Raw genomic sequence first — 288,358 nt, 5'->3', positions numbered from 1 at the left:
TCCACCGGAAAGCGATCGCTTGAAAAGCATAGGGCTTATAAGCTTGTCTGTGACTTTTTATTTATTTATTTATCTAAACTTCAAACATCCATCATCAGTAGCACACTTCTTACCAGCTAACACACGAGACATGCATGTATGAATGATCCTTTATTAATCAATATAATTTTTATTGCACATAAACAGCATCTGGACAAAGGGGTGCATTGTGTGAGTGGTCCTTTATAATGGGCCCAGGAATAGCTTGACTCACACTGCAGCTCTTTGTGTGAAAGACACCTGGAGGAAATTCTGGAGAAGCATGGAGGTACCATAAAATCAGAATGTGTGTTAAAAAAAACCTTTTCCTCGGTGTGTGAGATGCACTGCTGTCGGACAGGAAAATACATCGGATGGTCTCGTTTATGCAAAAAATGTATAGGGCTGAATAGACATTAAATTATCATTAGAGTTTGTTCATCAAGTAGTGAAATTTCATGTAAGAGCCCCTCTGGCTGCCAGACCTTTAAACGCAAAACCTTGCCAAGCGAACTGCGAGCTAAATATGTTCCTTGCAATTAAATCTTCACCACAATTTCCGTGAATCCCCCCGAGATAATAAATCACCCAAGGTCAGTCAAGTAGAACTCTTGTGTTAATAAAACATCAACAGCAAATGACCCTTCAAATGAACATCTGTGTGCCATATTGGTCAAACTTCCACATTAGTGCATGTGCAGCAAGCACTTGTAAAGGCTACTGATACATCAAGGGCCGATGAATTGACGTTTGGGGAGATAACAGAATACACGACTTTTTCCTTCTTCCTCACCGGTGTCATTATCACCTGGATAAGTAGCCACAGAATATAGTATGTGTTCTCTTAACAGTCGCTTTTTGATGTAGCAGGAAAACATAGTAACGGTAATATAAAATTGTTTATCATCATTTGAAATGTGAATACAAAGACATGGAAATCTCATCGCTTACTCAGATTCTGGGGATTTGGATTAAATGGGCATGGATTAGCAGGTATACACCATTATTTTGGTCAAAGGCCAAATAGCAAATGATTGTGTAAGAAAGACAGAGGTTTACAGCAGGAGATTTTTAATTAACTTGACTCTTTATTCATTAAGTACATAAACAGCCTTTTGATGTTTTTACCACCCCAATGAAAGACTAATCCGAAAACAAACAATGAATGTTTTTCAGATAACTTTTCATTTGTTTGTTTTGATTTCCTCTGTGTTTGTCTCAATCGGAGCCTTTGTAACATTCATTATGATTTATAAAATTTATGATGTTCTTTTTTTTCTGCATATTTATTCACAGAAAGTGACTTATTACATTACAATTTAATGAAGTGTGATTGAACTACCAAAACTGATTGTCGGAAAAGGTCTGATAAAGGCACCGTGAGGCTATATCTGCACACAATGTACTTTTTTTTTATTTTCAAGGTGCAAGCACTGGTGCTTGTGATTCTTCCCTGAAACCTCTCTAATGGTGCCATCCATGCAGATGTTTCACTCTTTTAATCCCTTTACATCTCAGAATGTCGGGGCACTGGCAGGGACGTCTCATTGCCATCCCCTGCAGTCGGCCCTTGGATTCCTGTTTACCCCAAACTCTTTCCTTTCTGCGGAGCCAGGGCAAGACACTCCCTCTTTCCGCCAACTTTGCCAGGTCTTTTGGAGCTCGCTTCTGCTTAGAGGATGTGATGCCAAGAGACTTTAGGAGCTGCTGGTTGGATGCCCCAGCGTAGCCTCTGCAGCCAGTTTCCACTGGGTAGGTGAAAGCCTTCCACCCAGCTTACTGGGTCACAGCTGCCAGCTCTGTGTACTTCTCTTTTCCCCCCTCAAGGCAGCCTCGATACCCTCCTTGAATAGGACAGAATGTTCTATCATGATGACTGTTTTGGTAGGGGTGGACGAGAGGACAATGTCAGGCCATGGGGAGGTTGTGGTGTTCACTTTGCCAAACTTCAACTGGTTGTCGATGTCAGCTGCCAGCTTCCGCTTATTTCCCGGTAGCCAGAGGGGCCATTAATAGTTCTTACTCCTCTGGGCCTTTACCCCCTTGCTAGATGAATTAGACCCACCGCTGCATGGCCCTGTTTGCCTCAAACCTGTTGGTCTCCAGTGTTTTTTTAAGCCTGGAATCATTGTTGCCTTGCAGTACATTGTTGTGCTGCAGAGTTGGGTTCTGAGAGAAGCAGAGTTAGCAGTTCTTTTGAAAACTGCACTGCAAGTGCAGGTTCAGAGGACTGGGAATCATGTCAAACATGTCCTTGATGAAGAAATCAAGCCTAACTTGCATCTTTCACATGTCAGTCCAGTTAATGATGACTTTCCAAGTTGTTCATCTACCTTACTGGTGATGACGAACAGGCTCGGTCTCGTTGCATCTGTGCTTCTATGATGTCTCTGATGCTTTCTGATGATTTCTCAGATGCCTCTCGTATGAGAGATGAAACATCTTCTCGGGAAGAAAATCAAGTCCAGTTGCTGTGATAAAAAGATTTTTGACAGAGAATTGACCGTGAACTGGATGACTAAGAACTTCGTCGGACATTTGACCTGATTTTTCAGCTGGCTAAAGGTCAATCATGCTCTCTGCTTTGCCTGAACTTCGGTCTTTAACACAAACCGATCAAGTGAGTCTCGCAATTCAAATGTAAGCCTCGCCTTTTTGTTGATATAGGCTGATATATTGAAGAATTAGAGTTTCAAGATGTTTCCCCACAATACTGCAATATTAGAAACAGAGGGTGCAAATTCCAGATGTGTTATCTGGACCTGTCTCATTGCAATGTCACATATTTAATCAACAGGAGTCCTGTAATCAACAAGAAAGACTATGCAGAGATCTGAGTTTTTATCTTCTAAATCAAAAAAGCCTTGAACTACTGCCTTCTGGCAACTGGTGTCAATAGTTTCAATGGTTAATTGCAAGGTGGTAGCTGGTCATGCAAATTGTTGAAACCAAGATCTTTCCTTTGACATTCCACTAGGAATACATTTCAACTGGCTTTTATATTGTGGCTTTCTTTCTCCTCCATGACAAAAACAGTGACTGCCGTATTCCTAACTGCTGAGGTTGATGGCAATTTTTAGGCTACTTACAGCAACTATAACACAAGCTTCAGGAACCAAGAGCAGTTCTTGCATATCCACAAGGGAACACTATTAGTTACAGGTGCTGACACAAGTCTTTCACACTGTACCATGGCCTGACATCAGACCCTTTTAAGGGATTGGTGTAAGACTACAAGGTGGGCTCATGTGTGTGAGTTTAAGGTTGATTTTGGTCCACAGATTCTACAAGCCCCCCCCCCTTCTCTTGGTCTTTGGCATTCATCCTAGAATTACAGTGCCGAAAGAGACGAGAAGAGTTTCCGCATATTTCTTCCACAAAAAAAAAAAAGCAGAGCGATTTAATTAACAATAAATGAAATGCATTTTTTTTAAAAAAAAGCGTCATGATTGAATAATGCTTTTTCTTTTTTTCTCTTTTTTTTTATAAACAATAAATGGAATATATTTTTTTTTTAAAGCATTGTGATTGAATAAGGAGTTAGAACTGGAGGATTATGGAGTACTATTGTGTGCTATTGTATTGTGATGCTTGCTCTGTATTGACAGTTCTATCTTCTGTTCAGCGTTAACAGAAGTAACAATATGTGTGCCCATAGAATGAAGCATTATGTAAAGGCTGCATGTGTGGAATAATTATGTTTGCAACTTGAAATAGATATCAGTACCCCAGAGAAGACAGATGGATGGTGTTTGGCCAGTCAACCAACGGAGCAACAATGAGCAGATGAACCATCGCTTTAAGATGTATCATTAAAGTCTGCTGTGCAGAGCAGTAGCATTATCGGATTATGTGTGTTACACTGCAAAAAAGTGAGTCAAAAGAAATGGAAAAAAAAGCAAAAAGGTATCTTTTAATTTACTATATAATACTAATTGAACAAATATGAAAAATGCTCTATTGCTCTATTTAGGTTATGAGGACTATTCTAAACTACAACTGATGAAAGACCTGGAACAGCACCATTATATATATCATTATATATATCCATATTTCAATGTATGGCTGTCATTGTCTGATTTCAAGCGATATTTCATTGTTTCTGCTTCCTAAATTGGGTCAGGCGTGAACACCAGTGGCCTCTTTTGAAGCCAACTTTGATTTATTATGTAACATTTCCCGTCTTGACCATAATATTTGGAATAAACTATTTAGTGTGGCAATCTGGGCACGTTTTTATGCCTGTAATTTAGTTCTATTCCAATTGAAAAGCTGAAAAGTCTGCACTAATCGTGTGTGAAAGTCAAACAATGAATGGGTTCTGATGGAAAGAACTAATGAGTATATTTCATTGTTGTTCCATTATAAGAGTTCAGACTTTTAGAAATGGCATGACTTGGCATGAAAGTAGATTATGTCTTATGTTTAATGTCTGACATCAAGACAAGTCCTTCTGAGTTGTGTCAAGCTCTGCTTAGCGGGAAAAACTAAACCCTCTCCCTTGAAGAACACAAACACACAGCAAAGAGGTTAAGCATAAATCTGCAGTGTGAAGACCAGCAGTTTTTGAGTGATCGGCTGAGAATGCGACGTGAGCAGAGCGTATGTCCAGCTTGAAGGCTTTGGTTTGTTAAAAGAACTGCATGGGAATGACGTGTGTGTGTGTGTGTGTGTGTGTGTGTGTGTGTGTGTGTGTGTGTGCTGTTTGCCTCCTAGGAAGCAAAATTAGGTAAAAAGCAAGCCATGATTCCAACCATCTTACACTCCCAATGGACATCGAAAGGTTTACATTTTGTTTTGGAAATTGCAGTATATCATTGAGGTAAACACAAACATACAGCGTCCAGTCTCATATATATCTGTAAATACAAACACACACACAAACACACACATATACATATACATGTATATAGACGTACATACATATATATACAAATAAATATGTTTATATACATATGTGTGGTCACTTTTTTGGGAAGTGCGGCATCGTCTTCTGTGGCAGTGTTTTCTCTCTGTATATGTTTCAGGTAGTTCCAAGCAGCTGAAAGCGTTTTGGTAATTGATTGCAGGTCCCTATTGGTCCTAGCCAGGGTGCTGGCCCTTTAATACTGGCCAAGATGTCATTCCATGAGAATAATGCTAGGAGTAAAGTACTTTACACTTTCTGTTGTCGGTTTTTGTGTACACTTAATAAGTGCACTCCATATCTCTGTAACTTGGGTCTGCATACTTTTGTTCCAGACCCGTTGTTTAATATTGCAGGATTCACAGCCCCCTATTTTTGGCCATCTTTTGTATTTCCGTCTACACTTCCTTTCAGATCCGACACATTCGTTTGGACTGCGCTTGTGGCCTGCGATCTCTGGTGAGTTTGTTTTCCTGGTTCTTTGACTTGGGATGTGGGCTCATTGACACAAACCCAGGGGGAAGTGTCTTGTAAACCCTCAATTTGTATGCTTCGAAGATATTTGAGATTTATCTTGATTTCGGGTTGGATAAATCGGGACCAGAGTTCTATGAATGCGAAGACCTTTTTTTTTTTTTTTTTTTTGAATGCTGTGTTGATTTTTTTTATTGCAGCTTGGTGGGTGGCCCAGTGTTTTGGGGATGGTGGGGAAAAGACTGTTCCCAACTTTGGTTGAGTTAGTTGAACTTGACTGCCACATCTAGTTTGTTTTGAATATAATTTCTAATTTGCAGTTATGTCTGTGGTGGAAGAATTTGGGGGGGGATCCTTGCAAAGTTGCTTGTCTTGCTGCACCAAGGACTAGTTAATTGAAATAGCAGAGCATTAATCTCAGTCTCTCAATCCATAAGAAAATTAGATTCATTGTTTACACCTGTTTGATTAGGCCTGGTAAATAAAGACTTTGTTGGTAAAGCTACAGCTGTATATCCAACTTACCTTTCATCAGGTAAGGCTTATCTTTCATATCAGGAGGTTGACACCAGGTAATGCTCGTTGGCAACAGCGTGCTTTCGCGCTGAAAGAGTTGCTCGGCTAAAAAAATTGAAAAGATCTTGAACTAGGGTTACAGAATGACTTGAGTACAAAAATTGGAATATGAAGCACGTAAGAAGGACCGTGACTGGGAATTCCAACAAGAACGAGAAGAGCGGGAGTTTGAATTTAAACTTGAGCTGGAATTATCTGTCAAGAAACTCACCACATCTGTTTGTGCTTCCTGCCTCTCCTGTTTGGTTTTCTGCTTTTATTTTTCTCAAGATGATGCTGATTTGGCTCCTGAGTGATCATGTCTCTGTGCCTTTACTTGCTGTCCCATTAGGAAGTGCTGAATCCGCAGGCTTGTTTGTTTCTGTTGCCGAGTCTTTTGCAATTTTAGTAATACACCTGTAAGTCCATTGGTTTCATTTGGGCTGCTGGGCGGCCCACCAATGGATGTCAATCGGTATGTTTGCATGGTTCCCCCTGTCAATGGACGTGAGGTAAAAGTGTTCATTTTGAGAGAAATCACTCAAGTGGCCTGTTGACATTTGGACCTTGCTATTAGACAGTCCTGACTGGCCAGGGCGCAGTCTGCATATTCTGCATTTACTGTGCAACAGGGCTCAGAGTATCAGACTGTGTAAAATGCAATTTGAACTGCCTATGAGTTGCTCCCAGAGGCATATAGACAAATTTTGTGGTCTTAGTAAAAGTGATTATGATAACATTTAGTTTTTTTGTGTGCACTTAATAATACACACTAGATCTGTGTAACTCGTGCCTGCATACTTTCGTTCCCAACCTTTTGTTCGGTCTCACAGCCCTGGACCGAACAAAATATATACAGTTGGGAGAACAAGTATTTGATACACTGCTGTGAGTGGAATGGAAACAAATCCAGAAAGTCCCATTGTATGATTTGTAAGTGATTGCATTTTATCACATCATGAAAGTATTTGATAAATTAAAATTTGTTACAGACAGCTTTGTTGGCAATTAGAGATCGGATGTTTCTTGTACTTCTTGACAAGGTTTGCACACACTACAGCAGGGATTTTGGCCCACCCCTCCATATAGATCTTCTCCAGATCATCAGGTTTCAGGACAGTCACTGAGCAAATGGACTTTCAGCTCCCTCCAAAGATTCTCTACTGGGTTCAGGTCTGGAGACTAGCTAGGCCACTCCCGGACCTTGAGATGCTTCTTCTAGAGCAGCTCCTGAGTTGCCATGGCTGTGTTTCCAGTCATTGTCATGCTGGAAGATCCAGCCACGATCCATCTTCAAGGCTCTAAGTAAAGGAAGGAGGTTGTTTACCAAGATGTTGCGATACATGGCCCCATCCATCCTCCCCTCAACAAGGTGCAGTCATCCTGTGCCTTTTGCGCAAGTATTCAATGAGAATGTTTCCATCTTCATGGTTGGGATGGGGTTGTACTCATCCTTCCTCCTCCAAACACAAGTGGAGTTGAGACCAAAAAGCTTTTGGTCTCATCAGACCACCATCATGACCTTCCATTTATTCTCTGGGTCATCTCGGTGGTCATTGGCAAACTTCAGACGGGCCTGAGCAAGTGCTGGCTAGAACAAGGGGACCTTGCGTGCACTGCAGGATTTTAAGCCATGACTTAGTGTGGCGTTGTGTTTTAATAATGGTTTTCCTTGAGACTGTGGTCCCAGCTCTCTTCAGGTCATTGATCAGGTCCAGCCGTGTAGTTCTGGGCTGATCCCTCACCTTCCTCATGATCAATGATGCCACGTGAGGTGAGATCTTGTAAGGAGCCCCAAACCGAGAGATTGACAGTCATCTTGAACTTCCATTTTTGAATTATTGTGCCAACAGTTGTTGCCTTCTCACCATTGTCCTGAAGCCCATCCCAGCCTTGTACACGTTGACAATTCTATCCCTCATGACCTTACACAGCTCTCTGGTCTTGGCCATTGCGGAGAGGTTGGGGTTTGTTTGCGGGTGTGTACACATGTCTTTTATGCACAAAAGAAATTCCAACTGGTGCAGTTATTACAGGAGGGCTTCTTGGAGAACTAATAGGTCTTTGAAAGCTGCAATTCTTACTGCTTGATAGGTGATCAAATACTTATGTCATGCAGTAAAATGCAAAGTAGTTATTTAGAAATTATCCAGCGTTGATGATGTTCTGGATTGTTGTCTGTTCTGTAACTCACAGTTGAAGAGTACCTATGATAACCGCAGACCTCTACATGCTTTGGAAGTGGGGGGGAAAGCTAAAAAAATCAGCAGTCAAATTGTCAATCCCCACTTGTATAACACACAAACATGTATACCACTAGAAGTGGCTTCTGCCCTAAGAACCTCCTCCAGTCTGCTTACGAGAGGACAAATTAAGCTATGGGAGCAGGATTATCCAACAAATGAGCTAAAAGCAATCCTTGAGGAAAAATACTCCAACGGTAAGTGATCTGAAGAGTTTTGTTTTGGTTGCGTTAAGTTGGTCTAATGTTCAGTGGTGAGCCAAAATGAAATCGCTTCTAGCGTATCAACTTTATCCACAATGAGTATAGGTTTTCACCGTGTAATCATCTCTTCTGATCACAGAATAGGCCTGTGTACTTTAGGCATCAAACTTATAGACATTAACTTTATGGTCCAAATGCTGAAATTGTGACGGGCTTGTTTACATGCATGAAATATAATCTGCAATTTTTGTTTATATATTGCAGAGGCCATGTAACATATTGCCAGATGTCATTGCTCAGGGCAGAAATGAAATATTGCTCGAGGTTTTGATTCGATACTAGTTCTTTTTGTTCTAAAAAGAACCGATTTATTCCTTTCTGACAAGCAGTGATAAATGAACAATCTGAATAAAACCAAGGAAAGAGATTTTTCAAAAAGTTCCTTTTTTTTTTTTAATTTGAGAGAACAAAAATTCTGTGAAAATCATTGTTTCCCAGCACCACAAGCTGATTCATTTTTACAGTTTCACAAAATCTTAAAAGCATCAGTAGGGGGACTTTCCTCACACATGATCAAAAAAGTGTCACAAAAAGAATTCTCCACACTTCTTTTCCTATTTTCTTTTTCCCAACCAGGGTTATGTATTTTTGGGATCTACCCAAATGTGTTGAAACAAAAACAATGAAAATGACAGGAAGTTAACCTGCTGTTTTACAGCTAATACAGTTATAAATACATCATTGACCTTTAAATTTGTCTCATATACTGTATTATTATAGTCCTTCTTGCAGAACATACTTAAAGCATGAGGCTTCATCCTCAAAATACATGAATGCCACTTCTTTTCCTCCAACTCTCCTGCACCTGACATCATACATATATGGGAGGAACAAAACAGGACCACATGAAAGAGATCTGCTATAGTAATCAGCTTTTGCAGATGTCCATGGCTTGGTACCAAAAAAAAAAAACTACTTTTTTTTTTTTTTAGAAATAAATGCAGCTTATTACTTAAAAGGATCCCAGTGGTCCATTTGTCATAGACATTAAAAAGTGGAGCTGATCTTCATCGCCAAAAAGGCATGTATCAATCATGCACTGAAATGACAGTATAGAACCCTGGCCAACTATATATGCTAGCTGATAAATCTTTTTGTTTCAGCAGTGTGATATTTGCCAGATATTTTTCCTTGATGGATGTTGAGTATATTAGTGACGAGCTTTAATTTATGTGTCTGAGCAAAGTGAGCCTTCATGTAGCCTTTTATGTCAAGAAGAAATCAAAAGTCTGGCTTTCTCGTAACTGCATTAAATGTAAATACTTACTTGAAAAATATTTACACAAAGTTGCTCCTTATATTAGCCTTAATGTAATACCTTTTATCAGTTTTGGGTATAATAATGTAAACTTGTATCCCAAAATGTCGTGGCACTGATTTAGCACTTTAAAAATTGTTTATGAAGCAGTTTTGGCCATAGGTTTTACTGTAATTTTGGAAGTGAGGATGAAAGCCTGTTCGCAAGTGTTTGATGTCAACAAGTGATTTATTTAAAAAAAAAAAAAAAACCCATTCCTTTCTCAAGCATAAATCCATAGCCGAGTTTGAGAAGACCAAAATATGCGTGTGTGTGTGTCCCCCGTTGGCAGCTGAAAAAATCCCCATGCTGGACAAGGTATAACATCAACCATGTGTTTATTGGGGGGAAAAAAAAAAAAAACATTTTTCTTGATCATCCTTGTGACAGTAGTTCGTATTGGATCAGGGGGATGTATCCGAACAGCTTTGGAAAAATCTTGTATCACCCTGTGGATTTTTTTTTTTTTTTCCATAATTCTTCAATTCAACCAGACAAGTTTTTTTTTTTTGCTTTCACTGTACCAAGTGCAGAAAATCAGTATGAATATGTTTTTGTTTGTTGTCATTGCCAGTAACAAGTGATGTGCTGATGGCTCCAGACCAAACTCTGCTTTTGACACAACTCGAATGACCTTCAAGCAGCGGAACATATCTTGCAGTGCGAAGAGTCAAAATAGATAAATACAAAAATCATTTAGAAAACATGAAATCGTAATAGGCTATATGCTACTGTTTATCATATTACAACATATGCTTCTCACCACTTCAAGTTCCTCAATTCATTTTGGACAGAATAAATGTGTTTTTGGTCATTTGTATTCTATTCATGACCCTTATGTCCTTGATGGTCGGTGCTCCATAAATACTGTATATTACTCTCTATTATTTAGAGTAAATGCAGCAATAGTTTTTTGTTATTCTAGTCGTCTGGGCTCATTTTTTTTTTTTTTTTTAAGGATTATCATGTCTGATATTGACGACTGCCACAACACATAAGTGAAACGAGTATTCGGCATCTGTGTCTGGAGCTGGACATATCTATTCTTCGACTGGTCAGCAGTCTTATCAAAACTGACTCATCCTATGTATATTTTCATTGTGATTGGCCAGGGTATCCATGAAGCAATGGGTTTCAAGTATACTACAGGCAGGCAGAGCTTTTTTTAAGCTCAAACCATGTAACTGAGTACTTCTTGGGTTCTGAGTGAGACAATTTGTGCCTGTCATACCCCTATCTTTCCCACTCTTTCTTTCCATCTCTCTGTTCTCTCTTGCTTTATCTCCGTCTCCCCCAATCAGTTGAGACAGAAGGTTGCCAGTACTGAGCTTGGATCTGTCCAAGGTATGTGTCATGCAAAAGAATCTGGTATTCTTTGCCACTGTCGCCAAGTGTTTGCTCATTGGGGGGATGTTGGGTTTCTGTAATTCATTTTAAGAGTGCGATCCAGCCCTGCTCTACTCGTACCTGTAAAGTGTCATGAGACAAGTGTGTTGTGATACGGCAGTAGATACATAAATTGTGACTTTATGAGACTTTTGGCATAGGTAGCAGCTTCTGAATTGTCCAAATCCACATATCCATAAGTCCAAAGATATTCTTCCCACTTCTTTTCAACATTACCTGTTCCCCAGACATAAATGGTTAAATTTCTATTTGTAACATTGTGATTGAATAGCAACCTGATGTATCCTGCCTGTTGTTCAATGACAGCCAGGGTTGACTGCATTGCCACTGCAACCCTGAGTGAAGGATAAGCAAAATAGATACCTATTGAATGAATGAGCCTGTACAGAAAATAAAACATTGAAGTATGAACTAAAAGAAAATATTGCACATGGGGGGGGGGAAATCTCCATTTATAGCTAAGAAGAGGGGCGTCAGGATGGATGGACTAATATCTCAACAAATTGAGATCATTCAGTTAGATCGACTAAAAAGAGTATAAACATGACTATCATATGAATAACTTTTGTCCAGATAAAACAAAGGGAAAAAATTATTTCAATCAACAGCTCGACTTTGAAAACCAAAAGGAACACAAACACTAAACATTGAGCTCTTCATGGGTCATAAATTCTCCTGATGTAATTGCCGTTCCTGTCCATCTTGTTAGATTTTGCAACAAATTAATTTTCTTGTAGTTCATCACAGACCTTGCCATCCAAAAAAGTTTTTTTCCATCTATATTCCCCTGTTTGGACTGTTCATTATATATTGGTTAGTAAATTTAAGCAATGACAGTTCCATATTCCTGCTTTTTACATTGTGCAGACAGGTTTTTATTTCCACTCAAGAAGAAAAGGATGGTAGGTTTTCTTTCAAGAAAATTTGGAAATTTCAAATCTGTAATGCATGATGCCCTTTGTTTTTCTCTCAAAATCTACATATTGATTGAGTTTTCAGCGGGTGTAATCACACATTTGTTATCCCATAGGCATTCAAAAACCTTAAACTATAAACCAAATAAGTGAACGGTGAGGATAGAGGTGGGCAAAGTTAATCGTTTTCAAAGAGGTCGACTACACATTTGCTGTCTATGGATACATCACGTTGTACTGTAAATGTCTACCTATGGAAGGGTGCGGAATTCTAATCCATTTATGTTGCACATGTTTATCATGACGTTAACTCACAGAAATATATTCATTCATTTTTTTTAATCTGCTCATGTACTCAAAGGAGGAAAAATATGTTCTGCCTTTTTTTTTTTGTAGACTTCATTTTTGTGGCATGTATTACATGGCAGCCATGTCCTTTGTCAACAACGTTAACTCCTGGGGCTATACATAATGTTACTTTTTTTTTCAGTGTTTCCTTTCAATACATCTTATTTGAAGGCTTTTTCAAGTTTTGCTGGAAATAAATGTATGAAGAGTTACTAACACCTTGAGCGGTTACAAGAGATGACTTGTGGCAGTGATAGCACCTTCTGCATGAAGTAGAGTTTACTGGATCGAACAACAAATTGATGGGAATTTTCATGTGCTTAACAGCTAAAATTGATGTCCAATCTGAAAAAAAAGAATGTGCTAGTTATTTTCCACTTCAGTGCCATGTGATTTTAACCCATCAGTCTGGAATTGCAAGGCCAAATTACCAGTTCAATTTTTCTGGCCTCCCTCAGTCAATTTCAGATTTCCAAAAATGTGAACAAAGGCTGCAAAAAAAAAAAAAAAAACAACTGTCCAGAGCTAAAACCAACACATTTACAGAATGTTTGTTAAATCAAGCTGAATGATTAAAATCGTACAGAATCCCATCAGAAGAACAGCACGCCTTTCTTCTGTGACGGAAAAGTTAATTTTTTCTCAACTGGAAATGTATCTTTGCTTAATCTGGAAAAAAAAAAAAAAGAATGTGAACCACAGTCACAGTGGTGAATATGTGATGACTTGTGTGAAAGAACTTCTTCTCTAAAAGTAAAGACAGTTGACAATTGAGTCAGGGCCTCAAACTTTAACTGGAAAAAAAGGAATTGCTTATGGGTGTGAACAGCTGATGAACAACACATCTATCTGCTATGGTTTGCTTTGATAAAATACCAGAGGCCATCATTTTAATTTCACATAACCAAGGATGATAGAGGGCAACTGAATGAATCCATTTTCAGATAAATAGAATTTTTTCAAAAGACAGATGCAGGTCATGAGGCAACAGCAGCCAACATACATTAAATAACAAGAAAGCAGTTATATTTGGAGTTGGTAATTCAAGGTGTATACATGTAACACAGTGAAGTGAGCGGTGGGTTTTACTCTTTAGTAATGATGTAAGTGGGATGAATTGGCTTGCGACCTTATTTGTGGCACTAAATATGATTAGAACATGAAGACATGCCTGAATAACAGTTGCCACATATAAACCCTTTTAAAATGTCTATAATTGTCCCTTATAGTTCCATATAGTCCTCACAGTCCTTGCTTCCATTACGCACGTCCCCTCCCAGCCAATCAAATTCCCCCAATACATGCAAGAACATACAAGAAGATCTCATTCAGTTGCCTCTGAGAAGGTGGGCTGATAACTAAGAGAATCTCTTACCATGAGCCGGTGACCTTTGACCCATAAGTTAAAGCGATACTGCACCAACTGGTGAGAGATGAGTAAATTGATCCTGGTTATAATTCATCTATGTCGGCGAGGCCGGTCTTAAGGGGCTAGAGTCTGGTGGCACCAGCTGCCGATGGAGCTATTTCAGCTATACTTAATATTTTTGCTTCTAGCCAAAGGTACTGACATGAATCTCACAACCAGGTCACTGCTCCATGAGTTAGTTAACTTCTACCATCCATGGAAGGGAGTCGCCACATCCTGTAGATCATCCTGTCACTCATATTTTCATTGAAGAAGCCATGCTTATTTTTAATGTGTATTTTTAGATTTCTACTGGTATTTATATATCTTATTACGAACTTCCTCGACTGCACCATCCACTGCTGTGCTGTGTAAAATTGAAATGTTCCCACTGTGAGATAATTGAAGGACTATTGTGGGGCTCAGCAAAGTAACAATCCAAGTTAAAGGATAACTTTAAGAAATGGTTTCATCCAGTGTCACACAAATACAACATTGTACAGTTATTCAACAATAACTGTTGAAGACGCTCCCAACAATCATCATAATCACTTGCAAAGAAGGATTCCCCGTTTTCCGCCGGCCAGTTTCCCTTCCCCACGCCACAATATTGTACATCAGACATGGGTGCAGAATGGCGGGTGAGCACTGAAGTAAGGATGCAACATTTAGATCAGTATTTTCAGAGTACCTTATGGAAAACATTTGGCTACAATGCTGAGAGTCGTTTGAAAAGCAGCATCGGATCTGGTGAATTTTTCTAGATTTACATTATTTTGGCAGGCTTCTTCCCTCGTCGGTGTATGTTGGCGCCTTTCGCCTGGCCGCCCGTCCCCCAACCGGGCTTTGCCTTGTTGAAGCACTGTATTATATTTTACCGTTGAATAGTGAAAATTTCACTATTATTCTTATTCTGAGACTAATGACATATGCAAACCCTTTTGTAAGATACACCTTTTATGCACTTGGATCCCCACTTGATCCTTTAGAAAAATGAATGTTGATATCCATTAAGTCAAGAAGAGAATAAAGTTTGCTTTTTAATCCTATTGTATTGAGCAAAAAATCACAGCACTCAAGTGGCTTACATGTTCCAGACAGAAGTTGATGACATTCCCGATATGTATTTGCCATAATTTCTTCTGACTACAAGGATTTTCCATCTGAATCATCCCATCAGCAACAGAAATAAAATAAAAAAAATGTACGGTGGTTAGTGTGTCGGCCTCACATCAAGTAGACTCTGGGATTATGGGAGGAAACTGGAGGAAAAATGCAAACTTCTCACAGAAAGGACCCCTTGTCAGAATCGAACCAAAGGATGCAGCAGGTTAATTGGAAAAAATTGGGGAAATTGCCCCGAATGAGTGAGTGAATGTTGTCTATCTTTGTATGTGGCCCTGCGATTGACTGGCGACCAGTCCAGGGTGAACCCTGCCTCTCGACCAGCGACATCCCCCGCCACCCGGAGCGCAGGATGAGCAGCAGACAATGGATGGATAGATATTGTTTCAAAATTTATACAAGATTCCACATGTAGAATATTCCCTAATCTCTAATCCCTATTCAAAAAGAACCTTTAATGAAGGGATAACCACCTTTAGTACCTATATCAACCTCACGGTTATTCATCCTCTTTCTCCAATTGTGTACCAGCAGACAGGCAAAGTGGGAGGGCATCCTCATTAAAAGCAGACAGGCAGTTTGGGAACGCTTCTTCTAGCACAAGTTTTGTAAGGTTCTTTACTTTGCGGGGTTTCCTGTTGGGAAAACACTAAAGCGAAGTAACGTAGCCAAGTGTGGGAAGAAAAGTGTTATAACTTTCACTCCAATGCCTCCACTCCACCGACCGCCATGAGGTTTGTCATTCACTAACATAAGAGCCTCCTGTATTCAGGAAAGGGGGCCAGCAGGGATTTCACACTAATGAGCCAACGGGCATTTCTCTGGCTCGTAACAAACCACTGTGTTTTAAGCCACTCCATCGACCAGATTCTTTACCCGGTACCAGCAGACTACTATTTCTCTAAGTGAAAAGGGATTCACAATTAATGATGCAATTATGGTAATGAGGGTGTTTTTTAGCTGCTCGTTCACCTTCCCCTCCTTTGTATCAATCCTGTTTAAGAATAGGAAAGTGAAGGCGTCGCTTTTTCAGATTCACGGCTATGTTTGCTCATGAGTCTGAGGTTGCTTGAGAAAAGAAGGCCACATGGAGCTTTGAAGAAACCGAATTCTTGTTTTTTCACGCTCAGAATCACAGGCAGAATCACGTCAAAAAATATATATATATTGAGATCCAATCAAGTCCTGGGCTACGGTGACGATTAAATATTGACCCGGTATAATTTGTGTTGTCAAGGCTACAATCCATAGCATAAGCTATTCTGGCACAGAACTGCATGTTCCTTCTATCAAATTGGGTCCAACCTTTTTCCATCCAACTTTAAGTGGAATTAGCCTAGTCTGGTCTGAGTCCATTTTCTTGTCATTCATGCACACAGCCACGTTTCAGTCTTGCAGAACTTATGGTCTCACCTGGCATCCAGTATTTTTAAAGACAGGTTTGAAACAAATACACCGTGACGGATTGAAATGAAAAATATAGGTTCTCCATAGAGACATAAGACTTTTAAATGGAACAAGGGTTGAATTGGTGTGTTTAGTTGCCATAACAGTGGCCACAATGGAAAGCCAGGGCAATGGCCACACTGCATTGACAATACCACTATTAATATAGATTAAATAGAGGCAGTTGTCTTTTTTTTTCTCTTCCAAAACCATTTTTGATTTATTTATTGCTTAGTTAACCTTCTTTACACCGACCTGGATTGGCCGCCTGCAGGTACAGCCCATTCAGCCAACCAAAAATGGTTTCTTGAACTCTTTTCCATGGAGCTATCAAAAAGGGAGAGAGAAAATTTCAAAGGAACAAAACCTCAATAAAAATAATACAGTATAGATCATGACCCACATTGTTCACAGAGCACTTACTGGGACTCTGAAAAGGGCGCAGCGTGGCGCATGAGTTAGAGTAGTCATCTTTGGAACTGAACGTTCCCTGGTTTGATTCCCGGCTCCTCCTAGTGTGTCGAAGTGTTGTTGATCAAGACACTGGTGGACGGCATTCTGCTGCTCATGGTTCATCCATGATGGGTTATTTGCAAATAATTAATAACTATTATAACATGTCAACTAAATTTGTGGTAGCCCCAACTGAAGTATTCTGGTGGAATTTTCATGACCTAAAGTGTTAAATTCATTTTATTCTTAATATGATGATGTATTCTGCACATTTTAAGCAATTGTCGTTTTTGTGGATTGGTGATGTATGAAGGAGAAATAGAAAATTATAGTTATTATTTATGATTTGTTTTAGTCATGCTTTAGCTGATTTCAGTCAGATGATGATACACTTTAACAATGAAACGTATTTTATTACTTTGCACCCTAATATATGCAGTCATCCATGATTGCATGGTAATTAAAAGTGTCTCTGACAGAGCAACTCCCAGGGAATAAAATAAATGACAATCTATCAACGTGTAGGTGTGTTCTCATTAAATTCACAAAAGAATTAATTTAAAAGTTCTACCTTAGAAATCACTCTTTGTGTGGTTGTGTCAATCAAAATAATTTGCTTAAATCAAAATGAACATCACATCCTGATGAAAAGACTGCAGCAATATGGAGCTCAGACTTCACTGAATGAACACCATCACATTGCCTCATTGCATATGTGTAATAAGCATTTGAAGCAGAATGCACAAGAGTGAAATTGCAAAAACATCTTTATTGCAATGGACGTGTGTGTGTGTGTGTGTGTGTGTGTGTGTGTGCGTGCACTCACAGATTTAAAGTTTAGGGAGATTTTGAGAGGGGAAAAAAAAATCTGGTCAACGTTCTTTACATTTTTGTTTGTGTCCTGTATCGGACCAAACAGCGAGTATTATGGATCAGTCTTCACATGTATTCTTTTCTCAAAAGCAATTATGACACTGTAGCTTCTGCATTTGTAGCTTGAGTTTTTGGAACAGCTATCTTGGCCTCGTCCAAAAGAAAATAAACAGCCTATCAGCACCTCCGAGGGTTTGGCTCATTAGTTCCCTTTGGTGTATTAGTCTTGGTTGGATCCAGACTGACTGTTAACCCCTTGTATTTATGCTGTCCTTAAAGTTTAAGCTATGTGGACAGTGTTTTTGTTTTTTTCTTTTTTTTTTTTTTTTGCCTTTTAAAACTTCAGCTGAAATAATTACATTATAATCTAAAGTTTTTAATACGCAAACAAGATAAAGGACTTTTCACATCCCAAAAAGTGAATTGTTAGAAAGTGATTCTTGGAACTTGAATCTTGCTAAAAATATGTGATGAAAAAACAAGGTATTCACACTGCACATGCTGTTGGTATGTAATGTGTGGAATAACATTATTGCTGCGCCGCAGAAAATCACCAATGTGAATTAATTAAGTGTTCACATTTGGAGGTGTTTGGCAAGGACTTTGCAGTTGTAAAAAAGTGACTGGGTTTCATTCAGGTGTCAGTTATAAATTAATATTACACACCTAAACAAAACTGATATGTTTATCCAACATTACCCAAGGGTCTTTTTTCCCTGAATCTACTTTTGAATTATTTTTCAAGTCTCAATGCAGTAAAACTTTTTTCTTGTTTTTGGTCCAAACCAGACCTTAATTGTATTTACAAAGTATGAATATTACTTTCTATCTGCTAAATATAACAGTTAATTTAATTTTTGTGGCCGTTTGATTTTGGTAGCTTTGCAAAGAAACCAACCTTTGAAAGAATTGCTCTTTTCTTTTTTTAATTTCAATTACTTTTTTTTCCCCTTGCTTTTCATTTATACCCCATTGTAGTCTGTTCCTGAATAAGGCTAACAACATGCTGCCAAAGCCTTTGCTGGGCGCTTCTTTTCTGATTAAGTCTAACATGCAACCATCAATCCCACATTTTTTTCCTCATTCAATTATGGGAAATTTCATGAATTTTCATGAATTTTTGCAATCATGGAGGTACTATGGCAGCCTCATCTCTCCACATTGGCTCCTTACCGTGAATCACAATGAAAGGGACCTGTAATCTGTTGTCTCGACATAAAGATCTATCACTGAACTGCAACACTTTACCACAGAGTAGTAAAATAAAATGAATGCTGGGGTTCTGAGGCTGTGCACTTCACACAATCTGTGTCACTGCAAAATTTCAATCAGAAAATTGCCTGTTCCTATTTTCAAGTCAATCCCATGATGACAGTTGAATCTATAAAGGGGGTGAACTATAAAAGGGGGCAAGAAGCTCTCTTATTGGTACTCATCACCACCTTACATAAATCAGCATCACCTGCTCATCCTTTACAGCCTCTCCTCTTCACACTGTGACATTTTAGTCAGGTCCCATGAAACTGAAAGTCAGCTCTGGTGCTGTATCCAAGGCCATTAATCTCCCTAATTGAATAAAGATGAAGAGAGACCAAAGTGATGAAAAAGGGCAAAAGGGTGTCTGGGGTGTGATTTAACGACCACGGTGATTTATCACAAGGCTAACACTCTGTTTAGGACTGTGTGGGTGGCGCGTAAGAAGGTGGCTCGCAAAAGAAGCTTCACCGCCATTCTCTGTTTGCTTAGGAGTATTTTTGCAGAATAAATATCTGCCCAGTGGTGGCCTCCCTTTTGTCTCACGTGTGAAATCCATTGGCAGTCGGGCAGAGTGTTGGAAAAACAAGGAAAGTAACAGTTAAAATTTTCTCAGCCATATATACAGGACTGTCTAAGAAAATTAGAATATTGTGATAAAGTTCTTTATCTTCTGTAATGCAATTCAAAAATTACTTGTTCATGATATTCTAATATTTTGAGATAGGATTTTTGAGTTTTCTCAAGATGTAAGCCATAATCGGAAATATTAAAATGATAAAAGGCTTGCAATATTTCAGTTGATTTGTAATGAATCCGGAATGTATGACAATTTTGTTTTTTTTATTTGCATTACAGAAGATAAAGAACTTTATCCCAATATTCTACTTTTCTGAGACAGTCCTGTATTTCTGATATAAAAAAACAAGAAGTCATTGCTTTTGAAACTTGGTAGTATCTTAAGATGAAAGAAAAGAATCACTTTATAATCTTAACTGCTGTGTGATATGTTTAACATTGAAATAATAGTGCAACATCACTATATTTCCCATTCTAAAGGGCACACAGTTGTTTGTAATTAAGACTTCAGAAAATATGTAAACAGGAAACAACTGAATCATTGCAGTGCAAGGGTTTAAAAAAAAAAACAAAATGAATGTTCGCACACCTGCTTCTTTATATTTCAAAGGAAGGCTAATGGCATTCATAGACACAGCGTGATTACACGGCATGTTACCACTCCTGAACTCAAAGGCTCATCTCAGGATGCAGAGTGGAAATGAATTTTACAGCAGGAGCCTGCCCGGCACAGATGTTAGCACAATCATAGCCATCTGCCCAGTAGCAGCCACCACAGCGTGGCCCTGCTGGTGTGTCATGACACGTTTGTCCATAGTCACAGTGCACCCTCAGATGTCATGTCACTCATAATGGAAAAGAGGGGTTGTGTGAAAGAAGCAAGTAAATGGAGGGTCACATAGAGAGAAAAGACTCCTTCCTGTTACACCCTCCCACATACACACACACAAACTGCTGGTTTGTGAGCTTTTTACAACCCCCCAAGTGCAACTGCAGGGCATGATGGGTGTAATATTAGATTCTCATATACAACCAAGTAGGTTTTTCGCCATGAAAACCCTTTTGGAGCATTTTGGCTGTATGGTTTTATTGACTCTGTGCGAATTTTCCCGTTAATATGGTCCTTCAGTCTCAAGATGTAAGCTCAGCTGTAAGTCTGAGTAGAACTACGGGAAATCATTTAATTCAGGTAGCACATGTTACCAGAACTCTTAAATGCCACCAAAATTATTGCAATTATTTTGAGTTACTGGCTTGTGCGAAACAAATATCTAACCTGCAAATTTCTTAACGGATTGGCCAAGACCAAGGTTAACAATGACCATCACTGGTGAATATAACCTGCAGGGTACCAGTGGAAATTGGGCTACTGTGGGTTGGAGAAGAGGAGTAAAGCGTGTTCAGAAGCATAGGGAGAAGAGAAACGGCAAGAGTCCCGGACAGAGAGTAGGGACTTTGAATATTGGGTCGATGGCAGTAAAAGCTCAAGCCTGTTGACATAATGACAAGAAGAGAAATGGAGTAGGGGTCATATTGAAGGAGGAGTTTATTCGTAATGTTCTGGAGGTGAAATGGGTGTCAGATAGACTTATGAGTCTGAAACTGGAAATTGAAGGTCTAATACTAAATATTGTTAATGGCTGTGCCCTAGAGGGGGGATGTGAGTTAGAAGAGAAGGAATATTTCTGGAATAAGTTAGATGAAGTGATGCAGAATATCCACAAAGGTGAGAGTGGTAATTGGTGCAGAATAAAATGGACATGTTTGTGGAGGTGATGAAGAAGCGATGGGCAGGTTTGGTATCCAGAATAGGAACATAGAGGGACAAATAACTTTGCAAAAAGGATTGGAATGGCTGTAGTGAATACTTTTTCCAGAAAAGGCAGGAACATAGGGTAACTTGTAAGAGAAGGTAGGAGCACGCAGGTAGACTAGATCTTGGATGGATGATAATCTGGAGATCAGTGACTGCAAAGCTGTGGTACGTGAGTGTAGCCGGACAGCATAGGGTGGTGATTGTAAGATGAATCCAGTGACAAGAAAAATAAAGAGGACAAAGGCAGAGCAGAGGCTTACATGGTGGAAGCTGGAAGAGGAGGATCATTGTACGCTTTTCATGAAGTTTAGAAAGACTCTAGGGGGTCAGGTAGAACTTCCTGGTGACCAGACGATGACAGCCAATGCGATCATGACAACAGGTAGGATTGTACTTGGTGCGTCATCTGGAAGGAAAGTAGGTAAGGAGACTTGGTGGTGGAATGGGGAAGTGCGGGATTATATACAGAAAGTGGTTAGCAAAGAAGAAATGGGACACTGAGGGGACTGAAGAGAGCAGACAGGAATACAGGGAGATACAGCAAAATGTAAAGGTAGAATTGGCAAAGACTAAACAAAGGGCATGGACAGTAAGGAAGGAGTAATAAGTTATACAGGTTGGAAGATGGAGTGGGAACTTCCATGGCTGAATGTTTTGAAAATCAGGCACCTAGGAATGCAGACTGTTTTTACAAACATTTGTGAAAGAATGGGTCGCTCTCAGGAGCTCGGTGAATTCCAGCATGGAACTGCTACAGGCTGTCACCTGTGCAACAAATCCAGTCGTGACATTTCCTCGCTCCAAAATAATCTACAGTCAACTGTCAGATGTATTATAAGAACGGAAGAATGGAAGTGTTTGGGAACAACAGTGACTCAGACACAAAGTGGTAGGCCTCATGAACTGACGGAATGGGGTCAGCGGATGCTGAGGCCCATATTGCAAAGAGGTCGCCAACATTCTGCAGAGTCAATCGCTACAGACCTCCAAAGTTCGCGTGACCTTCAGATTAGCTCAAGAACAGTGTGCAGAGAGCTTCATGGAGTGGGTTTCCATGGTGGAGCAGCTGCATCCAAGCCACAGATCATCAAGTGCAATGCAAAGCGTTGGATGCAGTGGTGTGAAGCACGCCGCCACTGGACTCTAGAGCAGTGGAGACGCCTTCTCTGGAGTGATGACTTGCGCTTCTCCATCTAACAATCTGATGGACAAGTCTGGGCTTGGTGGTTGCTAGGAGAACGGTTCTTGTCTGACTGCATTGTACCTAGTGTGAAGTTTGGTGGAGGGGGGGGATTGTGGTGTGGGGTTTGTTTTTCAGGAGCTGGGCTTGGGCCCCTCAGGTCCAGTGAAAGGAACTCTTAAAGCTTCAGCATACCAAGATATTTTGGACAATTCCACATTCCCAACTTTGTGGGAACAGTTTGAATCTGGCCCCTTCCCTTTCCAACATGAGCAAGGTCCATAAAGACATGGATGACAGAGTCTGGTGTGGATGAACTTGACTGGCCTGCACAGAGTCCTGACCTCAATCGAATAGAACACCTTTGGGATGAAATCGAGCAGAGACTTAGAGCCAAGCCTTCTCATCCAACATCAGTGTGTGACCTCACAAATGCGCTTCTGGAAGAATGGTCAAAAATTCCTATAAACACACTCCTGTATCTTGTGGTCAGACTTGCCAGAAGACTTGAAGCTGTTATAGATGCAAAGGGGGGACTTACGACATATTGAACCCCATGGACTAGGGATGGAATGTCACTTAAGTTCATATGCGAATCAAGCCAGGTTGACGAATACTTTTGGCAATATAGTGTGGAAGTATGGAAGTGTCTAGGAGAGGCAACATCAGAGTTTCTGGTTAGATTATTCACCACAATGAATCAACCTCCTCCATCTAACCCTACTTCCTGTAGCCTCCCCTGTCACACAAACTAACTTCATATCCTCTCTCACTACGTCCATGAATCTTCTCTTTGGTCTTCCTTGCATCCCCCTGCCTGGCAGCTCCAACCCCAGCATCCATCTACCAATATATTCACTATCCCTCCTCTGAACATGACCAAAGCATCTCAGTCTGGCTTCTCTGACTTCTCTCCAAAACAGCTAATGATTTTCTGATTCTGATTTTCAGAATCATGTCATTGTACAGCTGTACAGCCTTAGCAGATCATCCTAAAAGGAACTTCTTGTCTTTACAAAAACGGCATAATTTTTTTTTTTTTTTTCCTGGGGATGGAATATGTGTGCTGTTGACAGGGCAAAGTATGTAATGAGGAAGTCTGTCCGGAAATTGAAACTTTCATTCCCCCCCTTTTAAAGTTTGATTTAATTTAGAATACCATAAACACAAGCTTTGTCTGCTTAATTTTTCTGAAAATAAACAGGTGGAAAATGTTTCTTTTCTTTGCAGTCGTCCAAAAAAGGGAAACTTTGAGGTTGAAAAATCAATGTTACATTGGAGGTGTTTAAATGAAGTAAGTGATTTTCAGCCCACATCAACATCCTCCCCTCCAGGAAAATGAATTACCTTCACATCCTGAACATTTAAATCCGGAAAAGGGATTCAAGTCATTAATTAATAATGAAAAGAGGAACATTCATTGCTATGGATTTAAATGGAAAATCATGTTTTAAACTGGCTTTGTCATTTAAGAGGCTATGTTCCCTTTTTTTTCTTGAGAAAAGGGAAATCATACACTCAACGACACGGCCATGGTCTCTTCTTACCTAATGTATAAATGCCTCATTGAACTTCCTATTGCATTATGTGCCATATAAGGTGAGGCGTGTGTGTGTGTGCGTGTGCGTGCGCATTTCTTGCATTTTCATTAATTGTTCCACAACATTTCCGATCAATGGAAAATAAAGCCATCAGTCCCCACTTCCACCACTTTACTGATGCCACTCAAGCACTATACCACGATGAGAATAATCTCTTGATTTTCAGCATTTAGACAACATTAATATATAAATATCTGTCTAAATATTCTGTTACCACGGTGTGTGTTAGTATGAACATAGGCAATAAAAAAGATGACATGTCAATTGGATCCTGCAGACTGCCAATTACAAACTGCATCACAAGGAGTACACACAGTATGCATAACCTCACACAATAGTTTGTGGACTAATTTTAAAACCAAAAGACAGGCATTTTGACTGTTGCAATCTTGATTCCAGATATTTAAAAGCATTTAAACAAGGCAAAAAGGTTGAGGAAGAAAAGTGGTTGAATATTAGAAACATACACACCGCAAAAAGGCAACTCAAAGAGGCCAACATCTTGATTATTTGTTCAAAAATGTAAAAACCTATGCAGATATGTATCCCAATGACCTGTTATACAGTGAAGCCGGCCATCCCGTACAGTTCAACCAAAATAGGTAATTCAAACAAGAAATAGGCTGCTGATTTGCCATTCGACAAACATGTGGACGCACAACAGCAGCTGCTTTTGTCAGGCTGGAAGATTCTTTGACCAGATTTTAAGAAACTTCTGATAAAGTAAAAACCTCCACTTGATTAACTTTCTAATAAATTTTTAATAAGTTGTTTGATTGCTAGTCGCCCCCAAAGGAACCACAGCTTCTGGCATTTCTGTGATGGTGTCACATTTCAGCTAGTGAAAGAAGGATAGTGGCAACTTTTTAGGTCTTGGAATTTAAGTAATCTCTTGCAAGCACCAGAGTGGCCGTATAATGTTCAGCTTCATTCCGACAGTAGATCAAGCAAAACCCATAATACCGGAGGCAGAATGTGGTAAACGTCACTGAGGTCTATGCTCGTCTCTCGTCGTCATGCTTATTGAGTAAGCAGCTTTGAAGTATCAGGAGCAGTCAGATTCTCCCACAGCAATCACAGCTGAAGAATCTAGCATGACAGGCCATGTCCTATGCCTTAATCCCGGTTTCCACTTGAACAAATCCATAAGAGTGTAATGATACATAAGGCCATAATCTGTCTCTTGTTATCTTGTTTTTCCTTTTTTTTTTTTTTTTAAACACCCATGTGTTCACCAACTGTATAAAGTTGTCTCACTGCTGTTTAAAAGATACATAAGTCCATAACTAGAGAATTATTTATGTATCCGGTATATGACATGAATAGAAATTGTTGTGTTGTTGCTGGGGGAAAAGAACCAAAAGAGCTAAATTATGGATCTAGTCATCCTCTCTTGAATTATATCTGTGTTTTGTGGAACCGCAGTAGTTTCTACCCGACTGTTTATTTTAAATATTCCAAAAGAAGCTTCGCATCCTTTGGATCATATTGCTATTTTTTCCCCAAAACTTTTTTTTTTTATTTCTATTACTCTTAACTTTATGTTCAGACACCTATATAACAATAACATAACACACGCAGGGACTATTTCAGCTACCCTGCAAACTCTTAAATTTTATATCCTCATCATCCCACGTCACTACTTAACATCAACTCTCAAAGCCTGCAATTTTCTGTCATGAGAAAGCGCATACAATATTGTCCATTTCTTTTTGGGATGATGAAAAGGTGAAGTTGTTCACGATAAAGATGGATTCCTTTATTATTGTTTCTGAACACAGCTGGCTCTCTTCGCCTTCAGCCTGCAGCTCTGAGAGAAACATATATTACCAGCTGAAACTGATTGGAGATCTTTGGTAACCGAGTCCAAACGGGGGGTTTACAGATCGGCTGTCATTCTCACAGATCATTAATCATACGTCGGCAGAGTTTAACAAAAAATTATGGCAGAGATAACATCAGACGGCACCAGAAAAAGGGAAAATGGGGTCCACACATAGGCCCAGCAGAAGTCATGCAGTTGCTATTGTCCTGCTGCACAATCACAGATGATAAACCAAAAATAATCTATGATATCTATATCTATCTATGACAGTCCAAAACTACACAAATGTGCATTATGACTGTATTCTGGAGCCTATACTTATGCTGATATTTAATTTCTTTCGGTCAGCCTTCGCATAAGATGCACAATGTTGAAATAACACTTTAATGATGCCTTTAATTGTTTAAGAAGCATGTGAATTGTAAGGTTTTTGGGTTCGTCTGTGAAGTTTGGCAAAAAATTGGTGACAAAAAAAACTGTAACTCTGTCAATGGGATGCTTTAACATTAATGCTCCTACACACACAAAAGAAAAAGAATCATGAAGTATATAAAAAAGTTTGTCGAGAGTGTGACATCTAATGTGTTATCTAAAAATAATCACTCCAAGTAAGAGGTAATTTCTCTGCACACCGCATGAAAAAGCCCAGGCGGATGAGAAGATATGTGCTTTTGTGCGAACTGTGCATCTCATTTGAAACCTGGTTAAATGTTTCCTGCCCCCAAATTATAAAGAGGCAACCATGCATATATTTTTGGCATTCATTGGCCAAGATTTTAAAATACTCCCTTGCCTCCCTTGTCCACCTCCACCCTGATATAATGAAAGTAAAGTGTGTCTTGTTTTCGATGCTGAAAGCATAGAAGGATCACAAGTCTCGAACATACTGCTACACTGTGTCATTACAGAAACCGTGTCCTTTTTATTGTGCTTTTTCCAACAACCACCAGCCTATAGTTTGAGCCCTTTACCATTCTTTGAGAGAAGGGATATAGTTGATACATTGAAGCTTAAGTCCCTAGATGGTTTCATTCCATTCTATGAAATTGCCCTTTTCTCTTAAATTGTACAAACCATGGGGGCCCTGCAAATGCATATTTTTATATTATTCATATATATGTGGGTGTGTGTATATTGTATATAATATATATATATATATATATATATATTAAGTGTGTGTGTGTCTATATATATATATATATATATATATATATATATATATATATATATATATACATATATATATATATATATATATATATGTATATATATATATATATATATATATATACATATATATATATATATATATATGTATATATATATATATATATATATATACATATATATATATATATATATATGTATATATATATATATGTGTGTGTGTGTGTACGGTGACATGGTGACTGAATTGCACTTTTTGTAAGTCGCTTTGGATAAAAGCGCCTGCCAATTACTGTAATGAAATACATATATTTTTATACACACATATATATATCGTACGCAACAGTTAGACATGTTGCTTTCAAACAGGGAGAATGTTTGAAAGTAAATGTTTGGGGGAAAAAAATAAAAAACACTAGCTGCATTTGTGTTTTCAAAATGAGGGATTACCTTGTTGAAATATATATATTCATATAAATATGTTTTATATATTCTTATGTTTTATTATTTTATGTATCTGTTTTTATAAATGCAATATCTGAATCAAAAAAACAGACAAGCAGGTAGTTTTGTTTTTTTTTGAGGGGGGGGGGTCCCTTTTTTTTTTTAAACACTTGCTGACATCGACCTTGTCCGATAGCTGCGTGTTAGAAATCGTTCTCGCCTTTGTGTTCAGGATGAGAGCAGAAGTCTAAATCTAATCTCAGCATTACAACTCAGCTTTGAGACGTGGGCAGACACGACAGACAGAAAGAGCAAAGGGTATACTCTTGAAAACAAGACTCTTCCCGGCCACAAGAATGTGAGTGTACAGTGTGTTTTTAATTATCTGAAACCAGCACAACCATAGGTTGCTTCATTTAGCTGCCTCTCTTGGCGTCTATATAATGCCCCCTTTCAGTAAGTCTGGAAGGAAAAAAAATACATCCCTTTGTTCACCTACTAATCAGACTTGTCACAAGTTTTTAATTTTCAGATTAAACTGGCAGTGGATGACAGTATTTCAAAAAGAAATAAGCTCCCTCTGAGGCAAAATTAACATTCTTGTGGGACATGACAGAAGACAATGCCACACTTGGAGTCATGAAACACCACTGTGTCGCTGCAAATGATGGCGGCCCCACGGCGAGCACAGTCACCAAGAGAGTTTGGTGGTTCAGAGCCTTCTTTGAGAAATAATTTATATTAAATGATGAATCGCAATCATACTGTTTTTACAAACTACATCTTTTATCAATTCATAAAAGACGGGGCAATTACAAATGACAATGTGCGTCCATATCGGGGGGGGGGGGGGGATGGTGAGGCCTGGTGGTTTTTTTACTCAGTGACAAATCTTGGATTTTTGTAGTTCTCCGGATTTGTGGTTTACCAAACCTCCCAAAAGACACATAAGCTCAACAAATCTTCCGCAGGCTTCCCGTGAGCCAGACTGAGATTTGCTTAATTATTTCCCATATAAAGAGAGTGGTGATGACAACAAGTGTTATTATGATTATCCGCTGGCTGCTTGTTTTCTTCTTGTGTGTCAGTGCCTCAGGGATTTTTTTTTTGATTTTTTTTGGTCTCTTTTCAGACTCCTCTATTTCCCCTGGGTCTGTCGAACATGGCTGTCGGTTTTACTTTGGCTCATAGCAGGGGAAAATGGCCACCTTCTCTTTGGCTTGCGGACAAGCTCCCGGTCCAGCTTCCTGCTCTCCGAGGAGGCCGCAATTTGGGAACAGAGGGTGAGAGGTTGGAAAGCAAGAACAAGCATAGTGCGGAAGAGAGGGCAGGGCCTGCGGGGGAAGGCACTTGAAAGATATTTTCTTACATGGTTTCCGCTTTCCTATTTTCTCCTTATTATCAAGTTGACTGGTGCCAGACCTCCTTTTTGATCAAGCTGAGGTGAGAGATGAGATATAAGAGTAATGCTGAAACTGAAAGTGACAGTTGCAATGCTACCCCCTGTTTCTGATTAAGCTTTCAATGGCTTCACTCTGAGATTCAAAACCAGTTTTCTTATTATCTATTCGTTTCACCCCTCTTTTCAGAGCTTTCTGAGAAATAATTCCCATTCTTCTTCTGAAGTCAATTCCTCTTCACATCTCAGCATGTGATGTGATTCACAAAGGTGTCTACGCCCTCCCGCCCACAGCTTTGAAGGAACTGGGAGTTTCAGCTGATGTAAAATTTACGCAGACAACATGTTGTTGTGCTGTACATCCACCATCAGTCCGCTGCCCCCCTGCCACTAGTTCACAAAGGTTGTTGGCAGCCTGTATTGAGTTGAGCAACCACAACCAACACTGTTATCATTTTCTGCCCAAAAATCCTTTTGCATACTGCCAATAACAGAAATGAATAAAATGGTGGTAAATGACAAAGGATGTCAGTGGGGTGCCTGACTGATTTGAGTTCCCCACTGCGTTGCACAGCACATGGCTGCATACCAGGCATGCACATGCATCGCCATGGAAATGAGTGCGGTGATGTCAATCACGTTTCAGAATAGTCAACAATGGTGAACCCCAGGCCGTGTATAGAAGCTCTGGCCCATGTTGACGGATTTATAGATGGACTGGTTTTCTTATTCCATGTTTCGACATTTAAAAACAGCAACAGGAATATCATGCAATCATGCATGTGTGTGTGTGTGTGTGCATGTGTGACTGATTTACCGCAGGGTTTCTGTTAAACGCTGATGTGTGTATGCGCTGATTATAATCCATGGTATTCTTGCAGCCCGTACTGCTTTCCCAATGCTATCAGTCTCTGTCATGCATGTGAGCCCTATAAATATATACAAGTGGAAAATCTCATAATATGAGGTCATACTGAGAAAGCATAGGCGGAACAAGGTTGAGGGGCTGCGAGAGGACAGCAGAAAGGGGAGGTTAAGCTTCAGAGTGCCTCATTATGCTGCCTTGACCCCAGAGGTCAGGGACAGGAAGGAAGCCAAGGGACACCGAGCCAAACTGAAGCTGAGGGAATTTTCTGTTTTCAAAGCAGACCGAGATAATGACATTTAGGGGTTGCCTTGACTATCTGTTTATCATTTGTACTGGATGTGCCAGATCAGTTTATTCTTGATTAAACTGTCAAATCACTACTGTGATTACAGTTTTAATCATATTTTTAATATTAGAGTATCATTCATGTGTTTGCACTATTTAAATAGTATTTGCACGTGTGCAAGAAACAATGCGAATTGTTAAAAAAAAATCAAGCATCTTAAAAATGTTCAAATGTTAGCCTTCATACACAACGGCATACAAATATCTCACAATGATTATCAATTGTTTATAAACAGATGGACTTAAAAACCACAATAAATACATCTTTTAAAAAGTACAATAAGCAGGGACATGATTATCTAGTTCGAATGCCAAAGATAATGGAACTATGAAGAGAACCAAACATCAGCAAAATGAATATTTCTGCTTCTCTTGCTTTGACCAAATAAGCCAAATTTACCAGCATGCAGTTTCAAAAAACCACTATCGGTAAAGATAGTGACTTGTCACGTTACACTGCGGTTACTCACACTGAAGCTATGCAAGAAGGGAAATTAAACCAATATTGTTCACTTTTTGATGTGTGTCAGTGTTTCACTTCAGGCGACTCATCTCCTTTGAGAATAACTGTGGAATTGCCAAACAATTCGTCATCTATTCACAATGTTAATCTTCTGTGGAGTCGTGTGATATAAATGCAAAACTTGTGTATTACTATGTGGATGAGACAAAGACTGTTTTGAAAGTATTTGGATGTTATCGTTGAATGAATGCCTTCAAAAAGAAATGCAGTAAAATTTGCAATAAAAGACCGAGGTGTCAGTCAGACTGTCCATTGCCGTCACACACTCAAGCATGTGAAAGTCATGGAAAACGTCCACAAAACAGAGACAGAGGTGAGAGCGAGGGCTCCTTGAGTCTTGGAGTTCAGATAGAAAACATCTGGGAAGCATGCAGATCAACACGGGATGGCGAGAGCGACAGACAGACACAGAAAGAGAAAGAGAGGGCGAGCTTGTGCCAATCTGACAGCTGAGAACCCACCGATGGCTGTAAATATGACCAGGGTGCAAAAGTGGAGCACAATAAACGGATCTTATTCCCATCGGAACAATAAAAGGAGCATTTGGATGAAGTGGCTGTCAGGTCTCCGCTGAGTGCAGATTATTTATTAAGTAAAATGGCTTTTGAAGGTTTCCGGTGAAGCAAACAAACGAGAATGCTGTTGACGGTTTGTTTCCACTCTAAACCCTTTTCTGTGTTTTCATGAGGTCTAAGAGACACATTCGAATAAAGAGCCTCTCTCATGAAATGTTTGTGACTTTTTGCAACTCAATAAATAAATCTGAATACAATCCTGATCAATCTTAAAGGACAAATGGAAGTCAAACCCCAAAAAAACAACTCTGAACAACTCTGAGCAGCTATTTGGTAACTGTAAAAACATGATGGAGAGTTTATAAAAGGGGTGAATGAGTGAATGTCATGCCAATCCTCACCTGGATAATGTTTATATGTTTAGAATCTGCCAAAAATACCAACATCACACACCAACCTTTGTGTGATTAATCACAAAAAAGCCAAGGTGAAATCTAAAATCAATCAAAGATTGGTACAGAATTCATACTTGATGTAAATGATTGGATCAATGAATGTGGGAGCTCAAACAGGAGATTATTTCATTTTTGGAGCTTCTTGTTAACACTTGAAAATTTTCCTGAGCTGAATGACAATGATTGGCTTTGTGATTTAGCCTTTACTGTGGACACACTGGCACACGTGGATGAGCTGGACATGAAGCTACAAAGGAAAAATTGGTTTGTGCATGAAATGCAAGCAAATGTCAGAGCCTTTATTTTTTATTTGGTTTTATTTTCAAAGCAAATGTCAGATGAGTCTGATATGTACTGTTAACATACTTTTTTTTTTATTTATTTTTTTTTTATATGTATCGTATCTTGTGCTGACCCGGCCCATCTGTCAAATTTTAAAGTCCCCTGAGCCAAAAAGTTTACCTACCCCCGAGTGGGTGTTAATCACATTCACCCTTTCATTCAAATGGGTGGCCAATTTAGGTTCTCCACAACATGTTTTTGTATTGTTGGAGAACACCGGAGAAAAGGAGGAGGGAGAAAATACAAACTCCAAATAACCCCCCCCCCCCCCCCCAGTCCGAATCAAAACAAGGACTTAAATTCAAGTTCGAAATTCTCCTACCGCAAACATTCATGAATGGAGGAGGATTTTGTCAAACGTTTTTTAAAGATAACAGTGCACCACAATTAACCTGAAAACATTCACATTGGGAATAATCAATTTCCTCGTGAATAATCTCTTTCTCATAGTGTCTAAAATTGGGAGTAAATTTGTTAAGATGTGATGCGTAATGAAGCTTTGCTGGAAGGATGTGGATGAGAGGGCATAGATTTCGTTTTCCCTAAAACTAATGCTCTCTTGATGTGTTGATGGTGGATTTTTGTACAAAGTTTAGCAGGATCAGCAGGAGATCATTGATTTGGAAACTCTGAACATTTGTAGTCTCACTCAAAAATATCAGTCATTTAACACCTGCAACACTTCAATTGTCTGGCAAATGATAGGAGAAAAGATGAGAGAATATATATACATATATGAGTGTGTGAGTAAATGGGTGAATATTTTCAAATGTTCGCTTTGAAACTGCAAGCATATGAAAGCGCTCTATAAGTGAAGACCATTATTCCATCTTAAGGATAGATCCAACACTTCATTATGTAACAACTCCACATTCTGAAGGAAGTTTTTATGATGTAAATATTCTATGGCCACCGACAAGGGGCCGAGACACTTTCCTTCCCCATGAGGTAGAAAGATGACTCTCATTTTCATCCATCTGTTTGTCCGTCAACAGGATTACGAAATGGCTTATTTGTTTCCCTGCTCCTTTTGGAATTTCAGTGATTGTGTAATGCAAGCAGCATGTTCTTCCAATTCTGTTTTGAATTTATTTTGTTTTGTGTGCAGGGAAAACAATAATAATAATAATAAGAGCTTGAGCATTTTTCCTGCTAGACATGCAACTCCACAGAACAGGGAGGGAAGAGCCATGTCACTTGAACCCATGTTTACCCACTTAAAAAAAAAAAAAGATTACTTTTCAAGTAAATGTTTGCGTCCTGAGGATGTTTAGCCAGCCCGTGCAGTAACATTCCTCCCAGTTTTGCACCAAACAGTGAGGTAGTTTTCACCTAGTGCTGCTCAAGGAATTTAAGAATTCAAAGTAGAAGTTATTACAACGAATCACTTCTCGTATCATTAAGATGCTTAATGATACAATGAATACCTTTGTCAAATTCAGAATGTGACTCATTCAAACAACATGCACAAATCTTATTACATATGCATGCATGCATCAATTATTGTAGAGGGAGCTTTTATATATTAAAGTTATTATTCTTTGAGAAACTGTAACGTCATGAGTTGTTTCATGATCCAGCCCAGTCGTTGAGGTGATTTGAGTTTGAGTCTGTCATAAAATGAGCGTAGCTGATCTAATCTGAGGAGAGTTCATGATAAATTTGGTTTCATGTTACTTACTTTTACTCTTTTGGATGTAATTACATGTTGTTGTTTTATTGTTTGGCTGGTGTATTTTTGGATACAGCACTTTTTTTAAATCATGTTTTCACAGAGCTCTGTCTAAAAACTATTGTTCACTGAGAAACTTTTATTATCCTGTCATAATTAAAATGAAACTTCACACTGATTGATCGTACACATTAAAATTTCTCCAAAATAACTGATCTAATGATCTAATCTAGTCTTATATCATATCCAGTCTTTCTTTTTTTCTGGTTATTATTTAGAAACACAACACAATGTTTTCCAGTAACTGAAGGTGTTGTGAAACGACTAACTCAATTCATGAGTCAGATTCACCGTGGAAACAGGGGAAAAAAAGTTTGGTGATTCATGGAATAACAGTGCTGCTGTGTGTAAACATGCATAGACACATGCACACACACACACACACACGCTCAGATCCTGAAAGGCAGGACCGCCAAGCGGCGGGGAGCAAACAGCTGCTTCTGGATATCACCTTTCACTTGCCACCTAAAGATATGTTCATATGCATAGAACCCACTGGGGAAAAAAAAATGTCAAGGTTCCCCATGGAATGTTAATAGGGCCAACGAAATAAATACGCCTGAAAAACACGCAGACACCCATTAACAACGGTGTTGTAAAATGAACACAACCGACTCTCTCTCTCTGTCAGAAGGGATTGAATAATGAAAATGTCATTGGATTCGGTCAAAAATGGTTCGATATGGTCTGGAGCATTAAGATGGATTAATTTTCTTGTTTTATCAATTTGATCCAATGAGAGGGAGCGTTTTATGGATTATAATAGCGTGCAATCCTCATAGTGTTTCATTGTTAAATCTTCATTTTGCCAATCCCATGGACAGTACTAAAAAAAATAACAAAAATAAATTGATTATAATTGATTGATATTATTCTAAGCCTCGAAAACAATTTTGTTTGAAGTTTAATTTTGTTCCTGTGTCGACACTGTGTGATGATGATAAAGTGCCTACTTTTTTCTATCACTGCTGAGAAATATGAAGATATGGATAATTCATATCTCATTCATAACGTTACAGCATTCATTCATTCTCATTCATAATGAGAAATTATGAATCAAAAAATACTACCGACTGTGTATCACCTCATGTACCAATGATGACCATTACATTTGGTTCCAAGTGGTAAATTAGATTGTTGTGAGATGTGATTGTCGGCATTGGCCTGTTGCTTTTGTTTTTTTCTTGGAAGCACTGTTTTAATAATAATTTAAAAATAATTTGATATTAGCACTGACAACCAGTGCTATTATTCATATACTTGAATGTGATAAACCGTTAGTCACACATGTCAGCCACAAAGCTTTGACACCCACTTGGACTCTCAAATAACTAAATAAAACAAAATAAGACTCAAAACGGCAATTTACAGTAAATATTACTAGGAGCTTAATTGCGACTTACCAAACACCAAGCCTTGATTTCAGTTTAACCACAGTTTGTGGTTGGACCCAGGGTCCTCGGGGGGGAGCGAGCCGCTCACCCAGATTTCCCCATAATACAGAAGGTTTTATTGTTTTTTGCTTTATTGCTTTTTTTGTTTTATTGTATTGCATGCAAGGCGGGAATTATGCCTGACTACCGCACAACAACAGATTTCCATAAAATGTGTCATGTTCCGTCATCCAAGGTCAGCATTCTCTCAATTATTAGACATTTGGAAAATCGATGAGTTCTAGATTTCTTCTTTCCTTAATTTTTTTTCTTTAGAACTGCTCTGAGAGTTCCATTTGTGTTTGTTGTTATAAAAACCTATCTCAGCAAGTCAGTTACATGGCATCTTTAAAACTGCAATCACCAAAATCCTTCTGTTCATGGCATCTTCAGCCTATCAAATAAACTGTTACAGAATAAACTGTTAGTGTAAACCAAAACTGCTTAGCATGTACTTGAAGATTTATCTTTTTTTGGTCTGAAGTCAATTAAACTTGAAAAGGTCCCACTATTACAGTAGACAAAATTATTACATTTTTATTTTGAAAACAGATTCTGCATCACTAAAGGGTCTAAAACAATTCACACACCCACTCATCCATTATCAACAGCTGTATAATACACTCAGGATCGCAGGGATGCATCTTATATATTATTATTATTATTATTATTATCATTCCCCTCCGTGAGCTGCCGCCTTACCGTGGTGGAGGGGTTTGTGTCTCCCAGTGATCCTGGGAGCTATGTTGTCGGGGGCTTTATGCACCTGGAAGGGTTACCCAAGGCAAGACTCCTGATGGAGTCCCACTTCCACCTTGAACTTCCCTGTTACCCCTACAGCACACCGCACCACAGCTCACAGCTAGCATACATGTCCTGCACCAGTCTAACAGACTTCACTGCCACTCCAGATTTCCTAATACAATACCAGAGTTCCTCTCTTGGCACCATGTTTTTCTTTATAGGTCTACAAAAACATAATGCAGCTCCCTCTGGCCCTCTCCGTACTTCTCTATTAGCATTCTCAAAGCAAATACTGCATCTGTAGTACTCTTTCTAGGTATGTAGCCAGACTGCTGTTCACAAATGCTGACTTCTGCTCTCAGTCTAGTTTCCACTACTCTTTCTCATACCTTCATTGTATGGCTCATCAACTTTATTCCTCTTTAGTTGCCACTAAAGAGGCAAATCCCCCTGCAAATCCCCCTTCTCCTTAAAAATGGGCACCATCACACTTCGTCTCCACTCTTCAGGGATCTTCTCACTCTCTAAGATACTGTTCAATAATCTAGTCAGAAACTACCGCTGGGCTCGTGTTGGATGCACAAGCGCACACAACAGTCAGAACTGGAAAGTGGAGGGAGGCTACCGTCTCGTCCACTGGTTAGAGCCCCAACATGCAGGTGCTGAGACAGGGGTTAATCAATATGACAAAACCTGCCCGGTGCCTCTCACAAGGGGGCAACTCCAGTCCAAACCCTCTCATGATGCCTGGTTCTTGAGCTTGAACTATGTGTTGAGTGAGTCTGATTATATCTAGCCGGAATTTTTCTGCCTCCCACACAAGCTCGGGCTCCTTCGCTGCCAGAGAAGGGATATTCCATGTCCCAAGAGCCAGCTTCTGCAGCCACCGATCAGACCGCCAAGTTCCCCCGCTCCTGCCAACACCCAGCTCACATCGCACCATACCCCCATGGCCCCTCCTATGAGTGTTGAGCCCAAGGGAAGGGGAACCCGTGCTGCCCTTTCAGGCTGTGCCCAGCTGAACCCCTTGGGTGCCAACCTGGCCACCAGACGCTCAACATCGAGCCCCATTCCTGGGCCTGGCTTCAGGGATGGACCCCGGTGACCCACATCCGGGGAAGGAAAAAACAGGGCAATTCATCTTTTTCCTTATTTAAAGTCTTCTTGAGCCACACTTTATTTGGTCCTTCACCCAGGACCTGTTTGCCTTGGATGACCCTCCTAGGGCATAAAGCCCCTGATAACATAGCTCCTGGGATCACTGGGACACACAAACCCCTCCACCCCGATAAGGTGGCAGCTTGAGGAGGGGGACACTGGTACACAGACAAGAAACAGAAGCAGTCATAATCTCATTATTCTAGCTGCATTTCAAATAGGATTCATATCTTCTGCCATCTGAAAGATTTCTTCATGTGCTTGATGCCATGCCAGTAACACAAACAATCTTAGGGCAATTATTCAAAGGAAATATGATCAGTTATAAACAACAACATTCACTTCCATCTGCCCTGTTCACCTTGCTCAACCTGAGCTTTTCACTGTACCACACCCCAAGTACTTTTTCCCCACTTTGCTCACTCCAGCTGAAAACATCCCATGTTTCATGTATGGAACAGTCTTGCCTTGAAATCCAGTTACCAGGAGAAGAAGATTTTGACAAGAAGTAACCATGACCCAAGTGACTGAGAACCTTCACTGACTTCTTGTATATAGCTTCATGGATTTACTCTGGTTTCCTCCAGGCTCCAGCACCTAGGAGCTCTAGTAAAAACTCAATAACGGATAATTACTTTGATTGTATCTCTGTGAAAATTCTCAATCGTCCAGGTCATGATTCTCACTGATAAATCTTGTGGTGGCTACAAGATTTCCATAAATTCTCAGAGATATCGCTCAACCATGTGTACTCTACAGAAACAGGCCACTTTTTTACTTGATGTAGAAAATGAAAGATGCCAAGTGGCCACCACCAATTTGGCCATGAACTCAAAAGGTATCACGTAATCTCCAGCAGCATCTGAATGGGCCTCTTGAGAAAGCCATAATAATTTAAATTCAACATGGGCGCACGTATATAACAAAACGTGTGTTCTTTCCTCGGTCGAGCCCTATCACTTTGTAGTATTTCACTCAACTAGCATGAAATTTTTCAGGTAACGTTTTAACAAATAAGATGACATGCAGAGCCCTTTCCTTGCACACAGGGTGTGGGTGTGTGTGTGTGTGTGTGTGTGTGTTTGGCTCAGAATCTGAGCCAATAGCCCTGATTATTGAGCTATTACTCCAGCATAACTAGGAGAGCATAAAAAGGCCAAACTTACCTCCAAGTGATTTAAATAAAGCTGCCAAAGAATTTTTGCACCGCTTTTCTCTGCAGTGTTATTAAATACTAGTGCACCTGTGCAAGGTTGTTGTTTTCCACTAATCTCATCTAAGAAGTGTTAATGGTCAAGGTTAGGCTCAAGGAGGATGAAATGAAGCACAGAAAAGAAAGGTTGCAGGATGTGTAGGCGGGGGGGGGGGAGATAAAAAATAGCCTGAAAGACCTTGAAAGTGTTTGGGCTCATGACACACACATAAACGCTTTCATGCACACATGCACAAAAACACATACATACACACACACACACACACACACACACAGATGCAACCAGTTCTGGACTGAATGACGGTCAAATTCAAGGCTGCTCCTGCATCCGAAGGCTCATCTGCTCTCTTGAGTGATAAGAGAAGAGGAAGGTTCGAATAGTACATCTGTCTGCAGAGCATTCAAGACTGGACACTCTTTTTGAATAAGTAAGATAATTTAGGTGAAAGAAAGTACAAACAAAACTGAGTGTGTGCAGCCGTTGTCTCAAATATGAGTCCTTAAAAGATTCAGCTTAATCCAATTTGAAATACTGTATGAAAGGCTTTTCTTTTGTATCCAGAATTATTTGATATTTTATTTAATAGTCTCATGTTTTCTTTAATACAACCAAACTCCTCCTCAGTATTCAGCCTGCACAGGTCAGGTCAGCTAGGCGATCCACAACATGACAGCATTGGGAAAAGCACGATGACATTTCAAAAGACACACTGACTCAGAGAAAAAAATGTTACAACATTGTGATGACATGTTTTTCCTGATCGTTTTTATCAGATGTTGTTTCCAAAATCATGTTGTGGTGTCAGAAATGTTGTTGCGTCTTTGAATGTCATGTGTGGTTAAATGCTGTGGGGTTGTCATATTTTTATTGTTCGCATAATTTCATTTTCTGTGTCTTCCAAACTGTGCATTGGCACTATTATATTTTTCTAACGTCACAATGTTTATTGAATTTTTTGGGGGTTGAAAAATGCCCTGACGTTTCAAGGAGAAACCGTCTTTCCACAATTTCCCCTCCAGGGCCACCATAAAATGGTTAAACGCCATCAGGTTCTTTGGATTCTTTTTCATGTCTCACAAACAATGCTGCTGTTTATCTGGTGTCTTGATGGAACTGCAGAGTCATAGTAAATGAAACCCTTTAAGCAAAAAAGAGTCAGTAAGTTTTCCAACTATTGTTCAAAATATCTTAATTGTCCACAATCTGAAGTCTGCTCTCTTCCCACAGAGTTATTTTCAGTTTGAGTTTGGATGCAGACTGTCCCAGAAAGTCACGTTACAGCTGCAGTCTTTGGGGATTATAAACTTCTTCATAGAGCTAATTACAGCCATACCCTTGTGCTCTGTGTCTATGAGGAACAGATGGACAATGGCTTTGACAGTCAGACTTGGTTACGTGTTCCTGCGCCAGCAAGAGATCTGGTCAGGAGGCATGTCCGTACAACCCGGGAGTCAGAAATGATGAGGAGTTGGTATCATTTTAAAAACAGGAGTGTGGCCGAGTGGATGGGTTTGGCCTGCATACAGCAGCTTTATGTACAAAGGCACAGTGATGACAGATGGTCCGTGAAAAGAAAAACCTGGATGTCTGCAGTACCAGGCTGTGAGATGGCAATTTCCCAGGGTGTGTACAGCCTGCGTATCTCTGAAAAATGATGTATTAGGATGTGATTACATGAAATCATTTTTATCTAGAAGCTTTCAGAAGGTCTTAACTTGGAAAAGTGAAATTTTCCATGCAAGAAACAAAATAAACTAAAAAAAAAAAAAAATCAACTTTATCATAAAATGTACATTCGCAACTGCTATTTGCAAAAAAAAAAATAAATAAATAGATAATCAAAAAAAGAAATAACCTAAACTAAAAACTTGACATCATTTATGCATCACTGTGCGACAGTGCAAACATGTCTAACATGGAGAGCAACATTAGTGAATGCTTCCATCTAGTGACTTTTTAGAGGTATTGAAACTTTTTCTTTTCCTTTCGACTTTTCCCTTCAGGGCTTGTCACAACGAATCGACTTCCTCTATCGAACCCCATTCTCTCCATGTCCTCTTCATCTACATCCATAAATCTATGAATCCATGAATCTTCCTCCAGACCTCCTGCCTGTAAGCTCCAATCCCAGTATCCCTCTGCCAATATATCCACTGTCCTTCCTCTATATACAACCGAACCATTCCAGTCTGGCTTCTCTTACCTGATCTCCAAAACCGTCTAATAAACACCTATCTAGAATCCTATCCATCCTCGTCACTCCCCAAAGAGAACCCCAACCCCATTTTCATCTCTGCTTCCTGTCTTTTCTTACATATCACTGTCCCTAAACCAACTGCTGTCTTGTTTATGTCTTCTCTCATTCTGTCTGATAAAAATACAAAAAGAAAACAACCCGTGGGCACTCCGTTAGTTGGGACGAAAGATGGATGACAAGAACGCCAGACCAACGGCAAACGAGGAGAGGATCCTCCGAATTATGCATGAGGATGGTAAAAATTGACCATGTTTAGGGGGTTGCAAATCCACCATGGGAAAGCAAGGTGAACGCTGCTATTTCTGCGATGCCCGAAACGTATGCCTCATCCTTTCAGGATACAAGATGGCACTCTTTCGGGAGTGCTGCAGAGAAAGGGAGCTGAGGTGCTGGACGGGTGTCGACAAGATAACAAAAAGTCACCACCAGCAGAGAGCAGCATAAACTTTGTTTGAGAATGCGGAGAACATAAACCCGCCAGGCAAAAGGAAGCAGCTCTACCCTTTTCCCCTGACAAGGAGTGGGAAATTAGGGTTCAACAAGACATCACAACCACATCTATCTGCCCTGACCGTTGTATGGTCCAGCAGCGCAAGGTCGCCTTACCTTAATGAACTTACAATTCCACATGAGGAAGGGATCGTGGCTGCCTTTGAGTGCAAAAAGGCCAAATACGTGGATTTGGCTGCTGAGTGTCAGGAAACTGGCTGGAAGACCACCATCTACCCCGTTGAAGTGGGATGCCGAGGATTTGTAGGTCTGTCAACCATGCGCCTCTTGAGGGATGCAGGAGTGACTGGAGGCTGGTTGAAGAAAGCGGTCAAAGAGTTGGCAGAGGAGGCAGTGAAAGACAACTTTTGGCTCTGACTGAGGAGGAAGGTCAGGTGCTGGGAAAAGAATAGCTTACCCCTGCAAGAGCCGTAGGCGGTAACATCGATCAGCAGCAGGGAGTGACAGGGAGACTTCCCTGTCGCTGCCCCGCCACCAGGCGACGTTCCAGGCCTAAAGGGGCAAAATAATGATGAATGTTTTTTCCTGGTTGATGATCATGCGATTGACCCATGGGTACTGGACCCAACGGGAACTTCCATCTACCTGTATGTTTTCTGCTCTGGTATGAAATGAAACATAGGTTTGAGGTGGCTGATCAGTAGTATCAACAAAGGAAGTATGAGGCAATATGACCTGTAATAAATTTCAACATTGCACTGTAGTTGTTGTGTAATGGGGCCAGAAGATATGCAAATACTCATGTTGTGAGTTCTGTAAGGAAGCTTTGTGAGCAACCCTGGAACTATTATCTATTCTGACTCTATGGTGAAAATTGTGGCTACCACTTTATAAGGTATATCTGCTAATTTTTTTAAATCTTGCATATACCAACCAAATGCGTTACCTCCACCAGGCACTAGATGGCAGGAGCAGTCTTCCCTCAGTGACAAGAGTCGGAATCAGTTTTATTGGCTAAGTTCAAAAAGAACAAGGAATTTATGTCCTGGTTGACATTGCTCACTGTATAGGGAAGGGTGTAGGTTTGGTAAAAACATAAATAGATAAAAATAAGAAGGAAAAAATTGGCAGTATATATAAACACACAAATGCGTACAAAAAAGTGCAATATTGATACAAAAGTGAAGGAAGCAAACTGTACAGTTGGGGTATTTTGTTGTTTTGTTTTGTTTTTTGTCACCGACTATTCCAGTTCATCAGAATGACAGCCTGGGGATAGGAACTGTTTTGTGTCGGTAGTGATTTCCAGAGAGGAGGGAATCAAACCGTTTGTGATGGGTTTGCAGAGATGATGCCCGCCCGTTTCCTCACCAGGACCGATAAAGGTCCTGGATTGAAGGCAGGTCAGCCCTGAGCCGGACTGATCCTGTCCTGTTAGGTGGCTGATCCAAACCAGACAGTGATGGCTGTGGACAGGACAGACTAAATGAGTGCAGATTAAAAGATGATCAGCAGTTCCTGAAGATGGTTAAACCTCCTGAGTTGTTGCAGGAAGTACAGCCTCTGCTGGGCAGTTTTCCAGAAAATGTCTATGTGGAAGGTTAACGTCAGGTTTCCGGAAAATTGTCCACAGCAGACACTGTGTTGTTGAGGACAGTGAGGGGGAAGAGTATAGGTGGGCTTCTTCTAAAGCCCACTGTCATTCTGCAGTCTTGAGCAGGTTCAGCTCCAGGTGGTTCAGCCTGCACCAGTGGACCAGCTGCTCCACATCCTGTCTGTAAGTTGGGTTTGCATAGAGGGAGATGAGCAGCAGGGACAGGAAGCTCCTGCGGGGGGGAACCAGTGCTGATGGTCTGGTTGCTTGATGTGATGCTCCCTGGCTTCACCTACTGCTTCCTGTCAGTCAGAAAGCCGATGATCCATCAACAGATAGAAGGAGGCACTGTGAGCTGGGTGAGCTTGTAGTGGAAGGATTTCAGGGATGATTGTGTGGATGGTGAATGATGGATCAGGATCTTTGGAACTGAACATTCCTGGTTCAATCCTCCTAGTGTGTGCAAGTGTTGTTGAGCAAGACACTGAACCCCTGAATGCTCCCCTGGTGTCGGTGGACGGCAGGCTACTGCTCATGGTTCAATCATCATGGATCAAGTGCAGCGAACGAATTTCCCCACGAGGGATTATTAAAGGTACAATGTAATTCAATGCAACACTTTTTATTCTAAAGAGAAAAAAAACAGAGGTCAGACTTTAATTTTAATGCAAAGCAGGAGTAGAATGGGGGTTTTGGGGGTGGTTAAGATGATCTTTGACCACTGCAGTTCCTGTGCTGCACCCTGATGCAGGGATATCCTACAACTTATCCAAGGTTGCAGAGTGAAGATGGCTCATTGTTTTTCTGGCTCTGAGCTATTGTGCCCCCTAGTGTATGTTAATTATGATGACATTTTTTCTATTTTTATGCTGTACACAATCATTCATTCATGCATTCATTCTTTACCCATACTACTACTGCACTCAGCTGGGGCTGGAGCGCATCCCAACAGTCATTGGGTGAGAAGTTACATACAACCTGGACCAGTCACCAGTAGATCACAGGCTGTTTATATATATATATATATATATATATATATATATATATATATATATATATGTACGTGTGTGTGTGTGTCTATGTGTGTATTACACAACATAATACTATTTTGCCTTTTCTTCAGTCAATTAGAGGGAACCCAGAGGTCACTGTTCCTAGTTTAATTATGTACGTTTAGATGTGTTGTGTACATATGCTCTGGAGTAAAGTGTCGCGTTCCATGTGGTTGGTCATACAGCAGATTTTAAAACATGGCCCTAAACAGGGGCATTTGCTTATTTGAATCTTCTTTGTTTGCTTGATTCTTCTTTCCTTTACTTATCAGAACAAACATAAACTCCACAATAGCATCTTTTGCTCTTGTGTCATGGTGGCAAAGAGAACAATCAAGGCAGGACAAAAATAGATTATTTCACCATAGATAAGAGCTCATCCTTCGTCCTTCTGTTTAGAATTATATATCGATTTGGTTGATCAACGAACTTATAGTTTTTGACAGATGATAAAAAATATCAGCCAACCAAGCATTTAAATTCATTTTCTTTGACAGTCTAACATACTGTGTATATGTTCTGTGTCTTCTGTTTTTTCGCTTGTGAAGCGTCTTTGAGTGCCATGAAAAGAGCCGTACAAATCTAATGTATTATTATCAATGTATTATTTTTATTATTTATTATCATACTGTGTCACAGCTGGGATCCAGTTGTCCGATGCAGGCACTGTAACTGAAAGAACAGAAAATAGAAGTTTAGGAATTATGACTCTGTCCTCATGGCGAGAGGGTTGTAGGTTTGAGGTCAGCTGGATCCTTTCTATTTGGCATTGCTTTTTTTTTTCCCAAAATACATCCTGTGAAATAATGTAAAAAATCAAGAGTATGTTTGGGACAGAATCTATCCAAGGTAATTACAGAAAATTAGTTATTAGTCACACGAAGACCATTACAGTCTCATGTTTGCAGATTGCGTTGTCATCTATGATGGAAGCAGGGACCAAGTGGAGGAAAATCAAGAGGTGGAGGGACAGCGGATCCCTTCCACTCCTCCAAACCTGTCTACACTCACGTCCCTTCATCAATGGATGAGAGTAACTTAATGTGTTCTGTATTGTGTCTCGTCCCACAATGTCTCGTCACCAGAACCTTGTAGCTGTTAACACTGATGTTATGAGTATGAGATTTTTTTTGATCCTATCTCTCCTACTATCATACTAATCTGCTCGCGTTGAGCATGAATCTGTCCAAAATTTGGGCCCATTAAAATCTAATTTTTCCTTGCCACTCTTAAATTAAATTTAATACTGTGGGGAGAACAAGTATTTGATACACTGTTGATTTTTCAACTTTTCCCACTTGCAAAGCATGTGGACGTCTACAATTTTTATGATAGGTACTCTTCAACTGTGAGTGACGGAATCTTAAACAAAAATCCAACAGAACACATTGATGATTTTCAAGTAATTAATTTGCATTTTGTTGCATGGCAAAAGTATTTGATACATCAGAAAAACAGAATTTAATATTTAGCACAGAAATCTTTGTTTGCAGTTACAGAAATCAGACATTTCCTGGAGTTCTGGACCAGATTTGCACACACGGCAGCAGGGATTTTGGGCCACTCCTCCATTCAGAACTTCTCCAGATCCTTCAGGTTTCAGGGCAGTTGCTGGACAATATGGACTTTCAGCTCCTGCCAAATATTTTCTATTGGATTTTCTATCCCAGGACCCTGAGATGCTTCTTACAGAGCCCCTTCTTAGTTGCCCTGGCTGTGTGTTTTGGGTTGTTGTCATGCTGGGGGACCCAGCCACGACCCATCTTCAAGGCTCTGACTGAGGGAAGGAGGTTCTTCCTTCAAACACGGTGAGAGGAGTTTAGACCGAAAAGCCCTATTTTTGTCTCATCAGACCACATGATCTTCTTCCATTCCTCCTCTGGGTCATCCAGATGGTCATTGGCAAACTTCAGATGGGCCTGAATATGTGCTGCTTGAGCAGGGGGACCTTGGATGCGCTGCAGGATTTTAATCCATGACGGTGTAGTGTGTAACTAATGGTTTTATTTAAAACTGTGGTCCCAGCTCTCTTCAGGTCATTGACCAGGTCAAGCCATGTAGTTCTGAGCTGATCCCTCACCTTCCTCATGAAGGTGATTCCTCGCGAGGTGAGATCTTGCATGGAGCCCCAGACCAAAGGGAGACTGACCGTCATCTTGAACTTCTTCCATTTTCTCATGATGGTGCCAACAGTTGTTGCCTTCTCACCAAGCTGCTTGCCTATTGTACTGTAGCCCATCCCAGTCTTGTGCAGGTCAACAATTTTATCCCTGATGTTCTTACACAGCTCTAAGTCTTGGCCGTTGTGGAGAGGTTGGAGTTTGTTTGATTGAGTGTGTGGACAGGTGTCTTGTATACAGGTACGGAGTTCAAACTGGCACAGTTAATACAGATAATGAGCGGAGAACAGGAGTGTTTCCATCACTCACAGTTGAAGAGTACTTATAAGCACTTATGATAAAAAGTACAGACCTCTGAATGCTTTGCAAGTGGGAAAAGCAGAAAAATCAGCAGTGTATCAAATACTTGTTCTCCCCACTGCATATTGATAGAAGCATATTGATATTTTTAGCTTAGATTTGCCAGGAATCATGCCTAATGCAGGCCAGACAGGAGTTTTGTAGATGGAGTGAAAGAGAACATGAAGTTAGTTGGTGTGAGGATTCAGAGAATAGGGTTACATTGACGGAGATGATTCACAGTGGCGACCCCTGAAGGGAGCAGCCGAAAGGAAAACAAGAGGAAGTCATATGAGAACCATGTTGTAAGATGAAATTGGAAATCAAAGAAATCCTTTATTTTGTCACATCCAGTTAAACACACCTCAAAACAGTGAAATGTATCCTCCACATTAAACCCATCATGGAAGAACCATAAGCAGTTGGCAGCCACTGAGCAGCACTGACGGAGCAGTAAGAGGTCCAGCATCTTGCTCAACGATACTTCTGCAGGCCAGAAGGAACTTGGAATTCTAAGCCAGGGACATTTCGGTTCATAATTCTTGTATTTGGATCATGTATCTTTATTTTTATCCTAAAGGATAGCTCACATCATACACTCACAAAAAGCTCGAGGACTGTCCCTGCGGATGAAAAGCAATAAAAGTGGTAAAATTCTAATTTTTCCAACAGTACAGGGATGTTGGTTGTTTTTCAAGAGAATATTTTGAGCATACGGTAAATGTTCCTGGGATCCATCAGACAGGACATTCCAGTAGTATTCAATTCCTCTCACCCTGTACTAAGAGGTCATCTGGATTGCCTGCTCTGGGTTATTTAAATATGAGGGTGAATGCAATATGATATGTATTGAGTGATTGTCACAACAAAATTTTCTTGGACTTTTGAGATTGATAATACAGGTTTTTTTATCTTAATTTTGCCTGTTGATTTGCATTATTTGTATTCATTGTTAATAAACTGAAAGAATAAGAAACCACGGCAAAACAAACAAGACAACTCAAAAAAAATCAGCATCATGCACCCGGGCAAATTATGTACACACATGAGTGCCTTCATTCATTATAATTGAATTGAGGGTTTGAGAGATTCTTTGTTAGCATTCTATCCAAATGATGAGTTTACCAAAATATAATTCATTTATAAAGTCCTGGTCCTGGAGCGTGGAATCAGAAGTTTGTGGCTCTTCTGGCTGTGTAACCAAACCAAATCAGTTCACAGGCATGTCTTGTCCATAAGCACGTGTTTCCTTCTGGATTGCAAGAGTGTTTTTTGTCTCGTAAGTTCCCAACCTTAAAAACTGAAGATCATTTGAGGCATAGCCCGAGAGATCATGTTTGGTCTACTTACCCAGCTGAAAGAATTCTGTGTTTTTGGCTTCAGTTTTATGTCATGGAGGTTTGGCGGAGGCCACTCTTCATATTTCTCTGGAGCGCTGGTATTGCCACATTTCGGTCTGAGATGCAGCAATCTCTGAGTCAAAGAGTTTCCTAAAAAAAAAAGAAAAAGGAAATCAGAAATCCAATCATGCTTACCTAACCTGGTGTCTGTGTACGTGTCTGTGTACAACCCATAATTCCCCCAGAGATTGAAGAAAAGCAATTCATAAAGTATTCCAACAAAGTGGAATACTTTATCAAAACCCGGTGGGCATTCTCGTGCCATTCTCGCCACTTTAACCAGCTGAGGAGTCATGCTCTTGACAAAAATATAATTGCCTTGAAGTCAAGGTTAGACAAATACATTATTTGGCAAGTTACAATAGCCAGTCTGCAGACCATTTGCCAATAAGATCTTTCCCAGTGAAATGTTACTTTTTACAGAAACATTGTCTGACATGATGAGCTTGGAGACAGAGTATAAATGATATTGACAGATGGTCGCGAGCTTACTGGCTGTATTTTCTACATCGGCCGCTTTAAAGGTAGCCACAGGAGGTCTTTCCTACCTGAGGCTATCAGACTTTTTAATTCCTCTCCCTTCAGCCGCAGGGAATCTCAAAATCTTAATCCATAAAAAAAAAAAAAAAAAATCTAACCCACTTACTGTAAATCGTAATCTATCCATATATGTATTCATAAATGTGCAATATTTCATTTCATGACAGCTGCATGCGCTATATTTTTTCATACTCTTGTGCACTCCTTATCTCTCACCTGGTACTTGAGACCTTAAGACACTTTATAGCCTTGACTTGTTACTTAGACACTTTATACTTTTATTTGTATTTCTTATTCTCCCCCCTTTTTTATACTGTTCATGCAATTTCCTACTGTTATTTATTATTGTTATGTTTTACTTAAAACTCTGATACAACAATTTACTTGGAGATAAATAAAGTTGTTCTTATTCTCATTCTTATTTAACCAAAGGAAGACACATCACCATAATTCTATTCGATGGAAATGTGTGAAGCACTTACTTCTATTAAAGTGGGTGAAGTACAGCAGACAGAAAGCACTGCCATAGACGACTGTGCCAGTGATATACTGACGAGCAATGGGCAATGTCTTGTTATGGCTGAAATAGGATTTTGCATAAAGATTTCAAAATGAGTATGAATCTTTGAAACTGACGGCGACCACCTGAGAGCAGAAAAGTACGAGAGAAAGGGGGAGCGAGTGAAAGAGAGAGAGAAAGAGTAGGAGAAGTGACATCTTATAGATGTGACCATTAGAGAGAAGGCATTCTTGGGGTGGCAGACCACATGATGAATCACAAAGGATGAATTTCAGTGTTAAGAGGTTGAATGAAGGCGCTGATTTGAAGTAAAAGGCCAAAAAGAAACACTTCAGGAAAGACAACAGTGCTTTGCCCAGATTTTGTCTGTCTCCTCTGGATTCTCCAGATTACCAGATCATCCTTGTTGGCCTTCTCTACTTTTTCTCCTTCTTTGCCTTTTGGCTTTTCCCTTCAGGGGTCGCCATAGCAACCTTCTCCATCCAACCCTATTCTCAGTATCCTCCTTCAACACACCAACTAACTTTATATACTCTCTCATTACGTCCATAAATCTTCTCTTTGTTAGCTCAAATTCCAGTATCAGTCTGTCAAACTGTTCACTATCCCTCTGTAAATGACTGAACCATCTCAGTCTGGCTTCTCTGACCTTCTCTCCAAAACATTTAATGTGCCATTCCTCTGATCGACTCATTCCTGATCCTATCCATCCTCATCACTCTCAAAGAGAACCTCAACATCTTCATCTCTGCAACCTCTGGTTCTGCCTCCTGTCTTTTCGTCATTGTAACAGTTTCTAGGCCATACATCATCGCTGGTCTCACCGCTGTCTTATACACCTTTCCTTTCATTCTGGCTGATAGTCTTCTATCACATAGTATCCCGACACTTTTCTCCACCCATTCCAACCTGCTCGTATCCGTCTCTTCACCTCTTTTCCACACTCTCCGTTGCTCTGGACTGTTGACCCAAAGTACATGAAATCCTCCAACTTCTTGATCTCCACTCCCTGTAGCCTCACCGTTCCACCCGAGTTCCTCTCATTCACACACATATATTCTGTCTTGCTGGGACTAACTTTCATTCCTCTCCTTTCCAGTGCATACCTCCACCTCTCTAGATTTTCCTCTATCTGTTGTCTGCCCTCACTACAGATCACAATGTCAAGCAAGAAGGGGCTCAGAGCTGATCCCTGATGGGGTCCCACCTCCACCTTGAACTTCTCTGTTACTCCCACAGCACACTGCACCACTGTCTCACAGCTAGCATACATGTCCTGCACCTGTCTAACATACTTCTCTTCCACTCCAGATTTCCTCATACAATACCAGAGTTCCTCTCTTGGCACCCTATCATATGCTTTTTCTAGGTCTGCAAAAGCACAATGCAGATCCCTCTGGCCTTCTCTGTACTTCTCTATTAGCATGCTCAAAGCAAATACCGAATCTGTAGTACTCTTTCTAGGCATGAAGCCCTACTTTTGTTCACAAATGCTGACTTCTGCTTCTTCTGTGCAACTTTGTGGTCTACAATAGTCACCCTTTCTACCCTTGCCTCTCTTTGATTTTCCACATTCATCAGCTCTTCAAAGTACTCTTTCCATCTTCACATCACTCTTCTAGCATCTGTCAATACATTTCCCTCTCTGTCCTTAATCACCTGGACCTGTTGTACATCCTTTCCATCATTATCTCTCTGTTTCGCCAACCTGTATGGATCATCCTCTCCCTCCTTACTGTCCGCCCGAGCCTACAAGTCATCATACTCCCTTTGTTACACGCTTTCTTTGTAATTACTCCTGCACTTCCTCACTTACAAACCACCATCCTATGCTGTCTGGCTACATTCTCACCTACAACTACTTTGCAGTCACTGATCTCTTTCAGGTTACCTTGTCTAAACAAGATGTGTTCTACCTGTGTGCTCCTACCTCCACTCTATTAAGTTAAGTGTATAAGTGTGGCGCATTATGAAGTGCAAAATACAACAATGGAGACCTCGGACTGTTGTGCAACTGAAGTTGTACAGGAAGCAAGAATGGGCAAGAATTACCCTTACAAAGCGTAAACAATGTCCTCAGTTCCAAATCGCTGATTGAGTGTTGTTATAAAGAAAAGGTGATCGAACACAGTGGTAAAAATGACCCTGTCCAAGTTTTTTTTCAAATGTGTTGCAGATATCATATTTAAAATTAGTGAATATTTGCAAAAAACATTACAGTTTATCAATTTGAACATTAAATATATCGTCATTGAACATGATTTGTAAAGCAATGTATTCTGTTTTTATTTACATTTTACACAACATCCCAACTTCATTGGAACTGGGTTTGTATAACCCCTCATTGTGTGGACCAAGGGATGATGAACAACACTGACTTCAGAGGGATTTCCAAAAGCATATTGTTACTTTTTTAGTGTAAATATGATGTGATATTCATACCCGCTGTTCTTTGTCTCATTGAATAGAATTTAAATAGGGATGCTTTTTTTGATCCACCAAGGGATTACTGGTGTTTTATGATGTGGTACAGGTAGGCAATGTGATGAGGCACATGCAAAGCAGTTTCTGAGAAGCCTTACCACAGTAGAAGAAGGGCAGGACTGATATCACAATCAGGAACTGCCCCATTGTACATGTTTTAGTACAACCGCAATGAAAGGGCTTTTGAAAGTATAGTAGTCAGTTAGATTTTTGCTAATGAACACAGTCAAATTGTTAGGTCAGAATGTTACTGTAGTGACAGCTAGTTTTTTTTTCAAACTGACAAGTTTTTAGTTTATTGACCTCTCATACCTTAGCAACCAAATCCTCTTCTGAAGAAAATTTGTCACCTCCACGACATCCAACTCCATCCATCCATCTTCCACCATTTATTTAGAGTCGGGTCGTGGGGTCAGCAGCCGGAGCAGTGAGGCCCAGACCTCCCTCTCCCCGGCCACATGGTCCAGCTCTTCCAGGGGACCCCAAAGCATCCCAGGCCAGCCTAGAATCCCTGGAACACCTCCGCCAGGAGGCGTTCAGGAGGCATCCTGACCAGATGCCCAAGCCACCTCCTTTATATGTGGAGGAGCAGCGGGTCTACTCCGAGCTCCTCCCAGATGACCGAACTTCTCACCCTATTCCAGGGAGAGTCCGGCCACTCTGCAGAAAAAAAAAAAAATTCAGCCGCTTGTATCTGCAATCTCCTTCTTTTGGTCACCATCCACACCCTGTGACCATAGGCGAAGGTAAGAATGTAGATCAACCAGTAAATTGAGAGCCTCGCCTTCTGGCTCAGCTCCTTATTCACCGCGACAGACTGGTACAGAATCTGCATCACTTCACCGATCCGCTTGTCGATCTCCCGCTCCATCCTCCCCTCACTCTCTCATGAACAAGACTCCGAGATACCTGAACTCCTCCACTTGGGGTAGGACCTTTTCCCCGTCATGGAGTGGGCACTCCACGTGTTTCTGGTTGAGCACCATGATCTCAGATTTGAAGGAGCTGATCCTCATCCCACTCCAGTGAGAGCTGGAGATCACAGCCTGATGACGCCACCGGCACCACATCATCTGCAAAAAGCAGACTCGATCCTGTGGCCACCAAATCGTGTCCCCCCCCGATGCCTTGGCTGCGCCGAAAAATTCTGTCCATAAAAGTTATGATCAGAATCGGTGACAAAGGGCAGCCTTGCCGAAGTCAAAATGTCACCAGAAATGGATCCAACGTACAATCTCCAATGCGGACCAAGCTCCAACATACAGGAACCTAACAGTCGGTATAACGGGGTTCTGTACCCCATACTCCTGGAGCATCCCCCACAGGATTTCCCGTGGGACATGGTCAAATGCCTTCTCCGGATCCACAAACTAGTCGGGCAAACTCCCATACCCCCTCGAGGACCCTGCTGAGGGTATAGAGCTGGTCCACTGTTCCACAACCAGGATGAAAACCACAATGTTCCTTCTGGATGCGAGGTTCAACAACCCAGCAGACCTTCTTTTTGAGCACCGCTTAATAGACCTGAACCACAAGTTTGATTAATGCAGGGCAGCAATGGGTCAACTGGTAAAGCTGGCGTTCCTCCAATCAGAAGGTCCGACCCCAAGTTACTCCCAATGGCCTGGTTAGCACCTTGCATGGCAGCTCCCCCACCATCGGTGAGTGTGTGTGTAAATAGGGCCACTGCTATCTAGTGCACCAAACAAAGTCAAAAGAAAGATTGAAAGTTGTAGAGAACACTACTTTTCAAAACTTCTTCAAGGTTGTCCATTTACTCTTTTAGGTGACCTGCAGATTCTACTCCTAGGCATGCAGTTTGGGACTGATGGAGAGCTTTCAATAAGGAACACTGAGCTGGCTTCCCTCTGGAAGACAAAAAACATGGACCTGATCGGTGAGGACATCATTCCCAGAAAGTTGTCATATATATTACAGCTCATCTAAAACTTTTCAAATCAACCAATTGGCCGGACAATCTAGAATGAACAACACTTTAGGTTTCTAGATTCCATTAAAAACACACCGACAGAATGTCCTGGTAGAGACTTCTCTTAGCTTGTATGAAGCCCTCGATTAAGTTCTGGCAGAGACAAACAGATGTTGATACTCATGATGGGACACAATTGCTCAAAGCTGTAGTTTAATTCGTGTGAACCTTTGATATGAAAAAGAGAGTTGAAGCCCTTCTACCTATTTGTTGGGGGTGCAAAGACCCTGAAAAATAGAACATGTAAAAATATTGACTGTTATAGTTTATTCACTTTATAAAGTTCTACGTATGCTTTTCACATGTTGTTTTAGACATTTAAAATTATCAGCATGTATACATTCAGATGTCCTTATGTCTGTCTCTGATTTTATCAGAGACATTTCATAAAATGTGAGGAATTTTTTAATTTTTGTTTTGTGTTTTTTATACTCGCTCGCCATGTAAACCGATAAATGTCCAAAATGGTACGACAATGTCATTTTAGGTACTTTTGTACCTCCCAATACACGTCCATATAACTAATATGCAAGATGAAGCAGGTGCGTCAATCTGGAAAATCACACCTTGTGACCGCAGAGCTGTATCTTTCAAAAGCACCGATTTCAAATGAGCTGCCTCTTTAGCAAGGGTGTGCAGAATTCCCAAAAATCAGCATGTGTCAGTAGACCTTTAACTCAAAGAGTGAGAATGATCGGTGTGGAATCTGGACGTTTTAGCGGCTGATTAGGCTCCAGGGCAAGAGTGTCTACGTGGCATACTGCTCGGGAGCCGGATCTACCAGGAGGGCAGAACGGTACGTATCGGACCCAGGATGAAGACGACAAGTAAGTGCTGATGCCAAAAGGAAGATTGTAGACTGCTTCATTCTCCAGTGTGTCATTTGAGTCATCCTTGTGAGCCCTGTTCCAGGCGATGATGCCTCTTTCATGCTTTGATCCTGTTGGACACATATAATATGTGTGAAACCAAATTTAAGGGCCCTGCTGAACAAGGAGAAAGTTTACCAGCTCAAAACTTCATGTAAATCATGAATTTGCTAGTTGCTTATTTACTTGCTAGTAACTTTGTTAGTTTGCTTGTTTTCTTTTCATACAACTGTAACCTGTTCCGAGGAAATTTGATCATCAGTGTTCCTCAGGTATTCCAAAAGAAAAAAGTCATGTCACTATTTGTTTTGGACAAGTGCTCACCCACCAAAGGAAATTCAATTTCATATGCTCCTTTTTATTTTTACACTGAGTTATTACAAATAACTGACGCCTGTCTTCAGAGCACTATGTAAGAAATGCACTTGAGAAAGAGGAATATAATAAAGACATTAGCGTATATTAATTGTAATCAGCCATTTTTGTATTATTATTATCATTATTGTTATTATTATTGATATCAATGCCCTTTTCCTTACACAAAAACTATGTCAATATTTGACCAGAAACATCTGATGGAAATATGCTTACATTTTCTTTGACTAGATTTTGATAATTGAGGAAAAATGTATGTAGTTCAGATGCCGTTGTTGTTAAACCCAATGAACTTTTTCTCAGTCTTTGGGGATAATCTTACAGTATTAGATGGTGATCTGACAGTCTCTTGATTGCAGAAAAGATTCAATAAGATTCAGCTCTAGTTTGAATTTAGTATTTTAAATTGCAGCTGATTGGGTAACTATGATTAGCTCACAAGGTTTTTCAAAATCTACGTCATCGTTTACAGGCCACCATACAGGAAAAATCAGAGGGAAATGTTCACAAGCACAAAACAAATAGCACATGACTGAAACAAAGCTGTGATTAACATCTGCTGGAGACCCGTGACCATTTTAAAGCCCATAACTGATGAAGCATGACCATATTTGGCCTTATGAATCATAGTACTTCACCCTCCGTAACCACTACTGCAGTGGTTATGTGAAGGCAGATTTTTAAAAAGCATTTCATAATTTGCCCAATTTTTCTTTATTAAATTCAACATTACCTGGTACTGTGTTGTCAAGTATGAAGCCAAAGAATCCTCCAACAAACATACTTGTGGTTAGAAGTACCTGCAACACCTGGTCAATTTCTACCACACCTATGGGCAGCAATATAATGGTACATTCAAAAGTTTCCTCACATAAGTAATATTTTAATTTAATGCTTTACAGGAAATGTCTGTCTATTTAGTGATATTGTATCCAAGTACCTGTAGCGATCGATGTGGGGTTTTTAAATATCCAGTTTGGTATGACCAGACCAGAGAAAATGGAGAAACCAAAAATGAAGATGTTTCGAGATGAATTCATATCTGCATACTATATCATTTAAAAGAGAAGAAAGAGTGTAAAGAAAACATGGATAAGAACAGTTTCTTTGTTTGTTTGTTTTTTTTTATTTGATAGTCATAATTCAGGTTTGTACTTACCTGAAGATTAGCAACTCCAGCTGCAGAAATGACCCCAAACATGACCAAGAACATCCCACCAATCACAGGCGATGGGATGGTGGAAAATATGGCACCCACTTTACCAAAAATACCCATAATGATCATCATTACTGCACCAGCAACAATTACCATTCGACTGCCAACCTAGGAAGAAGAGGATTCATCCATTCTATCGGTTAAAAAAGTAATATTATAACACAAATATCCTAAATCATTCTGCAAGTATTATATTGACCTCTTTTATATTAAATAAATTATTTTTTTTTACAAAATCTCACAGCAAACTGCATTTCAATGGCAAAATTTGAAATTCCTGATTGAACATGGTAACGTGTAGGGTAGCGTTCACTTCTTTTGGAACTAATTTCAGGGGAGAGTCTGGAGTTCATCCACGTTTCACTGCATTTTGCATTAGATTTTGCGAAGCAAATTATAGATTCAAAATGGTTTTTTTTTGTCATATGTATAGGACTGTCTCAGAAAATTAGAATATTGTGATAAAATTCTTTATCTTCTGTAATGCAATTACAAAAACAAAAATGTCATACATTCTGGATTCATTACAAATCAACTGAAATATTGCAAGCCTTTTACTATTTCAATATTGCTGATTATGGCTTACATCTGAAGATAAAACCTTTATCACAATATCCTAATTTTCTGAGACAGTCCTGTACAGTCTGGAAAACATCTTTCCCTGTACAATGAAATTCTTAGTTTGCCATCCACAGTACTGTAGTTAACTCAGTGGGTTTCTTAGTTGTGTTCTATTTAGTCCTGTTTTCTGTTTTGCATATTGAATTTGAAGCCATATTATTTATTAACAATGCATCTCAAATTTTAACCTCACTGCTACATTAAGTTTTCTATTGTCATTTGTAAAGCATGGGATTAATGTGTCCGCAACAAAAAACATCCATGATGTCTTCCTTGCTATACCATATTCGATGTGTTGTGGATTTTATTTAAACAAGCATGACGCTACCTCAAGACTGTAGTGTTGAGAGGGAGAGTAGGCGTGTTAATTTCTCAAAACTCTGTCACAGTGTGTCATTCAGTTTTGATGAATCACACAAAATTAACAGCTAATTCGTTACTGAAGCATGAAAAATTGTATTTTGGCCCGATAAAATGATTAGACTCATCGCTTCAGTTTTTTCGTATCGTGTAACACACACAAGAAAAGTCAATATTTTAGCTAAGTCAAGTCAAGTCGGTAAGAAAAAGGGTTAGAAACCTGAGTGGGTAAGAAATTTAGTTAATGCATAAATACTCATCATGAAGCATACAGGACACTCTTACCTTTGTAATACCAAGAGCTCCAACATTCTCGCTATATGAGGTTGTGCCGTTTCCTGTACCCCAGGCTCCGGCCAGGAAACAACCAAGTCCCTCAATGCCAATGCCCCTGTTGATGGCGTGTTTGGGTGGAGGTGGAGCCCCAGATAGCCTGGCACAAGCATGGTAGTCCCCGACAGATTCTATCATGGAGGATATTACTCCAGCCAAGATGCCAACCACCCCTGCCAGGCTTACAGTAGGTAACCCCCATTGACCTACGATGACATTCAAACATTATAAAAATCAGCTTGTTCATGCAATCTTTAATGATTTTTTTACTTTATTTTAACATGTCCTGATGTCCCTCACCTGGATATGGCAGAGTGAACCAGGGAGCCCGGCCTATGACGTTTCCCTTTAGATCAGTACGAGCCAGGTGACCATACTGGTCCGGATCGGAGGGAAGTACATCATAGGTCGTCAAAATATAGCAGATGAACCAGGATAAAGTGATTCCGAGCAAAACCTGAGGAAAAAATGTTCGTTATACATCTAAAAAACAAGTCAATAAGGCAAGTCAGACGCTGTTAAATGTTTCATACGTACGGGAAGAATCTGAAACACATAGACACGAGAGGTGTGAAGTTTTTTATCCGCGTTGTATGACAGGAATGGCATCGGTATGTGACGGAGGTACTGTGAGAAGAGGATGATGAGTATTGTGGTCCTATGTGAGAAAGCAAGACAGAAACCAATTTAAACATCCATAGAACTACACTATATTGCACCTGAATAAAACTCTATGTAGGATTTAGCTAAGCTGACCAAGCATACTAATTCTTGGAATATGAACTTCTAATAGGATTTCCTGTCCAGTCTAAGCCTGGCAAATATTTCAAATTAAAATCAAAGTAGGGAAGGTTGAAATCTGTTTTAATTTGACCTACATTTGACAAGTTTATTGTAGAAGTTTTTTTTGTATCGCATTTGTTTTGTTTAAACACTCAACTGGGTAACAACAAGTGAGATACAAAGTGTGTAACATTTTGTAAGCATATATTACTGCACATATTACATTAACTACCACTCATGCAGTATTTCTCTCCAAATTAAAATGCAACAATGACTGGGGTGTTTTTCTCACATGGCTGAAATGCCCCAGTGGCTGCCGGCACTGTTGCCAGCAGAGTCAAAAAGTGACAATCCAATGAGCGAAATGGTGGGAGCAATGGTTAGTGGTCCAATGAACCTCATGAAGAGACCGATGAGGCCAGAGAAACCAACAAACACCTGGAAGAGTGAACCAACCATGATGGAACCCTGGAGCTGAATAAAGATATGGAAGAGAAAAGTCGTTACAAAGGTTCAGTTGAGAAGATACAATTCATCATAGTTAAGCACAGGAGAGCTGTAGTTTGCAAACTGAAAAAATATAGATTTGAGGAGAAGTTGTAACTTCAGGAGATTCAAGTGGTGACTTTTACTAAAAAAGTTTGTTAACATGTCTCCATATTTAAGAGCTGTCAGACCATTGCATTATTGTCATATAAATTGAAGCAGGATGTGCCAATAGGTGGCAGTGTTGCACTGTGTCTCTCCAGTTAAGTGTCTTTTTGGGTGGCATTTTTACTGATTGATACCTAGTTAAAACCCAAGTGGTGAATCTGTTGAAACATCTATTTGAAACATTTCATTTTTCATCATAGCCTTTGTGTGTGTTATTTTCCAAAAGAACCTCAAGGCTGGCATCGCCCCAAGTGTTAACAGAGAGCACATGTTGCATTATCTATTGGAGACATGTTTAAAACACATAGAGGAAAAGATTAGCCAATGAAGTTAAATATCAGAATGTCATATGATTTCCTTGAATGACTAACACGACTCATTGAAGACGATAAGTTGCAGTCCTTTATATTGGGCAGAAAAACAAACTGTTAGATATTCTTTTCAGAGTTTCAGAGTTCTTTCAGAGTCAAACTCGGGACAGAGTTTGGCATTTTAGGCCTGTTTACTCACCGCTCTCATTCGACTCTGCCAAACCTCTATGAATTCATTGGAGGATGTGTTGACAAGGGTTGCATTTTGTGTCCATGCAGGGCACGTCCATTCTGGCATAGACAGCATTGCCATTGAAGGCGCGAGCAGCGTGAAAGTCCCACCTTGGAGAATGGGTAAGCTGTGAATAGAGATTAAACAAAATTCAAGATTGGTGTATGTTTAAATGTAAAAGCATGTGATATTATCCACCCACTTTGAACTACATGAACATGGATGTCAAGCATATTATTTGTCACATACATCTTTATTTCATGACAGCCCCTTAGTCACAATGATGACAAATGCTGCAGGGACTCAATATCATAAGTTTAAAATGAATGGGTTTCACTAAATAGCAGTTGTCAAAAGTAACCAGACTTTAAAGTAATTAGCTTTCAATAGCTTTAAGACCAGGTAAAAAAGCTCCAGTTTTACGGGGTTTTTTTTTTTTGTTTGTTTTGCTTGTGTCTTGTATTGTTGTTTTTTTTTAATTAACATAATATCACAATTCATTAGGCAAGAAATAATCAGCCACTTTTGCAGAATCATAATAAATCAGTTGGAAGGATAATTGAATCAATAAGAAATATGGGGAGTTCAATGTTTTTTGTCATCTTTATTGCCTGGTGCAAAATATACCCAATCACTACTAGGACAACATATGGCGCTTCTATTGCCGAAAACAGCAATTGCAATTGTTAATCAAATCACAACAAATACATTGAGCGTGTGTGTGTGTGTAATGTATTATTATGATTATTACTGTTGTTGTTGTTTCCCTTGTATTCCCTGGTGTGTGCGTGCGTGCGTGCGTGCGTGCGTGCGTGCGTGCGTGCGTGCGTGCGTGTATAAGATTGCAAGAATGCCCCTGTCAGTCAATCCAAAATTTAGAGGAAATTGTTTTTAACCAAACTCATTCTTTATTTTAAGAAGGCTGCTAAACATGCTCTGCAGTGGCTAGCACTGCATACTTATCTTTTTTAATTCCCGTAAAATTGATGTCAAATTAATCAACAATGTAGAAAAAGAATGATGTTTTTATTATAGATTTACACTTGTTTTGTTTGTTATGTTATACATGATAGTGATTGAAATTTTGAAGAGTGAATTTGATTCTCTTAAGACATCTAATTCATTTTGGATAGTTATACATAGTTATGTTATGATAATGAATTGTAATCTGGAATATAAAGTAAATTTCACTGTATTTCAACAGTGGATGCCAAAAATATATTTCTTTTTCCACAGACAGAAAGATTCACTGGTTTCCTGGTATTTCTCGACAAAAACAGGCTTTTGTGGAGTTCAGCCAGAGGAATGCAGGCTCCATGGAACCAAAACAAGCCCCGATGAGACTCCTGTTGTAACAGGAGGGACATTTCCACTCATTCTAATGCGACAACACATATCAGCCATGATGTGCGTAGTCTACTAGAATTCCAAAAGTAGTCCGAAACTTTCACATCTGCAGACATCTAGAGATGTGTGAGAATAAGAGTGTCTCATTCGATCGCTACTCTAGATAAGCCTTTGGCTGCTGGCACAGAATAACAAACTCCGTAATACAGTCACTGCACTTTTGTTCTTGGTTAAGAAAATCGTTGTATGTTATCGTTGCCGGAAGTCGTTGCATGTTAAACTGGGTTAATGATGACAGTAGAAAGATTTTTTTCTGCTGTGGTTTAATCCCATTGGGAGGTGTGGGAGGCTCTAACTTTATATTTAGTTATGTTTTTCTTATGTAAACATGAACAGGCTTAGCAATGATACTTTGAAAACAAACACAAAATAATTTGGAGAGTGGAGACTTGATGACATGCTTATCAGGGCATTATTTTAGCTCTGCTATCTGTATGTGATTATTGAAGCGCATCGTACTAACATTTCAAAGAGGAAGATGACTTGTTTTAAAACCCAAAGTGTCACTTCAGGATTCATCCGTATATCTTAAGACTTGAGAATATATGTAAATTCAAACAATTACATTTTTCCTGACTTCCCAGGCCAGATCAGGTTGATAGTTAAGACAGTTTGCCGACATAACCCGGAAACATGTAAATTATTCAATTTGAATCTTTTTTTATCTTTTTAAACAGCATCAAATGCTTCATTACAATGCAAATCACATCTGTCTTACCTCACAATAAAACGATATATCACTTGGCACCGCTCATTCATATAAATTTTCCCTTTCTTTTGATTTACTTACCGGACACCGAATGTAACTTGCAACAGAGTGCAAATTCCAGAAACAAAAAAAATTGTGCTAATGAGGTGGCTCTGCGTGAGGCCATCATGCTGCAGACACAAGCCGTGGGATAGGATCAGTGGGATGGCGATGATACCTCCAAAAGCAGTCAAGCAGTGCTGACAGGACAGAAAGACAAGTAAAATGTAATTGTTATGATTTGATACGCTGTCGGTTGAAAATGTTTGCATCTGTGCAATATGTGCACATGTTTAATGGCATGTGATAGATGAACTGAATTTGGTTAGACGGAGAAAAGTTCATATTTGTCATATACATTGTGCAAGCAAGTCGGTAATTATGCCATCTCGACTGTATCCGAAGCGGATTTCACAATCAGGCCTATGTAAATATACTGCTCAAAAAAATAAAGGGAACACTTGAACAACACAGTGTAACTCCAAGTCAATCACACTTCTGTGAAATCATAGTGTCCACTCAGGAAGCAACACAGATTCATTTTGACTTGTTTTAAGGACATTACATCAAAGTTGGATCAGCCTGGAGTTTGTTTTTACACTTTAATTTTGAGTGTGATTCCTAATCCAGACCTCCATGGGTTAATACATTTGATTTCCATTGATCATTTTTGTGTGATTTTGTTGTCAGCACATTCAACTGTGTAAAGAGCAAAGTATTTCATAAGAATATTTCATTCATTTAGATCTAGGATGTGTTTTTTAAGTGTTCCCTTTATTTTTTTGAGCAGTGTATAAAGGACCCTTACAAAGCATGACATGAACGTCAAATGAACTCTCTCACGTGACACGATGCTCATGTTTACATTGACTTAGAGGCGATGCTCGTGCGCATGGCTGTTGACTTGTTGTTAAACATGGCGTGAGAGTGTTGTGGACATACCTGAATGCCAAGAATGATGCAAAGATACCAAGGAGGCACATCTGTCACACAGTAGGCCAGCTTGTTGCCATCCATGCCCATGGATGAGTCCAGTTCCGTTCTGTCTTTTGTGTCATGAAGCTCACTGAAGTGTTCCTCAAGCTTCAGGATTCAGTATTTGAAGATAGAATGAAAGATAAATTGGTGTCTTTCATAAGGATGAATAATTCTAGTGGTTTTAGTTACGTTTCCTCTTGGAATTGTTTTATGATTTTGACTTTTCCGCATGGACTTGAACGAGTACTTTTGCTGAGTTCGGAGCTGTGATTGAGTGTTTATGTATACATAAACAAGGCTCATGGTGGATAGTTTTTGTTCCTTAGGATGGGACTAAAACATGGGCTCAGCTGAGAGATTAAATTCTTGTTTTATCAGATGCAATATAAGAATAACTTCCTTAGTCAGTTAAAATAAGGTTAGAGCATTTCTTATTTGCCTACGATCTCACTTATCATATTAATTTGATATCCGTGACTAAAATTTTGACTTCAGACACTAAAACGGCTTCTGTAGATCATTATAAATAAAGTGTGTTGCAATCATTATGATTATACAATGAGCACACAGGGAGCAAGATGATTTTTATATAACCAGGTCAACACAGTTTGCCATTCTTTTTAGTGCCCAGTAAATGTCCACCTACCATTGCTATGTACGATCGGCAATGTGAATTATTAATAAAATCCATTTCCAGACAAATAGCCTTAAAACATCAAACTAAATTCGGTTTTCGGATTAGTTTCTTGCATAAAGAATCATTGTACTCACGTCAAAGTTGTAGTTTTCAAGTCTGTTACTTTCCTTCTTGGAAGACATTTTACTTTCAGTTTATGGGTTCATGCAGTCTTTTGACCCAAAAGCCACAGCACCTATGAAAACATCTAGTGAAAAGAGAAAGAAAGAACAGGGGGAGAGCAGAAAGAGGGAAGGGCTTGCTCAGAAGTGTGGGTTGGGAGCCATAGGGGTGTGGTGTAGCGAAGCAGTCTAGCAGAAACGCTTTGGTTGTTTATTGAAATGAGTTGCACTAGCAGGTCATGTGAACCCAATTATAACAGTTACAGCAGCTGACCGATCAGCATCTGGCAGGAGAGTGGTTTTCTCACTCTCCAGGGAAAAGTAAAGAATTCCCGTAGTCTCCGAAGAGAGGTCTCCAGAGCTTCTTTATTTTGGTAATTTTCTCTTTAAGTTATTCCATTCACAATTTCACTGACTAATGAACTTTTTAAATCTACTCTAAGTTATGTCCTGCCCCTCTGGCCGTCTAATGTTAACACCACACATTTGTTTTAGCCGAAGAAAACTCTATGACTATCACATGTCGTGAAACCACAAAGGAGTTATTGATGTTAACTTTGTTTCCTAATATGCCCTGCAACCCTATTTCGCCTAAGATTATATTAAATGAGACTTGAGAGTCTGATAAAAGCCCATGTCTGTTCAATTACAGCAGCAATCCACGGAGCATGGTCAGTTGGCATCAGAATCCTGGTCAGAATTGGTGTCACAACCTCAAGGTCTGGTACGTAGGAATGGTACGTGGGAAAATTTTGAAACTCACTTTGCATATTTTTACATTTATTTACGCAAAAACAAAGAAAGAAGGGAGAATTGGAAGCTAGTTCATTCATTATGAATACCGCTTATTTTGCTCTTGCGGTTGCAGCTATTTGGGCTTTCATTGGGCGATAGATGGCGTAAACAGTGAACCGGTAGCGAGTAGATCACAGGGTCACATTTGGAGATATAAAACCAATCACTCTGTCAGTCACATGTCTTGGCAATTTGGGGTCTGTAATTAACCAACTTTTTGGATTGTGGGTTATGAAAACCAAAGAAAACACCCAGATAGACACGGAGAAAACATAAGAGGATGCCTGTCGGAATTAATCCAGGGACCTTTCACCATCACCATAGGAAGTCATTGTTTCAAGTTCTCAGAAAACACGAAAAACTGACCCATATATCAAATAAGTAGTTGATTGAGGAAAAGAAAAAACATGTTCGTCAAAAAAGATGACTTGGGTAATTATTTTACGGAAGGTAGATCATATATCATCAGAGAATCGGTGGCCTTTAGAGGTTCAGTCCTTGCTTCAAAATTGCATCTTGTACACATGAATAGTGATTTGCACAATCAAAGTGCATTTGCCAGTGCCCCTTTATATTTGCAGAAAATGGAAATAAATGAATTAATGATAATTCTGTAAAGTAAATCTGTTATTCTCAAATGTACTGTGACATGCATGGCTGTGAGGGTCTTCCACTGTGTGCTGTATGTGCGATTACACTGTCTTTTTGAACCGAGGTCATCCCGAATGCAGCAAATGATGCTTCAAAATATCAGTTTTCCCCTTTGTCCTGTGACGATTTTATTGTTACTTTGTAATTTATTTCCAATACAATCAAAATAATTTTCAATCTGGGAATGCATTTATTCAAAAAATACTTGTAATGATTGCTTAAAGATATGTTATGCATTTGTTTAATATTTAATAAACTTAATATTACCTTTTTATGGGGGCTGGGGCCTGTTGCCAATTGGTCGCCTGAAACTAGTGAGAAACTGAGCCAAGCGCTGGAAGCCGCTGGCTGCCCTATAACCCAGCTTTTACAAGTGACATGCATAAGATAAATATCAAAGACTCATTTATTTCCTCAGGGTATCCTTTGTGTGTGTGTGTGTGTAAGTATACTTTATGCAATAAAAAGTTGTATTACCTTCAGATTTTTTTTTAAATAAGGAAATTGATTGGATAGAAATCATACCTAAATGCAACCTTTAGCGCCTCCCCCAAATATAAACAATTTAATTCTGCTTTAAAGGTGTCATTTAAAATCATTAAATAATTGTGAGAAATTAAGCTCACATGTAACTTTCTATAACCAAAGGAACGTCATGACACCATGGGACCTGTACCCTCCGCTCTGTGTTCATGTGACCACAGTCATGCAGGAGCATCCATCACATGTAAGGTATTTATTTAAAGAGAAAAAACATGAAGTCTGTCAGTATTTAAATGCAAATTGCTTAGTAATTACCATTATAGTCAGCTGAGAACCATTGTATCATCATTGCAAGTGCTTGTCCAGTGACCAGACCATTGGCAGTGTATTAATAAGAGGTAATTACATTTTCGGGAGCTCAGTTGATTTAGAAAAAGAAGGTTAATTTACTGAACATTTTCTTTTTCATCTCTCTCTTCTCCCTTTCTCCCTGTTTGTCTTTCCTTGACAGTTATAAAAAGTCTCTGGGTAAAGCAGTAACATGGAGGCACATGACCAGATTACACACATGCACACAGTAGTTATGAATTTAGAGTATAGGGCCTCATCTGGAATGAATGGAAATCATTGATAAGGGAAATTATTTGAGTGTGTTTAGATAAGGATGGGGAATTTATCTTCATCTCATTGAAAGGTCTCAAATAATACACACAGAGCTGAAAATTACTCAGTATTCTCAAAAAAGCTAAAATGATCTTGTAACAATGAAGGGCTTTGGAAATCAAAAATTCTGTTGTAAATAGCTGGACAGTGAAGCAAAGCGATTTGGTAGTTGTGAAATAAATATTGTTTATTATAAATAACTGTGGATGTATTCTAAAATGCTGTAATCTTTCCAATGACAACTGTCCATCAATCCATTATCAACCGCTGATCCTGCATTCGGGGTCACAGAGATGGTGGTGGATCATACAGAGACGAACAATCCTTCACTCTCATTCACACATTTAGGTTTTTTTTTTTTTAAATTAACCTGCATGTTTTTGGAGTGGCATTTTACATTTTTTTGTATGTATGTTTTATAAATGTGTGGGATATTTGCGCCGTCCTACTATTTACATGGAATAGCGCATTTCGATTGCGTGAAAAGTATCGATTTACGTCAAGTAAATTTTGATTTGCGCATCAGATAAATTAATTCATTATCTATACTGCTTATCCTGCACTCAGGGTTAAGGGTTGCAATGGAACCGATCCGGGTTTACATTTGGCCAGAGGCACGGTTGAACATGGATCAATTACCAGTCAATCACAGGACCACATTTAGAGACAAACAACAATTCACTGTCGTTCATAAATGTCGTTCATTTATGTCGTTCATAAATCTGGGAAATTTAGGGCCTCCAACTACCCAACTGACTGCAGGGCCTCCTGCCAGGTGAACTAGTTTGGAGCACCTGTAACTAGCGGCCAGGATGCTTCCTTATCAGCAGCCAAACTACCTCAACTTTGAACATAAAGCAGCAGCACTTGGCTATACTCCTAAATCTCATGTCAGCCATTTATATCACAGGACAGTTATTTCAGTTATAACCCACACTTCATGATAATAGGTGAGTCTTAGATGATAAAGAGAAATTAGAATAAATGAGAAGCTTCGCTTTCTGGGTCAGCTCCCTCTTCACCAGAACTTACCGATGGAGCACCTGCTGCACTGATCACACTTTATTCGACTAGTATTCGTGACTAAGACGCCGACAAAGTAGAGGGACTTCACTTGGGGGAGACATAACATCCAATAGGGAAACATGTTTTTTGGGACAGAACCATGGCCTCTGACAAATCAATTTCTAATGGGGGTCGTATAGTGAGGAGGAAATCTTTACATCATCCACAAAACAAACAGAGGCAAGATGGGTCCTCATAACAAACACTCCCCTCCCCTGGATTGAGCCTAAATCCTGTCCATGAAGATCGTAATCAAAAGGGAAACAAGGCAAAGCCAAACTGGAAATTTGTTCAAATAAGAATGCAGACATAGCTCCCGCAACATGTGTACAGAGGCAGGATGGCTCATGACCAAACCTGGTAGGCTCGGGTCATACAAGTCGACAAAGCATATGTACAGAATTAGCATCCTTAACTATCTGCTCAAAAGTTACACTTTTCAACTTCCTCGATAGAATCATCAATGTTCCTCCTGAGTCAAACATTTAACAGTCAACCAGAATCTCCTTTTGAGTTTCCCGATGCTTCTGTCAACTTTTTTTAAGGTGACAATTCAGAGAAATATTCGAGAATAATTCTGAGATTTCTCTCAATAGTCCCCTTTGATGTTCTTTTCCATTGCAATAGTGCATTTGGTCATTTGTAGCTATTTTTTTCAGTCAGACGTAATACATGATGAGATTAAAATTGTGCCATTTACAAATTTCCTGATCATTACAAGAAAATTACATCAAATACTCAGTTTCAGGAAAAAGTCGAAACAAAACGTATAATAAGCTAATGCATAAGTCCAAACTGATCATAGTTAATTTGACTAAACTTAATTATTTCACCATCCAGACCTCTGTTGTCTACACCTAATCTTTTATAAAGAAAGATCAACAAATTAACTTATCCTCATTTCCTATAAAAGTATTCCTTTGGCAGGTGTCAAGCCAGCAACAAAAGCCACTTTCAGATAATGAATTACAAGCCTAAATTTGGACACACACATCCTCCAAAGAAAGGTAAATTGAGAAAAAATATCCTTTAAATAGTCATGCACAGGGAAACTATTTCAATAACCTTAGAGTTAAAGTACATGTGCACAAACATTTATGTGAATAGAATAGAATAGAATAGAATATGCATTTACTCGTCCCACAGTGGGAATATTTCAATATAAGATATATGAATATCTGAAAGTTTCATATTTGAATGAATAGAAGTAAAACTCTGACTCTCTGGACAACAATGTGGGGGAAAATTTGGCTCAAATTTGAGAACAGCTAATGAGGCCAGTGAGTGACACAGCACTTAGGACTCCATCTAAACATCCGAAGAGGAAAGTCTTTCAGTTTTATTTTTGTCACGTCTCAAAGTGAGTCGGAAAAGAGTGAGTCACTTCCAGAGTGACTGACTCACCCAAACCATGACTTCAGCCTCCTCATCTGTCTCAAGGAAGGGTCGTAACTCTCTTGGGACAACAGCAGGAGGAGCCTAAGGGCAAGCACAGACTCACAGGGAAAAAAAAAAAACATAGAAAAAAAAAAAAAAAAAAAAGAAGAACTCTTATATAACAAGTGGATAGCAGAAAGAACACTAGATGGAGCCACAGAGAAACCCACATGTGATGACTGCCAGCTTTGGAAGGTGAACTGAGGTGTGAGAGTGCAACCTGAGGGCACGGCGATAAACATTATCTTCTCAATAAACCGGCTGATAAGAAAGAGAAAATACAACTTATATGTGTTTACAACTGAATATTGTCTGCATTTGTACTAAAAAAAAGGGAGGATTTGATAGAGTCTAGACAAATAATGGAAGTTTTTTTTTTTTTTTTTTAAACAAGCTGAGTTTCAAATATGAAACCACAGAGAAAATGATGCTGCAATGTCGCTTGGGGAAGAGAGTGTGTAGGTGAAGGCATCATATCAGACAAATGACATATTTACAGCGCGTCTTGCATTAACAGCTCTTTGGGAACACAGTTAGGAAACTTTGGCATCAAAGGTACAGAATATAGTTTTCCTAGAAGTTGCTCCTCCCTGTGACGACCATGTGATGCAGGTTAAACACAGACTGAAGAGAAGAAGTTAGTCTGAATGTCTTCAAGTCACGGGGAGGAATATTTTGCTGTGTTTTTGGTGCATCTGAAGATAAAAGTTTTAAATGGGGGGAGATAAACTGCCAAATAGCTTGAGCGCAAAGAATGCGGAAGTAGACTCCTGCATGGATCGAGAAGAGAATTATAAGCCTTGCCAAAAATTATCACATTCGATTGAGGAGATTCTGAGGAGGCCCACATATATACGAGAAGAGAGAAGAACTCATTACAGCTGGTCTGTTATCAAGGAGAGCGCCAGAATATCCGGTCATCATTTCTATACAGGTATCTTTATTAGACAGCTGATCCTTTTTTTTTTTTAACAAACCAAACAAAATGTTTGTCCTCCTAATCATGCAATTCTTATTCTCTGTCTGAAGAAATTCAACAAACAAGACTCAGCGAGGGAACTCAAAAAGCCACAACAGCGCAAATCAGTGAGAATCCTTCAAATCTTGTTTTTTTTTTTTTTTCATACACAAAACATAGACATAAAAATGTAAAATTCAAAGCGGCCAATATATATTCATAACAAAATATTTTCATAAAACAAACACATACAAAGATGATAGAGGGATGAGAGAATATGACTCTGATTACTTTCAGCTCCAAAAAAAAAGAGGCAAACCAGGGTCACGTTTACACCCTTCCAAGTGCAAGAGCTGGAGAAGGTCTTCCAGCAGACGCATTACCCAGATGTCAATACCAGAGATCAGTTAGCCTCCACTCTGCAACTCACTGAGGGGCGAATACAGGTGAGAAAAAGGACACGCAAGTCTATCACCAAGGTTGTATTTGTGTGTTGGATTTTTTCATGTGTTAAATATCAGTGGGTAACATTACAAATGATCGAATGAACTATAGAAATACAACGACCTCCCACGAGTCATTCTACTCGTTTTAGCCTAAATTTGACCCGTATTCATTTGTAATGTAATTACAGCTGTCGTCAATTCTGAGGTTAACAAAATATTTGGGGATGATCTTTCAAAATGGAAATTACCAGATAGCCATTGAAGTAAGAATAGGAATGATTTTCAAACAGTTGTGCACGTGAGATAGTTATTTTTGAAATGAATAGTGGTGTGTCGTATGTAAAGCTGGCCCAGAAAAAAATTGATCTCTCAGTCATCCAGAGTGATGACTGAGATAAGAATATAAGACTGTGATAAGAAGCAGGACTAGCGTTCAGCTTGTCTAACATATATATATATATATATATTTATTTATTTATTTATTTTAAATGTATTTATTTTTTATGTCTTAATTTGCTTGTTCTGTCTGTATCAGATCTGGTTCCAGAACCGCCGGGCAAAATGGAGAAAGACTGAAACCCTCAAGGACATTGAACTAATAACTAGACAGCAAATACACAGAAACCCCCGGCTTTATTATGAGGTAACACAAATTTTTCACACGTCACAGTTAACAAAGTGATTATAGCATTGACTGAATCATATATCTAATCAATGAAAAGATCATATTGATCTCAACGGCTAAATCGAGGATTTATTTGTTCCAATAAATCCAATAAATCTTCCATCTTTCTAGAAGACCGCGCTGCCAGCAGCATGCCGGCTGTCGTGCTGCTTACCTTTACCACTTCAGTCCGGGCTGTTCCTTGAAGCCATTTCACCCCCCGTCATGTTGACCGACACACAATCCCCAGATTGCAGGATCCTATATTTTGGCCCGCTGGAGACCGAGAGATGAATTTGTTCCTCTCTGCTCACAAATGACGCCCAGTTTAGGTTGTATCATCACTTGCACATGTTTTTATTGATACTGTATTGACAAAACTAGTGAGGAGTTGATTGCCAAATGATCATGTTTGCCTGTAAAGATGTGGGGTTTTTTTTTTGTTTTTTTTAACATTTTTCCAATAAACCTAACATTAGTTCATACTGAAAATCAGATATTTTTTTCTTGCCAAAGAAACTGTGATATATATATCCCGTTTAATCCGAACACAAAGTCTTGTGGGCCTTGTGTTTCGGCCATCTTCACCAAAACTATGTTTGATCTTGTGTTCCTGCGGAGAAGAACATCTAGATTCTTTTTCTTGACCCTGCATTTCCTTGTCATAGATAAGATTTAATACTGCTATAAACTATTGATCATTTTGACTCCCTGGCAACCTCTCCTTATCTAAATTCAGGCTTTTAAAAAGACAGGTTTACAGGAAAGGGCACGTGGGGAATTTAGAGTAAAATGTCAAATGCAATCAAAGCAGGAATTGATGGAAACAATAGACAGTTTACGGTATTTAACTGTCTCAATGTGCCATTACTTTGATTAATTTTTAATTTGTTATCACAGGTTCTTTTGATCTTCTCACTAATAAGGCAACACCAATGTGAGCGTTACGTGCCTCAATCAAACACGTCCCCTTTTCCAGTCCCAGTTCAAATTTAGGATAATTACCAATAATAACAAAGATAAAGAAGTATCACCTTCCCTATCAATACCATAAATGATTACAGATGTTGAGTATGACAGGGGTCTGAGAGTAATTAAACTCTTCACCCCACACATATCTCATTTTACAGCATGTTTGCAGTAAGATATACTGTACTCATGGGTTAAAGGGCACTGAAACAGGTGTCAGAAACCACAAAATAGTACCTCAACCATAATTTACAACCAAATATTGTGTACAATACTGCAGGTATTATTTGGCATCTTCTGTGTACCTCTGAATGTTTGATCAAAACAATTAGACAGTCTATTCTTGTTTCAACTTGTGCCTCATTCTGGAGACAATACCAAGGAACAAACAGTGATGCAAGCAAGAGTTTCTCTCTTCACATGTACAAAAGCAATGTTTCTTGCAGTGCCTATACTTGTCTCTAACTAAACTGCATCTGCAAGCGAGATTACCTTTCTGCAAGATTACATGTACTAAGTAGAAGCAGAGGTGTACAAACATGTATGCACACAGACTATTGTTGAATATTACTACACTGAAATTTAATCAATTGGGTTTACATTTGAAGCAACCCAAATATTTGAGCCTGTAACAGTGCGCATATGAAAATGCACGCAGACTGAGACATGTCTCTCTGAAGGTTCTCAGCCATCCAGGTCAGGTCAATCGTTGTCAAGTCTTATCATGGCAACTGAACTTAGTTTCTTTCCCTGAAAGAAAGACTTTGAGGAGTTATGGGTGGCAGGGATGTGTGATCGCAGTCGACCATAACTCAGTGCCCGAAACCAATCCCAGGAACTCCCCTGTCTGGAAGAGATGTGGAAACCTCTTGAATAAGAGGTGACACATCTTTAACGAAAAAAAAAAAAAACATCTCCAGTTACCTGAATAAGATTTGACAAAGATTTACTGAATTTAAATAACATTCCAAGTGGTAATGGTAATAGAAACCCCCTTTTTTTTTTTTTTTTTTTTTTTTTTTGAAACTATGCTCTAAAGTCGGTGTCATGCTTTCAAAATTTGCAAACTGTTCAATAACTGATACGGATCACCACGAGAGGTCGCCAGACAACATATGAGACGGGCCAGTGCGGGGAATAAATAACTTCAGCTGCATCTGCACCAAACTAATGAATAAACTGAAGTTTGAAGTTTAACCACAGTGAGAGAGGACACTCATTTGCAGGCAGAATGTTCATGCATACAGGACATGGACTGTATCAAATACCGGCTAGTGTTAAAGTAAATGTTGGAAAAATGCATGTTAGTTTGATTTTTTTTTTTTTTTTTTTTTTTTGCAAAGACCAAAAAAAAAAAAAAAAACGTCAGTGAAACTGAGACTGACGCAGCTTACATTTTTTTGATTTTCAGGTTATTGTAGTAATTACAGTGAATTATTAAGGCGTGAAAAATCAATTCAGTTAGCCGGAGCGCACAGTTTGAATACAGGAGCGAGGCAACTATGATATTCCTTTACAAATAGCACATTTAAAAAAAAAAAAAAAACACATACCGGTCCTCGGATGAACAGGTGGGCAAAAATTCGCCCTTATTTATTGTAAAAAAAAAAAAAAAGAATATTCGACTAAAATACCGGCGAATCGGTTGCTGTAGTAACCGATTACGCTCGAAAGATGGACCCCGCGCATTGATGAATAAGCAGAAATCGCTGTTTCAGCGAGTGTGATACATCACACACTGTTCCTGAACGCACCATGAGTCAGATTTGATTATTACTTTTGATATCTTGAGTAAATCTCTGAGTCAGGAAGGGGTTTATCGAACCGAAATCAATAATTGCGCGCCCACTGTGGAGGCGGCGGGGGGGGGGGTTGAGCGTCCACCGGCCACCGCCCAGTATCTACCGCGCTTCACGGGGGAGAGAGAGAGAGAGAGAGGCGGAGGGAGGGAGGGGGATCTGCAGATCCAACACGGTGCCGCCGACGCAGAGAGAGGGACGATGGCCGCCGAGGATGAAGGATGCCGGGAGATGGTGAATCGGTACCAGGCCGAGGTGGATCGGCTCAATCGGGAACTGTGCGAGGCCAACCGGGAGAAGATCCGGGCTGCGGAATGCGGACTGGTGGTTCTGGAGGAGAACCAGGCGCTGAAGCAGAAGTATGCAGATCTAGAGACCGAGCAGGAGACTCTCAGGAAGGAGCTGGAGCAACTGCAGGAGGTTGGTGGGTCGGCTGCATCGTTTAATGTATTGAAAAATCTTTCCACGGGTGGACGCGTGTCCCGCGTGAGTGGGTCGAGTGGCGGGATGGAGCCAGTAAGGTGCGTGAAGGTCCCAAGAGTTGTTTTTGTGCAACAGCATTACAGCATCATCCCATCCAGGGAGGTGAATGATTCATGCGGTGAATGGTAAAGAGGGGGGGGAGTGTGTGTGTGTGTGTGTGTGTGTGTGTGTGTGTGTGTGTGTGTGTGTGTGTGTGTGTGTGTGTGTGTGTGTGTGTGTGTGTGTGTGTGTGTGTGTGTGTGTGTGTGTGTGTGTGTGTGTGTGTGTGTACATATATATTGCAATCCCTTAGCTTGTGGTGTATGTGTGGGGAGTGATGTATTTTACATTTTGTGTAAAAACAGTTAGATACACTGCTGTTTCCGTTATAACAGAAATATGGAATCAAAATGTTTAGTGTAAGAGAAAATCACCATAAATTTTCCTTCTGATTATATTAATTTATACAAAAAAACAGTATTTCCTCAACCACAAAATGATCGCCTAAGTCATTTTTTTACAAAGATGTTTTTTTTACCAAATCATCTCCTCATGATGCTGATCATCTCTGGCAAAATTGCCTAAATCCTCAGTTAAACAGATTGTGCCATTTTACTCCTTTAGTAGAAATTACCTATGTCAAGAGTGTGTGAAATGGTTCAGGTTTTTGTGTTTCTTGAAAAATCTGAAAAAATGACTTAGGCGATTTTTTTAAGAGGGTGACGATTTGAATATGAGCTGCTCCATCTTAACTATTTCTTATTTGAATTTACATCAACACTTTGGCAGATTCCTGTCTTACATAAACACAACAGAAACAGTTGTTTCTGAGAGTGCACAAATCTGTATCAAACAAGCAGTTTCCCTGAAAAACAGAACTTGAACACACAGGCCCATGCTTCTTCATTTATTCAAAAGTCATCTGGGTCCTTTTGTAACAAAGAATGTGCAAAGATAAGGACAAAATTAACAAAATAAGGGATGCCAAAGTCTTGTGCCTATCTATTGTTGACATTTTACTTGCCAGTATTTCCTAGCCAGCTGAGTTATCAAACTCAAAAAACATATGTCCATGTCATTTTTGGTTGTTTTTTTTTTTTTTTTTTTTTCTAAGCATTCACTTTTAAAACCAAACAGCCAGTTTTAATCAGTCAAGGTAGCAAAGAAGTGTTTTATTAGTGAGCGGGAAAGGCACTTATGTTGAAACTTAATCCTAGAGCATAAACACACTGATTGCCAAGCTGGCAGATATTGACAGAGGACTATTAGTGTGATAGAAGACTCAGGTCAGGCACAAAGGCTATTTATTCTCATCCCTGCTCTCATCAAGGCAGGGAAAAAAAAATCAGCCGGTGCTGAAGAACATAAATAAAATTCAATATTTGCTGAGGAGTTTTGAAAGTGAGAATCAGAATTAAACCAAGTGACTGCATCTAAAATTTAAGAAAGTGAGTGTAGCAGTATCATCATCAGTGATTACAGTCTTTTAGTTACTTTGACTTTAGTGACACCATTTATTATAGTTCCTAATTTGAGACTAAATACAGTATGGGTGTTTGGATCAGCTGTTGCAGAGGGATATAAAAATGTGCTTTTGAATAATATTATATGTTAAGTGTTATTGCAAACTGTGCTCCTGGCTGCTACCCAGCTGGACGACATGCTTTTATGACATTTATATTTTGCCGACAGTTGATGACAAATTGATTACAACCGCGTCAAATACCAGCAGATGTTGGTTTTAGTGTAAATATTTAACTAGATGAATAAATTGCTGTATCATCAACATCAAATAATCATCCTAGATGACGAGGTCTACATGTCAGATTGCATCATGCATGTATGGTAATTTATTTTTCTCCCTCTATCAAGGCCCTGCTTGCTCTTCATGCTTTTGTTAGCGGCAAGTTAAAACAAGAACTCTGTCCAGCTGATGTTTCATATCTGGGAATAATGGAAGTGATGGATGGAGGCGGAGAATATGATCATGCAATTAAGGCAGGAGGAAGAAGCTAAAGATGAAATAAAATGTGGATAATGGTCAACAGGAACTATATATTAACAAACTTGCTGAATGGAGACTGTTGAGCCTTGAGTAATAGCTTGTTTAAATACTTTTGCAAATGCGACAATGATAGATAGATAGATAGATAGATAGATAGATAGATAGATAGATAGATAGATAGATCTCAGATCTTACATGTGGAAACAAATAAAAGTCATAGTGAAAACTACTAAAATCTTGTGGATACTTGGCAGATGCTAGTCATCTAAAAATGTATTTGATCAAACCCATTGATTTTTCTTTCTTAATCAGTTTAAGGTCATCTTTTGTACAGTGATTTTTAAATTAATGGCTTTACATGGAATTAATTTTAAATTTAATGTAAGAAAATAAAACCATATGATCTACAGTATAACCTAACGCAGAGGTTTATTTATGTCCACAGGCTTCATATTCTCAGCCTTCCCATCTGTCTGTCAGTTTGTTCTCTTCTGACAGAGGGAACATTTTCTGGAGGTGATATTATTTCCACAAAAAAATACCTCCTGGTTCCTTTCTGACTGTCACATGCTTTTATGACTACGAATGTGAAATTGCAAGTCTGCTACTACAAAAACATCTCATATACCCTGTCTGCACTCTGGAGAGTGTAGTATGAAAGGGCAGCAGAACTGCTGTTGGTAAATTGGCATGTCTTAATGTGGTTGCAGTACTGTTAATCCAAAAGCAGTATTTTTTTTTTTTCATGAGAAGAAAGTTTTTTTTTTCACATTAAAATAATGAATATGATTCATACTTTCACATTTACAGTATATATAATGAGCTCTGGTTTGAAAATATATTTATGTTTTCATCCACGACTGCATTTATTACTGCATTGTGAATTTAGATGTTAATGTGCCTAGCTGATATGGGTTTCCTATCCCTGCTGGAATAGACTGCTGTTTTGCAGATAATTACCTGTCCTGGTCCTTTAGATCATGCACAGGTCCCAGCAGGTGAAGAAAAAGTGACTCTGCAATGAATAATTCACCACTGAAAGGATGTTGAATAAAAATACCAATAGATAGGAAAACACATACAAATTTATGACAGCTCATGTGACCCATCATGCAGGCTGCTGTCTGTCAGAGTGGATAATATTTTCCCTAAACTTTACTAGATGGTACTGCAGTGATGGGGTGCTCAACCTGCTGAGGATCTGTCATTTAAAAACATTTCACACAATAGACAGATCAAGTTTAGTTTTGCATAGCAATCAGATCGCAAAATTGGGAATGACCTCACACAGATTTGTATTCTTTATATTACTGTTATAATATTATGGTCTCTTCAAAGCCAAGTTCAGTCACTAAAGTTCAACAAAGCTTTCAATTTGGGATTTGTTAACATTTTTTTACATGTTACTGCCCTGTGAGGGTAAGACTTACCAGTGTGATGTAAAACAAAGGTTACATTTTAGCTGTCTTGCACATTCTATGACAAGGAATTGGTGCATCAATTTCTATTTGCTTTGGAGAAAATGCATTAGCATACACAATTCAGCTATGTTTTATTGTTTATATTGTGGAATGAAAGAAACATCTGTGCATAAAGGTGAAACCTAGCATGTTTGACTGTTGAATAATGCATGATTTCTTCTATGAGCAGAATAACTTGTCAGTTTCTCAGCGCTCCAACGCTGACATTGTCACTGGCTGTAAAAATGAGACTGGATCTGGTCCAACAATGTGTGACTCACTAAGCATCAATGTAGGTCTGCCCTTCTGTGATACATGTAGCAGTATATCTTGACAAGGACCTATCTCCCCTTTTCTTTAGCTAGCACTGTGTTATATATATTCATTTGTGTGTGTGTGTGTGTGTGTGTGTGTGTGTGTGTGTGTGTGTGGTGGGCCATCAGGGCCTGCAAGGCATTTTCTAACTTATTAATCACAGACATATTTTATTTAATAAGTATTCATTTTGTCCATGAATACTTTAGATAATTGGATTAAATAATTCCAAATTGCTTGACGCCTCCTTTCATAGCTTTTTCCCTGGCTGTGCTGCTTCCAGACACGTAATTTCATATTAAAGCATTTAACCCAGACCTGGACATTTTACGGCCCGCGGGCCACATCCATCTCATTTTGCTTTTTTATCCAGCCCACCAAACTATTTTCTATGAATATTTTAATAAGTATTTTCAATCAATATTGAATTTATTTATTTGAATTTATTTTTTCCTTTTGTTTAATTTTGTATGGATGATTACAGACAAAATAATGCTGGTACATTTATTTAATCATTAATTATTTTAGAGTTGAAATAAAACTCCAAAAAATGTAAATATTTAAATTGTAATTTTCATTTTATTCAATTTACATGAATTGGCCCACGGGTAAAAAAATTAAATAAGAAATGTGGCCCGCCAACCAAAATAATTGCCCACCCCTGATTTAACCAATGACATTTCAGCCATTGTTTGTTGCCAGGCAGAGTCAAAGTCAAAGAAATCTGCCCTGAGGCCTGCAGGATCAGAAAATAAGTGTCAATGAAACTGTTGCTTCAACCAATCAGATTTTGAGTTGCGACAACAAGGCCTGCAACAAACACAAATATGCTTGTGTTGATATAATAACGAAGTTGTCAACCCATAATGGCTGAAGGAAGAGAAAAAAATTGATGTGGTTGCAGATATATTGTCAAAGCCTTTTACAAGACGGACCTGTCAAGAAAAGCTGGACATTGTGAGGGAGGTCGGGCAATTCCGAAGCTAGCAGGCCTGTTAAAGCTAGGGAAAGGATTTGTTCTTCACTTTCAGTCCGCAGGCTCACAGGCTCTGAGGCACACTGCAAATTGTTTTGCTGGGTGTTCGTGTGATTTGCCACTAATCGACAAGGTGTTTAGAGCCACAATGGGTTTGTAAATTTGACTTTCCTAACCAAGGCGGCAACGAGACACCAGAGAACTGCTGGGCACTTAAAAGCAACAGTAGTGTCCAAAACCTTTGGGGAAACCAGAGTGGATCTACAGCTGAGTGAGCAAGTGCTCAGGGAACGAGAGCTCCACAACAAAAAGGTGAATAAAAATAGGGAAATCTTAAAGACTGACAGAATGTGCTATTTTTTTGAGCAAGCAGGAACTTTAATTTTGAGGACACAATGAAAGCGCTGGATCACGAGTTATCTCTGCAGTCTAAATGGCTCTTTAAACCGCATTGCTGCAGAATAAGATGTATTTTTATAGCCATAAAACAGTTATTAAGGAGTGGATTGATAAATGGACCACTATTGAAGACCTAGGTGTGAAGTGCAAAAGTGTGTGTGTGTGTGGGGGGGGGGGGGTGCTTGTATGTCTATAAGTCACTGGGTGATTGACAGGCAGTAAGGTCTTCAACCATGTGGGACTGTGACTTCTACTATTTCCCCACCCCAAACTCCCTAAGCACGATAAGCAGAAGAGATAATGAAGATAATTGTTTTTTTATTTGTTTCTCTTTTGTTTGTATCGTGGCCTGTTTTCTGGCTGCCCTTACTTGATTAAGCATTCCTGATGAGAACATTGTGTTACATATACCATGTACCATTCAGAAAAATCCTGTTTCCTGCAGTTAAAAAAATACAGTGATTGGAGGGGAGGAACAGGATTACCTTTCCTGCAGGTTGCTTTGTTGATTACTCATCTACTTTAGCTGTGTATGTTGTACAAACTGAAAATGCATGAAAAAAAAAAAAAAAAAAATGCCTGTCCTTTTGAAAGGAAATATCTTTCTGCCACCGCAGTGTGAGCTTTATGTCTATGTGCTGTTCTTCTAAACTACATGTGAAATATTGAGAGCATAAAACATGAAGGCAGAGATATTATCATGCTTTCTGGAGTCTAGACGGAGCAATTTAGTTCCAGTTCCCGCCTCTCATCTGAATACCAGGAAGAGAGGAAAATCTTATCCAGATAACAGTCTGCAGCTCTCATCTACTGCTTCGACCACTTAAGTGTTTTCACACACATATAAGAACACAGTATAAGGACATGCAGTAAATGGATATGTAAAAGAAAGAAGGCCCCTTGTTTCCTGCTTGTGGACACTTGGGATTCCAGTATATCATCCACTGGTTACCTAATGCACATAATTAACCTTCTCCTCTATCCTGGGTGTGGAGTCAAGGTAGAGCAGCAAGACCCAGTGTAATGGACCTCTTTATATGTCATTGTAGCCTTGCTTTTGGAATTTGATGCAACATCTAAGGGATAAATCAACCAAAAAGCCAATCGTGTTTCTAATGAATGCAATAAGGATACCAGCTTTTTCTTCCTCCACTGCCTATGTGCCTTAACCAGGCCCTCTTTCTCAGGCCGGCCATCAATCTAATTTATCTGCTATCACTCCATCTCATCCCTGCCTCTTTGTCTGCTTCTGCCGACACAGACATTGAAGACCAATCTCTCAATGCCACCCACCTGCATTACCATCAAATACATGACGTTTTTTGTTCCGTTGTCATTTCCTTGTCCTTTGGGATGCCTCTGCCACTCAGTTTAACCAAAAGATACAGGCCGGACAAGGGCGGTAGTTAGAGTGTGTTGCGGTCTGGCCACACGGCCCATTACCGCTCTAATTCTTTTCCACCTCAGGCAAGTTCTTGACCAAGAGGCTGACCACATAGATGGTGTTTTAAAATGAAAAGGGGCTTTGGGGGACTATGATGATGGAGGAAAAATATATTCAAGATTCATGCAAAATAAAAATAATGAAGATACTTCATTGGTATCATTTGCCTCTTTTGATTCTAAGCACAAAATGACTTTGCTGAAAAGAAATCTCAATAGACTTGGGTTTTTTTTTTTTAAAGCAACAAATGTGCAACGCATTATTTAACACGTATATCATGGTTTATCTGTTCACAAATGTGCTACCATTCCATATTCTATCTCTGTGTCCTTTCACAGAGACAGTGATTCAAAACTGTATCAATTTGAACAAGCTTGTTAAAATCTTACATTACAGATTTCCAGACAGTTTTATCAGTGGCTGTAGGCCACAGTCTTGTCGCAACTAATAAGACCTAGTAAATATTGAATCTTTTGTGAATTTTCATATCATATACTTGTGCCAGACATCTTGACATGCTGCATACTGAAACTTATCAGAAGAATAATACAAACTCTTCTTAATAGAACTGTAAAATCCTTGTTTTTTGTTCATCTTTTAAACAACAGGACTTGATTGGCTACAACCTGTAAAAGAAAATGCAAAGGGAGGGAATGTGATGGAAGAGCCAGACAGTGTAAAAGGATGCATGAAGCTCTGATGAAAATATCGAAACAACGAATTTCAACTTGCTAAGGTTTGCCTTCAGAAGTCCATGTTTCTTTCCTGTGCAAGATTATTCCATGTTTACATTAGTTATTTTCAAATAGATAGAGAATTTAGGGTGTTTAATTAACCTAATGAAATCAATTATTGATGAACATTATAAAATGCAGACTATATGGAGGTTTAAAGGGCTAGTAGTAGCTGCACATTTGTACTGAGCGCTGCCTTCAGGATAGATGTAATGTTGCAAGCTTCAGCAATTCAAACACTGTGCTCCCTGAGGATGTGAGGTCCAGGCTTAAATTATTTTGTCCACCTCAAGGTAATCCACTTAATGGGAAGGTTTGCTTTATGTCAAGGTCAAACATTGCAAGCAGCTTTATAATGAATAATTGAGGTCTGCCATTGAGAAAGTGGTTGACATGTACAATTTTTTAAATACAGTATTTTTGATCTTACAGTTGAATCTAAAGTATTTTATATGTACGATATATATCCACCTCTTCACTCCCATCTGTCCCCTGCTTCTTCCTCACTTGCTGCATTTTTTCCATCCCACCCCCCCAAGCACATTCACTCTGATTGAATGGCAGAAGCCAGCCATGAATACCAGTAAAGTGCATGTGTGAGTTGAGCCTTTGTGAGTTGAGCCATGCGTATTTTTGAATATGCATCTGAGTGCTTGAAAGGCCTCAAAGGGAGGCCATATGTTTTTGAGCTTGTCTTGCTCATGATGTCCTTGGAGGCACACTGCCAACCAGATAGAAAGCAGTCATGACATAGTTACAAGTGGTACATGGCTATACTACACTGCATGGTCCTTTTGCTCAAAATCCTCCACCTTATAGAGTATTTTGTCTTGTGTTAGATAAATGTTCTCTTTAGTTAAAAAAAAACTGATTAGTGTTGTAGATTTGACAGCTAGTAAGGTTGTCGACTCCGTCATTAGGCCATGATGTATTTTCACACTTGGTCAGTGTCCTTAGGTTATGTTTGGACTTGATAAGCCAACAAATATAGCAAAATTAGAAACATGTACATCACATCTGAGGGATGGAAGAGGATGGGGAATCCTCTGAACAAATCTCTGAACATGCAGGTTTTTCTTCATCCAGCAATATTTTATCCTTTCAGACAGACAGGCCAAGCATATAAAACTGATTGACATTCTGGGAGAAAATCCAAGAATTAGTCTTATCATGACCAGATTCAACACAACTCGTTTTGGAGAGGACAAGTTTTGGCTGAACACAGCCTTTCCCTGGCAGACTTCATGCTTAAAGTGTGGTCCACATTGGGATGCAAGAAAACAGCAGATGTGACTTTTATTGAGGTGCTGTAACTGGTAAGGATATTGCCTTAGAAAGAATTTTAAGTATTTTTTATCCATTTACTTATACTTTAAGATATATTGTGCTTAAAGTGTCAACATTAAATCATAGAGCTACGAGAGAGATTTTTGTTCTGTAGAGGGAGAATTGCCTCTTAAAACTAAAATCTTCTCCTAATTAAATAACTATTAATGGGAAAATAAGATATAGCTAAAAAAAAAAACCTGGGAATTAAAATCTTTCTTTCTAATGCATGACAATTTGTCTAACATACAGTAGACAATAGACTAATTGATCATGATAAGGAATTAGTAATCACAGCTCATTCTTTTTTTTTACTAGTAAAGATCCCTGGGTTGTGACTGCGTAGCTTTACCTTGCTTGTGCATATTTGTTTGGATATTTTGTTTTGTTTTGTTTTGTTTTGTTTTGTTTTGTTTTGTTTTTTTAATAGATGTCTTGACTGAGCCCTTTTCTTCTTTGCAGGATGCTTTTGTGTCCTTGCACTATAAGCTGAGCTATTGCTAAGCATACTTCAGTAGCTTCTCACTGAAATGAGATCCATATGCCTTTGTAAAACTGTAATATGTAATATGTCTCGCACTAAAAAGAACAGATATTCACATTACACAACTTCTGATATCTTTATTTGAGTTCTAGCATATTAGACCCAGAATGTAATGAGCAAATGAGGTGATTGTGCATGATACATTGATTATAATCAATATTGGATGGTTAGAGTTCAAGCCAAAAGTACAAATAAGATATAAACAAACATGGCACTGAAAACATTATTTATAATATTCATATTAGGTTTCAGCCACCCAAAATGGGAACAGCCATTGAGATGTTTCATAAATTCTATATCAGTAAAATTAATGCCAATATTTACGATAAAAGCAATCTCTAAATTTTTCACCCCCTTATCTCATTACCCGGCATAATGTCCGCATGCATGCAACAAGCCACGATAGAGTCAACAAATGTCAGTAAAGCTAACATTAAGATGCCCAGTTCCATGAAAATTAGCCGTGAGATACAATATCAGTCAAATTAGCTCTCCCTCTGAGTCTCAGCTGCTGGTAAACATTCAGTGACATTATTATTACTTTGGCAGTTCACGTCGTCGTCCCTTCAACAAACTAATGGATGTTCTCCTTTGTGAACTGCACTGCATCCCTACTACATCCTAAAGGCATGGATGTGAAATATAAGTGAATTCAGAATTAAAGGAGAGTTCTCTTCATTTCAAAAGAAATCTACTCTGTGTTACATGAAGCATATATTTAATTTTTTATTTCTTTCATCTGCTTTGGGGATCTCATAGACTGAGAGCAGTAACATGTTTAATATCTTGACTGCTCCTTTTTACAGGGTTGTAACCAATCCAATAAGTGTATTTTACTGAATTATAGCAGGCGTCTCTGAACACAACAAACAACAAATGACACACGCCAGGTGGATGGATGCCTGATTATCTGTGTCTGTGCCAATGTTATTAAACGATAAAATATCTAATCATTGAAGCAGGTCTCTGTGCTATAATATAATCCATTGCCCAAAGAATAAATGACTCTCTTCAAAATCTACGATTTACTGAAGTTTCTGTTATTCATTCTACAACATAAATCTGTGTTTCTCTTTTTTTTTTGCTCTGCATACTCTCACAGTTTGTGTCTTGCTGTCGACAGCTGTGCAGTTTCTCAGCAGCGGTTCTGCATGTCTCTCTCCATGGTACTGAAATCCTTGTTGTGGTTGGCTGGTTGACCATCTGGACAGAGCACAACTGTATGAATGTGTGCGATGCTGGTGTGTGTGTGTGTGTGCGTGTGTGTGTGTGTGCGTGTGTGCGTGTGTGTGTGTATTCATAAGAACCCTTATTACAATAGGACTAACACAGTGATTTGTTCTGTGCAAGATAAGAATGAGATAGCACAGCTATACTCCATATATGATATACAGAGTGCAATTCTTCTATTTTATTCACTGCTTGCACAAATAGCCTCTGTAAAGTGTTCAGTTATAGTACAATATATTTACTGATATGAAAGCCAATGTAAACACATTTATAAAAATATGTCACATGTATGGAAATATGAGTGCAGTTAAGGTTGTAATAATAGTTTTCTTGGCTATGATTTGAGCTATACATTTTCTACATTTTCTCTCCCCTCTTTCTCTTTCTCTTTCTCTTTCTCTTTCTCTTTCTGTCTCTCACACACACACACAGATACACACACCATGCACACTATGCAGCTTTGGGCCTTCCCCTGACTCCTCGTTAGGTACTTGAGCTGGCAGGGAGGAATTTCAGGGCTTACAATCTCCCCCCCCCCCCCCCCCCCCCCCTTATACTGGTGCAGCAGTGGGTTTGTTGCTTCTGCATGTCTCCCTTTCTATGCCTCCGGGGATGAATTCCTATTGCCATGACTCTTTGTCTGGACTTTATCCAATGAGGACAGGAGGCCTAGGAGCCTCAAGGTTGAATCTGTTATCAGGTGCACCACAAAACAGCCTGCCAATCAGTGGCTGGGGAATTACTATTAAAGTTTAATGTACCATACTGTTTTTCACATATTGTCTGGGTTAAAAAAACACATTATATTTTCAAATTAGATACAGACAAAGATACAGGAACACATCACATCCACCATGTTAATCACCATGTGCATCCTGTCAGTGCTTTTCATGTAATTAGTCTGAAAAATGCAGGGTTCACAAAGTGTTATTTTTAGCCGCCCACAGTGCAACAGGAAAGCCTTAGCCTTCCGTGTAAGCACTGCCCCTGAGTCATCTGTAATTTCTTTTATGTCAAGAAGTGAGCAGATGGAGCAAGCTGACTTTTAGGAACATGTCTCGGGTCAATGTAGGAGGGTTGTTATGAAGCCATCTGCCGCTTGATGCATACTCACTCGAGACACAGTTACCTTTCTCTGCAGATGAGTAGCTGCATGAAACAGCGACAGTCCGTCTGTCAGTTACTGTTTGCTCCTGTGCTCTGTTGTTTGAAACGCATCAGTGAGCTTAATATCTGGTATTTTTCATTTTTTTGTGGCAAAGACTGAAGTTGTCTACATAGGTATATGTACGTTGAGTAGTTTAGTAGAGTAGTATTAGGACAGGATGTGAAAAAGAAATTGTCCCGTCCAAATAGTAAAAATAAAAGATTATAAATCTGTTAGTGCAACATGCTGGCATGGCCTGTCCTGCTCCTACACACCATAGAAACAAAATCTCCCCTGTTGAATATGACTCCCTAGTATTTTCTCATCTAGGCTGCTCTGTGTATTACAAATCTGGTCTTTCAATATAATTTTTCTTCTGTGGGTTCCAGCTGTGCTTGTTTGAGTTTTTGCTTCTCAAGGGAGGCAGACAGGACAGGACAGGACAGGAGGTTCAAATGGATAATAGAATATGTGAAAGACAGCATAGCTTGTAAAACAGTAAAGTGCAGTGTTAATTAATTCATCACAAATAAATTGTTGTGACTAAATATTTTATACATTTCAAGCTGTTTAACTTTTCTAAATTTTTATTTCACACAAATGATCCAAATCACTAAGCCTTAAGTATCAGTGTCAGTTTGAAAAATCAGACCCATGCAAGTGAAAACTATTTGATTTAAAGGGTCCGAAAAGTACCAAGATGTTATTGTTCTATTTGATCAGTATTTGTACCAGAGACATAAAAACGATAATAAGAACTCTCAATATATCTTAGTTTGTATAAAATGAAATAAAAAAAAACTTTTCATTATTAGGGTGTTGTTGTTTATGTTGCAATGCAACATAAACATAGTGACATCATGAGGTTGCACTGGGCTCTGCCCCATTCATTTTACCTTATGTGTCAAAAACACCTGTGCAACCCTTCCCATTTGAACCCAAGAGAGATCTAAGCGCTGAAGATAAGGCTGTGGACAAAAGTCAAAATGAGCTTCAACATAAAGATGAACAAAGACGCAAAGAGGTAAGAGTCAGCCAAAGTCGGTGTGTGTACGGCAACTGCTTTACTATGCTAAGAGAGAGAGCGTCTGTCGTGAGGAGCTCCATTTTTTTGGTATCAGCTGTTCACTGTAGACTTACGGACTGCTGTACTGACTGAACCGGGTGACTCATCATCAGCTTCCTCCGTGATCGTGCTGGTGCCCGATCTTTCGGTATCAGATGCTAATTCTGCAGTAGTCTGTTGTTGACATCCTTGCAGGAGAATATCCGGCGTCTCTTACCTGTGATGTTTTCTTCAAGCCACCGATACTCACTTAAAACTAGCAGCATCTGTAAGCTCTCTCAGGAGCTCACGTCGGCTAAATGCATCAAATGCATCCATAGAGAAATGGCAAGAATGCAGCTGTGGATTTTCAGGAAGTTATATATGTCCACAAGCAATTTTCCACTCTCTTCCTTACCCTTGGAACACTGTTGAAGCATTAAAGCATATTTTTGCTAATTAATCCTCTCAAGCAGTTTTCCCTTTAACAATCAAGACTTATACCCTCTGAGGAAATGGCGTAATTTATGTTGTGTTTTTCACTCGGCTGCTCTTGAAACTGTTTGGAGCTCCTTTAGCTCTCTTTTTCCTCCAGTCTCACAACTGGTAACTTAGCTTGTCTCCTTCATAAACCCGCCTGCAAGAACTTGTTTTATTTTCATACTTCTCTCACAGCTTCATCATCAAAGTTTAACAACAACAAATGTCTTCATTTAGATTTTGTTAATGTATGGAGAGCTTTACATCCGGCACAGACTTTATGTCTTTTGCTCTCAAGTGGGTGGTCTGGACCTTATTGACATTCAAAAATATCAGCTGAGTGCTCACCTATCCTCATAGCAGATAGGGCAAAGAGAAATCCCATATCTCTGTGGTTGGATATTGAGAGCTCTATGTCCAGATTCTGCTTATCATTTCTTAAAACTCTGAAAACTAATTACAGTTAATACTATATGAGGAACCATAAGAAGGTTAAAGAGCAGACCAAAAATACACTTTTGTTTCTTGTCCAGTAAGTGTAAATCTTGACACTTTGTTGGCTACAACGCATGTGTTTCCAAATCTAACCTGCCAAAGACGTTTCTAGTCAGTGTGATTTATTTAATGCACCCACATTGATGTCCTTTGCCTGATTATCAGAAAATTACAATGGTGGGATTATGTCAGAAGGGACATTACATTGCCTTTCTAATCAGAGTTATTTAGGCAAAGAGAGTCTGCTTTTCTGCTCATGGAACAGTGGCTAAATAAAGGTGTTCCATGGTGTTCCACTACTACCATGTTTTCAGGGACCACGGAAATAGTAGCAGTTATTACTTGAAGCAGTTTTGGTGAAAATCTTTAAATAATAAGTTTAGGTGGAAGATGCCAGGAGGAGTACTTGGTTGCTAAGTGTTGAATGAATGTTATACAAATTGAAATGTTACACAAAGCTCATATATTTCCATCACAATACCATACATTTCAGAGATCTCTCACCTACCTGTTTAAATTGCAAAACAGAGGCAACCACACTTGTTTATTGTTTGTGTGAAAATGCAGAGGTTTTGGTATATGATAGGGCAGGAGATAAATATAATTCTAGGCTAAAATTTAAAATGTGAACCAGTACACATGCTTCTTGTGATATCAAGTCTTATCAGTGATAAATACAAAAGGAGTCTGTATTAATGACATTTTTGCATGAATTTGCATACTTTGCATACTGCAAGTCATATTAGAGTGTTTATCATTATATAGCCTAACATGTATCCTACATGCTAAAGACAATGCATTTCACAGAACATGATAGCCTTTTGTGTTGTATATACACTGCTCAAAAAAAATAAAGGGAACACTAAAATAACACAAAATTACATAGGCAATGCTTAGTTTTTGTGATTTTGTTGTCAGCACATTTAAATATGTAAAGACCAATCAATGGAAATCAAATGTATTAATCCATGGAGGTCTGGAATTGGTCAGGTTGATCTAACTTTGATTTAATGCCCTTAAAACAAGTCAAAATAAATAAGTGTTGCTTCCTAAGTGGACAGTTTGATTTCACAGAAGTGTATTGATTTGGCGTTACATTGTGTTGTGTAAGTGTTCCCTTTATTTTTTTTTGAGCAGTCTATATTTAAATACCTCTACATTTATCAACAGAAGGGACATGTTAATGTGTACTGCAGCATTGATCACCGTACTCATGAGCCAAGGATTTGTCTTTTTTATTTTGGGGGGCGAGGGGTTAAAAAAGCTGCAAAAACTGAATATGCACATTGATGAAAAAAAAAAGCAAAGCAAAAAACAAAGGCATTCAACACTATCTGAGCCAGCACTTACAATGAAGTAAGTTACAATGAAGTATACAATGAAGGGGGACCTATGCTGCAATGAAATTTATGACTGTTGAAAACTTTCTGCCATATATTGGTGCTCGTTGGACCCATTCGCTCATAAAGCACAAAGTTAATTAAAAAGCCACCTGTGCGTTAGACAAAAGTATGCAAGCTGCCTTTTTCTACTCATCCTGAAAGCGTGTGTATGATCACAGATTCAGCCTTAACAGGAGAAAATGTTGTAATTCTGGTAATGGGAATGAGAAGGGTATTAATGGTGTAATGTAATAATAGTATAAGTGAATTACTGATACTCCTTAATGATTGAGGCTGTGTTTTCATTTCAAGTAACTCTTCCCAGGAACAGTATACATGAGATCATATCTGTGGTTTAAGGTATCACATGGAGTTATTTTTACGATGAGACAGTATTGATCCATTGTCTGTACCAGAAGCTGCTTCAGGCACCATTGCCATTTTTCCTGCTGATCTGGCGCTGAGAAAGTGAAGGATGTATCATAGTGTTTATTGAACCACTGCATCATTCTGCTGATTGGCTAGTGAGGAATGTAAACAAACTGCATACACGACGCTGAAGTAATGTATCTGCATCACTTCAGCGTTGCTCAACATCATTGAATAAATCAGACTTAAGTCACATCATTTGCAAGAGTCTTACCAATGAAGCGCATGTTGATAAGTTTCCTTGTATGGCCTGTGGCCTGTTTGTGCTACTTAACCTTCCTTTTAATTACCACAATCAAACCTCAGTTGCTTTATCATGACATGTCAGCTCTCTGTGCTGCGAAAACCTGTGTCAGGAAAATTACAACAGTGTGTCGATTGATCACAGCGACACATAATCCCACGTCGATGGAAAGTAGGTATCATCGAAGGGTGATACCTTTCAAGTTGCCATCAACTTCCAGTGTGCCATCAATGTGCAAAAATGCAGCAAGTGTCCATTTACTAGTGGCCAGAACTACAAATTTAAAAATGTTTTTTTGACATTCTTTGCATTCTTCGCCTTTTAAAATAAGATTGTCACTTGGTGTGCTGTTGAACCTCTGTCATTTCACGTCCCTTCTCCTTCCTCTTCCTTTCCCCAGGCCTTTGGCCAAGCTTATACCATCCAGCGTAAGGTGGCAGAGGATGGGGAGAGCAATGAGGAAACATTACTTCAAGAGTCTGCATCTAAGGAGGCCTATTACATGGGACGCGTATTGGCACTCCAGACAGACCTGTCCCTTAGCCGTTCGGTGGCATCAAATGCCCAGTCAGAGAGTGAGAGACTCAGCATCCTCGTGCAGGAGCTACGCGAGGTGAGTTCAAAAACATGGATGGAAATATTTGGCAATTGGGATCATATTTGAAAAAATTTAGTTCCAATACATAATCAGCTATCCATACAACATCATGCATATATATTGCAACAAAAAAAAAACATATGCTGGTTTTTTTTAATTAATTTCTTATGCTGAGAAACTAAAAGAAACCATGAACAAGTCTTTTGTGAAGTGGGTGCTAAAAGGAGGTCTAACTAATTTGCATTATGGGTGATACAGGACTGCACTTTCTAATTATGAACCATTGCAGTGACTAAAGGATTATTAGGATGATTCTAATATTGCTCTCAGGGGTCAGAATTATTATATTTTGGGGTGTTATCCATCTCATCCCAGTGAACTTTTTGTGAAAATAAATGCAAACATTACATTTAAGGAAAGGATGTCATATAATGATTGATTGTCAAATTTTGCAGGTTAGATCACTGTTAAGCAAACACAATTTGACCTCATGTACTCTTCTATATTGATAAGTAGGATATGCAATCCTGAATTAAATGCCCCAAATACTGAGTGATCTCTCTTACAAACAGTATTCTCTCATATTCCACACTAAAATAAAGATATCCTTTGTTCCTGTCTCGGAAACCTCATTGGCTTGACAGTCAGCTCGTGTACTGCGTGGAACTATAATCCATCCCAAAAGTGCAAAATTCAGTCCTGCTTGAGATATTGTGCAATCTCAAGTCCAAAGATTTCATTCATAAAGGATCACTAAGGAAGATACAAGGCTGAATAAAGGGACTTGCTTTTCAGTCAAATGTGTCCTATTGCAGTAAATAAGTGCATGCATAGAATTTGGGGTGGTTGTCATTAGGGCTACTATGGCTCAGCTGATGGAGCAACCATCCCAAAATGAAAATATTGGCAGTTTCTCCTGTCTGCATACTGAAGTCTCCTTGGGCAAACGCTGAACACCCAGTTGCTCCAAATTCTCTAGTTACAGCCTTGTGTTGCAGCTCTTCTGCCATCAGTGTGTCAGTGGAGGTGTGATTTGGGAACGTAATCCCATGTAAAGCCATTTGAAATTGCAAGGTGATGAAAGCCCTATATACGTGGAGACCATTTACCACATTTTATTGTTACATTCCAAATATATTTTTGCTCCTAAGGAGTCAATAAGTCAATTGGTAAAAATGAAATCTTGCACACAAATAGTCGAGAACACCGGCCGTGCAGGGTAACCTCTCCTTCTTATAAAAGTCCAGCTATCGTAGTTTTTTATATTAATGACGTTAATTACAGTCACTCAGCCTGTTTACCATTTCGTACATTATCCTATATGATGGTGTTATGGATCCATAGAGAAAGCATATATGAAAGAGACAATAGCCTGCTAAATTACTACATGCAAGTCCAGATAAGGCCACTAAGTGGTTCAGTCAGCCCCTTCAACAAATGCAAACTGTGCCTGTGCTCAGACTGGTGGATAAGCAGATTAGATACTATATGGCTGAATTCATTTGTTATTGAAGACAAAAATTCACACAATAATGTAACAGTATAAAAGAAAAAGGGGAAAGCTTAACTTCAGCATGTTCTCGGTGTTTCACAAAGGCAATTATTGGGTATTTTTTGATATAGAAATAGACTTATAAAACTCTGTGGTTCAATTCCGTGCACTACCTGTAGCATATTAAATAATTCTGCGCCATCAAACACAGAACAAAGTTCAAAAACAAAAAGCAAATGGGGATAGTTGTAGAAGAATCTGCAGGGAGCCTGGTGTTAACCTGTAGTAAGCTTTAATTGGCCGGGAGAATTACTTTCCTAATGACTTGGTGGGAGCAGATCAATTTCTTTCCATTTTAGTCTCTATTCACTCTTTATGATATTCAGACCTAATTCAATTAATTTTTACACAAATTGGAAAAAATTATATATTAGAGTCCATTCATTAAAAGGTCCTAATCATAGTTTCCCCCAGTTTTTTCCTTTTTGGATTCATAGAATTACTGCTGCAAATTTAAAGATATGTTGATTATTAGCTGCATTCTTGACCACTATATGCTTGCATTATTCATTGACAATAACAATGTCCAATTGGGGATAATATGTGAGTAGTATTGAGAAAATGATTTGAAGATTGTGAAAAACGAATACTTAAATAACTGGAAATTAAATTGTATTAGCATTGCTCACATTAGCAAGTATAAATGGGGCTAAATCACTCAGATAGGAATCAGTTTGCATGTGACTTGGTCCACGTAGGTCTGCAGCCAGTTTTGCGAGTAGCAAAGGAGTTCGACTCGGGGTCAGACATTCTGGCCACGACCCCATTGAAGGGTACAAATCCGGTGTTAAGCTTCAGAATCTGTGAAATGCCCTGAGCTCGGCACATGTGTAGGGACAGAGAGAGCCATTATACAACTAGTACGACAAAGGCAGGACACGTATTCTCATAATGTTCTCATCAAGAAACTCTGAATTGAGTGGTAATTTATTCCCGTTTTATAGTTCCAACAATTAGTAGGTACACATATGCATTTTCCCTAAAAATAATTGAGTTTCTGTAAGATCAGTTGGCAAAACCCATTTGTGAGATGTTTTTTTTAATGCTGAAATTAGTTTGCATCGTGGTCCAGGTACTCTGATACAAATTTCAGATGTAGAATTTTCATCTACATCAGGTCATCTTTTAGCTATTACTAACAAGTGATAGAGCAACATTTTGGGCTTTGTCTGTCAGAAGATATATATGGTCAATAGCCTTGCAGATCTGGCACTACTCTTTACAAACATTTAAATATTCAGGTATTCATGAGCTTAAGAGCCTAAACAGAAGCATTTCCACAGTGAAGAGCTTTTGTTGTTTTTCTGCCGGTAGCCAATGCCAAGTATATATCCACTAAACTGCATGTTCTGTTAGTGTTAAAAGATTATTTTGTTTGTTCACTAACAGGACCTTTATTTTCCAAAAAGCATAAAACATCCACCATTACATGCTCTACTTTCAACATGGCATCAATTACTCCCAAGTCAAGCTTTATAGGTTATTTTAAAGCGAATACAAAATGACAGGTTCCAAATAGAATCATCAGCATACCACGGACTCGGACGTATTCTATTCATCTTTTATTCTGCAGAACCATTTTGCACGAATTCCTCAGAACCAGTGCTGCTATTATGGCTATGAAAGCAAAGATGGATGAGTACAAGGTGCTTGGACACCCGCAATGTCCCCCTGACTTTGTATCATGAACTATTAAAGCTAATCTTAGCGGTCTGTGCCAAGTCGGGGAAGGGAAGTCCACCTCTACCTAGTAAAGTCTAAGTGCCAATATTGTAAGCCACACTGTCCCTGATCCTAACTGCTAGTCAACTAAACTTACAGAATATTGAGCCTCTGTAACTCTGTTCCCTGTGCACTTCATACCCAGCTACAGTCCTGCACTGGCATGATGATGGCAGCCAAGGTCGTAAGGACACCTAGACCACCTAGAAGTCCTCAAAGGCACAGTGTTTGGTTCAGGACTACAATCAGACTTTTTACCTGATTATTGCATTTTACAAAAAGGATGACGTAGCACCCGTGTATAAATATGTCTGCACCCATGTTTCACATCTGATCACATGGTTGATTACCAGGCTTATTGGCAATTTGTGTAGGGCCACAAACCCACAGGATCATCTCCTAAAGAAACCTTGTTGGCCAAAACTACAATAACCTTCAAGATGTCAGTATATCTATAGAAGATCAACATATTCTTTTCATAGTATGAAAAGAATGTGCTTTTTTTTCTGGCTGCATGTGAATCTGCCTTTGCCATCTCCGAGACCTGTGAAGCTCTTCAACAGAAATGAGGGGTGTTGAAAGCAACAATGTTCTTTCTGAATACAGATGTGTGTATTTTGTATTCTTCTTTCCTGGGTTACATCAAAAGTGTTTTTTTAGTAGAACTGCAGGTTTGGCCCCAATGTATCTCAATGGACTTTGCAATTTCACCATTGTTAGCTTCAAGAGTATTTCAGCTGCTGTCAGGAACAGTAACAATCAAAAAAAAATCCAGTATCTCATAATGGGCTGCAGTCCGGTTAGCAGTTATTAGAGCAATGTCCATCGCTGAACCCAAAAACACGCACACTCATTCTCATACTCATCACTAGCATCGTTTCTACAGGCCTCTCTCTGTACGACAAAGATAAACGCTCTCTTTCCAAAAATTACTCCCATGTTCTGTGTTTTAATAAAGGTTGTTCAGAATATTAACAGCATCTAAAATCTGTCATGAATTAAACACAGACTGGGATTTTTTTTAACAGTTTGTGAATCAGAGGCCTGGAAACGCCAGTGCAACGTCATCACACACAGTTCAGTGAAATTCTTGGAATCACTAAATGGATTAATATTATTCACAATGCAAGTAGCATGCTATTTACCTTCCGTTCAGTCCCCGTCAAACTTCAAAAGTATTGTATAATATTTGAAGTCAATATTTTAGGGTGTCTCTGTCAATGTCATTGAATCCCTGTGCCTCTGTATTCCTAAGATATTTCCAAATCAAGAAAAACAACATCTTTGGATTCTTGAAAATTTTGTGGGCATTGTATTCGATTCCTGAGCTGAAAGCTCACTGTTTCATGCAATTCAGAATAGTAGAAGCTTTTACGAGATATTTGTAATTGTCAAAAACCGTTGGCCTATTACAGTCCTCAAATAGCAACTACAGACAAAAATAACACACAGCAAGTGTGTTAGACTGTTGATTCTGTTAAAGAAAGAACAAATCTGCTTACAATAAATATCTAGGCATCTGAGGGACGCAGTGCATGTCTCTGGGTTGTTCTTCCCATTACTCATTACAGTGTTTACCTACAATCCTATTGTTAACTGCAAAGTGGGAATTTGGACAGGAAAGTAGAAATTTCACTGTCCAGGGAAACACATTTCTACACTGTACATGTGACAAAAAACAATTTGAATCAGGAATCGTAAAAATGTCAATACACGGTCAAGTTGATAACGTTTTTGGACATGTGGATATACTGTACTGTATATTATGGAATTTGTTATTACTCTGGTTGCCTGAAGGGGGAGAAATGCACCTTCGGGCAAGTAGTTAAGATTAATTGGATAGGATTAAACATTGTTTGATTCAGGAATACTGCCTTTAACCCAAATTGAGGTCTCTTCACTTGTCCTCTACAGAGTAATGACTCACTGGAACTGCAGAGAAGCAGAATGAGAGAAGAGATCAAGGAGTACAAGTTCAGAGAGACCAGACTGCTTCAGGATTATACTGAGCTGGAAGAAGAGAATATTACGCTGCAGAAACTGGTCTCCACACTAAAGCAGAGCCAGGTCTGTCCAACAATCACCGCTTTTGATTTTTGTAAAACACTCAAATGTTTCATTTACTCGTGCACTTGCTCCTCGACTAAAGTGGACACTTCATCACACCATACATACTGCTATTTCGGAGGCCTGTTTCCACATAGATTTATCCTAAACACCCACATAATTCAAGAGGAACCACTCAGACCCTATTTCTCAGCAATAATTCCAGTGCCATTTGCAGATGTGGTGATTACAGGACTGTCTCAGAAAATTTGATAAAGTTCTTTATCTTCTGTAATGCAATTACAAAAACAAAAATGTTATACATTCTGGATTCATTACAAATCGACTGAAATATTGCAAGCCTTTTATTATTTTAATATTGCTGATTATAGCTTACATCTTAAGAAAACTCAAAAATCCTATTTCAAAATATAAGAATATCATGAAAAATCATTTTTGTTTTTTTAATTGCATTACAGAAGATAAAGAACTTTATCACAATATCCTAATTTTCCGAGACAGTCCTGTATATTTGTGACTGAATCATCCCTAAAGGTGCATCCATCTCATTCACATTGACCGTAATCAAAAAATGTATAAGTTCTTGCATTAGATTCAGGTATAAAACAATTATAATTATCCTTTGGCATAATGTAAAATGTTACCAGATCGTTTATATGAACATATTACCAGAAAATAATTCATCCCTCCAATTGTCTGACCTAAATAGAGCCTCTGAGTGCATAACTCAGAATTTAAGTCTTATTATCTTTTTCTCCTGCTTATCAGGTTGAGTATGAGGGGCTGAAACATGAGATTAAGGTTCTGGAGGAGGAGACTGTTCTCCTCAACAGCCAGCTTGAAGATGCATTACGTCTAAAAGAAATCTCTGCAGGGCAACTGGAGGAGGCCCTGGATGCCCTGAAGAATGAACGTGAGCAGAAGAACAATCTGAGAAAGGAGCTGGCTCACCACATTAGCTTGAGTGACAGCGTTTATGGAGCAGGGGCTCATCTTGCACTCACTGTCACTGGGGTTGAGGGTCTCAAGTTTCCAGAGGAGACTGGTGGAACCAATGGGACCAATGGCAGTCCAACCGCTGCTGTGAACGGCAATGAGGACAGCAACCGTCAGAATGGCCACCACCACACGGGCACAGTGCTGACCCGTCCGGGCTGGAAGGCTGAGACTCTGCATCCAGTGCCGGACCTGTTCAGTGAGCTCAACCTGTCGGAGATGCAGAAGCTAAAACAGCAGCTGCTACAGGTGAGGAAGGAAATAGTGGTCATTCATAAAGTCACTCACAAAAATCACAGTAGTAATTCAATACCTGCTCCTGTACTGTTTGACAATTTATTTTTCCGTCACATACTGTTTCACCAGTATTTTCACAAATTCTGGTTACCCTTTTACTTGGTTTGACTCAAAGACACTGAAAATGTGGTCTAAGTGGAATACATACACATGCACTGACATGCTGGTATTTAATGCTGGAGGTCAGCGTCTCAAACATCACTCTATAATCTCATTAAGTGTTTATGTCAGTTTAGAATCATTATCAGCAGGGCTACACAAAGGAAATGTATCTTTTGCAGCATTTAGAGTTGCAATAGTTCATTGTGAATAGTGTGCATCGGGCATCAGCAGCCGGCACTCTCGAGCAGCATTTGTCATTGGATCCCAGACAGCTAACAACTGGGTGTGGCCAAATGCTGCTGAGGCCTCAGCAACATCCTCATACAGCTTTCACAGAAGACTTATAGGGAGTGAGTAAAATTGCATTTTTGTAGTCACAATTGGATAGGCTTTGGTGAGGAAATAATGACAGATAGATTCATAATGTCAGAATCCCCGGGTCTTATTCTGTTAGCAGTCTTATGATCCTGCTATTGTGCCAGAGGACTGTAGTTATGTTGTTGAATCATTGGTATACATCATTTATTAATCGGTCAATCTTTTATATATACTGCTGTCTTTGTGGTAACAACTACAAAAATAACAAACAAAATAAAACATAAGCAAGGCTTAAAGAGCCCATTAATAAAGCAGACTGTAAATGTACACTCTTGTCACCTACAGGAAGTCCGGATGGTTAGCATCTGGAAGGCAGTGGAAGCAGCATGACTAAAACTTGTTTTGAATTGTAAAAATGACAAAATAACTTGAATTCACTTGGAAATTCAACATAATATTATGCGCTGATTATATAGATTCAGTCCAGCTTCATGCTATCACTTAAATGAACTCTCCTTTTCAGTGGACTTCAAGGAGTTCAAGAATGCGGCATGTCAAATAATGTAAACATCATCCAAAAAAACAGTCAAAAATCTCACAATGAAGATATTACTGCACACCTTTTTACCTGGTCAAACTGTTTGCAGATTGACAATCAGATTCAGATTTGTGGCAATCTGCTATTCCGTGTAGACGATATTACCCTCTAATTCAGTTGACTCTGCTCGGAAAAAGGCCATTACCAGCGGCCCCGGGCTTCAAATTGCTGGTTGAGTTATATAAAATCAATTTTGTCTTTCTCATGAAGAAGTCAGTTGGTGCAGTGGCTAGTGTTTTTGCCTCACAGCACAAAGGATTCTTGTTCTCCCTTTATCTGTGTGGCTTTCCTCCTGGTTCTCCAGTTTCATGCAGGATGTTAATTGAAAAATGCCAAGATGCGTGAATGTTGTAAGTCTCTATGTGGCCTTGCGACCGACTGTAGACTGGACAAGGGTGCTGTCTGTATGCTAGTTTCATTTCTGTTTAAATGGTGAAAATGGTAAAAGAAAAGACCATGATGGGATGCATTTAAACATTTCTTGGGTCACAGTGCTTGTGTATAAATAATTGTGTTTTGTGTTTATTTGAGCTGTTTTTTACCTACCTAAACTGTTTTGTTTTGTTTTGTTTTGTTTTGTTTTGTTTTGTTTTAGTTAGTGGCTATCTAATCCATTGTTTCATTTAAGAACAATAGGAAAAGGCTAGGAAAAACTTGGGGTGACCTTACCTGGAAATTTGGAATGAATTAGCACTAAATAGTTATGATGACTGTAACATTGGCAATTCCAACGGTTACTTTATTCAGAATAAAATTCAATAATAATTTTAACCCATTGTGCTGGAAGACAAGGCACCTATTTGAAATTGTATTTAATAACAAATTGTTGAAAAAAGCCCACTCAAAAGTGCTTCGTCTTCTGGGCTGTCTTCCAAAGAATGCTAATTTGAGCCAAAATTCATTTTATTTACTTTTTTGTGGGTTTAAACATTTTTCTGTGTATACTTCAGGCAATGTCTTACCGCTTCAGGTGATATGTGGTCAAAAAGTAATAAATAATATGTATATCACGTGACTAGACTTGAGAAAAATTCAAATTCAAATACTTTAATTGAAAATATCCGGTGCAAATTTATAAATACATAATATGATACTGTTTCTATTCTTAGTGTCTGGAATGGTGCACGATGTTCCTTCCCTTCCTATAGGTGGAACGTGAGAAGGCTGCACTGCTCATGAACCTGCAGGAGTCGCAGACCCAGCTGCAGCACACTCAGGGAGCCCTGACTGAGCAGAATGAACGGGTCCATCGGCTCACAGAGCGCATCAGCGCCATGAAATGCCTCAACGGGGAAAAAGAGCTTGATGACCCTCAACAGAGCGAGAAGCCCGATGGTGGCTTCCTGTCAACGCCGGGACACGATCCAGACTCACACGGCTTTGAGATCCTCGAATGCAAATACAAAGTGGCGGTGACAGAAGTGATTGACCTGAAAGCAGAGCTCAAGGCCCTAAAGGAGAAGTACAACCAGGCTTTGGAAGGTCAAGGGGATAGCCACAGTGATGAAAGAGTACATGTGCTTGATGAAAAGGTACGTCATCATTGCTCACACTTAACGATATTCCGTAGCTTTAATGAAATATAATTAACTGCACTTTTTCCAAGCAGGTAAGGCATTTAGAGAACAGTTGTCGTGAAAACCGGGAGCGGGTGTTGAGCGTCGAAGCAGAGCTTCGAGCTGCCACGAGCACTGCCGTGGAGACCCAGGGGATGCTGAACACTGCGCAGGATGAGCTGGTGACCTTCAGTGAAGAGCTGGCGCAGCTCTACCACCACGTATGCCTGTGCAACAATGAGACGCCGAATCGCGTCATGCTCGACTACTATCGCCAGAGCCGGGTCACACGTAGCGGCAGCCTCAAAAGCTCAGACGACCCCCGGGCTTTACTCTCACCCCGTCTGGCCCGACGCCTCGCCGCGGCTGCTGCAGCCTGTTCGTCCGACTCTCAGCGCAGTCCCCAAGACTCGCCATCCAAAGACTCCCAGCAGAGTGACTCAACAAATGGCATGGTGGACAAGGATGCGTCCGCTCACCAAAGCAGCCCCACCCGCATCTCCAACAGTGTGTCTCCTTGCCCGTCGCCCGTGCCGTCAGAGACAGGAGGGGACTTGCGGAAGGAACCCATGAATATCTACAACCTGAACGCCATCATCAGAGACCAGATAAAACACCTGCAGAGGGCTGTTGACCGCTCTCTGCAGCTCTCCAGACAGAGGGCTGCAGCCAGAGAGCTGGCACCCATGCTAGATAAAGACAAAGAATCCTGTATGGAGGAGTTACTTAAACTCAAATCTCTTCTCAGTACCAAGAGAGAGCAAATAGCCACACTCAGGCTGGTTCTGAAGGCCAACAAACAGGTGAAAATCAGCTTCACATAGTATCCAATCAAAGTTACATATATTAAAAGTAAGTAATGTGAGAGTTGAGCAGTCTTGTGTTAACTTTGTCACAAATTCAGACCCAGCATCTCCTGACAGGAAATTCATTGTTATATTATTCTGTTTGTGAGCATTGAGAAGTTCCTTAATGTCCAGATTTGTTTTTGATTCATATATTCATCACTGAGCAACATATTTGTATATATGTAATTCAATACGAGTGCTAATTTGCACACAATACTCTCACAATATTCAATAACAGGTGTCAGTAACACCAATGAGTAACACAAATGATAAATTTGGTTGCTCCAGCTTGGGACTTAAGATGGAATTTTGTTAGTCAGCAACACAAAGTATACAACCCAAGAGACACAAAGATAAAGACAAAATACTGCCTAGATGGGGCATATGTATGTTTGCATGTTTGTGTACGCGTGTATGTGTGTGTGTGTGTATGTGTGTGTGTGTGTGTACAAACCTATCTTTTATCATTAAATCAATTTAGTTGTGATATTTATCCAGTTTTGTTAGTGGTGTCTATGCTTGCAGGCTAAAGTAGCTGAAGCACTTGGATGAGCCTATGTTTTGAAATAAAACCTTAAATCTTCTTTCCTTATAACAGACAGCGGAGGTTGCCCTCGCTAATTTGAAGAGCAAGTATGAAAGTGAAAAGGCAATGGTGACTGAGACTATGATGAAGCTGAGGAATGAGCTCAAGGCTCTGAAAGAAGATGCTGCCACTTTCTCCTCTCTAAGGGCCATGTTTGCTACAAGGTGAGAGTTGTTTCTCAAAACAGTATACATACATACATACATACACTTTCACAAATGGTAATGAAAATGGACGGCATCTCCTGTTACCATCCCCTGCAGGTGTGATGAGTATGTTACCCAGCTGGATGAGATGCAGAGGCAACTGGCGGCAGCAGAAGATGAGAAAAAGACCCTGAATTCGCTCCTTCGGATGGCGATTCAACAGAAACTGGCCTTGACCCAACGCCTGGAAGATCTAGAGTTTGACCATGAGCAGACCCACCGTGGCCGTGGCGCCAAAATACCCAAGATCAAAAGCAGCCCACCTAAAGTAAGACTAAGGCCTTTAATTAACCCGCAGATCATTTCCATCCTCACCGTCACACCTCAGACACACCTGTAACAGTCTACCGTCCTCCATCTTTAAGCTGAGTCACTACAGGCACATTTTCTCAAGCAACCTGCAGTTCAGCTTGTGATCACTTTGTGTGTTTGGGCCACAGGCCAGACATGATAGACTCTGAAAGAATAAGATTAAAAAGGACGTAGGTCAGCTGTCCCCTTTTCAAATCCCTTTTGTATTACCTAACTCCTTATTCCTTTGAAAAGGTGATGATTCACTCTAAAGGGCAAGTGTCCACATCCAGCACCAGCACAATGTGCATTGCATGGTTCAGATAACACCCAGGATTACAGGTGCTGGAGACGTCGCAGCACCTCAGAGAGCTTGCTTTTCATTTATAAGGTGTAATAAAATACCCTTTTTGTAATTATTGTCTCCCCACTGCAATAGTCTTACTCTATATCCAAAGGCCAATACTATAACATATGAAAGATCATGTTTGGTTATCCTATTGGAGGGAGTGATCTTGTGAATTTCAAGGAGATGCGGCTGCTTTCAATGACTCATAACTCATAGCATAACACCCCCTTGTGGTAAATTAAATACTACACAGGATTTATAAACCATAATTTTATGCAGGTTCCCAAATCACAACCTCTATGCTCTGCTAACACAGGGGAAGAATATTCAAATACTCTACTGAATATTTTTTTCCCATGCATTTCTTTTACTGAAATACATGTAAAACTACCTATTTCAAAATTAAATAAGTAAAAGTAAAATGTGAAATAGTCAATACTTTTAGAACGGTGTAATTTCCATACTCATCTTTAGCTACATTTCAAGAAATTCTTTGTCCTTGATAATGTAGCTTTTTTTAAATATGTTTCTTTAAGATACATACAACTTCGTTTTGTGGACTATCACATGTTTTATTTTTTCAAGGAAAAAAAGAGGCAGAATTTATCTTTTTTTTAAATGTAGTATTGTAAGTTGAAGAAGACAAGTGTTCACATTCATTCACAGTAATTTGAGTTAATGTCATCAGTTATTTTTTAACAAGACCAAGTCAGTAGTCCTCAATATAAAACTGATTTGGTAAACATGGGAATGTGTTCAAAGACCGTCTGACTGCTAGTCTGCACTAATGCTGCATGCTTGGCAGATCCAAAACACATGGCCTGTCTCAAACGTATTGCAACCTCACCTGTCCCTGACATGAAATCCCACTCCCACCTCAAAAAGCCTCCCTTCAGTGGAAGTGAAGGCCTCAAGATGAACATTATTCTCATATGAAAACAGGAACATCTGAACTGTTTCACCTGAACTGCTTGATATGGATGTATTGGAGGAAACCAGAGATCTCAAAGGAAATAGGGGGTCATAAATGTAATATCACCTTTTCTTTTAATTTTAATTAATGTTGATTGATTATATTTGTCCTCATGTAATCCTTTTATGTAATTTTATATATTATATTTTTATATTATATATTTAGGAAGCAGCATTATAATTGAAATGTACAGTATGATACATAATGAAACAAAAATGTTGCTTCAAGATCACAAATGAACTCTAAATAATCCACAAACTAACAAGCTAATGATTTATATATAATATAATAATATAATATATAATATTAAAATATGCATATATGTGTATATATAGAATATTTACAGTATTGTCTAAGATATAATATGGAATGATTGTATTTTTTAAATGTTAAAAATTGTGTGTTTGCCAGTGTAAATAATAATGACAATGATGGCCAATGTGCTTTCCCCAGAGGGGATAGAGGCAGACAGCACAGCTTCATATAAGGTTAGACGACATATAATGTATATCATAAGTACATTATAGATAGTGATTGTAATAACATCAAACAACCAAACAAATGTGCGTTCAATTGTTCTTCAGATCTGTGTAAACACAGATTCAAAAATTATCCAAAATGTTTTTTTCTGATTTTTTTTTTCAGCAACAAATGTTAAAAATTGAATGTCTAATTTGTAAGTCAATATTCTAGATAAAAGGCAAAGTCCAGTTCTGCCTTTATTGCAAATATAAACCTACATTAAACAGATGAGACTAATTCATTCTATAAATGTACAGATAATCAATCAATACTATAGATATACCTTGAATAGTAGGGATTAAGATAAGATAAGATAAGATAAGATAAGATAAGATAAACTTTATTGACCCCCATGGGGGAAATTGCTTTGTCACAGCAGCATGACACTTATAAAGTCAAAAAAAAGGAAATAAATATGAAGATAAATATAATTAGAAAGGTAGAAGACAGAAGATAGCACTTATATCAGTGTGAGGATTGTTAATATCCATCTCCAATGTAATATAATATAGAGATGATATGTCAGAACTTATCTTTTTGGGGGGTTATTTACTGTTTTAATTGTGTCCTGTCCTGTCCTACTGTCTTTAGAGATTAAGAGTCACAAAATTTCCTCTGAGATCAATAAAATATTTCTTGATTCTGATTCTCCCAAATGTAATTTTAAAAAAATTGATAATCCTTATCCAATATGCACATGAAATTAAGTATTATGATTTAAAAGTTTGATGAGGACTATATCTTGTCTCGGTCTTATTACAGACTTACACACTGCCAGGTGTTTGATAAAAAGGAAGAGGCAGACATCGTTTTTGAAATCCCACCACTTTCTAGCATCAAGCAGGATAGGATTGAAAAATAGCTAAAAGTGTGGGGGATTGTTATGGTGACAAGTGGAAGGTGCTCGGAAGTCATCCACCCTTCCAACTTTCTGTCTCCGTCCAATACCGTCAATCAAACTTTTTACACAAGAGCAAATACAGTGACACTGTTTGAAATTTTTTCCCTTGCTAACTCTTCTCTTTCTCTCTTGCTGTGCTTCTCTCTTTTTTGTTTCGTTTCCTTCAAACGTTTTTTTTTTAATATAAATATATTACATATAAATAAATATATATTTATATTATAAATATAGTAGTACCCGTGTCAAGAATGGACTGTAACGTCTTTGTCCCTCCCATAAAAAAACATCCCCTGCTGTGTCCTGTCTGTTTCTCTGTCCTATCGTCTGACCCTGAGTGTCACCACTCTGTATATCTGTCTAATTTGTCAGTTTTTTGTAGATTGTCAGCAGCCTGCTGCCTCAGTATCGCCATTCTCCTCACAACTAAGGCAAGGGAGAACCTCCCTAGCCAGCAGGTAAAAGCTGTAGAATCTGTTAGTCATACAAAATTGATCTGTCACTTATCTGTCTGTCTGTCTGTCTGTCAATCAATCAATCTAACAGTCTGTCTTCGGTTGTGATTTCTAAGTTTCAGTTTAAAATGCAACTTTCATTCTACGTGCAGACAACCACCAAAAATCACACTGTGCCTAGTCACACTACTATGGCCGAAAACATTGCAACAGATCATCTGTACAAATCAACAGCTTGATGAATTCATGACCATTGTAATTCTCTTGCTTTGCTGAACTGCTGCTTTTTTGTATATCATGTCTTCTTCTATACAGTTTGACTTCATCGCAACAATGGAGAACAATTTAAATGATCAGTTCGGGTGCAAACTGACAGCTCTCATTTCAGACATGAGAGATAACCAAATATCTGAATATCAAAAGTTTGTCTGTGTTTTTCAACTTAGTATATGAATATCCATTCTGAATTGAGACATTCACCACTATGTTGTGGTTATCCATCAATGATGTCATGAAATACTGCACAACCTCTGTGAATGTAAGCAGTTATAGCCCTTGCCCTGCAACAAAAAAAGCTGCAGCATCAGCAAGGCATCCTTAGTCACTGCATTTTCAATTAGATGTTCGACACATCTCTATCCCTGTATGGATGGCAGTCTGCAGTCAAAACAACTACCTTCTCCTGAAAACTTTTAAAAAGTTGAGGATTACAGTAGTCCTCCGTGGCGAGCCAAGGCATTGGTTTGATTCTGTTACCAGCAAAGACCTGGCGGTGCAAATAAATCATCATAGCAAATTCGCATGGCCATTCCTGAAACACCAAATTTTGCCAAAGATCCACTTTCCCTTGGACGTTTTTTTGAATATTATATATCTTTTCCTGTAGAGCAGCGGTCGGGAACCTATGGCTTGCGCGGCATATATGGCTCTTTCGGTGACGGCATATAGCTCCCGGACAATTTTGAGTTGAAACAAAAACAGTTTGGAACTGATTTTAAAATACTTGTGATATTTCTTCATAATACTGTCATTTTAAAGTAAAAAGAAATTAGATTTGAAGATAAATTTCATGGCTCACCCATCGGTCGGGTCGGGGAACCAATGGCTTCCGAAAATGTCCGGGTCATTGTAAAGGTGAGGAAATCAATTTTAGCAGATTGACAACTAGTTTATCCATGTAACAGAAAAGATGGAGAAAAGTTAAAAAGACTATGAATACCGTGCATTTCGGACACGATATTGGAATTTGCATTTGGAACTGCGGTATGTCTTATATGCAGTGATAAAACTGCATCGATGAAACAGTCAAATATAAAGCGCCACTTCAAAGAAATCCATGCAGCACCGGAAGTCACATAAAAAGTAATCCATATTCAATTTATTATACGTTAAAAATACTATATGGCTCTTAATGAAATATATTTAGAAATATTTGGCCTTTATGGCTCTCCCAGTCAAAAAGGTTCCTGACCCCTGCAGCAGAGCCTTTCGATAACCACGATTATTTATTTCTCCTCTGTGTTTCTGCCTCCGCCCAATCCTAAGTTCATGGCCGACCTCCAGGAATACCAAGCAGCCCTGTCCGGCAGTAGCCTTCTCTCCCCCAGTGACCTTCGTAACTGACTGGCACAGGAGACCCAGCCCTCCGGCGCTCCAGAGCCCTCTCGATTAGGCGTATGCCTGGCCGTGAGGGACGCAGAGACGGAGACACTTCAGAAATGGCTTCCTTCAGTATAACCTCCCCATCTTATGGTCAAAAAAAGGGTTTCACCAGAGACTTTGTGATCTTCAAGAGCCACACAGCTGAGTGTGCCTGCAGTTACCTGAGTCACGAGCAGAGGAAGAGCAGGATGTTTCTTCTCTGGAAGTCGTATCCTGTGTCAAAAACAATTAACAGAACTGTTATGGAAATGCCAGTGACAAATCGCTGGAGTCATTTCCTCTATTTGTATTTATCGCTAATTTATTTAATCTACTGATTATTTATTTATGTTTATGAGCTACATATGACCAGAAAGATTTTCCTTTCTGCTGTGTTGTGTTTTTTTCCCTTTTAAGGGCGAAAAAAGGATGACCGCTGTGTACCTGACAATATACTGCTTCCATCTCTGTTCACGATTATTTCACACCTGCTCAGACAAATCAGTGAATCCAAACCCAGAATGTTCTCATCGCAGGAGATTTCACTAAGCTATTCAAAGGGGTCAAACACACCTAACATGCAATATATAAAATGTTACAATAGGACGATTAAAACATTTTGTCAGTGTGATAAATGTGCACTTTTTAAACATTTTAGTACAAGAACCAATTTCAAGCGTGGGGGGGTTGGTTTTAACTTCCTTTATAATCTACTATGTCTTGGGATTCTTTCTATAAGGAGGTCCTTTCATTTTCTTTGTTTACACTATGTAGACTATTTTATATCTTTTTATTTGATTTTTTTTTACAGCAAACTTAGGTGATGCAACTGTATGCAACAGGAAACAGAGGTAGATGAGGGAATGATGGTGCGTGTTGTTTTTTTTTTGCCATTTTGAGGTGCAAAGGAGCTCCGGCGCAAATACTTGACCTCCTTTCACAAACATTATCCTTCGAATGAAAATGCCCTCAAAGGTTTTCCTCCGCTCGAGCATTTTATCACATTGTCAGCATGTTTGTGCTGTATCTCAACTTTCCTTCCAGTGTTTTGCTTACAGCCCAAGAGAAACTGTGTTTACTTTCGCACCATAACAGTAGTAAACTTGTTTTCCATCGCCTGACGCAAAGTTAAGCTGTCATCTCTCGCTTCCTCCAAACAGTGTGCACCACTGTCCAAGCACAATTACTCACTATGCATTAAAGCAATACAGAAGAAACATTTGTGAGCTAATCATTTAGCAGTTGTCCCTCGTGATGAATTAACCAGCAAGTCTACGGGAAAGTCGCGACTTCATCTTTACGCTTCTTAAAGCTTTGGAAACAGAAACGTGATGCAAAGCCAGAGGTCAAAGCTCTTTACACTGGCTTCTTTCATCATCAACTGAACTTATTAAGTCATTTTTCTGTCTTTATCCCTACATACTCTTTTTTTTTTTTCCCACTCATTCCTAAAGTTGTTTTCAGTTTACAGCCAGTAATATGAAAGAAAATAATTTGTTTCTCCAAATGTCTCAGTCTGTGTACTTGACCTATTTGTTTACGCTGAGAGTAGACATTACTTTTGCAACTTAACATATTTATTGTTTAAAAGTAATGTCAGAACCCATGCAGGCTCATTGGTCACTGAACTCTCCAAGTCCGTTTGTACAAAATAGCAGTGGATGGAGGATGACTAATTTTGTTTTGTCTTATTTTCTGAATAACAATAGCTGTAAACTGAACTATGATGGATTTTACCATTTCTCCTCTATTTAAATAAAAATGAATCAAAGACTTGTCTTTGGCGTTTATCTTACTTTGTTTGAATGGACTACACAAATATGTGGGGATATTTTATTTTAAATAAACTTATTTTCAAGATTAACTCAGACAGAGCTGGGGATATCTGGGAGAGTTGTAATATTTTTGACAATATTTCCAATAAGCCAAGCTCAAATCTATAATGTAAGAGTAGATTTTTTTTTTACACAAACTGCAGCCTCTATATATGTATGTGTGGTCTAGTGTGTGTGTGTGTGTGTGTGTATGTGTGTGTGTGTGTGTGTACAAATATTACAAATATAAATAACAAAAGCAAAACAAAAATGTAGAGTGAAAATGAATTTAACCCTCGTGCGCTCTTAACATTGTGTTTACTCCCCTTGTCCTAAGGGTCAAAAATGACCTATAAAACAATCTTTGTACCCTAGTGGTGCACAGCCCACATGGAAACATAAACAAAAAAGAAATATCACTTTTTCTAATTATGGGGTCTCTTTAGGAAAAGTCATAAAATTTCAAGTTGGCAAAAAATAGGTCAAGGTGTTTTTTTCTACAGCTAAACATAGTAGTGGCTCAATTTTGACCCGCAAGACAACACAAGAGTTAAATAATTGAATTTACCTGGTTTTATTTTGATCTCAAAAATAAAGGGAATCCTTGAACAACACAATGTAACTCCAAGTCAATCACACTTCTGTGAAATCATAGTGTCCACTCAGGAAGCAACACGGATTCATTTTGACTTGTTTTAAGGACATTACATCAAAGTTGGATCAGCCTGGAGTTTGTTTTTACACTTTAATTTTGAGTGTGATTCCTAATCCAGACCTCCATGGGTTTTATACAATTGATTTCCATTGATCATTTTTTTTGTGTGATTTTGTTGTCAGCACATTCAACTGTGTAAAGAGCAAAGTATTTCATAAGAATATTTCATTCATTTAGATCTAGGATGTGTTTTTTTAAGTGTTCCCTTTTTTTTTTGAGCAGTGTATTCAACGCGTGGGGCGCGTCGGTCTGGGTGCGCGCCTCCGCCAGTGCTCGTGGAGGAAGAGGAGGGCGTGTTTTGGATCCACCCAGATGAAGGTGACACTAGGAAAGTGGGGGAAACCCGATGAAGGGTGTCTGCCGTGCAGCTGATCTGCCATGTTCCCCGGTGACGCGGACGCCGTGCGCAGGTACTGTTTGTGTCACCTGACGGCGTCGATAACCCGCGTGGGGCGACGAGGGGAAACCCGCATCTGCGTGTGCGTGTTTCCATGTTGGACGGGGGCCTGATCCTGAGGAGAATGGACGGCTTCAACCGGGTTGCTTTCCGGAGGAAAACGCGAACTCTTGAAGAAGAGACGGAGTCGGAAGATGCAGGTGAGAATCGCTGTTATGTTCATGTAACCCCACAAAAACAAAACAAAAAAAAAGTTCAAAACAGTTATTTTGTTGTTTTTGTTTTTTCTCTATTTTTTTTAGTTGCAGAATTTCTCTTCACGGTCCGAACAAACAGTGACTTCACTTTATTACTGTGTTATTACACCTTATAGCAAGTGTATTACACTTATAGGGAAGGCATGGAATGGCCAGAGCTCAACACACCCACAATGCTAGGTGGTGTTTACGCATACGTGTTGGCCAAGGGTCTGCTCAGCAGGTATGAGGCGTTGAAAGGCAAGCCTCAGCCTGACTATACCCTGAAGGGCATTTTTTTTTTTTTTGTGTGTGTGTGTGTGTGTGTGTGTGAGAGTGTGTTTTTTTTCTTCTGCGGCGCAGCAGTTAGGAGACAAGGCTTTAAATGCATTCCTGCAACAGATCAGTATTTGATTTAGTGGCTTTCCTGGATGAAGTCTGCAGAGTTGTGGCTGTGGATGCGGTCTCCAAACCGGGACGGTTCTCCGGGTTTCACGGTGACTCCGTTCCGGGTGCATGGCACGCAGGTCTCCCTGCGGTGTGGAGGCAGGAGGGGCTTATCTCGGAGTGCCTGTGCAAACATGCAATAGAAGACGCTGTTCCAGAAGCCTTCAAACGTGAACTTTGCTTTCGCGTTGATAGCGTTACTTTGGCATTGTGGCAGTAACTTCTGCAGGTGGGACGAACCGCTAAATGAAGTAAATGATTGCCTCTTATTGAAACACCAAGAAAGGCACAAATGTGTGTATTTATATTCGTTTATAATTGCTCTAATTGCATCAGACAACGTAAATAGATGTCACCAGTTATTTTTGTTATTAGTGTAATGACTTAGCTGTCCAAAATTATATTTTTGAGGTAATCTCATTTTAAACCCTGAAAGTGTCCCAAAGTCACTTTAAAATATGTGTGCACTAAGCAAAGTTGCAGGATTTGTCCCATAAACATGCAACCACCTTAGTGAACTCTAGTGATAACGCCCAGAATATATAGATAAAAATTCACAAATAAATAAGTAAACATTGAAATAAAATAGAAATGAAAATTAAGGCATAACACAGTAGGCTCTCTCTTGTAACCCTCACTCACAGTTATCTGAGGCATTATTGTGAGCTCACATAATAATCTGGGTGCAGGATAGGAAAATGGCAGGGGGGGCGAAGTGACTTTACAAATTCCAATTTTTCTTTGATTTCCTTGTAATTATTAACCTTTGATATAGTCAATAAAGACAGAAGCAAGCAACAGTGGTGTGGAAGGAAGCTTAGTATGAACACCTGTATCATATTGAGTTACCTGCCTTTAGAACCAGATTTAAACCCAGATTTTGAGATCATAATAGATCATAATAGATCACAATAGCTTTGATTTTGTATAATAGACATGATTTAATAGATTGATTTATTGGCCCAAGGCAGAAAATAAACAAAGGATGTTGCTGCCGAGCAGAAGTGTGCTTATATCCCTGAATAATTCCCAAATCCCCGAGTACCATCAATATTTTGAATGCATTTCAAAGATCACAGCAAGCCACTGTTTATCCCTCGATGGGAAAGACTGTGATTTATTACATCTCACATGTTATGTAAATTGAATTTCTAGTAGTAAATTCATTCATGAATTTTCAAGAGCAATCGTCCTCGGAACTGAACATTCCTGTTTCGAACCCGGCTCTTCCTTGTGTGTCAAAGTGCTCTTGAGCGAATCACTGAAAACTCATGGTTCTGCTCATGGTTCATCCATGATGGGATAATTGCAGAGAATTAATTTCCCCCTCTGGGATTAATAAAGGATAAATCATAGTATTTATATAGTGACTATGACAAAGGTTTCTTCACTACACTTGCCTACAAAATAGAATTAAATCACAGCTAACGCTATTGTTATTGACTTAGCCCATACTAAAAAAACTGCTATTTTAAGCATCGTGTGGATTTGAACAGGCGGAAACAACTGCATCCTTGGATGAAATGCAACCTTTTGGTCAGTATAACTTGCCAATTTTCTAACTATAGTCTGCGGTTGGAGACTGTTGACCTTTTCGGGTGGTTGAATACAGATGCCGTATCATTATTTTGTTTTGATGCGCTCTCCCCCGACAAACGTTCACTTAGTGCAATCCTCTACCCATCCATATTGTCGGAAATATCCAACCGAGCTTCGGAATACAAATATGAATCCCATCACTTCAAATATTTGTTATGTGAGTTCATTTGTGTGCTTGACTGATCTTAGCCATTAAAAAATAAATACATTCTCTGTTTCTCCGGGAGCTGCGTCCTTTAAACAAACATAAACCCCATTTCGCCCTGTGTGATTAATTTTCAAAGGACCAATAGCTTTGGGTCTGTAGGTTTGACCTGGCATTACTGTGCGGATTTGTGTCATTACACCGTAACAATGGGACTGTTTGTTCTTTGACGACTATGATACAAGCAGTGGGACTGTATGAATCTAATGCACTACTGTCTGCCACTGCCACTGCCGCTGCTGCTGCATTGTTTTCCTCTCTGATGCACATTCATCCTGCTCTGAAGCCCTCTCACTGTCCTCCATTGACTTTCAGATCACTTCAGGCAACAGTAGTTTCTTGTGCAACCCAGTCTATGGCTGCTTAAGATAGATGGTACTTTGTGTTTTATGATTTTCACCCACGTTACGATTCCGTCTTAACCGGACCAGGAAAAAATAAAAGGACACAAGCTTATGTACGGTATGTGCGGTGGTTCAGTGGTGTGTGTTTGGCTGTAGATGAAGATGTGACTTGCGTCAACTTTTACAGGGGTGCAGGGGGTTAGAGTTGTCATCCTTGGAGCCAAACATTACTGGTTCGATTCCCAGCTCCTCCCAGCCCAGGGGTCAGGAACCTATGGCTCCTCTGGTGATGCCATATGGCTCCCAGACAATGTTGAGTTGAAAAAGAAAAAATCAGTTTGGAACTGATTTTAAAATACTTGTGATATTTCTCCATAATAATTTTAGGGTTAGATGGAGAAAGTTGATTCGCTGTGGCAACCCCCTGAAGGGAAAAGCTGAAAGAAGAAGAGGAAGAAGAAGATTTTTTCATAATACTGTGTCATTTTAAAGTAAACAGAAATTGGTTTTGAAGATAAATTTCACGGGTCACCTGTCGGTCGGGTTGGGAAGCATTGGCTTCCGAGCACGTCTGGGTCATTATAAAGGTGAAGAAATTAATCTTATCACATAGCCAACTACTTTATCCGCATCAACCCTCGTAACGGAAAAGATGGCGACAAAGAAAAAAAAAGACGATAATTATCGTGCATTCCAGGCTGCGTGGACGGAGGAATTTGCATTTGGATCTGGGGTATGTCTAATATGCCTGATAAAATTGCATGAAACGGTCAAATATAAAGCAGCACTTCGAGCAAATCCATGCAGCACCAGAGGTCCAATTAAAAGTAAGACGTATTTCTTTTTTTTTTTTTGCGTTAAAAATACTATATGGCTCTCTATTAAATATATCAAGAAATATTTGGCTTTTGTGGCTCTCCCAGTCAAAAAGGTTCCCGACCCCTGTCCTAGCCTGTCGAAGTGTTGTTGAGCAAGACACTGAACCCCTAAAGTAAGCATTTGATAACAATAATGCAGGTTTCCAATTGCTGCATTTGATGAATCCCTAGTTAAAGTTAAATTATCAGGTACAATGAGGGGTTGGGCTTGTTGAACTGGGGTGGATTCATTCAAAAATTGGGCTGATGTTTTTATATATTATTATTATTATTACTATTATTATTATTATTATTGAGTCTGACTATTGTATTTATTCTTATTGTCTTGTTTGTTTTGTTTTTTAGAGCTTTTTCTGTATTAGTGCTGCACAAGTTAGCCTTAAATACATTATAATACACTGTGTGACTGCTGACATACAGGATGACATTAACTAAATCAAGTTCATGAGTAGAGACTAACTGTTCTGAACATAGTTTGGGTTTGTTTCTGTTTGTTTTCAATGTAAGAGGTGAGTTTGTTTACTTAGTTGATAATCACAGCGGGTGTGGACCAAACTTGGCAGGAAATGGCAAATTCTTGGATGCCTTTGTTTACTCAGAGATGCCATATGTGCTTAAAACCAGAGATTTCCAAAGTTTTTGGCCTGTGACTTAAAAAATAGAAGCCATCTATTTCTGGGGGTATAAAAAAAAATCCTTACGTAAAAATCGTCCAAAATCAAATTTTGAGCATATTTCAAACATATAGTAATTGTTAAGACAATTATGGTTAAACGACTCAATTTGTTATCATAATATATATATATTTTATTTTATAAAATTACTTCAGGAGGTCTGAAAGGGTGCTTTTGACAAACTATCTTCCTACAGGTATAAGCTTGTTTTAAGCACTGGTGTTTGTAAGTATACCAGTAGATGGCGCTAAATGCTAAGAAATGTTTACTTATTGATCAAGGCCTCTAGTTTGATATTTTGACATATATAATAATTTTTGTACAATGATAACAGTGATCACAATAATAATAAAATAATAATAATAATGATCTTTATTGAACCAGCTAATTCAATTGAGAACTGGCTCTCATTTGCAAAATAAAAAGCATTTTATAAGTATCATTAGGAAGTAAAATCTGATCATGATTGATTATCAAAGGGTCAAAAATTTTATCATAAATACCAAGGTCTATCTCTCTCTTTTTTTCACTTACTCTCTCTCACTCTTTCTCTCCCCCCTAATGCTGTGTCTCTCATTTCAGAAGACCTTATTTGGCACAAACACAGGTCTGAAAAACTATGAGAGGCAACGCTAACTGTTACTTTTTTACTGTTTTGTGTAAAATTGTGCAATTCACAAGAAATCTTAGTCAGAATTATTGAAAGTTGCTCTCAATGCATGTCACTGCATCAGCTAAAAGATCCACGGATTTGAGGTGAGGCGTCCCAGAATTTTTTATCATATATATTTTGTATTGTACACAAACACACACATACACACATACATATACAGGACTATCTCAGAAAATTTGAATATTGTGATAAAGTTCTTTATCTTCTGCAATGCAATTGAAAAAACAAAAACTACTTTTTCATGATTTTCTAATATTTTGAGATACGATTTTTGAGTTTTCTTAAGATGTAAGCCATAATCAGCAATATTAAAATAATAAAAGGCTTGCAATATTTCAGTTGATTTGTAAGAAATCCAGAATGTCTGACATTTTTCCTTTTTGTAATTGCATTACAGAAGATAAAGAACTTTATCACAATATAATTTTCTGAGACAGTCCTGTGTATTCTACACCCATAGCCCTAACTTGTGTAGCTTAGCATTGGACTTCCAAGGTCCCCGTCTTCGGCCACCACCCAGCTCACATTGCTCTCAGTCACCTTGGCTCCTCCCATGGATTGTGAGCCCATAGGAAAGGCAACCCACTTCTACACTTCGTGTCTTCAGGTTGTACCCAGCCGGGCCCCACGGGCCACAAAGCGCTCGCCATCAAACCCACCCAAACAACCCCGCTCTTCTCAACCGGACTTTGTCTGGTCCCTCACCACGATAAGGTGCTGGCTTGTTGAGTTTTATGGTTCCCCAAATCATGCAGTTAGGTCAATTGGATAAATTCCCCTACATTACCCAGACATCTGAATGAATGAGTGAATAGTTGTATGTGTCTGGATGCGGCTCTTTGATTCAGCGGTGACAAGTCCGAAGTAAATCCCGCCTCTCACAATGATAAGCAGTATAGGCGATGAATGAATATGCATATCAATATAATCATTTGCTTTACCTTAGACGGGCACATGCGCTGTCAGCGTTTAAGACCAGTCTTATAATTCGTTTCCACTGCTACTCTTTTAAGGGTTGTGAGGCCAAAAAAATGTTTGAAGGTTACTCTCATACTAAAATTGGTATGTTGACATAACCATAACATATCAAACAATGAAACAATCGGTCATTTCTATAAAAAGCACCAGATCATTGTCTTATTTACCTCAGTTAGCGTGGACTTTTTTTTTTTGTATTATCCCACCAAAGTGTGTCAGAAATGATGATTGGCAGGGGAATATGTCACGCAGAATCCGACATCACCGCTGTTTTGCCCACAGGACAATCGGTCCGTCTGCCAATGTGTTTCCTCATTGCAGTTGTCGTGTTTCCCCCTCCTCTCGACTGATCCTGTTATCCTGTCAGGTTCTTTCCAGTAAACCACTGTATGTGCTGTCGCATTCCAAGCTCAGACTCAGCTTAGCAAAGCTGCTGTTGTGGTCCAGAAGATACTTTTGAGGAAGTAATTCAAGAGGAAGAAAGATGTGATGCAAATTTGGTCACCCTTTTTTTTTCACACCTCTCTGAAATGGAGGATTTACCCTCTGCAAGAGGACAGCAAGATATTAAGGTGGATGAGTCATGTATCTCGACAGAGCCGCCTGTCTCAGTTAAAGCAGCAGAATGTAGGATTTACATCCTTTGCCCTATTCTTTGTGAGAGGAACGGGAAGTACACAGAGAAAGTCCAAAACAGAGATGCTTTTAGACTAGCGGTTTCACATAGTACATTTAATTTCTGAATAACATGGACTACCTGACACCCGTTACTAGAGATCCCCTCCGAGGGTTTGATTCTCAACAAGCTAATAGCCGGACAAGAAGATGAATTCTCTAGTTAGTTAACTGTTTCTCTGTTTGGAATCATTTTCTTTTTGCCGTTTCCAAAATAAGACTCTTAAATGACTATTAAACGACGACGCAAGTACTGGTTTTGGAGGCGAAAAGGTAAAGCTGGAACAAAATGTCTGCTCTGCTGTTACGGTAAGTTCGCAATCTAATGTCTCGTTATGGAGTGTTTCCCTAAAAGTATATTATTTAGAGATGTAGAAAACAATTTTTCTAACAATGGCCAAATCTCAACCGTGAGTCTTTGCTCTTTGCCAGATAACAATGAACATTTTCCAGTTTTCTTCCAAGCTGTTATATTATCTTAATTTAACTGCTGTTCTGCAAGATCCATCATCAATTGGTTGCTCTCTCATGCAGTCCATTTATTATCCACCCTGCTGGTTTTTCTGCTGTTCCCACTGCCCCGGCAGTCCTGAGGTGGAAATGAACTAAAAGAGGTCCTCCTCTCCCATCATTTTGCAATCCCATTAGGATTTAGTTGTGTTTGCCTAGAGTGTGCCCTTGTCACTCTGATTTCAGGGTGATGGCAAGGATGCAAAAAATGAAAAATGGGTGGAAAACATGTCATTAAGATGATGTCTCAGACCTGGATGCAATGATTTAGATTTTAAAAATCGGTGGCTTGAAAGCAGAAATAAAACAATGGTAATATACAATAAATTTCAATTTTCTTGACCCTTATTTTGTTCAATTATCTAACCTTTTTGGGACAGAAAAAAATTGACTTAAATAATCTTGGAATTTCCCAGACATTACCAGCCCTAAGATATTCTCTGAAAAGTAGTTTAAACACAACTAATGTCAAAATGATGTAAAACAAAATAAAAAACATAAAATGCAATTAAGACATCTACATTAATGTCAGCATATTAACGGAAATTTGACAGGAAAGAAGCCCAAAAGTTGGATCTGTATCTAAAGGCCAAAAAAAACATTAACAACTTTAAGAACAGGAAACTTTTACTACTATTGTCAGCATGCCAGATGTTGATTAAATGTATTAACTGTTTTCTAGTTGTGTAAAATGCAGCATGAGGCTTTCATGGTTTATCAAACTAAATTATGAGTTTGCTCTTTTGTGAGAAATTCCTGTCTTGAAACTGGGGGAGCTCAGTGGATGATGGACACGTTTCTGCAAAGCAACGGGTTCTGGGGGCCGGGGGCCGGCTTTAAGAGGCCTGGGAATGGTTGCCCCCTCTCTGGAGAACTTTGCCAACCATGCTGCCCTTTTGGCAAATTTCCCTACTGATCTGTTCCTGTGTTTTCGGGGTTGGCGTTGGGGTTTTGCTTGGGGGGGGGGAGGAGGGCAGGAGACACTGAGGCATTTGCTTTCGTCCTAACTGGCAGGAAGGAAAAGGCTGGGAATGCCAGCAGACCCGGCCTTTCACCACGCTTATTGTTTCATTGTGGGAGTGGGAGTCACATGCCATGACAAAACGACTTGTCCGAAACAAGTACACACTCTCAGCACTTTCGGGTCTATTCAGAGCATTTCATAGCCTTACCTTTGGTACAAATTGTCCAAAGGGTTGTTGTTTATGAAAAACAGATACATATTTTAATGACGGATGAACTGTCAAGGGTACAGTAGTAATTTTTTACAGTAAAAGCATTAAGATAGACTCTGAATAAAACCTCGGGATTGTCCACCTTTAAATCTATTTTTCAACAAAAGAATATGTTTAAAAACAACTCTCTATTTCTCTATAATCCATTTTACACTGTATATATCCCCATATTTGTTGGAGTCTGTATTTGACTATCCCTGCTTTATCATCCTTGTATTATCCTGAAAGACCTAACATTTGCTAAATTTCAGCAATTTTCTTCGGGATAAATAAAGTTGTTCTTATTCTTATTCTTAAATGAAGACAAAGCTCAAATGTTTGTCAGAAAGCTCGAAACATTTTTCATGTCTGATGTTGCCCCCTGCTGTGTGTTGGCCATAATGCACAAATTGAACTTCATTCACAGGTTTATTTTTTGTGAATATATATATAGTTACTACCCAGTAATCAGATAAAGATTGATTTAAAGTAACTGATTTCTTGCAGAAATATAATGTTAATAAAAAGCTGTTATTACATTTGAATACTTGCAAATACTTGAAAAATGAACATTAATGTTAAATTTAATGTGGGACCATTTTCCAAGAAAACATATTTCTTTGTAAATCAGAGGACTTGCTTGGTTTCCCCTTTCACCTATGAATTTACTTACAGTTAAGCCATGGCAAAGTAGCTAAAAAGAAATTAGATTTATTAAACTTCAGTCCTTACAGCCACTGCGGCAAAAATTATCATGATAACAAGAATTACATGAATAGGTAAATAAGATATGAAAATATGTAGAAGCATTTTTACACTATAGATGAACAAGCATATTTATCTGGGTCCACAGATTACATAACCCATAACACTATTAAGTATCGTGATGGACATTCATTCATACAAGCATACATAAATCTGGAGTCTCCAATTGGCCCGACAGATGATTAAACAAGCAGTTATTTCCTTTCCACGTGAGTCCTCATGTGAGAGCCTAGCCCGATCCCCTGGACACAGCCTTGGACAAACAACGTTTGGGGATTTTTGTTCTGTTCTAATGTGAAAAGTCCACAGTAGTTTCTATTGTCAACATCGAGACAACATGCCTTGATGATCAAGCTTTCAGTGCTGTGTAGGCCATACCTCTGCAGGAAATTGAGGTTTGACACTTTGTCATACAACTTGATGTTGTATATCAAGCGTGGACATTTCTGATGAAACATTTCCAGCTGCCGGACAAGGAACTGAAGATCATCGTCGGTGGAAGCCGCCATTGCAAAATTGTCCACATAGAGGAATTCACACAGCAGAGCCCCAGACACTTCTGTCATTGCCTGATGTCTCCACAAGTTGAATAGCTTGCCGTTGAAAGAGAACTGGATGTAAACACCGCTTTTGCTACCAGGGAAAAAGCATCCAGCAGCAGAGCAAAGAAGAGGATCGAAAAGAGGGTTGGTGCCAAAACGCATTTTTGCTTCACTCTATTCCTAACCTGAAACGGTTAGGATACATCACCATGCTCTTGGACCATGGCATTCCATTAGGAAAAGGGAATGATGAGAGAGATGAACCAAGCTTGCCAAGGATTGTCCATAGGCCTTCTCTTGCCATGTTGAAAGCCTTGATGATGTCAACAAACACCATATAAAGAGCCTTGTTCTGTTCTCTGTACTTCTTTCAGCTGGCGGATGCCAAAGACCATGTCACAAGTGCCTCTTCCTGCGCATTGGGATTTAGGGAAAACACTCTCAGATGGGTGACTGAGTCGGTAGAGGATGATTCTCACCAGGAATTCATCTACCACGTTCAGGAGGGACAGTGGACGATGATTTACAGGATAACCCTTCCTCTTATATATGTGCTGTATGGGAATGGACTTTGTCTCTCTTCCAGATCGGCTGGCTAATAGTGCCATCCCTCCTTTCTTGTAGATGTCTGCGGGCAATGCATCATATCCTGGTGCCGTTCCAGAAGTGGACTGCAGAAGTGCCTTCAATGTGTCCACACTGTTGTGGGGGTCAGCCAGTTCATATTTTACTTGTCGCTTGGTTATTGCTGTGGTTACCGCTTCAGAGATGTTCAAGAGCTCACTGAAGTGCTCTGCCCAGCGTGCCAGGATGTCACTCTTGTCAGTGAGCAGGACAGACTTGGATTGGGATTGAGACACTTGTTTTGGTCCAAAAGACACCTCACAGGCCTACATGAAAAATCCCAAATCCTTCATATTAGCGGCAACGAGAGTTTTCCAGCTGCCAAGTCCTCTGCTGCAGCATTTGCCTGACTTGCTGGTATTGCTACTTCTTCTGGCTGCATGCCTTATCATCAAGGTGTTGTTTGATAAAGCCAACGGTAATAAACTCAGTAGTGTAGAAGCTGCATCCTCCGATGCTGTTCCATTTCTCCATTCTGTGGGTCAAAGTTGCACGGTGATCCCAGAATTTTTTCTGAAAGTGCATTGTTGTCATGTTCGAGACATCTAGAATTGAGCTTACGAACAGGCTTGTTTTGGGCTGTCTTCCTATTCTCGGCAAGTTTATCTTGCTCCAACCGGCACTCTGCACCTCTCGTTCAACGTTTGATGTGCACGTCACTGCTGTCTCTTTGCGGGGATATGATGTAATCTAGCATGTGCCACCGCTGGGAGCAGGGATGCATCCAGGGGTTCTTATATCTGTGGGCTTACTGGAAACAGGTGTTTGTGATAGTCGGCCCACGCTGTGCACACAGACCTTCAAAGAGAGTGCTGCTGCTGATGCTATTGTCTTGGTCAAAAGAAGGCACAGAGATTTCTTTGATGGGGATAATGCTGAGATCAAGGAAGACTCACCAGCGCCTCTACTTCCTCAGGAGAGTTGGACTTGGAGGCTCAGTCTGCCCCCCCTTTCACGACGTGTGGTGGAGAGCGTCCTCAGCACCTGCTGTACTTTGTAACACAGCAGCTGCTCTGTAGTAGAACGGAAGGCTCTTTACAGAGTGGTTAAAGCTTCAAAGAGGATTGTTGGGAACAGTTTCCCCTCCACCATGGACATCTTCATCATCCGGAGGCAGAAAGAGGGCCAAGTGCATCGCTAAGGACCCGGCCCAACCTGCACATGTGCTTTTTGGCCCTCTTTCTCCAAGGAGGAGGCCGCAGATCATCCAGAGCACGACCAGCAGACTGAAGGACAGCTTCTTTTCCACGGCTGTGAGACGGCTGAACAGTGGTGCAAACAGGGACAACTATCTCACTGCAACTTCCACTTAACAAACTTTGCAAATTACTTTGCTCCACTGTTTATTTTGGATGTACATCATGTGCTACCACGCTTAATTTTGTACCTGTGTTTATTGCTTATACATATTTTCATTTTAATCTTAATTTGCTGTTGATTGCTGTCTGGCTGTCAGGACTCAAGAAACGTATTTTCTTCCAAACTCATTAGAGCAGAATGATGGTAAATTCTTTGAATCGTGAATTATTGAAAAGACATAAGCCATTGGTGTTGCGACAGCCAGTATCTTGCCTGCCCCGGTATACAACGGACGGCCGTGTACACAAATCCAAGGGTTCATTGCACCACAAGTGCAGGAACTGCAACATTTAAGGCGGCCCAGGAAGGTGCAGCTTTGTTATTTGGAATATGTATCTCCTGGCTTTTGCCTAAATTGATATAGCCTGCCAGGCAGCAGATGGCTTTTGGGTCAATGTTGCCTTCTCCTGGCCCGTTCCTGAAGCGGTGTGGCCTATCATGCAGTTTTGAACCAGTTTTGCTCTCCTATAAGATGTGTTGGCTGGACTCAATACCTCCGGGCGCACCATACAGGCATGTAGGAAGACCAGGTCTGTAAGCAGGGGTTCAGTGTCTTGCTCAAAAACACTTAAACACACCGAGAATGTTCGGTTCCAAGGACGATCGCTCTACCCTCTGTGCCGCAACCTTCTTTTTTCACAATAAATTTTACCTCTCTTGAGCATGTGGATGTAGTTCAAAATCATGCCCAGGGCATTCATACATACAGTACATACACACAAACATGTAGATACCTACCGTGACCTCATTTCAGTTCAGTATAATTTGTACATTTTTTTTGTCATAGCGAGATTAAATGTCTTTCCCAAATCTTGCCCATGATAAGATTCTTAATATCCTACTCTGTTTAGCATTAACTGGATTTTTTTTTTTTTAAATCGCTGTTCTCTAACACTTCTATGATTTGTGTCATAGTGCTTTATGGGGGACACAATTACTACGAAAAATATAAATGCTGTCATTGTAAATGTATATAATACACATTAACATCTCAATATCATCAGTATGATGTGTGTGCTGTTTACTTTTTTTTGAAGAGGATTTAAAGACATGATTGTCAGTTCTTAATACCATGGCTTTTGTAGCATTTATTTTGGCATTAGTTTTTTGGTTTTGTGCTGAAAGAGGTCAGAATGAGCTGAATCATTGAGCTTTAAGTATCACCCAATGGGAATTGCTCTGTTATTGAGGACCTACATGGAGAAAAGACTGAAGATTGAAACATTATTTCAAATCACTTCAGCCATCATTGTCAAGCTATTCAAATAAAGTATTATACAGAATATAGATTTGAGCGCCAGATGGACCATGTATCTGTCAACAAATGTAGTTACTATTTTGACATTGATTATAATGAGGCAGAGTTGCTGGCAAATAGACAAAATCATTTTCTTCTCCTTGTCTGGTTGATGTTTAGGCCCGCCCTGCATTATTTGCATTATTAACATTCTCCCAAGCTCACCGACACTGACAAAACATACAGAAGAAGAGAAGACTGTCTACCTGAAGTGCATTTCAACGGATGGGGGGGAGGCATTGAAGCGCTTCAGTCACGTTATCATTTTCAAGTGTTTACATTTCCTGCAGAGAAGAGTCACAATATCCATCACTTCTTGTCATCATTTCAGGCCCCTGAAAACACAAAATGGCAGATACTTACTAACCCATTTTATTGCTTCAAACTTAATAAGTTTGTATCTGTGTTAAAGTAAAAATTTTATTTAGCATTTGCCATTGTAATTCAGTTTACAAAATTAATAAAGAACTAACCCTGAGTTATGTAATTTTAACTGTTACATTGACATCGCCATCATGTGCAACTTGAACCAAGCTATCAAAAGGATTTTGAGAAACGTCCTTTCGATTTCTCTGTATGTCCAGTGCATGCGGGAAAGTTGACAATAAAGCTGATTTTGAAACTTTGAAAACCTTGGCAGCTCAAATTAACCAAGAACTATAATTCTGGAGAGGGGAGAGTAATTGTCGAGTTCGCACATGTTTATGCATATTATGCATCCATTGACATGCTAATAAATATGGAAATAACGCTGCTAGTTAATGGCTTTTCTCAGCTCTTGTGGTGAAGTGACAGCACATATTAAGCGGGTTTCATTCTCAGTATGTTTACTTCAAGGAAATAGGCGAAGGTGGCGAATGAATGAACGTATCCCACTGTCTTATACTTGTGGAAAATGTTCAAACACTCAATTGTAAAATCAATTTGGGGTTGAGATGAAGCAACTGGCTATGCTGTTATCCAGCTCACATCCCAGCTCACACCTGGTAAATATTGATTCTGGTTTGAAGGCAGATCAAGACTGGTGTGTGTGTGTGTGTGTGTGCATGCATGTTCATTTGAATGAGGCTGGCTTTCTTGCAGTTGTACAGACAGTGCGATGTCTGCTTTGTATTAACCTTTATTCCTTCTTTGCCTGTATTTACAATTGTGTTTGTATGTATGAACTCACTAATCCCAATTCATAATTGACCTTCATATTGTTTGTGATTCACTGAGAAGAGGATCGAGTCAATGAAAAATGTCACGCCCAAAATACTAAAATGTGTGTGTCTATTCTATGTGTATAAATGAGGTGATTTGGTTTAATTATTGTGTGTGTTCGTGTACTGTGCATTTGTATACAGTATTTGTGTGTGAATGTGCATAAGAGGCTCTTCCTTTACCAGCTGCGGTAGGTTATAGCTCAGGGCTATGCTCTCCTCCTCTCTCAGGAGAGAGAGAGAGATGGATCATGTGATGAGAGCGATGAACAGAGAGGTAGGTGGATGTCATGGAGAGACGCAGGAGGCGGTGAGGGGGAGGGGTACCATCTGCAACATTGAGGTGGGGTGTATAGTGTTTATGGTATGTGTATATGTGTGTGTGTGGGCATTAAGTAGGAGATGACATAATCCATTGTGTGGACAAAAGAACAATTTTTAAATGTTTACATTTTTTTTAGAGGAACTTTTCTGACAAAAGGCTGACAGGTATCCATCTACTTTGCAACCTTGAGCAAATTTCTAGTGAAAATGCATATTGACTTTGTATTGATAATAATACCGATATATATTTCATGCAAGTTCATGGAAGAAGTGTCAATGAGAAACAGTTTGCCTGTTAAGAAGACAAGTATTCATGTATTCCAGAGGTGCCCACATTTTTTCGCCATGGAGGCTACTTTTCAAATGACTTGAGCTATTCAAATGATTTAAAAATATCTACCTACAGTGAAAATACTACATATCTATTTAAGAATAAGAATAAGAACAACTTTATCCCGAAGGAAATTGTTGTGCCAGAGTTTCAAGTAAAACATAACAATAATAAATAATAGTAGGAAATTGTATAAACAGTAAATAAAAAATTAAAAAAAATTGGTTATTTGGTTATATATCTACTGAGTATACTTGACACAATATGTTTATCAGCCTTCCACAGTAACTGCTGGTAGCAAGTCTCACGCTTTTGATATCAGCCCACTGAAAAATTACTGCTGGTTTGAAAACTAGGTTTTAAGTTCTTTCACCTTTCTCTTTCTCAGCTCACTTTTCAGAGGGAAATTCATGTTGTAGCGTATATGAACTGTCCAAAAATGTAGAAAAATCAGACAATCATGACTGACATACTGGGCACCCCTGATGAATAATAAACAATGTACTGCAGAAAGTATTTTTTAAAAGAGTATAATGGTATACAGAGTGATCACTCAATTTAAGGTTTATGCACCTCAGATCCTGAGAGTTATTTCAAAGGCAGAGGCTTTTTAGATGAGCGAAAATATATCAAAGAAATTAACCAAGCCCAGTTCCCATGTAAGATGCTTCAGTGAATCCTTTGGTGATTTAGCAGACAACAGCTGAAAATGTGCTTTTTATGCATTTACTATTCAGTAATTACTCCGATGCACGATGAGACCTACCCAGACTAGAGTGTAGGTCAATGAAAGGGGCTGAGCTGGTTATACTGGCTCTCTTAATCTTCTTTTTGTGGCAAACATTAATGCTTCAGATTTAGCACCTCTGCATGGCAGGGCCAATGTAGAGCATCAGGATTAACCCTAGAACACTAACGTTAAAATAAGTAACACCATCACTAATGTAATTTTACCCTATACAATATCCTGGATAAAATACAGTTTTCATCAATTTATAGATGAGCTGATGGGAGGAGGGAAACAAACATACAATTAATAACATCAGTGAGCAGCCTGAAGCTACCCAAGGACCCATAAAATACAAAAGCAACACAATGAAAATCACATGACGAGAATTGTGTGGGTGAAAATCACACGATGTTAGTGTTCTCGGGTTAAGGGAAGTAAGATCGAGACAAACAAACAATAATTAAATAAGAATAAGGGAATTTGGCGGCACGGTGGTAATGTGGTTACCACTTCTGCCTCATGGTAAGAAGGATCCTCGTTCATTCGATTTCCCACAGGGAGCATTTATAAGTGGAGTTTGCGTGATCCCGTGCCTGTGTGGGTGTCCTCTGGGTTTTCCCAGTTTCCCTCCTATAGACCAATTTCAGGTGATGGGGAAAATTGCCCACGTGTGTGGAATGGGAATATATTTGTCTCAATATTTGGCCCTGTAATGGACTGGTGACCAGTTCAGGGTGCACCTCTCACCCAATGACAGCTGGGAAAGGCTGCAACATCCCTGTGACCCAAAGTGCAGGATAAGTGGTAGACAATGAATGAATGGATGAGAATAAGGGCTTGGAAATTGGAAGAAAAGAAAGAGAAGCTAGGCGGATATTTGTGCATTTTGACTGCCACTCAGTCAGGATGGAAATAAAGGATAGTTGCTGTGAAACTGCCTGAGGTCTGAACATGTGCTTTGTTATTTCACACATCTTCATTCATGCGAGTTTCTAACACCCACGTTGCCTCTGGGCTCTTTCCACAGACCGGCCGGTTTGACCGTCTTCTGTCAACCGCAACCACACTGCTGTTTTGCAAAATTTTCAGGAAGAAACACGGCCAAACTCAAGTCCAGTTGCCAAGACAAGATGTTTTCAACAAGAATTCACCGTGACTTAGAACCTCCACAGACATATAGCACTATGCAAGGCTTAAAATATATTTTTTTTCAAAGCCAAGAGCTGTGAAAAATGTATCACCTCTGATTAAATTGTAGCCTTACCAATATACCAAATACCATGGCTACCATTATGTGTCGTAGTATGAACAACACATTGTCAAATTATGTAGGTGTGCCAATATAGATGTTTTTTTCTTTACAGATATTAATGGGTGCAACCAACAGACAGCAGAAAGAGTTGGACTCAGGGTGGCATTCTCTTGAAGGGAGAGAGACTATTTCAGTTTTTTGTGAATTCTAATAAAGATCCAGTTAGCAACCAGAGAAAAATGATAGTTTGCGCATAAATAAGCTGTTAAACAATGAACGCTCAGTGTCGCATCTCGATTTGCTCTTTAAAGCCTGTGTAGTCACCTCTGCTGTGCAGTTGTTTTATTGTTGTATTTTAATTAATTGAATTAATATAAATCAAGAGTAAGTTCTGTTTCCTACTGATGCTTGAATAGTGCATATCCATAATCCAGTAATTCATCCTGCAGTTTTTGTTTTTAGTTTATATTTGTGCAGAACACCGTGCATTATTTAAACAGGTGGTTGCAGGCTCCGGAGCCTTTGATGACAAAACTCTTGTCTCATCCAGTTTCCCGACTCAGAGAGGATTACAAAATCTCTCCCTGGGGATTTAAAAAGTGTGTGAAGATTCAAGGGAGGCTCAAAGAGCAAATATGACAAAGGCTGGCTTGATAAAAATGGTGATGTACGGGTTGTTTTCCAGTGATACTACAGCATACCTTTTCCTCCTTTTTCACATTTCCGCTCCTAACCTTGGTTGCGTGGCGCGGGCTACCGTCGCGGTTACCATGAGAGAAAGAGTGGGTGTCTCTCGCCCTGCACATCTCCACCACTTTCAACCCAACACCGATGAGTAAACCCTGTCAGGTGGAGGCCCAATCACCCCCTGCTTGTTATGATCTGCGGTTTATTCAAAACCAAATGCTTGGTCCTGCATATCCTCTCTCTTCCTGGAGGGGGATGTTGTGTGACACCTACATGTGCAGCTGCTGCTGCTGCTTCTGCTGCACCACCCCTTCCTCCTCCACCACCACCAGCTGCAGCAGCGAGGACAGCAGATCAGTGCGGCCATTGGCTTCCTCCCCTCTCGCTGGCCCTCCCTGCTGCAAGCACAATGGGACTGATTGTCCATGTGACACACACACACACACACACACATTGAGGTTGGCAGTCTGACTGGGCAACCCCTCCACCCCCCCCTTCCATTCGCCATATGCCTCCGCTGGAATGTGATCATCTTCTCCGGCATATTGATAGGAAGAGTCATGATCGAAGCGTAAAGGGGGGAAAAAAAAAGGAAATACGGAAGAGTGGATTCTGATGAGAGCGAAAGGGCGAGTCAGCTTGTCACTCAATGTGCGTGTTAATACGTGTGCGTGTGTGTGTGTTTGCTGAAGAGGTTGAGGGACGTACCGAAGGAAACGGAGGATGTAGCAGTTTAGCTCGAACCTGAATCTGCCGTCGTGTCTTCCGAGAGTCAAGTGGCATGTTCAGGTTTGTCTTCTTGCTTGTTTTATCTGTTTTTCTTTGGTTTGTTTGTTTGTTTTTTCTTTTTTTTTTTTGTAAATAACTGTTTGCCCGCTGGGCTGTCTCACACCGGAACACAATGCGACCGCAGAGCGATACTCGACCAACGAGCCGGTTAAAAAAAAAAAAAAAAAAAAGACGTCGCTTTTTTAACAAAAAAAAAAAAGGGAGGAGCGCGTATCACAAAAGACAAATCTAGGCTGACGCCAAAAAAAATCCCTCTGCTACGGTGACACCTGAACGTATCACGTGAACGCGCACACGCATGCCGGTCTGTGCAGCGAGCAAGCAGCGAGCCCTGCACCGGCCGGAGCGGACCATACATTTTCTTTTAAGGCGTTTTTGCAAGATCCTTTCGGCTATGTGGGGGTCGCAACAAAACCCTCCCTGCAAATATGCATCCATCGCACTCACACACACATGCACACACACACACGCGCACGCCTGACACACGCACTCGTGCTCACGGAGGCTACTGTTTCCGTTAACTGCCTTTGCCAAGACTGGCGTTATCGGCCTCAGCTGTCCGGGGTGAACTGTGGGAAAATATGCAGTCCTTGTATAGCCTGTGAGTATCTATGCCCAAATGTTTGTATGTGCACTCAGCGGTTTGCTGCAGCCGAAAAGAAAACTGTGATTTTTTTGTCACCTTGTGATTATAGCTGTAACTCAAACCCCTGATGATAGATGGTCTCCTCGATGCAAGGCGTGATGCCACTTCTCTCCTCTTTTTCAGAGCTGAAGAACCACTAAAAAATGCAGAAAATAGACAACATGTCTTAAAAAAATCTGCTTTATCTGAATTGCTGCGTGGATGCATTTTGCTGCGTAACCCATTTGGCTCGCTGTCTCTGCAGATGAAACCATTAACATGAAATTGCATAGATGGGGAGGTAATTCAAGATTTTAGCACACCCTTAGTGCACCTCAATATCCTAGGCTGTACTTAACTACTTAATGTTTGAGGTAACCCCGCAGTTAGGCTGGGTAAACCTATAGAATTTTTCAACTTGAAATTTTAATGAGAAATGATGCTCACCCTCCCTACTAAGATCTGTAGCCACCCTGCAATATATTCATTTATTCATTCATTATCTATACCGCTTATTCTGCAATCAGGGCGGTGGGTGGGGGGTTGATGTCTATCCCAGCTGTCATTGGGCATGAGGCGGGGTTCATCCTCAATCGGTTGCCAGTTGGTCACAAAAATATAGAGACGTACAACCGTTCGCTCGTCTGGGCAATTTCGGGTCTCCCTACCAGCTGTACGAACATGCAGACTTCACATGGCTTGGAATCAAACCAGGGATTTTCTTGCTGTGAGGCGAACCGCTGCACCACCCTACCGTCCATCCTGCAATTATTTGTTAAAAATAATCATAATAATCAAGGTCAGTGTGACTGTCTTTGTGTTACACACTGTTCTGCCGTACTGTTGTTGTGTTGTGAAACTGATCGAAACGTCACCTGGCTTCAAGAGTGTTCGGTTGTATTCTTCTGGTTCATCACATCTCTGCGCACAACTGTCTCTTTCGTTAGAAAAATCAAACATCCACGGTCGTGATTGAATGAGTATAGAATATGCAAAAGCAAGAACCCCTTCGCTGTTCACATTTTATGACTTGAGCATCAATCAAGTCTTTCATTTCATTTTTATGTGTATGTTAATTTGTTTGGCTTAAATTTTTGACATGTGACATTACATAAACTTAGTTGTCTTGTTTGCATGATGTTGAATTTTTTGATACACCGCAGCCAACCATCAGTGAGAGGTTGCAATGTAAACAAAAACAAATAGGAAAATAGCATTTTATAAGACAGTAATGCATGAAAAGTTCAAGACAATAAAAATGTTAATCTCCAAATACAGGCAGTTGTTATAAATGGCTTAACTGGTTAAAAATCAAAGTTCAAAACATTGAGTCAAAATGAATAATATCTGATTCAGTGAGAATAAATTGATTATCTAAGTGCTCTGTTTCACCATGCTTATTCTGTTTAGTGAATGTCATCAGGGAAGGGAAGATTATTAATTTTACTTAGAACGTAATATTTGTATTAGTAAGTATTTATCATTTTTATGGCATAATAATTACTAGAAAAATGTACTAGATTATCAATAATTTATTGAAAAAATGTGCTTCATTGCATTCACATGTTTTTCTGTAAGTTGCCCGATAATGGTGTTTTCACAAACTGTCCATATTTCACAAATCATGGATTCAGCATTTTCAAACTTAAATATGTGCTCTTTGTTGTATTATTGCGATCTCCATCACTTTGTCCACAGCACACAATACAGTGCCATACTTGCAAACCAGAAATAAATCCCCACCTGTTGTGGATTAAAATGACCAAATTGCAATATCTGTTAAAACTGCTGCAATGAATCACAAAAATAAATCCCGGTCCACCGAACACGTCCATCAAATGAAAGAATACAGTTTAGTTATACAATTGATTCAAATCCGCATCTAGTGTTGCTGTTGAGAAGGGCAAGTATCACTTTCCCATCTTGTTTTAATATGCCTAATGGTTAGAAAATAATTTTTACTAATAATAATGCTGAGTCTGTGAGACACCTGATTTTCCCAGGGCATTTGCATGCTACAAATACAATAGTACAGGACATTGTTTGAGAAGAATGGTGATAACATTTTTAACATAAATATGTCAGGAATGAGGAAGGTTAAAAAAGGAAGTCACAATGTTTTTTTTTTTTTCATTTTTTTTATTTATTTTCAAATTTGCTCTTCCTCATCTCAATCATCCCTTGCCGCCTGTCTTTTGGCTCCAGGCTTGCCTGCTAGCTTGCTGTTGGAAGGACAGCGGGCCTTTCTGTGTATTCCAGCTCAGCAATGTGCATGTGAGCTCCATTCATACTCTGAACAATAATCTGGTTTCACACAATGATCCTGTTCCAATTCTTCCTAATTGGCAATATACTCAACATCTTGCCTCCATGAATTATGCATGGAGGCAAAGGTATTTAATATCTGTGATCTTTTTTTTTTTTAAAGCACCATGATGAGCAGATAGGAATGAACACACGTGGAATATTATTGACAATTTGACCTTTTTTTCCTAGTTATCTTGAGCCGCAATAATCAGTATACACAGATTGGTACCCAGCAGTTCCATCTATTTTTAGGTAAAATATTCATTCCTCAGCCCCAAAATGTTCCTTTTTAGTGAAGTTATTTTGCCCCAGGATTATTCTTGCAATCAGGCAAGAATTTGCCAACTATCTTACATTTTTAGAATATGCAGCAAAAGCCATTCAATACATATAAATATATGCAGTACATATATATATATATATATATATATATATATATATATATATATATATATATATATATATACACATACATACATACATACATACATACACACACACACACACACACACACATATATCTTCTCCTCTTGGGTTTTTCCTTCAGGGGTTGCTATAGTGATTCAATCCTCTCCATCTAACTCTATTCTCTGTATCCTCCTCTCTCACACCAACTACCTTAATATCCTTTCACAGTACGTCCATAAGTCTTCTCTTTGGTCTTCCTCGAGACCTCCTGCCTGGCAGCTCCTATTCCAGCATCTGTCTACCAATATATTCACTTTCCCTCCTCTGTACATGACTGAACCATCTCAGTTTGGCTTCTCTCACCTTCTCTTCTAAACATGTGCTGTTCCTCTGATGGACTCATTCCTGATCCTATCCATCCTCGTCACTCCCAAAGAGAACCTCAACATCTTCATCGCCATGAACTCTAGCTCTGCCTTCTGTCTTTTGGTCATTGTCACTTTCTAGTCCATACAGCATCGCTGGTCTCATCACTGCCTTGTCCACCTCTCCTTTTATTCTTGCTGATAATCTTCTATCTCATGGTATCCCTAACACTTTTCTCCACCCATTCCAACCAGCTTGAACCCATTTCTTTACCTGTTTTCCACACCCACTGTTCAAAGTATTTGAAATCCTCCAACTTCTTGATCTCCACACCCTGCAGGCTCACCGTTCCACCCTGGTTCCTCTTATTCACACACATATATTCTGTCTCACTGCAACGAACCTTCATTTTTCTCCTTTCCAGTGCATACCTCCAACTCTCTAGAATTTTCTCAACCTGTTCTCTGCTCTCACTACAGATTGCAATGTCATCTGTATGGAGATATACATATTTGAACAATATACATATATAATAAATTTATATAAATGTTATACACACATAATGTATATAATTTTGGCATTTTAGATATGATATTTATTTACTCAAAATACATTGGCTACCTGTTGATGTAAGTCAAAGGTTTCAAACAGCCAGTTGTAACACTGAGTCCCAAATTCGTTGTGTCATTGAGAGCTGTTGCAACTCATGTACTGGAGGCACAAGTGACAGAAAAGTAAGTTGAAGAAAAGCGAGTTCAGACCTCAGCTAGTCTTATATCTACTGTGACTTTTCATAGCTGAAGGCTTAAGTCCATTGTGGGCCTCGCTTTGAAAGACTTGGAAAAGGACTGATCAAAGAACCCTGAAATAAACCCTTAAACCTGCACTCAAGCTAAGACTGAATGTGTCATCATATACTTCTAAAGTGACTTGGTTTTAAACATGAATAAATTATTTGCTGGAAAATACATACATTGTTTTTTTTTTTGTCATTAAAATTAACTTTCCTGTTCTACATCAAATTTGATATTGCTTTAAATCTGTTTAAAGTGCAACTGTTGGCTGTCACATTTTGAATGAACTAATTTAATTCTGAGTGTTGCCAGGATATGCTCCCTCAAGCGGTATAAAACATTTTGCTGTTTTGAAGTCCCAACTTTGTCAATAAGGAAATGCCACAGAAACCGGGACATTCTTTCTTTGTTATGTAGGAAGATTGCTCAAAATTAGCTCAGCGCATAATTGTCTCTCACATTTAGTCTCTCATGAAGTTATTTTGGGGCATTGTTTAAACTTACAAAGTCGTTTACTTTTGCTCAGCTGATGGAAACTTTAATAGCTATTTTTGTTTTAAAAAGTAGATGGAAACAAAGCCTGAAAAGGAGGAAACCCCCCCCCAGGGCCATGTGGCTCTGCAGGGTCCGACTTAACTGAATTAAATAAATATGAGTGCAGCTGCTTCCCTGGAGTTTTTTATTTAACGATTTTATAGATACAGTCTATATGCTTTTTTAAGTGAGGGAACAAATCATTTCAGAATTTTGGATTCACTCAATCTGAGACATTTGAATGCGATTCGCTCCAGACTCCCTGTTACAGAGCGAGCTGTGAAGAAGTGCTCCTGTTTGAATAGAGCTGTCTGCTGTGAGCCAGTCAGACGTGGCAATTGGGTGGACAGCGTATTGATTGACACATTTGGACGCTCCTGCCCAGCAGCTGTGATTTGTTATCTATGGTTGACACATAGGTCAAAGGGGTATGGAGGAGGAGCGTCTCGGAGAAGGAGAAGCGGGCTGATAGAGGACGGCGGTCAGAAAACAGCAGCAAAGTGAAAAAGAGAAAGTAAAAGAGACATCCAATTGAAGAGTTAATGTTGCATTTTGGGGTGGCGTGATGACAAGGTGGTTCGCGCTTTGACCTTCCAGCACCCTGGTTCGATTCCGACAAGGGGACCTTTTCTTTGTGTCTGTGGGCGTTTTCTCCAGGTTTTCCGCTTTCCTTCCACAGTCCAAAAACATACAGCAAGTTTGCTGGAAAAATTGGGGAAATTGCTCCAAATGAGTGAGTGAAGGTCGTCTGTCTTTGTATGTGGCTCTGCGATTGATTGGCGACCACCCTGCTTCTCGCCCGATGACAGCTGGGATAGGCTCCAGCATCCCCCTTGACCCTGGGTGCAGGATAGGCAGAAGAAGATGGATGGATGTTGCATTTTGATCCAATCATGCATACTTTCCAACAATCAATCCCTTTCCTAGTGATCATTGAGTCCCTTATCTCTCCGCTGCTGTTTACGTCTCCTTCTCTGATCAGCTGTGGAACTAACAGAATGTAAAACAGGTTTGGTGTTCCTCCAGATTACAAAAAATATCTCCGGTAATAACCAAGAAGTTTATGTATTTTGTACGGACACAAGAAAGGGCAAAGTTCAGCTTCATAATCAAGCGCCACTCCCTCCATCTGTCCAAATTAGACACGGGACAGAAGACATGTTCAGATCATGCTAAAAGCTTATTTTCACATGCTGGGACCAATGGGGAGATGAATAGGATGAGAACACATTGTAAAGTTTTAATGAGGCATGTGTTTAGCATCCTAGGAGGTAAACAGTGAGAAACCAGCTCCGTGCAAACAGATTAACCAAATTCGTCAAGACAAACTTAATCCTCGGCTTCTCCCTTGTAAGATTACGTTGTCAGCTGAAGACGTGGTATCAGACTGTTTTTAATCGTTTATGGCTCGTCGGCAAAAATGCAGTAGATATAAATAGATCATTAAATTTGCATGACCGACATGAGCAGTCCTTTTCCCGGCACCGTGAGGCACCTCATCACGCAGCTCTTTTACCCAAAAAAAGACAATATGTGCACTGAGGTTTGTCAAATCAAAACAAAAAAAGCCAATTAATACCTATGCTTCGTAAATAAGTCAACTGGTAATATTGTCTAACAAGCTAAGAGCCTGTTTTTTTCCCCGAGCTCAAGCGGGGAAGAAAGAGGGTCTCATCTGGTTGCTTTTATCACATAAAGGCTTGACAAGGTCATTTAATTTTCACTCTATTATGTTTGTGGCAGAGGAACATAACTCTTTGGTAATTGTCCATTATGTAAGGACAGGAGAACAGGGATACGGTCGCATCTGGTCTCTTTCAGTAGCCAATCTCCTCGGCGTTGCACGAGGAAAACCTCAGACACGCATTATCACCGGCACAAATCTCGATGTGATTAGAGACGTGTGACTTGGCATGTTAATATGTTCTCCTGTTTCCATTATTCATGAGTTATTTTTGATCAGGATTTTTTTTTTTTGTTAAGGCAGCAGTGCCAGTGAAGCTGCAGATAGATGTATCCATAAATCAAGTTGCAGCGCACTGACAAATGCACATTCTGCTTTGCGATTTGGCCTTTTAATCTCGGGATGTTTCTATTAACATTAACTAGTGCTGCGGTAAACCCTAATCGGCTTGATATTGGCGGGTGTTTGCAGAATAAAGAATTTTGCAGCACGTTTACCTCGTAACCAAAGGGTGTTTTTAATTGCAAATTGTGACTCAAAATATATTGACACAGGCCAATAACGCAAATTGGTAGTCCTCAAGATTCACCACTCACACAGTTCACTCTTTTTTCCTATCACTCACACTTTTCCACACTTCATTTCATCTCCTGATCTTCAGTTACTTTCCATCCTCTGGTTACTCCATTACTTTACTCCCTAATTCTTCACCTCACCCCACTCGTTACCATAGCCACTGAGGCTTGCCTTCAAAATGCCACTGGGGAAAAAAATGAATGCCAAGACAATTTTCAAATTGAGGGACAACTTCACCTCCCATTTCCCATTCTTTGTCATACCTGGTTACTCTAGTTTCTACAGAACCGGTTTGAACAGTTGGTGATATAATAAACACAAACGTGAAGAAAGCAGCTGTTCGGGACACTTGAGGCAGAGAGCAAGACCATTACTTCCTTTCAAATGCCAAAAACACTTAAATGTTTTTGTTTGTTCTTGATTTTTATTTTTTTAACGGTTGAGCAGTAGACCAACTATGGACCGAGAGAGGAGCAAACTTTGTTCAGGTATGACAAAGATATTTTCTAGGGAGAAGCATGTGGAGAGCTAAGTAACATTCGATTATATTTTTGGTCTCTTTTGAAACATGTGTTGTGAACACCAGTTTATCAAGTGTACGATCAATGTATGAGCAATGTCTTGTTGAAAGTAATTACCCAGATAATTGCTACCAACTTCCATGACAAACAGTAAACTCTGTTTTGGATACTGATACACATGTGACTTGGCTGATATTGGTATTTTATCATCCCTTGGAGAATCAGGAGCTCATTTCCCTAACATTTGTTTACCTAACTGTTTGTCAACAGGAAGAAGGGAGTCTTTAGAAAAGTAATGTGACATAACTCAGAGATGAATTTTGTGCTGATTCTGTCAGTTCTTTCAACATCTGCCATTTTATGTACTCTACAGAGCATTTTTAATTGACTGGAGACTCTAAATTCCCCATATATAGGAATACGAAAGGGAATGGTTCTTATCTATTATTATATACACTATATATGGTGTTAATCCTTGCCTCATGAGACTGCACACAGGAGGGAAGATATATATATATATATATATATATATATATATATATATATATACTAGTAAATTTGTATAAATTCTACAGAACATCACTGATATGTGTTGTTCTGCTGTTTTAGTTGGTTGATCCAAGCCTTTGGAGTCTCAATGAGAGACTCTGCTTGTTCTCTTAGAGCGAGTCAGTGCAAACTCACACTCCCTGGGGTTTATGTCAGCATAACTTACTCACAACATGTTTTGACTGTGAGACGTACACATGACAACGTTGTCATGAATGCCTTTGTCTGTTAAATCTTGAGTTGTATCTGTGTAAGACAGAAGACATCCCTTGGAACTGAATTAACCAGTGGTGGGCCGTCAAGGCCTTCTCAGCTGGCCTAAAAAAATATCAGAATTACAAATGTTGATTATATTTTGTCCATGAATACTTCCATGCATTTTAACATAACAGCATTTAACCAATCACATTTCAGCCATAATCTGTTGCCAGGCAGGGTCAAAGTCAAAGGAATCTGCAATTCAGTTCTGCAAGCCCTTTACGCAAAAAATAAGTGTTGATGACGCTGTTACTTCAACCAATCAGATTTTGAGTTGGCGACATCAAAGCCCTCTAGCAGGCTACAGCAACGTCAGCGTATTCACACCCTCTGATTGGATAGTCAGAGAATGGACAAGTGTATTAGCCAGGAGAAGCATAGTAGCCAACTGCGAACAGAAATACAGTTGTGCCTGTTTAATATTGGTATTGTCAACCCAGAATGGCTGTAGGAGGAGAAGAAACGGATTTAGTTACTAATATATTGTTAAAGCAATTTTCTTTTTGAAGAAAAGCTGGACATGGTAAAGAAAGGTAGCAGCTAGCAGAATTTTGGGTGAGTAAAATGCTGCTATTTTCCTAAATAATACTGCAAGTTTCTAAGGTTATTATTGGTGCTCTTCATGTGTTGCAGCTGTTTGCTAGAAAGGCATTTATTGTGGCTACTGTCCGTTTTTGTGGCTCCCGCCACGGGACCAAACTTAGTTGTCACGGTGTGTTCAGATTTCATTCAGGGAAAAACATCATAATGGTCAGGAACTGATCAAGCAGGAACGGTTTATTCAAAGTCAGGAAATACATGAGATATCTCTAACACTACACGAGTTATCTGTCTGCAATGCACCTCTCTTTATACTGCATTTCTGCATAATAAGATGTTTTTTTATAGCCACAAACTAATTATTTGGGGTTGGATTGATTCGGAGCACTACTGAAGGTGTGAAATGCACGGCCCACCACTGGAATTAACCCCTTTAACAATGTTCTATGTCAATAAAATGTAGTCAAGGTGCATTATCCAGTGCCTGGGTGAGAGTGAGTAGGAGTAATTGCTGGGATTATTTTGGGTTTGTATGGGTTTTTTTTTACATTTCCCCTTTTGGTATTGCTTAGTAATTTATGAAGAAGAGAGGAAACAGAAGCTCTGACCTTCATTTACATTAGGTTTCAGTCCAACTTTTCTCTATACCATCCCTTACGCAGAATGGTAAATTCCTATATAATTTACACAGACTACTTATTGTTTTTTGAAAAGCAGCGTTTTTTTTAGTTTAGTTTTGCTTAATGTTCATAATTTTTGAAAACAGGATCTAATAACATGTTCCCTTTTAAGAGTGACAAAAGAGGAACTTGAAATTTGTACCGCACAGAAACCCACCCTTATGAAACAACAGCCGATTTATCTTCATCTGTGACTTCCCTCACACAAACTGAATGACAGAATATAAGTAGAACTGTGTGCAAATTAGCAAGGCTGGTATTTATATGATCATTCCTTCTCTGCTGTTCAATTGTAGACCATTTTTGCTGATGAGTTGCAGCTGTGACCCATTTGGTCTCATCAGGTGAACAGGGAACTTAATGTTTCTCCAATTGGGGACAATTGAAGTTTCTCTGATTCAGGAACAGCAATTTACTTTCTAAAACACCCTGTGAACGTAGAGTTAAGAGCAAAGAACTTCAACCACCTCAGAGGTGATATGAAGGCAAGACAGGCACCCCATTAGCAAGTCAAGTAAGTCAAGAGTGTGTTTTTGACAATGATAAATATTTTTTTTCAGATATCTGCAGCTGTCTACATTTTTTGCAATTCGAGAAACCTATCTAGTGTTAAAAAAAAAAAAACTGCAACAGTTCAATGTCTTTAGTCATATCCTCATTAACCAAAATACAACACATTAAATTCAAAATCTATCAGTCTGTGTGGCCGCAGTGGGAAATAGATTTTTTTTTTTTTCTCTTTTTTCACTGACTATCAAGATCTCCTGACCGCTGCCTTGTTGACCCAAACCCTTTTCCAAAAGTCCTTGGTCATTGCATGAATGTGATCACGTGACCTCACACCGTCTGAAGATAGACTTGGTCATGAGAACAAGGAAGTTTGCAGAGGAAGTTTTCAGTCAACAAGTCTATTTTATATTTCACTTTACGGACACTTTCGTTTTCATTTGAACTTTTTACTGTTTGGGTAAATCAGTGGAAGGTTTGGCATCTTGTTGTGCCCTTTTCTTCTTTGTGTGTAGGTTTTAGCTTGTAACCACCCTGCACACATGCACACGCACACATGCATACATCAGGAAACAATACACGTATGATGACCCTGGTCACATGGTGAAGCATCTGCTTGAGGGGTCACACTTTATGGGTTGTTTTTAGTAGGAAATTTATGAACATCCTGCTTTTGGTTAAGCTGCTTATTTGATTGGTTCTGAATAAGGAACATATATGAGAGATATGGGCTGTAAAATAAGTGAGTGTGTGTGTGCGTGCATGCATGTGTGTGTTTATTTGTGCTCGAATGTGTCAGATAGAGAAAGAACCAGCAGGATTTCTGTCATTAGAAGTCCAGATGGTGGGTGGAGAAAGCCCTCCTTTAATCCCTGAGCCAGTATATTTTACCCCCATTTACACACACACACACACACACACACACACACGCGTGTGCGCACACACATACACACACATGCATTTTCACTACCTCTGATTTTTCATTTTCTTATCTAATAATGACCACACATCCATCCATCCATCTTCTACCGCTTATCCTGCACTCAGATGACCATACCAGTTATTACATTTTTGCCTGCAGTGTCAATATGTAATGTCTATTTCTCTATGAAGCACTAAAAAAAATATAACATTTAATGGGCTAAAAGAAATGTATTCAAAGCACTTCTTATTTCAGTAATAATAAGGGCATTAAAGGCCTTTTTTTTTTTTTTTTTTTGCAGGGCGCTTGAAAGTTACAGAGGAAAGGAATTACGCTAACATTATGGTTTATTTCACAAACCTTTAATCAAATATAACCCCCCTCGGCAGTGACCGTTCGGTTTGAAAAGCAGTGGGTCTATATGTCTTTCTTTTATTCTTATTTCAGATTTAGTGTGTCTATTAAATGATGCCGTTGAAACAGAAATGATTAAGTCGGTGGAAAACATTTTGCAGACTGATGAATTAAGATTCCCAGGTTGTCTTCATGATTCGGTCTCATTATAAGCAGAAATTCACAGACTGCAACGGGAAGGCAGTGGAGCTCTTGCACTGTCGTTGTCAATGTCAAAGATGTTCGCGGTTTCTTCTGCCGCTTGCGTCAGAAACCCTGTCGCACTCCCGTTCTTCCAGCCCAATGTTCTGCTGCATTCATTCTCACCACTCTGTACAACTTTGCTGCAACCCTTTGCAACTACTTGGAACTGTTAAACCCCACAGAATCGAACATTATAACAACCCAACTATTATGATTTTTGACTTTGATTAACCAACTTTATGTTGACATCAAATCCTGTGCTTATTGTTTTAGCAAGGAATGAAAATACCGGCTGCTTCCAGTCGGAGAACACCAACGATGAGACGTGCGTGGCGGTGAAAATTGAACAATCTCGAGGTGAGCAGTTTCCCTCACCGCCTTTGAGCATTCCCTCTTGCCCTCCTTTTAACCCATGTCATTTGCCTCTGCCTATTTTGATATCTATGTCAATATCTTGTCATTTTTTTATCATAATTTAAGCCAATGAGAGCAATATTTGGTTAATAGGTACGGATGGTCTTGTAATGAGATACCCTGCCACAAATGAGCTAGATTGTCACTGTTAGGCTGGTTCACTGACAGAGGCTCACAAGTATTTTCATTAAGAATCTATGTTTTCACAGGAGTTTTCAAACATCTTATGTCATCTAGTAACATCTCGTAATATTTGCATTCATTGAGCCGAAGCTCAGTGTGAGCTGGCGCATGTGGGTCACATTTCCCAGTGGCTTCTTGTAACTCGCAGTGATTGAAGAGGATGATGTTTATCTCTATTTTGTGTCAGATACTGTTCCATGCACATATGCAGATACAGTGTGTCTTACAGTTCTCATCATTTCTCCTGCCTCCGTCTAGCTCGAGTTCTAGCCACATTTTAACCATATCATTTCAGGTGCTCCGACACTTTGTGCTCTTAATCCCTGTTATCCCTTTCACCCTCCTTTGCAGTCTGGCTATCATCTGCCTGTCCTCTGTTCTATGTTCCTCATATCCTTCTTTTTAGATCTCACACTCCTTCTTTTGACTCTTTCACCTTTAGCTCATCTTTCTTTTTCTTATCATCATGACACACTTAACTTAAGTATGCGGTTCAAGTGTCTTTCTCACCACGCTGTAGTGTTGCCTCTGTAGTTCCCTGTAACACAGACAGGGGTTCTAATCTCAGGGATTAGGGGATGAGGAAGAGTTAATCTGAAGACCGTCTGAGTCGTCGAACAGAACTGGATAATCCCCTGTGTCGGGTGGTAATGGGTATCTGCAGGGTTATCACCCTGTCTATTTAACCAGATCTCTCTCTCTCTCACACACACACGCATGCACGCATCAACACCATCACTGCCAGCATGATGGATGCCATTGAGTTATGGTACACTCTGACAGGATAATCTGGATACATACCAGAAATTGATCATTTGGAAAATAAGTCAGTTGAATTTGCATCACACACGGAGAGAAAATTGTTTTGATATGCAATTAGATTCAATTAGAGTTTGGTATTTTTTTCTGTTACTTTTAATGAAGTACAATGAATCAGAATAGCTCTGTATTTTCATTGCAGGACACTATGAGATTGGAATACTCCCCCTTTTGGTGTAGAAAACCAAAGCAAGGAAAAACACGGCGATGTGTGACAATATAGTAATAAGCAAGAAGAGATGGATATAGTAAAGCAAAATGTGTAAACAAAATGCTCATATAGGCAAGCTGAGGTAGATAGATTACACTTGAAGTATATTGCACTTGAAGTAGTTTTGTAGATATAAATGTTAATAATACACTCAGAGTTATTGGACTTGAATAATGTTGGGAAAAAGAGTCCAGAGGTGTGTGGTGAGTTATGTGGGGAATGAATAATTTTATACAATTATTAGCATGATATTAGGTTATCATTACAAAATCCAACAGCTGACAGAACATTATAAAAAGGTGCTCAGCAAAAAAATGTAGAAGTTGGCATTACAGAGTTTACAATAGTTGCTGCATTGAACAAGTCTAGATTTGGGTGGAGAATTGGTCCTGATTCTGAACTACCGGTCATTTGAGTTCTCCTCTTAAACTATGGACGTGTACTTAAAATTATAGATACCGATATCCCACCCTATGTTGTTCTTCAATCTAGACAACCTGTCTTAACTGCGTTAGTAATTTTAATATCATAATGTACTGATGATAATATTCCCTCTCGCTTGCAACCCTCAGTGCAGGAAAAGCAGTACAGACAATGGATAAATGAATTCATTTCCTCTTCCTGTATCATTTCGAGGGTTGTGCTCGTAATCACGTGCCGATTCGGTGTTGATATTTGACAGAGCACTCACCTCTGACCGTAAGTGCAAGGAACAGTCTGCGACAGAAGTGCAGCATGGAGACGTCCCTTGTTTTGACTTCCACAACAGGTACAACTAGCTCGCTGTAATAGTCCATCTTTAACTTTCACAATGATTTCGAATCATTTTTCAGGCATGAAATTTTACGAGACAGATCAGATCGACACGTTTGCGCTGTTTGATTCAGCTCTTTAAATAAGGGGACATTAGGAGATGGCAGTTAAGATGGCAGAGTACGAGCTCCAGGCTTCAATTGCCTATTGAGTGCTACTTTGCTTCACTATATATTTTATTATTTTTTAATGATTGATCAGATACAGGATCAGTTATCGCGGTCATCAAAGTGAGCATGTCCTTCTCTAATTCCTTTTGAAGCATTCGGACAAACTGGACAAATAAAGTTTGCTGTGTTCTCGCAATGTGAGAACGACTGTAGCATTTCATAGCTTTTTTTTTTTTTTTTTAAATGTTTCGAAACCTCTCTGTTTATACTTGTTTAAGTGAAATAAGTCAGTACATTTTGAAAACACAAAAATAGATGTTTTCTTTTCAAGCTGTTTTGGATAGAACCTTGGCAGGTTTTAACAGAGAAACAACACATTCTACACATCAGGACTGCTCATTTCCCTGTTTTTAATTTATTTTAATTTTTTTTTTTTACTTTCACACTTTGTTTGATCTAAAATAGGAATGTTTCTATAATGCTGGCATTGCTTACTAGAATGTCACATCTTGGAGTATCCTGAAATACTTCTTAGATAATTTAATGTCATGGTTTTTATTTTGTTTCTCACACATAAACGTACAAAAATATTTTACACTCAAGATGCACTTTAGATACAGATTGCAATTCATATAAAATACTTTTCTCAAACAAAAGAGTGAATAGTTTTGCTTCTCCGCTCCTGCATGGGAAGGACGAATCAGGAACACACCCCCTTCATCATTTGTGTCTCAAATAAATACCAGGAAAGATTTGCAAGATATTTTTTTTAAACATGTCCCTAAAAGGGCCACTTAGATCTGTTTTGGGTCCCAAACCTGGCCAGTTGTAAAAACTCTGATCAGCAAACGGGAATAAGAACTCATTTAGGTAAAGCAAATTAAATTTAAATCTCATTGTCCCTTGGTGAGCATTGTTCTTCCTTTTATCTCAGACGGTCTAGATGTTTTTGCTTTATGTGTAACGTAGTGTGGGTGTGTTTGAGTGTATAGCCTTCTTGTTTTCTTGTTTCCTTTTTTTTTTTAAAGCCACTTAAATATTGGATGTTTGAGTGTAAGGGAGGAGTTTTGAGTCACTAACCAGTTCCCTGGGAAGGTCGTGTCCATCCTAAAGTTAGTGTGCTACCGAGACACACTGACTCTCTCTCTCTCTTGCTCTGACACATATAAACAAATACGCTGCATGTTCCCTCCCGAAGGATAGAGTCTACAACTGTATTCCCGGCTTTATCATTCACAGGGTGAGTTGCGTCTCAGTGATTTATCAACAATTGTATTGTTGTTCTGCCCTTCCTATTTAATTTGTCTTTTGAGAGTTCTCATCGTGCTTGTTCCAGACATTGACTGACGTGTGCAGCAGACAATTCACTTGTCTTGCTCTTGTTTGTCTTGTTATGGTGATCCATAAATATGTTTGTAAGAATCATCACATGACTCAGAGCCATGCCGCTCAAATGCATAAAAGAATGTTGTAACTGTTGTAACTTGGCCATGATGTAACTATTACGACCTGGTTTCCTGTAAAGGTAAATCATTTTTGATAGTATCTGGCTTCACTTTAGACCCATATGTCATCGGTTGCTGCTCCTTCCTGGCACACTCGACTCCGCCCTGCAAACTTTAGCATGCCAAACAGAATTTATAAGTGGTTAAAACCTTTTCGATATTCCCTATAATCTTGAGTGCATTACCTATGAGGCGCCGGCCGGTTGTCTCATCAGCCCGGTGTCTTGTACTCCAGCTAAGTGCGGGGACAATGTGACACTGTTTTAAAATGACAAGTAGCTTTGTGATTCTACCTGAAGTTCTTTCTCTGGGTCGTGAGATCTTAGAGACCAGGAACAGTTCGGCAGATCTGGAGGATCCATCCCTCCGGGGAGGTGGTGATCTCAATGTGTAGTGAGCTCATTTAAAAAAACAAAAACAAAAAAAAAAAACAGTTGACTCCGTGTGACAAAAAAATTTGATTATATGACCAGTTAATGATTAACCAGTTTCTGCTCATGATGGATAATATAATGTGAGGTTTTAGCCTGTTTGTAGACAATTTGGGGGTATATGCACTGTAGGTGAACAGTGAAAACAGGAAACTTTATAAATAACTGGGACCAACAGATCACATGCTCTGCTGTCTCAATAATAATCTTTCTTAATGATTTATAATGCTCAAAGATATATTTGTGTTTGAATGATAAACATGTTGTCCAATACCTGGGTCTGGAACTCAAGTATCTAAATTATTAAAATCAAACACCAGCCCCTAAGGTTTGCTATTCTTTATGCAGTTGCCTTCTCACTGGGATGAACAAGGTTAGTTTTTTTATCATTTAAAAAGTAGTGCACCTGTAATTAAAGAAGTCTTGACCCTAATTGTAAGAATATGTGTTGCAAATTTCTATGCCATAATCTTTTATTTGTAACTTTTGCTTGCTCATTTGACACCACAGATTATTTCCCTCCGGACATTCAGGTGATAGCCAACGACGTCACTTTGTTGTCAAAAGACTGGTCTGTAAATGTAACAGTAGTTTTTAAAAAAAGTAGATTCAGAGGTGTGTCCATGCTTTTGAGTCTACTTTGGGGTCCAAAGCATGAAAAGGTTGAGAAGAGATGACAGAGGTCGCGTGGATCATGTGCTGATCTGGTGTCGTCCTGTGTCTTCAAACAATCAATAAACGGAGACAGAAAGCTGAATACTAACATCTGAGGTTCCATTATAATATTTCATCATTTCAATTTAACTTTTAACTCTGTTCATTGCTATGTTGCCTGCCCACTAATACTATGATATGGGTATGGTTTCTTTTAAAGGGGTCACAGAGGTCATATTTACACATATGTGTACATTATCCCTGTTTACAAACAGGAGGAGGGAGAAAAAATTAAGGCAGATCAAGGCCTGATCTGAAGACTTCACCTTAAAAAGTGATATTTTAGACCCGATGGTTATTGCGTTGGCGACAAATTTGGTCTTGAATACTGTGTTGATGCTCACTAAAGGTCTTTGAGTATTGACGAATCCTCTGTTCTCAGTTCAAACAAAAGGACATAAAATCTACTTCTGTTTTTTATTATGATGGTTGGAAATCTCTCCTTTCATGGATTTCATATTTTGATTATTATAAATAATAATAATACATAGGTTTTTATAGCGCTTATCATGATACTCAAAGACGCTTTACAAGAGGGAGACAGGTGAAAATGTAAATAGAACCAGATGCCTTATGGTTGGTTTGCATAGAAATAATCATAATAATAATTATAACAATAATAACTGTAATAATGACATTTTAGAGGAATGTAATGACTTCTACATCTTCTGAGAGTAGAAGCCTGGAAGGCCCTGCCATAAAGGACATTAGCCAAAGCACAGGCTCAATTGTACTTGCAGTTTTTCAGGGTCTGCAAAGAGACATCATGTCTTTACTTTGGTTTAAACATCACACAAGGCGTATGCAGATCCAAGCAACACTCGTTCTTGTCACACAGACCAAGGAGGAGAATCGGTTTTCCTACCAGTTATTGGCTGGCTCTAACTTATTTATCATGCAGCGTCTGTAACGCTGCACTTGTTTTCATTTGAAGACACCAAAATCAGTGTGTGTCTCCCTGAATAGCATTTTCTGCCTTGGGATCCTCTTTAGATAATGGGAATATCATGGTTTTTCTATAACAGAAATAACTGATTTTATTGCCTCTCTGTGGCTCAGACAGATGATTGTATTTGCTGTAATAACCTTATTTCACGCAACTATCTTGGCCCCGATTCTATCTATTATCACTTACAAGTACATTGCTATCGGCACTTATTTCAGCCAATATGCACAAATGTGAAGCCTCTCTGAGCAAAGAAAGCCTCAACATGAACAGGCTCATTCTCCACACATTTTAATTGTACAATGTATATATATATTTTGCTTGGATATCCTTAAAGCTGAATGTTTACCTTGTGACTCAATGGCATTAAACATAGGTTCCTTGTACAATACTATATTGGTGCGAGATGTTTGTAAGCAATAGCAATGTTGTATCTGTCAAAATAAAGGTTCAAAATAACATGAAATTGACTGCTAATCTAATATAGTGGGGGTTTTGCTGCAAGAACATATTCTAGTGACTTTACATGTTATTTCTAAGAATGTTGCCACTAATATCAACATTACAGTTTTCAATTCCGTGATATTGGTGCATGTCAGCCAAACAAGTGTCAGTTAAGCTTTAAAAAAATAACACTTTACTATCCGTAGCAGTTTTTAACAACACTACGAATAAAGAGGTATAAAATTGCTGTTGATTACATTCATTGCACTGATCTTTCTTGTGACACCAGGATCCTTTGAAGGACTATTGTATTATTCTACCCTTTTTTTCATCTAATCGTGTCCAATAGGTGTTGTTTACCCAGACTGTCATCCCTTTTTTTTTTTTTCCTCAATCTACTTACCATAAAAAACTCTATTACTTTCCCCAGTGCAAGAGGGAGGTGATTAAATAGTCCTGCGGACGCAGTGTTTGACAACGTTAATAACACCCCTAGGAGATGGAGACAGGCGGTGTAGTGTGAGACCCCCTGCAATCTTCCAGGATATATGTTGTTTGTGGTGCACAATCTGCATATGGTTGAACTTGATTTGGGGTTGCACATTACAGAATGGCGTATAACTCTGTGCCGGATGTTTACTTATGATATCATAATGTGGTCATCAGGGGAAACTGAGCACGAATTCCTGAGGCCGCTTAAATTGATTGGTAATTTTGTAGCCATGTTTAGAAGTCTGCTATCATACATTCAGCGTGGGAATGTTTCCAGACAGACATTTAGCGGAGCTGTTGTCTTCAATTACGGTCAAGTTGTAAAAATAGAAACCGTGACTATATGATTCTGTGGGTTTTTTCACTTTCTGTTTTAGAACGAGTTTCCCTTGGGAGAAAATACATTTATATGTGGAGCTTCGAGTGGGAATTTACCATAGAGACCAAAAAAAGAAAGTTGCATCTGGAAGGTAACTCCATATTGAACATAGAGTATTTATTCCCTGATTACATATTGTGAAATATGCAAGAGTGGGAGGGGGGGGTTATCTTTTTAAGGGCAAAGATGTCAGGTTGCTGAAAGGGCATGTAAAGACAAGCTGATCAAATGGCAAAAAAGAAAACGGAAAATGGAACTCAGCATTTAAGTTAGGAAGGTGTCAGTGATCATGAGAAATAATAATTTGCACGGGTGGCTAGTCTGAGTCTCCTACAAATGAATGACCCTGTCTTTTCCTGCAACTTGCTTCAACTTCTCTCCCGCAGCCTTGCACTGCAACAGTCATGACCTGTGGCCTTTGCTATTTAGTAATTTCAAGAGTCAGTCTCTTATTTTTAATACACCAAAGACAGGACAGCAGGTGATGTGTGGCTCACTCACGGCTTGGACGTGCACTAAACATTTGACAGCACAACTAGGCATAATAAAGACGTTACCGAATAACCACATAAAAATCCTCTTTAAACCGCCTAAGACCTGGCATCTGCATGCATGGCCATTGCATTTTAGGTCGTGTTAACTGTTATTTTAAAATTCAGACCACATTAAGTCAGAAGATGATTCTGAGTTTTTATACTTCTCAATAATCCCTCATGGCAAAGAGGAATTAAAAATGTATACAAAACAAGAGATTGGGTCTTATGACGTTAAAGTGGTTATGACAGTCATGTGGTGTTTATCCTATATCCCACCCCACTGGGCTTATTTACATATCTCACCTCTCAGCCTATCACATCTCATAGGAACATCCCTGGACACCACAATATTGATGCTTAGAGCTCTGAATATTAATCTCAGTAATTTAAGTCCAGGTACTTTCAGTCTAAAGACTGAACAAATTGCATACACATATTATTAAAGGTTTACTTTTGGATTAGATTAGATTTTTTATTTGATTCAGTTAATTTGAAGAAAATGTTAAAATGACCTAATGTACCATCACTGGATTGAAATCTTTTTACATGCCAAACAGTAGAAGACTCCAAGTCAGCATGCATGAAAGGGCAAGCATTAACTCAAATTTTTGTTTTGGTTATCAATATTTGAGTCAGTTGTACTTGGAGGGATTTAGTGTTTATACACTAACGGCAGGATGCTAATCCAAAGCTAACACTAACTTACTAAAGTGAGAGTTTAACGAACTCAACTAACAAACGAGTCAAGTAATGTTTGAAGAGAACACACATTGTCTCTTGAAAAAGCTTCAAGTATCTGCTGCAATTACACATATCAAGAAATCATAATCCCACAATAAGAAATAAAGCACCTCTTCTTCTCGGGTAACAACAATGAAAGGCCTTTTCCGTGTAACGCAAAAATAAACCTTCGTATTTTGTGCTTTTACTTCTAAAAATAGACAGTGTTTACCCCACTGATCCCATCACGCACAACCATTTTAGTAATCTCCTTAAATGGTGAAGAAAAGGACTAATAGCTTGTAAAATAAGTAGGCAGTCCATTGGCCAGTGGCAATGTACTTCCATTTATGGGAATTAAGTGTTGTACTTCTGGATGTCAGGATGACCGCTTGATATGTTGAATTGATGGTGTGTGTGTGTAGGTGTGTGAATTTGCATGCGTCTGTGCACTCACGCATGCATGCACATGTGCACATTCAGAAAAGGACAGATGTAGACTACATTTAACACCGCCTTTCTGCCTTATCTGAGCACGGATGCCACACCATCTGGGACCAGCTGGTTGGGTAAAACCTCGCTGGTGATCATCAGCTGGATGATTAGCTTTACTATCAAATCGATGCAGTTGCAGCAATGACTAACCACAATGGATTAATAAACCATGACGGCCCCTCCATTGATGAGATAAGGGGGGATTGGGTTTTTTTATTTGGAATATAGTCAATGCTGGGGCTGAATTACAGACAATGAATCTTTTGAGAGCCACAAAAAACCACCTAGACTTGTATTTGACAAGTTGAAAATGGCATTAAAAAAATTAGGGTTGTGGTTTTTTGTTTTGTTTACACTGATCAGCTTATACCTTAGGAGACAGCAAAATTTAGATATCAATATTTCAATAAAAATCTCAAGCTTTTAATTTCCCAAGAAACGGACACATGCCACTTATAAACGTGTGTGTGTGTATGTATGTACACTGCTCAAAAAAATAAAGGGAACACTTAAAAAACACATCCTAGATCTAAATGAATGAAATATTCTTATGAAATACTTTGCTCTTTACACAGTTGAATGTGCTGACAACAAAATCACACAAAAAAAATGATCAATGGAAATCAATTGTATCAACCCATGGAGGTCTGGATTAGGAATCACACTCAAAATTAAAGTGTAAAAACAACCACCATGTTACATCACCTTTCTTTTTAATAACAAAAGACACAAATTGATAAGTGGAATTCTTTCCCATTCTTGCTTCATGTACAACTTCAGTTGCTCAGCAGTTCAACGTCTCGATTGTCGTATTTTACACTTCATATTGCATCACACATTTTCAATAGGAGACAAGTCTGGACTGCACTGTTTTACTAGGAAGCCACACGTAAAGCGTGCAGAATGTGGCTTGGCGTTGTCTTGCTGAAATAAACAGGGGCGTCCCTGAAGAACACGCTGCTTGGAACACAGCATATGTTCTTCCAGAACCTGTATGTATCTTTCAGCATTAATGGTTCCTTCATAAATGTGCAAGTTCCCCATGCCATGGGCACTGACACCCCCATCCCATCACAGACGCTGGCTTTTGAACTTTGCGCTGATAACAATCCCCTCTAGATTGTCCCATCCCTTTCCTCTTTTGCCCGGTGGACATGACGTCCATTATTTCCAAAAACAGTTTGACTGATCGGACGACGGCACACTTTTCCACTTCGCATCAGTCCATTTCAGATGTGCTCAGGCCCAGGGAAGCCGGTGGCGTTTTTGGGTGTTGATGTATGGCTTTCGCTTTGCATGGTAGTTTTAACTTACATTTGTAGAACTGTTGACAAAGGATTTCTGGAGTATTCCTGAGCCCAACTGGCAATATCCTTTATACAAAAATGCCGGTTTTTATTGCAGAATTGTCCGAAGGACCATAGGTCACAGGTGATCAGTATGGGTTTTCTCCAGATTTTCTGAATCTTTTGACAATATAATGGACCGAAGATGATGAAAAATTAAATGGCATGCTCATACAGTTTTTCACAAGGTGGTGAACCTCAGCCGATCCTTTTGCACCCAATAACGACACTCGCCTGTTTCGAAATTATCCGTGGAATATTCATATAATAAACAGGTGCGTTTTGAGCATTCCTCAATTTTCCTCTTGTTTCCTTTGTCCCATCTTTTTTCGAATAAATTGCAGGTATTAAATTTCAAATGAGTGATTTGCAAAAAAAAAAAAAAGAACTCTTATCAGTTCAAATATTAAATATATTGTCTTTGTAGTGTATTCAACTGAATAGGTTGAAAATGTTTTACAAATCATTGCCTTCTTTTTTTATTTAAGTTTTACACAACATCCCAACTTCATTGGAATTGAGGTGTGTGTGTGTGTGCGCGCGTGCGTGTGTGTGCTTGTAAATTTATGTCTGTGTCAAGTATCTTACATAGAGTTTCGTAAATGAGCAGAAAGTGGATTGAAGATACACACTGTGTTGCATCTTGGTGGGATCATTCTCAGCTTCAAATCCATCCTTTCTTCATAATAGACTACATATCGTCAGAGAGCTCTGCGCTAATGATTGGTATGGAGAGAAATTAATTACCCTGCTGTGATCAATAATCGGATCCATGCAAAAGAGAATGCCCGCTGTCGTTAGTGTGTTTTGCACAGGGAGTCTCTGTGTTATCACTCTCTGTCATGTCAGCCAGCTTCATGAAAAACAGAGAGTGTAACTTTTTTCAAGATTTATATTAAAATCAACTAAATAATTCTCTTCAGTCATGTCATTCATTAGCCTTTCAGACAAGTTTTCTAAAACTGCTAATGTTGTCTGTCAGATAAAACAAATGTTCTTCCTTTCTAAAAAGTGATGATGAATTGAACTTTGAATAGGCATGTTTTCTCTCCTTCTCAAGGTCCTTCAGTCCTCGACACCAGCCTTTCACACAAGTCTGGTATTTCGCCAATTGTGCAGGAGTGTCTGAGTCGGGTTGCTGGCAAGACCACTGAGACGAGAAGAGTAGGAATCAATGGAAGAGGCTCTGGCAACAAGCCGCTGCCACAGTCTAAGCCTAAAGGTACGTTAAAAAAAAACAAAACACTTCTTAAATCGGTTTCAAATAGTATAAAATTCAAAACTTTTTTACGGGTTCATAAAACTCAAAAAGCAGCAGAATCTAGTCATTCCAGGAATGATTCTCATCATATCGAGCCACTTTTCAGGTCAGTCAGCAGTAAAAATAATACAAATAATGCTCATGCTATTAATAACGTTAATGATGAAGGCTAATACAAATAACAGTACCAATAACAATAATACTTGTATGATAACCATTCTTTCATTCATATATAGTGCTTATCCTGCACTTCAGGTTGTATGGATGCTGGAGCCTTTCCCAGCTGTCATTGGTTGAGAGGCGGGATACACCCCGGATCAGTCACCAGTCGATCGTAGGTCCACAAACAACCAGTCGCACTCTCATCCACACATCTGGACAATTAACCTCCTGCAAGTTTTTGGACTGTGGAAACCGGAGAACCCGAAGGAAACCCACGCAGACACAAAGAGCATGCAAACTCCACACAGAAAGGGTCAGAATCAAACCATAGAGTCCTTCTTGCTAACCTCTGCGCGCACCGCGGTCTAAAAACATGCAGTAGGTTCATCGGAGACCCTAGATATTCCAGATATGTGAATGAGGCTGAGACTGGTTGATTCTCTACATGTGGCCTTGTGATTAACTGGCTATTAGTCCATGATGTACCCCTTCCTTTGCCCAATGACAGATTTGATCCAGGACCCCCAAGTCCAGACCCTGACTGCAAGATAATGAGTATCCATAATGAATGAAATAAAACGTGTGTATGAAAGAAATAACTGCAATATTCAGAACTGTGCAATATTTCATTTCATAACAGCTACACTACAATTTTTCCTTTTATCATACTATTGTGCACTCCTTACCTCACTTGTTACTAAGACACTTATAGTTTTATCACTTGTTTACTAAGATACTTTATAGTTTCACTGAGACACTATAGTTTATTTTTATTCCTAATTCTGCCTTTTTCTTTTTATTATTTATTACTGTTATATTTTCTGTAACTCTGGCACAACAATTTCCTTCGGGATTAATAAAGTTGTTCTGATCTTATCTTAAAATGATCTCAGGTTGGGATTTTATGGCGGTGAGCTAGTATTCGGTTCAAATTTAGGATTTTTTTTTTTTTGCCTTTGGTATCAGGCGTTCTCTTGGAAAAATCTAAATACTTCGCAAAACAGAAATGCTTTGCCAAGAACATGCAACCCAGTATAAATGCACACACGTGTAGATTTCAACATGGCAACAGTGATCTCTGAACCTTGTCTCTTTACTTGAACAGAGTTGATCATTCCACTCAGATAAGGGATGAGATAAATGTAACTCCCACAAGAAACTGAATCCCACATTATTGATCTTAGAAGTTTCATTGAAAAGGTGGTTTCTTGATCCTATCAGAGTGTTGGATGTAGCTTCCCTCATGTTGGATAGCTCATGCTGGCCCCCCTCTGCTCCAACTTGGCACTGCAAAGAAAAAAAAAAATTGGTATATGCATCATATTTTTATATTTTCCTCTGCAGTGCCCCCCAAGCCACCGCATCTCCAGAGCCCAGTGACGGAGCTTTCTTCTCCACTGGGCCGCATCTCTAAATCGCCCTTCAGGCAAAGCATGGAGGAAGGTGGAGGAGGAGGAAGAGGGGCTGCAAACCGGGAGAGAATTAGAGGCAAACACTCTAAGGTCTCGGACTTGATCAGCCGCTTTGAGGAGAACAGGTAGGAAATTTAAACCTCTCCAGTTGTGTATAATTCTCCAACTTTCTCATTGTACAGTATACTGTGCGGAAGAGGAAAGGTTCATATTGCGGGGGCGTGGGGTTAAAGGAAATTGGTAATGATGTTCGTCTGGTTTAGCGCGGATATTTAGAAAATCACGACGTCATCCGATTGCGTCATTTTTAGTATAACATTTTTTTTAAGCGAGTCTGTCGCAGAGCAACGTCAGTCAAGCTTTTGAAACCCTAGTGACACCTCCGGCAGCCAAAAACGGAAAACAAAAATCTTTCCTCACGCTTCCTATCTCTTGCGGCGGTTATTTCAAGGAGCGATTGCAGAAGTCCTCTCGGTGGATGGACAGGACTTCACATGAGGCCAGTAGAGCTGAGATTAGACAGTATTTCACAGGCCAATCATTAGCCGGGGGATGAAAGGAGATTTATTTAAACAGGGAGAATCACAACACCTCATTCAGTTGTGGGAGAGGAGACAGTCGTGGGATAAAACCTAGGAGAATGCGGTAGGATTTTTGATTTAAGTTCCTCAAAGTCTACTTTTAAGATCGACTGATTCTGTGGCCCGTTTAACAGTCACGGCTGTCCGTTTGGATCTCGGGAAAATATTTTTGCGATCTATAAATGTTTTTAACACTCCCTTGAGCTAGTGTCACTGCAAGTTGGGAAAGTTTTCTGCACTCTCGTCAATGTGAGGAAGGCTTGTGGATGAGGATGAGAGGCACAACAGTCGCCTCCTTGTTCTGCTCTCACAAGAAAATCCAGCAGCTATTCAGTCGAACGTGGCACCGTCTCATCGGTCTGAAGTCTCGTTCAAGCCGTCTCGTCGTCAGACAATATATTCCTATGTTCTTCACAACCTCCGATTCATTTTCCGGCCTGAATCGAAGCTGATTAGAATATATCTTTCCAGTTCAAATTGTCAGGCATCTGGGATTAGCCCTCTAGTGGCTCTGCAAGACTGCGGCCCACAGCTTCCAGGAACAGAATTAGCCCACTAATATACTAATCTCATTCACATGGAACTTAAAGGCACTCAGAGTGTCACATAGCAACCAAAGCTGCTCTTAATTCTTGTCTCATTCAACCCCTTTAAAAAAAAAACAGTCATGTACTGGAATACTGCCACTCTGTTTCTATGCAAACCGGAGCTGCTACTCGGGAACTAATTCTGGTCTCATTCAGTCTTCCTCTGAACCATGAGTGTGATATTGTTCTGTGTTTAAACAACAGGTGGCTAGCAGCCTGGAAGTGATTCTCTCGTCAGTTGTCCTTCCTCTATTTATACACACTTCCTGTTTCTGTCTGCACACTTTGCTGCAGCATATGGCTAAGAATCACCTGTTTGAATTGGTCTGAGTGCAAAAGGGTATTCCCCAGTACTTTAACAGAAATACATTAAAACATTCTGGCATTCCTGTCTTTATCAAGTGAAGTATAGTCAGGTGGGTTTGAAAAAATAAATTTGAGAACAACTCGTTTCAATACTTTGCCCAGGATGGTGCTTTTGGCAACAAAAATAAGGTTGTGGGGTTTTTCCTGCAAACAAAAAAAAAACTTTTACTAGTGAACTCAATGTCACAGGTGGACACTGGCCACTGGTCAGATACCTAAATGCCGCTAACTCCTCTCAAACTACTCTGACATACCAACAAGCAGTTGCAACGTGTTTGCCGTCCATACCTCTGCAGACCGCTGCATGCAGGAGTACATGGGAAATTCTGCTCAAGGAAAGTGGTCTAATTCAACATGGAGGGCAGCTACAATACTTACATTGCAATGGTTGTCTTATTTGGCGTTGATCTACCTTTCTTTCTTGGGCTCTCCTACAGAATACAAAATCTTTTGTTTCCATCTTGCTCTTGTTTCATCTTGTAACATCGGGTTCTCCAAGTGTGTACAAGTAGGCCATTTACCCCTGGGGAGTGATGTTGTACCTTTCCTTTCCTTCTTCTCATTACTGTACCTCTGTTACTCTGCACACCCCACCTCTGCCTCACACCATCCTCATAAGACAGATGAAACCCGGTGCTTCTTCTGCTATTTTATTTTTAACTCTCATGCTCACATGCAGAAACTCTTTCCCAGTCATCTCCCCCTCTCTCTCTCTTTCCCCCCAATCGACACACCGGCTCAAGCAGCTACTGGAAGCAAACCTCTCTCATTCCCATTTCCTCACGACGCTTTTTTTTTTTTTTTTTTTTTTTTTTTCATCATCGGCCTACTGTTTTTTGCGGCTCTGCTGATCAACTTCCTCCTTGCCTTTTCCTGTGTTTCTCCAGCAGTGTGGACAGCAAGACAGACAGTTCGCCGGTCAAACAGATCAGCAGGTCATCCAACTGCAGCCCGGCTTACCGCAACCCTCAGAGGCAGACGGAGGCCGGCAGGGTTCAGGAGAACCACCCCGCTGCGGACCTCAGCTCCAAGCTTTCCAAGCCACAGGATGACCATGCGTCGGCACCTAACGGGGTTGTAGCACAGATACAGCAGGACAGGAATGAGGATAATCTGGAGCAGGAGGATGAAAGTGTGAGGTTACAGACCGCAAGACTGATGAATGGAGATATGGGGGACGAAAGCACGGAAACGAACGAGGATCACTCTCCTGCTCACACAGAGTGGACTAACATGGAGAGCCAAACGGAGAACGAGGGAAATGGGACTAAAACCGAAATTGAACACAGCAATGATGAGGCGGGCACAGAGCCGAAGGTATGTCCGCTGGTTTATTTGACTCTTAATACTATGTTCCCCTTATTTATGGTGTGGCTTGACTGGGCCACCTGCTGGCCCGCATCTTCCGGCTGAAGAGTCCAACAGTGAAAATGTCAACATTTATTTACAGATTCGACACAGCTACATTCTCGGAACAAATTCAGGTGCCGACAGCTGTCGGGTTAGACTTACTCCCATGTATGTGCACATGTAGACACGTGTGTGTGGAAAAACTTGGAAAGGGGTTTTTATTTAAAGCAAAGACCTAACGATTGAATTGCTCAGCCAGTCCAAGCAGCACATGTGGTTTGTACTTTTGTTTACAGATTTGAGGTATCTCTCATCCAGATCAGTCTCTTTGCAAAAGGCCTGCGACTACAATAAATTGATAGTAATAAATAAATAAATAAATAAGTAATAAATAAGTAATAAATAAGTAATAAATTGATAGTATTCTGCATGTAAGGTGGTGTTGTGCCTTCCCAAGGTTCAATGTCCGTGCCCTTCAGCCACAACAACAGATAATTTGCAGACGCTTTTGAACAGATAAGGACCTTTCAACATTTTCCTTTCTTTCGGCGTGACTCAGGTCCTAACACAGACCCCTTAGGCATTTGATCAATTTCGTCATCTAGCTGCTTTGTTAGACTCAGTGGATATCTACTCAGATAAGTGAAGCTGTTTAATAGTTAAACTGCAGCATGACTTTTTTTTTTTTGTGCTGGTCAATCGCCCCTTGAAAATGTCGGTTTCCTGTTAGAAAGTAGCTCGTACTGCTTACTGCTTTCTAGAAGAGGGGGAAAAAAACATCTATCGTGGGTCTTAAATAATACTGTTATTGAAATGTATACCACAAGAGTAATTTGTTTGTGTTTTGTTTTTGTTTTTTTACAAATTATATTTAGTTCCCATAGGTTAATTAATATATAATGCATATGCTGTGAGATATCAAATGCAGTAAAAGTATGCATAATTGATAATATATAATAGATAACATATAGATACAGTTCAGCATCATATGATTAAAATTTGCACTACTTGTTCATTTAAGCGTACTCATTATAATTCAGATAAGATTATTATATCCCCTGTCGTACAGAAGTATTTGTTTTTACTATTGAAAAATTAACATTTCCTACATGCTTTTAGTTTGTTGTTGCCAATCTAATATCAGGACATGAACTTCTCACATTTGGCATACAGGAACTACAACCAACTGGGACATCCAGATGAAGTCAGTAATTGAACTTTTGCCTCTAGAAAAATAATATCCTCCCATCTCAAAAAAATAAAATTGCCTGTCTACTTGTGTAATGACAAATGAGTTAAGTGGAATAGTGAGACCATTGTTCCCACTTCCTTGAGGTTCATTATAAAGCTACTAGTGTCCTGGCCTGATTCACAGCAATAACTTTTCATGACATCACTACACCGACGTGACTTTTTTTTGTCCGCTGCTCTCAGAGGCTTCAGTTTATTGTTTGTAACATTAACAACCATCTGGTACTTTGTTGAATGTGGTCTAATTTCCCTTCTACCATATTTTAATTTCCTGCCAAGATCCCCTGCTCACACTATAGCTGCTAACATTCAACTAAGAAAGTATGATGGGTCTGAACTCGGAACAGTGAAATGCCAATGAACAAAAGATGACTGTGACTTAAGAGCGTGTGTGAAATTAAAAGAAAAATAGAAAATGTGGGTTATGTTCTACCAATATTTCCTTTTGTGACCCACATTGATGTAAACTTAAGGAACCTTTTCAATGCAGGACTTCTTGTGAATGAGTATTTGTAAGTCACAATTGAACTCAACTTATGATCTGATTTGACACTGGATTCCATCACTGTTAGTCTAAGTTTCCCTTAATGCCATAGTGTGTTGTTGGGAAGATAGACATTGATAAATAGTACTTCCTTTTTAAAACATCAGTTGACATTTTTACATTTCATTTTACTTGATATCCTTTTGTGAATGGATGAAAAATCATTAACATCAATCTACCCACAACTGTCAGCAGGACTATGTATAGCATTCACGTTTGTATGTCAACAGAGAAACAGGGGATATTTTTCGCACAGGTTCATGGATAACTATTGAGTTAAATCAGTAAAAGCATATTTAGAAAAGTACACTGCTCAAAAAAAATAAAGGGAACACTTAAAAAACACATCCTAGATCTGAATGAATGAAATATTCTTATGAAATACTTTGCTCTTTACACAGTTGAATGTGCTGACAACAAAATCACACAAAAATGATCAATGGAAATCAATTGTATCAACCCATGGAGGTCTGGATTAGGAATCACACTCAAAATTAAAGTGTAAAAACAAACTCCAGGCTGATCCAACTTTGATGTAATGTCCTTAAAACAAGTCAAAATGAATCTGTGTTGCTTCCTGAGTGGACACTATGATTTCACAGAAGTGTGATTGCCTTGGAGTTGCACTGTGTTGTTCAAGTGTTCCCTTTTTTTTTTTTGAGCAGTATATATTGTTACTACAAAGCCCATTATAGAATATAATAGTATGTTGCATTCAATACACTAGAGAACAATAAGATGGGCATTTTCAAAATTAATTAACAGTGAGGTAACTTTCAAACAATTACAAATAGAACCATTATAACTTTGTCTGAGTCGTGTGTCATGCCTTCTTCCGCTGATGTGAGAAAAAGTTTTTCAGTTCTGTTTCTGTTATCAGCTTAGTGAAAGCGACGGCCGATGTTGGGTTTTTTTTTGTTTTTTTTTGTGAAACTGTGCTAGAGTAGTGAACACAAAAGAGGACATCTCTTTTTGGCAGATGTTGAGTATCTTGTTCAGTGTTGAACCACTATCCATGAATATTATTTAACTTTTCACATCACTTCATGTTATATTTTGGTAAAACTAAGACCCATTTATGAGGACATTAATCTTGGGGAAAACAGTTTTAATGTGACATCTTTTTCTTTAGGAAACTAATGAACAGAAACTGTTTAAGATTGCCAGTGAGCTCCTACACACAGAGAAGGCCTACGTGGCTCGACTTAACCTGCTGGATCAGGTGAGCAACTTCGGGTTTAAGGTAATAACTTCACATGTACAGTGTGGAGATTATTTTGACTAACACTTCATTTTCTGGCCCTTTGTCCCTCCCCCGTTCCACCCTCCAGGTTTTCTGCGCTAATCTAATGGAGGAGGCAAATAAAGGAACGTTCCCCGTGGACGTGGTGAAAAACATCTTTTCCAACATCTCTTCCATTCACACGTTTCACAGCCAGTTTCTCCTCCCAGACCTGGAGAAGCGGATGGGAGAGTGGTGAGTTCTTCATGTCAGAGACATTACAGAGACGTATTAACTATCCTCACTTACATTCAGGCACAAGTATATGTGTTTGTAAAGCTGATGCTACTGATTAAAAAAAAAAAAACTATTGCGATGATAAACAGCCATACGCCAGGATTTGGAGTTCCTGCATTTTAAGGACGCTCATTTCTGCTGTCTTGTTGCAGGGACTCCACACCTCGAATTGGAGACATCCTGCAAAAACTGACACCCTTCCTCAAGATGTATGCTGAGTATGTGAAGAATTTCGACAAGGCCATGGAGCTGCTGAAACAGTGGATCGACCGTTCACCTCAGTTCAAGAGCATTATTGTGGAGATACAGGTACCATGGATCGCAGGCTTCCACCCTTAAGTGAAAATAATTGAATTTAAAATAACTTATTATCGATAAATTACATTTTTAGTGGGTGGCTAGCAGGGGATTTTTTTTCCAATTTCCAATGTTTTCAACTGTATTAATGAATCAAATTATAATTGGGTTTCTAATTTAAAGATAAAAAAAAAGTTCCAAGAAAGTTATTGGGAACCTTGCAATAAAGCAGAATAAGGCCCCTCTCTTCTGTTTCATGTTAACATTTATTCAGCAAGATATACAATAAAATAGATCTTTGTCATTCTACATCTTTACCGCATATAATATGGGTGGGCAATTATTTTGTCTGGCAGGCCACATTTCATATTTAATTTTTATGCACGAGCCAACTAGCTATCATGTAGCTTGAACAAAATGGAAATTGCATTTTAAATATTTGAATTTTTTGGCATTTTAATTCAATTTTAAAATCATTCATGATCCTATAAATGTACTGACATTATTTTGAATGTAATCATCAGAACGGTGCAATATTTCATTTCATAACAGCTACACTACAATTTTCCTTTTGTCATACTATTGTGCACTCCTTACCTCACTTGTTACTAAGACACTTATAGTTTTATCACTTGTTTACTAAGACACTTTATAGTTTCACTGAGACACTTTATAGTTTATAGTTTATTTTTATTCCTAATTCTGCCTTTTTCTTTTTATTATTTATTACTGTTATATTTTCTGTAACTCTGGCACAACAATTTCCTTCGGTATTAATAAAGTTGTTCTTATCTTATCTTATCCATACAAAATCAAACAAAAGCGGAAAAAATAAGGAGTTTCTAAATTCAATATTGAATGAGAGTACTTGTTCAAATATTTAAAGAAAATTGTTCAGCGGGACATGTAAAAAAGCAAAACAGGATGGATGTGGCTGTAAAATTCCCAGGTGTGGCATATAATGAAACTTCGAGATCCAATAGACACACGACTGAAGACTATCTCAAAAGTGAATTTGTTTCTGGACAGAGCCAGGAGGTTTGTGGCTGCCTGACACTTCAGCATCACATGCTGGAGCCAGTACAGAGAGTTCCACGTTACGAGATGCTCCTTAAAGACTACCTTAAAAAGCTGCCGCAGGACGATCCAGACCGACGAGATGCAGAAAGTAATGGCTAAACTATCCATTTTCGACATTTTTCAACATGCCTTATACATACTCCATCTGTCTAATCTAATAATTTCCTTATTTTCCAGAATCGCTGGAGATTATTGGCACAGCAGCTACTCACTCCAACAGTGCCATTCGTAAATCTGTGAGTAATATTCTCTTGACTTTTAAGAGGTAATATCACTGTCAGCTTTATCATACGTCTTGTTTTGGTGCAGGAGAATCTGAAGAAGCTGCTGGAAATCTACGAGATGCTGGGTGAGGAGGAAGACATTGTTCACCCCTCTAATGAGTTTATAAAGGAGGGTCAGATCCTGAAGCTGGCAGCCAGGAACACCTCTGCCATGGAGAGATACCTGTTCTTGGTAAGAGAAACTTTCTGGCTGTAAAATGTCTTTTATTGAGCTGCGGGGAAATATGTAGGTCGGTCAATGCATCATGTCTTCCTCCGAGTAAGGGTGCACAGAAGAGCGAGAATAAAACCTCTCAAGTCACTTTTGTGTAAAGCAGGGGTGGGCAAACTACGGCCCGCGGGCCACATCCGGCCCGTTGGTCTTTTTAATCCGGCCCGCAAAAGATTGGTACAGAATGTATACTTGATGTGAATGATTGAATGATTGGATCAATGAGAATTTTCCTGAGCTGAATGACACAGATTGGCTTTGTGATTTAGCCTTTACTGTGGACACACTGACACACATGAACAAGCTGGACGTGACACTTCAAGGGAAAAAACGGTTTGTGCGTGAAATGCAAGCAAACGTCCGAGCCTTCAAAACCAAGCTGGTTTTATTTTCAAAGCAAATGTCGGACAATGTTCAGACAAATGCCGGACGAGTCTGATACATACTGTTAACAAATGTGTTTATTTTTACGTGTATCGTATCTTGTGCTGACCCGGCCCGCCTGTCAAATTTTAATCAATGTGCCCCCTGAGCCAAAAATTCTGCCCACGCCTGGTGTAAAGAATTGACCGGTTCTCATTAGCTTTGGTCTTAATGTTTCCCACCTGCCCAATAGAGGAAGTGCAAAGTGAGACAATCTTCAATAGCTGTGGGTATTGTATGATTTCTCTCTGTTTCTGCCAGTTCAACAACATGCTGTTGTACTGCGTGCCCAAATTCAGCCTTGGGGGGCCGAAGTACACAGTGAGGACGCGGATCGGCATTGACGGCATGAAGGTCGTGGAAACGACCAATGAGGATTACCCGTATACCTTTCAGGTGTCAGGAAAGGAGAGGATGTTAGAACTGCAAGCCAGGTGCTTATTTATATTTATCGTTTTGTTCTATGTTATACATTCCTGTATTTTTTGTTATTTAAGTGACATCATAGAAAACTGCCAAGGGTTGAGTAAAACCAACACTTTCTGTGAATCATATTTTTAAATGCTCCGCCAATCACTGGTGGTCACGGCCGCACATCTGATATTATTTTTGGAACTCAAACCATAGCTTGAGGAATGACAACAACTCGAAGTGCAGTTTTTTTGCAAAACCCCACACTGATGTATATAATTGTATGCCATTTGTACAACACGCAGTATAATTTTAGTTATATATGGAAAACCAACTAAACAGGCCCATCTGTGTTGAAATTCTATAAATCTCTAAATAAAGTATACATGAATCTGTTGCCAGCAGAAGTGGTTATTTGGAGTTTTAATGTTTTTCTTTGTTATGCCCCCTCAGCTCAGAACAGGACAAGGCAGACTGGATAAAGGTAAAGTCTGTGAATGATCGTGGATTAGTTCCCATTTCCCCAAGCGTCTGAATTAATGCGTCACTACTTGTTTTCTTTCTTCAGGCTTTCCAGGAGACGATTGACATCTTTCAGCAAAAGAATGATTCATTCAAGAATGCGTCCAGAGATGTGGAGGAAGTAACAGTCAGTATAAAAAAAAAAATTAAAAAAATCACTTGGCGGGCATCGTATTTTCCTGACTTGTGTTATTCATGTCGTACTGCATCTGCTTTGTATTTGACTGATTTTGTAGGATGCGGAGCTCGGGAAGCGCGCCCCTCGCTGGATCCGTGACAATGAAGTGACAATGTGCATGAAATGCAAAGAGCCATTCAATGCCCTGACACGGCGGAGGCACCACTGCAGAGCCTGTGGATATGTGAGTGACCTAACAGAAGGCAACTTTAACTGCAAGGGAGACACGAGCACAAACACCAAAAAAACCAAGAGGGAGCCTCACACACTCTTAAGTTCAAAATAATTTTACAGTTGTCTGTGTGAGAACACGGACACTAAATACAAACGTTTTAGAGGGTGCATTTTTAACCAACTGATATACGAATCAATTTTTTGTTTTCCTCTCATCCTTTGATGGGGGAATTCTTGCAACAGCTGCTAAACCAGGTTACATGAATGGTTGGGTCTTAGAATCAAATGTGATTGGTGGCTTTTTTTTGCTCCTGAAATTGATCCTGTCACCCCACGCTGCTCTGAAAATAAATTAAAGTGAACGCTAAAATAATACATCCTAGATTTGAATGAATAAAATATTCTGATTCAATTCTTTGTCCTTTACATCGCTGAATGTGCTCACAAATTCACTCATCAATGGAAATCAAATTTATTAACCCATGGAGGTCTGGGTTTGGAGTGACATTCAAAATTAAAGTGGAAAAACTGAATTGTACTTTTTTGTAAGTCGCTTTGGATAAAAGCGTCTGCCAAATGACTGTAATGTAAAAAAAAAAAAAAAAAAAAAACTGTACAGGCTGATCCAACTTTGATGTAACGTCCTTAAAACAAGTCAAAATGAGGCTCAGTAGTGTGTGTGTGTGTGTGTGTGTGTGTGTGTGTGTGTGTGGCCTCATACAATGCCTGGGCATGCTCTCGATGAGGTGGCGGACGGTCTCCCGTAGGATCTCGTCTCAAACCTGGACTAAAGCATCCGCCAACTCCTGGACAGTCTGTGGTGGAATGTGGCGTTTGTGGATGGAGCTAGACGGGATGTCACAGATGTGCTCAGTTAGATTCAGGTCTGGGGAGCAGGCAGGCCAGTCCCTAGCAACAATGACTTAGTCTTAAAGCGACTGCTGACACATTCCAGCCACGCGGTCCAGTATTGTCTTGCATGAGAAGGAACCCAGGGCCAACCGCTCCAGCATATGGTGTCAGGATCTCATCTCGGTACCTAATGGCAGTCCGGCTACCTCTGGCCAACACCTGGAAGGCTGTGCTTGGTGTTCCCCCCCCCCAAGCTTGGTGTTCTCCGGCACGTGCCAAGCATCCTGCACAGTGTTGGGCTGTAAGCACAACGCCACCTGTGGACATCAGGCCCTCCTGCCACCCTCAGGGAGTCAGTTTCTGACCTTTCGAGTAGACAGGTATACATTTTTTAGCTGCTGGAGGTCTTCTGCAGGGCTCTGGCAATGCTCCTCCTGTTCCTCCTTGCACAAAGGTGGAGGTAGCGGTCCTGCTGCTGGGTTGTTGCCCTCCTTTGGCCTCCTTTACGTCTCCTGATGTACTGACCTGCCCCCTTGTAGCGCCTCCATACTCTTGTCACTACACTGACAAGCACAGCTCACATTTATGTGCCATCCTGGATGAGCTGCACTACCTGAGCCACTTGTGTGGGTTGTGCACTCCGTCTCATGTTACCACTAGTGTGAAAGCACCACCAGCATTCAAAAGTGACCAAAACATCACCCAGAAAGCATAGGAACTGAGAAGTGGCCTGCGGTCACCACCTGCAGAACTACTTCCTTATTTGGGGTGTCATGCATATCGCCTGTAATTTCCACCTGTTGTCTATTCCATTTGCACAACAGCATGTGAAATTGATTTACAACCGATTTATTTCACAGAAGTGTGCTTGACTTGGCGTTACATTGTGTTGTGTTAAATATTGATGATGTGGTTACCATGACACTATTGGATAAATTAGACACAGAGTAAACATTGTTTCGTCACAGTTAATGCATCAGAAACAAAGAAAAAGTTTAAGTGCAATTGTGATGGCCACACACATGGACCCAACAGATGAGCGACTATGGCTCAAATGACCAGAAATGTTAATTCTGGTCCGAATGTAAATCTGTCCAGTTGGACGATGAAGCAAAGCTGACAGTAACATTGTTACTGCCTCAAAATGTGGAATTTCATGACCTACAATTCAATACAATGTCTTCTAAACACCACGATGACCATTTCCACACAAGGAAATTTTTTAACTTTTTTTTTTCAGTGTTTAACAGCAAATTGTTTTTTTTTTCTACCTTTGGCTTTACCGAACATTCCGGCTGTCCAGGTTAATCAAAAGTGCAGAAATGTTGCTAAATTTCTATTAGACACATTAAAGTCAATAATGACAAAAATACGAATTTAAATAAACAAATGGTTTGGGATATTAATTCTGTGTTTTTTATGTGTTAGGTGGTTTGCTGGAAATGCTCGGACAATAAGGTGGCGCTGGAATACGACGGTAACAAATTGAACAAGGTCTGCAGGGACTGTTTCTCTATCCTTACTGGAGAGAGGATAGCAGAGGGCAAGAGGAAGGGCATCCTGGAGGTACGCCATTTCTTTTTCAGCACTGCTAAAAACTCCCATCATAACAAGGAACTCACTAATACTCACTAATAATTTGTCTTGTGCGCACAGATTGAGGCAGCTCAATTCTCAGGCAGCAGCATCATGTGTGGCTTCCTGCAGTACTGTGAGAAAAACAAACCCTGGCAGAAGGTCTGGTGTGTAATACCAGAGAAGGAGTGTTTGGTGCTTTACCTCTATGGAGCACCGCAGGTACATAATGAGACCGCTGATCAGAAATGGAATGGCAGATGTTGAATCGCAGAGCATTCAAATTTCAAATTTCCATCTCTACAGGATGTGAAGGCCCAGTGTACCATACCCCTCCTTGGCTATTCAGTGGACGACAGCGCCCGACCAACGGACCCTCCGGCCAGCTTCCGGCTCTCCCAGTCAAAGTCTGTGCACAACTTCGCCGCTGATTCAGAGGATCTCAAGCAGCGGTGGCTGAAAGTAATTCGAGTAGCAGTGAAAGGGGAGGTGCCAGAGTGCCCACGGACCAACGGCGCCAACATAACGGACAACAACAACACACAAGAGGCAGTAGCTGACAGCACATAAGGGCGTGTGCAAGTGAAGTGTAGTTAGATGGTCGGAGAAAGGCAGGATGTGTTGATGTAAACAGTAGAGATCCACACTGTCCCCACTGACCTTTTGTAAAAGTCACAGTGGAAATGAGTGCTGGAGCACCCGGTTCTCCCCTCCTCTGATTCCGTCTTCCTTCTTGGATCATCATTTAAACCCAGATGATAGAGCCATGCTGGATTGCTAAAAGGCATGTCTGGTACAATCGACACTCAAGGGGATTGTTTCCATGTCATCGAAACGGAGAAATTAAAAGGAACACCTCACATCGACTCCTAAGAAAATGAACTGTCAGAAACTTACCAACTACCCCAGTCAGGATGTGAATCTGCCATCTCCAATTTAGCTTGATGTACCTTTACAGTATAGTTTTTTTTTTTTTTTCTTTTTGTAAAAGAATAATGTGTTTTTTTGCTGCACAGGTATCCGAAGTGTACCATGTTTTGATAAAAGAAAATTTGAGAAGAGTAATTACAGTACAAAACTGAGCATATACTTTCATTCCGCATTGAAAATGTTGTGCTCACTGTTGAGGCCTGTTTACCTGTTGAAACGTTCATGTCATCTTCATGTGTGTTTCTTCTTGGACATTAAATATTAGCAAGTCAATCAAATTAATAAGATGCTGTGCTGCTGGTTGAGCCAAACATGTCAATTTGGTAACGCTTTTCTCATCTCTATCTTGCAGTTGATATTGCCATAATGATATAGTGACTCGATCACAATGCAGTAAATTCCCTGGACATACAACCGCGAAATACTTTAGTAATACTTTGTATTCCTAGGTTTTGGCTCAAATTTAAAGGAGCTAGCAGTTTTAATAAACAAAGTAAATTTGTCTTTTCAATTAGCAATGTTGTAAATAAACACTCTGGTAATTAGTTGCCTGAAGTGGATTATACTCAAAATTGTCTGAAATACTTTTAGCCTACCGAACATAAATGGTGTAACCAACGTAATATAATGCAGTTGACTGGGTATACTAATTAAAACCTAGCGTCAATCAAAACTAAATATCGCTAACTTGGAAGTCAGAATTGCTGTTGGAGCTTTATGGTTGCATCACTTTAGAATGTAATAGCATGACAAATGATGTGACTGCTGAATCTACAAATTGTGACTTCTTTATATAGTGAGGAGAAGCACCTGAAACAGTCAAGAAAATGACAAAAACTCCATAATCTCAAGTAATGTAATGTAACAGGACTCTTACATCACCTGTTTCCAAAAGCCTAGCTCTATTCCTTTCATCAGCACTTGAACTGAACTGCAGTGCTAGCCCACCTCTTACTACCCTCGTGCAAAATTTCAGGTGCTGAATTTATACAGCTTAAAAAAAAGCCTGAAAGAACGGTTGCTATGGAAAGATGCAGTTCCATCTAGTGTTTTGGGTTATTGCCCATAGGTGGATATTAAGTAGTTTGGTCCCAACTCCAGGCATCCCCTGTTCTATCAAAACCTATTATGTACTGAATACAATGTATAAATTTAATTCACCACATCCCTGAGAATAATCCCCAGAAAAGTTCCCTGGAGTCACAGCAGACAGTGTCAAATTGGTTTCAAAGACTGAGTAGCATTCTCCATAAGTAAATTGACTCTTTCATGTAAAAATAATTGAAATAGAACATTAGGCAAGTAGCTAAAATTTTGTAGAAACAGTATATTGCTGTCCGATTAACTCTGGCACCTATACTGGACCGTGTGTGTTCTAATCAAGCATCAGTCCAGATGCAGGACTGAGGACTAAGAGTTCAGGACGTTCATGTTGCCATGAAGAGACAAGTTTGCTGCCCGAGTGGGGAGTGTTTTTTTTATGCAAATGCACAATCAGACATTGCAACCTGGTGCAAGAAATGTATATGTGATTTTAATGCTGTAATTAAGTTTTATTTAAGCTAATTTATATAGTGTGACCCATAAGTATGGCGAGCATGATCCATGGAAGTAGCACAAGTTTGTTTTTCCCTTGCTATCAGATAAGTGGAATAGGTAGTTTTTCTAAAAAAAAAAAATGTTTTCCAATGACTCATCAAACATGTCACGGTGGTTCTCCGGTGTTACAGTCATGCTGCACAGACTATAGCACAGAGGGTTTTATGTGCCTATACTTTTCCAATGTGTTCACTCCTGTGGTCCCATTTTTGGAGTCAACCTGTGCTCAGTACTGATGCTCATTCCCCATTTAAAGTTTCAATTAAAAAAAATAAAAAGGTTCGTTATTGTTAGTTTGTTAATGAAAATTGGACTGTATCAACAACTTGCCTGTATCATGAGTGAAAACAGTCAAGGTTTGTTTGTCAGACATTGTGATGCTACTTTCACATTGAAAGGTCATGCGTCAATTTCTACTTTCACCTCCGGTTATGCATTTCTCATGATTCATCCCTGCTTGCATATTAAAGAAAAAGCTGAATTCATATATTGCTGTTGCAACTGTGCACAATGAATACTAAAAAAAAAAAACTGTCAGTATGTGATCTGGAAGTCAGAGCAACAAAAAACATAAAGAACTTATCAAAAAAGTCATAGACAACTATATTTATTGATGCACTTTATATCGTTTGTCGGTGTGCAAGGTAGACAAGTATTTTTGGCAGTTTTAGAAAAACGTTTATTTGTACTAAAGAACAAAAAACACGAATCAAACAAGACCAGAATTCTCATCAAGTACATATTAAAGTGTTCTGTATCTTCTCATTGTCTAAGGAATGGTTTTTGCAAAGTGGAAATCACCACATGTTGAAATGATGATTGAATTAATAAAAATACAAGATTTCATTAAAAGAAACCAATTGACATTGCCAGTAGGGGTCGAACTGACTGAGGGTTGTATTTCTGAAAAAAATTTAAGTGACGATAAGCTCCGCAAAAAAAAAATAGGAGCGACTCAGAATTTGACTGGTTAATCTCAGCTTTTGGGTTGTCGGAGCAGGCCACGGATCCGGCGGACAAGAGCCTGGATAAACGTGAACCGGGAACGAACTTGGCTGTACAGGCCCTCAACCTCCACCAGCTTCCTCTGCAGGCCCTCCCCAAAACCAGCTGCCATGTCACTTCTCAGCTACAAGACAAAACATAAATAAATCAAACAATGTTCAAGTGGCTCTTTGAAAGCTAAACTTTTTTCAAAAGAAAAATCGTTTTCCCTTCTGGGTCATATATTCCATAGCATCAAGTACCTAATTCAGCTAGAACTATTAACTTCTTAATCTTAATCCATCCTTATATATCTGACCGATTTAGGTCGCCCAAGAAGCACAATGTCTGTAGTTCTGGCAAAAAATATTCAAAAATTACAGTTTTTTTTTAATGAAAAACAGGTGTGACTATCAGAGGAAAGAATATTTACAAATAAATGACAACCACAGTCGCATCTAATAGTGTAGTATGAAGTTTCTGGTAGCAGGTCGACAGCTGTTTCTTACCAGGTCCAAGTCCTGCTGACTGACGCGGGACAGAACGAGTCCACGGCCTCCAGTTGTCTGCAAACCTCCAAAAGAGTCTGAAGGAGCAAACATAACCTTTCAATTTTAAAAACCATTGGACCATGAATGATTTGCTAGATTAACAGCTGAATGCAAAGTCACTCATGTAATTGGAGTTATACATTGGTATCTCTGATGAATGAAACTTCTGTTTATAGATTTTGCTCTCCAAGAATTCTCAAAATATATGGCTCTGTCACGCAAAACGAGGTGGCTTTTTACGGTCTGTAAATATTCATATTTCTATCTGCAGTAAGTGTGTGATAAGAGCAAACACAATAAAAGGTGAATGAACAAAAACACAGAATTTGCAAAGCCTATCAAGGTGCATGAGTGGCTTCAGATTCTGGTTATGTTTTTCATGTTAGGTGCCACTGGCTTAGAAAACCTGACTGAAAATTAAATAGTGTGGCTCAAACTAAAAAACCTGTTTTGGGCCTACTTTTTGCACACGCCGCAGAAATTGATTGAGTGTTGAGGAAATTAGTCATCAAGAATCTACAGGGACAACATAATGTCTGAGGTGTTTTCACATCTGCTCACCATCTGTGAGGTGTGATCTGTGTAAATTGTCCACAGGCAGCAGCGATTCCTTGGGGTCAGTGGGTGTGCAGTGCGAAAGGTAGTACTCCAGATGGCGCCACAGAACAAACAAACACGTCTCAATGATATCTGGGGACGTGGGTCAAGGTATTTGGTAGCCATTTGGTTAAAGAGACAAGCTGGCAGAACATGTTGCAGACTAGAATGTGAGTGATTTTTTACTTAAAAGAAATTTCTGTGACCATCAATCAAGGATACAAAAGTAGAGGGCGAGCAACTTGGCTCTATTGTTGATGAGCTGGATGAGTCGCCTCTTTGACAGAAGGCTCCTCTGGACTGACGAGAGTTTCTCCACACCTCCTGGGCCGGTTACCAAGCCTTGGCACAACTATAAACAAAGATGGTTTCACGCATGAACTATTAAAGAGCTGTTAAAAAACACAAAGTATTGTTATTTCTTTAAAAACGCTACTATTGTTTTACTAGCGCAGTACATGCTCGGCTGATGACATAGAGGTTGCTCGTGTTAACTTTGGCTTTCTGCTAGTGTTGACTCTCGCTTGGTATGGTATAATGCCACATTGTGCTGTTTTTGGGTGTAATTTCCAGTAGAAGGAGAAACAAAGGGACAGATGCTAATCTACACAGCTTTCCACAACTTCCTAAGGATCCGTGGCAGTGTTCTCCACCCTTCTCTGCGGATGCATTTAGCCAAGCTCTCTCTCTGGTAGCGTGGCAATGGAGTTGCCACCTGCACACCATTGACTTTTGCAGACTCTTGCCACTTCGTCTTTCTTGGGTTGGGATGGGTTGCACAAAACACATTTTTTTGCACCGTATGGTAAAATGAATGGGACTGAGCCCAGGTCAACGTTGTGACATCATTACCAAGACAGCGTTGCGATACAACAATGGCGGCCTACGAGTGAAAAGTTTTTACAATTTGAAGATATGTTGAGATATTTTATTATTGTTTTTATGTAGCTTATGCAAATATAACACCTGATCCATATAACAATGTGGATCTTGGTAACGGGGGGTATCCCTTTAAATAAAAAGACCATTTGTGTTTGTTACTTTTCATTACTAATAAAATTTTCAAGAGAATTATTTTCTCCAGAAAATAGAGGGTGCAACCTAATTTACTATGTCTAGATAAACATTGGGAGAGAGAATATGAAGAACATTGAAAAGGCAGCAAATTGTTGGGACTTCCTCTGACATCATTACCTCTTTGAGTTCTTCTGGTGGCAGCTGATCCAGGCTCTGCAGTTTAACCAGGTTCTGTCTATGAATCTGATGAAAGTGGTGGAAGTCAGCAGCGCTGTTCTTCAGCAGGTACAGAATCAGGCCCAGGCTGGGTGCCCGGGAGTACGCCATCAATGGCACAGTGGATGACAACTCTAAAAAAAAATATATATATATATATATATATATATATATATATATATAATATAATCAGGGCAACACTTTGGTCACAGAGGAGCTGGTGGTGACAGCTAGGTGCCTCAGGAGGTCCTTGATTTACAGTATACTGTGCATTTCCAAAGACTATAAAGCAAATGAGGTGTTGAACACATTTTACTCTTCATCTTAAAGACGGGTAGAGTATGACCCACCTGACCGGCCTCCATCCCGGCCAGCTGGCTCACTGCAGGAAGGGCTGAAGAGGCAGATGCTGAACTGTGCCTGGGCAGAGCTCTGTAGCAGCAGAGTCTGGCAGTACTCCATAATGTTCGCACAAACCTGAGGACAGAGCATACAACTCTAATAAATTACAATGTCGACATATCTGAATATATGCATTGCTTGTCCTGAGCTGGTATTGTATCATTGTGACTTTATTGACATTCACTTAAATACCTGACCTGGGCTATACTGACTGACTTTCTGGATTATCAGTGGGAGACTAGCCTTTTCATAGTGTTCTCTTTCTGGAGGGACAGGGAAAAAAAGGGTTCATAGTCCAGTTTGTTTGGGTGGAGACTTACAGTTAAGCTAATAAATCTAGGGGCTAGCTGAGCTAAACTCAAAACAGGAAGCAAAGAGTAATAGTGACCAGGGTCTCAGGAATCCAAACGAGAGAGCTGATCTGATTACAGCCTTCTTTCAGAGAGGCATGACTTATTTTCAATTTTGAAAAAAAATACATAAAAATCATGAAGAGAACATTCAAATGACAGTAGAGCTTACAGGGTTTACCTTTGATTTGTTTGATTTGTTAGTGTTTATAAAAAGTCAATAACCTGTTGCATGGCCACTTCCATCTCCTCCCGTCGCTCTGCTGAGTCTTCAGGTGCTGCAAACTCTGCCTGTTTCAACAACCTCTCACGTTCACTCCCTGCCAGACGGCTAAGCAGGGACATACAAAGACGCTAGAAAAAAAAATATACAGCATGCAATTGTCACAAAAAGAGTAGAAGGGTGAGAATTCAGCTGGAAAATTGATAAAATTGACAAAGAAAGATATGCAAGAGTCAAGACAGGATATATGTATTATAATATGCTTCTGACCATAATTGTGTGTATGTAAAAGTGACTGGCAAGTGGCGCTAAATCTCTTTGGATGAACCTAAATTTGGTTGTCAGTGGATGAGACACACACACACACACAAAAGCTCACAAGTGATCAAACCTGGAATCTGTTAATGTGACCCTGGAACTCCATGAGAGCAGCACCATTGATCTCCCCACCCATCTCAAGGGCCCCTAAAAGACACATTTGAGCAGTCAGGTGTGCTGGTATGTGATTCACTGTAGAGAAAGCTTTGCGGTGCAAAGGGTAAAATATAAACAAAAATTGAAGAAGATTTGACTATTTTTGTACCTGGCAATGCTGTCTTGCTTATTATACCAGTGAGAAAAGACAGCTCCTGCAGAGCTCCCATGCTGAGCTCCTGACAGCGCAGCAGGGTCTGAATGGTGTCTCCATGGACAATTAGCCACTGGAGGACCTAAAGAAACGGATTATAACAAAAAAAAAAATTAATTGATTAAAAAAAAATTAATAATAATAAAAATTCAACACAGCAGCCATGTCCCCTTCCCTAAACACTGATAGAAATCAAAAGTATTCAGAGAATCAATGTAAAAACTACGACTAAGTAGCGCATAATCAAAAAAATACCTATCTGCATTACCCCAAATGATGCATGAATATCAGTGGCAATTGATTTTTTAATAACTTACAGAGGAGGATGCCTTGTGCAAATGTAAATCATTTTGAAAATATACATTGGGAAAAAAAAAATGAAGAAATTAGTTAAATAGTTTCTGTGTTTACCTGTGCTGCCCCCTGCTGGTGATTTACAGTGCTAGAGGTCAAGATGACCTGGAAGAGCCTCAGGGCAGGGAGAAGAATCTGCCTGTAGCGTTCCATAGGGCTGGGGATGAAACCTGACGGGTCACGCATCATCCTGTAGCCCAAACACATGACAAACATTATAAAATGAAACAAGGCACTTAAAATGTGTTTTCTCTTCCCTCTTTTCTCTATCATACCTGTGGGCATCACTGTCCGGCACCATGTCAAAGACCTGACACTCAATCAGCTGAGTGACCAGTCCGCAGCGTAGTAGCTCCACCGCTCCTTGGCCTGTCTTGGCCACACGTGTCAGCAGAGCCTAAAAAAAAATAATAATAATAAAAAAAAAATTCTGCTGGGAATCTATTCTTGGTCTTTGAAACATGTAAACATGTAACGTGTAGAAGGGGTCAACTGTCAACATTGAAAGGCTCCCCACCATCTTGCTCTCGTAGCTGTAGAGTGGTTTGAGGAGGGGAGGCTGAGGTGTGAGCAGGCTCTGTAGGGCCCGGTCATCCTGTCTCAGGCTGTCCACTATAGACCGCAGGTAGCCACTGTTGCAGACGTACACCAGCCACTGGTTCTGACGATCTATGGACATAATTCTGTCCAGCACAGCCAGGGCTAGCATCTGTTATCAGAGGTAAGAGGAGGATCACAAACCAAGTACTGAGAGTAAAACCCAGTCTCAGAAGCAAACACATTTGCTCTTACCCTGCTAATTTCATGGCCGTCACAGGCGTCCCTGCACACCACTTCCATGAGCGCTTTACCATAGCTTTCAATTATAGTGAGGTTCTCTCTCTGCAGTTTGGAGAACCCATCTTCAGGGACTGTGAGACGCTCCCACATAGCCTTTCCTGCTGTTGTACCAGAGAGCAAGAGGAATGTATCATCAGACCAGGCAATGTGTGTGTTCCTTTAAAGTTAATAATACGTCAGTATAAAAGTGACAAAATCTGAAATTACTGTTTAGTATTGCTCTGCATTGTCACAGCCAAGCACATTTATTTCTTCCTATCATTTCCATATTGTACCTGTCTGCAGAGTGTCAGGCTCCTCAGGCTTCTGGGCAATCTGAAGGTAGTACAGCAGAGAGCCATACAGGTGTGCACGTAGACGCTGGTATCCACCTCCTGAAAGCACAATAGGCAAGGACGCATTGCAGGTCTTAATCAGACAAAGTTCAAGATTGTCAGTGATGTTCTGAGATTAGTCATTCAGAGCATATTAATGGTCATTTTTGAAGAGTTAGCAGCCCCCACCCCCAAAAACCCATTAGTTGCTCTTTTTCTTTGGTCAGCTTCAGTGAACTACAGCAGACCAGCAATCATAATCATAATCTAGACCCGCCCAAAAACTTGGCAGTTATATTCGGAAACTCCACATAGGTAATAAGAACTGAAGAAGCCTCTCGGATGAGGGGTGAAATGTCTTCAAGTGTAGAAATTCAAGTCCAGTTGCCAAGACAAGCAGATTTCGACAGGACTTTTGAATGAAAACACACTAACCATGACAATGTCAGTTTATGAATGAGATAGTTAGACAATAGGACATACCAGTGCAAAGGATGAAGTCCAACAGCTTACGAAGTATCAAGTGCAGGGAAGAGTTGGCTATGGAGGCAAAACCGGATGATGCCTCTAACCCTTGACCTTGTTGCTGCTCAGTCATTATTGATTGGCTGAGGTGGGCAGTGAGCGTAAATACAGCCCCAGCAACGACGGGCATCAGTTCTTCTGCTGCATCTTGAGATAACACCTAGATAGAGAAGTTAAACGGTAGATTCATTCCAGATAATGCTTTTATGGTTAGATTTATTTGATTCACGAATAAGCATTGAATTAAATGGTAACATTCAAAAATCTTTATGATTAAAAACAAAAGTTCTAGTAGCTCAAAGTTGATCGACATATTACATTAAATCCAGTCCACTAACCTTATCGCAGAGGTCTAGCAGCAAGTCCCGGATGATAAGCTGTCTATCATCAACAGGTATGAGATCAGCAGGGCAGGCAGTTAGCAGGGTCTCCACCAGGCTCCTCCATGACTGCAGAGCATGTCTCTTCGCATTTAAGCTGCGACGGACCCGGTTACGCTCCACCACCTGCTGCAGGATTGAGTTCACCTCCTACGAATATACGTCATGAGTCAGAGGAGACTAGTTAAATAAATTTTAGTCAACACATGATGCTTATTCCAGACTTAAAACACATGCTGGAAAGGGGACAATACATAAAACCAGATTCATTAGCTCCAGCTCACCTCCATCAAAAGGGGTCTTTGTCCAATGGCTGCCATTCCTTGCAGTGCATTCACCTCGGCAACCAATACTCGATGAAGCAACTGAAAGCGAAAATAGTGTATCAAAATATATGGGTCCATTTTGAAAAGAGGGGAAAAAAAATAATAAATTGAAAAGTGAACCCTAAAACCTACCTTAACATTGCACACAGTGTGTCCTTGCTCATTAACATGTTCGCAGTTGGAGATGACCTGTTCTATTTGAGTACGCTCAAAAAAGTCCAGCTGCAGCAGCTCTGGCATATCCTGACTGAAATCTATGGCATCCAGCACGCTTAGCAACTTCCTGCGCACTGATGGCAACATGGAAGACAAGTAAAGGAAACATTAATTACAGCTTTCAATGAAATGGGGACAAAATGGCCAACACTGATGGTATTAGATCATCAACAATTTGTTGAGATGATGGTCCAAACCTTTTGAAACAGCATCAAAATGCAGGAAACCGCTGACTAATCGTGTCTCTTCCTCCATACCTGATTCTCCATCAACTAAGAAAAAGATATAAAACAATGTGTCTCTTTGACTTTGGGCATGAAAGGTAGAGTGCTGGTGGGTTTTGACAAACAATGATTGTTAAAACACCCATTATCAATAAATATGATGATCTGTTCTCTAATGGAACATTAATGATGATGCCTTAAAGATAAGACACCTCCCATGACAGAACCTTAAGAGTTTGTTCACATTTTTAACCTGACTCAATGCATCATGGAGATAAAACGCAAAATATAAAAGGTTGAATGGTTTTGAACTCAATGCATCAATATCAGCTTTAGGTTTTACTCTGGTGACTATTAGTGATAATTGAAAGGTATATTCTTCCCCTTTGGCATTAAAACTCAAATGATTAATCCTTCAGTCAAATGAATTTTTTGCAAAGAAAATAAAGAAATTCCGTTAAGATTTTCGGGGAGGTCGCTCTTTCAAGGAATGGGAGCTAAAACCCACAGACAAATGGGGGCAGCGTGGTAAGTCCCTGGTTTGATTTCTGAGCTCAGTCTTGTCTGTCATTGTGTTGTTTAGCAAGAAACTGAACTTCTTACTGCCCTACTCAATGCTTTAACTAATGCGGAAAACATTTTTCACAAGGGATTAATAAAGTGTAAAACAAAAATATAATGTTGCTGCTGGCAGAGACTACTTTTTAATCTCAGACCAACATTCACATGTCATACGCAACGTTTCTGATTTCATATTGTTACAGCACAAAAATTCAGAGACTGATTAACCTCAGATACAAATGGTCAGATCTTGACCTTCTTAAGTATCTAAACAAAACACCTTTAGACCAGAAACATACTATGCTGAGTGTGGGGCTGGTCATCTAGCAGCAGGTTGACAAGGCGCTGCGTATGTGAATGCTGACGGTTCAGTGATGTCACCCTCAACTCAATTGCTGCTGTTTTCATAAGCCAGGACATCTGTGAGAGAGCAGCAATCTGGTTTCCTGAGGAGAAAAGTGGAAAAAATTATGCAGCTTCATTCAGTGTTTGTCAATCCTGTCATTTACTTAAATGTGTATTTAAAATACATATTTAAAAGGAACAATTTGCGTTCATAATTTATTTCATCATCTTGTTCTCAATGTCATATTTTCAGTCATTTGTAGGCTCACCAGGCAGCATGAAGGGCATATGCTGCAGATGAGAGAACAAGAAATCTTCACTGGTCCTCAAATAGCGCATGGTGGGTCCCGATGTGTCTGAGCAGGCACACAACTGATAGATAACCTGTGCCAGACACAAGGACGAACATTTTGTATTTGGGGTTCACAATCACAATTAACATCTGTTAGTATTGTAAAGCATGACATTCTAACTTAAAGGATAAGGCAGCAGACCTGGTAGCAGAGCTCAGCCAGGTGTGGGGCCTGGCATGTGAGCAAAGGTCCTGATCTCTTCTCAGTGCCTCTCTGAAGCAGGCTCAAGATGGCATGCAAGCAGCTCCGTGGACATCCTAACACACCTGCAACATACAGCCAACAGTGAAAAGTCAGTAACTGCCACTGTTGTATCTGGACCCTCTCTATCCGACAGAGGCCAAATAAATGCCCGAAAGCCTTCCATATACACAAGTCTGTTGGTAAGCTCGTGGTCTGACCTGGATCCTGGAGGTTGGTGGAGGACACAGGCTTCTTGACTTCATAACCCAGCAGATAAAGAGCCAGATTTGGAGTTTTTAGTTCCAAGGAAGTGATGAGAAGGTTCAGGATATGAATCTGGGTCTCATGACGGATTCTTGACACCTTCTTTTGTGAGTCAGAGTCTGGAAAGTAACAGGTTATGGCACTGAATTCGAGTTTGAAAGTTCTGAGAGAGGCAAATGTTTCAAAAAGCAATATAGACACTCACCATCTCCTTTCTCTGTAACTTCCTCTGCATCTTCATTTTCCAGACACTCCACAAAGCCTGCCATCAGCTTCTCACTGATAACCTAAGAGGCAGGGACAAGTTTCCACCTCATTTTAATGACTCTAAACAATGCTTGGTAAAATTGCATAGCTTATAAATCCACAAGGTTTCTCATAATTCCTGAATGTACACTGAGATTTTTAAGTAAAAACAACAGCAATAGAATACAGGAAGGTATTATAACATTTACAAATTAGCCAACTGCTGATACTGTTAGTCTATTTTTTCACTTTATCTCTTTTATTAATCAATGATTTTCTGACAACAAAGCAATGAGATATTTATTCAAAAAATTTTGCCATTAGAAAAAAAAATGTCTATTAGCTGTTTATCCAACTTTAGTCTAAGTAGAATCCACATGTCCAAGGGTGCTTAATATGTTACGTATGTTCTCAATAGGTAGCTTTTCCAGACCTAAGTTTACCTGATCATGTGTGAAATCTCCCACCAGCCTTATTTGAATATTGGGGTAGTTGGAGATGCGACGCAGGATCTTTGCACTCTGAAAAGCAGCCTCTGGGTTTGAACTGCTGTGGCAAAGATACCTGAGCCGGAAGATTAAATATGAAATTACTCTAGGCCATCAAATAATTTCTTACTTTAAACATGACATTCATGAGAGAAACCCAACTCCTGGGTGAAATTCATAATATGCTGCAAGATCTTGGGGTTCATACCTGGCAATATTGACTATGTGGTCTGCCCGGCGGGTTTGCGGACTGACACCCTGTAGAAGCTGCTCTAACGGGGAAACCAGCAAAGATGACTGGCTCTCTCTGAGGAGATCCATGAAGAGCTGCTCTTTCTGCAGAGCCAAGTCAAGCAGGCACAGGCAGTGCAACACAGCCGACTCCATGTGCTCTTTTCCTGCAGGGGAGCGGATATAAAAATGTGGGTGAATGTGAGTGAACTAACAAATTCACTGACACTGAGCCTTTCTTTCACTGAGATTATTCAAAAGGGTCTTCTCACCTGGGAAGGGTGCGTACGCATCAAGCTGGCGTATGCCCTCCTCCAGCAGGCTGAGGCAGAGTGCCAACATGGGCGAGTCATTAAGTAAGTGAAACAAAATGTTGTGACCCGGTGGCTTGTCAGCAGGGAACTGCTCGCCCTGTAGTTCCACCACCTCCTGCACAAAGTCTGATGGCTGCGGCTCATAGTCCCGCAGCAGCTTGTGGAACACTTCCAAAGTGCAGTCGGCAATCTCCCACTGAAGACAATAGTAACTCAAATGTTGTGAGTGTGTAGATACAAAAGCAAACATAGTAATCCAGCCAGAGCTACTTGTCTTTAAGTCTTACCTTCTCAGCTGGACGTCGATACGCTCTGGTTGGAAAAGCAAGGAACACAGAGTCGCGCAGAAAGTTCAGGTAGGGCTGGAAACCTGGCACGCGTAGCCCTGCACCTAAATTGAGGGGGAGGCTGCTCTCAACCAACACGCTGATCAGATGGCAGAAGCCTTGTGTCAGAGGGTATTCCTCGCAGCTTGACTCAATCTCATTCAGCTCCACCTGGAAGAACAGGAAAAGGGTTGGAAAGTCATTAATCAAATGAATCAAATTCAGGACTTACAACCAAGAAAGGCCTTTAGCGTACAGACCTGGCCACAAAACAGATTTTGTAGAAAGTTTGTTTTGACACCAACTGACCAAAACCTCAACATCAGAAACAGCGATGTTAACTATTGACTGATTTAAACTGAACTGACAGGTAGCTCTGATTTATGTTTTTAAACATATCACTTTCAATTCAAAAGTCAAAACAAGGGAAAATGTTGATTTCTTTTGAAGGAGACTTCTTTGTGTGAAAAATTAAGACAATAACCTTATAAACATTTGAAAGCCATATCTACTGTCCATTCCGCACTTTAAAAGCACAATATACAAATGGAAAAAAAACTACTCATTTCATACAAACCCCCTTAAGGACAAGAAATTAATAATGGATTCAATATATAGCCACCATAGTGAAGATGATGATGACAGAAGTGATAATCACCCAATCATCATGGGATAATATACAAGACTTTACAAGCACATTCACTCACTTCAATCCCAGCCGCCTGCCTCTGTCCCGGGGCTCGCACTGTCTGGAGGATCTATGGTAGATAGATAAATAGAAAATATTGTTACTCTGCTTTGAACAACTGCACAACAGGATCTGGCTGTACATAAGCTGTAATTGCAATAAAGGGATCAGAGATGAAGACTGAATGTTATATTAAAGTGGTACTTTGATAAAAAAATTAGTTCTCTATAGACTGACTTTCAATCATTATTGAGAGATCTATTATTCATATCAAAAATACTACAAATTATTCGTTCATGAAGGCAAACCTGTGTGTATTCCATTGACTGCCAGAGTGAGGCAGCAATTTCTGGAGATTTCCCAAAGGCAGCCAAGCAGTGCAGCAGCTCCGCTTTAAGAATCGGTGGAACGCTGCACTGAAGTAACCCCAGCATCACTACTACTGGAGTCCACTGGGGATGTTCACACAGCGCAAGACGAGCATTTTCACTCTGGAAAAAGAATATGAAAATGTCTAAAGAGAAAGGATATGACTGTCTTGAAACATTGTTAGCAATCTGCGCATGTAACAGACTCCATAGAAGCTGGACATAGGGAGCAATCAATCACCTTTGTAACTTTAACAACTTCACAACCACAATTATATGTGAATTACCCATATAATGATGTTGGTCAGTAATTGCAAAAATGAGGTGAGTCCTTCCAGCTCTTTTGGGGTGATTCCTCGTAGGGGTGGGTGGCGGTACTGAGCTGCATCTGGATTTGGAAGATCCCTTCGCAGGTTCTCATGATAAAGCATGAGAGAGTGAAACAAATGTTCCCAAGACACAGGGCTGCCAGATACTCCCTGGATGTTGTCACCTACATGTAGGTAAGATTGCTTTGTCTTCATTTGGATATGAGATACAAGCACCGCCATACATACTGAATCCCAAAAAAGGGTTACGTCATGCTCTGGAAACATTCTTTATCTTACTGTGTGTGGCTCCGTTGGTTTTAAGCAGGCTGAAGCAATAGTGGGCACACTGAGGACCATTGGCCAGACCTTTCAGCATGCGGAGATAGGGGATATAAAGGGTAGAGGGCAAAAGGTCTCCCATCTGACGCACAAACTTTGACAAAACCACCTGTATCAAAGCACAAGGAAAAGGAGAACCTGGGTGAACAACAGTATTGCCATATTAATTTCCTTAAAGTGCCAAGTTTCAGATGATGCCAAAAGTTTTATAAGCGGATCCGTCCTTCTTAACATTGTGGCACTGGCTTACAATTCCAATTTATTGTTTGAATGAATCACACTTCTACACAACCTCACACGCTCCTTTCCATCTCAGCAGTGAAACAAAGGTCGAAGCCCACAAATTTCATGAAATAATATCAAAGATAAAGTGGGACGACATAAGCATTTCTAAATATGGTTTCTTTTAACTGATTATATAGCTTGATTTATTTCAGACATATGCAAACATCCTTAATATTAACATGTCATATTGACATATTTAGTATGTAAAAAGAAGGGGGTAGGCATTGTGTGTTATATAAATTTAATGGTCTGCTGTAATACACAATTTTTCTCATTTTCACAAATGAGAATTGAATTGACTGTTTGGGGTTACTGAACACAAACATTTGCAGGGAAATAAATTTGGAACATGAATTATACAAAAAGTGAAAGTCTCCAGATTTGAAAATGAAATGTCCATGGGAAGGTGAGGCTTTCCAACAAGGTGCATTTCAAGGTGCAAAAGCTGTACAGTTTTTTCTACAGTTTTCAGATCAATCACACTTCAGGCTTCACTCTAAAATAAGGTTCCCTGATCAAAGCAGGGCATTAGGGATAATTGCCTGTCTGATGTAGAGCCCCAGTGCCTCTCTGCAGCAAAGGGACATAAAGTCCCTAGCAACTAGTTGAGGAAATAGTACATAAGTAACAGTAAATACAATAGAACTGAGACTGTTCTTACCTGTTTATGTGGAGGCCTTTGTAGAGCCATTCCCAGGTAGGATCCCTGCAGAGAGGTGTGTTGAAGAGACTCTGTGGGGCACCAATACTCCAGGGCAAGCTCCAATCCAAAAAGGTCTTTACTGTAAAATTCTCCTATCTGGGTGACAAGGACAGAAGCTGATTACTTTAATACTGAGCATCATTAAACATTTATGTTTGACAAAAACTGTTTTGTTCAATGTAAGATGGAAAATGAACATTATGAAGACTGACAAGCATCATGAGGTGGTCTAGATCCTTGCGCAATGATGTTGGAGGCTCATTTTCCATCTGTAAAGACATGTGCACCAGTCGGGCATCCTCATCAGCCCGGTTACGTAACTGCTTCACCTGTAAAGGTAGTATGAACATGAGGGAAAAAGTACATTCAAACTAATATGATAATGGATATAATTTTTTCCAAAACATAATACAATTGGTTCAAATTTATGTTCTAATGGTGTCTGTGCCATCACTCACCTTCATTGGCATTAGCGCCAGGAAGTCCGTTATAAGTGAATGGAGGCGACGGACATAAAATTCTTCCTGGGCAAAACTCTCACAGCCCAGCATCCCCTCCTTCATGAATAAGAAGACATCACCATTGACAGCCTGGTCAGCCAGAGCCTCATCTGCCTCAGTGAACTCAACAAGGGCTGCAAACAAACAAAAATCTTTCAGACATTGTGTTGCTATTGCTTAAAACAACTTACATCCTACTCATGGTTCCCGATCTTTGAATCAGTCGTTTCACACAACATTTTCAGCAATAGTCCAGATCGCCCGGCAGATTTAGTCACATCCACTGCAAACTATTCATCTACTAATCAATCAAAGCTAAAACAGATTTGATCAATTATTTTTTTGATGAATAGATTAAAAGACATTTTAAAAAAAAAAAGATGTTTTTTTTTTTTTTTATAGAAAACACCCCCAAAAAATAGCTTTCATAAAATTATTCAAACAATCCTTGTATAAAACATTATCATGTGATTATAAGATTTTAACCCACATCCCGCTATAAGTCACATTCAGTGAAAAATTTTGCAATTATTTCCAAAATTTACATTGTACACTGACCATGATTCTGCAGGCTGATCACTGATCAGTCCAAAATGGCTAACTGGAAGTAATACTTATCAGCCATTAAGTATTCTACAATCCTCCCCATTTTGAAGTCCAACAATTCTAACAGTCAGTGTCGTATTTAATCAGAACCTTGTAGAATATCCTATCATTAGCATTACCATCATTAAATAGAAAATTACCTGCTAATTCTTCCACTATCTGTAACAGGAAACTTGTTCAACTGTGAGAGGTTTTCTACATTATCATGAGGCATGAAAACCTCTTAATTTAATGCAAAGGTCCCCAAGCAAAAGGCTACTGGCCAGTACTGGTCCATGGGTCAAGAGACAGAATAAATGATGTTTCTTTTTCTCTCCCAATTACATCCATCTGTGCCTCTTGACACGTGTCAAGATGCCTGTCTGAGTCACATGACGTGTTATCGCAAAATTAGCGATCTAACGAAAGAGTAAAATATATATATATATATATATATATATATATATATATATATATATATATATATATATATATATATCAGTAATCAAAAAAAAAAGCTCAAGAGTTCACACTGATTCAGTACTATAATGATAATGTATTGTGTTGCTCAAGCCCTTTTTATTTGATTCATACTGGTCATGTTATTTTATACAGCTGTGTGAGTCAGCCACATCTTGAGGGCCAGTTGATTAAAATATTGTCTGACATCTGTGGCACAAAGAGGGTTGAGGCCGACAGCTAAATGAGTGTCCAAAAGTCTAACCTGAGCCTTGTGGTAATTGGGAGAGGACCCTCAGAGACAGAGCCCAGGCCAGCCGGCATACAGCCTGCAGACCAGGAAGCTTCCATGATGTGCTGTCCATCAGTCGACTGTGAACAGCAGACACATACTGTTTCTCTGTCAGGAGGGGCAGCGCCTGGAGGAGATCTGCAGAAACAACAGACAAACAACTCAGTATATGTGAAACAAAACCCGTGAATCTATAAAGAGACTCATAATAAAAAACTTTTATCATTTTTACACAAGCAAAAGACTTACAATCAAATTTCAATGGGACATAGAATATGTTCTCACCTTCTCGATCTTCAGTCCCCTGCTCAATGAAGCTGACATCCAAACAGTATAGCAATGCCATGACCAAGGCCAGGTTCACACTATCCAGTGAGCCATCAGCTTGAGCTGTCACTGTCTCTAGGTGGCTAATGAGAGCCAGAGTATCCTCTTTACTCAAAGGAGATTGGCAGGTCCATGAAAACAAGCTGTCTGCCAGGGCCTGTCTGCAATCTTTGATTAAATCAGAAACCTGTGGCCAAAAGCAATTCGTGGCACATTATCTCCTCTTCCGTAAGAACTTTGATATTGCTGCCAATTAATAGTAAATATGTGAACTTTACACAAACACACACACAAAACAAATCTGCTCTTACCTCCTTTCTATGTTTTTCATCACCCAAGCCTCGCTCCTTCTGCAGTCGTTCAAACTCTCGTGTTACACTAGTCTCCGATACCAGGGTCAAAATGCGTTTGGTCAAACCCTGACTCATCAGTTCATCAGTAAAATGCGTTGTCAAAGTGACGAGCTCTCCACTGAATTTGGAAAAAAAACCAAACACATATACCCCATGTCACATGCAAGTGAAAACAGAAAACAGAACATTAATAATATATTTCAACATCCTGACCTTAGTTCAAGTGTGAAAGTCTTTCCATGGCGTGACTGGATTAGTGTACGCAAAGAGTTTGCCACACAAAGCTTCCCATCCCAGTAGAGGAGCACAGCCACTAGCCCCCGGGTCAAACCTGGAAAATGTGACTGCTGTTGCTCCCCTGGAGATAAAAAAGGAGACATTCAAACCTTTTCTTAATTTTCATCTTCTTACATAATTTTATATATATTTATAATATGCAGATACTTCTGGAAGTCATGCTAGGCTTTGTCTGTGTGCAAGAGATTATTATAGATCAGTTACATATGTTTTCATCTTACCTGCCAAAAGAAGTTCGAGTGCTGCCAGCTCTCCAAGTTCAAATAAATCACTAAGGATGAAGGCCTCTGCCAGGAGTTGCTCTGGAAGAAGTCGTGACCCTTGCTGACCTTGGATAGCAATGCCTTCCGTGCTGGCTTTACGCACCTTCTCTCTCTGCTCTGCACTCTTTGGCTAGAAATAATAAAAAGACCAGGTAAACACATGTTCAAGTATACGATTAATAGGAAATGTGGGAGGGAGTGTGCGTAAACAGTCTGCTCAATGTCTCACCGGGTTTTTAAATAGAGACAGAAAGTGTGGTTTGTGTTTTTTGAGCTGCAGGTCGAGGATGTGGACGCTCTCTGGCTGTCTCCTCATCACAGCCCCATGCACTGTCTCCCATAGTTCCTTCAGTGGGCCCCAGAGACTAGCTCCTGGGGAAAGGGGAAGGGAAAGGGTAAATTGAGGTTTGAAGGCATTATCTCATCACATCCACCAGCACATTTTACAGAACCATGTATGGATCTGTGTTCTTCGCACATAGACAAGGTTTACATTATATTTTTTCATCATCACCATTCCCTCATAATTTAAAAATAATAAATAATAACATTTAAATTGCCGTTTAAAAAAAAAAAAGGTCAGGAGATACTGTCTAACGATCATTACAGTGATTCTAGTCAGTTTCGTTTCCTTTCGTGACGACGTCACTATTAAATAAATAAACAAACAAACTTGAGAGTTAGACGACAGGTCAATAGTATAGCATATATTTACAGTGTGACCGAGATGACCATAAATAAGGGCATTATGTGCCGACCAAATACAGAAAACGACTTTGGCATCCAATCGTTAACCTGTCGGCTAGGTTACGTTAGCCTTGTAGCCAGAGCCTGACTAGGTGTGAGCCATCCCATGTGTTAGACACATTTGAAACATAACAAGCGTAATTTGGAGACTATTGTGTATCTGGTAATTTGTGACAGAATATTCAGTAAAGACAGACAGAAAGTAATTCAATAGTTCGTCGAAAAATGTGGGTCATACCCGAATTTACCGCCATCTGCAACGCCATGATACACTCAGGAAAACGGATTGAATGTTGGCTCGTGCCGGTGTAAATCTTTTTCAAAACATTGAAGTTTCATTTACGTCATGTTGTCATTTTCTGCTAAACAAATATGTAGCAGCTGTAAATTAACGTGGGGACTGGTTGACAGAGACAGCCAATCCTTTAAAACACTGCCTCGAAACCATGCAATCTATTCAGGCAAAATCCTTGGGAACCCCCATGCACACACGCATACACACTAAGCTGGGAATTGTAGTCTTTTTGTCCACGTCTCTGAGAATAATTTAAAATTATTTGTGTGCACTAGCTTCTGGCAATTGGTCAAATCTAGAACAAGATAACAATAGTATTTCTTTATCTTATTTTTTGTGTGTGTTTTTTTTTTATATTTTGTATTCTGTGCGAATTCAACGAAGTATTTCCGTGTTCCGCGGAAAGAACATTCGTTCCGCCAGTAATCGGCCGGTACGATTTGGATGTAACGCCAACATTCCCACTCCTACCATGGCTCTCTGACCCCTGAGAGTAAAGTAGAATTATAAGGTGTAATTTAAACATACTTCAACCGGCGATGTTGTAATAACAATAAATGGACCAGGTGGTTGGCTTTCACCAAAACAATGGCGCGAGTTGTGAAGGTATTCCGGACATTGCGGAATCACTGGAAGAAATCCACATTTGCGGCGTGCGTCCTGTCTTACGGGGGACATTGGCTGTATCATAAACATTGGTGAGTATTCATACATGCTGGCATGTCTTAATGCGCATTTCAGCTTTCTTAAGCTCTTGTGGTTATTTTTCCTCCCTATTTAGTGAAAATCTCCTGCGGAGAGATGCGTGTCTTGAGGCGAGGGTGAGAACTCATTTATTTTATATTTTTGCTGTTTAAACTCAACGGTCATCCTGCAACAAAATTTGAAATAAAGATCTTCTGTCTTGTAGGAATTTGGTCGTCAACAAATAGCCCCGCAGGAGCGGCTCAGGAAAGCTACCGTGATTTTGAATCCCGCATCTTGCAGTGGGTGAGGGGTCAAAACAAGACAGAAAAACTTCTCACTCTTGTCAAGAGGTTGACCAATATGTTGTCTCGGGTGAACTAGGCTAACTTGTAGCCAGATTAAATGTTTAAAACAAACTCTAAAAATAAGGAAATTAAGATTACAATTTTCTGGTGGTTCACTCTGTCATTTTCTTGCAATGCAACACATTCATTATTAATGTATAGCCTATTTTTAAGCTTATTTGCTAAAGGAATTCAGAAAATATTTCAGCAAATTCAAAGAGAAATCCCAAGCAAATCTTGTTAAAATTTTGCAAAATTGCTAAAAAGTGCACACAATATGTCACTTTTCTAATCCTCCACACATCTAAATATATTGCCCACCTCTTTTTGAAACCACATATATTGTGTGATTTATGCATAGATTTTACAAGGTAAAGCATTATCAAGAAATAAACATTAGCTGGAGATAGGGAGCAACAGAGTCAACATGGATTCATGCCATTCCTATGATCAGTATACAGATTAACCCTAATAAGTTAATGCTCTCTGATTATGAACACAAACCGTATCACATTAAACTGGATATCAGTCTTCATCATGGTGAGCACTCTAATTTTATCAAGCCTCACCTTATCTTTCCCAGTTCTTGCTAACAAATACAACTCATAAGTACATCAGAAAGTGGCAAGAACACAGATGGAAGACAAACATACTTCCAGAGCCCCTGCAGGAGTGTCACTGAGTGGGACACCTAAACCACTGGTTGTTTCCACAATATGTACAAGAAAGTATTAAACAACAGAGCCATTTCTGCTCCGCGCACAGTATATCTTGAATACTTTTTTTTTTTTCAAAATTGTGGTTCATGGCGATGGAGGTAGGTCTCCTGTGGACTCTAGACTGGGTAGATGCTCTGCAGCGAAGGCAGTGGCGTTCTAGTGATCCTCTCTGCAGTATTTACCACTTACTGCAGGCGTCTGCGGTCCAGAGCAGTGGTACTGCCGTACGACCTGGTGATGCAGCTGGTAAGGATGCTCTCAACATTGCAGCTGTAGAAGTTACTGAGGATCTTAGGTGACTTGCCAAACCTCAGCTTACTCAGGATGTACAGCCGCTGTTTAGCCCTCCTGACTGTCTGCATTGTGTTGAGGGACCAGGTGAGGTCCTCACTTATGTGGACACCCAGATATTTGAAGCTGCTCACCCTCTCAACCTCAAGACCTTGGAGGAACAGTGGCTGATGAGGTCTCCTCTCCTTCCTCATGTCCACTACCATCTCCTTGGTCTTGTCCGTGTCGAGGAAGACGTTGTTGTCCTCACACCACTTCCCCAGACTGGCCTGTTTCATCTCCAGCGGTGATGCGTCCTATCACTGCAGTGTCATCTGCAAACTTCAGGATGACACAGTCCTCATGGGAGGCGACACAGTTGTTGGTGAACAAGGTGTAGAGGATGGGGCTGAGAACACATCCCTGATGAGTGGCCATGCTCACTAGTGATGCTAGCTAAGGTCCTGTAACCTATCCTGACAGACTGGGGTCTCCCAGTCAGGAAGTCCGGGAGTCAGTCACAGGGGATTGGGTGCAGGCCAAGGGTGGACATTTTGTGTGAGTTTTGCGGGGTATGACCGTGTTGAATGCAGAGCTGTAGTCCATGAAGAGCATCCTGATGTAGGAGTCTTTGTTTTCTAGGCGGGAGAGGGAGTAGTGGAGGGTGCTGCTATGGCATCTGAGGTGGATCTGTTGAGTCGGTATGTTGTTCGTAATGTGGGCCAGGACCACTCTCTCACTCTCTCGCAGCACTTCATGATGATCGGAGTGAGTGCCGCTGGCCTGCAGTCATTCAGGTAAGTGTGTGGGCTCCTCTTGAGGAGGGGGACGGTAGTTGTGTTCTTGAAGCAGTTGGGGACGGTGCCCTGGCTGAGGGAGAGGTTAAAGATGGTGGTGAGAACATCAGCCAGCTCATGAGGGCCCACCCCGGGATGTTGTCCAGTCCAGCGGACTTGCATGGGTCGATCCTTTTCAGCGCTCAGCGTACCTGGTCTGATGAGACTGTTGGGAGAGAGGAGGAGTGGGGTGGGGTTGGAGTTCCCATTGTGTGTGTGACTCTCCCCTGTGTTGTGGTTGGGGTTCTCAAAGCGGGCGTAGAAGATGTTGAGGTTGTCCGCCAGTTTGTCTGCAGAGATGCCGGTGGTGGACTTCCAGTCCGTGATGTGCTGCAGGCCTTGCCACATCCACCTAGGGTCACCAGTGGAGTAGAAGCCATCCAGCTTCGCTCAAAACTGCCTCTTTGCTGTTCAGATGGCCTTCTTCGGTCCGTACTTAGCAGTTTTGTATTCCGTTTCATTGCCAGATCTAAACATGCAAGAGTGGGTACGCAGTATGTGGCGTACCTGATTGTTCAGCCAAGGCTAACTGCTCCCCTGGTGCTGTTCAGTAGCTGCCTTCCGCTCATAATTCATCAATGTTGGGTTTAATGCAGTCGTCAAATTCCGCTGATGTTGTGCTGTATGTGTAAATGGATGTGACAATAAAGGTCTTTCTCCCAAACATTCAAGGCGTGAAACCTCCTTTATGCCGTTTGGTACAGCTCATGTCAGTTTACAACTAGAGAAAATATTCATAATAGTTTCTGAATTCCCTCTGCAGAAAATTTCAGAAGACTGATTATTATATCCGCTACTAATCCACCATTACTCTTGTTTTAATCTGCTCTTTTCTTTTCCTCTGACATCCTGTCTTAATTTTTCACAGGAAAGCAAACAAATTGTTTGAAAAGAATGCCGCTCCCCTTTTACAACTGGCTGGCATGGAGATTACTGTCGTCAAGGTGTCTTTCATTGTTTTCTCATTAAATGTGTGGATGATTGAAAATAACAATACAAAATCATTCTTACATTGTCCACAATCCTCTGCAGACAGATTACGAAGGTCAGGCAAAAAAGCTGATGGAGTTCATGGAGCAGACAGATATGCTTATCGTGGCTGGGGGTGACGGAACCTTGCAAGAAGTAATCACAGGTCTGCTGCGGAGACCAGATCAGGTAGATGTTTGGTCCCTTTTCCTTTCCCGGCATAATATCTGATGCTTAACGTGTGATGCTGGAGCAAGGGATGCTGGTCCCCGATCTACCGTACACGTGCTGCTACGTCCGCACATGAGGTTTAAGCCAGCGCTCATAACATAAGCATTGACCTAAACAGTCTAAAAACTCGCTTGACATGTTGATTGGGCCTAGAACGTAACTACCGGATGCGCACATCCTGATAAAGCTTGAACAACTTTTTGTTGTTACCTGTCATCTGTTAACTTTTTCCCCCCTGTTATTTCAAGACACACTGTATCTCAGATGAAAAAAAAAAGCACAAAATAGTATTTTTGGTATAGTAGATTGTTTCCTACCCCAACAATATCTAATGCCCGGAGGGTTAGAGTGTATGTTACCACCTCTTAATTGCGTATGTGTGCATGTGGTTATATAGATGATTTAAAAGTAATTATTTTTATCTTGTGAAATATCCATAGGACATGTTCAGCGAGACACCAATTGGATTCATCCCATTGGGCTCTCACAATTCCCTAAGCCCTAGTCTTCACCTTGTCTCCGACAACAGGGTTAAGTAAGTATGTCTTCATTTTTATTCCAAATAGTTGGACTTGTCACATATTTTGTATGTTTGGAATTTTTTTCCCCTCTGTATAACAAATCTTAAACATTAAGTGAAAGTGTCTCAAACCCACATCATCCTCATCCTGGATTAAATTGAATTCTATAAAGAGATCATTATATCAATTTCAAATTTGTTTTGTAATAGGCTGTAACTAGGTCTGATAAACAGCTTTGTAATGTGGTTAATCATTTTTAATTGGGTCAATCTGTGTTTGACTATATCACGTATCGGCAACCTTCAACACTCAAAGAGCCATTTGTTTTGTAAAGAAAAGAAAACACCTGGAGCCACAGAACCCTTCTGACAGCTAAAATAAAGATAACACTGCATAAATATTTTTTCCTTTATGTTACATATAAAGAACTAATGTGTCGCAGATATAACATCAATAAACTGCTCCGGAGAAAACATGGAGACATATTGCAGTGTCCAAATTTGTCGGTCTGATAGAGACAACCACACAGACTCTGCTAGGCCAGATTAGGTAGATGTGTGGTCCCTTTTCCTTGAATGCCCACTTTACAAACTAACACAGCATAATATCTGATGCTTATCGTGTGATGCTGGTCCCTGATTCACTGTACACATGCCGCACATAGGGTTTAAGCCAGCACTCATAAGCATTGACTTTAACAGTCTAAAACCTCGCTTGACAAGTCATTTGAGGTAATTCAATCAGGAATGGATACAGCTTGGGTTCATAAAACTTAACTCCCGGATACGCACATCCTGATCGTTTGAACAACTTTCTTTTGTCAACTTTGCGGATGCATATTCGTGTAAGGGATGCTGGTTCCCAATCCACTGCACACATGCTGTTCTATCTACACATTGGGGTTAAGCAACTGTTCATAAGTATGGACCTCAGCTGTTCATGCCTGACATCCACAAAGACTCTGTGCTGCGATTGCAGCCAAATGTGCTTTTACTAAATATTGACATGATGGGGGTAAATATTTATTCAGTCATTTCCTCTACCTTATATGATTTTGTTTAATTTACATTATTTTGGAAAAAATGTGTTTTTTTTCTTTTTGATATAAAATTGTTTTGGGGCAAATTCTTATCAAAATGATATTTAATGGGTGAATACATTTACAGGCATTCTATATTTCTTTTTCATATACATTTTCAATCATTTAATTGACCTAGATGTCTGTTCTTTCTTGGAATTGATATAGATTGCAGGCTCCTACAACTTCTAAGTAATGTTATATCACAAAGGAGCCTGCGATTTATACCCCATGTAGGCGCGTTGTCATTCATTATTTCAATTTTCTATTTCTTTTAGAGATATCACATCAGCAACACTGTCCATCCTGAAGGGGGAAACCATACCACTAGATGTTTTACAAATCAAAGTGAGAAAGTGATTGAAAACAGCGTTTGTACATGTATTGGCTTTTAATACATTTGTGCCGTCTACTATGAAGAGGTATCTTCTTGTTTTAGGGACAGAATGAGCAACCAGTCTTCGCTCTGACGGGACTGCGCTGGGGTGCTTTTAGAGATGTATCCGCAAAAATTAGCAAGTAAGACTTCCCAAAGAAATAGCCATATTGAATTGTGTGAAGAGTAACACACCTTTCCTCTTACAAGAGAATAATAATGTCTTTATGTTTCTTGATAGATTCTGGTATCTGGGACCCCTGAAGACAAATGCCGCATACTGGTTCCGCACGTTACAGGTAAAAGTATTTTTCATACAAATAGATGTCTAAAATTTCACATTACTTTGGATTTGACTGTTTTTTTTGCCCTCTTATTGAATGTAATAATTGCAATCTCTCAGGAATGGCCCTTAGCCCAGCAGGTCTCCGTGTATTACTTGGGTCCCACAGTACGACCCCCTGACTTGCCCTCCCAGAAGTCCCCAAGGCCCAACCTGCTCTACCGCATAATCAACAGACTGAAAAACTACTGGACACCTAAAGTCGAAGGTATAAATATTTTGCTGGGAATCCTGGAATGATGCCAGGAATATTGCTCAACAAAATCTCTTAATTCTTTTTTTTTTTTTTAAGGTTAATGTGTCAATGTGTGTCCCTGTGTGTTGTTTAGATCCTCCGAAAGTGGAAGAACCTGAGAAGTGGGAGGAGCACCAGCTTTCTTCATTAGAGCTGTTTATTCAAACACGTAACAAAAACCCTGTTGAGAGGGTGAGTAAAAAATACATTTGTTAAATAGGCAGGGATTTTCAAGTCTTAACTGTTGATTCCTTGTTTGTCCTGTCATTGTTTATGATGTCAAATTCGAATTTTCCATTTTTAACTGTCAGCGCAAAAACGACTCCCTGATAATCTGTGCTGAGCCAGACGACCTCACCGTGGGCGAGTTCATCACTGTGGGGTCAGTAGAACAATGGAATGGTCGGCTATAACTCTGCAATCTTGTAGAATAAGACAACTGTTAATAAAATAAATGTTTTTTTTGATCATAGAAACAAGAAGGAACAGGACCCAAGTGTATTCACTAAAGCCTCCACAAAACTGGAAGCTAGCGCTTGCCGTCTGCAGCTGCCTGAGGTCAGAGGTCATTTAAATGCTTGTCCATCTATATACCAAGGCTCCATGTCTTTATGCAGAGTCTTACAGTATAACTATGTGTCCTAAATCTACAGGGTTTCAGTGGCTTCTATAACATCGACAATGAGGAGTACGAGGCCATGCCAGTGGAGGTTAGACTGCTGCCAAGGAAACTACGCTTTTTCATTAGTGGCGAGCGCCGTCAGCAGCTCCTTTCAGCAGTGCAATGATGAATACAACGTGTTGCTGGGGGGGATCAAACATTATAAAATACTTTTGAGAGTAAAAGACTACCACTATATGAGCTCAGTTTCTCACCAGACATATTAATTTACTTTGGGTTTTTAAAAAAATCATATACCATCATACAGATTGTGACCAAGACATTGTTAATGTGCACCAGTAACACACAAAACATGCAATTAATCTTACAAAAAAAAAAAATCATGTTTATGGAATGGCCCAGCCATGTAATCAAATCTCACCACGGGTCAATAAAATGGCCAATTTGAATTTGGCTTCTTCAATTTGAAGAAGTTGAATTAATCAATGTGACTATTAATACATTTGCATTTTAAATATTTGTACTTCTTTTTATACATTTATTTAACAGCTTCAAAAGTTCTGTTTACATTAAACGCAACATGAATATACTCTGAAATAGGATGATACATTGTAAAGATTAAATTAGTGCTTTCCATCATTTTGTTGGTCTGGTCACTTTGTCAGATTTGCATGTCAGAAACTTTCCTTATTTTGAGACTTTCTGCCTAGAACTGATCAGAATGGAATAAAATGGGTGGTTTATTTTCCTTGTAAAAGCAAAATGTATTTGGGCAACATTTGCCTGAAAAGCAGACACAAACACACTATGTAAACAAAAAAATGCAGAAAGGCAGAGCCAAAAGTTACCATTCCTCTGTGTGCCACCATCTTGAAAAAAAATCATGTTTTATGAAATATTGTGAATGCAGCATCTACACACACTGATCCCCATTACTCTGTAGGCCTAGACATTGTGGAAATTGTAAATAGTAAATACCCAAGATCCTATCAAATCTCCCTTTCAAGAGAGTTATTTGCACATTTATTTTAAAGGTACAAGAACACAATACCAGTCTAGTTTAGAGCTCATTGTCTTTAAGAAACTGTTCAAAGTCCAACAAAGTGTGGGCATCATGATCAGATCACGTCACAGGTTAATGAAAATGATTATGTCAAGTACGTAAATGACAGGTTTATGAGCCAGTTTTGGACCATTTTGATATAACACTGAAACATGCAGACTGTTCCAACATGTTAAATGTCAGACTCAAATGTATTATAACAGTAGAGAAATAGTCGCTCTCTAATAATTAGAGCGCCACAAATTATCAGTAATTATTGGCCCACTTCTCATCAATGTCAAAGTCAGCATCATTGTCAATTTCTCCGCATGTACTAGACATAGAGGAATCGAGAACACTTTTCTCACAATTCAAACAAAATATACAAAAGTAAACATTTAACTATGAGGTATAAAGTGCATGCAGGTACAAACTGCTGGTAAGGTGAAAAGATGTCAGACATTTGACGGCATAAAGACTGAAGTGTTTAAATGTGTGTAAGTTGAATAGAGAGTAGCAAAAAAAGGTTAGTAAGTAATACCATAATGGCGTATGGTACAATAGCTGCATGATGTTTTTTTCTGTGACAGTACAAAAAAGCAGTTGTGCAAAAAAAGTGGTAATCTTACGATAAAATGTCAGAGTCCAGTGTTTTGGGTGCTGGTGAGGCATCCTTGGGTGGGAGAGAGGGGGGGGTAGAGGAAGTAGGGGAGTCGGCAGAGAGTTAAACATCCTGACAGCCTGGTGTGTGAAGCTGTTGGAGAGTCTGATAGAGAAGGCCCGAGGAGGCTCTCGTACCTTCTCCCTGAAGACAGGAGGCAGAACAGGCTATGTGCAGGGAGGCTGGCGTCGCTTACAATCACAGACACTTTAGGGGTGACGCAGGTGGTGTGTATGTCTGCAGAGCTATTCCATTGTAGGCCGTGCAGCTCCCGCCCCACACAATGATACAGGATACTCTCGATGGTGCACTGGTAGAAAGTGTACATGATGGGTGTGGGGGCTTTTGCTTGCTTGAGTTTGCGAAGGAAGTAGAGGTGCCGCTATGCCTTTTTTGCCAGTGATGTGGTGTTGGTGGTCCAGAAGAGGTCCTCACTGATGTGGACTCCCTGGAATTTGGTGCTGCTCACTCTCCACGGCAGCGCCACTGATGATGGAGAGTGGTTTGTGTGGCCTCTCCGGAAGTCGACAACAATCTCCTTGGTCCTGCTGATGTTCAGCAGGAAGTTGTTGTCTTTGCACCATGTGGTTAGAAGGTTGACGTCCTTCTTGTAGTGGGTCTCACTGTCCTAAGTGATGAGACCCTCCAGAGTTGTATCTTCCGCAAACTTCACCATGTGATTGGTGCTGTAGGTTGGTTTGCAGTTGTGAGTAAGCAGGGTGCATCCTTTGTGGAGTGTTTATGCAAACTGGAACTGTCCAGGGTAGGAGAGGGATGAATTGGATGTGTGTCATGACTACTTGTTCAAAGCACTTCATAATGATGGGAATCAGTGCCACACAGCGGTAGTCATTGTAGCTTGATGGAGCAGGTTTCTTTGACATGGGTACGATTGCAGTGGATTTGAAGCGTGACGAAACAGCCACCTGCCTCAAGGAGGTGTTAAAGACGTCTTTGAGCTCCTCTGTGAAGTCCTTCAGCACCCGACCAGGGATGTTGACTGGACCTATTGCCTTGCAGTTGCTGATGGCGGAGAGTGTTCTCTTCACTCTGGCAGCGGACAGGCACAGGGTTTGGTTGGGGGTGTGGAGGGGTTGTCTGTGGATGTTTGCTTTTTTGAGCCTAAAACTGTGCAAATAAGCTATTCAGGTTGTTCAGCAGAGATGTTGTTGTTGCAGAGCTGCGAGACAGGTTTGTAGTCTATGAGGGTCTGGATTCCCGGTCACAGGCTCCACGCATCCCTGCTGTCCAGTGTGGTGGTTATCTTGCTGGTTTAGTTGCATTTGGCTTTCCTGTTGCCACATGACAGGTTGACTCTCGCTGCTCTCAGGCCAGTATTGTCCCTGGCTCTGAGGGCTTTGTCTCTGGTCCTCAACAGCCGGTGGACATGCATTGTCAGCCATGGTTTCCAGTTTGCTTGGGTTTTGACGGTTTTAGTGTGGGTTACATCATCAGTGTATTTGATGAGGTAACAGTGTCTGTAGACTCCTCAATGTCTGTTTGGCCGTTGTATGTGGGTGCCTGTTAAAACGTTTCCTAGTCGATCTTGTCGAAGCAGTCCTCAAAAGCAGGGGGGCTCTATATGGCCATAGCATAGCTGCTTCCAAACCAGTCTGGTGACTTTCACCCTGGATGTATAAGCCAGCATTACAGTATAACGGTGATGTTGTCAGAGTCCAAGGTGGGGGACTTGTATGCTCCTTTGTGGGTAGTGTAGACCAAATCAGAGGTGTTGTCCCCCAAAAATTGTGTTTTGCATGTTCTGTTTAGGTTTATCTAAATGGAAAAAAAGCTTCCACTAAATCTTCATTTTCCTATCTTTATGCACAACTTCAAATACATGTATTAGTCAATGATTATTATGTACTTCAGCCATTGCTGCTGTTCATTGATGACAATAAGATTGTGGTGATTATACAGTTGAGCTGTAGTTTTTTTTACTGATGAGAAGAACATGCTGCTTGTTGGAAGTTAAATATATGTAGTGAAGTCATATCTTGCTGATCCAGACCCAAAAATATCAGATCATGCGTATGTACAGAAGAATTGAATGTATGAGTCACACAATTAGATAACTGAATTAATGTTTTATTGTTGCACAAAGGCAGTACAGTGTTGCTAATGCTATTGCCTTCATGTGTACAGTAGGTTACTGACATCTCTTATGCTGACACTTGATCTTAATCGACACTTTGAAACAAGAGACAAAGTTTCCACTGCTTAAAAATGTTACTGCATGTGTGCAATATTTGTTGTCTCGGACATTCAGTTGAGTGTCACGCTGCACAAAGGAATCATTAAGCTAATGCTGGTGTGAAAAACTTCACAAAGAAGGCATTTTATACAGAAATGTGTGTGCTGTGTACACTCCCGTATATTGAACATACACCTGTTATGTAAACAAGTTCATAGGCGAGAGAATGTGATTGGTGAAAAGTAAATAAAGAAGTCACAGTCAGCAGTTTCCACTGGAGAGAGAAAGTCCCTCAGGAGTGCAAAGGACAAGGTACTTAATTGTTCAGCAAACACTTTTGACGTACATACAGTAAGTAATAAGACTTTAAAATCACATTTCCTTAAGGCCCCATTAAATTACAAACCTCAAGTGCCCCTCTCTTTCAAATGCAAAACAGTAGTGCACTTATTCCGTTTTTCAACCAAATAAAATCAACTCAGGGAACATCTTGGCAATAAAATCAAGATATTGCAGGCTGTAAGACAACTCTAAAACAGTAGTTCTCTGCTCCAATATCGGGCCTCGGTGGATTTAAATCGTAGCACATTTCAGATAGCAACTCAGAACCATTGCTCCAATTTGATATCAAGTTTAGTGTTTAGTGTTCCAACATGGAACAAATGATCACCCACATTGGCAAAGAGATGAACTAACTAAGCCTGTCTGCCAGCAGTATTCAAAAGAGTCAGTCCATCACTGGAGCTGGAGTCACTGATGAGACTGCCATGAAAAGCCAGGGCAGATAGTGGGGATGGGCGTCTTTCTGCTTCAATGCTCGGCCCACCCCATGACATCATCAGATCCCCAAAAACCCGAAAAGGACCTCTGTGTCGTGAGGAGGATCTCTGCGAAGCTCTCATCAAAACTAAACAAAGAATCATCACATAAAGGGCTCTTCGTTCAAAATGATCTAAGGTTGCATTCGTTACCTTCCAGCCTGTGCAGTTTGAGAAGTAGATTCACAACTCAGCACTTGCTGAGTCTCAGACTGTACAACCACATGTAGTGCAGAACAACATGACAAAAAGGCGTGATTACTGTGTGCATCAAGAAATTACACTCCAGGCAGACATGGTGCAGCATTTGTGGTAAAGTGGTGTTATGAAATTACATTCATTGAAAAAACCTCCGCCAGCAAAGACAAACACAGAATAAGATACAATACTCAAACAGCAAAATGTTCTGTAAATGATGACTTGGTCTGTGGTTGGTCACACTTAAGTTGGATCAGTCTCATAAAGAAAAAATAGATATAGTGGGATTCATTCATGTATTTCAATTAGCTTCTAGTGATATGTAAAAGCAAACCTCTCTCTCATTATATATATATGTACACACACACACAAACATATATATATATATATATGTGTATGGATTTCTATTGCATATATTCCAAATATGTATACTGAATTTTCTTAACATATTTTACAAACAAGCATATATTTTTGGGTTAGGAAACATATAAATTTACATGGTGTTTAAAATAAAAAAGCGATGTTAAAATTCCAAATAACACCCAAGAACAGGCTTCCATAAAGAAAAAAAAAAGATCTTTTTAATGCCATCATAATAATGATGATTAGGGAGTAGGAATTTACTGTATCAAATTTGAAGCTTCAGTTGGTAAAAGATTGAAAAAAGGGAGATTTTTGACGGATCAGAATGGTATCTTGGTATGGTATATAAAGCATGTGCAAGTAATAATATTGAAACTGTGATGAGAGATAAGGTACTGAGGATGACCATATGGTGATGCATTCATTAACTCCCTTTTCTCATGCATCTTTTATATTGTCTTTTCAACAGTAAATTCTACATATGTATGAAAAAAAAAAAAACATTTGAGAATCCCTCTGTTGTCATTTATTCAATATGACACTGATCTGACTCTGCTTTAATAGGTGTTAATTTATATTACATTAAAAATGTGCAAAATGTTTAAGAAAAAAACAAGACCCATAAACAAACATAATTGCCTTTTACCTCAGACTGATTTAGTAAAAACAAAATGTTGACCTTATGGTCAAAAACGAACAGGTATTGCTTGGCTGTAAATAGCGAATACAGCGGTTTTTCCTCTGACTATGAATCTACTTGCATCCATTCACTTTCAATACCCCTTGACTCGCGGGCTAATGAGCACAGGAGCTGATCTCGGCTGTCATCGTTTGAAAAGCGGTTCTCCGACCTAAAACCCCTCCCCAGTGGATTACAGAGTGTAATGTATGTAAATTCACTATCTCGTTCACACAAAAACAAAATTCAAAGACCTCAATTAACCACAGCACAGTTTTGAGATGTAGGAGGATGCCGAAGAACCAGGACAGAACCCATTCAGGCACCGACAAGCCATGCTGACCAGAATTAACCCAATACCTTGTTGTGAGTGTGTACCACCACTGCGCGCTGTCTTATCGACATTTTAAAGTTCCTGCTCTCTATTATTCAACATTTAGGGAACCGATGAACCTCCAATAACAAACTCTCATCAACATAGCACAGCTCATTTTTAAACAAACAAAGAAGGCTGGAAATAATTGAAGGAACGGAAAAATTAACATGATTTGATTCAGCTGGGAATCACCCTCACATGATCAACAAGTCTATTTCTTCATCCAGACACAGTCCCAACAACAACAAGCAGTTTTGTCAAAAGAAATTAAACTACAGTGCGGAGTGACTTACAGTAAGAGCGCAGAGTAAAAAGAGTCTTTCACACAAACAGGTTGGATTCCAACCCCAACGGTCAGATGAGACACTAAAAAGGGGGGGGCAACGGGAGGTGAGAGATGAAGTCCCATGGTGAAGGCAGTGATTTTTGGGGTCTCAGTGAGTGTGTATGTGTTTGTGTTTGTGTGAGTCTTGTGCTCACAGATATCCAGCACTGTCCCCAGGCTCAGGGGCAACAGAGGTTGTCTATGACCAGGGTGATGTCAATCCCATATACTGCCAGCAGCTCAGCGAGGAAGGGACGATCACCCTGGGGATCCAGCCCCATGGCCCTAACATGGTCAGCTGTGAGGGTGGGATCTGTGCTTCCTGCAACCTCAGACAGCATCTGGAAAATGCGGTTGTTTAACTCCATGAAAAACCTGAAAGAAAATAGAATATTAAATTCCACAGAGATCATAATAAACTACTTCAAGGCGATGCTGCCTAAAGCATAGTCGTGGGGATTTTGCATTTGCATAACACACTCACAAAATGAAAAGATCCTCTTCATTCGGCATGCAGTCTCCATTCACCTCCTGAGAGTACATCAACATCTGCCTGTAACATAAAGCAGTCATCTGTTATTCTGAATTCAAACTCAAATCTAATACGTTGCGAATGAGCTCTCCATATTTTTTCCAATTGTACATTTGTAATACATTACATACAACTGCAGTTTTTCCCATTCAATGAGAGGGCATCACCTTGTGACCATGGAAGGAAGGAGATCTAGAATGATTATTTGAGTTTATGCACAACAAACTCCTTTTCCGTATTCAACGGAAAGTGTCCTGGATGGGACGCCACCTAGTGACTCCATAGTTCTATAGGGAGATTTCAAAGCTCATGCTGGCAAAGCATCGAACCCTAACTCAGACCGTCCGTCAAGCCTCAAACCAAACCTAATTCAAACAAAACAATGTGGATTCTAACCTGGTCATGTAACACTGGACCAGTTCTTGCAAGGATCCCGGGGGAGGGGAGAGGAAGGGGGTTTTGCGAGTCTGCTCATCCTCCTCATTTGCTGTGTATATTTGAAAAGGCATATGACCAGGTCCTGCAAGGCTTTCTGTGGGAGGTGCTGGGGGACTAGGGTGTCACAGAGCAGTTATTTCAAGTCATCCTGTTTCTGTAAGAATGTTGCGATAGGTGCATTTACCAAGTGGGTGCTAGGGTCAGACAGGACTGTCATCAGTTCTGTTAGTGATATTAAAATACAAGATTTCTTGGCACAGGCATCGGTAGGAGGCTGTTCTCAGGATTGCTTCTTTTGCAGACAATGTGGTCATGGTAGCAGGATCACAAAATGACCTCCAGCACTGGAGTATTCTGCAGTGGCACTTCCAAATTAGGGGCCATTATTCAGTCCCAGAAATGAGGAGTTTGCCACTCAAAGGGTGGAAAGGAAGTACAGCCCCAAATGAAGGCAGGTTGGAGCATTAACTGGCTTCCGGTGTAATGCAAAACTGTATCAGTCTGTCATGGAGGAGAAGCTGTGCCAGACAGCAAAGCTATTTGTACCCTAGCTCTAACCAGTCCGTTTGTTTTCAAATGCTTACTGATAGTCACAAATTTTGGAGCATGATCAAAAGACTGAGGTCTACAATACAAGCAGCTAAAATGAGTTTCCCCTGCAGGTTGGTCGGCTTCAGCCTGAGAGACAGGATGAGGAGTATGGACGTCTGGGGGAGGAAAGCTTGTCATAGAGCCTCTGCTCCTTCTTGTCAAAAAGCGTCAGCTGAGGTGGTTCGGGAATCGCAAATAGGCACTGACATATAAAAATACTTCAGGCAAATCCACTTGTCTGGATCATCAGCTGGACACTTACTGACCAGGGTAGACTTTCTGCTAATTGCCTGGATAGGTTTTTTGGACAGAGAATGAAATTCCTGAATCCCTCTTTCAGGGAATACTTTCATGAGGAAAGCTTTCTGTGGCAATTACAAGGGCCATGAACTCTTTCTATCTTGACCAACCCACAGATTTAGAGTTTTTCTCCTTAGGGATCTTGTAGGGACCCATGTCACACAGTGGTCAACCAGGAATAACATCGAGAAATTTGTGTGCCAGTTTTAGGTAACTAAGACAGTTGATGTTCCAACTATAAACTAGAGTCCAACCGGAAATACGTAACACACCATATTCAGCTCAGCAGTTGAAAGCCATAAAGCCATTAAAGTGGTAGAAAACCCTGATTTCTCCTGGATGGATGGATATATAGATAGATAGATGGATACACGCTATTTGTTTTTCCTTTTTTTTCCACCTGTTGGTTTCACGTTTTCCTGATAAAAGGAATTATTTCCTGATATGAATGGCTAGAAGTAAATCCATAGTTTGACAAATACAGTATACATACTTCCCTCCCTTTGTAATAGTTAGTAGCATTGACTAATGTCAAAGATTATAATAAATGCTAGGCAGAGAAATCTTAAAATGCCCTGAAATGCCACTACCACTCGGTTGTTATAAGGGCAAACTTCTTTGGTATACGAGAAGTTTGACAGAATAAACCATTGGCTATTATTCATCAACATCCATGTTAATTGTATAGTGCTAATTAACATCTGCTTAACTTACAAGAGGCTTAAAAACTTTGTACTTTACACAGGATGATCACAGAAAACATTACACTGATCACGTCAAAAATATCTCAAAATATGACTCATAATATGACTCAATATGAGTCAAGTTCTTGTTGTAGAAGTGTACCAAAAAAGCTTTCCTAAAATCCTATGCATAAGATTGATTGGTTTCTCGATAGGCTCCTGACAACATGTCTCATGACTCCATAACCTGTTTCTACACTCATGATGTGTTCTTGTCCTTTTGGGCGCATCAACCATCAAGCCAAATGAGTTGCAAAGAAAAGTCCATTCATATTTGTTTTCAGACGCCATTTCCATTTTGTAACCACCTGATTCCAAATATAACAATGCTATTTGCTATTTGATTAAAGTGCAAATACAGTAGATGTTTTCAATTTTAGCAGTATATGCTGTTATAAGGCATACCTCTGCTCACACAGCTTCCTGTACTTCTCCTTGTCTGCGGCATTCAGCCGCAACAGTGGCTGCAGTTGGGTCTTGTGTGTTTTCACATTCTGGTTATTGATGTACACATCGTACAAGTCCTTCTTGTCCTCAAAGATTTTCTCTGTGGTGCCTTGAAACATACGCAGATATGTTTTATCGTGAGAAATGTATTTCCTCGAATTTCAAAGCAGGTGCAATTAAAGATTGATATGCAAGTTGCACTCACAGGCCACATATGACAGCTCTGTCTCAAGGGCAGTTATGTCAGTTACGTTGATGTAGAAGAAAGGCCGTAATTCAGGCACTGACACTCCAATTCCAGGTATAGATATATTGGCCAGGCAACAACAACAGTACACTGAAAGAGGATGAGAACATTTAAATGAACATTTTCTCTTAGTTGCAATGTATCATTTGTGTTTTCTAAGAACGCAAGATATGGATTACATTTGAAATGAACTATACTACCAAACTTAACTATGAGAATGAAGTGTGTTTACGTATGCCTGGCCAAGCTTCTTACCCCTGTAGCAAACTACACCAACAGGTGGAGGAGAAAAGATGAGGAGGCGCTTCCTCAGCAGCGCAAACTTCCACAGAACCATTATCTGTTCCCCGAAGAACTGGATGAACTGGGACATGCAGCCTGCTGGGTGGGTTATCTACAAGGGGCAACCATATACAGTGGGGTTTCGTTTCATTATATAATCAAAATCAGGTCTAGAAATACTTAATTGATCCCGGAGAAAATTGATCAATTGTCCTGAGCTAGCACCAACAATTCAATTCAATTGCGGCTTCCGTACCCTCATTTCTGGATGCATGCAACGGTTTATGGTTGTCACACTCCAAGTTGGGCAGGCGGTGACCAGGCCGTTTCCCGACGGAGGAAGGATGGCTTTCTTATCGTCATAAAAAGCCTCAAGTGGTGAATATTGGCCCGGACACTGTAGCTGGTGTCTGAAAAGGAAGCAGGATATTTTTTGGCCTATAAATTCATATGGATTAAGCGGAGCTGAATGTCATACAGGTGGTCGTTCCAAGGGGTCCATTGCTAAGCGATTTCGTGGTTAACGAAACACTGTTTATACTATTTTACAGTACAGTATTTGTATACATATCGTCCATTTGTACTGTGCACTGCTGCCAGTGCATTCTGCGCATATTTTAATAGTATTGCAAAATCCGTTGTAACTCTGAGTCACTGTTAACCGAGTATTCGCTCAGTGAGGACCACCTTGTGCTGAGCCAAGGTCGATGTTTTTTGAATGCTTTAATTACACTCGTACTAAAGTATTTCATAACAGTCAGGTCCTCAAAACTTTTATCATGTTATCACCAGCAATGAGTTAAAGATTCACATTTGAGTCCAATAGACATTTTGGATAATGTTAAGATGTCGTTTACAAACACAACAAATTTGCTAAATATTGCAAGAAAATTTGGAAATTATTTAAAAAAAAACAATTTCCATAAATTATAAGAAAATCATCAATAACAATGTGGGATGCCCCCAATTTTTTATTTACCAAATATTAAACCTGACTTCAGATCCCCTGGTCTACAATTTGAATTAATTCAACTTTTAACATAAATTAAACATATTGGGATCCCTTTGATAATTATTGTCCGGTCAGAGCAAGACCATTACTTATTCCTGTGCTGTTGCTCGCTTTTCTAAATTGCTTTGAGGCATAATTTCATTCACATTCCAATTATACCAATTTTGCCTTTAGATTGACCCTGTAACGCGGATCACATTGGACACAGCATTTAGTATATCTATCTCAAGCTGTTACATCAGCTTGTTGATGCAGACAGACTTCAATCCCACAAAATATAAAAAGCAGGATGTCTTTGTAAACAACATTTAGCATCACATCAATGGATTTGTTACTTTGAACACAGGCTTTGTCATTTATCCGTGCATAGACAATGAGGAGGTAAGCCTTAGTTACAGGACTAATTTAGAGGAATAGGGTTGCAAAAATAGAACTAATGCCAAGGTTTCTTCCACTGCATGAAAATGGGCTACGCGAACAATAACTAGGTCCCCGGTTTTTATATTTAAAAGATGAGAAAACAAAATAGGTAGGGAAGAAGACGTGACAACATATACAGGTAAAAACACTGGAGCAGTATGTTACTTACCTGACTTGGTTCTCCAGGAAGTGCAAGTAGCGGTAAAGCAGAGTGTAGGAAGGCGAAAGAATCCCCACAGACTTCATCCTAGCTCCTCGTTCCAGCTTGTTCTCCACAGGCATGTTAGCAAAGCAGGCCAGGCCAAAGTAAGAACCTTTACGGAAATATCTAACCGAGAGTAAGATAAGACCAGGGGTAAACACAGCAGGAAAAGAACGTCTCTGTGGTTATTGACTTTGGGACCATGAAGCACCACATACATGAAGTCATTGGCGATCCGATGGGAACCACTGGCCATCGACTTGAATTCAACTCCCTCCAGGTTGATATCGTGAGGCAAGCACCACTCCACCATGTTCCCTGCCATTTAAATGTACGCACACATGCACACACATAAGTGTAGAACCTTCCCTTACAATGACTTTCATTTAAACCACTTCCTCAGATTTTGTCTCTACGAGTTGTCATCGGATGGCCATGATTCAGTGTTTCAGAAACTGAAAGTCATAGACCATCTTCCTCCTTTATATGCACACCATTTTTAAATGCAATACTGTACTGCACCCATGTTCAATTTCCATAGGACGCCTTTCTGTATGAAGTTTGCATGTTTTCCCCATGTCTGCATGGGTTTCTTCCAGGTTCTCTGGTTTCCTCCCATAGTCCAAAAACATGCAGGAGGTTAATTGGAATAAATTTGAAAAATTGCCCAGATGCGTTACTGTGAGTGAATGTTTGTCTGTTGTTTATGGCTATGATATACTGGTGACCAGTTCAGGGTGTGCCCCACCTCTTGCCCAATGACAGGTGGGATAGGTTCCTGCATCCCCATGATCCTAAGTGCAGGATAAGCAATAGACAATGGATAGATAGATACTGTACTGCTCTGCAGATACGTTTATGATGTTTAACCATTTCAAAACGATATCACACTAGGTGCATGGTCTGCTGATTTTATCCATTAAAAACATCCTTTTTACAAATACATTTTATCATTACAGATGAAAGCCAATATGTGCCATAGTAACAACATCCATAGACTGACATAATATGAAATATTAACATAATGTATAAAGAAAAAATATGAACATTTTTCTCAAAATGTGCGCAGAGCAGGCAATCATTTCCTTCGTAACTAGCACTCTGTTTTTATAGATAAATCAACAGTATTATTTAGTGTTATTAGCATGACAACACTGTACACGATGACCAGATTTCATAGGGTGAAAAAATATGATGAATTAAACAATATTTAGACAAGTGTGCATCAGTCATATTTTGGGGGGATTTATGGCTAGTAATGTTGACTGGCTTAATATCAAATGAAATTAAAGAATGTCAAGAGGTGTCGGATATCTCAATCTATTCTTCAAATCTCAATTGTCTACATCTGCTTTAAACAATATCTTTTTAGGTCAACTTAAACCCCACTTTTAGGATGTGTCAGCATTTGTTAAATTGACATAGCCTGGATTATTACTATTATATCATCCATGCATCCTTGTTCAGCAATCTAAACCACAACAACATAATAAAAATGATTTCAGGCACCTGGTTGGCCTATTCGATTAAGATTCTTTGGACAGCTTCCTCACCTGATCTCGTGTCAAAGGTAACCACGAACACAGCCACGATCTGATCTTTTTCTTCCCACTGATCTCTCATCGGGAGGCCGGGGAACAGGACATTTTGGTCCGAGCTGAGCGGGTCCGGGCGCTCCAGCATATTCCCGGGGCGTTGCAACTTGCTCGGGCTTACGACCCCGATACCAGCAACAGCTGAGGGTTTGCAGGTAATGGTGTCGGTGCTACAGCTCCTCTCGGCGGAAGCCGCAGCGGCGGTCTGTGTCGGGCTGGAGGACTGCGAACTTTTCTTCGTATGTGCGTCCGCCTCCTGCGACGACGCCGGAGCCGCCTGGTTGGGACAGGGCGGTGGGATCTCCTCCCAATCCAGCAGCGGGGCTCGGTCCGACTGCTCCACCATGATAAGGCCGCCTACAAAGCGCTCCGGAATTGGAAAAAAAAAGAAAATAATCACTAGTACAATCCGACGGTACGGTAGACGGAAATGCTAAAGACGCTACAGGAACCGTATCATAACATGCTACTGCTCAGCGGCTTGTTTTGCTTCTATATGTAAGTGTGTGCCATCAAATGACAGGATGCTGTCCTCCTCCCGTCTTTGTGTTATGATGACGTAGCCGACTTCCGCCCACGTGTCTTCGTCAATGTTTTTTTTATACGTGAATTATTTATTTTTTTTACTCGCAAACGTTTTCCCCATCGCTGCATGTTGCTTTTAGTGTTGACTGGAGCCGTGTTGGCTGATGAATGACAGTCTATATTGTGCACATTTGTTCGATGATATAGAGACGAATTCACAAGACCCATTAAGTTATTTGTATATGGAGCAAAACCTTCGCAGTCAGGCGTGCAGTTTGCGGGCGATACAACCAATCATCGAGTGGGAAGTCAGTGACGCAATTTATTTAAACAGGAAGTTACCTTTGTACCTCCGCGCGGAATTCGACTGCGTTTGTTTGAGAAAAGCAGCAACTGCGTGAGTATATAAGGGTATGCGGGGGCATTGGTTCGTATTTTAAACAATGGTGTGTGTATTTATGAAAAATATTTCTATTTTTTTCTATTTCTTATTGCAATTTTTCTGCAATTCAAGCGCCATTGTTTTTGGAAAACTGCTGAAGAACAGATATCAGTCATTATTTACCCCTCCACATGTGGGCTCGTAGTGTCGCAGTTGCACCATCACTGTAAACATTTGAAATTGCCTTGGGCTGTGAAGGAGAATCAACATTTTCATTTTTTAATTGCAGTGCTGGCTACAATACTCGACAGAGGAAAAAATACAGCTTGTAACGATTTATTTCTATAAAGAGACCCTTGTCTTGCCAGCATAGGCTCTTGCTATAGAGGGGAAAAATCAAGTATGTCAAATCAGTTGTTTCAGTGACATGGAGACTTTGTCTTGTGAGATGGATGCTTTGTTGTCTCATTTTAGAAACTCAAGATTTGGGTTTTTATCCTCCTTATTGCTGTGGTAATTGTTTGAAACCAATACAGTGAGTGAAAATTCACTGTATATTTTTTCCAGCCATGTTTGGAGAACAGTAGCTGTATCACATTTTTGGAAGTAGTGCTTTTATGAAATCAGTGGTGCCCAACCTTTTTTGTACCAGGGACCAGTTTTAAGCATGAAAATGTTCCCGCAGGGGTTCAAATAATAAAAATGTTTGTCAGTTCACACTATTTAATCCGAATACAACGATTACACTTTATATTTGGCAATTACAATAAGGTGGAGGCGAAGGTGAAAACAGTCGTTTTTCAAACAAGACCTGGAAGGTCTAATGAAATACCTACGATTTGTACAAGAAAGATTTTCTTTGCGTACCGGTCCAGGGGACCGGGGGACCAGGAGTTGGGGACCAGTGATGTAAATTTAATAAGTCTGTTTTTTTTTTTTTTTCAAACTTTTAGTCATATTTAAAAAAATGCACTAAACCACTTAAAAAAAAAAACACTTAATTAAAGCTGGGATGACATCCAAACTTATCTGGAAGCTCAGTGTGGATAAAATAGTACGTCAGCTCTTTTTTCCCCAAGATGTTATAAATCATGACAGGGTATGTAAAAAAAATAAATTAATAAAACTTGAGGGTTTATATTAGGAGATATATTTCATCTTATTTTATATGTTGTTGCATTTTTTGAATTACTTAATGTTATTCATAACACGTTCTGGTTTTTATTCTAGTTTGTTTATAGACTAGATTATCAGTTCAATTATACTGTTTATGTCTTCAGAGCCCTTGAATAGTTCTAATGTATAATATGATTTCTGAACTAAGCCCACAGTATGGCGATGTCTTTTGATGGGATCAGCCAGCGACTTGATTTCTCAAGTTGCGGAGAGGAAGGAAGCAGCAGTGACAACAATTCTGATGACTGCACCTGCAGGATCCAAAGCCCCAGGACTCTGTGCAGGACGCCCAGAATTCAGCGCCACCGCAGCAGAAGCAACACTTTGACCACCCCTCTGCAGTGTACCAACCCCATCCCTTATGCCTCATGGAGAAAACTCAGGCTTTGTGACTCACCTAGCACACCCAAGGTAAAATATGACCATGGCTATTCATTTTTGGAAGAGTGTCTGATGTCTAGCCACTAAAAGCCCCCCTCCCCCCTTACCTCTAGAGCCTTTTGTCCAAGGCATCCCAGCCGTACTCAAGCACCAAGATAAAGTCCCAAAGGACCATGCGTATCGTCTCTGCTGCTGCAACGCTTGCCCAGGCACCATCCGTTAATGTGAATCCCTTTACCCCTGAGACAGTGCACTGGAGCAGCAAGCAGCATTCACAACCGCAACGGAAGATCAGCTGCCGAAGTGACAATGGTTATGGGCACAGGTGAGGTGTTTATATTCTCTTACTTCCTTTTTTTTTTTTTCCAATCACCCATGAATGTCCTGCTTTGTTCTCTACAGTACAGTTCTTTTCAAAAATACAAAAAGATCTCTTCCACTTTTCAGTTTGAAACACAGTTTAACGTCATCAGAGGAGGATGATGAAGCTTTTCTCCCACCAAAGGTACATCTATTTTTATCTGCTGAATAATCCTCCATTTTGGATAATTCTGATATTTCATAATCAGCTTTCGTCATCTTCTGGCTCCCTCCTCAATTCTTACTGTCCAAAAATGGCAAGTTGCCAGCCCTATTCTGGTATCGTTGAAGGAAATCTCTGAAGCTGCCAGAATCTTTCTTCAAGGAAATATAACCATATCTGGGCAACTGCTGGTTTTGTGACGCGTCCGCCTCCTCAAGTTATCAATTTCTTTCACAACCAGTCCTTGTGTTTATTTTCTCTGGCAGAAACAGGCTGTCCAAGCCTTCATGCTGTCTCGTTACGAGAGTGAATTCCTTGAGTTGGAGTGCATTGGTGTGGGGGAGTTTGGTGCAGTTTACAAGTGTGTGAAGAGGCTGGATGGGTGTTTGTATGCCATAAAACGATCCCGTCGACCCCTAGCTGGCTCCGCCAACGAGTGAGTCACAGTTCCCTCTGACCATAACTTCCTTAGATCTGTGTATTTACTTGTTAAACACCTAAACTATTCACTTTACACCCTCCCAGGCAGCTGGCTCTCAAAGAAGTATATGCACATGCTGTTCTTGGGCACCATCCCCATGTTGTTCGCTATTATTCTGCATGGGCTGAAGATGACCACATGATTATACAAAATGAATATTGTAATGGTGGGTTTGAGATGAACACCACAGGGAAAATTACCATTAATTTATCGTAATTACAAAGAGTAATCTACGTTTGTGGTTTGGTAACTGTGTGTTTGCAACTAAGGTGGAAGTCTAAATGATGCAATCAAGAAGAAGAAGGCAAGAAGTGAGAGGTTTTCTGAGCCCGAGTTGAAAGATCTGCTATTGCAAGTGTCCATGGGTTTAAAATATATCCATGGCTTGGGCCTTGTACACTTGGATATCAAACCAAGTATGTTTCAAGGAGAGCTTTGGAAATCTTTTAACTGTTTAAATCCATCTTATGCCTAAAAATGCTGTTGCCCATGAATTGTTTATAGGTAATATATTCATTTGCCAGCATGCCAGCAAAAGTGCAGTGGATGATTGGGAAAGCGAGGAGGAAGAGGAACGAAGAAATTCCGCAGGAGTCATTTACAAAATAGGTATAGTTGTCAACTTGATGTTAACCTACTATTACATGTTATATCATTTTATTACTTAAAGTAAAGCCAATGTTAAGATATGCTAAAATCCAAATGTATTTAAGTAAAATTATTTGATACTTTTTCATGCTTAGTGAAAAAGCATCTTAAAAGGAACGTAATGCATCATTAAGAAAAGTGAACTATAATTTATGGAAACAAGACCATAAATGTTAAAACTGCAGATACATATTTCACAGAGAAAATTTTCAAATAGAAAATTATGCTATACTAAAATTATTTTAAATGTATGTTGGAAAATAAGGGTTAATCAGCATGCCCAATTGGTAAATGGTAAAAACTAGATGAAATAAATAATTTCAGTAAATGAATGGTGATACAATGTCAGTTGACTGATTGTGGTCTATTGTAATTCTTTTTGGCAGGGGATCTTGGTCATGTCACCTCAACCAACAGCCCTCAGGTTGAGGAAGGGGACAGTCGCTTTCTGGCCTGTGAGGTTCTGCATGAGGTAATAGGTTGCTATAGAAACCAATTTAAAATAAACCGATCTGGATAGTACTGGTATTGTTTGGGTACATTTGCCCCCCAGGATTTCACCCACCTCCCCCTAGCGGACATTTTTGCTCTGGGCCTGACAGTCCTGCTTGCAGCTGGAGCTCCTCCACTGCCCCAGAATGGGGATGAGTGGCACTACCTCAGAGACGGACATCTTCCCAAGTTACCACAAGAGCTCTCATTGGCCTTCAGAACATTGCTCAAGGTAGATGTTTTTTTTTCAATTCAATCAAAATTTAAGGGACTTTGTTTTAGTCAGAATTTGTTTCATCAGATGTTTCTATTAATGGAAAACATGTTTTTATGATTGCTGCCACAAATATTGAAATATATCTTTTCTTTTTGTGCTAGCTGTTGTTGGATCCAGACCCAACGAAGCGACCATCTGCGAGGGAACTTTGCAAGAACACAGTTTTGAGGGATGAGAGGATTGTGAGGCTGGCAGCTCAGTTACGCAAAGAGCTCAATGTGGAGAAGTTTAGGACAGCCATGCTGGAAAAGTAAGAGCATTAAATGAAAAACTATGGTTCCTATCAAGCATCAAGTGGTGAATGGCTATTCTTCACAGATGAAGAAAGACAGCAGTGACATTTCAGAAAACTGTCATCCCCTAACTGATGTAAAGGGAAGGTTTTTCTTGTGCAGAATGTGTCTCAAAGTTAATGCACAGAAGCCTTAATCCTGGGTTTGAGGCTAAGTCCACTTGGTGCATAATTTAGAAGAAAAAAAAAAAGATACGCTGGCATGAGCCAGAGCTTAGGTTTGCTATGCCCTCTGCCTCTACCAGCAACAATGGTGTGATGAGTCAAAGCAAATTCTAAAAAGCACTGATATTGCTTCAGTGGTCATGCACCTTGATTTCCCCCATGCACAGAGATTGTGTACCAGATATTTTATCTGGTAGAGCTCTACATCTTAAATCAAACAAGCCAACTCTGTTGTCATATGTGTTCATCAGTTTGTTTTTTTTCTCTTTCCATTTATATCTAAAAGAAGAATAAGACTGTTAAGGAACCTATAATGCTAGGACAACAATAGTATAGCTTTGTAAACCCTAGTGAATGTGTCTTGATAAGAACAGATAAGTTGTCAGCCACCTAAGAAGACAAGTCCCAGTGGGAAATCATAAAATGCCTCACTTAATGAAGATTACCTAATGTAGTGGTTCTCAAACAATATGAGAAGGGCACATTTTTGGATGAAAAAAAAACACCCAGCAACATCACCAAACACGAGCGTAACAACATAACATGCTGTAGCTCAACTCAGCTGCCATTCAGTGGGGTATTTAATTGCTCTGCTCGTCAGTACATGTCAGTCATAGACACTAAACAATGACAAATTATTAGGAGTTGTTGACATTTTGGAAGAGAAGATAAACTTTATTAATCTCCATAGGGGAAATTCATTTGTCACAGCAGCGTAACAGTTATAATCTCAAAAAACAAAAAAGCCATATAGAGACAGAAGACAGCAAGACATCCACGAATAAATAGACAGCAGCAACACCAGGAGCAGCAACAACATCAGGGATAATAATGGAAAACATAAATGAACAGTAAGGGTAAAAAATACTCTCGAAATTCTCGAAAGTACCAGCGTTCATGGAACCCAAATCTCGGGTTTGGTCATGCACCTGTTATCCTTGAAATACGCCTTGTCTTTAAGTAATTGTCGGTCACTTGCTTTTGAAGTAATGTACCTACTGCGTGCATTACTGCCTGTCTCAATGCAATGTGTTCTGTAGCGCAGTGGTTGAATATCCCTGCACTAATAATGGTTGACAATACATGAGCTTTAAACTCATGGATTCAGGGCTGATTGACACAGGTAACTTGTTGACTCCTTGTCGAACCAAAACTTTACAGATTAGCAGACATCTTTCTTCAATACCAGGATTTGTTCCGACCCAGTAGTTATGTTCGGTTTAGCACTTGAAACACATGCTCGATTCTTCACTCTACTTATTTGATAGCGAGTTCATCTTACACTTGGACTGTTTTTTTTGTTTTTTTTAATTTAAATAAAAGCGATAGTTCAGCCCAAAAATGGGTGAATCTTTAGTTCCTCAATAAATAATGCAACTTTGAAAAGTTAACTCAATTCAGTAATTCATTATCGCATGTTTTCTTTGCAGGGAGCTCCAGGAAGCTCGCCAGGCTGCTCAATCACCTGAACCAAGCCTCCTCCCTAAGCAGAATCTGTCCACAAAGATTGGATCTCTACCCAAGGCAAGCAGGCTGGTGGGTAGGAGGACCTCACGATCCGTGAGCTTTGGTTGCCCAGGGTACGCTGTGTGATGGAACAACATGATGCCCATCAATGCCTATCACTCTGCTTCAAAACCATCCAAAGAAAATGGTTGATCCAGGAAAAGACTGGACAACCTGAGGCTGAACCGGTTGTACATGTGATTATTTCAACATCTGAATTGTTGTCCCTGACCAGCAACTTTTGTTTTTTAAACTGTGAATAAACATTTTAAGCATTTATCACTATCGTGTTTATTCTTATACCATTTACCCCTATCGATGAAGGTGATCGGAAGGACGACTTAGGCGTAGGTTATTTTCGAAAGTAGGAGCATTCACGGAACCCAAATCTCGGGTTTGGTCAAGCACCTTTTATCCTTGCAATACGCCTTGTGTTTTTCAATGCAGCCCCAGGTGGAAAGGGCCTCTCACCGAAGACGTGGTTAGGTCCTCCCCGCCACACCCCTCCGAAAATATTAGACGAGAGAAGCGTTCGACATCAACACTCCGGCCTTGTCGGGTGTGGAATCTGAACCAATGTCCATTTCAGATCAAACCGCGATAACAAGTGTCGTTAAAATTTGATAAAAGACCGTCTGTTGCAGGGTAAGGTGAAAGCGCAAATTGCTTTTTATCTGTTGCGGCTTGCTAGCTTGGGGCGATAGACAGCGGTTAACTTTATGTAGCTTAGCGCTCCAGCTAACCCATGTCGTACCCAACTTTTGGCGGTTTTGAGAATTTGCATTCAATTTGCATTCAGCCAGGTCATAACAGTTTTTTCCATCTTGACTGCGCTGACTAGGAAGCTTGCAGAATTTGAGGCGACGACATTGGTTTTACATACTTTGCGTGTAATACTTCCTGTCGTCATAATCGAAAGATGGATCACCCGAAATATCTGACGGCGGAGCAAAACGCCATGGTTATACTTTCCTTCTTTCACACCGACTATGTGGACGAACAGTACGAAAACGAGATTCTCTACCTCAGCAAGGATCTCAAACGAACCTTTAACTTCGAGGGGCTGGAGAAAAACTGTGATGGAGAACTCGAGAGTGACAGCTCTGCATCCAGTGCCATCGCTTCCTACATAAGTGGGATTCAGCCCTCAGTGGGTGAACGCTGGCCAGGTTGGTAAACGTTTTAAAACACTTATCTGCACAAACTAAAATGGGTAATTGGTTATCCAAAAATTCTAATAACGCACTTAGATTCATCCGCATTTTCTCTCAAACTGGATTCCAATCCTTCAGTATCTATCAAAAACGGATGACCACCTTGTGTTTCTTGCAGGAAACCGTGAAGAACTGGCCGCCGTGCATGAGATAGCCAGAGGGCTAAGGGAAATTGCTCAACAATTTAATCAAAATATTGTGGCGCAAGCCACTCACAACCTGGCCACATCAATTTTGTCCTCGTCACATAATTCAACAGTGAGTTAGGCGGTTTTTCGTTTTTTTTTGTGTGTTTAGACTATTCAGTTTACGCTGCGGACTTCAGTGGATAACCCTTGTTGATAAAATGCATCAAGTACATCGTTCAGATCTGTATCTGAGAAATAAACAAATGGAGGATATTGAGTTGAGAATAGTTTCATGCTCAATACAAAATATTTCTGTTATAAAGTAGTGTCTGGATTTAAAGGTTTACTTTTTTGCACAAAGTGAATTCCTATGTTTATCTGTTAACATTAGGCCTCAAATCAGGTAAAGGATAACTGGATAGTGTTGACCTTCTGTATGTTATAATTTTTACAGTGAAAGTATGTATTTAGTTGCCACGTCCTTGTATCAGAACAGTAGTTTAAGATTCAATTTGAACATTAGGACAAGATGTGTATCGTGCTGTCCTTCAGTATCAATTAAGAGTGAAAAGTATTTCTTTTGTCTTCTTTTGCCCTTGTGTTGGCTACAGCTTTGGAAAGATCATCTTAGCCAGCAGGTGAGATGGGCAATCACACATGGAGTTAGTTTCCAGGAGCTGTCACAAGAGCGAATCATCATGGCCCTCAGCCTCACCATGGTCAAAGGGGTCTGCCAATCCATCCCACATCTGCTAAGCGACCTTTTCCAGACGTTACTGCATTACCTGAACTCATCAGGAGCAAGATGACTGCATCTTTAGGCAGAGATTAAATAACAGACATTTGGGAAGAGGCAGCCTGACCTGAAACAGGCATATGCTTTCATGGGCTGGGGAGGGGCATAATTACTAAGTTTTCAAACAAAAGACACAATGAACTTTGAAGAGTTTGTGTCAAGGGACATTTATTTCACTTTTGCTGAGTGAGGTCAGTTGTCTGTGCTGTAGCCTATATCATAAGTGCTGAAAAAAAGATTGCCTCTGAAAATCAAATATGTATGTATGTATGTATGTATAAAATGGCCTAGTCCTTTGGAATGGAATTATCTCTTGGAATAAAACCAAAACAAGCACAAAAAAAAAATCTCTTAATCTTAAATTACTGTAGGAAATCTACAGTGTCATGTTGGAATCTGCTGCAATGTCTCTTACAAGTGAAAGCAGTTTTATTGTTGGAATAAAACTAACCAATGATTGTCATTTTGATTGTCAGGAAACAGAAAAAAAAAACACAGCTAATTTGACTGGGAAATCCATGACATATTTCAGGACCGATCTTTTTAATAACCAGGGCTGCTTTGAGACATTTTACTCTCTGATTTAGCTAAATGTAAATTAACTGTTGAGTGAAGCGGCATTATTTGAGATGGCACATAATGGTAGTTGGTTGTTTAAAAGTGAAACCTGAATTTCCCTCACAATACTAACTCATAGGATTGCTCAGTCTCGAATAACTTTAAAAGTGACCTGCAGCATAAGAAAAACGCAAATTGGACAAAATTTGTCAGGGACTATGCCAAACAGCAACAAGAGAAAAAACTGAAAGATTTTTTTTTTTTTTAACAGACTAGCCAGATCCTGAAAAACTGAACTTTTTACAATTTATAACAGGTATTTGCGATCACATTCCACTACTTCCAGTGTGTCTAAAAGCTCACTCTGCTTGATGCAAGATTAGGGTCAAACGAAGTCTAGTGAACTTTAAAACAGACATTGATGTAACTGCCTACTGACAGAAAAAAGGAAGACATCTCAATAGTCAAAATATTTTATCCACAGCTGTAAATGTGTCTCAGTGATCCCTTACAGAATTATGCTGTTTGCTCAGGAGTGGCTAAGTGGTATATTAATTTCATGTCTAAAAGACAGCGGGGTCTCTTCTGTCAGGACAGATTTTATGACACGAAAAAGTGTTCAGTGTCGATTATGCAGTTAAATCGATCTTATTTTTTTTCTCTTGTTTTTTGTTGAAACAAAATTGAATGTTCTTATTTGAAAAGTTGGTGTGTGTTTGTGTGTAGAAGAACTGCAGACAGGGGAAAATAAACATGAGAACTGAAACTCCCAGGTTTTAAAAATGACACTACATAAAATACAACTGAAAGCCACAGGCAAAACAAAACCAAAAAGCTCCAATCTCAAGACATCATGGTACATTTTCACAACAATAAATCTTCTAAAGGGAGAAAAGGAAAAACATTAGAAAGACAGTGGCATGAACTGAATTCAATTTCACCTGGTTGAGAGTTAACTACTTTTGACCCCAGGTTGTGAAATCTGAGGTTGAAAGGTGGCGCATCAAAGTTGATTATTTTTTTATTTATATTTTTTTAAATGCAGCTTCATATAAGAAACATAAGTTATAAAGAGAGTCTCCCCATATGTCTACTAATTCATTTATTTCTACTTTAACATAATTTTCACTTTTTCCTCTGATTGCTACTTTCTCCTGTAGCTAATGACACTATAGGCCATGACTGCAGCAAGGGCCATGAGTGCAGCACCTCCATAAAGCAGCACTGGGAGCTCTGGTTCTGGTTGAACTTGAGGCTCATCAACTGGGGCCTGTACAGGGGTCACCAGTGATGCAGTTAGTGGGGGTTCTGGCTCTGCTTCACTCTCTACCTCTGGTTGGGGAGGCAATGAGACAAGCTCCTGGATCAATTCAGAAACTTGTTCTGAGCTGGTTCCGGGGTCGGTTTGTGCTCTGGAAGTAGTGGGCTGAACTTCCCTGGGAAGAGATTGGTCTGTGACTTCAGCAGGCACGGTGACAACAATTGCAGATGGTTCTGGCTCAGTCTCAGGCCCAAATGTCACTGTAGGAATGGGTAAAGATACAACAGGTTCTCTCACAGAGTGAGCAGGAGCCTCAATGACTGGGGGAGGCAACTCTTGTTCAGAGATGACAGCTGGTTCAGTGGACAGACTTCCTGGTGTCCCTATTATGACTGGCTCTTCCAATGAAATCAGGGAGGCCGGGGCAGAGATGTCTGATTGCAATGACACAAGAGCTGGCAGAGTTTGGTCCCTGAATTCCTCCCTGAGCTCAGGCAGTTCATTCTCTGGGTCTATAACACTCATCATGCTTTCTTCTATTGCTCCGACTTCACCGCCATCTTCCAGAAGCTCAGCTTCCTCGCGCTCCACATGGACAATATCAGAGTTCGAGGAATTGTTCTCGCTGCGTTCCTCGGCCAGAGCCCCGCCCTCGTTGCTGTCCAGGCTCTTGACATCTTCGGGGTCCATCACACTGACCTGTGCCCAAGATTCGTGGCCTGCCAGAGACACAGGTAAGCTCTCTGTCTGCCAGGAGTTCTGCTCGCTGCTGTTATCACAAGTGCTGAGCAGCGATGCAGGGAGGCTCAGCTGTTCATGAGGTTGCTCTGCTGAGAGGATGTAAATGTCGTTGCTGTCTTCAGCAATGGTACCACTTCGTTCCTCCTCAGAACCAAGGCCAAACAATTCTCCCTAAGAGAGTCAGAGAGAAGAGATGTATGAAAATTTTGTTCATTGTGAAGCCAAAAGTAAATTGATCATTTGCCATGTTATCACTGTGGTGCAAGATGCATGACAATTGTCCCAGCTTTTAATGCAGTGAAATTGAAGAAAAAATAATGTTGACTTGCTCAGTCATGCAGACCTACAAAGATTAGTAAATGGCTCAAAAACTTTATCTTTCAATATTCTAGAGTGAAGGCATTTATTCGTTATTTAGATCATCAGGAGAAGAACTGGGCAGACCTCCCTACAGACCACCAGAATTAACATTTACCCTGTGTTTTTGACCTATACCTTGTGTGCCTCCTGGTGGAGGCTACTAAAATAGAAGGTGAAAAGAAAAAAAAAATCCATCCATCTGCACTCTTTGGTTACATAACACATATTTCGTTATGTAACACATATTAAAACACATACATATCTATTACTGACTGACAGGTGTAAGTCCTGATGGAGGTAAATTTAAGTTAGTCTAATAATTTTTTTTTCCCCCCAAACTAATTCAACATACCACCCAAAATTACTAAAAGATTCTTATTCCTCGAGGCCATTCGTCATTTAAAAACAGAAGATCCCTAAGATCTAAAAAACGTTTAATATTTTGCAACAACTACACAGTGATGATGAAAGTAAAGTTTTGTTTGAAAACACTAAAAAAGGCATGCACAATTTTTTAAATAAAGTAATTCAATTGATTTTTGTCACATTGTGTTATTTTACTGGCATTTACTAATTTGTCAGTATTTGGAAGTTACTTCAGACCACAAAGATACAACCAGCACTGGTTTTCTCAGTATCTGGTGTTGACAAAATAACACACTCTGGGTTGCTTAAAGCAGCAGATGATGCATAAAATTGCTCAGACTTGTTTGCATTGTTATGCAAGTCACATGGCCTCGAGCAAAAACAAATAAGATTCAAACAGACAGGTAGACCTGGAAGTGCTCTCTAACAGAAGGGTGCATGTTTGGGAAAAGCAGACAGAGAGACAAATTTCAGCACTTGTGTTTTTTGTGAAAGTAAGATATATGGCCCTGAAAATCAACTTGTATTTGATCCACAAACCAAGAACACTTGAGTGAAGTTGATAATACAACAACATTCTTCTGCAGTCAACTTTTTCTAACCTATAGGGGAAATATGGACATTATTAGATGTGCATTTCCTCAGCATCCTTATCTGTACAACTAAGATTTTTTTTATTGGGAGGTGATTCCAACGCTATAACACTGTTAAGGGTTAACACCATAACATCTGAGTATTTCTGTGATACTTTCATACTGTGAAAATCTCAAACACTACTGCACTAAATGTCTTAAATTATAAAATGAACAAGCAATAGTCAGTCTAAATATAACTTAATGGCATGGTAGGCTGGAAAATCAATTTACCTTCCAAGGACACTTAGTGTTGTGTGAGGCAGCTGAATCCTGTACGAAAGAGATTAACTCCATCATTATCCAACAGTCAGATAAGCTGATTTGCATATGAGTTTGACAAAACTACAGGCCACAAGCTCCACATCAGCAACAGAGGTGACTTAACGCCACAGGAACAAATTGTAAAAATCTCTGTACTGATTTTTTTTAAAATTACCTTTTACTATTATGTATCCTCGCGGATTGAAAATGTAAAACATTTAGAAAAAAAAGGACTTGGCCAGTACAGCATCCTAGCTGTCCGGTTGTCTTATTAAATAAGCACACACGCACATAGATGCAGTCGTAACACCTGTGTGACAGGATCGTCTTCTGGCAGAACAAATCAAGCTGTTAAATATTTTACTGGTTCACCACTAAAGCCTCAAGACAAACTCAAAACATATAAAACAAGTACACATTCCTGTTGCACTGCTGAGGCTGTACATTCAGTACCCCATGCTTGTACACAACATCCTTTCGGTGAATAAATACAACGTCGTAATGCTATAACACTACAGAGCTACTGAGAACTAAGAACATACAACCAGAAATTAGACTCTTTGCATAAAAATACTGACAATAGTTTCCTCATCTAAGTGACAGGTAAGCACTTGCTACATTCATGAAGCATATTTACATGTAGACAAATTAGAGGTTAGGTGTTATGAGGCTCTCTTTACACTAAATGTCAAAGCAACAAGACACAGTAAAAGCTCTTACAGATTCCAAAATGAAATGCAATGGCTTTCTGCGTGGAGATTATTTGGATCTGTGTAATATTCACTGCCTCATACTCTCTCAAAGGCTTGAGGATTATGTAATTGCTGTTCCCAATGGTCAGCAATCAGGAGCAAGATGGAATGAAGCCCATAGAGAGAAATGCAATGATTGATTTATTTTCCTTATAGTGCGCATAGATCAAAATAAGCTCTTGTTTGTTTTCATATTGACAACGACACAGTTTTGTTTCATTCTACTAGATAATGGTAAACTTGTCTTGGTTAAACCACAAAAATGGTTAAGAATAGCAATATTCCTTAATCAGATAAAAAGAAAAAAACAATAAGCCTTTCTTTTAAAAGTAGATAGCCACACATCACATTACCATGATAAATTCCAATTGGCTTTCATGACACCATCCAGCAGTACACAGTTTCAAGTAGTCGCTTTTTAGACTTGGTACTCTGCTGGAACTCAGATAAAAGCCTGTTATTAAATTCGAAAGCTTTTGGGTTTCATTAATGAACAGTACTATGCCAGCAATGGACAAGACAAAATCAGTGAAATGACATAGCTTTCTTCTTTGTGAGCTCATCTGTTGTCCCTGGAATAGGTTGTTTTTTTTTGTTTGTTTGTAGCAAAGGTACAAATAGCCCAGTTATCATGGTGGTCATGTGTAGAAGATTATAATGGTACTCTTGGGGCCTTCTCAGTCCACACAAACACTGGACTATGTTCAGACTCATGCCAGTGCAGAAGCAGTGATGTACGATTTACCCTTGAGCTTGCAAAAAAACACTTACATAACAATGGGTAACAATGTTAGAGCACCATGTCCTTTTACGTCATCCAGACACCAATTTCTTTATGATCATTTCCTCTTTGCAGAAGATCACGTGTAATATTTGTTGTGCCATTTGTCAACCCTGGAAGTCATATTGCATTGCGTTCACAAGAACTGTAATGTGAAATACCTGATGTGCTCACACTGATCTCATTAATTTTTCACCATAAAAACTCTCAGGACATGTCTTCAGGAGACACATCAGCAAGCAAGCTCACCTTGAAACTTGAAAGATTGGAACGGGCCATAAATTCAACTAGATTGCATTTCCGGATTTGAAAGAACAGCTTTCTCTATGTTGGTGTTTTGCTTGCCTATTACCCATCACCGCCCCACCCCAAAGCCCCCAGGTCACATCCTTCTACTGGCCCCTGATTATATACAGTTTGAAGACCGTTGGTTTTGTTCCTGACAAATGAAGTGTGCACCCTATTAAGGTCATATTAATCTGTATTGTATTCTGATGTACTGAACCAAAGCACAGCTGTCACATCAGATAGTCTGTCATTTACAATACTGTCACAGCAAAACATGTCTCCAAAGGACACAAGCAGAAATTTGCTCCCTAATGGTCTATATAACTGAAATGTTATCACATAGAAAGAAAATTAAATAAATGCGATTTAAAGAAACTCAGTCGGTATAATGAAATATATTGAGCAGTTTTGCTCTGTTATACATCGCAATTTAATGTACAAAGAGCAGATGAAATTTGAGCTTTACATAACTCCTATGATTAATAACAATCTGTTTCCCCACAACTGTATTAATTAACAATAAACCAATGTGCTCACAGCAGTTGCTTCAATGACAATTGAAAAAAGGAGAAAAAAAAAATCATACCTTAGTATGAAGCTTGAAAACGTCCACCTTCAAATGTGAATGGCTAAAAGAGCATGACTTGAGCGTTTAACACGACGTAACGTCAAGAGATGTCCGCACGCAGATTGTTGTCAAACAAGTGAAGAATCCACTTCAGCTCCCTCACTATCCCCACCCCTTTCATCTTACATCTCGCTACTCTCTACCCAATGCACTCTCTTCCACCAACATGTGACCTCTCTGTCTCCTCCTACCAACCATGCCTCTACAGCTGATCCTGCCCCTGTACAAAATTTGCTCATCTACTGTGACATAACGTAGGGGAAGAATGTAGCTTTGTTCAAAGCCATACGGATGTGTTCATATTACGTGGCATTAAACAGGGTTGAACATGACGACAATGAGGTCATATCAAATCGTGCAACACTCTTGGCCAGCATGACCTTGATCACAGGGAGCCATCTGTGATCCGTCATGCTTCTCAATACAATATTTCAGGAGCTAAGCCACACCAGTACCATTGCTGATGTGGATTGTGTAAAATTTAAAAACGTACAACGAAAAGACTCTCTAAAATTGAATGTTTGGGCTTCTTTTAATAACTTTTTAAAATCAGTTCTTATTCCCTGAAACAGCCTCTCCGACAGCTCTTTTATCTTATAGGTTAGGTGCTTATATTGTTGTTTTTTCCCCAGAACAAGCTAACGACCAATAGCTGAATTTTGTGTTTCTCCAAATATAGCAGGTGAAACTAACCGTTCATCCATTTCCATCACCAAACCTCTGTTAAAAGGGAGTCTTAGCTTTTACCTTTCCATGACTTGTCAGGCTGCCAAGCTAGCTTGTCAGCAGTATATTCTATGATTGGGGGTACCATTCCCCTGCCTACTACCTTTGTAGTTACTGCTAACAGCTAAGACAATTTATATTTCATTATATTTCTTATTCTTCCTCCTTTCCACTATTATCTATTACTGTTATGTTTTTACTTGAAACTCTGGCACAACAATTTCCTTCGGGATTAATAAAGTTGTTCTCATCTCGTCTACAGAGTGAATTCAGAATACCCATAGTGACACTTTTCTCCGTAGGAGGCAGCTGAGGCGACAAGCTAAACACTAGCACACTGTTCAGTGACTATATCAAGCATACTAACCCAGTGATGAATAACTTTTGGGAAGACTCAAGCAAATTCCCAGGCAAATACTCTTCATTCAGGATAAAGCCAATGTACAGTAAACAGTATGTATTCAAGAAGGTCAAGTCAAAGCACAAGTATGAGGGGACAGAATTATTTCTGGCAGAGATAGAAGCAACCTTGCTAGATTTATCTGTTTGGCAGGCCAATTGCACCAAAAAGAGAGGTAACTACGTAACAACATTCTTAAAAATGGCTTCCAGCATCTCAATCTCCCCTGCAAGCTTGACTCCACAAATGGCTAGCCTGGGTTTCACAATAAACTGGTGATATAAACAGAGGTCTGATTCAGAATTAAAACATCTTCAGATACTGCTCATTTATCTAACTTGATTACAATCAAAGCCTAATGAATGGCTGAAGGGCTTTTGGACTTGTCAGGGCCTTTTTCCTTCCCAATTTGGGAGTGTGGTGGTTGAACAATTACCATGCCCTGTGTCCCAACTGCATCCTGAAGGTGTACAGAAAATCCCACCATGGGTGCAGAAGCCCTCAGTTCACAGTGACACTGCTTCACAATCTACGTTCCTACCCTCACCTATGGCAACGAGGTATGGGTCGAGACAAAAGAACAAGGTTGTGGATGGACTATGTCTCTCCACTGGCTTGTGAACGCCTCAGGATCCCACAGTAGAGCTGGACCAAGTGGCCGGTGAGAGGGAAGTCTGGGCATCTCTGGTTCAGCTGCCGCCCCTATGGCCCAATCCCGAATAAGCGATAGAAGACAGATGAATGCATGGACTGTTTGGAATACCAGTTGGAGGTAAAAAGTTTTCTGGCTCTTGTGACAGCCCAGCATGTTTACATGGGGAAAAAGTAACTCCATGGTAGCTGCATATATCAACAGGCTGCAGAGCCTGCCTTGATATCATCTACATGTAAACAGACAGGGAATCTCAATAAACTCATCTTTCGTCACTAAGAGCTCTGATACTGGAATCTTAGGTAGCTCTACTGCCTAGAGTCTGTCTGCATACAGGAAGCTCCATAGTGAGGTAGTTGCTCAAATCTATCTGCGATATGGCTATGTGGAAACTGACCCATTTATGCCAGCAAAGAAAGCTTGTGGTGCAATTACCAAATTGATCTTAACACATGAGATTGCGGAACTTACTTCATGAGTGGATAAGCACCCACATCTTCCTTGTCCACGATAGGTGGACATCAGTCCTACCTTGTTATGCACTGCTACCAGTTGAAACTACGAGTTTTTCTTCATTAAACCGTTTAGAATAAGTTGCTCAAGTTTGCTTCAGTATTCCAACAATTGATTAATTACCAATTCTTTCACAATCAGTTACATACTAAGCAATTTTTTTTACAACTTGTAATGCACAAATGTGAATCTTGAGTTTGCTTATTCCTTGTACAAGTTATGCAAATACAGGTTTAGGTTTCTGTGAAATACCCACGTAAACTTGATATTGGCCACAGTGATTTTTTTTTCATTTTATTCATTGTGAAATACCAAACAACACAACAATACATCTGTAAATTAGTTCTCAGATTTATTTATAGTGGAACTACTTATTACTGTAGTCTCATTTAACTGGTTACTATTGGTATCTTGCCTTGATGTCGGAGTATAATAAAACCCCAAATCTTAATTAAAAACATGTATTGAACTGAAGCACTCATATTCAGGATGTAATGTGTTCTCTTTGTTATTACTAAGTTAATTAACTATATAATATTCTGTTACACTTTTTCTATTGCTCTGCTGGAATTTGGGGCACCGGAGTGAAACAGATATGTTGGAAAACCACTGCTCCAGTAAAATTACAATGTCTTGTGTGAGTTAATGTATACCTCATACTGATCATGACAGCCAAAGCTGAGCAGGAACTTATAGGATAACTGACCAGCAAAATATACACAAATTTTGTGCCATGATAACAAGCTATGAATATGTAGTATTGTTTAAAGAGTGCAGTGTTAACACTGATCACAGACTAAATAATGTGGAATTCAGTGTAACTATCTTTGTAATAGGAGAAATATATTTTAAAGAATGACTGAATTTAACTCTCATTTAACTTCCAAAGATATCCGCTCAGATAGCTCACTGATGCCACCATCTGTCTCTTTAGGGCAGTTCTGTTTCAACTACAGTGTATGTCAGTTTACTGTAGTGTCCATTTTTACTCTTTAATTCTAGTTTCTTCTCAGTGGTGGAACTATGTTTCATTTGCTTCAAATATATCAGGAATAAAAATGCTTAGAATTTCATGGGGCATGCTGAAGTATCATTCTTGCTAATTTAAATAAAATAGTAAAATGTGACTAAAAACTCACATATCCCCCCTGCTGGATGATGCATTCAGCCTCAAATTCTTCTAGGTAGTGCACTCCTAGATACAGCAGCATTTGCAGAGTGTGGCCTTTATTTTGTAAAGCTTGAAGTAGCAACAAGGGCCCGAGCACCTGTGCGTGTGAGGAAACAGGAGTAGCAATGATGAGCCAAACAAGGAAGTTACGAGAGATAAGAAATGGGAAAGACAGTGGGAGGGCGGATGCCTCAAAAAAGTTAAACCTTGAAGATTATTCAAATGATTGGCACAATGAAACACACCTTGCGCCAGCCTTCACCTGTGCGCTTTGATAGCTCCAGTGCTGTGTCTCTGAATTGCTGGTACTCCAGAGGTCTGAAACATATAGATACATATATATACATATATTTATTATCTTGTAATGAAAAATATTTTTCTTGCATATGAAATTAAATTCCGACTGCCACTAGATTCTTTATGAATACCTTATCCCTTCCTTTGGACAAATTAGACAAAAGTACAACGTGTTCTTCCACGCTACCTTAGAAGCAAGGGGTAGACAAATGTTTTTGTTTCAAGGCAAACAGTCATAAAGGTCAAAATTTGAAATTACTTTAGGTACCAAAGTCCCACTTTAAAATTGTTAATATAGGCAATAAATTACATTTGTAAAAATTGAGTGATGAAACTCTACTACTAAAAACTGCTACTAAAAAACACAAGTTAAAAATTGCTTAACAAAAGCTTCTCCCTTGGCTGTCTGCATAGTTGTTAGAGTTGAAGAGTTTATGGAGGAGATATTAAACAATACAAGCACTATACAAATATTGACCTGATTTTAGAACAGAATACACATTTGGGAATATAAATATTTTCCACATGCTGCTTGAATCTTGAGTGAAAACTGACAACTACATATTCTACATATTCTACATATTACCAAATAGTACCAGACTAGCATAACTGACACTTCATTGTAACGGGCCCTCTTGGCCAGGGCATAAAGTAACAATACAATGATGAGAACAAACAAGATAGAAGCAAGGGCGGGCCCAGATTCCTTTGTAAAACTTCCATTATTTTATCAAAATTCATCATCAGAGTGTAAAAGAACATTGTGAAGATCTTATTCTTAGAATTCTTAGAGTTGTCTTAAGTAATTTACAAGATGCATTCTGCTGTAATTAGATTCTATGGGTTGTTTTTTGATGACGATCAGCTTCTATCCAAAGATAGACAACTATTTTTGAAAAATTTCATTCGGCTTTTTACGGAGATCCGACACCTTGTCTCACATGTATAGCATGGTGGTTTCATTTTATCATATATTGCGTAGTATTCTCACTCAGAGAGAAGTGTTTGAACAGCAGTTTCAAGGTGTGTGTCAAGTTCTCTGGCTAGTCTGTCTCCCAGCTCAGCGAGGCAGTCTTCAACTGAGGTCTCAGGGTTGGTTGGCCTGAATACTAGCGACGTGTGGTGATCAAAGCCTGTACAGGACGAGGCTGTGAACACACAGATCACAGAATGGCATTATCTGACACCTTCAGGCTTGATTCTTAAAATAAATATGTGCATTAAGACATACCTCAAAAGGACCAACATTCACCTAATATATTGATAATTTCTGAGACACCTCATGACATCAGTAATGTGTTTCATACACTGCCACATAAGCTTGTCAAATTGTTTTCTGTCAAATTTAGAATGATAAGATCAATTACTAAGCTACTTAAAGCTTCAAGGAGTCATTGCTCAAGATGAAGAAACAAGTCTAAGTAATGTAGCAGACCTCCAGGTGGCTTATTCTCAATAGAAACAGAGTTATAATGGAACCAAGAAGGAATGATGTTAAAAATAGTTTATACTTATTAAATTAGCAGTGGAGGGGTCTTCCAATTTCCCATGCAGGGACAGGGTTTATATTGTAGCTCAAAAAAGCTAAGGCATGTGAATGTTTTTGAAAAGCAGCAAACAGGCATTCATTTATGCAGATTCTGTTGTCATCTCAGTGTATGTTCAACTGATTGTAAGGCCCTTGGAGGCAAATTCTATATTTAACAAAAATTAGCTTTGATACCCAAAAATGTCAGACTTGAAAAATACTTCCAACCAAAATGGGGATGTCAGAGCTTACATGGGTAGTATCATCAATGCGACATTAAAACTTTTTCACTTCTTCCTCCAAATAATGTCTGACTTTCACACACATCACTCAATAAAAATATGGTGATGTAAACATAGTTTACATTACAATACAAGTTCTATATCACATGGCAGACATGTTTAATATTCAGAACAAGAAAAGCAGAGATGTAAACGGTAACCGCGGCTGTAGAATAGATTACGGGATCTAACCTTGAGCCTTCAATGTATAATTAAACCAGAGCAGCTGTCAGTTCGGTATTATGCAGTAATGCAAATAGTGGCTTAAACATTTATTTTCCTGCCCTAAAAAACTATATAAAAAGACAATATCTGGAATCATTCCATCTTTGAGAGACAGAGAGATGATTCAGCCACTTACAGGTGATATGATCTTCCAGCTGTCTCAGCTCTTCTTCTATCTGCTCTTTCATCCCCCTGGTCTGCTCTCTCTCACTCTGGGAATCACCTGAAAGAAAAAAATGCATCACATTTTTTTACCCTTTCATTTCTGATTTTTGTATGCAAGTTCTTAGGAACCAACTTTGAAAATTAGTCCCTCAGAGGGACACCTCTTTACATCAACTAAATACAGTAGACTGGCACAAACATTAGACAGGGATATTCATGATCTAAAGAGGATTGATTATGCTGTTCACAGCACTTTACGAGATCAGTAGCTCAGTAACTCTTAAAATAATCATGTACAGATTATTTTTCTTAATTTTATTGTTTTCATTTGCATTGTTTCTTTTGGATCTGTATATGTCAGTACAGTATCCTTGAACATTGATTAAGGTACCTTGAATAAAATGTATTACTATTATAATTATTAAATCAAACATCATGTGGTAACAATCATCTGGTATTGGATTGGGTCGGGACAAACCATTGAGATTTGCATTTTCTGCAACATAAGTTGGGTAAACAAATAAACAGTTCATTTGATGGTATAAGCACAATATAAACAAGAGTGGAAGTCATTGGAAATAGGCTTTTAAAAAATCTTTTTTTAAGCAATGTAGATTAATGTTTTGCTTATATTGTGCAGAACTTGTCAAACAAACTAAAAATATGCAATTGCATAAGGTATCATTTGATCACCAAAACTTAAGTCATGCACTGCTAGAATCTATAATTTTGCAAATTATAGATTAAAAAATAAATAAAAATAGGAGGTAGAGCAATCATCTTTGAATCCAAACATTCCTGGTTCGATTCCCGGCTCCTCCTTGTGTGTCGAAGCATTGTTGACAAAGACACAGAACCCCTAACTGCTCCCCTGGCGCTGGTCGATGGCATGCCTACTGCTCATGGTTCATCCATGATGGGTTAATTGCAGAGAATGAATTTCCCCACGGGGATTAATAAAGTATAAATTGATTATATAAAAGTGTAATCATGGGAATCCACGATGGTGGGAAGTGAAGGGAACATTTCAATATCTCTGTCTCTCAACAACTTGCTGAAAAATGAATTAATTTATAAACCTTAAAAGTCAAAAATTGTTTACAGATTGAGATGCTACTAGAACACAAGCCCCTTTGATTTACTTTCAACCATCTCCAAAAAGGACAATAGTCCCTCTGGTCACATGTAAACTTTGCCAATAGACAGTTGATCCCAAAGTGATCTACTCACAGAATTTGGTCTTCGTAGCTTATGGCAACATGAGCTCTGCAAAATGCAAAAGTAACTGCTGTCATGTTCACAACGCCTGTACGTGTGTGTCAGTACTCTCATGAAAGCAATCTAATACCATGCTTTTGGACAGGAAGGGAGCACAAATCAGTTCCTCTCTTTCTGTCTCCCTGCAGCACATGTACAAATGCACGCTGCATTGCACTGTTGGTTTTTCCTGGGCTGTGCTGTTTCAGCATTCAGACAGACACCTAGCCAGCCAGCTATTCTGTTTTGGTCAATTGGCATCTGAGTAATCCTACAGTGATTGCACATGACAGGCTGTCAGAAATTGGACCGAGTCAAGCGGAAAGCAGGGATCAGCCACTCATCTACTATTCTCCGCCGATCTCACACACGGACTCGGCAATAAAAGGGACGGGAATTTTGTCCCCCGCCCTCCAAAAAAGGAAAACCCTCCCCCCCTTTTTTTTAACAATCTCTCTTTTCTTCTTAAACACAAATGCCTAAGTATTATTCTAGAAAGCCCTGTTCCTGAAAACTTCAAACACCTCACTTTGGGTGCGGTGAAAATATGAAAAGCCTTTACATACTTTAAATACTGGGTTATACAGTACGTTGGGGAGTTGAAGTTTTCATTTTTGGAAAATATTCAAAAGTACTTAATGGGAGACCAAAAGGTTTTTGCAACTGAAGTGTGTGTGTGTGTATATATACATATATATAAAACAATTATAACCTGCATTGGCAAGAAAGTCAGATGTTTTATTATAAGTGGAATGGCACCCTGTTAAATTTTCAAATGTTCATGGAAATGACCACTGTGCATTAAAGCAGGTACATTAAATCATAGTTTAATCACAAGAGAATATATGTCCAGGATTAAACAACTACAGCAAAATATAAGCTTAGATTATATAACTGAGAAAATGAAGCAGCGCAACCAACTCTGTTGCCCGGCTGAGAGAGGGAGAGAGAGAGAAAGGAAGATGAATAATTTTCTAATGTTTGCAATGTGATCACATTTGCTTTTGCTCATTCATCTTCCGCTACCCTGGACAGTGCTCAATCAAACTCTGTAATCGACTTATTGGGAACTAACATAATATTTGTGTTTTGTTTTTTTTTTACAAACCCTGGAAAATAACCTTTACATCCCAAAGCCAGGATCCTTATGTTTATGCGCAAGTGTCATGGAACACATCAATTTATTGATCCCTTGGGTAAAAAAATGTGAAATCTCCTGCAACCCATCATGGATGAATCATGAGTAGCAAGGAGCCACTGAGCAGTGCCCAGAAAGTAGTATGGGGTTCAGTGTCTTTCTCAACATCATTTTGACAGGCTAGAGGGAATTCAGCCTGTCAGAATATAAAAAAATGGGTAAAAATTTGGCACAAATAATTTCCCTCACCTTGAGCTGCAGTACAGTCCTGTAATCTATTAATGGGCAACCTTCCCAGGAAGTGCAGCACAATGTATTTGGTTTCATAATGGAAAACCTCAGGCACAGCAGTGGGGATGCGGGCAGGAGAGGTGGAGTCTGAGGTAGCCATTGAATAGTTGTGTGTCAGACCCTTTGGCACATAAGTTCTTCGAGTCAAAGCTGGACGTCGCACCTGGAGAGAAGAGATTACCTGTCACGGAGTTAAACAGTACAGCGTGAAATCAAGTCAGTTAACACGAAACAAGAAGTAATCCACAGTATTGTCCAATATAGTCCTGATGTTGTAATATTTAACTGTAAACATGTATGGTATAATGCAAGTATGCAAGGTCACTCTGCAATCAAATGAACGGCACCTGGTCCAAAGGTGGAAGTTATTCCACATCGATGATCAGATGTGTGCAGGAGTAACAAGTTAAGCCAATACCTATCATTAAATACCCAATTGAGGTGTTGAGCTCAAGCTACCCGAACAGCTTCAACAGTCGGTGGAACTGTACTGAAGGAGATGTCCACTCATGTTATTATTTAAGAACCAATAGTTGATAATGCTGTTGTTCAAGTTGGTCAACAAACTCTACAATGACTGAAATGTGTTGGACTCTTGTGTAAGTGAGGCCATAACTTGTAGAAACATCAAACTCAAACTTAATTGTAAAATGTGTAATTATTTTTAAATAATGCAAGATAAACACTTCAAAACCAGTTTACATGCTTCCTCTCACAGGAATTGAGTCATAGGGGTTCAACCCTGCAACATGATGCCCAAATGTTTCTTAGGTCATCCTCAATCACATGGTTTGCCACTGGTCAGTTCGTCTAGTAACATCTTAAATTAAAAACATCTGCATTTTGAAAAGTAATATTTATTTACAGGTCGTCAATAATACAATCTATAGATTCACGGTCAGGTTTATTCAATCATGTCTTCCCCATTGACACCACGAGGACCTCAACTTATATAATTTTCCACGTTTGCCAAGGAAATGAAGAGTCGAGTGAGCTTCAACTCTCCGAGCAGAAACAGTGTTAGCCTCAAAACCCTTAGTTAATTTTTGAAAATTAAGGAGTATTTTAAAACCCAGGATGTGTGGGAAAATATTACTCAAGCTTTTTTTTTTCTTAATGACAGCACTTTCCCAAACTGAACATTTGTGAATTTAAGCAACTGTCTTGCTGAAAACGTGCGAAAGGTGCAATGCATGTTAAATTGTACAGCAAACTAGAAGGCAGCAGTCGTTCCTAAATACACACACTGCGGCTAACTTATACGGTTACCTAGCTTAAGGCTATATCGAACATATTTAGGTGCCATTTGGGGAACCCCGAACCTAACTTTTAATTCAAACTAAAGGAAGCAAAATACACTCCTACCGTCCTTGGCGAAAGACAAACAGGTGCTAACAGAGGGAAGAGTGGGAGAGGTACACGAAACAGCCCTCTATAGTATTAGCGCCGGCTTAAAATGGAACATTACGCCACCTCTGGTAGGCAGCGGTGCGCTTTGGTAGCCTGAGATAATATAAGACTGTCAAAGCTTTCAAAATAAAATACACCTAGCTAAGCTAACAGTGTGACAGCATACAACTCGTGATCCTCGAAGAGTAATTGTTGTATATTTTGAGGCTGTTTGGATATTATTTTTGGACTCCATCATAGAAACCGCATGTCTCTTATTAAGTTTCCCCTACCGTATGCTGCCCTTTCCATTTCATATTTTATATTGAAAGGTTAAAACCTGAAGTTGTACTCCTTAATTTTAGCAAATTCAACGTGAGACCAGCGGGCGAAGGTGTGTGTACCAAGTTTGTGCCGCTGTTGGGATTGCTCAAGTGGTCTAAAATCTTGTTTTTTTCGGGTATTCGTGTAACAAAAACGTTCAGAATTACAGATATGGCGCTCACTGATGCTGACGTTCAAAAGCAGGTATGGCTTTCCGTGTATCTTGGTGATAATAAGCTTAAATATCATTGAATGTGTGTTTCCTTTCAATTACTTTGTTTTGTATTGTGTGTATTTCCATGGCAGATCAAGCACATGATGGCCTTCATTGAACAAGAGGCCAATGAGAAAGTAGAGGAAATTGATGCAAAGGTAACGTGTGTGTGTGTGTGTGTGTGTGTGTGTGTGTGTGTGTATATGTGTGTGCGCGCGCGTGCGTGCGTGTGTGTGCGCCCGTTAGTTTTGTCGTCCTGTTTTCCCGGTAGTGCCTGATAAATTCCTGTCACACACAGGCGGAGGAAGAGTTCAACATTGAAAAAGGCCGACTTGTGCAAACCCAGAGAGTGAAAATCATGGAGTACTATGAAAAGAAGGAAAAGCAAATTGAACAACACAAGAAAATGTGAGTAGTTATACTTCTTTAAGGAAATAAGGGAATGATACTTGGTCTAATTACAGACATGCTGTTGCTGACTTCAGGCTCTGCATTTAATGTGTTTCTACAAAACCTTTCACAGTGTCCCCTCCCTCCTGGCTTGTCAATTTTCAAAGGGAGTCTAAGCAGAAATGAGGTTGATCGAAGCCTAAGTCTAGACAGTTGCATGCTTTAGTTATCCATGTTTTTTCTTACCTAAATGGGTATTTGTGATCCTTTCCACAGCTCTCCATACTTAGAATCGGCTCAGTTTTTTCCTCTTTTCTTTTCTTGCATGTTTTGGTATTTTCAATTTTGGCCGTACCCAAAAACCTATTAGTCAAACTGTATATATGATTGTAAACTCGTTTCCTTTTCTTTTCTTCTTAACAAGCTTTATTGCAACTTTTTAGCAGTCTGAATCTGAACTTATGGAACTCGCTTAATAGCTTCTTTTTTTTTTTTGCCACCATTACATCTAGCCAGATGTCCAACCTGATGAACCAAGCAAGGTTGAAGGTGCTGAAATCTCGTGATGACATGATAACTGTGCGTTGATTCCTTCACACAAATACTGATTATGATGCATCACATTACTGTTTCACAAATATGTCATGAAAATAGTATCTTTATAATTTCTGCTACCCATATATTTTCAGGATTTATTGATGGAGGCCCGTCAAAGACTCACTGAGATCACCAAGGACCCAGCTCAGTACTCCACAGTGCTGGAGGGGCTAGTGCTTCAGGTAACATTGCCAGTTTTTACCAGAGCAAAGCTAAACAGTATTGGTTGTACATTTTTCCTGAAATCGCACATCTCTTTTTTTGTAAGGGACTCTTCCAACTGCTGGAACCCGAAGTTACCATTCGTTGTCGACAGCAAGATGTAGAAATGATTCAGGTGAGATTTAGCTCTCAATGTATGTCGAGATAATTTAGAGACATTAGTAAAGCAAAATTATGTTTTTAGAATATATGGGCCTCCCTTTTTTGCCTTAGACTGCTGTTAACAAGAACATCCCAATCTATAAGGAAGCAGTGAAGAGCAACATAAATGTCAAAATTGACCAGCAACATTTTCTTCCATCAAGCATGTAAGCTACTCACCATGTGTTATTTTGTAATTGTAAATGCAACAGAAAACTGAGACTGCGGGACCGCCCGTCTTTACATTGACACCCCTCATGACATGTAAATGTTTCTATATACAGCTGCGGGGGTCTGGAGGTGTATAACATCAATGGGAAGATAAAGGTGTCCAACACATTGGAGAGCAGACTGGAACTGCTGGCACAACAGGTAGTCATTTTGGTTTGAAAAAGAAGTCTTAACTATCATAATTTGAACCAAATTGTTTTTCCCTGTAGAGGCCACCATATTCTGTCAAGTACAAAGCTTAACAGCATGCTCGCTTGCAATGTAAATCAATCAGTGAATAATATGACCAAGAAGACAGATTTCACTCATTAATGTGGGGTGCTTAAGCTCTTAATTACTGCTAATTAATGCTTAATGTTTCAAATGAATTATTACTTATCTTATATTGTGTTATACACTGATTTTCTAGCTGTTATGAAATACCACTAGAAATAATCAGTCTGATGTAATCAGTGTATATTATATCCTTGAATTTTACTAATGGGGATCAATAAAGCATTATCATATCTTAATGTCCCCTTTGGCTTTACCCACAGACAAGAGTATTACAGCTGTCATGGGAAATGGTCACACTAACAATTTTATTATTTGGTAATGTTTCAGATGTACAGGGTTTAAAAATGCTTGCAGTGTGAGCACATTAGGAGTAGTGTTCATGCAAGACCATTGTTTCCTCCGAGGGTACAGAGTCTTGATAGACCACCACCCCCGTATTGATGAGATATGGATACATAATTGTTGTGCAATTTCTCTCCTTACATCCTTTTTAAAACATAACCAAATTCATGCAGAATATTGGCAACATAAATGTTAAGAAATTCTGTTATAATATGATTGTCATAGCTAAACGCCAGATCTATGTATCTAGAACAGGGGTGGGCAAACAACAGCCCGCGGGCCACATCAGGCCGGTTGGGCTTATTAATCCGGCCCTCATACAGAATTCATACTTGATGTGAATGATTGAATGATTGGATCAATGAATGTGGGAGCTCAAACAGGAGATTATTTCATTTTTGGAGCTACTTGAGAACACTTGAGAATTTTCCTGACCTGAATGACACAGATTGGCTTTGTGATTTAGCCTTTACTGTGGACACACTGACACACGTGAATGAGCGGGATATGAAGCTGCAAGGGAAAAACTGGTTCGTGCATGAAATGCAGGCAAACATCACAGCCTTCAAAACCAAGCTGGTTTTATTTTCAAATAAAATGTCAGCCAATGTTCAGTCAAATGGCTGACAAATATGTATTGTATCTTGTGCTGACCCTGCCCGTCTGTCAAATTTTAAGACAATGCGGCCCCTGAGCCAAAAAGTTTGCCCACCCCTGATTTAGAATCTTTATCATGGTAATTTGTTTTATTCTAATGAAAAAGTACAAATTAAAATGTGATAGGGGTTTAATCTTTTTTTTAATAATTCTGAAGCAAAAAGGCAAATAACTTTTGCATTATAATTTAATGAAAAAGTCAAGATGGGAAACTTAAAGCTAAACTCAAATTTGTTATTCCGTTGGTTCAGATATCTGATGCATGGCTTTCACTTCCCAGAAAAACAATAAATGTGATCATTTTAAACTATAGTTATATTCTCAGCATTAAGGTTTAGATCTTGTCTTCAAAGTTCATACCGCATGGTTTATCTGAAGTTAAGTAAGCGTGGTTCAAGGTAAGGAAGCAATACATTCTATTTCACACAAAATAATAAAATGTCGAAATGAAGTTTTCCATGTTTCTTTTTTTCAATTTATTTTGTATTGCTTGTTGTAAAAAAGTTTTAGTGTGTTCATTTGATATTTTTCAGAAATACATATAAAAACAAAATGTTTATGATATATATTTGAGTGTGGCACATGGCCCTACAGCTGAGAGTTATTTTCAACAGCAAGACATCATGGTTAAAAATCCTGTCAATTCTGATGCTGCTGGAATTTGTTCATGTCTATGTTTGTTACTATGGTTCAAAAAATAGAAATGGACAAAATTGGACTATTAGAAAAAAAAACTGTCATACTCCACATTGTATTGACCTGACTCAAGATAACATCCTGGTAAGTTTGAATACATTCCTATTGGAAATGGACTTGGCCTACTTTCTATTTCATAGTCATAGTCGTCATACATGACTTTTTATTTTCCTCAGGAGGTTCTGGGGTAGGATTCAGGGAATCTGAGGGTGTTTTGAGCAATGCTATCAATGCGCTCCATGCATTTATTCATTTTTTTAAAGCACAAACATTATTGGTCCTCTTGCTTCAGTAATGATCCATTAAGGTCTCTCATTATTATTATTTCTAGTGATTTTACTAAGAGAAAAGAAAAATCGAACCAATTTCCAGAAAGTCCACATTGTCATTGTTTTAACAATGAAAATGAAAGATACATCTAAACTCAAAACTCAAAATAAATACTCATTTTATGTACTCTGATAGCAGCTGCTATGACGAATATCAAATCAACAAAGCAACGCTGACCGAGGCAACTCAAATGCTAGCTTATTATCTGCAAGCAGTATAACAAAGAAACCCTTAACATTCTTACACACCAGAACAAATCAAATATAGAAATTAAGTTTGTAGTCTGTTGCCAATATTTTAAAATATATTGTTTACATCTTTAAATAAAAACAAATGTCTTCCCCCTATTTTAATTGTCAATTTTTATTTACAATTTTACAAAAAATAGATTACTTTAGAAAGAACTATCTGTTTGTATTCATAATGTGAGAGATAATGATGCATTGACTAGCACTTGCTGATGCTGATACCAAGAGTTTTTCCAGTGTCACAACCGTATACAGGACTGATAAAGGAACAGGACATACTCTTAATTCAAAGCTGTTATGATTACTGACGCTTTTTGATAGACAAAAAAGGCTTACAATATCAATTACTACAGTCACAGTGTAAAGATAATATCTATTTTTGTCTATCACAAATATGATATAAAAGAATAAAGGAATATTTCCTTTTTGTGCGTTCATTAATTTTTAGAGGTTTTCCTTCAATGTGTTTAATGTGTATGTCTTATTTTTATGTCCCCTGACAGATGATGCCTGAAATCAGAGTGGCTTTGTTTGGTGCCAACCCCAACCGCAAATTCACAGATTGACAGAGTATATGAAGAAAGCTCGTTGACTGAGCTGGACTTTAGGGCCAAATAGACTTTGGATTTCGAACAATTCAGCAAAAAGTGCAATTTAACTATTGTAAGTAACTTTCCTGGGATGCCTTAGAATTGTTTTTGAACTAAAGATCCATGTCAAAGATTTATTTCTCTGTAACAGATTTTTATTCTACCCCTGTGATCATGGGAGCAAAAACAGAATGGGTGTTTGTCAATGTTCTTCAGCTCAAAACATTTAAAAAACTAAAACAATAAATGAGTGCGACTGACAAAATTCAGCATTTATGTGATATCTTTATTCACAGCTTGTAAACAAATGGTTTACTCTGGCTATGTTCACTCTACAATGAGAGAATTATAGTAGCCTGGGCATGAGCTAAATTAAATGTGCTTTCCATCAAAAATGTAAAAAACAACAAAGAAACAAAAAAAGCTTTTAGTGCCACCCAGTGGACTTAAGAAATTAACAGTTGCCAAAACAAGGTGCCATCTTCCTTCCCTGTGGGTCTAACAGTCCTCTTTGCTTTACTGTCTTACTAAAAACCAACTATATTCCAGTGTCAGCAGTTGCGCTGCTTCAGTTTAAGAATGTTTAAGAACAATTTTTGCTTTTTAAAAATTAACAGTAATAATAAGGCCTTACATGTTTCTTTTTGAGTGCACATCATTGAATAGATTTATAGATAGCTAAAAGTAGCCATTGACTCCCTGTCAGGTTAATTTAAACCCTGAATGCAGCAGAGAAGTCAGGCTATGAAACCATGGCCCACAAGTGTGTGGCCTTTAAGCAGGAAGTGAGCTGTGTGTGTATATTGTACGCTAATACAGGGATTAAGGCCTTACCATCAGATTAACAAATGACCTTAGAGACACTGGCAGGCAGCGTATCCTAGTCCAGTAAAGGAATCCAAGTTACATTAATGCAAGTAAGCGTGGGCTGAGAAGATAGAGCTTCTGTTTCAGAGATACAGAGATAAAGATAAAGCTTCTCAGTGTGAATGGCAATTAATTTTAATGTTAGGTCAAAGCCAGTTTAAATCCTGTTGACAAAGTGCATTCTTGCCCTTGACAAATGTTCATTGTGGGGAATTTCTCTCTAATTTTAAGAGGTTCAATCAAGCCAACCATCAGTGACTCTTAAAAAACAATGTGCATCAGCTTTCTTTTAACAAGCAGACAGGATTATCTCTCTGGTTAGGGAAGCAACTCCAGACAATTGCAGCAAACATGCTGGGGTCAATCCAAACTATTTGAGAAACTGGGATTAGTCACACATAGACAGGACCCTGTTTAACCCATGGAACCCTGTTGACAGCATGTTGAAAACTTAGAGTAACATGATTAGTGTGAGCCGATTGGTCCAAGTATTAGTAAATAGACTCCTCAGACCATCCCTCATCCTTTGGTTAGCAGAATGTGACCATAGCTCCCTTTCTCTGTAGTCACATTTGCATGCAATGTTGGTGAACACACGCAAATATCTTCGACAGAGATAGCATGGCTTTTTTTTGCCAAATTCTGCCCGGTGCTATCCCAGAAACCCCAGCACCGCTTCGCCCACTCCAACAAAGTAGACCCCCTGTGCGATGCCAAAAAGGGGAGCGATGACCAAAGCGCGGCACGTTGCTCCTTTCAGGAATGCAGAGGCACCCTCTCTCCTCATGATGCGCCTGCAAAGGCCCACAGAAAACGACCCATGAACATTACCAAACGTGAACCTTGAACAAGTGTTAAATTCTAAATGATGATCTTACCGTGTACAGTCAACGATCCCTCTGTAAGTGTCCTCTCCCTCACCTTTCTGCAGGGTCTGCAGTCGTGTTTTTATCACTGTTAGGGGATTAAAAAATAAAATGACATGAAAGTGATGTTCTGAAAGTCAAAGGTAGAGAGTTACTTCTTTTTCTTTAACCTGTTCCCTTCAGGGATTCACAGCAAATCCTCTGTCTGCATCCAATCCTATCCTCTACATCCTCTTCTCTCACACCAACTAACTTTATGTCCCCTTTCACTACCAGCCTTCTGCCTGGTAGTTCCAACCTCAGTATCCTTCTTCCTATACATTCTCTATTGCGCCTCTTTACATGTCCAAACCATCTCAGTCTGGCCTCTCTGACTTTATCTCCAAAACATCTATGTGTCGTCCCTTGATGGACTCATTCCTGACATTTTCATCTCTCACAGGTGAGAGTCAATTTGGATTGATTTGGCCCCATTTATAAATATCACTATGAAACAAATTAACTCCATGTATGTAACTTTTGTTGTTATTTTTCAGCAAGGAGTGGTGGTCTTGTCAGTGGTGTGTGTGTGTGTGTTAGCTCAAAGCTTATGTTCGAAGAGTAAGCTATCATTTTTCCTTGAAACAAATATTACAAGGGCTGAAATTGTGCAGGAGAATTCAACAACCCATTTGTTTCAATGCAAATTTGGAAGGTCTATAAAATAGTATTTCAGTGATGGAAACCACAGCTTTGTACATGCAGATATTTCATAACTGGTCGATATCTACTATTATAATATATGCAGGCAGGGCAAGCAGATTTTTGGCCCGCCAAAAAATGAATAGCGTATGTTGCCTTGGCCAGTCTGAAAGAGAAATAAGGGTATTGCCTAAAATAAGCAATATGCTTACCTGATGTTATCCTGCATTTAATCACTATTTTCCAGTATTTCCAGTAATACATTAATAGAAGAAAGTTAATATCACCATATTCTGAGATGTTCTTGTAAGTATTTGTACATATTCGAACAAATTTTAGTCTAGAAAATCATCTGTCAGATAGAGACACACACACATTTTTGTTCTCTTTCTTTGTTGAATTTTGGGTTATTGTCAGTTTTCAGGTAATTTCTACTGGGATTTTTTTTTTCTTTTTTAATTTCATACTGACTGACAAGCAAACAAAAATACTGAAAAAGCAAGTATTTTTTATGTGTGGGTTGATGTGTACAGTATATACCTTTATGTATGTGTGTATGTGTATATAAAATACATATGACTATATGATCTGCAAGTAATACAAGTAATCTTCAAGCTATATTTTCTTTATACCTGCTTGAAAAATTCCAAAAGGTGCCCAGTGCCATTTTTTCCCTCAGAACCTGTAAATCTTGTGTTTCTCTTTCATGAAATGACCTCTGGCCATCTCATCAACAGAATTGTAATACTACTACTATTACTACTGCTACTGCTACTGCTTCTAATACTACTACTACTACTAATAATAATAATAATAATAATAATAACAATAATAATAATAATAATAATAAATATATTTGATTCAGCACTTGGAATGAAAATGTTATGTACAAACAAGAGGAAGTAAGATTGAATATCATTGATTTATGTGTTCTGTGATCAGGGGCGGTTACTTTTTGTTTGTAGCTTTGCATTGATTCACCAATTTGTACTTTGCATTGTTGGTGAAGAATTTCAATGAGCAGAAACAACCAAACATTTGTTTAAGTCATGATGCCAATCATTGTAAGTACTTTATAATTATTTAAATGTATTTTCAAAAAACATGGAAATGGCACGGGTAATCTAGGACAACGCTAATCTTTGACATTGACACAAGTTTCACTAATTTTGGAGACTATCTTCAGTGATTAGAGGCTACCAGTTTAACCCAAACAGTCATGACTCATGCAAAACTATATATGTTATGTGTATTTAGTATTCCCTAACAGCCAGATGTGTAGCGGCTTGCACTACTAATAAGCTGACTCTGCACTCCAGGTCCTCTTTCATGGCCTGTCTTCCCACTTACCATCCAGTGGTGTAACAGCCACAGCTGCCACTGAGCCTGCTGTGCATCCAGCCATGAAGGAGTGCCAGAATGGTGCCCGGGCCTGCCCATCACCTGCGGTTCCCCGTCCTACCATACCCAGCGAGTTCAGGTTTGCAAAGAGGGGGAAGTAGATCATCGAGAAGGGGACATCCCTTGGAAAATAAGAGTTAAAATGTTAAATGAGATGAAAGTAAAATAATCGACCGTGACAATTGTGTATTGGAATACCGGAATGAAGCGAGACAAGGGGGAAAGGAAGTCATGGGACAAAAGCAGCATAGCAGCCAGCCATAGCTGCAGGAATCAATTGACCAGCTTTGAGTAGCAGGGGTGACAGGAAATACAACAAAACATTGGATGGAAAGTGCAACCTTAGATAAACTTGTAAAGGGTCATTACAGAGTTGAATGAAGGGAAGCTAGTGTTCACAGTCAGTCTGCTGACATAACACATGCACTCACAAAAAAAAAAAAAAAGCGTTACGTTAGATTATTACACGCTGTTTTTAAAGAAATATAGAGTGCGTATGCCCTCTGGTGATTTTATAAATGGTATCAACAGTGGACATTTTTATTGGATAGCTCATAAACAGTACAGATTATACAAAGATAACTCATAACCAATTTCAGTCAGTACTAATAATCGACCCAGACTACACTAGCGGCTTGTGGCTTTTTTTATCAGCGCGTTGTGTGCTTCATGTTTGGTTGACCTCATTAAGGTGGCTCCTGCGCCCCTGTAGAGACCGGCCAGGCCATGACTCTTCATCAGCTCCATAGTGATTCGGGTGGCAGATGGCCGTTGTGAAGGAATGGGTCTGGCTGCTTGGGGTGCCATTAATGATGGAGCTAGACCAGGAGTGACAGTCTGAGCTGGAGTGGTAACTGGCCTCTGGGCAGCTGGTGGAAAAATACATAAATATAACCTTGACATAGAACAGTAAGAAATGTTGCTGCTGAAGAAATTCCTTAGTTGTCCAATTTTAAATAACAGGGCAAGTTCCACTCATTAATATTTACATGCAACATGAAAAGCTTGGACATTACAATATATCCGAACACCCAAGTCAAAGGAATACTATTATTTGGGATTTAAATGTTTTACAGTTACTATTAAGAGAGAGAGAGAGAGAGAGAGAAGAACACTCATGCCGCCCGTGAAAAAGTCCCACTGTGGGACTAATAAAAAAAGGATATTTTATGCATCTTAGTAATATGATCCAGAGAGATAAAACTCCAACTCACCCAGCCTCCCTGCATCCTGTAGCTGGATCTTGAGCATCTCCATTGGAGTGGTGACTACCACCTGACAGGTCCCTGCTCCACAACCAGCCAGTACCTCTCCCCAAAGGGGCAAATAACTATTGATAGAAAAAAATACAATATATAGTCGTCTTCTGCTGATTGTACTGTCAGACTGTTTGCAGGTAATGTTCACAAGGTCAAAATGAACAAGTGCTAGTGATCTTTTAGCTTTCATAAACTACTGAAATGTTCATGTATTTGCAATAATGGCTTCCGGAAACTCACACATTGAAAAACCCAAGTGATATATTTCCCTGTAGCAATTTTTATCTATTGCATTAAAAGTCATTATTGAAAAACTCCAGACTTCAACAGGATTTATTTGTTTTTAAATAGTAATGGTCCAGTTCTCCAGCATCCCACATGTGAAGCGTTTCCATTCTCAGAATGTTCATCGACTGCCCGCATTTACCTTTGACAACCAATAAATAGTGAGTCAACAAAAGTGTGGACGTTGATAATCAGCTCTCAGTTTCACTTGTATAAATCATATCTTTCCCAGATGGAGTTCAGCTCATTACGATTGGACACATCTGGCCGACAGAGCAATCTGTCAGCTGTATAATAGAGCTGTAACTGTCGGACGGTACATCTCATACCTCATAAGTGTATTTTTCAATCCTTTCTGTGCTGCAATTTATGATTGAACTACTTTTTCCAGCAGGGATATAAATGCCATTGAAACCTTTACATGTAACAGAATTAGGAAACAAAAAAAGTCCAGCATTCATTAGCAGCATTTCAAAAGTGATCGTGGAACCTCCCAACAACATAACATGATAGTATCAACTTTAGGGTAGATAGTATTCTATGAAACACAGAAACTTCTCTTCTTTGCAATAACACCACAGCTTTGAAAACGATATAATAATTGTTATTTAAGTGCAGTCTGTAATTTCCAGAATGTAATTGGCTGAGCTTGCTATGAACTTTGTAGTGCAGCTATATGATATCATTTATAATTGAAGATAATGATAGAGTATTTAATAGATTAAGTAATGAAAAAAATTTTTTTTAGATAACCTGCATTGGCAGGGGCTTTATTGGCCATAAACCTCTTAAACAATCTTCAAGACCAGTGAAAATTCCCTCTCAATCAATGAGTAACTCAAGAAAAAGTCAAGTTTACCCGTCCTTGGAGAGCTTCTGTCTAAAGACATCATTGGCTGCCAGTTTGATGGCTTTTTCTGGTGTGACAAGTGTGAGATTGACTGCTGCGCCTGTGAAAGATAGAAGGGCTGATGAGTGACATGATAGAATAAACCTCCATCGCAGTTTCTGGCTATGCACTGCGGTTATAGTGAGAAAATACATGAAGGCTTGTGAGAGAGGCAAGCCTTTACGTGACAGGATTAAGTTAATGGAAAGATACTGCTGCTTGGATTAGAAATGTATAGTGTACCTCTATAGCATCCAAAATAACCTTCTGAGCGTACAGTTTTTGCCAGACAGTCCAACCTTTGAAGACAAAAAATGCTATGTGAATTGTAGGGCCTTTATAATGGTATCAGTGCTTCACACTTATGTCAAAACAGTTTCCTTGAGGTACATTAATAAGCATAGGTCCTAGATAAGGAGCAAACAATTTGATTCCACGTACGCTGCAAACTAGAAAAAGGCCTCGACGTGAGGCAAAAGAATAACCAGTTTGATGGGAATGTTGTTGTTCATCCTTGTTTTTGGATCCTGAATAGAGTTTTATTTGGTTTCAAATATTCTTCAGTTCATCACAATCTGTGCAAATAAAACTCTATGGTTTTACTTAAGTAGAAATCCATTTTCCCAAAAATACATAGAAATAAAATAAATAAAAAAATAAAACAAAAATAAGCGCAAAACGAAAGCCCACAAAAACACATACTGTATTCAGGTCTTCACATAATATTATCCCCTGACTCACTTTCCTGAATATTGTGCCAAATATACCAAGAGAGTTTAGTTCCATGTGAAATTCATTGGAAACATTTTCAATAAACATCTTTTTAGCCTTAAGTTGCATTTATTTTCATTCTCAGAGATGCTAGGAAGACAATAAAATAGATATACATGCTTTAATTATTACAGTTTAATGACCATTACCGGTATGTTCGTACTATGGAGCCCTACTCACATTCCTTTGTAGACCTGGACGCCCTGCTGGTTTTGTAGGCGGGTCTTGGCCAGATCAATAGGAAATACACATGTCACACCAACCAGCCCTGCCACACCCCCATTAATCAGCTTAGCAGGGAGGCTGTAAAGGGATCAACACACGAAGACACATGCACAGGGTCATTAACACGCATTCACTAACACAATCTATGAAAATGACACCCATTGATGATTTAAAAAAAGGAAACAATGCAGATATATGGAGTATTTTTCTGACTGGACCATCATATGTGAAATATTTTTTAAATTTGTTTGATCAAATCGAGAATGTATGAATCTAGTTATATGTATTTATGAAATATTTGTTTAAGTACAGAATGATAGCAGTATAATCTCATGATTTTCCCTGATAAATATAGTTTGTGTGCTCGAAGTTTACTGAGAGCACAGAGAAATGCTTCCCTTTCATGTGTGAAAATATAGGCTTCTTCAGACTAACTGCCGATTGTTTATTTTGCATGGTATGGCTGAAAATTACAATCGGTGGAATAAACCACAGTGGAATTTGATTTTAACTAAACAAGTGAGGAAAAGAAACTTACCTAACTTTCTTCTCTGCCATCCTGCTTGTGTTTGGGCTCCAGGCCCACTACTCCTCTTTTCTCCCCCTCTTCCTCCTCCTCTTCCTCCTCCTTCTCCACCTACTTCCTCCTTCTTTTCCTCCTCTTCCCTCCCACACCTTGGCTAAAAGCCACAGCTCACCCCTTACCTGCCCACTTACACCAAAAATACAGCTCTCTGCATCTAAAGAGTCAACAACGGCTTGCTTTCGCCTCCTTGTTGTGGATGCCCTCTTTTCTGCAATGGCCAAAGCTACCAATGTTGGCTAAGGATCTTCAGGCGTGCTCAGTGATAGCTCACACCACAACCCAATCTCTCGCCTACTGCCTGAAACAAATTACATATGGTTAATGTGGATTATACACTTAAGACTGCAAGTGAGACCTCAGATATATCACAGATGAACATTTTCCCATTTAAAACTCAGTGGATAGACATTTACAGTAGACCTTTACAATATTTGGTTCTGTCTGGGGATTTACATACATTGAGTTGGAAGTGATAACCCTTAAAAGTCATAGTTTGGTGTTAATAAAGAGGAATCGAAGCACATCCGAGGGCTCCCATATCGAGACAGAACATCTTGAGTCTCTCTAATCTTCTTGCTAAAAGGGATTTGATCTAGCAAGGAGGGCTGAACAGAAAATGAGGGCTTACCAGTATTTCTATACCACTTTTGCAAACGGCTAGCTGACTGATTTGAAAGGTAATAGGGATATATTTTTTAACATTTTTATAAAAAAAAAATCTTGGTATTAAACATAACTTTTTTAGCTGAGCCAGAGAATTATTTTTTCAAATAAAACCAATAAAGCAGACCTCTTGCCAGAAGTTTGCAAAAAAAAAATCTGTTTTTTGCATTTGTGTTCTGCCTTTTTCCATCTGACTTCCCCTTCACTCATCTCACTAATTAATCTCTCTTAATCTGTCCACCCCCGTTGTGTCTATATTTATACCACTGTAAACCTTTACTCTATCTTTACCTGTTTTCTTCAATGAGAGGCAGGTTTAAGAGTTTAGAGTTTTCCATTTGCTGATCTTTTAATTGATTGTCCATCAACTTCACAGTTTCTAATCTCTTTTTTTTCATCACCGGATCCTAGAAACATTCTGCACATGCCTTTCACTGAGCTTCTCTCTTTCAGCCCATTCCCATTCACACACCAAAGATACCCTGCCAAAACACAGACAAGGGTACCTCAGCCCAAGCCAGCCCTGAGCTCTCAGACCTCATTTTACCCTCAAACTGCGCAGGAGCACCCCATTTAAAAAGTTCACACAGCACAGCCGAACAGGACAGTCTACACAAAATGCCCTTTGTTTTCTTCCATCACTGAGACATAGTAGTGGGGAATCGAGGACTTACCTTAGTCGGTGCATCCCACATACAGGATCAAGCTGTCCACTTTGCTTTCACTTCATCAATGCACCCAGCAATGGTAGTCAAGCGAGAGCGATCTAAGAGAACCAGCCGCCACTCAGGGGCCGTTACACAAACACCAGCATTGTCCTGCTTCCTAAGTCCCTCCCTCCCATGGTGACTCCCTGTATGACATAGACCCAGCAACTGCACTAACACAACTCAACATAAACTCACATCTCTATAGTTTCTGCCACTAAACACACAACTAAAACTGCCCCAAAGAAACCCCATAATACTAACACACCATACTCTTTTTAATAGAGTATACATAAATGAAAAAGACCAAAAGTAAACACCCCATTGATAGCCCAATTATTACATAACAGAGCAGAAGACACGGCCTGTATGGAAGCTTCCATATGACAGAGACAAATGTTAATAGACTTGTTACTACTACCAAATAGTAATATACCAATGGCACGATGGTGATTGAATTTCTCAGTAGGGAAAATTCTTAGAAAGAGGTAATTAAAGAACCCCAATGTTATATAAGAACATCAACAAAAAGTTGCGTGTGACTGCCGAAGCAACCACTCAGTGCCCCTAAACAATTTTTGTGTTTCATGTGCATTGACTGATGTATTGATTCCTGCTGATGAAAACCCAACAACATTCCATTGACCACTTTTTCTCATCCAGGGGGAGATGATTTCATTTCAACTGCAATGCAATATTTAAAAACGAGATTATATAATGATATAATTATATAGAAACCTACTTGTGGCTAATATGTCATTGTCTAGAATTGATTTGGTAAAAAGTGTCCCTGTTTGTCCCCCTCAAAGTAGGTTATCTTAACTCACGGGTAATTTAAGCTTTTTTTAAGTATAAGAGACATGCACTGATTTTAATGGGCGGGTAAAGCGTCAAAGTAATGCCTGCAATTTTGACAATGATCTTTGTGTGGAAGATATTAGTGGTCCTAGGTAAGGAGGGCAACTCAATACAATGGTTTTAGCTTATTGAACCTGATATCAGAAGAACATTTATTACATTAACTTAACTTTTTTGCCTTGTGATTTCACCAAAACTTTTTTTCTTGGTATTATGAGCACATTATCCCAAAAGAAATATCACATTTTGAACAAATCACTTTAACTGAAGAATGTCCTATCCTGATCTCAAAATTTGTAGTTAATAAGTTGTAGTTGTGACTTGATTTATGTCCTCTACCCGAAGTGCAATAGAACTAGGGGAAATGTGTTTTTTTAAACATGTTTCTTTTTACCTCAAGTGCAATATGCCACCTTTTAATGAATATTGTTTATTTTTTCCCATATTTTCTAATGTGAGTGAATATGTGATATGTGATTTGTGCATTTATTTTTTTCCTCACCACTGTAGAAGATGCAGCAATGCTAATTTCATTGCATTTCTAACCATTGACACTAAAGGCGGGTGGCATGGTTGGCTCAGTGGTTAGACACAAAATGCGAAGGATGGTTCGCACTTTGCATTTTCTCCCCCTTGTCTGCGTGGGTTTCCTCTGGGTTCGCCGGTTTCCTCCCTTAGTCCAAAATGATGCAGCAGGTTAATTGGAAAAAAAATGGGAAAATTGCCCCAAATGAATGAGTGAATGGTTGCTTGTCTATGTGGCCCTATGATTGACTGGTAATCAGTCCAGGGTGTACCCCGCCTCTCCCCCAAAGACAGCTGAGATAGACTCCAGCATTCCCTGTGACCCTGGGTGCAGGATAAGTGGCAGATGATGGATGGATGGATGACAAAGGCATTCATTCATTCATTTGACAGGATTTGTGCCTCTAGCCAGTTTGACGGATTGTAATAGGAACTGCTCTCATGAGGATACTTCAAGGTGAAAACCCATCAAAGAACTTTTTTACTCTACCTATATTAAAGACCACCCACCCCATGTGTAATCACAGGGGCGGGTTGAACAAACGAGGAACATTTATTTCTTTGTTTGATAGGTACATCCATCCATCATCTGCCGCTTATCCTGCATTCAGGGTCGCGGGGAACGCTGGAGCCTATTCCATCTGTCATCGGTTCAGGGTACACTCAGGACTGGTCGCTAGACAATTTTAGGGCCACACAGAAAGTTCCCCTTGTCAAAATTGAACCAGGGTTCTTTAAGCTGTAAGGCCAAAGCGCTAACCACAACACCACCATGCCACCCCTGATAGGTGCAATAGGTTTTAAAGTATTTTCATAATTTTAACCATGTTCAAAATGACTAATTGAAGATATGTATGGGAATATTTCTTACCTTGAATGTATACAATAGCAATATCTGTCTTAATCACTGTACAGTGACTGTAGTCTTCTTACATTACATTACATTACATTTGGCAGACGCTTTTATCCAAAGCGACTTACAATAGAGGACATAGGGACTGCAAATAACACTTGCAAATACAAGATGCACAGGAAATATACAAAACAGTAAGCTTGGGTTAGTGAGGTTTTTTTTTTTTTGACAAAGACATACACAAACGTACACACACACACTGCATAGCCTAACTTGATGCCTAACCTGATCTGGGGCATCAGCGCAGTAAAAAGTCCTGAGAGAAAAGTTTTTACCTGTTTCTTGAAGGTTGAGATAGATGATGCTAGTCTTGTTGCTTCCGGAAGTTTGTTCCACCACTGAGGTAGTAGAACTGAGAACAGTTTTGCCTGAGATCGCTTAGAGCGAGCAAAAGGTACTGCTAGTAGGTTTGCATTAGAGCAACGCAGCTCTCTGCCGGGAACATATGGTCCTATCATTTCGTTCAGATATGCTGGACCTGTTCCTGAGGTGGTTTTGAATGCCAGGTTCCGGGCCTTGTGCTTGATCCTGGCAGCTACTGGTAGCCAGTGCAACTGGATGAACAGAGGTGTAACATGAGCCCTTTTGGGTTGAGTGAATACCAACCGTGCTGCAGCATTCTGTACCATCTGCAGTGGTTTTATTGCACAAGCAGGTAGTCCAGCTAGGAGGGAATTGCAGTAGTCCAGGCGGGAGATGACCATGGCCTGAACCATTAGCTGTGCCAACTGTTGGGTCAGGTAGGGTCTGATTTTCTGAATGTTGTACAGCACAAATCTGCAGGTCCGGGCAATTGAAATAAGATGGTTGGAGAATGACAGCTGATCGTCGATCGTTTTTTGCAACTTTGTTAGGGGCCACTGTGGTAGAGTCCAACTTGAGGCTGATGTTGTGATGAATTGTCTCTTTAGCTGGGATCACTAGAAGTTCATTCTTGGACAAGTTCAACTGTAGGTGGTGTTCTTTCATCCATGATGACAGTTCGGAGAGGCAGGCTGTGATGTCTTCTTGTCAAAGATTCCTTGGTTTCACTTTCCTGTCAAAGTGAAGCATGTTAGTGCACTGCGTGCACAATTATTAGGCAAGTTGTTTTTTTGAGATTTTTGGATTAATTTTTTCATTGTATTACTACAGTGCTCTTGGTCAATCCAAATGTTAACAAACTCTCAAACCTGAACATTTAAGTACTAAAAGTGAAGTGGCTTTGGCTTTCGTAAGAGAATATTTATATGTACACCATTATTAGACAACTATTAGTGTGCAAAATTATTGTACAACTCAATGAAACGCAAAGATTTTCCCATCTCACTTGTTCATTTTCACCTGTTAAAGTGAGAATAATAAACAATCTCTAAATTTATTGATAAAAATTTCGGAAAAAACAAACAAACAAACAAAAAAAATTTCAGTGACCAATATAGCCCGCCTTCTTTTCGATAACAGTTACAAGACTTCCATTCACAGAGTCAGTCAGTTTCTTGATCTGGTCAGAATCAACTTTTTGTGCAGCTGCAGCCACAGCCTTCCAGATACTGTTCTGAGAGGTGTACCTTTTTACTTCACTGAAAATTTTCTGCTTAAGAAAGGCCCAAAAGTTCTCATTAGGGTTTAAGTCAGGTGAAGAAGGGGGCCATGTAATTAGTTTTCCATCTTTCGGGCCTTCACTGGCCAGCCACGCAGTGGAGTACTTAAATGCATGTGTTGAAGCGTTGTCTTGTATAAAAATCAAAGTATTCTTGAAAGATGCAGACTTTTTCCTGTACCACTGCTTGAAGAAAGTGTCTTCTAAAAATTAGCAGTAGGTCTGAGAGTTGATTTTGTGTCCGTTTTCAACCCGAAAAAGGTCCAACTAGCTAATTTTTAATAAAACCTGCCCGTACCAGTACCCCACCTCCACCTTGCTGGCACCGCAGTTGAAATGGAGCTCTGTGTCCGTTACTGATCCAACCATCAATCTGGTCCATTAAGAGTCACTCTCATCCCATCAGTCCACAAAACCTTTGACTGCCTTCAGCTGTTTCTTGGCCCATTCTTGACGTTTCAACTTATGTCTCTTGTTCAGAGGTGGTTGAGTTTCAGCCTTTCTCACCTTGGCCATGTCTCTGAGAACTTAACACCTCGTACTTCTTGACACTCCAGGTAGGATGCATTTGTGGATTATGGCAGCACTGGAGGATAATGGGTTCTTGGTAGCTTCATGTTTGATTCTTCTCAAATCTTTGGCCTATCCCAAACTGAATTTTGCCAAATTTGTCACTTTCCCCGGTTGATGCTGTTTTCAAGGCTATTTGGCTTTAAGTATTTTTGATATTATTAGGCCGATGAACACTGAATTACTTTTAAAATGAGAATTTAAAAGAAAATGTAACTCTATGGAAAAGCAGAACAACACAATTTTTTTAATCATTTAGAGCATACTTTTGAAGGTTCCTGTCTTTTTTTTATATGAAAAGGGGCTATAAACCTAGATTTTTTTGGCAATGAAGGCCAAAAAAACAAAAATACAAAAATGAATAGATAAATAAATCAACTAATTCTCCTGACTGAAACCTTTCTGAATTCGGACATTTCCTTTCTATCCCACATTCTTCTCGCCAATAAGATTGTCCTGCCAACAATTTCACACATGAGTAACTTGACACTATTGAACTACTTTGAGAACCCACTACTGATTTTGATAAACCAACCACCCTTTATCCTTTTTATTCCTTTGATAACTTCAGAGTTTTTGTGGTGCAGAAACATCACTGTCATGTTTTCCAGTTCCATTTTATTCATAAATGTCTATGATCATGTAATATTTACTGAGATAATTGGGAAGTAGCAAATATCATTTTGAGTGGAATGTGTGCTTTCAGTCTTGTTCATCAGATTTTGTCAGTCACGTAAACTGATAAGTTTCAACTGATCCTTAATTAACAATAGGCTGTTTTAATGCTTGAAAAAATGTAGTTCATTGCACTTTATTGCCATGTTTTATGTCTCCAATATGTCTAGTTGCTAGGATGTAATGATTGAATTATTTAATGTAAGTTTGGTGATATTGACAATGAATTAATTATTTATTCATTATCTATATCGCTTATACACCACTCACGGTTCTGTTCGAGCCTATCCCAGGGGTCAAAGTGGGGGAGGCCGTGTAAACTCCTGTACACCAAAGAAGACACCTGTAAGTAAAGTCATAACATTGCCATGCCATGCTTGCTATGCCATTTTTATTTTTACTTTAAAATACTTGGAGCTAAGGTTTATACAGACATTGGTGTCAACATCACTACATAAAAAATGACATATACTATTCGAAGATGAAAGGCTAGTATCTATTTATAGCTGTATTTACATTGACTCAGAAGTTGACTAAATCCAGGTATTAAAGCAAGTTGTTTTTCTGAAAATCTGTTGATTTTTTGTTTTACCATGACATGCAGTCAAATTTTTGCCACTTGTCATATTTATACATTTTTTCCATGCACATGGTGACTACCTTGCAAGGGCATAATGTAAATGGTAATTAGTCACTTGTATGCATTTTATACCTGCACTTCCCGCATATTGCGGTGGGAGGAGCCCACGTTCAAAGCAATCCTCGAAGTCTCCACGGGCAGCTTGTTGACTAAATTCAAATTTACCTGACGCCTAACTATGACTGAAGCTTTGAGGAACAGATAACTTTAAATACACTAATGTACTAGTTTAATTACTCACCCGAAACACTGGCACGGAAAAAATTACTTAGCGGTAATCAACTCAAAAAATACATATAAGTGAAAATATCCCTGCACATGAAAACACGTTTCTTACAGAAAGTTAACTGGCTTATTTACTAATTAATTTTTCAATTTTGTATATTTGTTTATTTGAACTTTCCAGTTCACCCGTTCGCCTTTTACAAACGTTCCCTTTAAACAGAGGCTACGCTATCAGAGTGGCAGGGTTCCCCGGACTACAGTCTTTTGCAACAATCGTAAACTGAGTGCTGTAATTATGTGTGTTTGACGGTATCTGTGTAGTTTTATACTTAAATAGTTTATTTGAAGCTAAAACCATCACTTCGTGTTATTATACGTTTTAAGCGAATTCACAAGTACACAGTCTCCCCCCCTCCATTATATGGTGGTATCATCCAGCCCATCTGTTCAGCTTCGCTGATACTGATTGAAACAGATTGTGGAAGTCCTCTGAGTTACGATGGCGACAATGTGGATAACCAAACCGCCGCAAGTTTTTTTCGTATTTTTAACAAGTGTATAACTTCATGGAAATCGTATGAATTACCGAAGAGACTACTTTCAGATGTAACTTCAAAACGTTACACAATTTCTCCAGTCTGAAAATGTCCCCGGGATGTACAGTTTCTGTGGGAGAGATCCAGTCTTGGTGGGAAGTCCCCGCCATAGCCCACTTCTGTTCGCTCTTCAGGACAGCGTTCAACCTTCCCGACTTTGAAATAGAGGTAAATGTCAGTACTCGTTTTATGCAATGACACGAGTGTCACATACTGTGGAAAATAAAAGTTGTTTGTGTCAGCTTTTTTGGGTACGTGGTCTCCCGAGTGCGTAACATTGTTAAACGTTATCTGGTGAGCCAGCTTAGAAGAGTTCTCCGAGCGTCTCATCAACTAGCGTTACTTATCCAATCCGGTTAGGTAACGACTTAGCCAACTTATGTTCTCAAGTCATCTTTAATGGCTTAATTATTTTCAGAGTTGTCACCACAGACGCAAAGCGAAATGCTGTAAGCGTTAAGATTAAGATTCTTGTGCTGCGTGGATGCCCACAAAGGAGTCACGTGTTGCTCTATAGCACTGTGCTTAACAGTTGCGCTGTGCTAACTTTAGGTGCTCATGTAACAGGAGCTTATGCCACCCGTTTGTTTTCATTTGTGCCTTGTATTTAGTCTCGACGTGGGAGAATTAGCTAATTATACAACGTAGAGAACACAAACAGACTTTTAAGTAATCAAACGCTTTTCGGGTAAAATACAGATATCAAGGGTTTGTTGTCGTGTTAGTCGATAAGCAGTGCTGTTTTGTTTCCGTTCCGTTTTGGAATCAAGTAAGGTGTCGTTCAAAGCTCGCAGTCCGTCCAATTCCAAGCCATCTGGCTTGTGTAGCCATAGAGACGCAGATGCTTATCGGGCATTGTTTGCTCCCGCAAAATCCCATTTGGGAGCCAGAGGCACCTTATCTTTATGGTTCAAAATGGTAAAGATAGATGACACCGATAAAATCGCCGTACTCTCCTTTTCCATATCCGAATAAACGAAATATGTAATGCTCTAGATAAATGAACTTCTTCAGTAGTTTGACCCCCTTGTTCCCTCACATATTTTTAAAGTTCAAAGTACACCACGACAGAGATCGATTTAAGTGTAACGTTGCAGTCAATGGAAAATGTTTGATCCATTGAGGAAGTGTTTCAATTGTATAAATTAGCGTGGCCGACAAAGACAGTCATTTGTTAAACCCCACCCCCTTTCCGAGAAACAAGCGCAGGCATCGCTTTGTTATTAAATGAGTCAGGAACCCCGGGGATCTTATTTCATCTGTTCAGTCCTAGACTGTTATTTTAGTTCTATGGGGGAAAATACATAATTTGATTTTTTTTAGTTTGTTTTACACTTACTTTAAGTTTCCATTTCTTTGAGTTTTGTGTTATTCGCTTTGGTGGTTTCCTTCACAAATGAATTGTTACTTTACCGCATAGTTGCATGTGCGAGTCAACCCTTTCTGCTGGCCGGCGAGAAAATACCGAGGTGTACGTGGTATTCCTATACCGTGACATTCATTCAGATGCAGAGGTGTCGAAGGATAGTTAACTTCAACAACATAGCCGTGTTCAGTTATAGAGCCTTGCAGTGTCATACACAGCAATAAAAAATTGTCTTCTGGGGACCCATATTGTTTGTGTTGAAATTTGTTGCTGAAATTTTGAATGTAAATTATTCAGTAACGCCTCGATTTTAATTTATTGCGTATGTGTGAGGTTTTTGAAGACCACCAAATGATTTTCCAAGTATTGGGGCAGGAACTGATAATTTCATTGCAATGCAATGAATTCATTACATGTGAATGGTTCTCCTCCTTTTTGGTGTTGGTTTGGTAGTTGTATTGGTTTTTGGTGGCTCACTGCAGTGAAATATGCTACCATCACCTTTGTTTCTCTGCGCTCTTTCCATTCAGTATGCAAGTGGGAGATTGTGATGTCACAAGGGGATTGTGGTATGTAATAAAGGCACCCATCTCTACTATGAATTTTTCTGTGACATCACTGTGCTGTAATATTTTTTATACACATAGTTCCCAGAGAGGAGCTACCACTGGTGCTATGTGACATAAACCTTCACTAAAGAGGAACACTGGAATTTGAAGGGATTTTCATTGATTGCCTCCCCCAAAGTTTTCTGAGCATATGTCTTGTAATGGTAACCACAATGTTTTGGGACATAGAACCTTTTTAGTCATAAGAAATGTCACACACATTGGTCCAACTTAGACTGAGTTTAACAAGGTCATACAATGAACAACAGGAATGGAGCACCAGTGCACTAGCAAAAAAAATGACCACAACCAGACATGGTAAAAACCATTATGACACAGTCAAGCAGTGTAAGACTGGTTCTAGAAAAGTTACAATGAATCAGTATATGGTGACAGTCCTTAGGTGGATTACAGTTTTAAGGAGATCTTAATGGACCTTTTAGAAGACTCTGAAGGCAATAAATATTGGGGACAAAAGAACTTCAATGTGATGATAATATATATCCAAGGTGGCCATCTGGCTCAAAATCACATGTTTTTAAAATAGTATCATTATGTGTGGATTATCTGTGAAATGATAAATAGCACTGAAATCTTTGAATCAAAAAAGCTTGCTTGTTTTGGTAATATTTCTGTTTTTGTATGCTTAGTATGTCCAATCTGAATAAAGCATGCGGACAATGTTTGGTGTACAAATGCATTGGGTTTATGCATTCATTGTTTCTGTCTGGGTGTGTAGATGACTAATCTGACTTGTGTAACAACTGTTGCATTCTTTTGTAAGGGTCATGATTTAACCTGCATCTCAACAGGAGGACTGAGAAATAAACTAAGGGTGTCTGCTGTTTTTTTTAATAAATTTAGCCTGGGGCAGCAAAGATACTATGAACTTGGACCCAAGATTACAAGCTTCTTGACATAATATAATTGCTTTTCCAGTTTTTATTGCATTTCATTGTACACATCTTATAAAGCAATTGTTCTTATAGACAGTAATATAAGTGCCTCTTACTTCAAGGTGCATTGTAGTTTTTCTCAACATGCAATGTAGAGAGACATCTTTGTATGCCTATGATTTTTTTTCTAAACAATTAGGATTCTGTAGTTGCTGTTGCTGATCTGATGCTACAGTTCTTTAGAATAAAAAGATAAAAAAAACAAAACAAATAAAACCGATCAATTTTCATATCTCTTGGTGAAAAAACCAAAACCAAGACATTGCTTTCAATTTCTGTTGGGTGCGGGCTGCTGTTGAGGTCCTATTCCTGACTTTTTTCATTGTCTTTTCATTATATCAAGAAGTTTGCAGGAAAACCCCATACTTTGTTTGGCCAAAGCAAACTATTCACAAAGCATCAGGTGATACGTCTTGTGGAACGTCTTCAAGGAGAGAAACAATGTCCAGTTGCTTTGATGAGATTTACATTGTTTCTCTCCTTTTACATTTAAATACATTTAGTACTCCATTTGTATCATTCATAGTATCATTTGGAGTGGTGGTCCATGGGGCTGAGTGGTGGTCCATGGGGCTGAGCTGTCTGGGCATAAGGATTTAACATGTTGATTTTTTTTCTAATGATGCAGTGATTGAGAAATAAGTAGTGTTAGTTATGCTAATTACCATATACCAACAGCCACACAAACTGGTTTGGGCACCGGCACAAGTGTTATAAATGGGCTGATTCTTATTTACCTCTTGTTGCCCACATCGAGTCAAGGTCAAGGAAATACTTATCACCTGTATACACTGTTATATCAGAATACATTTTACATAATTTTTGTACTGTTTTGTGTTTATTATTATTGTTTTGTCAGAGCTTATGTTAGAATGGTTCAAGGGGCAAGTTATTTTGTTGTCATTCCAACATGTGTAATGTGATAGTATGAAATTAGAAACTCAAGAACTGGGAACATAGTTAACTATATAGAATAACAATGGAAAAAATATACAAACTAAAAGTTATCTAAAATTTGAAAGCCACCTAAAATTAAAATAATGCTAGTGTGATGTGGCTCACTTCTGTGGTTTCAATACCCTGAACCCACAAAAAAGAATAGGGACAATACATTGTATCATAAACCTAGCATTATGTCATGCATCTCTTGTGGACAAAGTCCTGTATTGACAGGCAGCAGCTGACCATAGTCAACTTTCTCTTTACCACGTCAATCGTCAGGGCTGTGATTTTATTATTGTATAACCCCGTCTCATCCAATATGAACCTTATAATTAGGCATGCAGTGATTGGGTATATTAGATGACTTACTCAATTATTCTTAAAAAATGTGACAAAGAGGGTCTTTTTTTCTTATGGACTTTGGTCATACACTTTGGGATATTGACATTCAATGATGAGGCTGCTCTTCTTCCTCCAGTGCTGATCCATGACAATAGTCTCCCCCAGTCTACTTGGCAGGTCTTCACTTAACAGTCCCTGCACATTGTTCCTGGACTAATATAGTACACTGTTACTGGTTTCCACTTTCTTCAGACAGAAGACATTGAGTTGGCCAAGAACTCTGTTTTAGGAAGAGAGGGTCGAGTGAATAAAAAAGAGAAGAGATAGACTTATTTTGTGCCCTTGGAAGGCAAAGATGAAAAATTGAGAAAAGTGTTCTAGTTATGGGGAGTGAGCAACAAATTGAAAATGCAGGAAGATTGATTAGTTCCTGGTGACCTTTCAAGTGTTAGTTTGCAGCCTTTCATAAAATGCCTTGAGCATGACCAAAAGCTTAATAGATGCATCAAAAGTTGCATGCACATTATCCATGGAGTTGCAATGTGTCTTCGAAGGGGACTGTTCTTTTGGGGAAAAAAAACAGTTTGACTGTCAGGACAAGAATAATTTCAGAAGGTAGTAATCTCCCTTTTTGTAAAAAATAATTATTAATATAAATCATGTGTTTGACGATGTCAGTGTAAACACAGTTCACGTTCGATGGGCTTAAGGGCTAACCTCATGTTGTAAAGTCTGGGCTATTTGGGTCAAAGTGACTGCTCACACTTTAGATGTTCTCAAGCCCCATTGTCAAAAAACGCATTTAGCGGAATCTCTTGGTAACCCTGGTGTGAAAATGGCACCCACTCTAGTAGTCGCATAGTAACTTTAGCCAAACCCTTGTGAGCCCATTCTGACTGTTTTCTATTTAAAGACCCTGTCAACAAAAGGCAATTTGACTTGTAGAACACAGTGTTTGAAAGATCAATAGGATCCTTACCATGAGCAATAATGTATTGGAGTTTCTGCTTCTTTTCCTTTTGGCTGCTCCTTTCAGGGGTTGCCCAGTGAATCATCTGTCACCATCTTACTCTAGCCTCGATATCCTCTCACACTAACTTAATGTTTTCTTTCCCTAAATCCATAAATCTGATTGCCCTATATGTCTCCTGCTGGATCCCTACTTATATACTTGATATTAGATGCTGCATTACAATTTTGCTAATAAAACAGTTTTCTCATATGGCTATCTGAAAAACTCTTGTCTTTTTCCCCACCAGAAAATTAATTTTGGTCTAATCATTAATTAATGCCTGTTGTGTGTGTGTGTGTATTGAATGTTGCTTTTGAAACTCTTGTTAGAGTTGTGAATTTGACTAATGACTTGGGAGACTTCAGATACTGCTTATTTACTGTATGGACTTATTCAAACTCTGACGATCAGTAATTGCTATCTAGTATGAGGTCTGAGTAACTTGATGATAGGGGGGGTGGGAAATCTCCTAGATTGTGTCATCTACACACAGGACCCTGTTTACTGTTGAGACTAAACGACCAATCATGAATTCGACTCTCATAGCTGGTCAAAACTCGCCCAAGTGCTTATTCATACCACCCTTACAAAGAGGTGCATAATGTAGTGGCAATTTTCACTAGTTATTATACTGAAGGAAAGATACAGTACATGAGTAAAAGGATGGTGACATTTTATCTGAATCCCATTTCTGAACCAAAACAAAAAAATATCTGAAGGTTCTTGACAATCATCCAGGTCATGGTGAATTCTAGTCGAAATTTTCTTGTCTTGGCAACTGTGCTTGAATTTCTTCACTTGAAGACGTTTCCCCCCCCTCATCCGACAGGCTTCTTCAGTTCTAATGACCTACGGGGAGTTTCCGAAAATAACTACCAAGTTTTGGCCAAAAAATCCTGTTGGATGTCAAAAATAGTCTGAATGGCCACCCTAATGGGGTTCAGGGAAAAGCTGTTGGAGAGATAACATACGCTGTCAATTTCTGTCCGTCATGACTCACATTTTTAGTTTGGGGCATAGTTTTTACGAAAATATAGACAAGCAGTGTCTTAATGGTGAGGTCATCTCTTCATGGCAGTATCAAGTACTTACCCAGTATGCAGCTGAGTGTCAACAGAAATTTTGCAACTGTGTTAACTTCTGATGCTTGATGATTATTCTAAAAAAAGTTCCATGTCCTTCAAGAACAGCATCTGGCTTGCCATTCTATCCTGCTCATATTTTGATACATATTGGAATTGGGCAAGAAGGGCAATTGTACAGAACTTATCTTTTGTAAATATTAGGGAGTAATGGCTGTTTGTCCAAAGTTGACCAAACAATAACTTTTGAGACCAGATATAACCATGTATTTGTTTGCTATGGATTCTCTCAGTTTTTGCCTTTGCATTTGTGCCCCTTTCCAGAACAAAATTAATCATGAACCCAGGTTTGGAAATGACCAAATTCATAAGAAGTTGTTGAACTTGTATTGACTGCCTCTCTCATTAGTTTGCAATATGTCTTTGTCAATTGGCCTTCATGTTGGGAGTGCAGCCAATAGTACAAGGGCTACAGTGTTGCACACTGCTCACACACCATCGCTGTTTTGAACCACTGTCTCATTTGCATCATGGTCAAGTGTAGATAACATATAATCAGTAATGCTTCCATTGAGCAGAACGTAATAACACTGTAACTGTACTTTACCCTGTTCACCTGCTATCTTTTCGACTGATTGCGGCTTTTGATATCACTTCCATGCTAAACTGATTTATACTTTCAATTTGGGTTTGCGGCTTTTCTGTTAACTTAATTGTTGTTTTTTGGTCCTGGCCAGAAAATACCACTAGATCATATCAGCATAACATGTCTTCCCTGACTAATGATGCTTCAGATTATTTATTTATTTTTATATCCATATTTATAGCTCACTCATCGAGACCTGTCCAACTCCTCCAGCACAAGTTTAAACTGTCTCACCCTTCTCTGCAGCCATGATGTTGGTTGTGTCTAAGCTCTAACTCAGCCTACCTTTTTTCTCCACCCAAATTTAAATTGCCATTACTTGTCCCACTACACATTACCATTAACAGACCCATCCCCTTCTTGTGCCCCAGCACTCTCCCTGTCTCTGAGCCCCAGCCCCTGGCATCACCATGACGAAATCCCAGATGGTGGTTCTTTCTTTCCCTTCCCCCTGAAGGGCTTTCCACTCTTGACTGTTTACTAGCTGCTACTGCAGCCCTTCTGGGGTGGGGGCTTCTGTTTTCATAAGGCCCAACTGTGATTTTAATTCAAGGTTTATTCCTATCTGATCTTGTAAATAAGTGAGAGCTGCCTGTGTCAATGTTCTTGTTTCTGTTATCTAAAAGGCAATGAATTAAAAGAGGAATTGAATATAGTTGAAACTTTGGTGTTGGCCCATCGTTGCTTGTGATAGACACAAACCGTTACTGACTTGCTCTCTTTGTGCTTTATAACTACAGATAACTGTCTGTTGTTGGGTTCTTCTAGCCTGCAAAACACCAATATACAAGTTGCCGTTTATTTGCCTCTGAGCTTGGCCCCCTCCTGTTTTATCATTTCAACTGAAACTGTATGGGGTAATAACAGTAAAACTCTGAAGCACTGCTTTTATTATGAAGTGTGTGTGTAGATACATTTGTATCAAGGAACGTGACAGCTGTTTTTTTTTTGCATAAGTGGTAAATGCTCTAGAAAGTATAATATTCATTAAAATCAAATCAAATGCAACTTTTTTTCATTTTTCTGTTGTTCGGTGGCAATTAATCAAATATATTCTTATCAGATGATTATTACTCCGTTTAGTGTTAGATTGTTACATGGTTAAGGATATCTAGTTGCATCCACAGGAACCTTTGACTCGAACCGGGTGGTTACACATCCATTTTTACTTGTAACTTGAAATATGTGTCCCAAGATAGTATGTGTTAGTGTTGCAAGTTCAATCTCAAATGGGGGTCTTTAATCACAATGAATATTCGTGGCAGGCAGGGTATCCTCAGAAAAGTACAGAAAAGCTGGATTTTGTGTACTTTTTCGAGCTGGGATCTATGCAATCAATTGCAGGGATAAGTGGTTTGTGTCAAAGGTCGCTAATATGCTTGCCTTCAACCTTAGACTGCTCTACGGTCGGTGCTCTTTCAGGGAGGTCCCCTGCACAACAACAATGGCTTGTTCTCAACTCAGATCTGCTCCGTTCAATCGTATCCCTTTCCCATTTTGTCTTTGTCCCACCCACTGGTCTATCCCCAGCTGAGCCCTGATTACTCCTTCCTGATTTTAGATAAAGTCTGAGTATACATTAATTATCACAAACATTTTTGAAGGCCTTTTTAAACACCTTGTTTTTTTTGGGGGGGGGCATACTGCCCATCCCCCAGTTTTGATTGACACGTGTGAGCAGCAGTACATGGATCAGATGGTTTCACATTGGGGAGGTAGGGGGGCATATACACTGGGGTTTTAATTCAGTCAGCCCCTATTGTTGGAGCTCCCCATGGTTCCTTCTCTCTGTCTCCAGTCTCAGACGGTATCCTGTCAGTATTGCATATGCACTGGTTTGCAGCTGATTTTAAAGCATAAATTCTAAGCGTGAGAAGTTAAGACAATTGTCCCAAACCAGGTCTTCTCAAAATAGAAATTAAGACCATGTTTATCTTCCTCACTAATTGTGTTACAACTGTCCGGAGTAAATAATTACACAATTTTCTCTTGATGCTGAGACAGCTAAAGATGATTTTATTTAGTTTATTATGTTATGAGAGGACTTTTGAGTGAATAATTGATGTGATGAAATCTAAGTGGGAAGAAAAAATATTACTATAAAAACTGAACCACGTTTATTACACACTACCAGTGGTCATTTACTAATCAGACATTTTTTTTTCCATAGGCCACTGAATTTAAATGAATAACTGCTTAGTAACCAAAGGTTTTCATTGTCAAGAATGTAAATAGGCATGGCAATATTCTATTAGTTAGGTGCTGGGCCTGATTTCTATTTTGTTATTGATTATATGATTTTTTTTTTCCTTACTTTTCCCTTTTTTGAACAGATGCTCAAAAATATCTTGAGTTGCCATTCTTTGTTCTGATACTGACATTAACTCATGATACAAATTCACAGTATATCCCAACATTACTCAAAGTTTAATGTTCCTCACTTCAGTGAATGTACTTTTAAAATGCCAACTGTACATAATCTTTTAGACCTGTTTGAAAGGTCTCACCAGAAATGGCAAAACTTTTTTTAAATTTATTCTAGCAATTTTCAGATATTGTTCAAGCTCTAAGATATTCTCTATTTTACATGTACCTAGCGCAACCCTGCCTCATATCATTTCAGTGGTTTTAAATATGAATATCTGTATACAAGTTAACGGGTGGCATGGTGGTGCAGTCGTTCGCGCTCCTGCCTCAAAGTAAGAAGGATTCTGGTTCAATTCCCCCAGGGGACCTTGCTGTGTGGAGTGTGCATGTTCCTCAAGTGTGTGCACGGGTTTCCCCAGGTTGTCCGGTTTTCTTCCTGCAGTTCAAAAAGGTTAATTGGAGGAATTACCCAGGTGTGTGAATGATAGAATGAATAGTTGTTTGTCTGTTAACTGTAAAAATGTTTAAGGTTCCTGCTAAGCAATCCTAGCCATGTATGCGGTATGAACCACAGGGCACACATCAGTATTGTAATTAATAATTACGTCTGTAGTTTATACGGTAGGCAATATCACCATTCTTTAAGACTCCTTAGTTGAGTAGGCCATCTCTCAACTTGTGATATTCCATCTCAAAATCATTCTCAACAGCCTGCAGTAAATTATTTTTCCAACAGGGTTTTGAACCTATGCTACAACTTCTACAGGTCCCTAGATGTTCGAATGCATAAAACGCAAGATGAGTCAAAGTATATATGGCACATATACACATAATACTTTTGGATGATCTAATTAATGAATAGGCAATCTTTTTTTAATACATTGGTGAGGTCTCTGTGTCAGTAACTCAGCTAGTGATGTTTCTATCAGATGAATGCTACATCCTGAGGATGCAAAGGGTTTTCCTGTGGTTTTATGACCGTGAGAGCATGTTTGTCGTGTGGCAGGAGGTGGTTACATGTGGGGGTGGAAGGTGTTGTCAGATGATGGCTCCTTGAAGAACCATGTGTTAGCTGAAAATGGGAGGGGGTAGGAGAGAAAGAAAGCTAAAGAGGAATAGCAGATTCTTTACACAAAAACAGGCCTCCCCTCCCCCTCCAGCTATCCAGTCACAAGTCCTCCATCTATTAGTGATATAGACCCCAGTGGAGCTGTTAACAGCAGTGGCATGGAAAGTGTCTGCTGTGACGGGGGCCAGAGGAGCTGCCCCCCTCATAATATTGGCTGTGTGGATATGCCGCTACTTTGAAGCTGCTGATATAAATGCAAAAGCACAGTTTATCACATCTCCTTCCCTCATATACTGAACTGGTCAGATACATACACGCACATCCCTATGTTCTCTCTAGTTAGTTTGACAAACTATGATCATCAAGCTGAACATATCTTAGATAATAAAATATGGACATTGGCTGGAGTTGTCCTTTTACACATTTGTCTAAGTTGCTGAAGATTTTTTTGTTTCCAGTGCTGTTTACACCTTCCTGAAAATATGCAGTTGTCAGATTAAGCCAGATTAAGATTGGCCCTTGTTGTTTTTTTGTTGAGAGATTGTCCAAAAACCCTTCGGGGTCCTTAAGAATTATAATAAGAAAGAAAGCCATATATCGCTCATGTATTCAGAATGTCCTTCATTTCAGCATTAATAAAAATACAGTTAAACACATTCTTATATAATAGATAACAATAAATCTGAGCAGTATTTATAATATTCTCTCTTGTGTCATCCGCTTGGTTAGGCACAATAAACATAGTTTGGATACTGGGATTCACCGTCCCTCATTGCCACCAGCAGTTCATAGTCATAAAGGCCAGTATCTTGATGGAATATATTCTTACGGAGATAATGGGACATTCTAATCTCTGTATTATTTACAATATTTGAAACATATCATTTTCAGAAAAACAAGACATCAAATAGGAAACAATTACATTGTAAAAGCAGCAAAAAATACATACATTCATAGTCAAAGCTTGATCTGTACACATTTCCTTTTTTTTTTTTAAGATTTAGCCTACATTAAATCATATTGGTCAATTATTTGCAGTGATTTTAGTGCTCTTTTAAAATTCTATCAAGACAAATGTAAGAAATGTGAGCAATATATTCCTTCATTCAGAATTAACCTGAGACTGAAAATGGAATGGTGCAGTCTAGTAGAACAGGACTTATTAAAGAGGGAACTTGATAAACCCATCTAAAAATGGAATGGAAGGACTTTGAACAAATCATTCAAACTAGAGGTGATATTCTCGATAGACAAAGAAGCCTTAATGAAAAATAATTGGGTGCCAGGAATGTCTTTGCTATAAACAGTTCAATATCCTTACAGCGATTCTCTGTAGCTTATAGTCAGCTTATGTTGTACTAGACACATTTTATTTTACAGAAAAAGATTTGCATGAATGAAAGAATAATTCAGTCTTGGCTATCTCAGTACAGTAACCTTTTCCGTGTTGATCAAAACATTTTCAGTGTTTTTCAGTCAGGTATTTTTGTATAATTCAATAGCTGTTCAATTGTTACAATCACACTCAGCAGTTATACCTGTATATTCGGTAATTGTAACTAGATGAACCAACAAACGCAAACAATTACTGAGAAAACACAACCTCATTGGCAGAGGTAAGTCAACTATTTGAGCTGAAACTTCTGTAAGATTAAAAAAAAATTTTTTTTTTTAAACAAATCTTAATTCAAAGCACCATTGCCTTCTTTTGGGAAAAACTTTTTTTGAGCTGCCCTGATATATCTCAGGTTAAATTTCAGATGCATTTTCCTCATTGCTCACTTTTGTGGCTTTGAAATTAATATTCCTTTCAAATTATATGCACGTAGAATCTTTGAGTCCACTTGCGGATTTCAGTTTTCTTTCCAGATATGTATGGTTACTTTACCTTGAAGTCTGCTGGGCATCTAGGTTGAACATATTTCAGCCTTGATCTGACCATTCTTCAAAAACTCTTCTGATCTTAGTTGAATAATGTCAGTTTCATCATCCAGAGGCATCATTACACCGAGGCATGTATGGCAAGGGTCTGCTGAACAAGCACTCCATCCGTGCTGGACCAATTTATGCAACAGTCAGTATCAGTAGTTATAGATTCATAATAGATGCTGCTATTTTTCTTCTCCTTACTTGATGTTGATTTGAGTTTGGTGTGAGAGAAAATACACAAAGATCGATAGAAGGTATAATTGACATGCAATTATAAAAATGAATGGGCTGTCTTTGACATGATTGCGTAACATGGAAGTCACTTGAGAGAATGCAGAGACAATTTCTATTACAAAGTATTCTGCTTAATGTTTAAATGAGAAACTAAACTTTTTAGGAGATAAAGTTGTCCTTTCTGAATTGTATATTTAGGACCACACAAAAAAAAAGAGGTAATGTTTGCAGAAGCCAGCGTAGGGCTGGTAATTTAGTTTTTGGTTCTGCTTTTTATTCATTTGTATTTTTACAATCAGTATAAATTTTATTTTTGATTGCTTACATGACATTCACCACTAAGGTATTTTGTTCGCGTTCGCCAAATGTTGGGGCTCGTCACCAACTTGTCTTGTTGACCAAATTTTTGAGCAGTGTGAATGTAATTGTTACATGTGCCCTTAATATTTGAAATGCACAATTTCACAATGATAACTTCTTATGAACATTTTTTATTCTGCCTCTGGTAAAAAAAAACCTTTTTTAATAATTTTAACTGATAAATAGTTAAAATTTATGCACTACATAGTCACTTAATAGTGGATTTTTAAAAAAAATAATTCACCCTGCCTTTATTAATGTAAAATAGAAGTTACAAAAAGCATTTCAAATTTGTTAACACCTGTATTTTCTTTTAATGATTTTTCTGCCTGTTGCTTTACTTCACCCAGTGCTATGACAACTGCATCTGCTCGCTGAGCTGTGATACGTTGTTACCCACTCCATCTATCTCCATTGTTCCCAACAGTTACAACTGTCCCCTTTTTTCTGCATGAACAGGTTGAGTTTAAAAGACTGTTCTTTATTGCAGTAAATTTTCACTTGTGATTTGGAGACGGCTAAGTTTTACTTTCTGCTTTGTTGCATTGTAGGATTCAGTTTTGTTGTGGCTGTTAGCTTAAATCTTTGGCTTACTAACAAGTATTTTCTATTTTGCTAATAAGTACATATATTTGGGATAATCACTGTTAAATGTATGCCTTGTTACTGTTTACTGTCCTAGGTTGAGCCAAGGACTAGCTGGAAAGGGAAATACATGAGGAGGGCAAAGAAGACTGAGTGGTTAGAGGAGTACAACTGGGGTGTTATCTAGGGAATAATAGAATGCATCGGAGGCCCTCATGGACACCCGTACAGAAGACAGGGGGAGGAAAATGGAGTAGAGGGGAGTAAAAAGCGGTTAAGTCAAAAGCAGAGGGAAACAGTGGGATAATCGAGTGAGAGGTAAATACCTTAATGGGACATTGCAGATTTAGGCTGACTGAAGAGAAGCGCTGGTGACACACCTTTTGACAAATTCTTTGAAATCATCTCCGATCTTTGGTCTTTTGTGAATAGCCTAATTTTGCACAGCAGTAGCTTAGTAATAAATCTGACTGCTTAGCTTTATGATTCAAACTAAATGTCAGATATTCATATCTTTATGTCCCAGTGAACAATACTGCTAAGCAGCTGAGGCACTGCTCTGCTTACTCTGTTGAGACACAAGTATAAAACACAGACAAAATTTTTGTGTATTGTTGATGCTTCTTTAGTGTTTCATACTAGTAGTATACTTTGTTTCTGTATTTGTTGCCCAACATACACGAAAATGTTTCATCAGACAGAGGTGTTTACCTACAGCACTTTCTCCTACTGTGTCACTCTTTTGGACTTAGCCCACCCTATAGAAAAGTTGACCTGAGTTCATTTTCCTGTAAAGCTGATAATTGTGGAAGAGCTTTAATGAATATGCTAGCTAGCGAGTATTGGCTTACTTGGAACTCATAACCAAATACTATCCCTAATGGAAACACAAAAAGTCAAGTCATACTGGAACATAGTAGTGGAAAACTTAGGGGTTCAGTGTTGTTCAGCAGCACTTGACAGATAATGAATGAGGAGCGGTGGAATCAAATCAGGAACTTCTATTCCTAAGCTGAATACTCTTACCACTGCTTTTTGTACCTGAGCCATGCATGTAGCTTGCCAGTTAGTTACCACAGCTTCATAAAGCTAGAGTGAAATGCAGTTCCTGTCAGAACATGGCTCCTGGCTGAACTTGAAACTCCGTTTTAGCCTTACAGCCACTAGTAAAGACACCTCGGAAGTTATCCATCCTGCTGTCACAAAATATCTTATGCTGATATCCCTATCAATTTGGGAGCTTATGAGTGACAAATCACTGCCACAATTCCTTGTTCTCCCATAGCATTATATGTCAAAGGAATGAGTTCTTCTGCATCATTAATAAGTTACCATTGCACATACTTTGTTCCTTGTGATGTTAGAATGCCTTAAGCAGTGGCTATATTTGCTTGCTTTGCCTATGTCTTAATACATTTTCATTCATTCATTCATTCATTCATTCATTCCGTGTTTCTAGGAGTTGGAAATAGCCCTAGCAGTACAGAACTTGGATTTCCTAGGGGACCTCATTGCTTGTCTGTTGCAGGGATGCTACCAGCGCACTGACATTACGTAAGTATAAAATAATTTTCATTAAGGAGTGCAGGACAAACAAGGGATACTTCAAATTTGGTTCCTCACATGTCAAAGATACAATAAATCTTTGTTTGATCATCATATACAAAATAGTTTCTGTGAAAGTCTGCAATTACATTTATAACCAATTCACTCTGAGGCTGTTCAATTCAAGTATATTTTTTCATGAAACACATGGCAATAATGCATCATGGAACCTTAGTTCCTTTTTCATATTGTTTGAACAGAAATCCTCTAGCTTCAACATCAAAACATTGAATTTCATAAGAAACAATACTTTCCTCTCGAAAGGACTGTTATTGGCTTTGGAAACATAAATGCAATGGAGTTTTGGCAGCAAATTTACAGGCCTGCTACCTTTTTTGCCTAAAACAAAATGGTTTAATTCAGCTGAAAAAGGTAAGGTAAAGATTTTTAGATAGCAACTTTAACATTGTGGCAGATTTGGCCTAATAAATGATTTTTTAAGGTGAATGTGTCAATTATGCGTTCTTTCAAATAGCTGAAAGAATACATAAGAAATTCATTATATACATTACCACTGCATGTTTTTTGACTTTTTTGCTTTGTTAGTATTAAGCACAATAAAGTATTCTTCACACCTTCTATTCTATTCCTCTAAAATGTCTTTGTTTTCTTTAATGTGTATTACCCCATGCAAATGTTAATCTTGATGTTATTTATTTGTCCTAACATACAACATTCCTATCCTATATTGGGTCTGCCATGCATTTCAAAGGAGAGTGGATACATATGAGTCACATCTGACTGCTGTTCGTGCTTGAATACAGATAGAAAACTGCACTAACAAGGGCTTTAACCTTTGCCAAAAAATGTTCAGACAGTCAGTTGAGTGTAAGTGGTACAGTAGAAAACGTTGAATTTTTTTGATGTTTTTGTAACAAGAAGAGAAAGCAGTCCCTCCATCTTACTGAATCTATTCACACCACCATAACACTTCATAAGAGATGAGACAGAAAAACAAGATATCACAAGAATCTTGTCAATCAAACTCACAGGTGTGATTACGGGTCTCACACTCTTCTAGCCTTTTATCACTGAGTAGCATAGTGGTACCAGTACACAGATGGACAGAGAGACAGGAATGATCCAGTTCTTCCACCCAGGCAACTATTAACAGGAGGACAACCTGCTTTATTGGACTGGACAGGCACTGGCATCCTGGGGGTGGCTGCTCTGCACTGGCCTTTCACAGAGCTGCCCTTTTCATCCGCACGCGTTAAACGCTCTGCCGGAGCGGGCAAATGAGGGAGGGAGGATGCTGAAAAGAAAAAGGGACAGAAAGGAGGAGAGAGATGGGGTGGTGTGGTCGGGGGCTGCCTACAGCTGTGTGAAATGTGCATACTGCGCTTTCAAGATAAGCCATTTTTTCTGTCCCTTTCTCTATGGTGTTGCATAGCTGGTCACCCCTGCCCCAAGCTCTTGTTCTGTTCATCTGAGTTGGAACTGAAAGGTACAGATTAATTGGCTAGACCTGAACCGGAACCAACATTTATTTAGCCACTCCCACTCACAGCAAAGATACAAGTCCACTTCCATTGGTTAACTTTTTTTCTCAACTCTACTTCTACTGTCTCTCTAGCAAAGATAGCCATTTGAACTGTTTATTTCCAAAGTTATGTATGGTGTGTCAGTCAATATGGAAACATATGTTTTCTCCACAATTTGCACTTTTAAAAAAAGGTATTTGCTATTGAATTGGTCACATTCATTTACAGTTATAAAGCTTAATAGACTGAACATTTTTTAAGAAATATAATTGGCCTAAAATGAACATTTTTACAGGTATTGCAGATTCTGCGGGGCATCTGCATATACAAAGATACATACATTAAAAACAAGAATTCACAATTGTTCCCGATGGTCTGGTTAGTACCTTGAATGGCAGCTATGCTGCCATCTGTCTGTGGGTGTGTATGAAAGGGTGAATGATATCCCGTGAAAAGTGCTTTGGAAACAGGTATCCAAGTAGATACCATTTAGCATGTTAATAAGGTAGAAATATCAAAATGGAGAGGACTTTTTATTAAGTTATACTGAGTGTTGTTCACATTTAAGTCTTAAGGTAACCTATCAAGGTTATAAACCAAAAACACTCAAAGCAAAAGTATGATATTCCAGACATGTGACCACCCAACCCAGATTTGTTGGATCAATTATTCAGCCGTAGTGTTTGACCTTCACTGAAATCCAGTATAAATAAAAAGAATATTAAGGGTATGCAAAAAGAGTGACCCCAAACAAGAATAAGTGAAAACCGATAAGCTGTATTTGCAGAAAATGAACACCATAAAAACAAACAGAATTTGTCAGAGGATAGATCCTAATTTGCATAGTTAATCTGGGATGGAACCAATCAGATGTTGTTATTTTTACTGCAAAATATTGATCTGGTCAATTATTTTTACATTTATGTTTTACAGTATTGCACTAGGATCTCTTACATTGTATTTTTGTTTTCCTTTGCACCTCTAGCCCTCAGGCCTTCAGCAGTTACCTTGATGACATCATCAGTTATAGATGGGAGCTGGAAGAGGGGAAGCCAAACCCTCTTCGCGAGTGCTCCTTTGAGAATCTCCCACCTCGCACTCAGGTGGAACTACTCCACCGGCTATGCGATTACCGTCTGGATGCTGCTGATGTCTTTGATTTGCTCAAGGTACAACAGTCATTGGGTCCAGTTGCAGCAATCTGGAACTCTACAGCTACTTGCTGTTTTATACAACCTGAAGCACAGTGTGTTAGGACAACCTGTCAGTATGACCCAGTAAACTGCAAGCTTTTGTAAATATTAAATTTATATAAATTGTCTCTCTAATTATCAACTTTAATTTTCTTTTCTTGGAGTGCCTAAAATGTTACCAAGTGAGTGTGTTTCTTCAGATTTTCATAAAGTTTCATAGAATTCTTGATTGTATTGTAGTCTTGTATTGCTGGGCCTCAAACTATGAACTATAATCCATGAAGTTTTTTTTCCCATGTCTAACCATGATATATAGCCTTGGCTCTCTTGCCAAAGCATTGCAATATATTATCTCCAGTTAGAGGACTGGAATTAATTTACCTTATGGAAAAAAAAAATTCTGCTATTGAGTCTTTTTTTTTTTTTTATAACAAGAAGGTAATGATTGTGTATTTACCTTGACATCACTATATTTCTGCTTTGATAATATAGTTGTTTGGCTGCGTGAAAGTATAGTTAAACTGTAAATTATAAAAACCACGAGGAGATAATTTTGTTGTATTTTAGTCCTTAAGACTCCTGGATCTTTTCACTAAGGCTTAAGGACATGGTATTGCATCCTTCAGCTAAAAAAATCAGTTGAATGAAATAAAAGCAAAATTAATGTTCATATAGCTGGATGACAACATCCGCTAATGACTTTTGAAACACTGTTCAACACATAATTTAAGGCATGCTCCCCCATCCTCTCTCTGTCAGGGGTTGGATGCAGATAGTCTGAGAGTAGAACCACTTGGACAGGATGGAAATGGAGCCCTCTACTGGTATTTTTATGGCACTCGCATGTACAAAGAAGAGCCATTGAAGAGGAGATCAGAGGAAATCAGGTGCCATTGTGTAATCTTGTGCTATCTCATGAGCAAAGGATAAATCTGTCATATTCTGTATGCTCTCCTGCTTTACTTTGAAAAATGGCAACTATTTACAGTACTGCTAAATGCTAACTTGAGTGAACCTGCTTTGCTAGTCCCTTCTTGCCTCAGCCACAAGTTTAATTACTTTTTTCCCTTTGCAGTGAAACGTCGGTATCAACTGTGATAGACAAAAAGAAAAGGGGGAGACCACCAAAGAAGAGACATTTGGGCGACCCTCATCTAAGGTGAAAAAACATCTTTATCTGCCAATAGCTCATTGCCGAGATATGCTGACACTGCTGTGCATGTGTTGCACAGATGGTGAAGTTACATTGAAAGATAACATGCATTCAACTGCTGCAGCAGCAGTTGTCTGACATAGCCTAAGCTATAACTAAGGGTTCATATGGTCATACAAAACAATAACAAGTTATACATATGGTGCTGACCTGAACAAAGTTGAAAAAGAATGATGGTTTTAAAATCACTTGTTTGCTCCTTGTCAGTCATTGTGTTTATCATAGTTCTGTGTATGATTCAGTGTGTAATGATGGATTTTGTGACTGATTCATTATTTTCAATTAACGTACCAACCAGTTAAATCTTAAACCATAGAGATAATGAGAATATTTGCTAGAAGAAATCATGGATTCATCAAAGTGGTTATGAAGAAAATTGTGTTTGGTTACTTGTGACCTTTTTATCGTCCAGAAATGCTTTAATCTTCGGTTATTCTGCATGAATTAGATTTAATGCTGAAGTGGCATCTTAGCTCTATGGTGAGCAGAAGGTAGTGGAGTTACACAGTGTTGCAGAATATCTCTGTATTGTCCAAACACCCTAGAAACCCTAAGACAAAATCTGCATAGATATGCTATTTTATCAGTGGAGCTATTGCATCTTTAACTTTTTGTGCTTCCGATATTCTTTGCAGAATTGTTGTGGATCTGTTCATTTCATTATTTACGCTTTTGTCTGTTAGTGAGCCAGAACTTGAAGAAAGAACAGAAAATGGACAGAAGCATCCACCTCCTAATACAGGTGATTAGGTCTTAGTAATGCACAATAATGTTTTTTTTACATGAAGAGTAAAGTCTGTTGATTTATGTATTGTGAAAAAATGTTATCTCCATATCTTTCCTTGAAATTACTAAGAAAATGTCACATTTGCTTGTACCAGGCTGTAGGCGAGGCACTTGGTCCCTTGTGTGTGATACAGAGGAACAGTGGGTTGGTCTGGCAGAAAGCTTCAAGGACAAAACCTCCCCCCAGGACCGCCACCTCTACCGTGTCATCAGTGAAAATTTTCTGCCTGAGATCAGCAGCATGATTGAACACAAGGTCAGATAGTAGTGAGACCAATACCATTAGTTCCTATGACAGCAGTTCACAAGATCCTTCAGGTCGCTTAGGTCCATCATCAGTTGATCTCCTATCACAATGATAGTTTGGTCTCATTTTTAAAGCAATCAAATTTGATACTTTGTGATAATACCAGAAGGGTTCTTGCCAACATATCTGGTCACATTTAATCATAGTTTTACTATTTAAGCAATTCTGAGTATTTATTTACTTCGCCACCTAAATCATTCAGTGGTGTGACATGATTTGCCATATTATTCATATTCGCATGTAGATCACAACTTATACTCTCAAAGAAGTTGGATAGAAATTGAAAGGGGGCAAAAGAATTTCCCCAATGGAGATCACTAAAGTTTCTTATCTTAGCCTATCTAATATTTGCTTGCCTTTAAATGTGGCTTTAAATTGAATTGGGACTTTTCAAATGTTTTCAAATGAGCATGAAAAATTGAACTATGACTTGACAGAGTGACTGTATGGTTTGGGGAAAAAAAGTCCCATGGCTTAGTCAATGATGGTTCATCATTGTCCCTTTTGTTACTTGATGTGCAGTACCTTCGGAGCAAACAACCTTTACAAACATTACATTACAAACAACCTTTAGGACCTATCAATTGAAAAGCTTGGTTTTGGATAGCTTTGGATCAATGTACTGCATTTACCTTGAAATTTTTCCTATAGGCAATTAAGTAAAATGGAGTTCTTTGCATGATTGAGTGCTGGATTCAAATAAAGATTGTGAGGGTCTCTCTTTCTCCACCTGTCTCGAGACTGAAGGATCTCTTTCTGCCCCTGTGATAAATAATCCCTTCTGACTGTTGCTATAGAAACCTGCTCAGCCTTTCTGCATCATCATCAGCTGTGAGGTGACGAATCCCACCGGCAGTTGATAATGTTGTCAAAGAGGTCATTCAAATTCAACCATTAATGATTGAATATGGCCTTGTCCTTCATTGCTGAACTCTTAGCTATAGTTCATCCAAATTATTTACAGCATCCTAGACTCCTCCTTCTCTCTCTGCCGTATACTGTTAAAGTGTTATTCAATTCTCTGGCATTCAAGCAGGAAACCCAGTAATGCAGGGTTTCTCTTTTATGTGATTAGCCTAATTACTAAACAAAGTATACTCATCTTTAGTCTCTAATTATCTTTCAAAGTATCACCTTGGAATAGAAAGTGCCTCTGTCTCATATCTTGATAAATTTCTTCGATAAAACACCAATGAACTGAGATGGAGCAAGGCCATTTTTTTAATATCAAATTTAATGTCAAATTTCCTCCCCATAAATACTGTCTGCTGTGTTACACAACAGACAGTACAGTCTTTTCCACCTACAATGACTTTTTTCAATTTCTTGCTATATTTCACATCTATACAATTTCAGTGGTCTTTAAATTGTGATCACGGAGGCTAAAAAAAAATTCTAACCTGTAGTCCTCCCATAAAGTGTATGCAAGTTTGCAGGTATTTCTCTGTGCACCTACTTTGTGTGTTTGTGTGTGTGTGTTGTATATAACTATAACATATTAAATACAGCATATGTAGATTTGGACATCCCTCTACCCATGCTTCCAAGGCTACTGTCAATCGTCATAGGGTAGTGACAGCAGGACGGAGCTCACTTTGAGGCATGGTAGAGCCTCTTAAATGACAGCTCTGCTGTGCTGCAGTGTTCTCTCAACCCCTCTTAAGCGTACAGGGTGGGTGGTGGTGGTGTCAGGAATTTCGTGGGGGGGCGGGGTTGATGAACCTTCGTACTTTACCCCCAGGATAAACCATTTATCTACATTAAACATACTGTAAGTGAAGATCGTTGTTTCAGCCCTATAGTGCTGACTCGATCCATCTGTCTTTATTTTTATCTTCCTTTTTTCAACCTTTCAGCCAACCTCTCGCTTCCTCTTTTTGCTGTACATACACTAAATAAAATGAATAAAATGTCTGAAAACCCTAGATTTTTGTAAATAAGACATTGGACCTCTGTCTTATGTCCTGTATGATGACAGTGTTGTCCTCAAGGCAGAAGCCAGACCCTGATGTAGAAAAGCTTAGGATCTATTCAGAATTGTCCTTTGCCTGTTTTTTTATTTATCTGCTGGTGGCTTTTTTGGATTGAATGCATGAAAATCATTTAAACTGAAACGTTGACAGGAGACTTTATTTTTCATGACTGCTACAGAAGGGAAATGTAGTTTAAAAGAATGAATAATGTCAAACAAGATTGGAGAAGTCACTGAACTACATGGTATATAGGGTTTGACTTCTTGATTGGTGAAGCTTGGCTGTCACCCCCAGGGAGACGCAAGGGAATGTTGGCAACAGAGGAGTTTGCTTGGGGGAGGGGAGACAGCCAGTGACTTCTCTTAACTCCCTGCCTCTCCTTAGCTCCCTTATCTGATTGTTTCTTTGTCTTAACTATGAATACATTTATATTTCAGTCATTTATAGTGTAATACTTGCACACCATCAAATGTGCTAAACAAATTCAAATAATAGATGAAAATGGCAATATTTAAAAGTATACTGCCTCTGTGGTCCAAATTCACGTTTTGAAATCAACAGTAATAAAGTGCAATTAAGGTTTTTTTCAGTGTGCTGATGGGTCTTTTTTACTGATTATGTGTATTAGCATAGCTAACCTTATTATTATTTTTTTCTATCTTTGTAGGAACTGGAGCAGAAACAGAAACTTAAGGATCCAACCCCTTATTGTGGATCTCAACGGTTCTCAGAAAAACACCTGAGCCAAGTGGAGGAGGAGGTGTGTGTTTGTGTTTTTTTGCATTGGGCTTTGATTGTACTAATGTGTAATTTTTGTTGTCTTGCAATTGTGTTAATTATAATATACAATAGCATACACACAACAGGCACCTCCGTCATTGAGTCTTGTCACACTTATTGAACCGTCTATTTATCTTAAGGACAATATGAAGGCCATAGCAGAAAGGGAGCGGAGAAAAGATGACGAACTGGAAAGGCAGGTCTTGCTGGCTGAGCAGCGACAAGAAGAGGAAAGGGTTCTGCAAGAAGAACGACAGAGACAGAGGATGGAGAAAATTAAAGCCGTGGAGGGTAAGATTTAATGAATATGAAGAAAGGAGCCCTGGAAAACCAAGACCAGAACAAATGTTTCTCTCTGTTAAGGACTAATTATTGTTCCCCACATAAGCACACTTATATATCAAAACATAAAACGGGAATAGTTTGAAAAAACAAGATAAATTGCATCACCAGAAGTCAAACCCTGAGAAACTGTAATAATTTCACATCTTTCATCATTGACCTGTCAGCATCATTTAAGCTTTCATAATTTTTGTCAAACTCTGGGCTCATGAGGAGAAAACATGATTTTGACACCACACTGATTTTCATATCACTGTTGATGTAGTTCAGCTATTGACAGCTAGAGAAAAAAATCTGTGATGGCATTGCACTGCTTGAAGTCTTATAAGTGTATTGTACACAGGAACTTTAAGGGGAATATTCAATGCCTTTAATTTGACCACTTCTTTCGGTCTTCTTTCCCTCTGATGCCATCTGTCAAAAGTTAAAGGACTGCTGATTGTGCTTCAATGGCGGAACCTCATTAGTGTATCATAGATGAACAGCGAAAACTGACGCTTCTTTCTGCGAATTACAATTGTGGAATCTTCCCTCAAAACTTTTTTTATCCACACGGCAGGGGTCCTGGCAGGCCCTTTCATTCTGTCATTTTAAAAGATAAACCAGGGATATATAGTCACTCTTTACTGGTCTTCTCTTTTGAGCTAATGTGCCCAAGAAAATGTCTGATGTATTGGCCCCTTTTCATGTATTTGAGTTGCTGCTGTCTCTAAGGCCAAGCTGCAATTTGAACTTTAATTCTCAACTTGAGAAAGAAATGAAACTTATGCATGTCCATTATCCTGAGCCTGGTGTCTTATCTAATTTATCTGCTTTTAAATGCCTCTTGTTTTCATCTGTCGCACTCAGAGCGAGCCAAGAGGAGGAAGATGCGGGAGGAAAGGGCCTGGTTGCTTTCTCAAGGAAAAGAGCTTCCACCTGAACTTCTAAATCTTGAGCCTTCCTCTCCTGTCCACAGAAAGAGAAAGAATAAAGAATTGTAAATGGCTGTATATTTCCCACCAACTATGTTGAACTTTAACACAACTAAAATCACCCTTCACAAATTATTTGTAAATTGTCTTGTTTTCTTTTCAGCTATGAGATTGATGATGACTTCACAGCTTTATACAAAGGTATGCTTTGTGAATTGTTTCTAGATTAGTGTATCTCAACTAGCGTGTGCTCTTACATCCAGTCTCATGACCTCTTTTCCCAGTGCTTGAGGCCTTAAAAGTCCATAAAGATGCTTGGCCTTTCTTAGAGCCTGTGGACGACTCCTATGCCCCTAATTACCATGACGTCATCCAGGTACAACATGAATTGCTTCAAAGTAATTGTTGTAGTATTTTGCTTGTATGATGTGTCAGTTTTATATGTTTGCTTAAAATTACAAATGTACTGTTCAAAATGTTTAGTGATTTAATTCAATTTTCCCCTTAATTCCATTAGACTCCTATGGACCTGTCAACCATTGAAAAGAAGCTCAATGATGGAGACTATGTTACAAAGGAAGAGTTTATTTCTGACGTGAAACTCATGTTCGAAAACTGCGTGGAGTACAATGGAGAAGACAGTGGTAAAATAAAACATTTTAATGCACACACGAATCTAAAGCAGCCCCACACCATAAAGACATGCTTTGGCACCAGTAAGAAATAGGACCAGGGGATGAGGGTTTAATTTTAGAAACTGTATTTTCTGAGGACAGCATATCTACAATTTTGGGAGGGGTTGCAGTGGTGCTGGATGGGTTGTGGGCTGTTGTAAGAGCAAAAGGAAGGGGGCCTGGGTCGGGGCATGCTTGACAGTGATTAATGGGGAGTGATTGAGCTGTGCTCCACTGCTCAGGAGGATCTGGGCCCTGCAGTGCCAGAGAAAAATTCCAGCCCCTAAGCCCCCTGTCTGGGGCCATCCATTCAACTGAATACTTTCCCCAGGGACAGGGGGAGGAAAATTGTAACGGGCTCAGGGTGGAGTAATGAGAGCAAGAGGAGGGGGTAGGAGGGGCAAGGGTCAACCTACACCCTCTGACCTGAGCTGCTGGCCATCACAACAGTGGTGCAAATGTGTCATATTGGCTATATGGAATATATATTGATGTGTTTTATCTCAGTGTAACGGTTAAACTGAAAGATGGAATTAAGCAGTGGGGTCTTTCGTGTGTATTTGAAAAGTAAGGAGTGACTGAAGCATGCATATAAAAATGTTATCACTACTACCATAAATTGTTGCGTATGTAATTAGGCTCTCTTTGAGAGGAAAGTATGACAGATATGGATGTGTTAACTGAAAATGTTTTTGCATTATAGCTTATGTTTGATATCTACCCGTCCCTCCCGTCCTTAGAGTACACTGTCATGGCAGAATCTCTGGAGCGGTGCTTTCACCGCACCCTGTTGAAACACTTCCCATCCGAGGAAGGTGACACAGATGAGGAATTCCACATCAACAGAGAAGACAAGGAGCGGAAAGACAAAAAGCGCAATCGTGGCAGTAAACACATGGGACCTGAGAGTTTGTTAAAGGCTACTGAGCAAGTCCAACGTAAACGAAATGTCCAAGGGGGCAAAGGGAGCACAATCCCCAAAGAAGAGGACAGAAAGCCTACAAACCCAAATCCACCTTCTTACTGGGCCAATGGCCCCCTTCATCCACAAACCCCAGCACAAAGCCACCATCATATTCATGAGAGGCACATCAGGGGCATGTACCGTTCAGGGCAACAGGTATCCATAGGATGATTATATTATTTTATCATTGTATTCATAGCCTTTGTCATTTGTTGTTTTATTTTATTGCTGTATTTTCCGCACTATGAGGCGCATCTGACTGTAAGACACACCTTCAATGAATGGCCTATTTTAAAATTGTTTTCATATTTGAGGCGTACCGCATTATAAGGCGCATAGAATAGAAGCTACTGTAGCGGCTGGGGTTGCATTATGTATCCACTAGATGAGTTTGAACTCTACGTTGTAAACGTGTCTCTTGAAAGGTGCCATGTTGGGGTCTTTGTACACACACACGTGGCGTGGGACAGGAAATCCCCATTACCGTTTTTACCACTGCTACTTTTGCAAAGCCCTCTGACTTCGGTAGCCATAATTAACCAATTTCGATCCATATATAAGGCGCATCGGGTTGTAAGGCACACTGTCAGTTTTTGAGAAAATTAAAGGCTTTTAGGTGCCCCTTATAGTGCGTAAAATACAGTATATTTCTTTAATGTTTGTTTTTTTTTTTTATCTTACCAGCTCCATCACTCACTCAAACCTTCCGGCCCTCATGGTCCACATATGTATGCTCATAGAGTGGCTATGGATCCTCGCTTTGCATACCCAGGTCACATACCAAGACATGGAGACCCCAGACTTATCCGTTTATCTCACAACTTAAACATGAAGGTATGTAGCCCTTTTAACTTGCCTGTTGTATTAATGGGTCCAATTCCATTTTAAACTTAGTGAAGCAAAGGGTCTATGTTATCATTAGTGTTGATAGTTGAAAGTGAGTGTTTCAGAACTGATGCTTTGGAACTTTAGTATTTGATGATCTTAAAATGTCCACTATTGACAAACCCCATTTTTTCTCTGTCAGCATCACATGGTTGAAGGGCCTCACATGGGTCATAGGTATCCACTGGTTCCTGACGCCAGTCAACTGCAGCCTCCTCTCCAGCAGCAGCACCCCTATATAGGTCCAGCTCATGGCCCAGCTCTTGGCCCACGTCCTGTAGCACTTCAGTCCAGACCTCCTGAAGCCAGCATGTATCCTTCCCACCACCGTCCAGAAAGCTGCACCGCCATACATCACATAGGCAACAGATTCTCAGGGACAGAAGGACCACATCAGCACAGTTATTCAGGCATGAGACCACTTGGTGTGGGTATATCGAACCTATGGAGTGGCATTAATCAACAACCCCAGGAAAGACCAAGTGGAATGCGCTCATCAGATCCTAATGTAATTAATCAACGAAACTTTGCTTATGGTGGAATACCTCCTCCGGTGGGAAATAAACCATGGCCAGAAGCTGCTGGATATCCCCATCATCCTGCCAATACCCAGTACCAAATGTCTGCAGTGGCCAGTTCCCCTGGCCCCATTTTGGCACGTCCCCCTGCATCCCACTTAGACTCCTCTGGTAGAACATGCTTGCCTTCTATGCTGGAAAGCCCAGAAATGTTGGCGTTGCAGCAGCTGTCTGCCTCATCTGGACCCCCCGCCACCTCCCCTCATCAGCGCATGGGCAACTTTCAGCAGCCTGGGCCTCAATCGGGAATTGGAAACCTCCCAGCTCACCCCACACAACAAATTCCCTCTGCCCCCGATGTTCAGCTGCTGCCTCCTGCTAAAGACCATGGGCCAGACAGCAAGTCTTTCAAGCAGACCGAGATACATCCCAAAGGTAGACATGACCATTCTCTTAAGTTTTTAGCATACTGTCTCTCTCCTATTCTTTGTCTTGAGTTGAGTTTTATTAACTATATATGAATGTAGTAATTTTTTTTTTTTTTCCATCTGTAGACAAATTACAAATGTTATTGATTTTATCCTTTGTTTGTTTAAACGTTATGGATTGATCCTCCATGTTAACCACTTGTCTGTTCTTACTGGCCTCTTTTTCATCATCATGCATGTGGATACGGGCAACATCAGAGGACAAACTGGCTGCCACACTATTTTCTAATGATGCTTCAACGCATAAAAGCCCTATTTCAACTGTCCAAGAGCACCAATCCATTCCAACTCCTTCACGACCCCAAAGTGGGTTAGTAGAGAAAACACAAGGGGCCTCAGCACCTAAATTAGCAAGGCCACAGGAGACTTTATCTGAACCAGAGCCCTTACAGATTTCAACAGAGTGCCAACAGAAAGAGGTAGATGACCAACAACATACTGCCAGCCACTGCCCCTCTCAAAGCAGTGGAACAACTACTTGTATATCTCATTATACCACAAGTAACTGCTTCACTGCGTCCACTGAACAAAGGTTGGGAAGCAGAAGACACACTGTTGAAGGTGAACACCAGCAAAGTTTCCAAAAACAGCAGCAAAAGACACCTCAAGAAACTCAGCGTTGTCTACAACGTGACCTCCCTAGCCCAACTCAGCAGAAGCCTCAGAACACACAGCAGCAGTCTACTCAACATATACTTCCTAATGTTCCACCAAACAACTCACCACAGAGTCCTGCAAAAAACAGCTCCATGCATGGGATGCCAAAGAGCACCATACAAGGAGTGCCAGCCCCTCTCTCATCTTTGCTAAACAGCAACACTATCACTTCATTGCCCTCCAAGCCTAGCCCTGCAGACCATGTGGATCCATGGCCCGCTAATAGGACAGAGAAAGAAGACACTACCTATAAGAATAATTCTGTGAACTGCGGACCTCCAAAGGAAAAATACAAACAAGAGGCTTTTCATCCCACCCGCCATCAGATCCAACTGGTTGGTAATAATGGTGAAATCTATGCTCAAAGAGGACCAACGCCTGCTCAGAATCCAGAAATGCCATCTCATTCCCAAAGCCCAATAAACGGAGCAATGGCTCCATATGGCATAGAGAACCCTCTACATCCACAATACAGCCAGGGTAACATGACCAGGTCAATGGCTCATACCAGCCACCCCCCTTATCAAAACCAAGTCATCAATTCTGTCCACAATTCTTCGGAGCCGATAAATTACCAACAGCAACGGGGAGCAGCCTATTCTTATCATGTACCTGTTCAGCAGCACCCTCAAGCTCTTGCCAATATGTACACTCCTTCTTCCCAGTTCCAGCCGCGACACTATTACTCTCAACATCAGGCCCATAACCACGCCAATGCTGAAGGGGCATATCCTCCAGATGATTGGCATTCCTCCAGTTATCAGCCAAGGCAGCCCATGACACCTACTGCCTACCTACCTGGAGCCAGCTCCAAAGGAAACAATCATCCAAATGACAGTAGTGTGTCACCCACAGGCTCTGAGGGATCCAGTAGTGTGAATTTGTTGTCACCTGGTCCTGTGTCTAAAACAGGGCTTCACGCTGGATGTCCAGAAGAAAAAAAAGGTGAAGATAAGGACCAAGCCAGCAGGGGCAGCTCCAAAAAACATAATGAGTGGAGCCAAGAGAGACCGGAGAGCCCCAAACAAATCCTGGACCTAGATAGCCATAATGCTGTAGCCCGTTGCCATCGCACCCAGCCACCTCAACAACCTCTGCCTGCTTCTGCTGCAAATATGCCGCCTGGCTTCATGTTTGATCCTCCTGTACATTCTGGAATAGAGCAAGGCAGCTTTGCTCCATCTCACATGATGTCACAAATGCGTCTGGTTGGTAATGGAGCCCTATATCCTGGCCAGCTATACCAAGATCCAGGACATTATGCTTCCCAAAGACCGCACTCACACCTGATGGATGCTCTTCAGCAGCCCCAGCAGCTGCCCTATTCCCCAAATCAGTTGCGTATGGCCATGCACCAATACCCTCGGTCTGGTGGGCACTACCAAGGGATGATGATTCAGCAGAGAGGTCTGGCATCTGAACACCTCCGACAACCAGGGTAAGGTTCATCCATTCTTTTGCTAATTGTTTTCTGGGACAGCACTGTTGGTGGAGAGGGTGTGCTTCCAGTTAAAGGATTGTCAGTTTTGCCTATCTGCATGTCAACGTGTCCTTAGGCAAGATAGCCAAGTTGCTCCCTATGGCTTGGTTTAGTGCCTTATATGGCTGTGTGTGTGTGTGTGTGTGCGTGCGTGTGCGTGCGCAAATGGGTGAATGATCTCATGTCAAAACACTAGAAACTTAAAGTGTTATTATTTATTTTTTGTCTCGTCTCTGAGCCAACATAAATACATTGTGAAAGTAAAATACATTCTGGTCCAAATGATTATTGTAAAACAAGGATCTTAGAACAGTCAGAATGACAGAATGGGTTAAGATTGATTGTTGTGGGAATGACTGCATATACTGGCTCTAATTATACCACCAATCCATGATATATATTATCTTTTTTTCTTATTCCAAAGGTAATGTGGGCAGTTGGCATTTGATTCACAAAAAGTGTCATTTTTGAGGGAAAGGGTTCATTTGGTTATTAAAAGACATTGATTAACTTATTCCTACTTTGAAGTCATGGGGGGTGGGCAAAGAAGCCCCTAAAATAGAAAAACTTCAAATACATGAGGATTTATACTGTTGTTTACCCATATGAATTGGTACACTTTGTCTTATGTACTGACCAATTACTTTATCTATACAAACAGAATTACATTTGGTAATAAAGGTAATTCTTCTCTGTAACAGTAGCTGATTATCAATGTTTTCATCACTTTTTGTTGTTTCATAGGCAACAGATCATGGCTCCACCAGGTGGCCAAAGCAGTAAACAGGGAGTATGAGCCACATCACATCATCAGAATGGGTAAACAGATCTGTTGACTCACTTCAATATTATGTAAGGGTTTTTTTGTTTGTTTTTAGGGTGGAATTCTATTATAAAGACTCTCAAAAATAATATATCCATACTGCTGCAATTCTTTTTGACCTTTCTTACATGCTATGGAAAATGAAGTGCAATTACATGTAATAAATAAATAAAACAGTTTGTATTCTTATGAAGGTATCAATGTCCCAATATAGAAATGACCATGCTAGAAATTATTGTATTTATAAAAAAAAATTGATATAAGAAAATTACAGATCTTAACATCTTCTGCATTTGAAGTACCAGACAGTTGCTGTTGATTCATATCTCAGGTTATTAGGGGACTTATAAACCTTTCAGGTAAACACAGTCTGTGTCACAGAGGGATTTCCAACTTGTTGATTTGTGCCACTTAAAACCAGTGGGTGGCAGGGGATTGCCATGTGCTTGGGTGGTAAGTGTTGGTTTATATCAAAACATTGATGGCTAAATGCTAACGGATCTATTTTGGACAAAAAAATAGGACATAAACTAAGATTTTATTACCAGAACTAAGGGGAACCCAGTATGAGAAACAGGTCGAAGAAGATGTGACTGACATGTAGAATTCTCTGGAGATGCTTGACATGTCATGCTGTTGGTTAAATAGACTGTATGCTGTTACTTCAGTGCACAAAAAATAAAATAAGAATCAGTGTCAAAATGAAACAAACAACTCATTGAAGCAAGGACTGAACCAAAGAAGAACTCTTCAAGCAACCCAGTGCCAAGACTGTCATTTAAGAATGAATGGCAGGGGATTGGCTTGTACCAAAAGATGTGTAAACTATGAACAAAATGGGAACAATCCCAAAAGCAATTTCGCTCTTTTTAAATCTAAAGTTAAAAGTACATTGCAGGGGGTAAACATTTCTAGACTGTCTCTGTCTAATATTAGGCCAGAGCCACCAGAAAGGCAATGGCTGTCTTGGCTCACTCCAGCCACCCGCTGTCCTCTGTATATAAGCTGCTGCCATTGGGTCATCGTTACATGGTTCCAAAATTTATGATAAATAAGTATCAACACTCATCTATAAATAAATCTATCAGCTTCCTGAATAGATCAATGTAGATCGGTCCCCCCTGAAATGCATGTAGCATGCACATTATCCCTCTGCTCATAGTACATGGTACGTGTTGCTGTGGTTGGTTGTTCTTGTCCATGTTGTTGTTTGTTTCCCTGCTGGCTCTAAAACAAATTGCCCCTCACGGGAACAATAAAGATCAACTTTCAGACTTAACAATGATAAAAAACATCCAGAAATCACAAATGATCAAACACTAAGATGACATCAGGAAATAAAATATGGGGGGTAGATTAAGTGGAATTAGATAGAAATAACCGATAAAAGATTTCATTTCAAATACTGAGGGGGAGAAAACATTTACCGCGTAATTTTGTTTTGTAATAGCACCAACTTCAAAGCATATAGTAGTTTTGCTCTGCCAAATAGCACGCTGGGTAAAAATTAGAAGCTGGTTAAGGGCAGTGGATATGAAGTTCAGGAACAGAAAAACACAAAAGGAGAAATGCAAACTGGAGATATACTTCATGAAATGAGCCAGAAAAGCTGTTTCTGGCATTTGTAAGTTTTTTTTTAATAAACAAGAACAAAAGGTTGTTGACCCATGTGTTGCTGTTTACACCATGTGCTAAAATCCAGTTTTATAATAAAATAAGCTTGAATTACTTAAAGGTCTTGTAATGAAAAATAACATAAACAGTTACTAATTGAAAAATATATTTTGATACCAGCAAAATCTGTTCAGCACATTTTTGCTCCCTTTATATTTTCTTCACTTTGACATGGCTGCAAAACCACATGTTATTGGCAGTATGAAGATCAAAACCATTGTCTCTTAGATCAGTTCCTTTTTATTATGTACAGCTGAAAGTACAAAAACTCCATGTCAAAGGTGTTTCTGAGCGCTATTTCAGTCCTACATGTGGTTTATTTCCACATCAGTAACTGACTGTTTTCTCTCTTTAGGTATATTATCAAACAGGAAGAAGCAGCGCTGCAGAATCCAGGATCAGATTCTTAATCTCTTCACACATGGCAAAAGTTTTGCCTCCGTTTTCTGCATCATTAAATCCAATCAAGTTGTTGGTAGTGCCAAGATGAAAAAGTACATGTTTGTAGCCTTGAAAAAGAACAATCACTATGTTTGCTCTCTACAGAGAGCAGTATTGTGAGTCAGTGTTTTTTGCTGACTTGCTCATCACAACCTCATCAGCATATTTCCTTCCCTTTTATGAGTGTGTGTTTGGACTTGGGTCCTTCTGCAGAAGGCTAGCTTTTTTTTATCACTTGGCCAGCATGCTCAACGCTGAGAACGTTTCTCTTGAGAACACTGTGTTGCCGTCTCTGCTTCAAACCTGTTTCTGGATAAATTGCCGGTGCCAGACACGTTTACTGTCTGTAATCATTAATGGAAGTGTAAATCTACTGACTGACTGTGAAAGACTGATGAAGAAAAAGGAAACTATTGTTTTTTTTTTGGTTCTTTCTTTCCCTGCCATATCTTTAATCTCAGGTATAAAAAAAAGAGGTACAGTGTGACTGTCATAGTCTATAGTCGACTCACACCCCTTGCTGTTGCCTTGGTTATCCTTGCGAATGTATGATTGTATGCTTAGTCAAATGAAGCACAGTACCTACTAAAGAAAAAAAGGTATGAAAATGGATGAAAGACCATCCTGGAAAAGGCCTCATTGTTCATTCTCACCCAAACATTAAAGCGTCTATGCCTGGACTAGACACACACAGTTTATGCATCTTTTGAAGCTGCCTTCATTGTAAAGAATGTCAAGCAAAGAAGGATGGGCAAGGATTGTGCTATTTAAATCTGACTGTACCTGACTCTGATGCACTATGGTTTGTTAGTATTCTAGACATCCTGGAATCAAGTGGCCTTGGGTAGTCTTATTTTATGTGTATGCTTGTTAACATATGTGTACAAATATATATAACTATATAGAGACAGATATTAGTTATTACAACCTTCAGTGTAGAACCTTACCTCTTATCCTAAATAAGGGAATTCTAAAATTCTCAGATGGTGTCATGTCCTGCTAGCAGATTTATGCACAGAACAAAAAACTTCTCTCTTTTTTTTTTTTAAATTACATACTCCCACAGTGAATTATGTAGCTGTAGGTCTTGGTGCCACCCTTTTCATAATTAACTTCTTTTACTCACTTCCTCTTTACTACATCTGTGTACTTCATGTTTCCTCAGGGTGTATCGTTTCAATATACGGGTATTTTTCTCAGAAGAAAGTGCAACATTTTTAAAAGCTGAATATGTTTCCATTACCCCATATGATTGTAAATTGTATTCATTTCAATTATTCTACATTCCTGTTACATGATGACATATAGTTTTTTAATTAATTACAGGTATCTTGTGACGTATGTCCTAAATAATGCCTAATTGTCTCACAACTTTGTGGAATTTTGGTAGCTTTTCTCCCATGTTTTTCTCATCAGTGTTGCACCTAAATCCCGATTCTACGTTGATGGCAGCAAATTTATCTACCTCAACTAGCCAAACATAGGCATTGAAGTCCCTCTCAATCTTCTCTTCTGTCAAACATGTTTGGGTCCATATTTAGTGAACAACTAACAAATGGAAGGCCTGAGAATTGCCAAAATGTTGGCTTAACTTCATACTGCAAATCCAATTGATGGCATTTTATACAATTCTAATTTGCCTTTTTTTGGTAATTTTGACATCAAAGATGTTTTAAAGGGATTCACGTATGCAAAACTGGCAATATTACATCATATATCTTTGAGACAGCAAGTTGGTGTCTTAATTGGACAATTTTCAATGCCTTCCTACTTAGACATTAAAAACTAGACAGTATTTCCAGTCTAGTGTCCATTCTCGGCAGCTTTGGCTTAACAAAACTTTTACATCCTTAGTAAAAGATCCCTAAGGAATGGCTAAGACAAATTTGGGAAAGAATGAAAATAGTAAATGCTGTGAGAGAACTGTCACTGATAAATTACTATTTTGTTAAAATAGGAAATTATCTAATTATCTAGTGGGCTCAATAGGGCTGTTTTGGGAAATAGTGACTTCACTTCTGCTGTCTCATCACTTAAGGACAGTGACATTTTTTAGGGTGTATGTGGTTGAACATTGTCATATGGTGTACAGCTGTATGCGTGTGAGTGTATCTGTGCTTCTGGTTTCGGTGAATTGACACCAGATCAATGTGTTCAGCTCACTTTTACTCAACTGTCTTCTCTCTGCACTAGTGAAAACCATATAGATTAAATGTGAATCATATTTATTTACTCCTCAGAATTTTTGTACATCTTTGGACTTGTTTTAATATAAACATGAACTTTATCTTTTACCTTCATGGTTTTTAATTGCTGTATGGAGTAGTCTTTTACCTCATTGGGACATTTGAAAGAAAAGACTTGTACATTTCTTTTTAAGTTTACATGTTATTACCTGACAGACATAGATTATTTGGGAAATGGACTGGATTATTTTCTAGAGCCTGTGCATTTCTTAGAAATAAAAAAATGCTAATCTTGAATCAAGGTTTATTTTATTGTTGTCACTTACACGCTTATATTCAAATCAATAACGAAGCATGCAAGTGGTCTTCATTGTAAATTTTTAAAATACACAAAACTGAAGAAATAGACCAAAAAGGAAAGGTTATTTTCACAGTGATGAGTCGCATATCTAATGCATATTCTTTTGTGAAAAGGTACGGGTGAAAATAAAACAAATGAAATGACAGCCATTCGAAAATATGTTTTTAAATATAAATTTGCTTCACCCCATCATGTTAAATAAGAATCTATCCTGTTGATGGACATTTCAGAGATTGTATACAGGCTTCGTCTCCCGTATTCAGTGACTACTGTTGTGTGAAGTCAGTGAAAAGGCAGTGTCATAGCTCGTGAGGCTTTTTTTCCATTGGCCTCTCAGCAGCAGAGAAGTCTATTTTGTTGAGGTGTTATGATCATAAAATTGTTACATTTAAACCTTAAACTTAAGTTGTTTTAAGGGACTGTCATTCTATCCTTATCTTCTGTATAGAAATGATTGAAAACCTCACTTTTGTGAGTTAATGTGTGTAGTTATATAGATTATAGGTGTATATGTATCTACAATTGAAAGTGTCCAAGATTAAACCAGTTAATCGTCCTTGTCAGGTTCACAAGCTATATGTCACACATGAGCATGAAAATAGGACACTTTTTAACACTTTGAAAGGTGCTCTATAAATATATTTATGATAACTATGATAGCTATTATTATTATTACTGCCAACAATGTGGACCAAGTCCTGATACTGGGCGTACAGGTACCACACGGCCTATATCAGGGGGACCCAACATTCCCAGAGCGTTACCCACAGGAGTCGGTCAAACGCCTTCTTGAAGTCTACCAAACACATTTAGACTGGTTG

The 288,358-nt window shown here is 39.4% G+C and overlaps 13 protein-coding genes and 1 long non-coding RNA gene across 34 annotated transcripts; 8 read left to right on the top strand and 6 right to left on the bottom strand.

The window, feature by feature from the left end:
* Positions 1 to 53,181: 53,181 nt before the first annotated feature.
* slc23a4 (solute carrier family 23 member 4) lies at positions 53,182 to 62,845 on the bottom strand. Its single transcript, XM_086163753.1, has 12 exons — positions 62,729 to 62,845; positions 61,922 to 62,062; positions 61,022 to 61,179; positions 58,792 to 58,951; positions 57,920 to 58,101; positions 57,382 to 57,502; positions 57,145 to 57,301; positions 56,797 to 57,050; positions 55,474 to 55,638; positions 55,255 to 55,363; positions 55,048 to 55,143; positions 53,182 to 54,010 (listed from the first exon to the last, which is right to left on the bottom strand). The coding sequence occupies exons 1-12, from the start codon at positions 62,774 to 62,776 to the stop codon at positions 53,748 to 53,750; spliced, it is 1,854 nt and encodes a 617-aa protein (XP_086019879.1). The 5' UTR covers positions 62,777 to 62,845; the 3' UTR covers positions 53,182 to 53,747.
* A 5,266-nt stretch (positions 62,846 to 68,111) lies between these two features.
* LOC147224803 (retinal homeobox protein Rx-B-like) lies at positions 68,112 to 70,233 on the top strand. The gene is made up of 5 exons (XM_086163649.1): positions 68,112 to 68,783; positions 68,879 to 68,935; positions 69,105 to 69,253; positions 69,789 to 69,896; positions 70,050 to 70,233. Exons 1-5 carry the CDS (start codon positions 68,564 to 68,566, stop codon positions 70,209 to 70,211), a joined length of 696 nt encoding a protein of 231 aa, XP_086019775.1. The 5' UTR covers positions 68,112 to 68,563; the 3' UTR covers positions 70,212 to 70,233.
* Positions 70,234 to 72,868: 2,635 nt separating this feature from the next.
* bicd1a (bicaudal D homolog 1a) lies at positions 72,869 to 107,154 on the top strand. 4 transcript variants are annotated; one of them, XM_086162573.1, is made up of 10 exons: positions 72,869 to 73,105; positions 89,203 to 89,415; positions 94,589 to 94,741; positions 95,510 to 95,986; positions 98,201 to 98,584; positions 98,662 to 99,411; positions 100,055 to 100,206; positions 100,306 to 100,516; positions 103,654 to 103,739; positions 105,282 to 107,154. In XM_086162573.1, the coding sequence occupies exons 1-10, from the start codon at positions 72,887 to 72,889 to the stop codon at positions 105,406 to 105,408; spliced, it is 2,772 nt and encodes a 923-aa protein (XP_086018699.1). In that variant the 5' UTR covers positions 72,869 to 72,886; the 3' UTR covers positions 105,409 to 107,154. The 4 variants fall into 4 exon arrangements, with proteins under 4 accessions (XP_086018699.1, XP_086018700.1, XP_086018701.1 ...); XM_086162574.1 differs by having other exon boundaries at positions 103,664 to 103,739; positions 105,282 to 105,415; XM_086162575.1 differs by lacking the exons at positions 103,654 to 103,739; positions 105,282 to 107,154 and adding an exon at positions 103,516 to 103,649.
* Positions 107,155 to 108,251: 1,097 nt separating this feature from the next.
* On the top strand, positions 108,252 to 167,396 carry fgd4a (FYVE, RhoGEF and PH domain containing 4a). 10 transcript variants are annotated; one of them, XM_086162565.1, is made up of 18 exons: positions 108,252 to 108,503; positions 138,780 to 138,863; positions 150,125 to 150,286; positions 151,832 to 152,024; positions 154,321 to 154,750; positions 157,711 to 157,800; positions 157,910 to 158,055; positions 158,250 to 158,406; positions 159,424 to 159,562; positions 159,652 to 159,710; positions 159,784 to 159,930; positions 160,654 to 160,826; positions 161,257 to 161,287; positions 161,372 to 161,452; positions 161,562 to 161,687; positions 163,958 to 164,095; positions 164,186 to 164,326; positions 164,411 to 167,396. In XM_086162565.1, exons 1-18 carry the CDS (start codon positions 108,398 to 108,400, stop codon positions 164,672 to 164,674), a joined length of 2,667 nt encoding a protein of 888 aa, XP_086018691.1. In that variant the 5' UTR covers positions 108,252 to 108,397; the 3' UTR covers positions 164,675 to 167,396. The 10 variants fall into 10 exon arrangements, with proteins under 10 accessions (XP_086018691.1, XP_086018694.1, XP_086018692.1 ...); XM_086162566.1 differs by lacking the exon at positions 108,252 to 108,503 and adding an exon at positions 114,764 to 115,321; XM_086162564.1 differs by lacking the exon at positions 108,252 to 108,503 and adding an exon at positions 126,348 to 127,239 and having other exon boundaries at positions 154,324 to 154,750.
* On the bottom strand, positions 108,876 to 126,576 carry LOC147224801 (uncharacterized). Its single transcript, XR_015107332.1, has 3 exons — positions 126,558 to 126,576; positions 121,530 to 121,658; positions 108,876 to 109,110 (listed from the first exon to the last, which is right to left on the bottom strand). It is a non-coding gene; the product is annotated as an uncharacterized LOC147224801 (long non-coding RNA).
* Positions 166,703 to 184,987, bottom strand: nup205 (nucleoporin 205). Of its 2 annotated transcripts, none has more exons than XM_086162560.1 (42): positions 184,847 to 184,987; positions 184,091 to 184,233; positions 183,820 to 183,991; positions 183,515 to 183,659; positions 183,260 to 183,419; positions 182,907 to 183,135; positions 182,595 to 182,759; positions 181,244 to 181,419; positions 180,998 to 181,114; positions 180,744 to 180,881; positions 179,756 to 179,906; positions 179,435 to 179,640; positions 179,088 to 179,270; positions 178,799 to 178,849; positions 178,053 to 178,262; positions 177,724 to 177,961; positions 177,429 to 177,618; positions 177,176 to 177,296; positions 176,692 to 176,773; positions 176,441 to 176,605; positions 176,181 to 176,305; positions 175,956 to 176,070; positions 175,641 to 175,787; positions 174,754 to 174,828; positions 174,473 to 174,630; positions 174,299 to 174,379; positions 173,973 to 174,164; positions 173,593 to 173,794; positions 173,071 to 173,169; positions 172,748 to 172,896; positions 172,473 to 172,664; positions 172,231 to 172,352; positions 172,013 to 172,145; positions 171,557 to 171,683; positions 171,365 to 171,438; positions 170,976 to 171,104; positions 170,349 to 170,475; positions 169,960 to 170,132; positions 168,988 to 169,117; positions 168,730 to 168,858; positions 168,127 to 168,203; positions 166,703 to 167,762 (listed from the first exon to the last, which is right to left on the bottom strand). In XM_086162560.1, the coding sequence occupies exons 1-42, from the start codon at positions 184,872 to 184,874 to the stop codon at positions 167,610 to 167,612; spliced, it is 5,979 nt and encodes a 1,992-aa protein (XP_086018686.1). In that variant the 5' UTR covers positions 184,875 to 184,987; the 3' UTR covers positions 166,703 to 167,609. The 2 variants fall into 2 exon arrangements, with proteins under 2 accessions (XP_086018686.1, XP_086018687.1); XM_086162561.1 differs by having other exon boundaries at positions 172,748 to 172,893.
* A 341-nt stretch (positions 184,988 to 185,328) lies between these two features.
* On the top strand, positions 185,329 to 192,770 carry agk (acylglycerol kinase). Its single transcript, XM_086163186.1, has 14 exons — positions 185,329 to 185,601; positions 185,685 to 185,724; positions 185,814 to 185,893; positions 188,628 to 188,703; positions 188,792 to 188,917; positions 189,400 to 189,494; positions 190,837 to 190,906; positions 190,998 to 191,077; positions 191,176 to 191,233; positions 191,338 to 191,485; positions 191,607 to 191,704; positions 191,824 to 191,894; positions 191,986 to 192,070; positions 192,166 to 192,770. Exons 1-14 carry the CDS (start codon positions 185,492 to 185,494, stop codon positions 192,298 to 192,300), a joined length of 1,272 nt encoding a protein of 423 aa, XP_086019312.1. The 5' UTR covers positions 185,329 to 185,491; the 3' UTR covers positions 192,301 to 192,770.
* A 3,137-nt stretch (positions 192,771 to 195,907) lies between these two features.
* Positions 195,908 to 206,339, bottom strand: dennd11 (DENN domain containing 11). Its single transcript, XM_086163183.1, has 9 exons — positions 205,558 to 206,339; positions 204,223 to 204,322; positions 203,972 to 204,130; positions 202,627 to 202,780; positions 202,344 to 202,482; positions 202,047 to 202,178; positions 201,800 to 201,950; positions 199,275 to 199,343; positions 195,908 to 199,165 (listed from the first exon to the last, which is right to left on the bottom strand). Exons 1-9 carry the CDS (start codon positions 205,943 to 205,945, stop codon positions 198,970 to 198,972), a joined length of 1,488 nt encoding a protein of 495 aa, XP_086019309.1. The 5' UTR covers positions 205,946 to 206,339; the 3' UTR covers positions 195,908 to 198,969.
* Positions 206,058 to 212,726, top strand: wee2 (WEE2 oocyte meiosis inhibiting kinase). Of its 3 annotated transcripts, none has more exons than XM_086163180.1 (12): positions 206,058 to 206,097; positions 207,831 to 208,093; positions 208,177 to 208,388; positions 208,511 to 208,568; positions 208,853 to 209,022; positions 209,112 to 209,233; positions 209,337 to 209,483; positions 209,572 to 209,676; positions 210,102 to 210,187; positions 210,269 to 210,439; positions 210,586 to 210,734; positions 212,372 to 212,726. In XM_086163180.1, the coding sequence occupies exons 2-12, from the start codon at positions 207,839 to 207,841 to the stop codon at positions 212,532 to 212,534; spliced, it is 1,638 nt and encodes a 545-aa protein (XP_086019306.1). In that variant the 5' UTR covers positions 206,058 to 206,097; positions 207,831 to 207,838; the 3' UTR covers positions 212,535 to 212,726. The 3 variants fall into 3 exon arrangements, with proteins under 3 accessions (XP_086019306.1, XP_086019304.1, XP_086019305.1); XM_086163178.1 differs by lacking the exon at positions 206,058 to 206,097 and adding an exon at positions 206,486 to 206,521; XM_086163179.1 differs by lacking the exon at positions 206,058 to 206,097 and having other exon boundaries at positions 207,824 to 208,093.
* Positions 212,727 to 212,952: 226 nt separating this feature from the next.
* On the top strand, positions 212,953 to 214,933 carry bida (BH3 interacting domain death agonist). 2 transcript variants are annotated; one of them, XM_086163185.1, is made up of 4 exons: positions 212,965 to 213,092; positions 213,289 to 213,616; positions 213,780 to 213,919; positions 214,401 to 214,933. In XM_086163185.1, the coding sequence occupies exons 2-4, from the start codon at positions 213,367 to 213,369 to the stop codon at positions 214,596 to 214,598; spliced, it is 588 nt and encodes a 195-aa protein (XP_086019311.1). In that variant the 5' UTR covers positions 212,965 to 213,092; positions 213,289 to 213,366; the 3' UTR covers positions 214,599 to 214,933. The 2 variants fall into 2 exon arrangements, with proteins under 2 accessions (XP_086019310.1, XP_086019311.1); XM_086163184.1 differs by having other exon boundaries at positions 212,953 to 213,616.
* On the bottom strand, positions 214,737 to 231,338 carry bcl2l13 (BCL2 like 13). 2 transcript variants are annotated; one of them, XM_086163181.1, is made up of 7 exons: positions 231,226 to 231,338; positions 229,819 to 230,023; positions 227,146 to 227,232; positions 225,967 to 226,123; positions 224,924 to 224,996; positions 224,647 to 224,775; positions 214,737 to 217,316 (listed from the first exon to the last, which is right to left on the bottom strand). In XM_086163181.1, exons 2-7 carry the CDS (start codon positions 229,958 to 229,960, stop codon positions 216,288 to 216,290), a joined length of 1,617 nt encoding a protein of 538 aa, XP_086019307.1. In that variant the 5' UTR covers positions 229,961 to 230,023; positions 231,226 to 231,338; the 3' UTR covers positions 214,737 to 216,287. The 2 variants fall into 2 exon arrangements, with proteins under 2 accessions (XP_086019307.1, XP_086019308.1); XM_086163182.1 differs by having other exon boundaries at positions 229,819 to 230,041; positions 231,226 to 231,317.
* A 272-nt stretch (positions 231,339 to 231,610) lies between these two features.
* On the top strand, positions 231,611 to 236,772 carry atp6v1e1a (ATPase H+ transporting V1 subunit E1a). Of its 2 annotated transcripts, none has more exons than XM_086163460.1 (9): positions 231,611 to 231,777; positions 231,880 to 231,945; positions 232,086 to 232,195; positions 232,690 to 232,756; positions 232,867 to 232,956; positions 233,043 to 233,111; positions 233,210 to 233,304; positions 233,422 to 233,509; positions 236,421 to 236,772. In XM_086163460.1, exons 1-9 carry the CDS (start codon positions 231,745 to 231,747, stop codon positions 236,481 to 236,483), a joined length of 681 nt encoding a protein of 226 aa, XP_086019586.1. In that variant the 5' UTR covers positions 231,611 to 231,744; the 3' UTR covers positions 236,484 to 236,772. The 2 variants fall into 2 exon arrangements, with proteins under 2 accessions (XP_086019586.1, XP_086019585.1); XM_086163459.1 differs by lacking the exon at positions 236,421 to 236,772 and adding an exon at positions 233,972 to 235,092 and having other exon boundaries at positions 231,621 to 231,777.
* A 3-nt stretch (positions 236,773 to 236,775) lies between these two features.
* slc25a18 (solute carrier family 25 member 18) lies at positions 236,776 to 245,812 on the bottom strand. 2 transcript variants are annotated; one of them, XM_086163457.1, is made up of 10 exons: positions 245,675 to 245,812; positions 244,290 to 244,635; positions 243,707 to 243,829; positions 242,999 to 243,054; positions 242,726 to 242,816; positions 241,537 to 241,652; positions 241,005 to 241,191; positions 240,272 to 240,444; positions 238,253 to 238,328; positions 236,776 to 238,168 (listed from the first exon to the last, which is right to left on the bottom strand). In XM_086163457.1, exons 2-10 carry the CDS (start codon positions 244,307 to 244,309, stop codon positions 238,027 to 238,029), a joined length of 984 nt encoding a protein of 327 aa, XP_086019583.1. In that variant the 5' UTR covers positions 244,310 to 244,635; positions 245,675 to 245,812; the 3' UTR covers positions 236,776 to 238,026. The 2 variants fall into 2 exon arrangements, with proteins under 2 accessions (XP_086019583.1, XP_086019584.1); XM_086163458.1 differs by lacking the exon at positions 244,290 to 244,635 and having other exon boundaries at positions 245,675 to 245,791.
* Positions 245,813 to 252,075: 6,263 nt separating this feature from the next.
* On the top strand, positions 252,076 to 288,001 carry cecr2 (CECR2 histone acetyl-lysine reader). 2 transcript variants are annotated; one of them, XR_015107390.1, is made up of 19 exons: positions 252,076 to 252,459; positions 267,249 to 267,343; positions 269,864 to 270,047; positions 270,831 to 270,958; positions 271,147 to 271,230; positions 271,968 to 272,026; positions 272,166 to 272,326; positions 275,018 to 275,110; positions 275,271 to 275,421; positions 276,322 to 276,451; positions 276,550 to 276,587; positions 276,671 to 276,762; positions 276,904 to 277,030; positions 277,801 to 278,180; positions 278,709 to 278,858; positions 279,052 to 279,862; positions 280,114 to 282,010; positions 282,797 to 282,904; positions 284,905 to 288,001. XR_015107390.1 is itself a non-coding variant. In XM_086163524.1 (19 exons), the coding sequence occupies exons 1-18, from the start codon at positions 252,340 to 252,342 to the stop codon at positions 282,846 to 282,848; spliced, it is 4,752 nt and encodes a 1,583-aa protein (XP_086019650.1). In that variant the 5' UTR covers positions 252,076 to 252,339; the 3' UTR covers positions 282,849 to 282,871; positions 284,905 to 288,001. The 2 variants fall into 2 exon arrangements, 1 of the variants encoding a protein (XP_086019650.1); XM_086163524.1 differs by having other exon boundaries at positions 282,797 to 282,871.
* Positions 288,002 to 288,358: the final 357 nt, after the last annotated feature.

Source organism: Fistularia commersonii, chromosome 17 (genome assembly GCF_037954325.1).
Source record: "Fistularia commersonii isolate RoL2024-O1a breed Wild chromosome 17, RoL_Fcom_v1.0, whole genome shotgun sequence".
NCBI lineage: Eukaryota > Metazoa > Chordata > Actinopteri > Syngnathiformes > Fistulariidae > Fistularia > Fistularia commersonii.
This window is presented reverse-complemented; position numbering and strand designations above follow the sequence as displayed.

Bases quoted from the DNA above. Each gene is read 5' to 3' on its own strand.
- slc23a4 (XM_086163753.1), bottom strand. From the start codon at position 62,776: ATGTCTTCCAAGAAGGAAAGTAACAGACTTGAAAACTACAACTTTGAC. The intron at 61,180-61,921 runs GTATGTCCACAA...CTGTCCTGTCAG, and splicing joins GCATCATTCTTGGCATTCAG to CACTGCTTGACTGCTTTTGG. The intron at 58,102-58,791 runs GTGAGTAAACAG...ATCTTTATTCAG, and splicing joins GGCAGAGTCGAATGAGAGCG to CTCCAGGGTTCCATCATGGT.
- LOC147224803 (XM_086163649.1), top strand. From the start codon at position 68,564: ATGGGGGGAGATAAACTGCCAAATAGCTTGAGCGCAAAGAATGCGGAA. The intron at 68,784-68,878 runs GTATCTTTATTA...CTCTGTCTGAAG, and splicing joins CGGTCATCATTTCTATACAG to AAATTCAACAAACAAGACTC. The intron at 69,897-70,049 runs GTAACACAAATT...CCATCTTTCTAG, and splicing joins ACCCCCGGCTTTATTATGAG to AAGACCGCGCTGCCAGCAGC.
- bicd1a (XM_086162573.1), top strand. From the start codon at position 72,887: ATGGCCGCCGAGGATGAAGGATGCCGGGAGATGGTGAATCGGTACCAG. The intron at 98,585-98,661 runs GTACGTCATCAT...TTTTCCAAGCAG, and splicing joins TACATGTGCTTGATGAAAAG to GTAAGGCATTTAGAGAACAG. The intron at 99,412-100,054 runs GTGAAAATCAGC...TCCTTATAACAG, and splicing joins TTCTGAAGGCCAACAAACAG to ACAGCGGAGGTTGCCCTCGC.
- fgd4a (XM_086162563.1), top strand. From the start codon at position 127,092: ATGCACACACACACACGCGCACGCCTGACACACGCACTCGTGCTCACG. The intron at 161,288-161,371 runs GTAAAGTCTGTG...TTCTTTCTTCAG, and splicing joins ACAAGGCAGACTGGATAAAG to GCTTTCCAGGAGACGATTGA. The intron at 164,096-164,185 runs GTACGCCATTTC...TTGTGCGCACAG, and splicing joins AGAGGAAGGGCATCCTGGAG to ATTGAGGCAGCTCAATTCTC.
- nup205 (XM_086162560.1), bottom strand. From the start codon at position 184,874: ATGGCGTTGCAGATGGCGGTAAATTCGG. The intron at 179,641-179,755 runs GTAAGATAAAGA...ACCTACATGTAG, and splicing joins AACCAACGGAGCCACACACA to GTGACAACATCCAGGGAGTA. The intron at 179,271-179,434 runs GTAATTCACATA...TTCTTTTTCCAG, and splicing joins TGACCAACATCATTATATGG to AGTGAAAATGCTCGTCTTGC.
- agk (XM_086163186.1), top strand. From the start codon at position 185,492: ATGGCGCGAGTTGTGAAGGTATTCCGGACATTGCGGAATCACTGGAAG. The intron at 188,704-188,791 runs GTGTCTTTCATT...AATCCTCTGCAG, and splicing joins TGGAGATTACTGTCGTCAAG to ACAGATTACGAAGGTCAGGC. The intron at 191,078-191,175 runs GTAAGACTTCCC...GTTTCTTGATAG, and splicing joins GTATCCGCAAAAATTAGCAA to ATTCTGGTATCTGGGACCCC.
- dennd11 (XM_086163183.1), bottom strand. From the start codon at position 205,945: ATGGTGGAGCAGTCGGACCGAGCCCCGCTGCTGGATTGGGAGGAGATC. The intron at 202,781-203,971 runs GTAAGTAACATA...CTTCCTTTTCAG, and splicing joins TTCCTGGAGAACCAAGTCAG to ACACCAGCTACAGTGTCCGG. The intron at 202,179-202,343 runs GTAAGAAGCTTG...ATCCTCTTTCAG, and splicing joins TGGTGTAGTTTGCTACAGGG to TGTACTGTTGTTGTTGCCTG.
- wee2 (XM_086163180.1), top strand. From the start codon at position 207,839: ATGGCGATGTCTTTTGATGGGATCAGCCAGCGACTTGATTTCTCAAGT. The intron at 209,023-209,111 runs GTGAGTCACAGT...ACACCCTCCCAG, and splicing joins CTAGCTGGCTCCGCCAACGA to GCAGCTGGCTCTCAAAGAAG. The intron at 209,677-210,101 runs GTATAGTTGTCA...TCTTTTTGGCAG, and splicing joins AGGAGTCATTTACAAAATAG to GGGATCTTGGTCATGTCACC.
- bida (XM_086163184.1), top strand. From the start codon at position 213,367: ATGGATCACCCGAAATATCTGACGGCGGAGCAAAACGCCATGGTTATA. The intron at 213,617-213,779 runs GTTGGTAAACGT...TGTTTCTTGCAG, and splicing joins AGTGGGTGAACGCTGGCCAG to GAAACCGTGAAGAACTGGCC. The intron at 213,920-214,400 runs GTGAGTTAGGCG...TGTTGGCTACAG, and splicing joins CCTCGTCACATAATTCAACA to CTTTGGAAAGATCATCTTAG.
- bcl2l13 (XM_086163181.1), bottom strand. From the start codon at position 229,960: ATGGCTACCTCAGACTCCACCTCTCCTGCCCGCATCCCCACTGCTGTG. The intron at 224,776-224,923 runs GTGTGTTTCATT...TCACACGCACAG, and splicing joins CAGGTGAAGGCTGGCGCAAG to GTGCTCGGGCCCTTGTTGCT. The intron at 217,317-224,646 runs GTGAGTTTTTAG...TGACTCTCTTAG, and splicing joins TCATCCAGCAGGGGGGATAT to GGAGAATTGTTTGGCCTTGG.
- atp6v1e1a (XM_086163460.1), top strand. From the start codon at position 231,745: ATGGCGCTCACTGATGCTGACGTTCAAAAGCAG. The intron at 231,778-231,879 runs GTATGGCTTTCC...TTTCCATGGCAG, and splicing joins ATGCTGACGTTCAAAAGCAG to ATCAAGCACATGATGGCCTT. The intron at 233,305-233,421 runs GTAAGCTACTCA...TTCTATATACAG, and splicing joins CATTTTCTTCCATCAAGCAT to CTGCGGGGGTCTGGAGGTGT.
- slc25a18 (XM_086163457.1), bottom strand. From the start codon at position 244,309: ATGGCAGAGAAGAAAGTTAG. The intron at 238,329-240,271 runs GTAAGTGGGAAG...ATCCCCTAACAG, and splicing joins GGCTGTTACACCACTGGATG to TGATAAAAACACGACTGCAG. The intron at 238,169-238,252 runs GTAAGATCATCA...GGGCCTTTGCAG, and splicing joins GGGATCGTTGACTGTACACG to GCGCATCATGAGGAGAGAGG.
- cecr2 (XM_086163524.1), top strand. From the start codon at position 252,340: ATGTCCCCGGGATGTACAGTTTCTGTGGGAGAGATCCAGTCTTGGTGG. The intron at 270,959-271,146 runs GTGCCATTGTGT...TTCCCTTTGCAG, and splicing joins AGGAGATCAGAGGAAATCAG to TGAAACGTCGGTATCAACTG. The intron at 272,327-275,017 runs GTCAGATAGTAG...CTATCTTTGTAG, and splicing joins GCAGCATGATTGAACACAAG to GAACTGGAGCAGAAACAGAA.